The 265,107-nt window shown below is 50.5% G+C and overlaps 5 protein-coding genes across 11 annotated transcripts; 3 read left to right on the plus strand and 2 right to left on the minus strand.

The window, feature by feature from the left end:
* The first annotated feature begins 2,287 nt into the window (after window positions 1–2,287).
* Wnk1 (WNK lysine deficient protein kinase 1) lies at window positions 2,288–86,907 on the plus strand. Its single transcript, XM_042670133.1, is given in 29 exon segments — window positions 2,288–3,130; window positions 28,121–28,293; window positions 32,076–32,296; window positions 34,686–34,843; window positions 43,919–44,007; window positions 46,556–46,775; window positions 48,856–49,189; window positions 50,578–50,765; window positions 58,756–58,839; window positions 59,820–59,954; window positions 61,629–62,087; window positions 62,832–63,116; window positions 63,798–63,895; window positions 63,978–64,140; window positions 64,904–65,020; window positions 65,812–65,985; window positions 66,190–66,247; window positions 66,350–66,472; window positions 66,979–68,402; window positions 70,973–71,056; window positions 73,294–73,371; window positions 74,091–74,151; window positions 75,750–75,814; window positions 77,392–78,050; window positions 78,771–78,867; window positions 78,869–78,974; window positions 79,842–80,036; window positions 84,725–84,912; window positions 85,181–86,907. Coding segments are annotated over 29 exon segments (7,197 nt in total). The 3' UTR covers window positions 85,499–86,907.
* An 864-nt stretch (window positions 86,908–87,771) lies between these two features.
* Window positions 87,772–97,736, minus strand: Rad52 (RAD52 homolog, DNA repair protein). 2 transcript variants are annotated; one of them, XM_042670141.1, is made up of 11 exons: window positions 97,655–97,736; window positions 95,588–95,782; window positions 95,088–95,189; window positions 94,101–94,194; window positions 93,912–93,979; window positions 92,710–92,828; window positions 92,516–92,591; window positions 90,491–90,675; window positions 90,280–90,386; window positions 88,633–88,851; window positions 87,772–87,985 (listed from the first exon to the last, which is right to left on the minus strand). In XM_042670141.1, exons 2-11 carry the CDS (start codon window positions 95,666–95,668, stop codon window positions 87,927–87,929), a joined length of 1,110 nt encoding a protein of 369 aa, XP_042526075.1. In that variant the 5' UTR covers window positions 95,669–95,782; window positions 97,655–97,736; the 3' UTR covers window positions 87,772–87,926. The 2 variants fall into 2 exon arrangements, with proteins under 2 accessions (XP_042526075.1, XP_042526074.1); XM_042670140.1 differs by having other exon boundaries at window positions 94,101–94,215.
* A 6,856-nt stretch (window positions 97,737–104,592) lies between these two features.
* Erc1 (ELKS/RAB6-interacting/CAST family member 1) lies at window positions 104,593–239,906 on the plus strand. Of its 6 annotated transcripts, none has more exons than XM_042670134.1 (19): window positions 104,593–104,649; window positions 124,797–125,617; window positions 143,727–144,143; window positions 147,863–147,937; window positions 151,899–152,054; window positions 153,214–153,306; window positions 156,796–156,963; window positions 159,582–159,749; window positions 165,603–165,740; window positions 167,407–167,547; window positions 168,559–168,699; window positions 170,146–170,339; window positions 181,243–181,378; window positions 186,042–186,173; window positions 197,064–197,224; window positions 220,556–220,700; window positions 227,989–228,087; window positions 236,701–236,889; window positions 239,684–239,906. In XM_042670134.1, exons 2-19 carry the CDS (start codon window positions 124,946–124,948, stop codon window positions 239,819–239,821), a joined length of 3,363 nt encoding a protein of 1,120 aa, XP_042526068.1. In that variant the 5' UTR covers window positions 104,593–104,649; window positions 124,797–124,945; the 3' UTR covers window positions 239,822–239,906. The 6 variants fall into 6 exon arrangements, with proteins under 6 accessions (XP_042526068.1, XP_042526070.1, XP_042526072.1 ...); XM_042670136.1 differs by having other exon boundaries at window positions 153,214–153,297; XM_042670138.1 differs by lacking the exon at window positions 239,684–239,906 and adding an exon at window positions 229,528–229,594 and having other exon boundaries at window positions 236,701–236,786.
* Window positions 141,898–143,294, plus strand: LOC122099583 (phosphatidylinositol transfer protein alpha isoform). The gene has a single exon (XM_042670143.1). It carries the CDS (start codon window positions 142,133–142,135, stop codon window positions 142,943–142,945), a length of 813 nt encoding a protein of 270 aa, XP_042526077.1. The 5' UTR covers window positions 141,898–142,132; the 3' UTR covers window positions 142,946–143,294.
* A 19,384-nt stretch (window positions 239,907–259,290) lies between the features above and the next one.
* On the minus strand, window positions 259,291–261,089 carry Fbxl14 (F-box and leucine rich repeat protein 14). The gene has a single exon (XM_042670144.1). It carries the CDS (start codon window positions 260,994–260,996, stop codon window positions 259,791–259,793), a length of 1,206 nt encoding a protein of 401 aa, XP_042526078.1. The 5' UTR covers window positions 260,997–261,089; the 3' UTR covers window positions 259,291–259,790.
* Between the last annotated feature and the right edge of the window lie 4,018 nt (window positions 261,090–265,107).

Raw genomic sequence — 265,107 nt, forward strand, 5'->3', positions numbered from 1 at the left:
TGCTGTGCTCCCCGTGCTGTGTGCTGTGCTCCCCGGGCCGCAGGAGGTGAGAGGCTTCGCCATAGCTCGGGGTTTCTGGGGCGCGGGGCCCAATGCGGCGGGCGGAGGTTTGGGGCGCAGTGGAGCGTTAAGGGGGACGGGCGCCCCTGTTCTTTTCTATCCTGCAGGCCCCCAGGGCCTGCGGTTCCCCACCCCGCCCCCCTCAGCCCCGGTCCCCCCCCTCGCCCCCGCCCCCGGCCCCCCTCGGCCCCGATCCCTGGCTCCCCCCCCGCCCTCCTGCCCCCCCCCGCCCTCCTGCCCCCCGCCCCCCCTCCCCGGCACCCTCGCCCCCCCCGCCCCCATCCCCCCGCCCTCCCGCCCCCCCCACCCCCATCCCCCCCCGTCCCCGCCCCCGCTGACGCCGTCTCTTCCTCCTGAAGCCCGCGGTCTCCCGGCGGCCTCGGGACAGCGCAGCGCAGGGGCGGGGAGGTCCGGGAAGCGGGGTGCGGGGGGCGAGGGGGGAGCTCGGCCCGCACCCGGCACCCGGCGGGGTCTGGGAGCTGCGGGACCCACGGGGCGGGGCGGGGCTCGTGGCCGGGAGGGGCGGGGCTCGGGCCGGGGCTCGTGGCCGGGGGGCGGGGCGGGCGCAGTCCGGGCGGGGCTCGGGGCCGGGGGGCGGGGCTCGGGGCCGGGGGGCGGGGCTCGGGGCCGGGGGGCGGGGCTCGGGGCCGGGGGGCGGGGCTCGGGGCCGTCGCGGGGGGGGGGGGGGGGGGGGGTTGAGGTCCGGCGCGTTCCGGGCGGGGGAAACCGACGGTTGGAAAATAAAAAATTAAGAAAGTTCCAGCGCACCCCGTAGAGTCCCAAGCCGGGTCCGCGCGGCGGGGCGCGGGACGCCGCCCCCTCCCCCTCCTCCCCCTCCCCTTCCTCTCCCCCTCCCCCTCCCCCTCCTCCCACATCTTTTTTTCCCTTCGCAGCTGGACGATGCTCTGCGGCGGACTGGAGCCGCGCATGTGGTCTTAATTGTGCAGGGGGGAGGAGGGAGGAAGTTATGATCCCATCTCCTTCCCTAACCCTCCCTCAGTGACCTCCGTCGCCCCCTTCACGGAGTTTGCCGGGGCTCGGGAGTCCGGCCAGGGCCGGCCCTCCCCCTTCCCCTACCCCCCCCTACCCCCCCCCCCCCCCCCCCCCCCCCCCGTCGCTCCACACCGGGCCGCTCGCCCTGAAAGATGAACAGATGACTTTTCCCGGGCGGAGCGGTCGGGAGCGGAGCCCCATCTCCCGTTCCCTCGCCCTCTCTCGCTCTCTTTTTCTTCTCTTCCGTCCCGCAACGAATCTCGAAAGAACGACTCCGCTGAGGAGAGCGAGGACCTGGCCCTGGGGTTTGGAGCGACCCCCCGTTGATGACGCTTCCACCCCCCCTCCCCCTCCTCCCCCTCACCCCCCCTCAGGCTTCCAGAAGGGACGGTTTCCAAGGAGAACTACAACTCCCAGGAGGCAACAGGCTGAAGCCCCGCCCTCTCCCCGGGGCATCACGGACGTCGTAGGCGCCTGGCCTCCATGCCCCTTTCACAGCCCCCCGCCCGTAAACTACAATTCCCAGAGAGCCTCGGGCCCGACGCGCCTGCGCAGCAGGGCCCCCCCGAGCGCGGCGGGAGGGGGTGGGGCCGCCCCGGGGCGGCGGGGGGCGGGGTCCGAGCGGGCTGTGTGGAGGTTTCAGACTCCGGCGCCATTTAAAGCGGAGAGTTTTCCCGGGCGGACGCGGCTGTGCTCTTCCTCGGCCGCCGCCGCCGCCGCCGCGCCTCCCCGTCTTCGCTGACAGGAGGTGCCTAGCGGGGTGACTGCTCTCTTCCCTGCCCTCCCCTCCTCCCCGGCCCTCCTCCGGGTCTCCGCGGCCCTCCCCTCCCCGCGGCTCCCTCCCCCGGCCCCCCGGCGCCGGCCCGGGCGGGCCGCGGCTCCCCGCTCCCCCCGCCCCGCCGGGGCCGGCCGGGCCCCCGCCCCCCGCCCCCCCCCCCGGCGTCCCGCGTCCCGCCCCGGGGCCGGCTCCATGCGCGCGGGCCCGCCGCCGCCGCCGCCGCCCCGGCCCGGCCGGCCGCCGCTCGCCGCGGGATGGACGCGGAGCGGGCGGCGCTGACGCCCGCGGGCCCGGCGCCCCGCGCCCCCGCCGCCGCCGCCGCCCTCGGGGCGCCCGGCCGGCGCTGAGCGGGCCCCGCCCGGCCCCTCCGCCCCGCGCCCCCCCCGCCCCGCCGCCCCTCCGCGAGTCCCAGCCCGCCCGCTCCGCTCTCTCCACTCCAGCGGACCGGACCCGGCCATGTCCGGCGGCGCCGCCGCGGACGGGCCCCGCGGCTCCCCGGCCTTCCTGTCGCCGCCGCCGCCGCCGCCCGCGCCCAAGAACGGCTCCAGCTCCGACTCGTCGGTGGGCGACAAGCTGGGGGCCGCGGCCAGCGAGGCGGGCCCGGGCCGCGCCGACGAGTACCGGCGCCGCCGCCACACGATGGACAAGGACAGCCGGGGGGCGGCCGCCGCCGCCGCCACCCCCACCGAGCACCGCTTCTTCCGCCGCAGCGTCATCTGCGACTCGAACGCCACGGCGCTGGAGCTGCCGGGGCTCCCGATCCCCGCGCCGCAGCCCGGCGGGGCCGTGCCCGCCGCGGGGCCGCCCGCCGCCGCCGCGGAGCCCGCCCGGGAGGAGCCGGCCCGCGCCGCGGCCGCCGCCGCCCCGGTGACCCGGCCGCCCCCGGCCGCCGCCGCCGCCGCCGCGCCCGCCGCGCCGGGCCCCGCCGCCGCCCCCGGCCCCGCCGCCGCGCCGCCGGCCCCCGGCCCCGAGCGTCCCGCCTCCCGGCCCGGCGCGGCGGGGAGCAGGGAGGAGCCGCCGCCGCCCGTCCGCAGCGGCAGCGGCAGCGGCGGCGGCAGCGGCGGCGCCCGGGAGGCGGCGGCGGCGGCGGCCGCGGCGGCGGCGGCGGCGGCGGCGGCCGAGGAGCAGCGGAGCCAGCAGCAGGACGACATCGAGGAGCTGGAGACGAAGGCCGTGGGCATGTCCAACGACGGCCGCTTCCTCAAGTTCGACATCGAGATCGGCCGCGGCTCCTTCAAGACCGTCTACAAGGGCCTGGACACGGAGACCACGGTGGAGGTGGCCTGGTGCGAGCTGCAGGTAACGCCCCTGCGCCCCAGCGTCCGGCCGTCCCGCGCCCGGCCCCGGCTCCAGCCGCCGCCCACACTTGCACACCAGGGCGGACGGACGGACGGACGGACGGACGGACGGACGGACGGACGGCCTTGCGGGCGGGGCAGTGTCCACTGAGGACCGGACCCCGGCCCGGCCGGGCAGGGGAGACGGAAAGCCAGGGGGAGAGGGGAGGAAGGCAGACAGACAGACAGACACGAGGTCAGCAGCGCGGCTCAAGGGGTGGAGCGCCGGAGCAGCACGTCTGAGTTCAAGCCCAGAATCTCCGAGGAGGGAGGGAGGGAGGGAGCAGGGAGCGCTCTCGCGCGCGAGTGTCTTGGGACGGGTCGTGTGTCGGCTGTCAGTGTGTCCGGCCGGGCCTGAGCCGGCTGGGTGCCGCAGTGTGCCCTGGCCGCGTCCCCGCCGCGGGGCCGTCCTCCGAGGGGGGCTCCCGCCGCCCGGGCCGGGGCCGGGCCTTCGCCTCCGGCCGCGGGCACGTGGCGGTGGGTCGGCCCTGCCCGCCTGCCCGGGACGCCCGCGCCCGAGCACGGAGACGGCAAATGCCTGGCCAGTTCCTGCCGGGAGAAGGGATGAGCCCAGACCGGATAGGGAAGTCAGGCGCTGGCCGCCGTGACCTAGGAACCAGTAAGTTCACGCTTAACCCTCGGGTGGGCAGCCTGGAGCGGAGGCAGAGGCCGGAGGCCCCGCGTCCCCCCCCCGCCGCCCGCGCCTCCCGCGCCGCCCGCGCCTCCCGCACCGTCCCTGACGCCGGCGAACTCTGTGTTTTTTTCTTTAAAAAAGTACAAAAGGAAGTTAGCCTGCGGAGCTAGGCCGAAAGCCAAGTACTCAGTAGGTGTTTTACATGAGACTGCCCAGATGCAGAGGTGAAATCTCACGCGTTCTCCCTGCCGCCGCTGAGGTTGGCCCTGGCTGGGCAGGAGCGGTACCCCTGGGGCCACACCCTTAGCCTGACCGGCTTTTCTTTAACCTGTCAAACCATGTTGACGCCTATTGGTCAGTCAAGGTAAAAAACTTGGATGTACAGGTGACAGTGTAGGGCTGACACATTACTTTTTTTGAACCAAGGAAGTATTGAGTACTTTATGAATTAATTTTGTCCGCTGCAGTTGTTTTACTTTCGAGCTTTTTCAGGATGTTATGTGTGTTCTCTTGATCTTCTGGAACTTTCTAATAATTTATTGTCTTGGGACTAATAATACAATGGAAAAAGCTCAAGTTATCTAATGTCACAATTAGAACTTAGTCTGTTTCCAATTTTTTTTTAAAGCTGGTGTCATTAACGTGTATTAATTGTACAAAGTGGGGGTGCATTGTGCTGCTCATGTACACAGAATGTAGTTTTTTTACTCTTTTTATTTTTTTGATTTGACCTCCTACTCTTATCCTCCTCGCTGAAACTTCCCATTGTTTTTGACTTAGGTTTTTTGTTTTTTTGTTGTTGTTGTTTTTGGCTAGTCCTGGGGTGAACTTAGGGCCTGGGCACTGTCCTGAGCTTCATTGGCTCAAGGCTGGTGCTCTATCACTTGAGCCACAGCACCACTTCCTGCTTTTTCTGTTTATGTGGTGCTGAGGAACCCAGTGCTTCATGCATGCTAGGCAAGCGCTCTACCACTAGGCCACATTCCCTGTCCTTAGGCTTAGGTTTTGGTTTTTTTTGTGTGTGTGTGTGTCATTTATGGGGCCTGGGTGCTGACCCTGAGCTCCTCAGTTCAAGGTAAGCGCTCTACCACTTGAGCCACAGCGCCACTTCTGGTTTTCTGGTGGTTTATTGGAGATAAGAGTCTCACGGAGTTTCCTGTCTGGGCTGGCTTTGAACTGCTATCCTCAGATCTTAGCCTCCTGAGTAGCCAGGGTTACAGGCATAAGCCACCAGTGCTCGGTTTGTTTCTGACCTTTTAAAAAAGATTTAGATTCTGCATACAAGGAAACATGGCAATATTTTTTAGTCTGTTCTGCATACAAGGAAACATGGCAATATTTTTTAGTCTGGTTTTGCTTAGACATTTCCAGTTCTGTTGTGTTTTTTGATAAATGATAAATAATTCCTTTTTCTTTTTTTGCCGATGTTGGGGCTTGAACTCAGAGCCTGGGCACTGTCTGAGCCTCTCTGTGCTCAAGGCTAGCACTCTACCACTTGAGCCATAGCCACCACTTCTGGCTTTTTCTGTGTATATGGTACTGAGGTCAAACTCGGGGCTAGGCAAGCACTCTACTATTAAGCCACATTCCCAGCCCTATAATATCATTCTTGTTTATGGCTGACTAATATTTTCATCTGTTGATGGCAAGTTATGGCTGATTCAATAACTTAGCTATTGTGAATAGTGCTGCAATAAACGTGGGTGTGCATGTATCTGCCTTGTTCACTGATTGATACGCCCAAGAGTGGATAACAGGATTGTAGCATACTTCCATTTTTAGTTTTTGCGGAGCTCTTGGTGGCTGGACTAGTTTACATTCCCAGCCACAATGTGTAAGAGTCCCCTCCTCCGGTGGCTGGGTCTGGCGATCATTGTGTTCTTGAAAACAGTCGTTGTGACTGGTCAGATAGAATCTTACTGTTCTGATTTGCTTTTCCTTATGGTTAAAGATGTTGAACATTTTTTGTTTTTCTTTTCTCTTTTTTGAACACTTGACATTTTTTATTGGTATTTGTACTTTTGAAAATTGTTCAGTTCACTTGCTGTTTATTAACTGGGTTACTTGTTCCTTTGGTGTTTCGTTCTTTGAACTCTTCATGAATTTAGGATATGAACCCTTTGTCGTAGGAACAGTAAGGATCTTCTCCATTCCGTAGACTCTCTTTTCTCTGGTAATTATTTCCTTTGATATGCAGAATGACCTCAGTTTTAGAAATTACAACAGTTTGGATTCCCTGGACTCTTCCTGTTGGCTGTGTAGGTCTGGGCATGGTCAAACGGAGGAGACTCTTACATTGAAGAGTATTTTAAAGCCAGCTTACCATGTGGCTGCAGAGCCACACTCACTGTGTGGTGCCCTGGTTTAGAAACTTCAGTGGCTTTTGTCCATGCTTATACAAAATTTTCATTGTAGTTTGAAAAATGTGATTGTAAAAATTTTTTTTTAGGCCAGGCCTACTCAGGAGGCTGAGGATCACGGCTCAAAGCCATCCCGGGCAGAAAAGTCCATGAGACTCTTATCTCCAATTAATCACTAGAAAACCGGAAGTGGTCTTCAAGCGGTAGATTGCTGGCCTTGAGCTGAAAAGTGCAGGGATAATGCCCAAGCCCAGAGTTCAAGCCCCACAACCAACCAAAAAAAAAATGTGATTATTGTAGCTCAAGGATTCTTTGTAGCAATAGTTGGGGCATTATATTTATTTATTTTTGACCAGGACATTTTCAGTACACTGAAATTTTGTCTTTGGATCTAAATTAAAGGCCAAGACTAAAAATTACTAAAGCTTTATGACAGGGGAGGGGGGAATCCTCTTCACTGAATGTATTCCTTCATTTTTTGGTGGTACCTGGGTTTGAGCCCAGGGCTTTGTGATTGCTAGATAGGTACTCTGCCACTTGAGACAGGCCTAACCCCCTTTTGTTCAGTAATTTTCAAGTAGGTTTGTCATGTTACTGCCAGGGAAATATCATGCCTTGGACCAGATCCTCCTTCTTAGACTCCTAAATTGCTGGAGTTACAGGCAATGGATCATCACCCTTGCCCAGCGTGTTGAGATGAGATCTCTCTAACTTTTTGCCTGGGCTGGCTGTTGATCCTCAAAAGCTGAGATTACAAATAGGCACCACTATGACTAGCCCTCGTGAGAATGTGTGTGTGTGTGTAAATATATACACACTTGCACATACATTATTTCTTTTTTCCTTTTTATGCCAGTCTTAGTGCTTGATCTCAGGACCTGGATGCTGTCCCTGGGCTTTCTTGCCCAAGACTAGTGCTCTGCCACTTGAGCCACAGCTCCACTTCTGGCTTTTTGTTGGTTAATTGGAGGTGAGTCTCACAGACTTTACCGCCTTGGCTGGCTTCAATCTCCATTCTCATATCTCACCCTCCTGAGTAGTTAGAATTACAGGCATAAGCCACCAGTCACTGGTTTTTGAATGTATATTTTAATATACATATTTCTCTATAGCAAGACAGGAGAAGTGAGTTCACTTGTTGAATTACAAATTTTGGGGTTTTTTTTTGTTGAGGGAAGGGTGTTACATACCAGGTTGGCCTTGAACTTCTGCCTCCACTTTCCTGGTGCTAGAATTTCAGGTATGTGCCATCATACCCTGCTTAAAAGATCTTCACATTGCCCGCAGCCCAAGGCTTGCTTGTAATTTTAGCTATTTAAGAGGCTGAAATCTGAAGCCTCTTTTGAAGCCAGCCCAGGCAGAAAAGTCTGTGAGAACTCTTACTTCCAATTAAGTACCAAAAAAGCCATAACTGGAGCTGTGGCTCAAATGGTAGAACCCTAGCCTTGAATAAACTCAGGGACAGTGCCCAAGCCCTAAGTTCAAGCCCCAGGGACCAGCACACACGAACAAATCTTAATATTAAAATTAGGAGAGGGCTGGGAAGGTGGCTCAGTGGTAGAGCGCTTGCCTTGCATGCAAGAGGCCCTGGGTTCGATTCCTCAGCACCACATAAGCAAAAAGAAAAAAGCTGGAAGTGGCGCTGTGGCTCAAGTGGTAGAGAGCTAGTCTTGAGCTGAAGAGCTGAGGGACAGCGCCCAGGCCCAGAGTTCAGGCCCCATGACCGACCCAAAAAAAAATAAAAATAAATAAATAAAATTAGGAGAAACCTTACGTTATCTTTCCCAATTGCTTGTTTGATGCATAAAGAACTGTAACTCATAGAGCATAAACATAACTTGCTTAGGTTGGTAAAAAACAAAATGTGAAGTGAGTAGATCTAAGTTTTCAGAGCAGTTGTATTCCAGTAGATGGCTAGTTAGTAATATTTCAAGTGAAGCAGTAGTATTCTGGTGTAGTGGGTGTCTCAATTGTAGAGAAATTCGGTCCTCTACCAAGGGCGTTGTCCCTTTGCTCAGGGTTAGTACTGTACCACTTTGGAGCCCCCAGCTCCATTTCTGGCTCTTTAGTAGTTAATTAGAGATAAAGGTCTTGTGGACTTTCCTGCCCTAGCTGGCTTTGAACCTTGATCCTCAGTTCTCAGCCTCCTGGGTAGCTAAGTTACTGGAGTGAGCCACCAGAACCTGGCTGATTTATTATTATTTTTTTTAACACTTTTCCTCTAGGTTGCCCATATGTAATGAGTTGACTTCCTACGTTCCACACTGATGAGTTCGTTTCTAGTTCTACCTGAAAGGCCAGGTCAGATCATGATTTTTGTTTTGGCTCCCATTTAGAGCCTGTCTTTGTCTCTGGCTCAGCCAGGCTTGATCTTCAGGTGTATGACTCTGAGGGCCTGTGAAAGGTGAGCAGTGCTCAGGAATGGGATGTGGTTGTGCAGCTCAGAAGCAGTAAATTAGTCCTTTGATAGTATCTTAAAATAATTCATGGAACTGAATCTCCCCATTTTTATATTGAAGATGTTCCTCCGTTTCTAAGTTTGCACTATATATCTTTTTTTTTTTTCAGGATGTGAATTTTGTAGAAACTTTCCCAGTAACTAAACTTCACAGATTACTTTCTGGAGTAATTATGAAATTCTCGGTCATTGATTAAAAGCATGGGTAAAATTCAGATCATCCCTTCATCTTGAGAGAAGGGCAGCTGCTGTGCAAACTGTGGGAGATGGTTTGTGTGAAGTAATCCGCTGTCCCTTTTAAACTGGAAAGAACAATTAACAGGACCATTTTGGTGAGGTAAAATTGGATTTAAAATATGTAGATTTATGGCTAGATGAAGTGTGTTATTGAGAGCTGAGAATTGACTTTTTATTGTTTGTTTGTTTTTTTGGGTCCGGTCATGGGGCCTGAACTCTGGGCCTGGGCACTGTCCCTCAGCTCTTCAGCTCAAGGCTAGCACTCTACCACTTGAGCCACAGCGCCACTTCTGGTTTTTTTCTTTTTGCTTATGTGGTGCTGAGGAATCGAACCCAGGGCCTCTGGCATGCAAGGCATGCGCTCTACCACTGAGCCACCTTCCCAGCCCTGAGAATTGACTTTTTAAAATGATGTAGATTCATCTCATATGGTCTTAGAGATTAAAATGTTTTTTGTTTTTTTTTTCCTCTCTTATCCTTTATGTCTGTCCCAAGTAATACAGTTGTTCTTAGTGTAAGAGTTTGGAAAAGAGGTGTTGTTACTTGGTGACTTAAGTTCATTTCTCCAGATTAAAATTCAAGTACAAGACCTTGATCATTCGAAATGCATCGTAGTTCAGTCCTGTGGAAATGACTTATTTAAAATTGGGCTTCCATTGACAAAAATCATCCTATAACTGTTATTTGGCTTTTCTGATAGCTTTAATTGTGTGTGAGTGTATTCCTGTCCCTGTCTTTGTCCTTGTCCTGGGGCTTGAACTTGGGGCCTGGACACTATCCCTAAATTTTTTTTTTTTTTTTGCTTAAGGCTAGTGTTCTACCACTTGAGCCACAGCTCCACTTCTGCTTTTTTAGTAGTTTACTGCAGATAAGAGTCTTACAGACTTTTCTGCCAGGACTTTGAACTGCAATCCTTAGATCTCAGCCTCCTGAGTAGCTAGAATTACAGACATGAGCCAGCACCCAGACCTCCCTCCCTCCATCTCTTCCTTTCCTAAATAAAACTGGAAATCAGCAAGTAAGTTAATGCACTGTTTCTCTGAAAATGTTAGATACGTGATTAGTAGGTTTTTGCTGGTTCTTTAAAATTAAATTTGTGTTTTATATAATTACATTTTTGTCTGTCTTAACACACACGAATGTAGTCTTGCAGAAGCAGCGAGTTTCATTGTGATTTCAGTGCAGGTTTGAAGAGGTCACTTGTCTGCAATCCAGTATAGTTAAGAACTAGCATGTCTGGATTCCAGTCCCGGCCCTGCTACTTGATGGATTGTGGCACCTTGGGGCAAGTTATGTGCCACAATTTCCTATCTGTAAAATGGGTGTAAAAGAGGACCTGCTTTAAAGCTGGGTGCTGATGGGTCATGGTTGTAATCCAAACCACTCAGAAGGCCGAGATCTGAGGGTTGTGGTTTGAAGCCATTTACAGCAGCAAAGTTCATGAGACTTTTTTCTTTTCTTTTCTTTTTTTTTTGGGGGTTGGTCGTGGGGCTTGAACTTGGCCTGGGCACTGTCCCTCCCTTCTTCAGCTCAAGGAAGGGCTCTACCACTAGAGCCACAGCACCACTTCCAGTTTTCTGAGTAGTTTATTGGAGATAAGAGTCCAATGGACTTTTCTATCCAGGCTGGCTTTGAACCGTAATCCTTAGATCTCAGACTCTTGAGTAGCTAGGATGACAGGTGTGAGCCACCAGTGCCCGGTTTCATGAGACTTTTATATTTAATTAACCAGCAAAAAGCCAGAAGTAGAGCTCTGACTCAAGTGGTAGAGCACTAGCCTGAGGAAAAGATGTTTAGGGTTAGAATCCAGGCCATGAGTTCCATCCCTAGGACTGGCCAAAAAAAAGTTAAGATTAAATGAATTACTGTGTGCCAAATGTATGGAACAAAGCCTGGCACACCCTGGTCTTGCACATACGCCTGTGGTCTGCTTTACTCACGCTTTACCCCTCACACTTATACTCCCTGTTCCCATTTCCTCCTGCTTTTCAATAGCTTTTAGTAGCTTTCCTTATCTGTCTTCACGACATGCAGTTATGAACTATGATGGGACAGCATCTTATTTAGGTCCTTTGAGAAGGATTTGTTTATACTTTCTGTTGTTATTGTTGTTGTCTTATCAGTTATGGGGGCTGAGCACTGTCCCTGAGCGACTCAAGGCTAATGCCCTACCACTTTGAGCCATGCTCCACTTTCAGTTTTCAGGTGGTTAATTGAAGTCTCACGGCCTTTCCTGCTGCTGCTGGCTTCAAACTGCAATCCTCAGATCTCAGCCTCCTGAGTAGCTAGAATTACAGGCCTGGGCCTGTAAGCACCTGGCTTACGTTTATTCTTGATAAATCACAAGGCAAAACTCAAACTTGGTTTTTCTGTTCTTAGCAGAAGACAGTGGGGTCAAATGTGATGTGATTAGGGCTTTCAAATTCCTTATCATCTGTTCTTTGCTCTTAGCGTTCTCATTTCATAGTGAGCGTTTAGTATGTTTTTCTACATTTATAGAAAACATGTATTACATATATATATATATATATATATATATATATATAGGAAATAATACAGAAAACTATGTTTTTTAGTTGTGACCATACTGTATGGTGGTACAGTTTGCCTGTTTTAGCACACAGCAGGAACATTTTAGCATTTAAGTAGAAATTTGAATTTTTTAGGGAAAAACTTGGATACTGTAAGAATAATTAGTGCATATGTATATACAGTCTGCGACTGTGCTGTATCATGTCATAATTGGGTAGAAAAACCATTTGCCATGCTAAAAATTTCAGATTTTTGGTAAAATGGTACATGTTACCATAACTTTTTTTTTTTTTTTTAAGCAAATTAACTTCGTCTGATTCTGGGGCTACAGCTCGGTCCCTTCTACCTTCCCTTGGCTTGCTGATCCATGTGGGGGCACTGCCACTTGAACCACACTTCCAGCCCTACTTTGTGCTGAAAAGTTGGAAATGAATTCTCACAAACTTTTCTTCCCTGAACTGGCCTTAAACTTAGATCTTCCTGTTTCAGTCTCCTGAGTAGCTAGGACTGCAAGTGTGAGCTATTTGTGACTAGCTACAATTAATTATTTTTGATGCTTTGTGGCTTAGGCACATGCAATTATGAATTCACGTTTTATTGCTTACATTTTGATCGTGAAGGTAAAATGTACAATGAATTCTGACTGATTGTCAGAGAAAGTTAAGACATTGGCACACAAGTGCAAGTATTTAGTTAAAACCAAGTCTGAGAAATGATTATTGACGTACTTTATCATTCTAAACAGATTTAAAAGTCATAGTTAATACCACGGTAGTGTTTGTTTTTCCACTTTAAGCTTTTGTTTGGAGATTTGCAAGAATGTTAATTTCTTCTCAGATAATTTCAGGCATTGATCAGAGAACTTTAAATCAAATACTATTTTTGGTCAGGTGCTGGTTGGCTCATGCCTCTAATCCTAGCTATTCAGGAGGCTGAGATCTGAGGATCGAGGTTTGAAGCCAGCCTGGGCAGGACAGTCCGTGAGCCTCTTCTCTCCAATTCCTCACAGAAAAAGCCGGAAGTGATGCTGTGGTTCAAGTGGTAGAGCGCTGGCCTTGAGCAAAAATTGCTCAGGGACAGCACCCAGGCCCATAGTTTAAGCTCTGGTACTGGCTGGAGCCACATTACTGAGTGATTCAGAGATTTGTAAAAGCCAAGTGTTAGGGGCTTTAATAACATTGAAAGTACGTAGAAAATTCTTTGAGGAAGTTTAGTTTTTTATATTGACTCAGCTATGGTGGGGGAGGTTCAGCTTAGTGTGTTCTTTTTCCACTTCCTACCCACTTGAGATAACTTAAGTCTACTTCCTTTATTTAACTTTTTTAGTTAAGTCTACTCTAGAGCATACTAAAGATGTTTTAAAAATACAGGAAATTCTTAATGCATTTAAATTGTGTTGCTTCCTAATCAGTTCTTTCCGTAGAAGTAATAGATACAGAGAGGCATGTTAGAAACTAAAGCCGCCTGAAGAAAACCCCACTAAAGTCCCATCCCTAAATGACATTGCTGATACCACACTTTGCAGTGTTTCTTTTTTGTCATCTCTTCTCCTGCTGCTGGGGCCTCCCTCCCACCCCCCTGCTGAGTTTTCTTTTTATTCAGTGAATATTTTACCAAACTGCTGTGTGCCTAATTCTGTGCATTCTTAGGTAGCAAACAGAGAAATCAGGGCCCTCATGGAACCCATGTCCTGTTGGGATCATAGATTTGCATGCATTTTATTTTTGTATTTTTACCTTTATTGAACTCAGGGCCATCCCTATACTTGGTAGGCTGGTATTCTGCCACCTGAGCCACATTTTTTTGTTTGTTTGTTTCTGCAGATACCGGGGCTTAAGCTCAGGATGGCAATCTACCTCTTGAGCCACACTTCCACTTCAACCTTTTGGTGGCTAATTGAGGATAATAGTCTCATGGCCTCCTGAGTAGCTAGAATTTCAGGCATGAGGCACCAGTATCCAGGTCAGCCTAGCTTTTTGCTTAAACCATGATCTTCGGATCTCAGCCTTATGAGTAGCTAACATTATAGGTGTGAGCCACTGGTGCCCAGCTTCCTTTCATTTTTAAAGACAGGCTGGTTAACAGCTAAGGCTGTCCTGAAACTCACAACTCTCCTGCCTTAGTGTCCCAAGTGCTAGGATTAACAGGCTTTATGTCATCAGGCTGGATTACTTTTTAGAAAAACGAATGTGTCACCTTTAGCAGTCCTTATATTTGATTGTGAGTGGAATTTGCTTTCAGATTTAGAATTACCTGTTGGGAAGGCAATTTAGGTTTATTTTGCAATCAGTTTAATATAAACACACACCAATATACACACTTTACAAATTTCCTTTTCCTTAATCTTCTAAGGTCTTTATGACTACATATTACAGGTTTGAGAAATACAATAAAAATAAAAGTCATTTGTTATTTTTATTACACATATTTTGTATTTATTATATCTGAATTGGCTGCCCTTTTTTCCTGCCTTGCATTTATTTGAAATTAATGTGTACTTAACTAATTTACCTAATCATCACCAGGCCTTGTATCTGCTCAATGTTAAGCAATTCTCTTAAATTAGATTTTATTAATAATCATGAATGGAATTGTTTAAGGGTAAACAGTTAATGTTCTTTATAGAACTGATTGGAGCCAGTTTGGGGCTCTTTGCATCTGTTTATTAATATTAGGAAAGAAGGGGAGTATGTTAATAAGTCTTTGCTTATAAGCTGTGATAATCTGCCCTCTACTTGAAATGCTTTTTCTATGTGGAGAGATCATCTTTATCTAATTTAACTAATTATTTTATTAACTAATTAGCTTTTAGGCTAGTACTAGAGTTTGAACTCAGGGATCCACACTCACTTGCCTGATACTTTCTCTACTACTTGCACCATACCTCAATCCTGATTTTTGCCTGTGATTATTATTTTAAGAAAAAAACCTTGTTTCCATTTCCATTATGTTGTATTTTGCTTATTTATTTTGGAGACAGAACCTTGTGAACTTTTCTGGATTTAAACTGAAATCCTGTAAATGCCAGCCTCCTGAGTAGCTAGGATGACAGCTGTAAGCCACTGGTACCTGCCTTATCTAATTCAATTTTAACTTCAATCTTTACTGTTTCTTTGCTTACTTGATTCACTTATTGGTAAAGATTTATTAGTAGGGGGACATCAGGTATCTTGCATGTTGGAAAATTTTGCTGTTTTAAATGAAACCTTAAAATGTTTTAATTTGTATGTATGTTAAGATGAAAAACCTCTTACTACTCAATTTAATATATACCAATAAACAACCTACACGGTTTATAATGTTTTAATAGTAAGAGACACAAATCACAAAATATCATCTTTTGAATTAGATTTGTAGCAATTAGCTTCTAAATATGGATGGAATACAGAGATTTAGGAAGTTTTAGCTATCTATTCCCAAAGCAAGTGTAATGCATTCCTAACTGCAGTGAGTTGCTGCACGCACTACTGAGCACAATGGGAAAAGAAAAGTACCATAAAAAGCTAAGTGCTGAGTAACTAGCCAGGAAAAGCTCTTAACTGAGGCCTGCCCAGGCCATTAATCTGATAGAGTAGTGCTGGAGGAAATGGTCACATGTATTAAGATGCAGTTATTAGAAACCAAAATAAGAGACCCAGAGTTAACATTTAAATGCTAAAGGGGCTTTCTGCCGCCTAATTTAGCTTAAAGAGAATTAGCCCAGGAGGCTTGGTTCTAGAGTAAACTGTAGAAGAAAGACTGGGTAAGTCTGTTGTCTTACACTAATGAGACAAGACTGGCTTTACTACAAGCCCAGTGGTGAGAGTTGAAAGATCCAATCCACGGTAGGATTTGGCATTACAAATACTCCCTTTATTCTTTCACAATTAGAAAATAGGATCTTGAGTTGGTTCCTGTAACTGCTTTCTGAATAGATGACTGCAGATTTCAAACTTTTCATAAATGAGAACTTTCTAAGAAGTACATTTTACATTCTGAACCAAGACCCCCTTCCCCAAACATCCCCACCTCCCCCAAGTTTCACAAAGTGCATCTCATAGTATGTTCAGCTGGCCTGGACTGCAGCTGTTCTGTTTGTGCTGTGATAGCCAGTGTGCATCAGTGTGTTGAGCCGTTGGATGAATGGAGTCTCATGAAGACACCGCAGTCCCCTGATCTCTACTTTCTTGGTAGCTAGTGGTACATACAGGCTTGAGCCACAGTGTTTGCCTTGTTGTTGCAGTGCTGGAGGTGGACCCCAAGGTCTCCTGGGTGCTGTGCAAACAGGCTACCACTGAGCCGCACCCACACCATTTACAATACGCTGCCTGCTGCTATATAGATGGTGGGAAGCCAGAGGAACTGTTGGTGGAGTAATGCTCCTAACGTCCGGTCTTCAATCTCTATCACTCTGGGGGTCCCAGGTCTATGAAATTAATGAGGATCCCGAAATCAAATTGCAATCTAAGGAGAAAGCACTAGGAATAAAACTTAATGAGAGGTTTTGTCTTTTTGACATGAGATCTCACTTTGCAGCCCAGGCTAGCCTTGAACTCAGTCCTTCTCTCTCTCCCTGAGCACCAGGCATGTGCCACCATATACTGGTAGTTTCTTTTTTTTTTTTTTTGGTCAGCTATAGGGCTGGAACTCAGGGCCTGGGTGCTGTCTCTGAGCTTTTTGATACAAGGCTAGTAGTGCTCTGCCACTTTTAAGTCATAGCACCACTTCCAGTTTTCTGTTGGTTCAGTGGAGATCAGAGTCTCATGGACTTGCCTAAGAGTCTCATGGATTTTCCTGCCCAGGCTGGCTTTGAACCACAATCCTCAGATCTCAGCCTCCTGAGGTAGAATTACAGGTAGTTAACTTTTCTTAAGAAAGTGGATGGGGGGCTGGGAAGCTGGATCAGTGGTAGAGCGTTTGCCTTACATGCATGAGGCCCTGGGTTCAATTCCTCAGCACCACATAAGCAAAAAGAAAGCCGTAAGTGGCGCTGTGGCTCAAGTGGTAGAGCACTAGTCTTAAGCTGAAGAGCTGAGGGACAGGGCCCAGACCCAGAGTTCAGGCCCCACGACTGGACTGGACCCCCACCCCCCCCCCCAAAAAAAAAAAAAAAAAAAAGAAAGTGGATGGACTGGGAACTGGTGGCTTATATCTGTTATCCTAGCTACTCAGGAGGCTGAGATTTGAGGATTGCAGTTCGAAGCTAGCCTAGGCAAGAAAGTCTATAAGACGCTTATCTCTGATAAACCACCAGAAAACCAGAGGTGGCACTATGGCTCAAAATGGCTGAGTTAAGCCTTCAGCAAAAAGAGCTCAAGAGACAGTGTCCAGGCCCTGAGTTCAAGCCTCAGTATCTGCACCAAAATGGATGGGGATGAATCTTCATTGCATATCTTATTAACGTAGTATATCAAACTGTCATTTCAACAAAATCAATACAGAAATTATAAAGGCAGTGTACTTTTTTTTTTTTTTTTGGTTGGTTGTGGGGCTTGAACTCTGGGCCTGGGTGCTGTCCCTCAGCTCTTCAAGGCAAGCGCGCTACCACTTGAACCACAATGCCATTTCTAGTTTTCTGGTGCTTAACTGGAGATAAGAGTCTCATGGACTTTCCTGCCTGGGCTGGCTTTGTATACCGTGATCTTCAGATCTTAGCCTCCTAAGTAGCTAGAATTATAGGCGTGAGCCACTGGTGCCTGGCTAGTGCACAGTTTTTTTTTTCTTCTAAATCATCAAAATCTAGTCTGTTTTATATATCTCAGTTCATACCAGCAATATTTCAACAAAGTACTCAATAATGACATTTGCTAATGCTGTTGTTACTGGATAATTCAACGTGGAGTCTTTTTACATTAAAAAAATTCTAAATGCTGAAACCTTGTTAAACTGGACTTGAGTAATCTTTTCACACCAACCCAAGAAGTTGGTGATAAGTCACTGGCAAAAGCCAGTGTCAATATTGAAGACTATAACTAGTCTTGTAACTACAGGCATAGATGATGTCTAGGTCTCCTGAGTTCTTGCCCTCATTGCTCCTTTCAGTTGCAGAAGACATTGTTTGAAGGTTTCATTAGGAGAGTTTAGATACCTTCTCACACACAGTTTGGATAATTCAGAAATTGAAAGAAAAATGATCAGTATTGCTGTCATCCAAAAATAGCACTGGCAAAATTTCAGTAAGTTTTCACTGGACGTATTATTTTAAGCCTAGGTTGTGTGTGTATGTGTGTTTTAAGCTAAAAATATTTAATTTTAGGTTAGGCACTGGTGGCTCATGCCTGTAATTCCAGCTGCTCAGGAGACTGAGATCTGAAGATCGAAGTTTCAAGCCAGCTGGGGCAGCAAAGCCCATGTCACTCTTGCCTCCAATTAACCACAAAAAGCTGGAAGTGGAGCTGTAGCTCAAGGAGTAGAGGCCTAGACTTGAGCAAAAGAGCTCAGGGACAACCCCTAGGCCCTGAGTTCAAGGCCCTGGACTGGCAAAATAATACATAAATAAAAAATATTTTTACTTTTCGTATGATTGTGAGCATCTTGTGGTTTTTGTTTTGTTGTACCAGGAATTGACTGTGGGACTTCATATATACCAAGTCAGCCTCTACCACTGTGTACCAATTCGCAATGGCTCTTAGTGTGTGGAAACTCACTGTCCACCAGTTCTGAGGACTTTTCTTAACTCCTATTACATGGATGGTAGTTCTTCTAGGCTACTTGTCTGCTTTTTAAATCTGAAGTTCTAATCTTTTCTCCTGTTTTTTGATTTTGTTTTCTATATTTCTATGAGATTTCCTCTTGGAAATTTTGGCTTTCTCATGTGATTGAACTTTATTTTTGTCATCGTAAATTTTTTTTTAACTTCCAAGAGAACTCCTCCCCGACCCAACCCCAGTCCTGGGGCTTGAACCTCAGGGCCTGGGCACTGCTCCTGAGCTTTTCTTGCTCAAGGCTAGTGCTCTATCATTTGAGCCACAACACTTCCTGCCTTTTCTGTTCATGTAGAACTGAGGAATTGAACCCAGGGCTTCATGCACATTCTACCACTGAGCCACCTTCCCAGCTCCAAGAGAACTTTTTAAGTAGTATGTTTTCCATATAAAAGACATTTTGTTTTTCCCCTCTGCCCTTTTTGAGTTTTTCCGTTCCTTTTTGTACACTTCTACTTTCTCCAGGTTTCTTTTTTGTTTTATTAGTCTTTAATAGTAAAGGCTTCGTTTAAGCAATCTACATTTTTGGTTGTCTGCTCTGATTTAGTGTTGCACACCAAAAAACTAATGTTCAGGAGAGACAGTGGATGGGACTTGATTGGTTATGGGGCCTCACTGTGATCTGAGCCATTGGGCAATATTACAGAACCCAGATACCGGTATCTTTAAATATTTAAATGTTTAAAAATGGAAGCCAGCACCACCAGTACTGTATATCTGTTGTGGTACCACTGAAAATAGTAGTTGTTCAGACTTTATAAGATTTTTCTGGGAATTTTTGTTAGATGAATACTGAAGATTTGAGGACCATGTGCTTCCCTTAATTGAGCTATAATAAGAAACAGTTGCTGTTTGTGGGTGAAATGAGTAAAGAAAAGAGTAGGGAGACAATCCCAGAGATAGAGGCCGGTGTTGGTAGTTCAGACCTGTAATCCATCCTAGCTATTCAGGAGGCTGAGATCTGAGGACTGTGCTGAGAAGCCAGCCTGGAGCAGGAAAGTCGGTGAGACTCTAATTCACCAGCAAAAAGCTGGAAGTGGAGCTGTGGCCCAAATGGTAGAGCACCAGCCTTGAGTACAAAGTCTCAAAGTACCTAGGCCTGGAATTTAAGCCCCACACATACACGTATAAACAAAAGAACACAAGTAAATTGGGAGTTGGCAGCATAATGTTTGTGTGTGGGCCTTAGCTTTGAGAAGGGCTAGATTTTTATTGATGGGACCCAAACTGTTTCAGATTTATGATGAATCAAATCTGGAGGGGGAAAAAAAAACCCTGTAATCTTAAGCACAAAAGTGGTGGCTTTCCAATCTAGCTCTTCATTGAGAAATGAAACAGTGCACTATATATAGATAACATTAAAGAACAAAAGCAAAAGTGTTTTTGTAGTTAAAGTGCAAATAGAACTTTTAACCAGTACAGCAGTATAGTATGGTACAAAAAGTACTCTCCTCTAATTAGTCATGAAATACTATCCCCAATCATACTTCATGCGTTGTCTCTTCCTTTCCCACTCATTGTCCTGTAGAGGCCATGAGGTTAGGTTTCATAGAGGAATGTCTCTTGTGTGCTCTGTTGGTGCCCTAGCGGGACCATCGGCTCCTTTGGATGTTGTCATGAGTCTGTTAGCTGCTCGGCATCCAGGCTTGCCTCAGTGGTCATGGTAGAGTGCCCCACCTGATCAAACATGCACCTTTCATCTCTACACGAGCAGCAGGCCTTTTTTTTTTTTTTTTTTTTTTTGTGGGACCGAACATATTTCCTGTCACTTTCTGTTGCAAAAGACTTGCATTTCCCTGACGAAGGGGAGTTCAGAGTACACATTGACTATGACAGGTTCTACGAAGCCCTACTTTGAAAAAACCTGTTTGACTTAGTTTTTTGAGAGAGAGAGAGAGAGAGAGAGAGAGAGAGAGTGTGTGTGTGTGTGTGTGTGTGTGTGTATTTGTTACTGGCCTGAAACTTGAATTCAGGGTCTGGGTGCTGTTCCTGAACTTTTGTTTTTGTGCTCAAGGCTAGTGCTCTGTCACTTGAGCCACAACTCCACTTCTGGCTTTTTTGGTAGTTTATTAGAGATAAAATTCTCATGGACTTTCCTGCTGGCTGACTTTAAATCGCGATCTTCAGATCTTAGCCTCCGGAGTAGCTAGGATTACAGGTGTGAGTCATCAGCGCCTGACATGTTTGACTTAGTTTTACCAACATTTTCTAAATGCATTTGGTTCTATTTTTAGCAAGTCTTTTACCATGCCAGAACATGTTCTATGGGGACACCAGCTTGGTAAATCCTCAGCTGTTACAAAGTAGCCTAATTCTCTAGTCTCAGTGTTTTGGTGTTAAGCACTATCTCCCCTTCCCACTTTATATACATACACTAGGAACAGGTTCTTAATTGAGGACTTAAAAACACATACATGAAGCTTAGATAGCACAAGGACCAAGAAGCCATTTTCTACTTCTTAATGATAAATGTTCTTTGTTAAAATTGAATGGAAAGTTCTGTAGTACAAGTATTTTTGTGGGCTGGGAAGGTGGCTCAGTGGTAGAGCGCTTGCCTTGCATGCAGGAGGCATTCCTCGATTCCTCAGCACCACATAAGCAAAAAGAAAAAAGCTGGAAGTGGTGCTGTGGCTCAAGTGGTAGAGCGCTAGCCTTGAGCTGAAGAGCTGAGGGACAGCGCCCAGGCCCAGAGTTCAGGCCCCACGACCAGAGGCCCCTCCCCCCCCCAAAAAAAAGTATTTTTGTACTATCTCTGCTTTGATGAAGTGCCTTTTGAAAGAACAGAGGGTGTTGAGGATTTCAGCTTCGTAATCTTTCATTAGGAGCTAGGCAGTTCCAGGTAGATTCTTCAGTTAGGCCATGAAGACCTTTCTGCCATTCTCTGCATACTTCTCAGACAAATGCCTCTTCTAGCTCTTTGTCTAGGCATTGCATGCATCCCAGACCACTCTCAGCAATAGAAGACATTTCTTTCAGAATGACTACTTCCTGGTCATGTTGTGATAGATACAGGACCATGTCTACATTAAATATTGGAAACTGGAACTATCATGACTGGCTTAGAGAATGTTCTCTTGAGTAGAGATAGGGCAGCCTTTTTCCTCTAGTACAGGATAAATACTTCAGCCAAATAATGGATTATTAATGACTTATCTAATATTGAGATTAATAGGAAGAAATATTTAAAAGAACATACAGCAACTTGTTCATTCATGTTCTGTGAGATATGGGCCTTATGAGAAACTTCTAGTTGCTGTTTAAAAAGGACAGAAATCGACTATCTCCTCCTACCTTACTTACTGTTATGTTTTATTTATAAACCTAAGTGTTGTTCAGCATCCCCCCCCCCCCCCCCCCCCCCCAGTCATGGGGCTTGAACTCTGGGCCTGGGCACTGTCCCTGAGCTCTTCAGCTCAAGGCTAGGGCTCTACTGCTTGAGTCATAGCACCGCTTTCAGTTTTCTGGTGGTTTATTGTAGATAAGATTCTCATGAGCTTTCCTGCCCAGACTGGCTTTGAACTGTGATCCTCAGATCTCAGCCTCCTGAGTAGCTAGGATGACAGGCGTGAGCCACCGGCACCCCATCAGCGTTTATTCTTTTACTTTTCTTTCCTGTCTTCCTGCTTTCCCTTTCTCTTATTTTTAGGATAGAAATGAAGTGTAAAAGTCTGAAGAAATGAAAAGATTTGGCTGACATCTTTAGTTGGTTGGTAGAGCTAGGTTTAGCCAGGTCTTCTAGGGAAGTGAACTGCAGCTGTAGTGAAAAGATAAGGGAAATATACTATGTTTAAATTCTACTGGCAATTCTCATGTTTTATATTTTCTTTTAAATCCAAGATGACCTGGTTTATTTTATTTTATTTTTTTGTAGTACTGGGTTTGAACTGAGCGCTTGCTCAATTGGCCCTTTATTACTTTGAGCCATTCTCCAGCACGACTTCTTGCTCATTCTTGGAGTCTTCTTGTGGACTTTCCTGCCAAGGTTGGCTTCAGCTCGAAGCCAGCCCAGGCAGGAAAGTCCTTGAGACTCTGTCTCCAATTAACCAGACAAAAGAAAAAAAGCTGGCCTTGAGCTGAAGAGCTGAGGGACAGCGCTCAGGCCTAGAGTTCAAGCCCCATGACCAACAGAAAAATGAAAGAAAGAAAAAAAGCTGGGAGTGGAGCTGTGGCTCAAATGGCAGAGTGCATTAGTCTTGAGCAGAAAACCTCAGGGACAGCGTCCGGCTCTTGAGTTAGGGTCCTAGAACCAGCAGGCACACACCAAGAAAAGAAACAAAAAAACTTTTGCTAGGACTTGTAGGTTGTTTTAAATCTTGTAGGTACCACAGTATATAGTTTTTGTTGTTGTTTGTTGTTGTTTGTGCCAGTATGGGGCCTGAACTCAGGGCCTGCACGCTGTGTCTTTCTTCACTCAAGGCTAGCACTCTACTACTTGAACCATAGGCTTTTTGGTGGTTAATTAGAGATATGAGTCTCATAGACTTTCCTGCCTGGGCTGGCTTTGAAGCTCTATCAGATCTCAGCTTCCTTAGTAGTATAAGCTACTGTCGTTCGGCTCAGCATATGGTATTTTTAAAGTATTATTCTTACTTTGTGTATCTGCTTAAAATCAGAGCATGTAATAAGATACTTTTTGTAACTCAGAGAAAAAGATATGAATGGTGAGGCCCATCTGGAAATTTTTGCACAGTATTTCAGCACTTTGAGAATGCTGATATAAGCCTGGTGCCTGTGGCTCAACCTGCAGTCCTAGCTACTCAGGAGGCTGAGATCTGAGGATCATGGTTCAAAGCCAGCTCTGGCAGGAAAGTTAGTGAGACTCTTACCTTCAAAAAGCCAGAAATGGATGGCTTAAGAGCTTTCTAAAAGTATGAGGTCCCAAGTTCCAACCCAAGTACTATTAAAAAAAAAATGAACTGGATGTTCATGGCTCATATCTAGAATTCCAGCAGTTTAGGAATGCAGGTCGGAAGGATTGTAGTCACAGTCCACAAGATCCCGAATCCACTGGTGGGTGGGTGTGGTCCCGGTGTGTCTGTCATCCCAGCCACACAGGAGGCTCAGATCTGGCAGGTGGAGGAAGGTCTATAAACCCATTGCAGCGGGAAAGGTTCTCCTGAGCCTGTCATCCCAGTTATGGTGGCAACTGAAAATAGAAGAATAAAAGTTTAGGTTCCCGAGGACAAAAAGCAAGACTTTATCTCCAAAATAACGGGGGCTAAAAATTAGGTGTGGAGGCGTGGCTCAAGTGGTGGAAGACCTGCCTACCAGAGAAAAGGGCTCTGAGATTCTGATTTGTAATTGAAAAGACACTCTTACAGGGCTGCGTTATTTGTTATACAGGAGGACGGCCACAACATAGGCTACCAGAGATACTAATTTGATTTTAGTAAGTTTTAATCTTTAATTTTCTGGTGCTGCTACTGGGGTTTGAACTAGGGCTTGGGTACTGTCCCTTAACTCTTCTTGATTAAGACTGGTGCTCTGCCACTTCAACCACAGCTAAACTCCTGGCTTTCGTGGTAGATCAGAGCTAAGAGTCTCACAGACTTTCTTGCCTGGACTGGCTTCAAACCTCCATCCTCAGATCTTAGCCTCCTGGGTTGCTAGTGAGCTTGAGCCCCTGGCACCTAGTTCAGTTTTTATTTCAGTTGAAAATTGGTTTGTATTTCATAATCATAAGAAAAGTGGGAAGTGGCGCTGTAGCTCAAGTGGTAGAGCGATCGCCTTGAGTTGAAGAGCTGAGGGACAACGCCCAGGCCCAGAGTTCAAGCCCCACGACCGACAAAAAAACAAAACAAAACAAAAAAAAAACTATATAAAGAAAAGTGTTGGTAAAGATGTGTTTTGTCAATTTTAAATACTAATTTAGCAACCTTTCTGCACTGTTGGCATAGTAAAACAGTGCAGCTGACATATGGAAGATTGGGAATGTTGGTTCCTCAAAAAGCTGAACCTGGAATTGTCAGAGCACAGCAATTTCACTTCTACATATGCCCCAAGAACTGAAGGCAGCGATCATTCACAGTGACCACAAAGGTGGAAATAAACTGAGGCCATCACGAACAGAAAACAAAAATATTTGTGCACAGTGGAGTATTATTTAAGCATAAAAAGAAATGCAGTTTCATCACATGCTGTGACACACATGAACCTAGAAGATATTATACTAAAGAGACTAAGCTAGACACCAAAGGAGGATAGTGTGTGATTTCACTTGATGAATTTAGTTAGACACATTATATACCCTGGGCTGTATAGTGAGGTTGTTCACCACTTCCTCCCCACCCCCAGAAAACTTCTATGGCAGGCTGTACATACTGTCAGAATTGGGCATTTTCTTTTTGTAATTCCCAAGTGAGTACGGAAGGGAACATTAAGATTGAACTGAGCGGGACACCGGTGGCTCACACCTGTCATTCTAGCTGCTCAGGAGGCTGAGGTCTGAGGATCGCAGTTAAAAGCCAGCCTGGTTGGGAACGTCCTTGGGACTCTTTATGGCCAGTTTAATCACTTGAAAACCGAAAGTAGAGCTGTGGCTCAAAATGGTAGAGCTCTGGCCTTGAGCAGAAAAGCTCAGGGACAGTGCCCAGGCCTTGAGTTCAAGCCCCACAATTGGGTAAAAAAGATTAAACTGATAAGGTTAAGGAGAGGACCCTAAAAAAAAATACCAGTTCAGTATTTAATATTAACATGAGCTGGTAGTATTATATCTACAGTCTTCCCTCCTTTGCTCTCTTGTTTCTTAAATGAATAATTTTTCAGGCCCATGAAACCTAACCGTGTGAGTGCGTGTGTGCGTGTATGCGCGTGTGCGCGTGTGCGTGCGCCTGCCTGCCTGCCTGCCTGTGCTGGCGGTTTCCTGTGCATCACTGCAGTGGGTAGAGCCCTTGTCTGGCTAGTGTGGGACCCAGCACAGAAAAGAAGAAAGCATTACCTGTAGCTAATATTCCTGTCTTGTAGTTGGTGTTATACATACCATGTAGGCCATAAGAGAATAAAAGGAAAGTTTTGTAAATAATAACTAAAATCCTTAGAATATTGGAAAGCTGCTGTATTTTCTGCCTGGAGACCAGGCAAGGAAGGTCAACTAACAAAATACGAAGGTGGGTTGAGTGTCCAGGTCTTTGCTGTGTCAGTGCACTGCAGAAAGTGATAAGGAGGGAGGGCTCCAATAGTGACCTTAAAATACTTTAATCAGAGAATTGCAGACATTTCACCCTTATTTTGATATGTAGACCTAACATATGAAAGTCTTAATTTAGCCAAAAAACTTTGAATATTGCTAAAAATAAAATACTACAGAAATTGACCTGAGGAATGATCTTTTTGGGATACAGTTTCTAGCTTGCAAAATTTCAAGTTTAATGAAAACCAGTTTCACTGTCTCAGTTGCAAAATTGATCTGGATAATGTTCCTCTGGGGCCAATCAGTCATAGCAAAGAATGGGATTGATTCTTTAAAAACACTGGAAGATGAAGGTGCAGAGAGAGGTTGTCTGTTTGAGAGTGTTTTTAATGGAATAATTTGTTGAAAACAAGGGCTTGAAAATGTACCAATTGCATCAAACGTTGGCATTGTTTTCTCAAGAAAAAAAATGACATCAGTAATGTGCCGAGTGCTGTTACTTGGATGGTACTGAGGGGCGCGATTGTCTCACTCCCACCCCAGTCTGACTGGGCGTGTTATCAGAGGCCACGTGACGGTCAGTGCGTGGCTAGCCTGTCAGAGCCGCTCAGTGTGGGAGGAAGGGAATGGATGGATTGCTGCATCAGCTCTAGTTTATACTTGAGTTTGAGGTCAGGCAGGATAACATAGTGAAGCCCCATTTCCTGCTGTTGAACCCTACCTGCTCAAGAGGATCTTTTAAGAGTTTAGATCTGAGAACACAGATGCTATTCTTAAATGCTGAGTACAGGCAGGCATCACCATGTCTGGTTTAGCTTTGTTGTTATTGTTTTTGCCAGTCCTGGGGCTTGAACTCAAGGCCTGGGCACTGTCCCTGAGCTTTCGCTCAAGGATCGCACTCTGCCACTTGAGCCACAGTGCCACATCTGTGTTTTTCTTTGTATGTGGTACTGAGGAATCAAACCCAGGGCTTCATGCATGCTAGGCAGTCACTTTACCACCAAGCCACAGTCCCAGCCCTGGTTTTTGTTTTTATTGGTCGTGGGGCTTGAACTCAGGGCCTGGGCACTGTCCCTGAGCACTTTGAGCCACAGCTCCACTTCTGGTTTTTGAGTGCGAGTTTTATGGTGACTTTTCTGCTAGGGCTGGCTTTGAACTGTGATCCTCAGATTTCAGCCTCCTGAGTAGCTAGGATTATAGGTGTGAGCCACCAAGTCTTACTATGTGTCCTAGGCTGGTCTCAAAGTATTCGTCCTCCTGCCTCTGCTGCCTCAGCTACCTGAGTGCTGGGGTATACAGATACACACCACCACACCTGTCTTTTTGACTCTGTGTTTTATTTTCTTCATGTATGTCTAAATGTATGCATGGGAGGACTTACATGGTTAGCTGGAAGTGTCTTGCTTTATGTTCATCCCCCTCATTTCTGGAGCAGTTGATAACAGGTCAATGAGCAGATTAGAAATAACAAACGAATCAGTGAACAGGATGTTAGATCTGAGAACATTGTGCAGAAAATTGCAAAGAGAAAAAAAACAGAAAATTAGAAGACAAACAGCAGTAAGTATCTAGTGAGGCCCTGTACACACAGATTCCCACACATAAATCCTACAAAGGAGATAATGAAACATAAGAGGAGGCAGTATGCAGAGAGAGAATAGTTTGAGTTTTCTTGAGTTGAGGAAAAATACTTAGAAATTTTGGTTTAAAATACACAGGTTAGGCGTTGATGAAATATTATAGTCGCAGTGTTTGGGAGGCTGAAATGGGAAGCTCAAGAGGTAAAGGAAATCTTGGAGAGCAGAGCAGCGAAAAGGGGCTCAAACACACTGATTCTAAACATGAAGCAGTAGAATATGATTTTATATGAGCACCATATAAAAGAAAAATACTGACTAAAAAATTAATGTCTGATGTGACGTTGCTTCTGGATGTGTAAGGCAATGGTAACCTCATGTCCCGCTAGCCAACACTATGTCCATTTAGGCTGCTACAATAAAATAACTTAAATGATATTACTCTATAAAACATAAGGTATCTGGCAAGTTCAGTCTCATGTTTGCTAGCAGTTTTGATGGCTGCTAATAATTTTTTCTCTGCCTTTAGATTAGAAGTTACTTAATTCCTGCGAACTACCAAACATCTGCAACGTGTGACGGAAGCATACCAGTTGGATAACTTGATTTTCACAGCAGTCTTTTTTGGTGATACTATATATTTACAAAGGGAACTCTGGGCCAGATGTAGTGGCTCATATCTGTAATCTCAGCTACTTGTGAGACAGAGATCAGGAAGCTTACAGTCAAGGACCAGCATGGGCAAAAAGCAAGAGCTTATCAATGAGCGTGGTGTGGTGGTACAGGGAGGCCATAAATAGGCGGGTCATTGTTTGAGGCCAGCAGAGTCAAAAGTTAGACATCTTACCAGAACAACTGAAGCACGGGGGAGGAACATCTCCATGGGGTATGGCTCTAGAGGTGTGCCCAGCAAACACAAGGCCCTGAATTCAAACCTCAGTACTACCAAAAGAAAAGAAAAAAGAAAAGTGGTACATGGTATATTAGCTGCACCTTACCAAATGAGAATAATGTCTAGATTCATATTAAAGATACTAATAAAATCTCAAGCACGATTTTATTCACCCAAAGTATTAGCAGTAAATTCTGGTGTTCTGTTTTGTTTTAATAGTATTAATCACAATGTAGTACATTTGATTTATTTCACTTGGTTTTTTTTTTTTTTTGCCATTTTTTGTTATTATAAAGATGTGTACTGAAGTTCACTTTATTTCTTGAGATAGGATCTCAAACTCTTGGAATACTGGGATTAAAGGTCTGTCACCACATCTGGCTAATATTCAGCATTGTAATCCTATGGCTTGTGTTTTTATTACATTCTATCTTTGATTTTTCATTTTAGGATCGAAAGTTAACTAAGTCTGAAAGGCAGAGATTTAAAGAAGAGGCTGAAATGTTAAAGGGTCTTCAGCATCCCAATATTGTCCGGTTCTATGATTCCTGGGAATCCACAGTGAAAGGGAAGAAGTGCATTGTTTTGGTAACGGAGCTCATGACATCTGGTACCCTTAAAACGTGAGTCCATCCTTGATACGGAAGCTACGAGACATGGGCACATTCCTTACTCCTGCCCCTCCAGTTACACCTTTCTTGCCCAGCACGTAGAGGAGGGACTCCTCTTTCTAGCCATTGTGATGTGTGTTTCCCTACGCAAGTCCTCGGTGCTTAGTGATATAATGATTTATTGATAACTCTCTAAATGAGAAGGTATTGTAGAATAAACCTAGTTAGTGGAAGTAATACTGATTGGATGGCCAAGAGACCAGAAATCAGATAGCAAGATAGCCCTCTAGTGGTTAAAGTGAGTAAAGTGACATTGCAGTTTATTGATAACCCTTACTCTTTCTGTCACCTGCTACACCTGCAACTGTTATATTGGCTGCAAATTGTACTTTGATGATTATTACTAGAGAATACTTTTAAGCCCTGTTCCGAATAGCATCAGATCAAAGCTGATATAGTTAGACCTTTCGCCCTTTCAGGGAACTGGATAACATGCAGAAATTCCCTGTTATCTGTTGTCAACAGCTTTAGGTAAGAGTTGGAGTTGCAAGTTTTTTAGAGTATCTGTTTTTACAGGGAGGAGCTGTAAGTTACATGGTGTATACATTGGTTATTACGGAAGGACTGAACTTTTTTTTTTGGTCAGTCGTGGGCCTGGGCACTGTTCCTCAGCTCTTCAGCTCAAGGGTAGCGCTCTACCACTTGAGCCACAGCACCACTTCTGGCTTTTTCTGCTTATGTGGTGCTGAGGAATGGAACCCAGGACCTCATGCATGCAAAGCAAGTGCTCTACTACTGAGCCACCTTCCCAGGCCCAAGAACTGAACTTTTAAAGAGTGTTACAATACCATCCTCCATTTCTCCAGGTTATTACTGATTGAGCTGATTGACCCTAGGTATTTAGGCAAGGTATTTTGTCTCCTGGATATAGCAACGTGTGTGTGTGTGTGTGTGTGTGTCTGTGTGTTTGTGTGCGTGCACGCGCTGCGCCATTTCACACTCCTGACTAGCATGTTGAAAACCTGAAGATTATTTCTCACCTTCAAACCCTGATTTTTCTATCTAACTTCTCCAGTCCCGCTTATGGCAACACCTTTCTTCCTCCTGGCCACTCACACTTCTGTAATTCTCACACCTGTGTTCTGCCCAGCACTATAACTAAAACTTGAGGTAATACTTGAATGAATCAAGGAAAGCTGTAGATGTACACTTAATAGATATAGTATACCCAGGCTTCTGTATCTGCATCTTAAGTTTCTTTTCTCTGGTTTGGATATATCATTGGTTGTAAGCATCTTTCAGCAATGGTGTGCTGTTTAAAAGTCTGTAAAACCAGCTCTCTAGCAGGTAGAGATAGGAAGTTCACAGGTCCATTCCAGTCTGACAAAAAGTTAGTGAGAGCTGTGTCAAAGAACAAATTGCGTGTGTGGGAGCACATATGTGATCCCAGCTGTACCGAGCCTGAGCCCAGACAGAGCAGCACCCTCGCGGCAAAAGCAGACAGGCCTGGAGCATGACTTCTATGCACCTTGAGTTCCCTTTTACACGAAAGGTAGTTTACAAAAAGTGTGTTTAGAGGGTATTTTAGGTAACATAGGGTGTGGAGCCCCTGTGGAATAACTGACCTCCACCAGCTCACTAGCACGTGGAGTGTCCTGACACTGTTTCAATACCTATCCAAGTGACAGCGATAAAGGATCATCTCGGATAAAGATAAAAGAGGAGGTAACTCACAGAGCTAAAGCTGAAACAGGAGCCCATCCTTTCCTAGTCCCGGGATTGCAGACCAGGCAGTGTGAAGGAAGTGGGGACGTGTTACTGTCCAGGTAAGGATGAAGGCCCGAGAAGCCACAGAGAGAAGAATTGGAACTTGGCCGGTGTCCAATCCTGAATTATCCCCCGAGAGGGAAAACTGTGGCCCAAGCAGTGACAAGTACAGGGAGTTTGGCCTCTCTCCCTAAGACCAAAGATGAGAGCAAAGATGTCAAGAAAAACAAATTCCTGTCCTTTCTACCCCACTTGCCTCTCTAAATGAATGCTACTGGTGTTCCTAGTTCTTTTTCCTTCTTTGCTGGCACATGCAGATGGCTGTATAATAGAAATTTATACTGGTAAATTACACCAGTAAAGATACTATCTGTGAAAGCAGCTAAAGATACAAGTCAGAATGTGAGCCCATATAGTGCTAATATAAGGATGGCAGGGAGCATACATGGAAGTGTGTATAAGGAGAAAGAAAAGTCACTGAAGCCAAAAGGATGGAAGAGGACTGCATCACAAACAGGCCAAGAGCTCAAGGACTTTTAGGAATATCAACAAATCATTAGCTGAGTGCTTTTGGCTCACGCCTGGAACCCTAGCTACTGAGGAGGCTGAGATCTGGGGATCTCAATTCCGAAGCCAGCCCGGGCAGGAAAGTCTGTGAGACTTGAAGCTGCAAATGGAGCTGTGGTTTAAGTGGTAGAGAGCTAGCAGTGAGCAAACAGCAGCTCAGGGACTCAACCAGGCTCTGAGTTCAAGCCCCAGGAACAGTACCCAAAAAAGTTTTAAACACACACACAATGCTGTTTTTAATCAATTTTTTTCTTTGCTCTGTTCCTTTTTTTTAATCTCCATTTTTTGTATTTTATTAGTACATATTATAGTCATACAGTATATAGGGTTTTATTGTGATTTCCTTGTGTGTGTGCGTGCGCGCGCATGTGCGTGTGTATGTGCGCATGTGCGTGTGTGTGGTACTAGGGTTTGAACTCAGGGCCTTCCAATTGCTAGGCAAGTACTCCACCTCTTGACCCCATCCTCCAGTCCTATTTTGGTGTGTGTGTGTGTCTGTCTGTCTCTGTCTGTCTGTCTGTCTGGGGCTCGAACTCAGGACTTGGGAGCTGTCCCTGAGCTTTTGTGCTCAAGCTACCACTTTGAGCCATGTCACCATTTTCAGCTTTTTGGTAATTCATTGGAGATAAAAATCTCACAGTACTTTCCTGCCTGGGATTCCTTTGAACAAGGAACCTCATATCTTAGCCTTCTGAGTAGTTAGAATTATAGATGTTGGACACCTACGCCCAGCCAATTTTAGTGGTTTTTGTTTTTTGTTTTAGATAGAGTCTTTCATTTTTGCCTCTGGTTGTTCTCAGACCATGGTTTTTCCATTCCTCCCATCAGCAGAGCTGGGATTGCAGGTCTATTACATACACCATGCCCAGCTTATTTTGTTGAGATGGGGATTATTTATTTATTTTTTTTTGCTCATGCAGCCTTGCACTGTAATCCTCTGAGTCTTGGCCTCTTGAGTAGCTGGGATTTCACTGTGAGTTTTCTTTTGGATTTAGTGGACTTACTTCCCATTTCCCTTTTGAAAGAAAGGGTCTCACTATGTAGCCCAAGCTAGCCCTGAATGCAATGTGTAAACCCCATGCTGGCCTTAAACACCTGATCTCCCGTAGTAATGGAATACAATCACTTCAGAACTAATTTTAAGGAATTCCTTTTGTGCTTTGTTCTCAGACTTTCTTACCAATTGCAAATTAAATATTTTTCTGTAATGTTTGGATCCTGCTAATGATATTGCCAACTTGACCACCTAGTTTTTAAAGGAAAAGCTGGTTACCTAATACCGTAACTGTTCAGAGGAAAAAGTATGGAGATGACTTTGTCTTTGAATAAGCCCTTTTAACCTTACCAAAAAGTATCCCTCAACTTCATATTCTCTTTTCTGGTACTCTAGAATTCAGTGGAATTCTTCAAAGCAGCAGTGCTATCAGTGATAGCCTTTTGGTGTTCTTTGCCTCTCGCAGGTACCTGAAGAGGTTTAAAGTGATGAAGATCAAAGTCTTAAGAAGCTGGTGTCGGCAGATCCTAAAAGGACTTCAGTTTCTACACACTCGCACGCCACCTATTATTCACCGAGACCTTAAGTGTGACAACATCTTTATCACAGGTCCTACCGGCTCCGTGAAGATCGGAGACCTGGGCCTGGCGACCCTGAAGCGGGCTTCTTTTGCCAAGAGCGTGATAGGTAGGTTTCCAGTACGTCCCGGAGCCTGGCTGGCCTTCTGATGTTACTTGTATTCAGAAACCTGATCCTGACAGAATTTTGGACGTAAAACTAATGTTCAGAAATTTATAGCTTGAGGTCTGGGAGGTGGCTGAGTGGTAATACAGCGCTTGCCTTGCAAGCATGAGGCCCTGGGTTCAATTCCTCAGCACCACACAAGCAGGAAAAGTTGGAAGAATAGAATAGAAAGGAAGAACTTTATAGCTTGACCCCCTGGTGCTGAATTCTGCTTATATGATGTGAGCTTCTTCTTTTTTTTTTTTTTTTTTGGTTGGTCGTGGGGCCTGAACTCTGGGCCTGGGCGCTGTCCCTGAACTCTTCAGCTCAAGGCTAGCACTCTACCACTTGAGCTACGGTGCCACTTCCGGCTTTTTCTGCTTGTATGGTGCTGAGGAATGGAACCCAGGGTCTCATTCATGCAAGGCAAGCGCTCTACCACTGAGCCACCTTCCCAGCCCATGATATAAGGTTCTTTACGTATCACTTCCTTCACTTGAAAATGGAATTTATATATAGCTTTTTTAAATGCCCACTAGATATATCTTCAAAAATGCCTGTTTAAAACTGTTTGAATATACAGATGACAGTTCATTCTGAAAAGCTAATTCTAACAACTTTTTTTTTCCTTATTCACACCCTTCAAAGTGATGTATCTAAAGCATACTTCTCAGTTTTATTCCCCTGGACATTTTGGAGTGGACACCTGGGAAGGGCTGGCTTGTACATCCTGGGGTTACTTAGCAGCATTCAGCACCTGAAGCATACCCTTTGTCCTCAGCCCCTGATGGCTACAACCAGATTGTCTCCGGACATCGTTCCCTCTTGATGTAGAACCTAGTAGTTAGTGAGCATCTGTGATGGGAAGAAGGAGGCAGGAACCACTCAGACTTCATTATGCTAGTCAGAGCCAGAGAAAGGAATGTCTGCTGTGATAAGTTTTCCTCGCCTCTAGTGGCTATTGCAATTTAAAAACCTGAAATCTTCACTCTCCTGTCTCTCTGAAGCGATAGAACAGCACCTAACAAACCCTGTTTTATTGTTGTTGTTATTATTATTGTCAGTTGTGGGGCCTGAACTCAGGACCTGAATGCTAACACTCTACCAGTTTGAGTCACAGCACCACTTTGGTTTTTTAATAGTTGGAGATAAGTCTCACAGGGACTTTTTCGCCAGGGCTGGCTTAATTAATCTCCTTAATAGCTAGGATTACAAGTGTGAGCCACTGGGCCCAGATCCATTATTTGTTAAATGGGCTAGAATCCTAAGTATATTAATAGAAAAGCCATAGAACACCAGTAAATATAAAAATCTGTGAAACAGTATTATCCTTGGAAATTTCATTATGTGTGTAATTTATTATACAACGAGTATTAAAATACTAATAAAACACTAACAAGAACAGTGAAAAAAAGTATTTGAAGTTGAATTTTATTTTCCCATCTTTACAGAAAACACTTCTTTGATTATCTGTGGCATCTTAGAGTTTTGATTTTCTTTGTCAAATTGACTAAACTTGTTTTTAGAGTAATTTGAGGTTTAGAGTCTTAACCATTTGGAAGCATTGTAAATGCTAGGCTTGTGGGATGATATACCCTTTGAGTTGTGTGTGTGTGTATATGTGTATGTGTATGTGTTTTCCCGTGTTTGTGTTTATGTTCGTGTTCTACAAAATCTTCCTCACTAAAGTTCTTGTATCTTCAGTGAGGGATGGTGAGTTTATAAAGAGGCTCCAATGAGTGGCCTTATAGGCGGTTATATTATTATCTTTAAAACACACAGGAGCTGGGCCCCAGTGGCTCATAACCTGTAATCCTAGGTATTCAAGAAGCTGAGAGCTGAGAATCAGATGGACTATTATGAGCAAGTTAACTATATTTGTCTTACAACTACCATACACTAGAGGGCAGACAAGTGTTTAATTTTCTTAAACCAGCTGCTTGTTTTATTTCTTGAGACTGGGTCTCAAGCTGGTCTTGAACTCAGGATTTTTCTACCTTAGCCTTCCAAGAGCTGGGATGTTCCACTGCACCCCGTTAATCTGTCACTTTATACAGAGATGGGATTTTCATTTATCTCAGCCAGATCTCTGCTTTGACATATAACTAATGGGAGGGAGTTTCTTTTAAAGAGTGTGTAAATAATCTGACCCTTTTTCAATTTCTTACAAAGGTCTTAGCATGAAAGATAGATCTATTAGATACATAATGGGACAGGCTGAAGTAAGGTCATTTTTTGTTTTCCTTCTTGCTTTTACCCTTTCTGATTTCGTCACCCTGAAGTCAGCTCTTTGCTTGTCCCCTGTAGTAACATCTGCAACTTGTGTGCTCACACTTAATTTTCTTAATTTAAGGTACTCCAGAGTTCATGGCTCCTGAAATGTATGAGGAGAAATATGACGAGTCCGTTGATGTTTATGCTTTTGGGATGTGCATGCTTGAGATGGCCACCTCTGAATACCCGTACTCGGAGTGCCAGAACGCAGCGCAGATCTACCGCCGCGTGACCAGTGTAAGTCTCCCTGGAACTGCAAAGGAAGACAGTCATGGAGAGCATGCTGGGTCAGGTGTGGGGAGGGGAGGGCAGCTGTCATGGGAGTGTGAAGAGGAGCCCACCTGTCCGCAGGACTTCACACTGGCATGGCAGGCACATTACCTCTAGAGCCCATCTCAGCCCTTGTTTGGCTGTTTGTTCTACTTCTGGTTTTTCCTGGTTAATTGGATATAAGAGTCATGTGGATCTTCTGGTCTCAGCCTCTAGGTCATTGTTCTGTGTGCATACACAAAAGCTACCTACTTGGACTCTGCGTCTTCATTCACTCTCCCTGTGAGCCCAACCCCTTCCCACTCGTGCTCACCCCTGCCACAAAGCCTGTTCTCCTTGCTTCCCCTACCTCAATTCCTTTCGATCACTGGGATTCTTTATGCTGTGTTTCACATACAGTTAGAGTGTATTTCTTTTTCTTTTTTTTTTTTTTTTGGGGGGGGGGGTCTAGTCGTGGGGCCTGAACTCTGAGCCTGGGCGCTGCCCCTCAGCTCTTCAGCTCAAGGCTAGTGTTCTACCACTTGAGCCACAGCACCACTCCCAGCTTTTTTTCTTTTTGCTTATGTGGTGCTGAGGAATCGAACCCAGGGCCTCAGGCATGCAAGGCAAGCGCTCTACCACTGAGCCACCTTCCCAGCCCAGTTACAGTGTATTTCTATATTTTCCCCTTTCTGTTTGCTTCCCCTTCCTACATTTCCCCTTAAGACCATGCTTTGTTTGTACACTTATATAATTATATATACAAGGGTCTATGTATATTCGTGTCCTTGAAGTATGACTTTTAGATCTAGCAAAAATATACTATATCTACCCTTTTGAGCTTATCTCAATATAACATTAAGTATTAATTTAAATATTAGCATAGTGGGTTGTAAGTGAGTTACTATTTTCTTCATCCCCTTCCCACCCCCCCTTGTTCTAGTACTGGAGCTTGACCGTAGGGCCTGGGTGCTGTCCATGACCTTTTTGCTCAAAGTCTGCCACTTGAGCCACAGCTCCACTTTCAGCTTTTTCAGTGGTTCATTAGAGATCAGAGTCTCACAGACTTTCCTACTGGGGCTGGCTTTCAACAGATATCCTCAGGTCCCAGACTCCTGAATATCTGGGGTTACAGGCCTGAGCCACTTGTGCCCGGCTTATTGGCTAATTCTTGTTGGTAGAAATTACCATTGTTAGGAGGATATATTTAGTAGTGAAATTATGTTGTCTTTTGTTCTGTTCTTTTGAGTGACATTTGCCTAAGGACATGCAAGAGAGAGAATAGAGTTAAAAAACAGATTTTTTTTTAACGTAACACTAACATAAACTTTAACTTTTCTTGTTTTTGTTTTTTCTTTGGTCGGCCATGGGGCTTGAACTCTGGGCTTGCGCGCTGTCCCTGTGCTCTTCAACTCAAGGCGAGTGTTCTACCACTTGAGATACAATACCACTTCCAGTTTTCTAGTAGTTTATTGGAGATAAGAGTCTCAGGGACTTTCCTGCCCGGGCTGGCTTTGAACCAAGATCCTCAGATCTCAGCCTCCTGAGTAGCTAGGATTACAGGCGTGAGCCACCAGCGCCCGCTGGACTTTAAAGTTTTTTATTTTTTGTTCTTCCTTTTTTTTAACTCTGGGCCTGAGTGCAGTCCCTGAGCTCTTCAGTCCAGGGCTAGTGCTCTACCAATAGATCCTCAGCACCACTTCCCATTTTCTGGTGGTTAATTAGAGATAAGAGTCTCAAGGACTTTCCTGCCCGGACTAGCTATGAACTGCCATCCTTGGATCTCAGGCTCCTGAGTAGCTAGGGTGACAGGCCACTGGTGCCTGGCTTGTTCTTTTTTTACAAGGAAAACTTTGAAGGAAAACAGTTAGGGAATGTGTGTAACATAAGTAGAAGATACCCCAGAAAGAAAGATTTCAAAACATACATTCTGTATGGTCTTCATTTCACACAGAGAAACTGTATGGCTGCATCCTATACTTGTCTCCTTGGCCTAGTGACCTTGAAACCTGTGTGACTGGTGGAGGGAAGGTCCACGTGGTATAGTGGTGTACCTAGCACAAGCTTTTTCTGCTATTAAGTGCAATGCAAATGGCATCCACTTTTTATGTGAGCGAGGCTGGGGCAGGCATCAGCTCTCATGTATCCCGAGAGCAATGAGCCGTGGGTGATCCCGGACATACTTGTTTCCTTTGATAGAGGTAGCTCAATTAGGCAGGGTATTTTCCAGTGGGGTCATATGGTATGTTCAGATTCCTGTAAACTAATGGTTCGTGTCAGTAAGAATCTGGCCAAATCCAGCCCCGTAACAACCAAGTTAGAAATAATGGGGATTTTAATTACTTTGTTTGTGTAATTTGACTTTGTTACTGATTTGATTCACCTTTGGAGTACAAAAATTGAACCCTCTATCTGGGGAAAACTGGATTCAAGTCCTTAGGGTAAAATTCCTTTTTGTTCTTATATAACAAATTATAATTACTGTTTGTTTAACAGAAAGAAGTGAGACAATCCTGGCAGATAGTGTTTGAAGATTAAGGGACCTTACACGCCATCTTGCCCGTGGCTTCTGGGGTCTGAGTCAGTCGCAGAGGCACGGGCCGCCCTACTGTGACTTAAGGTTGAAGGTGACGGTTTGGGCATCCTCTCTAATAATAGAAATGCTATAGAACAATTGTGACGTTCTTTAGAATTCTTCAGGACAGCTCATTTTATCAGTCCCAAATTTTGGTCAGTGATTCATCAGGCAATAGATAATAGAATAAAAACTTAGAGAGTAACATAGAAAGGTATTTTTTTATATTGCATTTTATATTCCAACTTGACTGAATATTCTGGTGTCTTGGAAGTAATTCCTGTGCTAAGTATTAAAAGATTCACAGAATCTTTGTAATTGCTGCCCTCCATGGTAGACTGTTGCATAACTTGAGGTAAACCCAAAAGAAGCCTACCACTTAACTGGCTAAAAAAAGAGAGAGAGTAGAGTCTTTTGCCAGTTGAAATGCACATCTGCTTGACTGGAGGGCAGTAAAGGCATACTGCCAGTAGGAACAAGGCTCCAGGACTCACTCAACAGGTGACCAGTTTTCCGGACACACTAAAGGTTCTGGTGTCTTGGAAATAAGGGTATTAAAAGTATTTATTCATTGAAGAGGTACCTAGTTTGGACTCTGGGGAGATGGGTAGAGATGGAGGGAGTCATGGAGTGAGGTTTTCCATTCCATGTTAAGGACATGAAGAAGCACAGAAGCATGAGCTAGAAACAACATTGACTCAGTCACCAGGAAATCTGGATTCTCACTTTGGCTGTACCAGTAATTAGACCCGTACCCCTGTTGGTGGCATTGTGGGTTGTAAGGGTGATGCAGTGTGGAGTAGTAGATGCCCAACACCCATTTAGTAATCACCAGCTGAAGACACAGATGGATTCTGACTTTGACATGGGCCACAGTTGTCTCCTTTCAAGTCTTATTTAAGTCTTTCTAAACATGTATTCCTGCATCTGTCTTGGAGATGTGGAAATAATCACTTACAATAATGTGATGTCAGATGACTGGCACTCACAGTTAAGTGTCAGCTGGGTGGGCCACCCGTGGTGTGGCGTCCTGTTCTAGAGAGGGTTGAACCAAGGAGGCACATCTCAAATGAGAGGGGGCTGAGAATACAAGGTTATGTTTTTGTGTATTGTTATTACAAAGGGATGTACAGAGTGTTACAGTTTACGTAAGTCAGGTAAAGAGTCCATTTCCTTTTGGTCATGGTCGCCTCTTTCCTCATTCTCTCCCAGTTTTTCTCTCTCATCCCCACCCACAATTTGTACAGTTCATTTTCAACATAGTGGGTGTCCAGTGAGCACCCTTATTCACTCTCCACTTGTAATGTGATTTTGAGAGCTAGCAAGCCAGTAAAAATCTTATTTTCCTGGACAGAGATGTTTGGCTATAGGAGAAATAAGAATACCAATAGCAGAACTGTTTGCCAGCTGTTTTTGTAGCATTTATCTTCAAGAACTCATCGACAATCATAGTAGTTCTTTTTTTTGTTGTTGTTTGTTTTTTTGTCGGTCGTGGGCCCTTCTGGGCGCTGTCCCTCAGCTCTTCAGCTCAAGGCGAGCACTCTAACTTGAGCCACAGTGCCACATCTGGCTTTTTCTGCTTATGTGGTGCCAAGGAATGGAACCCAGGGCCTCATGCATGCAAGGCAAGCACCCTACCACTGAGCCACCTTCCCAGCCCTCATAGAAGTTCTTAAATGATCTGGGAGAAGAGACATCTTAGATGTCTCTCAGTACAGGTTCTGTTCTGGATCACACCAAGGGAGAAGTGTAGGAGAAGCCTTATGGCCTAAGCCTGTAATCCCAGAAACTCAGGCAGATGGAGGAGGGTCAAGGTGCCAGGGAGATCCTACCGGGGAAGAAAAATAAAACAGAAAGATGTGTGTCTCGAGGTAGAATGCTTGCCTAACAAGCATTTGGGTCCATGGGATCTACCTGGAAAACTGAAATGTGCTTTTGCATGTGAAGGTTTTTCTTAGAAGGTAAAGGAAAATGACGTTTTCTTTGCACTTTAATATAAACACACACTCCGAGAGAGTAGAAGGCAGTTGAATTTCACCCTTGTAAAATGAGTTTGAGTTGAGTTCAGCTCACACTAACTAGTATATCATAGAGTGAAGTGAGAACTCAACCAGAGCATTATAAGGGCTGCCGGGTGTTCTTTTGGCTACGTGTTCTGAAATCACACGTTATTGGATTCGATCCCCACTTCAGAACCAAAAACCACAGTTGAATCTGATTTGGGCTCGGGGTGTTTTAGTAAAGGGGTTTCAGGTAATGCGCCAGGCAGGACTGAGGCGGGACGTGCTGTCATGAGTGAAGCAGGAGGTGGAGCTTTGAGGAAAGGGAAGTCTGCCTTTGCCTTTGCCTGGCAGGGGAAGCAGAAGGAGCCAGACGGGGTAGTGTCTCTGCCTTTCCGAGTGGAGTGTTGTCCACAGAGCCGACACAAAGCCACAGTTGTTGCCTGACAGGAGCGAGCTGGCGGAAGAGCTGGGTCAGCATGGGGCCCGTGCCTCCTAATGCAGGGCCATGCCTGCTCATGCTGTAGGCTGAGCTGCTCTACGGAGTTTTTATTTTCCCTTATTTTTTATTGAATTGGGAGTCTATTTATGGTCTTTCCTGATGGATTTCACAAGGAAAGATTTTTGCTCAGTATTTGTCATTGTAAATTCTCATTGCTGCTGTTGCCTGCAAAGAGATGTACATGAGGTAGGTAAGAATTTCTGGTCTATGTAAAAGGTGTGTTAGAACTTGCTTTTTTGATAATATGTATAGAGAGTTTTGGTAAAAGTACTGAAGTAGTTAACTTTAGAATGCCTTTTTTTGGCCGGGATGGAGGGGCGGTCGCTGTTTGTCAATTCTAAGTGGTTAGGAAAGGTTTGATGATTAGGGGGCGTGATGTTGTTATAAGCCCACTGTTCCAGCACTTGGGTAGATAGTGAGTGTGTGGCCAGCCAGGGTTTCACAGAGACCCTGGAGAGAGAGAAGAGAGGGAGGAAGTAAGGAGGGAGAAACAGAGAGATACTTTGAAATTGATCTAAATCTTATCCTAACGCATTTGAAACTGAAGCCTTTAAGAAGCAGAAACTTGGAGATTAAACCAGAGAATTCTGTATTATGATTCACTTCAATTAGTTGGCAAAGAAATCAAAGTCTATGAAATGTGTGCACATGGATTTTGTAGGTCAACGAAAGCAACCTGTTTGATAAACACACCAAGTCTTGATATGCTGTAGGCACCCCAGAAACCCTGGAATTGGAAAAGCCAGGTACGGGGGCTGGGAAGGTGGCTCAGTGGTAGAGCGCTTGCCTTGCATGCATGAGGCCCTGGGTTCGATTCCTCAGCACCACATAAGCAAAAAGAAAAAAGCTGGAAGTGGCACTGTGGCTCAAGTGGTAGAGTACTAGCCTTGAGCTGAAGAGCTCAGGGACACCCAGGCACAGAGTTCAAGCCCCATGACTGGCAAAAGAAAAAAAAAAAAAAAAAAGGAAAGAAAAGCCAGGTACACCAGGAGCTGCTGGCTCTGAGGGAGTTAATGACAGAGCTGTGTGCCCTGCCTTTCTAAGTGAAGATTAGTTTTCCTCAGCACGAGTTAGAGCCGGCCAGCTGATCTGTCTGGTTTTGCATTTTTCACTTTATTCAGAAGAGTGGGTAATGATTTGCTTTAAGTGGCTAGGTTAGAAGTAGGGTAAGGGATGGAACTTGGAGGATTGTGGGGCTCTTGAAATTGACCTTCATCTTTGTTCAGGTATATATCAAAGTAAAGAGGAGTAAGGTTAGAGGAAAAACAAAGGGGAGGAGGTAGCAATGCTTGATAGGAAATGTATTCATTACTTTGCTCATGTAACTGTAACTCCTCTGTACAGTATTTTTACAATAAAAAACATATAAGAAAAGAGGAGTGGGACTGGGAAGGTGGCTCAGTGGTACAACGCTTGCCCTGCATGCCTGAGGCCCTGGGTTCGATTCCTCAGCACCACATAAGCAAAAAAGAAAAAAAGCCGGAAGTGGTGCTGTGGCTCAAGTGGTAGAGCGCTAGCTTTGAGCTGAAGAGCTGAGGGACAGCGCCCAGGCTCAGAGTTCAGGCCCCACGACCGGACCTCCCAAAAAAAAAAAAAGAGGAGTAAGGTGATATTTTTACCATTAAATCATTTTGTTGTCATTATTTGGAAGCCTGTGATTATGATGATGATGTAAAAAAATGACCTTTTTCTTTCTGGTTTATGTCCCAGGTGACTTTTCGGTGGGTCACTCCAGATTGTATGTATGTTCATGCACATCGATATGTTCTTCTTTAAGGAATTTTCTTTGATAATCAGGATCTGGGTGAATTTTTTTTTTTTTTTGGGGGGGGTCCGGTCGTGGGGCCTGAACTCTGGGCCTGGGCGCTGTCCCTCAGCTCTTCAGCTCAAGGCTAGCGCTCTACCACTTGAGCCACAGTGTCACTTCCGGCTTTTTTCTTTTTTCTTATGTGGTGCTGAGGAATCGAACCCAGGGCCTCAGGCATGCAAGGCAAGTGCTCTACCACTGAGCCACCTTCCCAGCCCCTTGAACTCTTGTATTCAGTGTCACTAGGTGGGAATTAGGAATGTGACTTTTCTGTTTTAATCCATGTTTTACTAGATGGGAATTAAGAATCAGACTTTTTTTATTTTAATCCATGAGTCATTAGATAGGAATTATCTTCCATCTACTTACCTCTCAGATGATAGCATTTGGTTCCCACATCCTTTTTATGTTTTCTACCCATTGCTGGAAGCTCTTGTTTTGGTTTGTCCTGGGGCTTGAACTCAAGGCTAGTGCTCTACCACTTTGAGCCACAGCTCTACTTCTGGCTTTTTTTGTGATGGGGGTTGAACTCTGGATCTGGGCACTGTCCCTCTGCTCTTCAGCTCAAGGCGAGAGCTCTAGCACTTGAGCCACTGTTCCACTTCCGGTTTTCTGAGTGGTTTATTGGAGATAAGATTCTCATGGACTTTCCTGCCATGGCTGACTTTGAACTGTGATCCTCAGCTCTTAGCCTTCTAGCTGGGAAGGTGGCTCAGTGGTAGAATGCTTGCCTCTATGTATGGGGCCCTGGGTTCAATTCCTTAGCACCACATAAACAGAAAAAGCCGGAAGTGGCATTGTGGCTCGAGTGGTAGAGCGCTAGCCTTGAGCTGAAGAGCTGAGGGACAGTGCCCAGACCCAGAGTTCAAGCCCCAGGACAAACCAAAACAAGAGCTTCCAGCAATGGGTAAAAAACCAAAAAACGCATGACCGACAACAAAACAACAACAACAAAAGAATGGGGCTGGGAAGGTGGCTTAGTGGTAGAGTGCTTGCCTTGCATACATGAGGCCCTGGGTTGGTTCGATTCCTCAGCACCACATAAGCAGAAAAAGCCAGAAGTGGCGCTGTGGCTCAAGTGGTAGAATGCTACCTGAAGAGCTGAGGGTACAGTGCCCAGGCTCAGAGTTCAAGCCCCACGACTGGCCCCTCCAAAAAAATAAATAAATAAATGTCAGTCTCCTGAGTAGCTAGTATTATAGGTGTGAGCCACTGGTGCCTGGCTTGCTGCAAGTTTTATGTTCCAAGAATTTGCACTTCATGAAGACTCTAAATGATTACTGTGATGTTCTAGTTAGTATTATATCAGATGGTGCTAATCTTTTCCTTAAGTTTATCTTTTGTGCGAGTCAAGTACAATGTATCACTCCACATTGGATGTGTTTCCTGTGCACAGGACAATTTGGTTTAGTCATCCTGGTGAGCCAGGTCCAGCCCCTAAGTCTTATTCTAGTTGAAGTATTGTAAGATACTATAACCACTTGTTGCCTGTGAAGCCCTGCTCATTCATACCCATAGGTGGATTTGGTTCAAGTAGCTGTTGATGTAAGTCAAGTACTAGCGTGCTGGGTTAAACAAAACATTTTCTAGCAGATTAGAACGTGTGGCTTTCTGGTTAACCAATAACTTCCTTTGTCTGGAAGAAGCCAGTTTTCTTCTTGCCATATATAGGAGTGAGTGACCATGTCAAAGTGTTTCTTACTCTTTTTTTTTTTTTGCTAGTCCTGGGGCTTGAACTTAGGGCCTGAGCACTGTCCCTGAGCTTTTTGCTCCAAGCTAGCATCTACCACTTGAGCCACAGCACCTCTTCTCTAGCCTTTTTTTTTTGGGGGGGGGGGTCAGGTCATGGGGTCTGAACTCTGGGCCTGGGAGCTGTCCCTCAGCTCTTGAGCTCAAGGCTAGCGCTCTACCACTTGAGCCACAGAGCCACTTCTGGTTGTTTTTTTTGTTTGTTTGTTTGTTTATGTGGTGCTGAGGAATTGAACCCAGGGCGTCATGCATGCAAGGCAAGCGCTCTACCACTGAGCCACCTTCCCAGCCCCTCTTCTCTAGCCTTTTCTATTTATGTAGTAAAAAGGAATTGAATCCAGAGCTTCATGCTTGCTATGCAAGCACTCTATCACTAAGCCACATTTCCAGCCTTATTAATCTGTTCTGTGCCTAAATTTCTGGTTTTCAGGGGGTGAAGCCGGCAAGTTTTGACAAAGTAGCAATTCCTGAAGTGAAAGAAATCATTGAAGGTTGCATAAGACAAAACAAAGATGAAAGGTGAGTTGTCCGGTGTTTTGGCTTAAACACAAATTCCCTGCTAAGTGCAGTTTTCATTCTGCACATATTGATGCCTGCCAAGTGCAGTGTTCATTCTGCACAGACTGGTGCCTGCCAAGTGCAGTGCTCATTCTGCACAGACTGATGCCTGCCAAGTGCAGTGCTCATTCTGCACAGACTGGTGCCTGCCAAGTGCAGTGCTCATTCTGCACAGACTGGTGCCTGCCAAGTGCAGTGCTCATTCTGCCCAGACTGGTGCCTGCCAAGTGCAGTGCTCATTCTGCACAGACTAGTGCCTGCCAAGTGCAGTGCTCATTCTGCCCAGACTGATGCCTGCCAAGTGCAGTGCTCATTCTGCACAGACTGGTGCCTGCCAAGTGCAGTGCTCATTCTGCCCAGACTGATGCCTGCCAAGTGCAGTGCTCATTCTGCACAGACTGGTGCCTGCCAAGTGCAGTGCTCATTCTGCCCAGACTGATGCCTGCCAAGTGCAGTGCTCATTCTGCACAGACTGATGCCTATGTTTCTGCTCGCACCGTGGAGCCCCTACCATTGTAGAAGTGAGGCTTAGCGGGTTGAGGTAAGCCAGAACCACCTTAAATGAAGCTTCCGTGAGAGCCGCTTTATAGGCCTTGGTTTCCTGTTCTTACTCCAAAACTGAAGAAGAGCAAAACAGCAAAAGTCCTTTGAGTAAAAAGAGAAGACTTCACCCGAGGCTTGGGAGGAGATCTGGCTCAGACACTGGCACTAACAGGAGTGGCCAGAATCTGATCTGCCATAGAGCTGACTCATCTCCCGTAAGGCAGGGCAAGGGTCCAAAATCTGGTTTTGAAAAATAATCTGCCTTCACCATCCCTGCTTCTGGCCAAAAAAGAAAAAGTATCCAGCCTAATACAAATAGAAATTGTAAATTGACTATAATCTACCCCTGAAAAACGAGAGCAGCCAGGTATATCAACCAAATTAAAGAATTGCTATCTTCATAGCCCTAGTCTCATATTCTTTTCATGACTTTGTTATTTGGAAGAGCTTAATATCATGATCGTAACAACACTTCACTAGGTAGTTTGAGTTTCTGTTTTTATATACACTGCGTCCTTAAAAAAGTAAAAATTCCTTTTACTGCAAACAAAGGAATATTTGTTTTGGGGGATTTATATTATTCTTTGTTTTCTGGATGGAACAGTTTAGTAGATTACTGGTATTTTGAAACTATTTTGTCTAAAGAAAGGTGTTATACAATAGCCTTTCTTGCCTTGTCCACAAATTGAAAAGATTTATAGAGGTAAATAGAGATCTCTCTAGGAGAAGGTGGGAAGCTAGGGAAAAGTTTATTTTGTAGATTTTTCCCGCATTATATCTTGTGCTTGCCTAGTACCTTCTTTTCATATCTCCTTTTTCTTTTTTTTGGCGGTTGTGGGGTTTGAACTCTGGGCCTGAGTGCTGTCCCTGTGCTCTTGAGCTCAAGGCAAGTGCTCTACTGCCTGAGACACAGCAGCCACTTCTGGTTTTCTAGTGGTTTATTGGAGATAAGAGTCTCATGGCCTTTCCTGCCCGGGCTGGCTTTGAGTCTCATGGCCTTTCCTGCCCGGGCTGGCTTTGAATTTGAACCTCGATCCTCAGATCTCAGCCTCCTAAGTAGATAGGATTATAGGCGTGAGCCAGCAGCATCGGCTCACGTCTATTTTTGATTACATCAATGACAGCTTTAAACCTATGAGTGAGACTCTTAACCTCTTTGAGCCTTTATTTCATAATGACAAGGGGATAGCTCCTTGGGTATTTGTTGTTGTTGCTAGTTAAAAAATGCTGTATAAAGGGTTCAGTGGTACTTTGATACTTTGAAATTTTATGCATCCCTTGTCATAGCCCTAATGAGATTGTATTATTTGATTTTAAAATTATTACTATTACCTCTTACTCATAAAATGGATTATGTCATTGAATAACTTAGGAGTATGACTGTTCAAATCATGTTCAAATAGACTAATGTCTAGACAAATGAGTTACAGGCTTTTCCTTATCTTATACAGTCTTATATAATTAACAACCAGATACATTTGAAAGTTCTTTGTTCAAGGTGCCATGATGAATGCCTATAGTTCTAGCACTTGCGAGGCTGAGGCAGGAGGATTGCCTGAGCTCAGGAGTTTGAGGCCACACTGGCAGCATAGTGAGGCCCTTTCTCAAATAAAATTATCATTTCTTCTCTCTCTCTCTCTCTCTTGCTCTCTCTTGCTCTCTCTCGCTCTCTCTCGCTCTCTCTCTCTCTCTCTGGACAGTCATGGGGATTGAACTCTGGGCCTGGGCGCTGTCCCTCAGCTCGAGGCTAGCCCTCTACCACTTGCCACAGTGCCACTTCTGGTTTTCTGGTAGTTTATTGGAGATAAGAGTTTCACGGCTTTTCCTGCCCAGGCTGGCTTTGAACCATGAACCTCAGATCTCAGCCTCCTGAGTAGCTAGGATTACAGGCATGAGCCACCGGCACCTGGCGAAAATTTTCTTTTCATAGTACTGATACTGTGTTTCTCTTCTCTCTCTTTGGAAGATATTCCATCAAAGATCTTTTGAACCATGCCTTCTTCCAGGAGGAAACAGGGGTACGGGTAGAATTAGCTGAAGAAGACGATGGAGAAAAGATAGCTATTAAGTTATGGCTGCGTATTGAAGATATTAAGAAATTAAAGGGGAAGTACAAAGACAATGAAGCTATTGAATTCTCCTTTGACTTGGAGAGAGATGTGCCAGAAGATGTTGCTCAAGAAATGGTAAATTGACACTAATCAACCATTTAGCAGTTGCTGTACATTTATATATTTCAAAGTCTTTGAGGTTGAATGACTAATAATTTGCATAAGTCTTCAGTTCTAAGGAAAGTTATAATTTTAGTTTGCTTCTTTTGGAGTAGTTTATTTGAGACAGGATCTTCATATATAGCCAGGATGGCTTTGAACTAAAATTTCTCCTTCTTCAGCCTCTCTAGTGCTAGAATTATAGGCATGTGCCACCATTTGCCACTTACAAGTTGTTTCTATCAGTTAACCTTAGACTCATAATTACAGAAGCCTTATAAAACAATGTGAAGCTATCAACTATTTTTTACTTTGAAAGTTTTCCAGATTAATTGTTAGTAGTTTTTGGTATACTCTCACCTCCGGTATATGTAAAAGATCACTTTTGCTAACAGGATAACCTTTTACCCCTTTACCAAGTTAGGTTTGCTAAAGTGCCTAAAATAGCCAGTTATGCCAGGATGTTCATAGAATATGCCTAGTGTGAACCATACAGCAGTAGTTGCCTGTTAGCGTCAGGTGTAAAAGCAATGCTTGGTGTGTGCGTGCTCCCACATGTGCGCACGTGCCTGTGTTCCTGTCTGCCTGTCATGGGGTTTTGGGTTTTTTTTTTTTTTGGTTGGTCGTGGGGCCTGAACTCTGGGCCTGGGCGCTGTCCCTCAGCTCTTCAGCTCAAAGCTAGCGCTCTACCACCTCAGCCACAGCGCCACTTCCAACTTTTTCTGCTTATGTGGTACTGAGGAATCAAACCCAGGGCCTCATGCATGCAAGGCAAGCCCTCTACCACTGAGCCACCTTCCCAGGCCTGGACTCCATCCCTGTGATTTTGTTCTCTACCACTTGACCCACAGCTATACTTCAGGCTTTGTGTTGGTTAATTGGAGATAAAAATTTCACCGATTTCCTTACCCAGACTGGCTTTGCACCGCATTCCTCAGATCTCAGCCTCCTGACTAGCTAGGATTGCAGGCATGTGCTGTTGGTGCCTGGCACCGTTGGTTATTTTTGTAGTAGGGCCTGGTTTTATGCCCAGGCTAGCCTGTCCTGCAGCCCTCCTATTTGTGCCTCTTGGTATCCCTGGGGATGACAAGCACACACCACTGCCGGCCACTGTGCTTCCCCAGAGCTGGGATTATAGCCATACATGACCCATCCCACTCCGGCTAAGATGGAGTCACCAGCTTTTTATTGGGGCTGACCTTGAACCATAATCCCTTGAGCTCTGCCTCACCGGTGGTTAGGAATACAGGCTTGAGCCACCACTATTCCTGGCACGTACGCACGTGCGCGTGCGCACTCTCTCTCACACACACACACACACACACGTTATTGGTAGTTTGCTTTTTTTATTGCTTGAGTTTTTTGAGTGTGTGCCAGTCTTGGGGCTTGAACCCAGGGTTTGGGTGCTGTTCCTTGAGCCTTTTTGCTAAAAGCTAGTGCTCTGTAACTTGAGCCACAACCCTACTTCAAGATTGTTAGTGGTTAATTGGAGCTAAGTCTCATGGACTTTCCTGCTCAGGCAGACTTTGAACTGAGATCCTCAGATCTCAGCCTCCTGAGTAGCTAGGATTATAGGTGGGGGCCACTGGCACCTGACTTACTGGTTTTTTTTTCTTTTTTTAATTTTTAAAGTAGTTGTACAAAGGAGTTTCAGTTTCACAAGTCGGATTATGAGTACAGTGTATTTTGATTGATGTTACCCTTCAATTCTCCCCATTCTTCCCAGTCCCATCCATACCCTCAAGTTGTATAGATGAACTTTTACATAATGTACATTTAATATAATGACTGTATTTCATCACCCTTAAACACATACACTTGTCACCATTGTTTCAGCTGGATAAGAGGTTGCCTATTGAAAGGACGAAGAGCAGTTAGAATTGTGAACATCCACTGGAGTAGACTCGTAGAATGGCGGCACCCGCAGGGGGGCACCCACCATGGCGGTGGGAAGTGTGTGCCACAGGGCAGCCATAGCAGTGGCCATCACCTCCCCGCTGTCTGTGGTGCCTTTGTTGGTTTCATTGTTCTTTTGATACCCCATTTCTTTCTGTAGGTAGAGTCTGGGTATGTCTGTGAAGGTGATCATAAGACCATGGCTAAAGCTATCAAAGACAGAGTGTCGTTGATTAAGAGGAAACGAGAGCAGCGGCAGCAGGTGCGGGAGGAGCAGGAGAAACGAAGACAGGAAGAGAATGGTCTCCGGCAGCAGGTGGAGCAGCAGTCGAGTGCTTCCCAGACCAGCGCCCAGCAGACCCCTCCTGCTGGCACCGGTGCACCTACGGCCCCCACCACCTCTGCGTCCGTGTCGACGCAAGTAGAGCCTGAAGAACCCGAGGCAGACCAGCATCAACAACTACAGTATCCACAGCCCGGTGTATCTGTGCTGTGTGAGTGTTTGGGGTACAGATGAACATGCTAGTGAATTGTGCTGGGTAGTGTCCTGTTTTGAATGATTAATTCTGTGTATAACTTAAAAATGTATGAAGTGGTTGCTGTCTTCTGTTTTTATTCTCATGCCCATGACCAGTAGAACAGAAGGATGAGACATTGAGGAAACGTCAGTAAGATATGAAATAATCTCAACTGTTATAACATTTTGGGTGTTCATATTTAAGGATTATAATTCTAAAAAGTTTAAAATAAGTGGCAATTAATGAAGAACGAACAAGTTAGCTACTTCAGGTTATTCCTACTAACCTAGTTTGGTTCTTGTAGCAAAGGTAAATGGTAAATCGACTAAACATTAATGAGATCAAGAGTTATTAAATTAACTGCTTAATACCAGGTCACAAGTCTTCCTAAGCAAACTTTTGAAAGCTAGATTAAAGTTAAGATTTCCTTACAGGGGCTGGGAAGGTGGCTCAGTGGTAGGGCACTTGCCTTGCATGCCTGAGGCCCTGGGTTCGATTCCTCAGCACCACATAAGCAAAAAGAAAAAAGCAGGAAGTGGTGCTGTGGCTCAAGTGGTAGAGCGCTAGTCTTGAGCTGAAGAGCTGAGGGACAGCACCCAGGCCAGAGTTCAGGCCCCTCGACCAGATCCCCCCCCCAAAAAAAAGATTTCCTTACAATATTCCCCCCCCTTTTTTTCAGATGATACTAAATTTTAATTATTTAGTTGTTTTTGGCCAGTCCTAGGACTTGAACTCAGGGCCTGGATGCTGTCCCTGAACTTCTTTTGCTCATGGCTAGCACTCTACCACTTGAACCACAAAGCCACTTCTGCCTTTTCTGTGTATGTGGTACTGAGGAATCAAACCCAGGTTTCATGCATGCTAGGCAAGCACTCTTACCACTAAGCCACCTTCCCAGCTCTGTGAATTTTTTTAAGTTTAAAACTTCTCCCCTATGCCAGGCGCCAGTGGCTCACGCCTGTCATCCTAGCTACTCAGGAGGCTGAGATCTGAGGATCACAGTTCAAAGTTAGCCCAGGCAAGGAAGTCTGAGACTCTTATCTCCAGTTAACCACTCAGAAAACCAGAAGTGGTGCTGTAGCTCAAGTGGAAGAGCCTCAGCCTTAAGCTGAAGAGCTCGGGGACAGTGCCCACGCCCAGAGTGCAAGCTCCACAACCAACCAAAAAACCCCAAAACTTCTCCCCTATATGATTTCCTTATTTAAATATAGACAGTTAATAAGATAGATCTCCATTCTTTTTTTAAAAAAATTTAGTTTATTTTGTGCAAAGAAGTCAGTTAACCCTGATGTAAAGTGGTTAGGAAAATGTCAGCTTCCTTTATGATCATTCTCATCCCCTCCCATGGTTGGGTTCTTCTCCAGCGGATGGGACCATTGACAGTGGTCAGGGATCGTCCATCTTCACGGAATCTCGAGTGAGCAGCCAGCAGACAGTGTCATTTGGCTCCCAGCATGAGCAGGCACACTCAGCAGGTGCAGTTCCAGGGCACACAGCTTCTCCTGTGCAAGCACAGTCACAGACCCACGGGGTCTATCCACCCACAAGCATGGTGAGTAGATGCACAGCACACTCTGGTAATGAGACTCCCAAGTAGAAAATAGAGACAAATGGTATGCAGTCAGCCCTCTGGATTTGTGGGCTCAACAGTGGTAAATTCAAACACTAAAATGCTAAAGAAAAAAAAGTCTGTTTTGACACAGCATTTACACTGAATATCATCAGCAATGTGAAGAGGCTTCGGGGTTCACAGGAAGATGTTTGTAGGTTCGGTGGGAACATTGCCCCACTTTTTTTGAGACCTGGGCACCTTGCAGGTTCTGGTATGGTAGGGGCACTTGGAACCACTCAGCCCCCGTAGACACTGAGGGGCGGCTGTGTCCGCAGGGCAGCAGACGCTGTGCAGCCGGAGTGTCGACACGGCAGTGTGTGAGAAGCAGCTGAGTGCTGAGCTGCCCACGTGAGGCGGCTATGCCCAGGTGTAGACAGAGTTTTCCACACTGCACAGGGAAACTGTTCAAAGGACCATCAACTAGACATGCAGATAATTTGGGGGTGGGGCAAGGAGAGTTTTCTTTAAAAGCTTATTTAAATAATAAGTGTTTTCTGTAAGATTTCATATCTTATAAAGAGACAGGTAAGCCTTTGAACCATTCCAGAATGTTGCATGTCAATATAGTGAAGGACCCTGTATTTGTATGACCATTTCCTTCAGCGCTTGTATTGAGTTTGATCATCAGTTGCTATGCGTGTTTTTGCCTTTAAAGTCTGTGTTGAACAGAGGTTCCTTCCCCAGTATACGTTCATTTGCTGTTCCCTTTATTTGGTATCTGTTTTATTACTGATTATTTTTGGAGCTAGTTTGCAGAAGTCATTTCAAAACTATTTGCTGGTCTGTGTATAGATGTATACATATGCATTATTACTCCCTTTGCTTGTCATGAGAATGTTAGAGAGGTTGGTCATCAAATAATAGACTTCGTTTTCACTAGCTGATTCCAAAATACACCAGAGGCCTCAGAAAGGACATGGTGATAGTAGCTAGTCATTTTATAGCACTTGTCTTGGGTACTGAGCTCTTTACGTAGACTGATTCTTTTTCACTTCACGAGGCTTTTACTCTGAATGTTATGGATTCTTGTTTCTCATTAAAGGAAAATCTTTTCTCTGAGAATACTTTTGCTTGCTCTGGTCTTCTGTGCTTGAAATAGAAGATATTTGTTTCAAGTCCATTGCTCAGTCCTGCTTTGGCTAGGTCTTCGGATGAATGGCTGTAGTAACACAAAGAAACCCACTAACACACTACTTTTTTTTTTTTTTTAACTGTCTAACCTTCAAGGGCACTCAGAGAGCCAAATTGCTTTATAATGACTACACAGAAGGTCTGTTCCTGTGTTTTGGCAAATATTACTTGTCAGCATTTCTTAACCAGTTTCTATCTTTGTTCTAATAGATTTTTTTCTTTTCCCCTGAAACATGAAATTAGATTTTCAGACTATGATTTCTTACTCTTGACTTCCCTCATTACAGGGTTACAAATATTGATCTCTTCTATATTGATCACTTATGAGGGCATTACATGCTTGAACCACTAACATAGCTACCTTTAGCAGGTATTCTCAAAGCAGGTGGAACTCTTATCTTTTAATGACAGTATTCTGTGGAGGTATTTTGAAGAATTAAGGAAGTTTATAATTGTTCTTATGCTAGAAAGGATTCACCAAGGCTTACAATGATACATAAAACTTGTAACTGACATTTTAAAAATTAGAGAAAGAAACTAGGGCTAAAAAAATGGAAACAGTAAAGTATCATGATGATACATAGTGGTACTTGGGCATAGGGCCTTCTTTGCAGCCAGTTTGGGAAAAGGAAACAAACATAACTCAGGCAGCCTTTCTCAGACCCGCTGTTCACAGGCAGCAGCAAACACTTTCTTTTGAGCTTAAGACTAGTAAATCTAAGTTTAATTTCAGCTATCCTAGGAAAACACTGAAGGTGTTTAGCAAGAGTAAAAAATATTTCCTATATCCTGTTGTAAATTTCTTCAGGAATGCTGTACTTTTTCCTTAGTAGATAATGATTTTTACTTTTGCAGCAAAAGATTGGCAAGAGTACTAAAATACTGTAAGCTAACCACTTTTTACTCTGATGCATTCTAAAATAGAAATAAGAATCCTTTCCTCAAGTTTCCACAGTTCTTGCAAAATGATCTCTTAAAATCTCCCCAATCTTGTAATATACTATACTTCAACCTAATAGAATTCATTCCTCTTTAATCTTGCTAAGTTTACAGAAACTGTAAACCGATACTCATCATTTTCTCTATCTGCTACTTTCAGTCTTACTATTCACACACTTGTAATGGTGGGTGTTTCAGAATATTCAGGAATTGTGGGAAACACTGGAGTAGGGAGGATAGTTGAGATCTGTCCAGGTGCTTTGGGGGTCAGGGTGTGGGGTGGGGAGGATGGGACATTTCTTCATGCTCACTGCCCTGTTACCACTGTGTATTGTGTTGTTCTGTTTTCACGTGTTTGTTTTCTGTTTAGCCTCGTCGTGGCCATAGCATGTCGCTTTGTGTTCCCCATCTCTGTGCTGTTCCTTCTCTGTCCTGCGTCCCTCCCAGCGTTCCTTCCCCCCCACCATCAGTGCTAGCTGCGCCTCCTTCTCCTCCCCTCCTTCGGACTGCCCCTGAGGAAAGTTTTGCCGAAAAGCTCTCTAGAGCCCTGGAGAGTGTCCTGCCCATGCACTCTGCCTCTCAGCGCAAGCACCGACGCTCCAGCCTGCCCTCCCTCTTTGTCACTACTGTATGTAACTCAGTTATTACCCGCAAATACATCCAGGCACCAAGACTCGATAGAGAAATTGAACGTAGAGCAAGATGAAACTATTAACTTGAATATGTGCTTTAGAATAATCATTATTCCTATAGGAAATATTTTGTAATCAGGGTCTTAAGGAGAATAAAAATCAAGGAGGTAATAAGAAGGAATACTTACAGTCTTATAGTGTGCACGTATCAACATATACCCAATAAAATTTAGCTTTTATCAAAAAAATTTTTAGCTTTTATTATATTATCCTCCACACACAAAGTTTTTGTATTTTCATGTCATAGCAAAAGGCATTTATATTGTTTAACTTTACAACTGATTATTGGCATAACCAACAAAACAACTATCAAACATTACCCAAATGTTTTGGTTTCCTCCTTAGTTTATTTTTAAGGGATAGTATTGAAGCTTAATGAGTGTTCCCTCCCCCCTTTTTTTTTGGCCAGTCTTGGGGCTTGAACTCTGGGCCTGGGCGCTGTCCCTGAGCTCTTTTTCACTCAAGGCTAGCACTCTACCACTTGAGCCATGGTGCCACTTCAGGCTTTTTCTATGATTAAGAGTCTCACAGACTTTCCTGCCTCAGTCTGTTTTTTTTACCCTAGTAAAGAACAATTGAAGAGTGAAAGTTGACTTGAATGTAACCATTCATGTAAAATAATCCTTCAAACTACAAGTTGCAAAATGTTTCCTCATAGGATGTATTTTTTTCTTGAGTTGAGTAGGATGGGGCCTGGATGCTAATTTTATTTAGTATATATGACTTTCTTTGGCTCCATTAATGTCTGTGATTTTCTTCTAATTGCGTTAAGTTCTGTGGGACCTTGCTACTGCTTTTCCAGACAGAATAACTTAATAACCCCAACTAGCAGTCCTATAACCTTCAGTTTTTTTTTTTTTAAATTAAGATGATTATATAATGTTACATAGATTTAGGACATATCTTGAATAAACAGTCAGTAAAATGAATGTTCTGATTTGAAATAGAAATTCTTTTTTAGCCATTTTGAATATTTGAATCACTTTGCTTATGAGATGGGCATCTTCTCTAATCCGAATGGAGCTGATCTCCTTAAAAGGAGTCATGCATTGCTGTAGTGTGTATTGTGTTTGATGAGCTAGGATTCTACATTTAATCTTACATCAGAAATTGCTTCTAGAAACAAAATGTACTCCTAAATTAAATGGGCTGATCCTTTTATTATCCATTTCACCTGATTTAGAGACTTGATACCAGGTCAGTAAATTCATGGCCTTTAGTCCTAATCATTTCTCAAAAAAGTCAATTTTTGGTGATTGGCATCTTTAACCTGTTTTATGTACCAGTAAAGCTGTTTTATTTTTCCCACAGTAATGAAATATCTTTGAGATATGAGGAAGATAAATTATCTTTCTGTTGTTTTTGGTTAATTTGGAGGCAGAGTATAGCTATGTGGCCCAGGCTAGCCTGGCCCTCAGAATCCTCCTGCCTAGCCTGCAGAATGCTGGGATTACAGGTGTGTACCTACCTACTAGGTTCATGTGTCTTTATAAACCACCAAAGAGCTCCTCCGATTTCTAGTATTGGGGTTTGAACTCCAGGCCAGTGTTAGCAAGGCAAATGCTCTACCACGTGAGCCCCACTTCCAGCCCCCTGATTTCCGTTTAGAAGACATATTATTAGTGAATGAAAAATAACCCATTTAACAGCACAGGATAGTAAGAATGTAAGAAACTTAGCACTGAAAAGTATTTTTACCCTTTAAAAAATACATTATTACCCGTTAACATTTGTTTTTCTTTCACATGTCTTAAGAGCAGACATTAATTTTAGGTAAAATGGAATAAGCACTTAGGAAGTTTAGTCTTCTTTCCCTTTGAGTCAGGAAAGTTGCAGAAAAGCAGCTCTTATCTGATGCAAAGAGTCCCACAGACTGATTTATTGGCCCTGGATGTATTTAATGGGTTTTTGATTTTGCACATAATTTCCAGAAGCCTCGTTACTTCCTTATTAGAGTTGGTGTAACCGTTTCACAGGGTTACACAGAACTGTCCAGTTGTGCATGTCTGTTGTAATTTCACATATGAATGTATGAATTACTTGTCTTATTCATGTTGATACAGCCTCAGTCCGTGGCGCATCCGTGTGGGGGGACCCCAACATACCCAGAGTCACAGATATTTTTCCCAACTATTCATGAACGTCCAGTTTCTTTTTCACCACCTCCCACCTCTTCACCGAAAGTAGCCATTTCCCAGCGGCGTAAGAGCACCTCCTTCCTGGAAGCCCAAACTCGCCACTTCCAGCCCCTGCTGAGGACAGCTGGCCAGACTCTCCTTCCACCTGGTGGCAGCCCGCCTAACTGGACACCAGAGGCTGTGGTTATGTTGGGTGCCGCAGCCGGCAGAGTCCCTGGAGAGCTGTGTGAGTTACAGGTCGTCCCCGCCTTTGAGCCAGCTCCAGCATACAGTGACTACAGACCAGGCCTGGTGCTACCAGAAGATGCTCACTATTTCATTCCTCAGGAAACAGTGTATCTAGCCGGGGTCCATTATCAGGCCCAGATGGCAGAACAGTATGAGGGCTTCTCCTACAGCTCACCAGTGCTTTCAACTCCTGTGAAACAGATTCCCGAGCAGAAGCCAGTGCAAGGGGGGCCCACCCTAAATTCCGTCTTTGACTTTCCATCGGGGCAGGCTTTCCTGGTAGGACACGTTCAGAATTTGAGGTTAGAGTCTGCGTTGAACTCAGCATCTCCCCTCTCTAGTTCTTCTGCACCTAACAGCACAGACGCTGCACGTCTAAAATTCCACCCTGTCTTTATTCCTCATTCTGCACCAGCTGTGCTCACTCAGAGCTCTGAGGGCAGAAGCAACTGTGTATTCGAATTTCACGCCCAAACACCAAGCTCCTCTTCGGGAGAAGGAGGTGGGATTTTACCTCAACGTGTCTACCAAAATTTCCAGGCTGCAGTGGACTTGGGACAGGAAGACACACCTTCTCAGTCGGTGGGGTCACACAGCCACCTGCAGCCCGGGACCGAGCAGCGGGGCCACCCTGTCCCCGAGCTGACCATTTCTATGGAAGAGCCTACTGGACAGAACTGGCCGATAGGGAGCCCAGAATACTCCAGTGACTCTTCACAAATCACTTCTTCAGACCCCAGTGATTTTCAGTCACCTCCCCCTACAGGAGGGGCTGCTGCACCTTTGGGCTCGGACGTCTCATTATCCTTTATCCGTCTGCCTCAGACAATGTTTCAGGAGCCCCCGCTTCTCTTCTGTTTCCCCCAAGGAACCACATCGCAGCAGGTCTTTCCTGCCTCGTTTCCCTCAGGAGGATCTGCACCCCACCCACAGGTTATAGGAAAACTTCTGCAGTTCTCTTAAACTACCCTACTGTGCACCGTTGCATTCCCTGAATTGGGGTTTTCTGAAGGATAGTTTCTCTATCTTTTGGAGGTCATAACTTCTTTGTACCTAAGAACAAACTATGAAGGCAGCAGCTACCTGATTGGCTTGCTAAACAGTCAGTCATCCTCAGTGACTGCTCTCCCTTGTAAATGGAATTTTCAATTAGTAGTGAAAATGTAGTTGCCTTTAACGTAAGGTTGATTTAGCATTGGTTATTTATAAGGTTATACTAAAGTAAAATACTCTAAACAATGTTATTATTTTTTAAAAATACACAAAAAAGTAACTATAAATGAAAATGGAGAAGTGAAAACTCTTTGGAATGCTAGTTAAAAGCACAGATTTTTTCATTAGTATTGAGGATGTAAGCGACAGGTGGACTTATTAACAAATGAATGCCATTTTGAAATGGTATCAAAACAAATTACTATGTTTTAAACGCCTAGATAATTTAGAAAATTAAGGGCTGATTCTGATTTTAGTGTTAAGTTAGAATCTAGATGGTGGGTCTTTTTACTTTTTTGCTTGAAGAATTTAAAATACTCAAGTCAGGAAGAGTAGATGTCTCAGGCTGTGCTGTCTCAGATTTTAGTTGTGTGTATGCGTATGTACTCAGGATGTAGATAACGCCAAAGGGAAGGGACTCAGGATTAAAGAAATGAGGCCTATTTCATACATTCTTTTGACATGTGTCAAGTGTATGTGTAGTCTACACAAGAGACTACACAATTGGATATCATTTGAATTTTCCATACATTTTATTTTTTATAAAGTACTATATACTATACCTGCTTTCTTCCCCTATTCTCCCCCAGCAAAGGCATAAGCAACTCCAAAAATGTACCTAGACTATCAGATTAGTATTTGGAAGCAAAAAAGAGAAAAGATCCTGAAACTTGACTGCCTCGGCATTCTGCAAACCCCCATGAGCTGTCAAATTGTCAACCCCTACTGTGCTTGCTCAGGCATTCTTGAAGCTTTCCAAAGTAAAATTTCAAGTGCAGACTCTTAAGCTGCCGTGGAAGGTGATACATTCACATAAGCTTTCAAGAACCTTTTCCAAATTGAAATGGAACAACAAAGATGTGGCCTTTCATGTCCTCTTTCTAAATGTCTATCTGGTCCTACGTGCGTGTCACCCTTGCTCATTTATTTCAATTCCCATGTCTTTATAGTTGGAGCCCTGTGGATGTTCTGGGTTGGATCAGGGTCTCCTGCGCATCGCAGAGCGTTTAGCAGCCCCCTGGCCTCTGCCCACCAGTGGTTAGCAGCGGCAGCCCTCTCCAGTAGTGACGGGCAGAAATGGCTCTAGCTGCTGCCACCTGTCCCCTGCCAACAGCCATTGCTGTGCGTTATTAGGAAATGGATTATACCTGATTGGCTGTTTCTGATTTTAAAAACATTCCCTGTGGCACTAACAAGGTATAGAACCAAGATGGCATCCTCAAATACTCTTTCTCCTTAAACGTTCAGATTAAATTTTGTTTTCTGCATTGATAACTTTATTACTGTTGTAATGGTTTTATTGTGGATCTGACAGGCTAAAATGAGAGTCTGAGCTGTGGTAGGTTACGTTTAACTACCAGCTGATTTCCAAAATGGGTTGAGATAAGATATGTGCTATGTTCTTGATGTGAACTTCTTCTCACAAAGCTACCCCAAGGCCCCAAGGATGTCCCCCATAACATCCTCAGTCAAGTTAATGTGTCACTTTGGTTAAGCAAACATCTCAGGAGCTTGAGTGTTGCAAGAAACCTGACCTGCACGCCCTCCCCTTACGTTTTGCTCCAGTGTGTGTCTGTTTTTTGCCTTTAGGCACAGGGACAGAGCCAGAGCCAGCCGTCCTCAAGTGGCTTGACAGGGGCTCCATCTTCCCAAACCACCCAGCATCCTCCTCAGGTAAGAGGTGCCTTGCTGCTTCTTACACATGTCTGTCTTTTGTTAGATTTATTTATTTATTTTTTAAACGTCGGTCATGGGGCTTGAACTCTGGGCTTGGGTGCTGTCCCTCAGCTCTTCAGCTCCAGGTGAGCTGAGTGCTCTACCACTTGAGCCACAGCTTTACTTTCTATATCTGTCTTTTGTAAGTAACATTGCTGGTGCAGTTCACTAGGTTTTTTGAAAAGGAAGTAAATACTTCTTTTAATTATTAACAAGCATTGAATAAAACCTAAGGATCAACTCCAGCAGGGTGATGGTTTAGGAACACCATATCCTGGGAATGCTGTAAACGTAGGTGCTAGTGTTGTTTCCATTTTACTGATGTGAAAGCAGAGACCTGGAGATGGTTGAGTAACTTAAAGTTTGCAAGAGGTGCACATAGTTTGAATCTGCACGTGCTGTGACTCCACAACTCACCATTTAAACTACTTAACACAATACAATTAGGTCCCCTGTTCCCTGAGCCATGGGGGGATATTGGGAAGGCTTTATGGCAGGTGGGGTTGGGAAGAGTTATTTGGCTAGGGTATCTCAATGTCTTTGCAAACACCTGCTGTTGTGGTGAGAGCAACATTGGGTCAGTAAATCTAATGGTGGCTCAAGGTTTGAACAAGGGCTTACGTCTGAGGAAAATTCTGTGAGGGGATTTGGGAGTGGAGGGTTTGACTTAAGGGAATTGGTGAATTTGTGTTTTTGCATGACTTACTGAAATTATAATTTACAGATATTGGAGGCTTTACTTAAGTAAATTAATGCTGATTTGAAGTGAAACAGAATTACTGGCTGAGCCTGGGTGGTACATATCTGTAATCCCAGCTACTCGAGAAGCAGAGGGCAGAAGGGTCACTTTTTAAGACCCAGGAGTGCAAGACGAGCCCAAGCAACATAGCAAATTCTTGTATCAAAGCATCCAAATCAGTGTTTCCCTCTTGCAACAGGGAGTTCAACAGACAGCCCCTCCTCAGCAGGCTGTGCAGTATACACTTGCGCATGTGGTCCCCTCCAGCGATGCTGCTCCCGCCCAGCCCACGGGTCAGCCTCCAGCTCCAGCTCCAGCGTCCGCTGGAAAACAGGTACACGCTACATTGCTGAAGCACATCCTCTGTAAGACTCCGCCTCCTCTCCTGATAGTGAAGCGTCTGCTGAAGTTGCTCAGTCTACTGTGATAGGAAAGCAAAAAGCACTCCATTTGCACACATGCAGTATTTAATGCTAACAGATACGTACCGGTAGTTTGGCGGTTTGATACAAAATAGAAGCACTGAAACTAGTGAATAAACTACAAATGCTTCAGGACCTGGTCTTGTCACGGCCTCTAGAAACGTTCAGCTCTCCGTGGTAGTCTCAGTCTGCGCCTGTGCTGGTTTCACATAGACATCCCCATCACTCCTCCCTCAGTGCGGGGTGACCGTCGCTCTGTGAGCTTCCTCGCTGCCACACAGACCTGAGAAAAAGAGGAGGAAGGGTTGTTTTGGCTTGAGGCCCCAGAGGTTTTTCCGTCCACTGTGCCCTTCTGGCTTCATCGCTTTTAGGTCCATGGCCATGCAGAGATGTCATGGAGGAAAGCTCCTTTTTTTATGTCCCTGGTCAGGCAGTGACGTCATGAGGAAAGCTGTCTCCTCCTGGTACCAGTAGGTGAAGATGAGACTCATGCCAGGCCCAGGATGGGCCCTTGTAGAATAGTGTTTTTGTTTATCTGTGTGCTTATGTGTGCACACGGGTAGGACTTGTGTCCTCAGATACCCTTAGGAGAGCTAAGCTGTGACAGTAGCAATCTACTACCAACTGTAAACTGTACCATCAGTTTTTGTACCAGTGGGCACATACTGCCAAGACAGTTGTAAAGTGTTTCCTAAATGTTAAAATGACCAGGTCCTTTGAGGGCAGCTACACCTACTTTATAGAGATATGTTAGACGTAAGAATTAAGAAGAATCGGGGCACTGGTGACTCACACCTGTGATCCTAGCTACTCAGGAGGCTGAGGTCTGAGGATTGAGGTTCAAAGCCAGCCGGGGCAGGAAAGGCAGTGAGACTCTTTATCTCCAATAAACCACCAGGAAACTGGAAGTGGCTCTGTGGCTCAAGTAGTAGAGTGCTCGCCTTGAGCTGAAGAGCCGAGGGACAGCGCCCAGGCCCAGAGTTCAAGCCCCATGACCAATAAAAAAAAAAAAATAAGATTGCTAGGCACTGGTGGCTCATGCCTGTAATCCTAGTTACTTAGGCTGTGATCAGGAGGCTATGATCCAAGGATCACAGTTCAAAGCCAGCCCAGGCAGGAAAGTCCATGAGACTCCTATCTCCAGTGAACCACCAGAAAACTGGAAGTGGTAGAACACTAGCCTTGAGCAAATGAGCTCAGGGACAGTGTCCAGGCCCTGAGTTCACATCTCACAACTCTCACACACACACAATTGAGAAAATAAATATATATGAGGTCTTCATTACAGTGGAGGGAGGACTGTTTGAGTGCCATAAAAGTAATGCTAGATTTCATGATGAAACATTTTGGTGAATTGGGAGTGGAGATGAACGAGCAAAGCCTTGTCTGTGGAAAGACCCTCCTCTGGTCCAGGCTGAACTGGTCTCCCGCTACCCTTTCTCTGTGCTTCCTCGGCATATTAACTCACACTAACGTGCGCAGGGTCTGGTTGGGGCTGCTCCCCCCCCCTCTGGCTAATGACACATAAGTCTCGCTTTGGCGCCCTTGCTTTAAAAAGTCTGTTTTGTTTTTCTTTACTTTCCCAGCTTCCAGTTCCCCAGCCAGTGCCAACTATCCAAGGCGAACCTCAGATCCCAGTCGCAACTCAGCCCTCAGTTGTTCCAGTCCACTCTGGTGCTCATTTCCTCCCTGTGGGACAGCCACTCCCCACCTCCTTACTCTCCCCGTACCCCGTCTCCCAGATCCCCCTACCAACTCCTCATGTGTCTGCGGCGCAGACGGGCTTCTCATCCCTTCCCATCACAATGGCAGCCAGCATTAATCAGCCTCTGCTCACCTTGGCTTCATCTGCTACGGCAGCTTCTATCCCGGGGGGATCCACTGTGGTTCCTAGTCCGCTGCCAACCCTTCTGCAGCCTGTCACTCAGCTGCCAAGTCAGGTTCACCCACAGCTCCTCCAGCCGGCAGTGCAGTCCATGGGAGTACCGGCTAACCTTGGACAGGCTGCTGAGCTTCCTCTTCCCTCTGGAGATGTTCTCTTCCAGGTATTTGGCTAGCATGCACAACAGGAGGGCACTAGAGGGTTTAACTCTGAATAGCAGACCATAAAGCACTTGAAGATCTAGTAGCTGAGAGTCAGAAAAACAGTAGCTAGGCTTGCTGGTCTCAACTAGAGAAGCTAAAATGGTAAAAATCCTGTGAAAGGATGGGTGGGTGGGTGTTGGCTCCTTACCCATTTTCCTCAGGATGCAGCTTGAAGAGTTATTCTTTGAATATTAGATGTTGGTGCAGTACGTCAGGCTGCACGCGCGCACGTACACACACACACATCTACACACACATGTTAATTCAGTGATAAAGGATCAGCTTTCCATAATATGGCTGGGAATGACTGATACCTGGAAGGTGTTTTGCATTTTTCCACAAAAGAGCTGTAGAAGGTAGGTAGTTTTTTAGAAGGATTTAAGTCTCTAGGTCCCATTTAATCTCCAGAAAAGGCGATGCAGCACCTTTAAATGTAGTTATGGAATGTTGCCCTCAGGATGGTAGGCAGTCCATCATCTCATTCAGGAATGATCTTCAAATGTTCTTGAGGTCGTTAGTGAGAGCGGGCTGCTGCTCTGCTGTGTGCCTCTGTGTGTGTGTGTGTGTCTGTGTGCGTGTATGTTGCTGAGTTGCTGGTGTGGTCTACTGTGTGCCTGTGCGTGTGTGTGTGTGTGTTTATGTGTTGCTGAGTTGCTGGTGTGGTGCCCCAGCCTGCACTAACACCTTCCTCATTTCTGTCACAGGGCTTCCCACCTCGACTGCCACCACAGTACCCAGGAGATTCAAATATTGCTCCCTCTTCCACCGTGGCTTCTGTTTGCGTCCATTCTACAGTCCTAGCCCCTTCCATGCCAACAGAAGCAATGGCTACACCAGGTTACTTTCCTCCAGTGGTGCAGCCTTTTGTGGAACCAAATCTTGTGGTTCCTATGGGCGGTGTAGGCGGCCAGGTTCAAGTGTCCCAGCCAGCCATGAGTGTAGTTCAACAACCCCCTACTACTACATCCTCCCAGCAAGCAGTTTTGGAGGTAAATAGAATTACTGCATGTTTGTATATAACACACACACACACACACACACACACAACGGGGTAAACAAGACAAAAGGAAAAGCACAGGTTCCTGGTGTCACACTCCTTTGGAGACTATGCCAGACTAACTTCTGAATGAATTTTTCTTACAGCAGAATGAAATGCCAATGTGGGGGCCTTGTTGCCACTGGCTGTTCTGTTGGGAAGTGAGTTTGCCTTGGAGAAGGTTCACCCTGTTAGCACTTGCCTTCTCTAGCTAGTACTTCAGCCCTGAGTCTTGTCCTTCCACACTCTCCGCACTAGGCGGTGGTGAGAGTCTCATCCTGCTGTGCTGCCAGCAGTTGTTTTTGCCCTGCTAGAGAGAGATCTGAGTTCATCCTTTGCACTTTGCTCTGCCTGCCCTTTGCACACTTGTGGTAAGATGCTGGCTGCATGGCAAGTTGTAGTTTCACAGTGCCTAGCATAGGTGGGCTGACCTCACACCATGCAGTCTGTACTAGAGACTGGCTTTCGAAACTTTCTTTGGGGTTTCAAGGACACTGTCTCTAGATGTTGAATTTTAAAAATTACTAGTAAACTTATTGCTTCTAGGACGTAGGGGAGGATACGAAGAAAGAGGCAAAGGGCTCTTACGTGGGGTTTTGGGTGCTGCGATTTGAATGACTCTTTCTCTTCACAGAGTGCTCAGGGGGCCGCCCAGGCGGCTCCTCTGGAGCCAGTTTCAGGTGCGCAGCCGCAGCCTGCCCAGCCTGTGACTGTGGTTTCCTCCATAGACAGGTATGTACAACTAAAACCCACCCCGGCGTGTTTCAGGCCTGTGAAACTCAGACAGTACACCGAACTTTTTTTCTCTCCACAGCGCACACTCAGATGTCGCTTCTGGTATGAGTGACGGCAACGAGAACGCCCCCTCATCTGGCGGGAGGCACGAGGGGAGAGCGACAAAACGACACTGCCGGAAGTCTGTGAGGAGTCGCTCGCGGCATGAAAAGACTTCCCGACCGAAACTGAGAATTCTGAATGTAAGCGCGCTGATGGGTGGCCTGCGTGGTGGTAAAGCAGTTGGGCATTCTGAAAGATCACTTTGTGAAATAAAGATACCTTGTCTTTGAGTTACATGTACATTACATAACACTTGTTGTCTAATGCACATCATCTTTTGTAATTTAGTATCACATTTCTCAATTAGAAAAGAATGAAAATGAGCCAGGCATGATGGCCCAGCTTTGATGGTAAGGCAGGAAGATTGTGGGTTTGAGGCCAGTCTGGATTATATATAGCAAGATGTTGCCGCCAAAAAAAGAAAAAAGCAGAGTGCCAGGCATTGGTAGCTCAGGCCTGTAATCCTAGCTACTCAGGATGCTGAGATCTGAGAATCATGGTTCAAAGCCAGCCCAGTTGGAAACGTTTGTGAGACTCTCTGATCTCCAATGGACCACCAGAAAATAGGAAATGGCACTGTGATTCAGGTGGTAGAGCACTAGCCATTTGCTGAAGAGCTGAGGGACAGCCCAGGCCCAGAGTTCAAGCCCCAACAACCACCCCCCCCAAAAAAAAAAAACAAAAAAAACAAATGAAAAGGTGCCTTGCAAAGCAGTTGATAACATTTAAGTAATTTGCCTGTTTATTTTTTGTTAGTCACATAAATAGGGTGAATTGATCAAAGTTTAGGCCCTCTCTGCCTCCCAAGTGTTCCTAGATGCTGTATGATTGTTTGCTTATTAGAAAAATTACAGTTTTAGATTAATCTTCTGAAATGACGTCCCTTTTCCTTTCTTTCTCTAGGTTTCAAATAAAGGAGACCGGGTAGTGGAGTGTCAGTTAGAGACCCATAATCGAAAGATGGTTACCTTTAAATTTGACCTGGATGGCGATAACCCAGAGGAGATAGCCACGATTATGGTATGTGTGACTGCAGTCCCAGATTCATCCCATCTGCTGTGGAGTACCTCCTCCCAGCTTGGGAGATGTTTTAGGATGTGTCTTATGTAAATATTGAGCTTCATTTTTTTTTTTTGGGGGGTCCGGTCGTGGGGCCTGAACTCTGGGCCTGGGCACTGTCCCTCAGCTCTTCAGCTCAAGGCTAGTGCTCTACCACTTGAGCCACAGCGCCACTTCCGGCTTTTTTTTCTTTTTGCTTATGTGGTGCTGGGGAATCGAACCCAGGGCCTCATGCATGCAAGGCAAGCGCTCTACCACTGAGCCACCTTCCGAGCCCAATATTGAGCTTCTTAAAAGGGGGAAGAACTAGCGGGTTGTAGTAGCTCATGCCTGTAATCCTAACTGCTAGGGCAACAGAAATTGGGAAGGTCACGGCTCAAGGCCAAGCCAGACAAAGTTCATGAGACCTCCACTTCAACTAGTCGAATCCAGGCTTGGTGGCACACATCTGTCAGCCCAGATGCACAGGAAACTTAAACAGGAGCACTGTGGTTCAGGCTGCCTTAGGCAAACAAGGGTGGCGCTGTAGCTCACGTGGTAGAGCACCTGCCTCGCATAGCTCAAGACCCTGAGTTCAAACCCCAGTGCCAAAAATAAATGAGGAAGGATGAACTTGATATTTATTTATTATTTATTATTTATTTATTATTTATCAACTATGTAATAACCTAGCTTACGTTCAGATAGTTTCCAAGTCATAAGCATTGTTGAGAACGTGGCACTAATCAGATGGACGTGACATCTCATTTCAGGTGAACAATGACTTTATCCTAGCAATCGAAAGAGAGTCATTTGTGGCTCAAGTGCGGGAGATTATTGAAAAGGCTGACGAGATGCTCAGTGAGGACGTGAGTGTGGAGCCGGAGGGGGACCGGGGGCTGGAGAGCCTGCAGGGAAAGGATGACTACGGCTTCTCGGCTTCTCAGGTAGGCGCGCTGTGCCGAGGTGGAGATGGAGGAGCTTGTGTACTCCGAACCAGTCGCCCTGTGCACAGGGTCCCCTGCTGGCTCCTTGCACCTGTCATCGGGACCAAGCACTCATGTTCTGTTCGCACTGTCATGTCATTGCCTAATCACGGAGGTTGCCTTTGGGAATGAATTTATTACTTTTATTACTTTTATCTATTGTAGAAATTGGAAGGAGAGTTCAAACAACCCACTCCTGTGTCTTCCATGCCCCAGCAAATAGGTGAATTTTCCTTTGACATAAGAAGTTGTTTATCTTGACGCTTCATCGTGGGGACAGCATATGCAATAATGCGACTGAGCGGTTTTGTTTCATTTTGTCCAGGGGTTCCTACCAGTTCCTTAACTCAAGTTGTTCATTCTGCTGGAAGACGGTTTATCGTGAGCCCTGTTCCTGAAAGTCGATTACGAGAATCAAAAATTTTCACCAGTGAAGTAGCAGATACAGGTAAGGATTGATGCTGCCATACTTCAGTAAGTTCTACAGCCTCTCTGCTACGATGGAGCTGATCATCAAGAGGTAGTTCATGATGATGAATGATTTTTTTAAAAAGTGGAAAGATTACATTATAAAAATTGAGGTATACATGTGGAGGAAGGAAATAGATAGCCAATAGAGATGACTAAAGAAGAGAGCAGGAAATCGGCCGTCCCAGAAACGACATACGCAGTCGACTTGCGTGTGAGCTTCTGCATTTGGAATTCTTAACGCTTCCACATTACTTGGTGCTTGATGGTTTTCCAGAAACACTTTGCAGTGTTAGAGCATGTCATTTCCTCGGGACAAGTGTGTGCATTTAATGCTAGGCGATTCTGTTGGTGACTGATTAGAAAAATAAGTTCATAGGACGTCCTTTGAATCTGTCCTTTCAAAATGGGTTGTGTGTATGTGTATAGCGCACGTTTCACACGCGCATGCGTTACATGTTGTGTGTGTTTGGTTTTCCTCTGCAGTTGCTGCCTCTGCGTCTCAGGGTCCTGGGATGAACTTGTCTCACTCGGCCTCCTCCCTTAGTCTCCAGCAGGCCTTTTCTGAGCTTAGACATGCCCAGACGTCGGAAGGGCCCAGCACAGCGCCTCCCAACTTCAGTCTCACGGGACCAGCCTTTCCTCCATTCCTGGGTAGCGTTCCTGGAGGCCCAGCCGCAGCAGCAGCTACTCCTTCAGCGTCAGTCCCAGTAACCAGCAGCCCTCTTATTGACAGTTCCACCGCAGTGATTCAGTCTGAAGTCACGGTGCCCACTGACAAAGGACTTGCCCGAGTCCCCACCAGCACAGGTGTGCTCACTTCCGGCGGTCTCCCGGGCCCACCTGTGTCTGTGTCGGAGCCGCCACCGCCGCTTCCTGGCATGGTCTCCAGCAGCACAGTGCCCCCCGTGGTCACTGTGTCTACAGCCGCGCAGCCGTCTCAGGCCCCCGTGTCGGGGAGCACTGTTGCTAGTACAGGCGCTTTTCCTTCTGTCACAGTTTCAACCGCTGTAACCACCGCAGCAGGCGGTGCGAGCGCCCCTGGCCCAGGGCCTCCCGCCATGCTGCCGCCGCAGGCCACTGCCGGGGTGGGCGCTGCGCCTGTGGTTCCTGCCACCGTGCCATTCCCGAGCACGGCCTCGCAGCCGCCCCTTCAGCTTAGCAGCAGCACCTCCGCCCCGACTCTGGCTGAAACGGCGGTGGTTAGCGCCCACTCCCTGGACAAACCGTCACATAGCAGTACAGCTGGGTTGGCCGTGCCTTTGTCTGCGCCTTCCTCCTTGCCCTCCCCAGGGACCGCAGCATCTGGCTCTGCTGCTCTGCATCCCCTGGTCCTCCCATCCGCAGTGGCTTCTACGCCCGTGCTTCCCCAAGCAGCCGCACCGACGTGCACGCCTCTCTTACCGCAAGTGCCCGGCGTCCCGCCCCTGCTGCAGCCTGCCACCAGCGTGCCTGCCGTGCAGCAGACGCTCGTCCACGGCCAGCCCCAGCCAGCCCTGCTCCCCAGCCAGCCCCACGCGCACTGTCCTGACGTGGACGCCGACACGCAGCCAAAGGCTCCGGGCATCGATGACATAAAGACTCTGGAGGAGAAGCTGCGGTCACTCTTCAGCGAGCATGGCTCGTCCCACGCCCCCGTCTCGCTGGAGACGTCACTGGCGGCCGAGGCCACGGTCACGCCAGGGGTCCCCACCACCGCTGTTGCACCGAGCAAACCCATGACGTCTACGACGAGTACCTGCCTGCCACCAGCCAGCTTACCGCTGGGAACGGCGGGTCTGCCGCTCACGACAGTGGGCACCCCCGGGCAGGTTTCTACCCCCAGCAGCTACGTGCCAGCCCCAGTCAGCACCACGTCGGGAATGAAACCAGGGATGACTCCCTCAAAGCCACCTTCAGCTAAGCCTCCGGTGAGCTTTTCTGGTTAGGATTCTCTGACGCCCACCCGAGGGCCCCTTCCCTCACTTCCTCGCCCTAGCCCACGCCTTGGGCCAGTTGCTTTGCAGGGTAGAGTTGCAGGTCTGAAGGTGCCTAACAGATGTTGAGTGCCCTCAACTGGCAATAGTGGTAAGAGCATGCGTACTGGGGCTGGGAAGGTGGCTCAGTGTAGAGTGCTTGCCTTGCATGCATGAGGCCCTGGGTTCGATTCCTCAGCACGACATAAGCAGAAAAAGCCGGAAGTGGCGCTATGGCTCAAGTGGTAGAGCACTAGCCTTGAGCTGAAGAGCTGAGGGACAGCGCCCAGACCCAGAGTTCATGCCCACAATCGACCAAAAAAAAAAAAAAAAAGAGCACGCGTACTTTGAACCCAGAACTTCCTTTGTGAAGTATGGCAGGAATTTTAGATTAATTATGTCACATGATTGCTTTCCTTAGTTTATACCAGCTGTGAGTCTGTCAGCCAAGGGGATCATGGTGAGAGTAGTTGAACTGCTCTGTTTTTGTTTTTGTCTGTCATGGGGCTTGAACTCTAAGCCTGGGCGCTGTCCCTGCGCTCTTCAACTCAAAGCTAGTGCTCTACCACTCGAGCCACAGCACCACTTCCGGTTTTCTAGTGGTGTTTTGGAGATAAGAGTCTCACTTTCCTGCCAGGGCTGGCCCTGAACCGTGATCCTCAGGTCTCAGCCTCCTGAGTAGCTAGGATGACAGGTGTGAGCCACCGGCGCCCGGCTAGCTGAGCTGCTGTGTTTGTGATGAGACGGAAGTCATTTTGTGCTGTTCGGTTCCATAGTAGTTCTGTTTGAGATGGATGGGCACTCAAAGGTGAAAGTGGTAGAGAGGAGGAAGAGGTACGTAACTAGCATGGAGTTTCTCATTCTGCCCTGGTGGATTTCCTCTTCTCTGCTCTCTCAGCCTTCCTAAGCCTCAGAAACAAGGATGCATTTCATGCAGCCATCTTTCTGCATTACGAAGATGTGAAAACCTTTTTATATTAGAGTAATGCAGATGTGTCCTGACTTTACAAGACCATAGTAATGGAGGATATTGTAAGCCAGGACAGCACTGATACACTTAATAGGCCCTGACCCGGCAGCTTCGAACCGCGGGGCAGTGTGGAGCGGGAGCTGTGCTGTCCTGTGAAGGCACTGCCGACAGCCCGGCCTGCTGTGCCAGCCCCGCTCCAGGGGTCCCGGCGTGCTGCCAGCGGAGACTGGCACCCAAACTCAGAAGCTCATTGCTGGACCTCCAACTCAGACACAAAAAGTTAATCTATGGTTTCTACTGAATGTAATTTTGCACCATCCTGAGTTGAGAACATTTTCAAGTCGAGCTACTCTAAGTCAGGGCAATCTATGTGAAGTCTTACTGCAGACAGAAGAGAAAACACTTGATAGTTTTGAATTTATATCTGTCCATTGATTATTTTTTTAAGTCAGCCTTTGTTTTCTCTTGAAAGTCATGTTTTCTTATGTGAATTTGATTTTTTTAATTTTATTATGTGTGTGCGTGTGTGTGCTGGTCTTGGGGTTTCAACTCTGGGCGCTCTCCATGCACTTCTTTGGCTCAAGGTTAGCGCTCTATCACTTTGAGCCACAGTGCCCCTTCTGGCTTTTTCTGAGTAATTTGTTGGAGATAAAGAGCCTTATGGACTTGCCTGCCCAGGTTAGCTTTGAACTGCATTGCTCAGTAGCTAGGATTATAGATGTGAGCTACTGACACCCAATTTCTTTTTTTTTTTTTTTTTTAGATCAAATAAGTGGCCTCAAAAATATCTCGTTGGGTCCTGGTGTCTTAATGCCTGTCATCCTAGCTACTTAGGAGACTGAGATCTGAGGATCACTGTTCAAAGCAGTCCTGGGCAGGAAAGTCCATGAGACTCTCATCTCCCAATAAATCACCAGAAAACCAGAAGTGGCGCTGTGGCTCGAGTGGCAGAACAGAAACCTTGAGCAAAAACTGCTTAGGGTAGCCGGGCGCCAGTGGCTCACACCTGTAATCGTAGCTACTCTGGAGGCTGAGATCTGAGGATCATGGTTCAAAGCCAGCCCGGGCAGAAAAGTCTGTGAGACTCATCTCCAATTAAACACTAGAAAATCGGAAGTGGTGCTGTGGCTCAAGCGGTAGAGCTCTCGCCTTGCACTGAAGAGTGCAGGGACAGTGCCCAAGCCCAGAGTTCAAGCCCCACAGCCGACCAAAAAAAAAAACCAAAAACTCAGGGTCACTGCCCTGATGAGTTCAAGCCCCACAACTGTCCAACAAAAAGAAATCTGGAGTCTGTTTCTTATCTGTGTAACGCAGTGTTCTCTTTGTTTTCCTTCAGGAACTACCTTTTATTAGATTTCACCATTTCATAGTTATTTCAGATTAACTCTTACAACGTACCATTGGTTAAGTCCTTTATTTAAAATACATCAGTGTAGCCTGGGTGATAAGCAAGCTTTAACTACACATAGTTCATGTTTCTGCATTCAGATTGGCTGGTTTGTAATGTGAATCTTGACCATTAGTATCTCAGGGACTTGAATTCTCTCCGTTGTAGGTGCTGCCAGGGGGCACTGAACTTCCAGCTGGGGCTCTGACCTGCGAGCAGCTGCCGCCTTTTCCTGGACCCTCACAAACTCAGGTGCCCTGAGACACATACCTCTCTTTCTTGGTCCCTGCTCTCCTTCCCAGAGCTTGCTTACATTCTCTCTGGCATGGTCGTGGCTGGCTCCTTGTGGCTTTAGCTTAGAGACACCTTCCTTTGACAACTTGGCAGGTGATGCCCCAGGCCCACTGTTTTTCTGTTGTTATTGTCCAGAATATTGCTTCAGGTCATCTAGAAAACATTTGACTAATGTTTAAATAGTTAATACTAATATCAATAGATTATATATATATATATATATATATATATATATATATATATATATATATATATTTTTTTTTTTTTTTTTTGTCATGGGGCTCAAACTCTGAGCCTGGGTGCTGTCCCTGAGCTCTTCAGCTCAAGGTGAGTGCTCTACCACTTGAGCCACAGCACCACTTTTGGTTTTTGAGTGGTTAATTGGAGATAAGAATCTCACAGGGACTTTTCAGCCCAGGCTGGCTATGAACTGTGATCCTCAGATCTCAGCCTCCTGAGTAGCTAGAATTACAGGCATGAGCCTCTGGTGCTCAGCTTCTTACTTGATAGAATAGTGAAACTGTATTTTAAATGTAAGGTTTGCTTCTAAGCTATCCCAGAAATAAGAAGTTTTATGTAATAAAACTTAGTAAGAAAAGACAACCACAAGTCAGGTGTGGTGGTGTACCGCTGTAATCCCAGTTCTTGGGTCATGGTGCAAGGTCAGTTTGAAAAGGAGGAAACTGCATTGATAGGACTCTTTTCTAAGTTTAACATAAACTTTAACGAATGTTCATTGTTTCTTTTATTAAGCAACTAGCGAAGTTAGGGACTGATGAAAATTACATAGAAATAACACACTCCAGTGAATGCTAGCATTATAATATTACTCATAAAGGATCTGAGATGAGCAGTATATGAACTTATAGATCCCCTGCTCACGCTTATGGAGTTGCCGAGGTGATCAGAATTCATGTAGTCCTGAAATCATGACTTCATTTGCTCACCTGTTCCCCTCACTGACAGCTTCCATAGGGGAAGTGCTTGTTGGAAATCCATTGTAACTGTGAGAGAGTTAACATGGGACCCACTAATAAACTTTAAAACTGAATTAGGAATTTATTTTGGAGTTACATGTAAGAAAAGCATGCCGGGCTACTTACTTGAGAAGACTAGTTTGAATTTATCCCTTCTTCTTCCATCCCAGTATCGAATAGATCGTAAGGTGAAGAACTCGCTACTGTCAGGGATAATTCCCAGTGAGAACTCACTCTCCAGCCCTCAGATTGAGGGAGATGGGAGTGGGATGGGAGTTCAATGTAAAAACTAACAAAAAATGAGCGTTTGGTTTTAAGCTTGTTCCTAACGAAAATCAGGCTTGCAGCATAGCATAGTGGCTCATGCTTATAATCCCAGCTTCTGGGGAGGTAGATCAGAAGGTTCAAGGCCTGCACCCGTCCCTCCAGCTATCGGGAGGCTTGAATTAGGACTATTGCAGTCTAGCCTAGGGAAAGACAGGAGACCCTACTCAAAAAATAATGAAAGTAAAAGGGCCGCCAGGGTCTCTCTACTGGTAAAGTACCTGCCTAGCAAGCATGAGGCTTCGGAGTTCAAACCTGAGTGCCACCAAAAAAGAAAAAACAGCACGCGTTCCGAAGCCAAGCACTTGGCTGCACGGTGATCCTGGCGCTTGGGAGGCCAGGCTGGGAACAGCCCCCGTGTGAGAAGTGTAGACCAGCCTGGGCGACACAGTGGGGTCCCATGACCACCACCACTCCCCTCTTCCCCCTAAAAGAGCTCTCGGTGAGTGCAGACGGTCACAGGAAGCATGGAGGGTGAGGGAGTCGTGCCAGCGTGTTTAGACAAAAGCGTGAGGACCAGTATAGAAATAGATGGACAGAAGACGGCAGATGGGCACAGGGGTCATCAGATACAAGACAGGAAGGGCTGGGGGCATGGCCCCATGGTAGAGCACTTGAGGCCCTAACACCAGCATTGCCTCTCAAAGATAAGGGTAACTTCAAAGCTGTGAAAACGTAAGTGTCACTGAGTTACTCTTAAGGCCTGACAGAGTGGCATGCAGACTTGAGGACCATCAAAAGGTTATGCCAAATTTTAGTATACTATCTTGTATTTAATGGGAACACATGTTCTGTTGTAATCTAAAGAATGAAACAGTGTGTCCTATATGTCTAGGCTGCATGTAGCAGCTCTGGAGGTGTACTTACATGAACTGTAACTCTTTGCCCTTCCAGCAACCTCTAGAAGACCTTGATGCCCAGCTGAGAAGAACACTTAGTCCAGAGAGCATCACAGTGGCGTCTGCAGGAGGGGTAAGCGTTTAGTCCCCAGTCTCTTCTGAACCCCAAACGCATTGTATCGCTCACACCTATGTGGTGGAACAAGAGAGCTTGTTCCACCCAACAGAAAAGAGGCAGACCTGTAAAATGCTAACACTGTGGAAAAGACTAGAAAGATGCTTCTTTTTTTTAATCTTTCCCCTCGGTAGATTACATTGTAGATCAGTCCTGTGGATTTTGTATTATTCTCTGGAGGAGGTTATGCTTTGTGCAATAATAATGTTTGATACAAACCACTTTTCTGTGACTTTTTAATGTATTCTTTAAATATCCTGTGAGGAAATTTTTAAAGGCAATACTCGACATGTCTCATAAAAGCTGATTGTTGGGGCTGGGAATGTAGCTTAGCGCTTACCTAGCATGAAGCCCTGGGTTTGATTCCTCAGCACCACATAGAAAAAGCCAGAAGTGGCACAGTGGCTCTAGTGGTAGAGTGCTAGCCTTGAACAAAAGAAGCTCAGGGACAGCACGTAGGCCCTGAGTTCAAGCCCCAGGACTGGCCTCTCCCCCTGCCCCCCAAAAAAAGGTGCTTCTCAAAAGCAAACTTGTAAGAGAAAATAAAATTCCCTTCGACATAGTATTCTTTTCTGTATACAACTGCCATTACACAAAGACCTGAGGGACGGTGTCAGCGGAACGGCGTAAGAATGACTGAAACTGAAGCTGCTGTGGTGTGTGTCTGTGTCTTGCAGCCAGTGTCTGTAGAGGCTCCGCCCGCGGTTACGGAAGCTGGCCCGCAGCCTCAGGAGCACGGTGAGCTGCAGCCTTGGCGCTGACCAGGAGAGCAGTCACGATAAAGAGCTCGCCTGGGCGTTCAGACTCTGTGGGTGCTTGTGGGAAGTACAGAATGTGCCATTTCAGAGATGCGTTCTTGAGAACGTGGGTGCAGTTAAGATGTACAAGGAACATTCCTCCATATTCCATGTCTAGGGAACTTTGATAATAGCTAAAGCATGCAAGGTTAGCTGATTGAATTTTTTGTTTATTAAGCGCTAAGGCATCTGAAACGTCAGGTAATGATTCAGTTTCTTAGCATAAGAAACTGTTATTCTCTAGGTAACATTTTTGTTAGAAGGAGGTGGGAAATGCTAGCATGTTTATGAAAGCTGACTTGGAAGTTGGAGTTGGTGGTACATGCCTGAAACCTGTCATTGGAGAGTTTACACTCAGCGTCCTCATTTCTGAACACTTGCTATGTACTTGATAGATAGATGCACTTGAAAGGCCTGGACATGGACTTGTATAAAGATACACATGTAAGATTTTACTTAATCCATTGATTTTTTTTTTTTTTTTGTCAGTCGTGGGGCTTGAACTCTGGGCCTGGGCCCTGTCCCTCAGCTCTTCAGCTCAAGGCTTGAGCCACAGTTCCATTTCTGGTTTTCTGAGTAGTTTATTGGAGATAAGAGTCTCATGGACTTTTCCTTCCCGGGCTGGCTTTGCACTGTGATCCCCAGATCTCAGCCTCCTGAGTAGCTAGGATTACATAGGCATGAGCCACCAGTGCCTGGCTGAAATATTTTAATTCAAGTCAGTTACATTCTGAATTGGATCGCTTGTTTAAAAACAAGTAATTTACAGCTTGGTGCTTGTGGCTCATGCCTATAATCCTAGCACTCAAGAGGCTGAGATCTGAGGACTATGGTTTGAAGCCAACCAGTGCAAGAAAGTCCTTGAGAGTCTTTTTTTTTTTTGGGGGGGGGGGGGGTCGTCTGGTCGTGGAGCCTGAACTCTGGGCCTGGGCGCTGTCCCTCAGCTCTTCAGCTCAAGGCTAGCACTCTACCACTTGAGCCACAGAGCCACTTCTGGCTTTTTTCTTTTTGCTTATGTGGTGCTAAGGAATCGAACCCAGGGCCTCAGGCATTCAAGGCAAGCACTCTACCACTGAGCCACCTTCCCAGCCCCAGAGAGTCTTATCTCCAATTAAGCACTAAAAAAGCCAGAAATGGAACTTTGGTTCAAGTAGCAAAGCTCTAGCTTGAAGCAAAAAAGCCTAGAGGCTTACAGTTTGAGACCCACCTAGGTAAAAATATGGTGAGGTTGGGGCTGGGAAGGTGGCTCAGTGGTAGAATGCTTGCCTTGGATGCATGAGGCCCTCGGTTCAATTCCTCACCACCACATAAGCAGAAAAGCCAGAAGTGGTGCTGTGGCTCAAGTAGTAGAGTGCTAGCCTTGAGCTGAAGAACTGAGGAACAGCGCCCAGGCCCAGAGTTCAAGCCCCACAACTGACCAAAAAATAAATAAATAAATGGATTAAGTAAAATCTTACTCTCGTTTCTCTAGCGGGAGGAAAGCAGCTAACTAAAGAAAAAAAAAAGCGCTAATCTGTCTTCTTCTGTGTCTGTTTCAAGGCACAGAGGGTTCTGTCCTAGCCAGTGGTTCAGGAGCTGCTGTTCTTAAGATGGGGCGATTTCAGGTAAGACTATAATTTCTGTGTATATGTAAGATTATTGCCTCTCTATTTGGGACACAACTGATAACTGTCATTTGCTTTCATAAAAGTAGTGTAGCCAAGCACCAATGGCTCAAGCCTGTAAGCCTAGCTACTCAGGAGGCTGAGATCTGAGGATCATGGTTCAAAGCCAGCCCAAAGAGGAAAGTCCACGAGACTCTTACCTCTAGTAAACCACTAGATAACCAGAAGTGGTTCTGTGGCTCCAGTGGTAGAGCTCAGGGATAGCGCCCAGGTTCAGAGTTCAAGCGCCACAACTGACAAAAACAAAACATAGGCATTGGTAGCTCACACCTGCAATCCTAGCTACTATGGAGGCTGAGATCTGAGGATCCTGGTTCAAAGCCAGCCTGGGCAGGAAAGTCCATGACTCTTGCCTACAATCAACCACCAGAAAGCCAGAAGTGGAGTTGTGGCTTAAGTAATAGACCACTAGTCTCAAGCAAAAAAGCTCAAGAACAGCAGCTAGGCCCTGAGATCAAGCCCTAGGACAAAACAGCACCGCTTCCACAACTGTTTGCAAGGGTGTGTGTGTGTGTGTGTGTGTATGCGTGTGCGTGCGTGTGTTTGGTTGTGGGACCTGAATTCTGGGCTTAGGCTCTGTCCCTGAGCTCTTCAGTTCAAGGAGAGCGCTCTTCCACTGAGTCACTTTCCCAGCCCCTGCAAATTATTATTTTTTTGTTTGTTTGTTTTTTTGTTTTTTGTCAGTCGTGGGGCTTGAACTCTGGGCCTGGGCGCTGTCCCTCAGCTCTTCAGCTCAAGGTGAGCGCTCTACCACTTGAGCCACAGTGCCACTTTCAGTTTTCTAGTGGTTTATTGGAGAAAAAAGTCTCATTTTCCTGCCCGGGCTGGCTTGGAACCGTGATCCTCAGATCTCAGCCTCCTGAGTAGCTGGGATGACAGGCGTGAACCACCAGTGCCCGCTCTACAAGTTATTTTTGAGCTAGCTTGTAGAGTTGGGAATCATAGTTGATAATTTTTCCTTTGTTGACTTTGAAGGTCTGAGAGTTTGTAGTTGGGCCAAGTTTGAATTTAGAGTTATGGAAAACCAGGACAAGAATCTGTATCTTCCCTTCTGGTACCTCTTGGTTGAATTGTTTCTTTTGAGGCTTAGCTGGCATTTAGTGAGGGCTGCTTCTTCACACGTAGCCTTCAGCATTTTCCTGGCCGTTGCGTATGTTTTCACTGAGGTGCAGCCTGGTCCCTGTGTGTGGTGCGTTGTGTGTGGTGGGCATCTTGGTGCTGCTGCTGGGTTCCCAGTGAACAGTCTCCTTTCCCACCCAGCGCGGTGCCTGCTTCTCCTGTGGCGTCCTCCATCTGCTTTCTCCCGTGGTACGCAGCCTGTTTGCTCAGCACGCACTCTCTCTGTGGTGGAGTTCAGTCTGGCTTTCTCAGTTGAAAATTTTCTCAGACTATGGAGAGAGATTCAGCCTGTTCATTTACCGGAGAATAAACTGGTTTTCTTTTGTTTAACAACCTATGCTAGAAATTAACTTGGGGACAGTAGTTTTTAATCTGTCTGTCTGTCTCTCTCAACTCAGGTTTCAGTTGCCACAGATGATGTCCAGAAAGTTGGCAAAACTAAGCCAGAAGATGTGAAGTCTGTCCACTTTGAGTCGAGCACGTCGGAGTCATCCGTACTGTCGAGTAGCAGCCCAGAGAGCACGTTGGTGCAGCCAGGGCCTGGCGGGGTGCCAGCCCCCGGGGTCCCCTCGGATGCTCCAGACAGCGCCCACCAACCCCCCGCCTCAGAAACAACGCTGGAAGCGGGGCAGCCCACCAAGGTCGGGCGTTTTCAGGTGACAGCTACAGCCAGCAAAGTGGGTCGTTTCTCAGTGTCGAGAACTGAGGACAAGATGGCAGAGGTGAAGCAGGAGTCAGCCGCATCTCCTCCCTTCAGAGACTCTGCACACGCTGCTCTTCCCACCGCCATACCAAAGAAAGACAAGCCGGAGCCGGCCCAGCCTTTACATCTGAACGGGCCATCCTCCGACCTGGAGGCTGCCTTTCTCAGCAGGGGCCTGGACGACGGCTCAGGCAGCCCGCAGTCCCCGCCTCACCTCTGCTCCAAGAGCCTTCCCATCCAGAGTCTAAGCCAGAGCCTTAGCAACTCCTTCAACTCCTCTTACATGAGCAGTGACAACGAATCGGACATTGAAGATGAAGATTTAAAGTCAGAGCTCCGGCGACTTCGGGAAAAGTATGTTTGCTCCTAAGAAAAATAATGGCCGATGGTCTACTGGGGCAGAGCGCCTGGTGCTGACGTGGTGTTCCTCCGAGCTGGAGGCGGCGTGCCCGCCGACCGTGCTGGGACGCCACTCGCCCAGCCCCTCGCCACGGCCGCGCTCGCGCACCGTACCCTCTGTGGCCGTCAAGTCTACCACATGAGTCTAACACTGGCACTGCGTGTGTAACTATGTTGGCAGGTTTTTATTTTTATTTTTTAATCAAATTGAGTCAGAATATCCTATTCACCTATGGCCTGGGAATCCTTTTCTCCTCACCCATTCTCAACTGTTCGCAGTTGGAATTGGCAAGATGGGTTGACAGAAGTACAGATGACTGAAGGCAGATTGAAGAGTATGCTTATTTTTAGCCAGGCATCAGTGGCTCACCCCTATAATCCTAACTGCTCAGGAGATCTGAGAGCTGAGGATTGTGGTTCAAAGCCAGCCTGGGCAGGAAAGTCCTCATCAGTCTCTTATGTCCAATTAACCGTTCAAAAAGTGGAATCGGTGCTGTGGCTCAAGTGGTAGAGTGCTGGCCTTGAGCTCAGAGACTCAAAACACACCCAGGCCCTGAGGTCAAGCCCCACAACTGATCCCCCCCCCCCCCCAAAAAAAAATCAGGCTTACTTTTTGTTTGAGCAAAGCAAAACATTTTGCTTAAAACATTTTCTATGTTTGCTTATTTTTCATAGACATCTTAAAGAGATTCAGGACCTGCAAAGTCGCCAGAAGCAGGAGATTGAATGTTTGTACACCAAACTGGGCAAGGTGCCCCCTGCCGTCATCATTCCCCCCCGCCGCCCCGCTCTCGGGCAGGAGAAGGCGGCCCACTAAAAGCAAAGGCAGCAAGTCGAGTCGCAGCAGCTCACTGGGGAATAAGAGCCCGCAGCTCTCAGGTAAGCCCGACCAAGGCAGCCACTTGCTGCTTCTGTCTCCAGCTGCGCAAGGTAACCCTCCTCCTACTCCCAAGTTTGTTAGCTGTATGGGCGTTGAGATAGGGCCTCACTAGCCCTTCCAGGGCTGCCCTTTGACCCTACAGAGAGTTGAGTAGGGTAGCTGTGCGGCGTCCATGCTGTTGTGTCCCAGTAATCCTCATTTGTAGTCGTTCTAGATAACTAACCCATGTAACTCAGCCTAACAGAGCTCTTGGACCTTACTGGCTGTTCACTAAGCTTCAGGTCATCCTGGCAGCTAGAATTAAGTATACACAAAGACCACACAGACACTCCGGATGTCTGTTTCATTTGCCGGTCTGATCTCAGAAAGTTGGAGAGTATTTGCAAAGCTCATAGCAAATGCTGAGTCTTCTCTTCATTCTTGGAAGAATCAGTGCCCAGACCTGACTTTGCTTGAGCACACGACCGGTTCGTATAGCATTGATGAAGTGATTTGTTGCAGGGTCAGCTAGTTTAGGTTCTGACACGCATGCGACGCTCTTCAAGCCCACTTGTGTGCAGTGGGAGTCCAGGGAATGCGCAAGTGCAGTCAGGTTTCAGGCCAAAACACGTGATCATGCACGTGCGAATGGGGTTCTTCATCCACACACAGCGTCCTGTCCAGCCTCCCTCAGCTCACGCCTGTGCTCCCTCTTAAGTAGCTAAAGTGTAAAATCTCAGCTCTCCCTCGCGTCGCGTCACGCTCAGGACATTCCCCCTCCTCAGCACCCAGGCCGTTGACCCGTCCTTCACTATTCCGCGTTGTGAATGGACGGCGTGGGAGTGGGCTTGCCGGGCGCGCCTCTCACGGCCCTTTACCCGTGGCAGGGAACCTGTCTGGGCAGAGCGGGGCCTCCGTCCTGCACCCGCAGCAGACCCTCCACCCCACCAGCAACACCTCCGAGACGGGCCACAGCCAGCTGCTCCAGCCTCTGAAGCCCTCTCCCTCCAGTGACAACCTCTACTCAGCTTTCACCAGCGATGGCGCCATCTCTGTACCAAGCCTTGCTGCGCCAGGTCAAGGTAAAAGAACCACAGCAACCACCACCTTCCAGAAACATGGAAATGCCCAGGATGACAGCTGGATAAGTAGTAACTTCGTGTCACCAGCTCATCAGAACACACCTGCCTGCCTGTGGGGGGAGCCGGCTCTGGACTCCACCGGAGACCGGGCTGAGGCTAGAACCTTCGGGCTTATGGTTCTGAGCACTCATGATAGGGCTTCTTTCTGGGGATTAGATGAAGAACTTACTTGGGGTTGGAACTTAGCCTTTAATAGTAGTCAGACACTTCCAGGACCACCTTCTAAGGAGTTTCTAGCAATTTCTGGAAACTAAGGTGTTTTCTTTAAAATTTGTAAATAAGGGAGTGCTGTGCAGAGAACTAGTTGTACCTGCCAAGCATCTATCTGTCTCTCACAGTAGAGGTTGGCTTTGTCAACTGTCGCTGAAAACAGTCACATTAGAGTTAGACCTGAAGAGTTGGGCATCTAGGTGGAAAAGAATGAAATAAAACAACTTTTCTTTGCCACAGTTTGATAGAACCTAGAAGTAGGTTGTCCTGTTTACCAGGTGAATCTAGTTGGTTGACAAGGACCAGCGCAGAAGCAAAGCGAAGCGTCAGCCTGGGCAGGCGGCGGCTGGGCTTGTGTTTGCCGCTCCATGTCACCCGCCGGGCTCGCTGTGTGTGCCATCTGAGTGCCTTCCACCGCGCCCGCCTCCAGTTTCTAACATCTTGTAGTTGTGTTCTGTCTCTCTCTCTCTCTCTCTCTGTTTTTCCCTGTTCCCCTTCTCACAGGCTGTGCGAAGTTTAACTGTGCGTCTGAGCAGGTGGCGTTCAAGGCCGGTGGCAGGAGGACCCGATTTCTGAGTACGCCCTGCTTGGCTCTTTGTGTGTAACACCTTTATCCTTCCTTGTCCGTGTTTTTCTGCTGCTTTTGGATCTGACTTGTCGTGCAGTCATTTTCATTTGTCTCGTTATGTCATCCACTCAGTGGCTTGGCTATTAGTACCCTCAGAAGTTTGGGTCCTGGGTTCACTCGTAAAAGCTGCAGACATGGCACCCTGCAGGACTGCTGCCTCCTGGGCTCCAGACAGCCAGAGGTGGCAGGGTGCTTGCTGTGCGGGCCTGCTCGGTGCTCCCCCCCCCCCCCCCCCCCTCTTGTTTGGAACCGACTCCTGGTGTGCTTAAGAGTCTGGTAACAGGCAGAACTTACCCTTATTTTCTGAGTGAGTTGAAATCTTTGTTTGTTTGGGTATTTTTTTCCTCGATTAAGCTTTCACCTGTACCAGTTGAATTGATGCTGGAGCCTGGTGCCCGCGGCTCACACCTGCCATTCTAGCTACTCAGGAGGCTGAGGATCGCAGTTTGAAGCCAGCCCGGCAGGAAAGTCTGTGGGACTCCTATCTCCATTTCACCTCCAAAGAGTTGGAAGGAAGTGGAGGTGTGGCTCTTCCACCACTACTTCCCTCTGCCCCTGTGAGATTAGTAATTCAAACAGGGTTTTTGGCGTGCTTTTCTTGACAAGCAGTTACCTGTTAAAGGTCTAAGCCCATGTGAAAACTGCTGAGATTTTCTCCTAGGAGCAAGCTGGCCTGCCCTCCTGGGTGTGCGCCCCCCCCCCCCCCCCCCCCCCCAGCTGCAGACAGGCCAGAGCAGACGCTGAGTACAGAACCCGCTGGCACTTAGGAGGCGCTCCAGGCTGCCCAGTAGGTGGTTGGTACACACAGGCTGAAAGAAGATGACAGTACAGCGCTGGGCGCCGGTGGCTCTCGCCTGTCCTCCTAGAGGATCACAGTTCAAAGCCAGGCCAGCAGGGCAAGAAAATCTGTGAGACTCTCATCGCCGATGAGCCACCAAAACACAGAAATGAGTTGTGGCTCAAGTGGTAGAGCACACTAGCCTTAAGCCAATAAGCTCAGAGACAGCACCCAGACTCTTGAGTTCAAGCCCCAGGATTGGCACCCCAAAAAACCTAAAAATGAAAAAGTTAAGTAAAGAATGAACCTTCATGGGAGTGTGGATCACGGTCTCATAAGGCCTCAAACTTCTGGCGTGGTTACTGCGCGCTTCCTGTGCATGTGCCAGGCCATCGTGCCGGGTCCTTGGGGAGAAATGGCAGCGTGGTGTTCCGTGGTGACTGGTGTCCAGTGGTACATGGCCATCTCCACAGAGGGGCCGGGAGGCCCCTGGGGGCAGCGCCTGGGCAGCATGGTCTGCGCCCCTCCCGCGACTCCTGCCTCATTGAGGCCCGGCCGGCGGCCTTGCTCCCACCGGCTGACCCGGCACTGGCGGGCGGGCGGCCCACGGAAGGACCGCAGTAGCTGAGGGGCAGAAAGAAAGCAAAGCGTCCCAAGTACCACTTGCGTGGGTTCTGTCCGTCCATCAGGGGAGGGCTGGAGCCTGAGCAGCGCTCAGCGGTGGTGTTGCGGCTGGGTGGGTCTCCGCAGCGCAGCGGGTATGGCGGGGAGATGGTGTCTCTGCAGAGGCAGGGCGGGGCGGCCGGCCGACGCGCGCGCGGGGCGGGGTGTGACTCCCCTACACGCTCGCTGGCCCGCACTGGCCCCGAAGCACGGCTTGGCTTCACGCTCTCTCTACGTTCAAAGATGGCTTGCTTTCCACATACTTTTAAAGTGCTTTCGGGGCGGGGGGGGGGGGGGGGGGGAGGTTGTTAGGATGTTTGTCCGCAGCGTGGAACTAAAGCGTTGAGTGTGACTTGAAGCTGTCACGGCGGTACTAACGCGAGTGCTTTGTGACGCCCAGCAGGAGCGGGTGGAGGGATGGTCAGTGGACATGCGCGTGGCGAGCCTTCACCCAGGGCCGGCCGGGCCGCGTGGCCGCGTGTCGTCTCCCCCCCCCCCCCCCCCCCACGCTCCTGCTGGGCGTGCGCGCCGTGCGCAGCGTGGAGATGTCCCGTGTGCCTTCATCTGTAACGCTGCTCTCTCTTTGTGCTTCAGGGAAGATGGTGAAAAAAGTGTGTCCTTGCAACCAGCTCTGTAGTAATTATCTTTTCTTTCTCTTACTTTTGGGCCTTGGTCGTAAAGCCTTGTCATCTCTGACGCCCCAACTCCCTGACTCCCCACTTCCCTCCCCCCACCCCCGCACCTGTTCTCATATCCATCCTTGTGCTGGGGGCTACTGCTGGCTGTGATGGCGGATGGGCCCGTGGGCACGCGGATGCAGAGAGGAGCGGAGGGCAGCGGAGGGGAGCGGAGGGCAGCGGAGGGGAGCAGAGGGCAGTGGAGGGGAGCAGAGAGGAGCAGAGGGCAGTGGAGGGGAGCAGAGGGCAGCGGAGGGGAGCAGAGAGGAGCGGAGGGGAGCGGAGAGGAGCGGAGGGGAGGGGCCTGGCTGAGGGGAGCGCCCTCAGCTAGCAAGGGGGTGCTGGGCTGGCTGGAGAGAGGGGCTCCCCACCTCCTGGCTTGGCCTCCTGCAGCAGCTTAGAAGGTTCTGGAGAGAGTTAACAAGAGCACTCCGTACCTTGAGACAGGGCCTAGCCGGCCACTCAGGCCATGGGGAGGGTCAGGAGGCTGGACTCCAGTCCGTTCTGCTACTTGGACATTTTCCGGGGAACTAGCAGGGCTTGGGGTGCGGTCTGCGGCCCTGGGGAGCCTCTGGGCCCTCTCCCGCCCTGTCCGTGTCCTAGTCAGTTCCGGTAGGAGGGGTTGGTTGGCTGGGGGGGGGCAGCGCACTCACTGCATGGGGAGCAAGCAGCTCAGGAGAGGCGAGGCCAAGGGGGTCCTCCCCGCACCCGCTCCCCGCACGGCACGGGGCTGGCCTGAGCCCTGTGCTGCTCCTGTGTGTGCATCGCCCGCGCACCCAGCATGCTGCGTGGTGGCGCCCGCGCCCTGCATGCCCCACACCCCGCGCCTGCCCACCCTCGCCGTCGCGCAGACTGCCACGCAGACTGCACACGCTGGCCACGGCATGGTTCGCAGCCCTCCGCCCGCCCGCGTCGCACACGCTTGTGCCCTGCTCCCCCTGCCGCGCGTGCAAGGGGCGCTGCTGCTTTGACCTTGGGAATGGGAGCATGCATGCACTCACCTGGCCCCGGCCTCCCGGCACGGCGGGCCTCCCTGGCTCACCCGCGTAAGCACAGCTTTTATACGCTTGGGCGCGGGTGTGAGATCTGGAACTGTAGGGACTTGAGGGACAAGGGGGGGAATGAGACCGTGACTCTTCTCTCCCTCTTTCCGGAAACTCGCCTCTCCGATAACCTTCAGTGTGTCCTCCGGCTGAGCCGAAATCAGGCAGGACCCTCTCCCCGCGCCCTCCCTCCCTACCCTCCCTCCCTCCTGCGCCCGCCTCCCTTGCCCAGCCGCCTCCCCTCCTCTGGGGGGAGGGGTCTCCCCTGCGCCAGCTGACTCGGCTCCCATGGGAAAAGGGAGCCGGCTCCCGGGGACGGGCAGCCGTCCCGTCCAGCCTTGTCTAGGCTTGTGGCTCACGGAGACATGGGGCAACACCTGTGCCCCGCCCTGCCTGAGGCCTGGCACCCCAAGGGTGCTTCCAGAAGGTTCCCCAGTCTTGGCTCCTGCTGTGTGCCCCCAATTCTCCCTGGAGCCTCACCCCCTCTCCTCCTAGGCCAGAGCAGCGCCTCGTCCTTGCTGCATGGCTTCCACTTCCCTCCCCATTCTGTGGCTTGCTGCTCACCCCCCTTGACCCCCCTTTCTGGAGGTGCACCCCAGCGCCTCCTAACACCGCCTTGCTCGCTCTAGGGACCAGCAGTACGAACACGGTCGGGGGCGCCACGAGCAGCCAGGCCGCGCAGGCGCAGCCCCCCGCCATGACGTCCAGCAGGAAGGGCACGTTCACGGACGACCTGCACAAGCTGGTGGACAACTGGGCCCGCGACGCCATGAACCTCTCGGGCCGGAGGGGCAGCAAAGGCCACATGAACTACGAGGTGAATGCCCCTCCCCACCCCTGGCCGCACCCCAGCTTGTGAACCCTTTAGGCAGAAGCGAGGTGGAAGCGGCGCTGCCTGGGCGGCCTGCCTGGCTCCCGGGCTGCGTGCGGCCCGCGCAGCGCCCTTCCTCCCACCCCGAGCCCTGCGGCCAGGCACCGCCCCCTCCCCACGCGTGGCCCATCCCCCCTGGTGGGATCACCAGAGGCTCTCCCCAGGTCGGGCCCTCCACCGCCCCGCGCCCACCCGCGCTGTGCTCTCGTTCCAGGGACCCGGCATGGCGCGCAAGTTCTCGGCCCCCGGGCAGCTGTGCATCTCCATGGCCTCCAGCCTGGGCAGCTCGGCACCCATCTCCGCCACCTCTGCCACGTCTCTGGGCCACTTCACCAAGTCCATGTGCCCTCCGCAGCAGTACGGCTTCCCGGCCGCGCCGTTTGGCACGCAGTGGAGCGGGACGGCCGGCCCCGCGCCGCAGCCGCTCGGCCAGTTCCAGCCGGTGGGCACCACGTCCCTGCAGAACTTCAACATGAGCAGTCTGCAGAAGTCCATCAGCAACCCCCCCGGCTCCAACCTGCGGACCACCTAGCACGCCCCGAGACGCGGGCCGAGGGCGTGCACTAACCGCCGGCTCCCCGCCCGCGCGGGGATGTGCTCACTTCATCCTGAGCCCCGCCAGAACCTTCCTCCTCCCTCCACCTGTGGGAGGCAGGAAGGAGCAGCTTTCTTGTGGTGGGTGCCCCGCTGAGCTTTCCTGTCTGCGCTCCGGGTGGGGTGGGGGTGGACCAGCCTTGGGGTCACCCACCCGCACACCTCGGCCCCACCCCTCCTCCCCACACCCAGTAAAAACTAGCAGGGCGCGGCCGCCTCTCCCGTAGGTCACTAGTGCTGTCGCGCGACGAGGAAACACTGTGATACAATGTTGTTGGACAACAGTAGTTTGAGAGAGTGAAGTGTGAAAGGTTTCAAAGGTTCACAGAAAGCGAGCTCTCCTCACCAGACGCTTTAACTTTTCCTTTGTATCTCCATTGTATTAGAAGAATAAATGTGAATGTAAAATTGTATAAATCACCGCACTTGAATACTTGTGTTCTCCCAGTACTGCTTGCTGGGGATCTCAGTGCCTTGGACTTGGGGTGCCCCCGTCCCGAGCAGCAGCCACATCCCAGACCCCAGGGGCACGGAGGTGGTGACCCGGCGGCGGCCTGAGCAGGTGGGAGCGGGGCGGGGTGGGCAGAGGGCGGGCAGTGCGTGTATCAGGTGAGAGCCTGGGCCAGGGTGGCTCCAAGGGGCCAGGGTAGCTCGGAGGGGCCAGGGCCGGCGGGCGCGTGTCCCAGCCGCACCGTGCCCCAGGCCTTCCCATGCCTGCCCTGTCCGCGACGTCCAGATGGCCGCCCCTCCATCCCCGCAGTAACCGCAACCCGCCAGTGTTCACCGTGCTGCGCCTCAACCTCCTCGAGGGCTGGGGGGAGCAGCTGGCACCCAGTTTCCACTCCTCCGACTTAGCTAGAAAGTTGTTGCCGTTTTCCACCTTTCCCTTCGTGGAAAAAGCAGCGAGTGGCCCACGTGGTGGGATTGTCATTCTCGGGGACTGGCCAGCGCGAGGCCCGCAACAAGAATGTGGCGAGCGGCAGAGGCCGAGGGGAGTGTGACGGCTCCCGCACCGCGGCCTCTCCCCGCGTGGGGCTCCTCGGGACGAGCCAGTGCTACTGAACTGATTAAATTATTTTTGTGTTACTAGGACAGTTTGAGTATCTTTTCCACATTAAAAAGGACTTTCTCGATTCCGGGTGTTTCCTTACATTATTTAACAATGTACACTGTTTTTTTTAAACAAACTGAATCCGCGCCTCGGGAACCTCAGCCGCCGTTATCGTACATTTTGCACTAACTCCGGGTGTGGCGCTTCTTGTAAGCTGCGCTTCGTGCTATGGTTTGTTACCTTTGTAGACTTTATTTAATGAAACCATTCAAATAAAGCCGACTTGCCTTTGTGGAGCTGCGGGCTTTCCTGTTCGTTTCCAGCCGCCATCTGCCTCTTCCCCCCAGGAGCGGGCCGGGCCGCAGGGCTGTGACCCGGGGCCAGCCCATGCCATGGCACCATGAACAGAAGGGTGGAACACGGGGAGCACAATGCTAAGGCTGGTCCCCACTCTGAATCGAAGCAGCTGCCGCCGCCAGCGTCTGCTCCAGGATGTCGCTGCTCGTGAGATGTGGGTGCTGGTCCACCCATGCTCCCCTCCCAGAGTTGCAGCCAGAAATCTCCAGCTCAGACTCGCAAGTCCAGGGGCTTGAATTCAGGGCCTCAGTGCTGTCTTGAGTTTTGCCCAAGGCTAGTGCTTTATCACTTGAGCCACATCTACATTCCAGCTTTTCCTGCCTGATGGCGTCAAACTCTGCGCTCTGCGCGTCAGATCTCAGCTTTCTGAGCAGCAGGGACTGCAGGTGTGAGGCGTGTGACTGCAGCTTGCATTTTTCTTGGGCTGGGGCCTGGTGTTTGGGGCCGGGGGTGAAGCCACACACTCCTGCCCACAGTGGCGCCTGGCCTGGCCATGCGGAGGTCCCGTCGGTCACTTGGGTGGCAGCCGCCCAGGCGTGCTGTCCCGTGGGTCAGGCTGTGTGTTGGCCCCAAAGCACAAACCAGACCTGCCTCCACCGATGGAGCACGTGGACCCGGGAGGAGGCCTGGCACCGCAGGGGTGCAGGCAGGCCGGGGTGGGGGAGGAGCAGGCGCAGTACAGGGAGACGCGATGGGCCGGCCTGCGCGCGCATGGACAGCCGCTGCTCCCAAGACGTCTTTATTCACACAACAGCTTAGGGACAGAGGCAGGCTTGCTCGCTGCGGGGGGGGGGGGGGGATCGGGGAGGGGGGGCGGAGGGGGGGCTGGCTCTCTGCGCCCTGACCCGGGCCTGGGCGAGGCTCGGTGAGGAGCGGTCAGTCTCGGGCTATGGCCAGTGGCTTCCTGGGCAAAGGTGTCTTCCAGTCCCCTCGAGGTGGCGCCTGTCCAGCCTGGGCCTCAGGGTGGATCCAGTTTCCGTTTCTTCCAGTCCCGGTGCTCCCGGGGAGCCTCACCTCCTGCAGAGGAAGCGGGGGAGGGGGGCAGCCGTCAGTGCAGCTGTCCCAACTTCAGGAGCCAGCTGTGACTTCCAGATGAGCAATCCCAACTCAGACTGAGCCGAGGAACAGACCCCAGGAGGCCTGGGCACGGGGCCTGCGTTCCCTCGCCCTTGGGAGGGCCGCGGCACGGCCCGGGTGGCTCTGAACTCACTCGGCCGTCTACGTGGATGTCTCTGCTGCGAGATCTCACCCGACTTCAATGTCCTCGGCGTTCACAGGACTGTTACTATTGCCTTTTTTTCTTTTTGTCATGGGGCTTGAACTCAGGGCCTGGCTGCTGTCCCTCAGCTCTTTAGCTCAAGGTGGGCGCTCTACCACTTGAGCCACAGCGCCACTTCTGGTTTTCTGGTGGTTCTCAGACTTTCCTGCCTGGGCTGGCTTTGAACCATGACCCTCGGATCTCAGCCTCTGTGTAGCTCTGCCTGCCACGCTCCTCCTGAGTTATACCTCCCGCTCAGACTGGGGGCCGCACAGACACGTGGCCACACCCGGCTTCTGCTAGTTGAGAAAGGGCCTTACAGCTGTCTGCCAGGGCTGGCCTCCAACCGCCAGCCTCACAACCCCTGTCTCCTGAGCAGCTGCACTGGCCTCGGGTGTTGGGCTACCTGTTGGGAGCCAGTGCGCGTTGCAGGTTTGGGGGTGCCAGGGCTCGGGTTTCTCCGGCTTCTGGCGGCAGGTGTGTGGGCGCCGGTCTTGCAGCGCCACCTGGTGGTCCGGGGCTGCGTGGGCAGAGGTCCAGGGGGGTTCTGGTTTCACCGAGGGCTTCGAGAAGTCTTCCAGGTCTGGAGTGAGGTCCCAGAGGTCCAGGTTGTCTTCCGGGTTTGCTGCAGGGGGCAGGGGGCACAGGTCACAGGTCACAGGGCCTGGCAGTGCAGCTGCGCAGGCTGGGCCGGGGCTTCCTCACCTGATGGGTGGTCCTCCCTGAGGGGGGCGGGGGCCGAGGGGGGGCCGGGCGGAGGGGGGGCCGGGGGGGGCACTGTGGGTGACACAAGCAGAAAAGACAGGGATGGATGGCGCAGCCGGTGGGCTTGTTAGCGCTTCTCTTCCCCGCGCCCGCCCCGCCGTCTGCCTTCCTCCCAAAGTAGGAACAAGGAAACGCTGTTGTTGGTTTGGGGGATGCTGGGGTTTGAACTCTTAAGCCTCACGCTTGCCTACGCCCGCGCTCAGCCCCTTGTGCTCCGCCCCGGCCCCTTGGCAGCTCTGGGGATGGGGTCCCCTGTGCAGCTGGGGTGACGCTTGCCAACAGCAGCTGACAGGGCTGGCTGCGAGCCGCGAGCCAGCGGCTCCAAACATGGTTCTGGGGTTCTGTGAGGGCCACCATTACCCCCCCCCCCATGATTCTACCATCACCACCACACCACTACCACCGCCACCACCACCGCCACCACACCACTACCACCGCCACCACCACTACTACCACCGCCACCACCACATACTCTACCATCACCACCACACCACCACCACACCCTCTACCATCACCACTACCACACCCTCTACCATCACCACCACCACACCACCACTACCACCACACCCTCTACCATCACCACACCACCACCACGACCACCACGCCCTCTACCACCACCATCACCACCCCCACCACCACGCCCTCTACCACCACCATCACCACCCCCACCGCGACGCCCTCTACCACCACCATCACCACCCCCACCGCGACGCCCTCTACCACCACCATCACCACCCCCACCGCGACGCCCCCTCTGCAGCCCTGCGGTGGTGAGCCGTCACAGCGCCCTGAGGCCTTGGCTGTGTGTCACACTCATTTCCCCGTGCGTGCAGAGAAGGACAGGGAACCAACGCGGGCTGCGGGTGGGGGGTGGGGGGCCTGCGCAGCCCACCTCCCCCGACCCCTGCCGCGCTCCCCCCGCGCGCACAGTCCCTGCTCAGGCGCCCTCACGCCCCTGCGGGCCCCCCACTGACGCCTTTCTGTGCACACCAAGCAGCTGCTGCCCATCACCCCAGCTGCTCAGGAGGCAAGAGACCTGGGGCGCAGACGGCTGAGGGGAGAGCTCTGTGAGACTGCGATCTTGGGTTGACCAGCAAAAAGCCGAAAGTGGGGGTGTGGCTCAAGGGGAAGAGCGGGCTTCAGCCTTGAATGAAAGCCAAGGGAAGGCACAAGGCCTCGAGTTCAAGCCTTGTACTGCACGCACACACAAAAATCCTTTTGCCCTGAAATGTCAAGTTCCCTCCCGCCCCGCCAGCCAGGAGAGCCGGGGAGACCCGCCCCCACGCACCGTCACTCTGTCCCACAGCTGCAGCGGGCCGCCGCTCCATCTGCTCCCGGAACTGCTGCTGCAGCTGCTTCTGCCGCAGCTTCCGCTGCAGCGTGGACTCCTCCACGCTGTGGAGCCAGAGACGTGAGTGCCAGGCAAGGGTGGGGCCCGGCCCGGCCCGCAGGAGGGGGCACAAACGAAGCACACACGGGCCCTACCTGGAGGGCCCTACCTGGAGCAGCTGCGCGTCTCCCCCTCCTCTTCCTCGGGGCGGCCTGGTCTGCTCTGGGCCGGCGCTGCCGCGGCCCCCGGGACTCCCAGAGCCGCCTGCAGCCGGCAGCTGTTGTACCTCGCCTGCTCCACCGACGGCTCCAGGTCTTGTCTCTTGGCTTTGGTCAGATCCACTTCAAGAGGCAGCTGTAAAAAATACGGGAGGAAAACTGCCTGACGGGAGATCCTGGAAAGGATCACTGTCCATCACTGTCCATCACCCCTCCGTCACCCCTCCATCAATCTCCATCACTCCTGTCAGCCCTCCGTCACCCCCCATCATCCCTCCACTCTCCATCACCCCTCCATCATCCCTCCATCACCCCTCCGTCACCCCTCCATCACCCCCCATCACCCCTCCATCATCCCTCCATCATCCCTCCGTCACCCCTCCATCAATCTCCATCACTCCTGTCACCCCTCCGACATCCCTCCACTCTCCATCACCCCTCCATCACCCCCCATCATCCCTCCATCACTGTCCATCACCCCTCCGTCACCCCTCCATCACCCCCCATCACCCCTCCATCACCCCTCCATCATCTCTCCATCAATCTCCATCACTCCTGTCACCCCTCCGACACCCCTCCACTCTCCATCACCCCTCCATCACCCCCCATCATCCCTCCACTCTCCATCACCCCTCCATCAATCCCCATCACCCCTCCATCATCCCTCCATCACTCGTCCATCACTCCATCACTCCTCCATCATCCCCCATCATCCCTCCACTCTCCATCACCCCTCCGTCACCCCTCCATCAATCCCCATCACCCCTCCATCATCCCTCCATCACTGTCCATCACCTCTCCGTCACCCCTCCATCATCATCCCTCCACTCTCTCTCCACCACCCCTCCATCACTCCCCGTCACCCCTCCATCACACTGGAACGGTGAGTATGCACAGACCTCAACAGACACCTTCAAGATGTGGTGAGCAGGCCTCACCGAGGATGAGCGCCACAAAGCAGCCCTACTAAAGACACTCTGTGGTCTCGGTGCACGTCTAGAGGGGTGCAGGACCCCACGGCTGCCTGGGAGTGGGGCTGGGCACACCCGCCAAGCCACAGGCCCGGGGCGCCGGCGGTGGTCACGCTGGGATGCCCGTAGAAAGCCCAGCTCGGCAGCGGGAGCGCAGCACGCTCCCTCCAGCCAGCCCCAGCTTCCGCAGGCGGGGACCCCGACTGGGCCTGCTTCCCCATCCAGTGCTCTGGTGCTGTGTCCGCTCACCTCCGCACCCCAGCCTGCCCCGCATTCTCCCACCCCCATCCCCCTGCCCCGGGAACCCTGACTTCACCTCTGCCCTTCTGGCCACTCCCGCCTGGCCCATGCACCTGGCGCTTTCCTGAGCTCCACCAAATGGTGGCTTGGGTTCTGCATACGTGGCTCCTACCCCGAGGCAGGGGGGCCCGGAGACCATTGTCCTTTGCGACCAGAGGCAGAGGCAGTGAGCGGAAAGGGAGGAGCGTGTTCAAACAGTCCTCTCCCAAAGTGATCTCACGCCTGTCATCCCAGCTGCTGAGCAGGCTGAGATCTGAGGATCGCAGTCCAAAGCCAGCCTGGGCAGCAAAGTCCGTGAGACTCTCATCTCCAATAAACCACCAGAAAACAAAGTGCACTGGAGAGTACTTACCTTGATCTGAAAAGTGCAGGGACAGCGCCCAGGCCCCAAGTTCAAGTCCCAGGATCAGCAAAAACAAAAACAAAAAGCAGCTGCCTGGGGTGGGGGTGGGGGGTTGTCCTGGCAGAAGGGGGGCAGAGCCTTCCCGTGGAGGAGGCCGAGGGAGGGGACGCGGGACGCAGACCGTGCCGGCCACAACTCCTGACCAGGATGGGCAGGGAAACCACCAAGGCCTCCATTTCCTACCGGACACACGGCCTCTGCACAAAACCCCCAGAGCCCGTGGCAGCTACTGTCCCCGTCCCCCGTCCCCTGCCCTCTGCCCCCTGCCTTCTGCCCCCGCCCCCTGGCCATGTGCAGCGTACCTGGCGGGGGAGCTTGTTCAGGGAGCGCAGATAATCTTTGTCCAGGATGCAGTTCCCCAGCGCGTTCCCGAAGCTCCTGGCATGAGGGGAAGGGGCAGGGCTGAGCACCGGCTGGGGCTCGGGCTGCCCAGGCAATGGCCGAGTGGGTGCTGCTCAGGCCCGGGACGCAGAGCCGAGCGCAGCCTGATGCTGACCTGAGCGCACGCTTTAGCCCGTCGGTCACCGCCTCCTTCCTGGCCTTCTCCAAGGACAAGGCCTTAGACTTGAGACCCTCGCTGACTCCGTAGCCCACATCCTCGTGGTAGGCGCCATCCTGGCCAAGGGGAGAAAGTGCGGGAGCTCGGCCGCTGCTCCCTGCCCAGCCCCGCCCGCACCGGGCCCGGCACCTCCTCAGCCAGCAAAGGGCTGACCCCCATCATACCTAATAGGCAGCAGACCCTCCCCCAGAGGGCGTACTGGGGACTGAACTCGGGGCCCTGTGACCAATGCACGCCTTCTACCACAGGAGCCCCGCTCCCAGTCACACCCAGGCCGTCCTCCGCCCAGCATCGCCCAGCATCAGTTGAGATGGGGTGGTGGAAACTTTTGCCCAGGCTGGCCTCAAACTGCCATCCTCCTGACTCCCAAGTAGCTAGGACTGCAGGCGTCGACCACCACACCTGCTCCTCTGTCTTTCCTACTGTCCGATGGCATCCACTTCTCGGACTGACTGCCAATGATAGAGTTAAACAATGCCACACCAATACTTTGAAAACAATTCACACAGCACTGCAGGAAATGAACATATATACATATGTATCAAAACCTACCCATCCCCATCTACCTTAGAATGCTTATTTTAGAAGTCGGAATAGAATTAATGAGGTTGAAAGGCAAATCATTTTCTAGAGTTTGAGACAGTATTTCAGTGACAGAGCAAGTGCCTAGTGCTGATGAGATCCTGGGTTCCGTGTCCAGCACCAGGGGCGGGGGGGGGGGGGGGCGGGTAATACACACACACACACACACACACACACACACACACACACACACAGTGGCTATATAAAGAACCCAGAACAGCATTTGAGGCGGCTGCGGTGTGGCTCTGTGGTAGTGCCTGAGGCCTGAGTTCAACCCCAGCATTTGCCAGAAGAAAAAACAGAAACAAATCCGTTAAGACTTCACCCTCATAAAGCCTAGATCTTTGGGAGGCTAACATCTGCAGGTGCACAGTTCCAGCCCGGGGTGGAAAACCCCGTGAGATGCCATCTAGGCGGAAGGGCCTGGCACTGGCGTGTGCCCGCACCCGGCATCCCGGCAGCCGGCATCCCACAGCCGGGCTATGCTCATTATCTGGCCTTTGTCCTGGGCCTGGGCCATCCCTGTCCCCGCCCCCAGGGGGCGCCATGCCACTCACCTTTAACTGCACTCTCACGAAGGCACAGACACCCACGTAGAACTTGCCATTGTTAAGGTCCACAAAATCTAAGAACAGGGGGCGGGGGGGGGGGGGACCTCAGAGGGAAGCAGCAGCCCACCCCAGAAAGCGCCCGGCCGGGCCCGCCCCATGCTCAAAGCGAGGGAGGCGGGGAGGGGAGACGCGCACCCACGTTCTGCTGCGTGACCGAGTGCGCCCAGCCGTTGTAGCCAAACATCTCATTGGCCAGGTTAATCACCCTGTGGCCCTCGATGTAACACACCTGGAAAACGAGGGGGCGGCCCTGAGCCGGGCAAAGGCCGCGTCGGCCTAGTCACACGGGAAGGGCATTTTCACCTACGTGAGCCTCCATGCGCCTAGTGCGGATTTCAGAGATACAGAAAGAGCCGGGGCAGGGCTGGCACCGGCTCACGCCTGGACACCCAGCTGCCCGGGAGGCAGAGCTGGGGCCCGCCAGGCAGCCATGAGCTCACAGGAATCCCTGGCCACGGGCACCGTGGCGCCCGCCTCACCACCCCAGCTACCAGGGAGCAAAACCAGGACTGCAATCCAGGCCACTGTAACACGCCTGTCACCCCAGCTCCGCTGAGGTCTGAGGCTCCTGGTTCAAAGCCAGCCCAGGCAGGAAAGTTCATGAGACTCTGCTCCAATAAACTACTCAGATAATATACTACAGTGAGCTGTAGAGCCTGCTGGGCAAATGCGAGACCCCGGAGGTAACCCCAGTAGCTACTTGGAAAAATATATGTATAATTTTATTTTTATTTATATATTTGAGATTATGGGGTTTGAACTCAGGGCCTGGGCGCTGTCCTTCAGCTCTTTTTGCTCAAGGTAACTTTAAGCCACAGCGCCATGTCTGGTTTTCTGGTGGTTCATTGGAAATAGGAGTCTCCAGACTTTCCTGCCCTGGCTGGCTTTGAACTATGATCCTCAGATCTCAGCCTCCTGAGTAGCTGGGCTGACAGGCGGGAGCCGCCAGCGCCAGGCTGTTACACAAAGGCAATGAATGCTTGGACTACTTCAGATGACTCTGAAGGCTAGACACCCCCTGCCTGCTTCCCGGAGGGTCTAGGAAGTAGCCCCTCACTTGAGTCTGGCCCCACATGGGGGGCTGGGGGCCCCATCTCCAGGTCATGGAGCTGCTCCTCCTACCTTCTGGCCTCCTCCAGCCATGCGGCTGCTTATGTATTCCGGGCCCAGCCTCTGGCGCAGGGCGCTCTGGATGGCCTGGTATTCCTCCGCCGAGTACTGAGTCTGCAATCCAAATGAGAGATGGGCCAGGCTGAGGGCACCCCCCCCCCCCCCCCCCCCCCGCTTCCTTCCCCTCCCCACCCCGCTCCCGTTTTGGGGAGAATCAGGAGGCTCTTCACATGCAGCCGGGTTCACTTTGAATTGTACCTTATATGAATACATAATACCCATCTAAACAAGATTCCTGCTACGCTCAGTCTTTTTTAAAACTAATTTTATTTATTTTCTGTGTATGTGGCACCGAGGAATGGAACCCAGGGCCTCGTACATGCTAGACGGGCGCCCTACCACACTCCCAGCCCTCTGAGCAGTGCTGAGAAGCTGGGAACGTGTGCAGCGCATCACAGACCCTCCTGGACACAGCTGTGCGGGTGACCGGCCCGGGACAGAGCAGCTGATACCTGTCCAAAACACAGCACAGCCCTGCCACCCGCGGCGGGCCGGTCACAGCCCCCAGGGGGCGCGTCCTCAGCCCCAGACATGCTGATGCTGGCTCTGCAGAGATGAAAGCCCTGGAGGAGACCTCCAGGACGGCTGGGCGCAGGGCGCTGCAGGAGCTCCTGGGACGGTCAACTGAAGCCAGCCACGCTCCTCAGCTATGGGAGAGACAGAAGAAAGCTGCAGGCACACCAGTCACAGGACGCCGGGGGCCGGGCTCTGTCCCCATCCCAGCCAAAAGCAGACGGAGATCCGAGGACTGTGGCTCAAAGCTAGCCTGGGTAGGAAAGTCTGTGAGGTGTGTGTGTGTGTGTGTCAGTCCTGGTGTGTGAGGCTGTGTGTGTGTGTCCTGGTGTGTGAAGCTGTGTGTGTGTCCTGGTGTGTGAGGCTGTGTGTATGTCCTGGCATGTGAGGCTGTGTATGTCCTGGCATGTGAGGCTGTGTGTGTGTGAGGTGTGTGTGTGTGTCCTGGTATGTGAGGCTGTGTATGTCCTGGTGTGTGAGGCTGTGTGTGTGAGGCTATGTGTGTCCTGGTGTGTGAGGCTCTGTGTGTGTGTGAGGCTCTGTGTGTGTGTGAGGCTTTGTGTGTATGTGAGGCTCTGTGTGTGTGTCCTGGTGTGTGAGGCTGTGTGTGTGTCCTGGTGTGTGAGGCTGTGTGTGTGTCCTGGTGTGTGAGGCTGTGTGTGTGTCCTGGTGTGTGAGGCTGTGTGTGTGTCCTGGTGTGTGAGGCTGTGTGTGTCCTGGTGTGTGAGGCTGTGTGTGTGTGAGGCTGTGTGTGTGTCCTGGTGTGTGAGGCTGTGTGTGTGTGTGTGAGGCTGTGTGTGTGTCCTGGTGTGTAAGGCTGTGTGTGTGTGTGTGTGTGAGGCTGTGTGTGTGTGAGGCTGTGTGTGTGAGGCTGTGTGTGTGTGAGGCTGTGTGTCAGTCCTGGTGTGTAAGTACTGGTGTATGTGTGTCCTGGTGTGTAAGGCTCTGTGTGAGGCTGGGTGTGTGTGAAGCTGTGTGTGTGTGGCTGTGAGGCTGTGTGTGTGTGTGTCAGTCCCGGGCCTAGGCGCTGTCCCTGGGCCCCCTTTGTCGACCCCGGCCTCCTGCGCCCGGCCTCGCAGGCGTTGGGGATCCCGGCCTCCTGCGCCCGGCCCGGCCTCGCGGGCGTTGGGGATCCCGGCCTCCTGCGCCCGGCCCGGCCTCGCGGGCGTTGGGGACCCCGGCCTCCCGCGCCCGGCCTCGCGGGCGTTGGGGACCCGGCCTCCCGCGCCCGGCCCGGCCTCGCAGGCGTTGGGGACCCCGGCCTCCCGCGCCCGGCCCGGCCTCGCAGGCGTTGGGGACCCCGGCCTCCTGCGCCCGGCCCGGCCTCGCGGGCGTTGGGGACCCGGCCTCCTGCGCCCGGCCCGGCCTCGCGGGCGTTGGGGACCCCGGCCTCCCGCGCCCGGCCTCGCGGGCGTTGGGGACCCGGCCTCCCGCGCCCGGCCCGGCCTCGCAGGCGTTGGGGACCCCGGCCTCCCGCGCCCGGCCCGGCCTCGCAGGCGTTGGGGACCCCGGCCTCCCGCGCCCGGCCCGGCCTCGCGGGCGTTGGGGACCCGGCCTCCTGCGCCCGGCCCGGCTTCGCGGGCGTTGGGGACCCCGGCCTCCTGCGCCCGGCCCGGCCTCGCGGGCGTTGGGGATCCCGGCCTCCTGCGCCCGGCCCGGCCTCGCGGGCGTTGGGGACCCCGGCCTCCTGCGCCCGGCCCGGCCTCGCGGGCGGCGGCCCCGCGCTCGGCCCGGCCCGGCCTCGCGGGCGTTGGGGACCCCGGCCTCCCGCGCCCGGCCTCGCGGGCGTTGGGGACCCCGGCCTCCCGCGCCCGGCCCGGCCTCGCGGGCGGCGGCCCCGCGCTCGGCCCGGGACTGGGGACACACTGAAAGGCGGAAAGGAGTCAGTGGTGTTGGACGGGTGTGCGCGCGGACGGACGGGTGTGTGTGCGGACGGACGGACGGACGCGGCGGGCCCACCCGCGCCCCGGCCCGCGCCGCGGACCCCCGCCCCGAGCCCCACTTACGCGCCGCCCCGGAGCGCGCGGTGCACGCCGGGAGCCCCGCCCGGAGACGAGGCGGCGGCGCGGGGGCTTCTGGGAAAGAGGGGGCGCAAGGCACGCCGGGAAGAAGGTCCGCGCCCGGAAAGCACAACCGGAAGTGCGGCGAAGGCCCGAAAAGACGCAGAGTAACGGGGTGCCGTACAGCAAGAGGGACGGACGTGCTCTTCGCGACTCTTCATCGACCCGAGCGCCCCCCGCCCCGCCTCGCGTTCGTCTCCCTTCCCGGGGCCCCGCGCCGTCGCTCCCCGGCCGCCGGGTCATCCAACGTCTCCCGGAGCCCGGCGGCCTCCGCTTTGCCCCGCCCCACGTCAGGCCGAGGCGCGGGCGGGGTAGGGCGTGGCCTCCGGGTGGGGCGGTGGGGGCGGGGTCTCCGGATGGGCGGGGCTGCGAAGCCCTCCAGGGGAGTGGTCTCCGGGATGGGCGTGGCCTCCGGATGGGCGTGGCTGCGAAGCCCTCCAGGGGTGTGATCTCCGGGCTGGGCGTGGTCTCTGGATAGGCGGGGCTGCGAAGCCCTCCAGGGGTGTGGTCTCCGGGATGGACACCGCCTCTGGGGCGTGGTCTCTGAATGGGCGTGGCCGGAGGAGGGGCGGGGACTCCCAGTGCCCGTCCGGCGCCGGTGGCCCGCGGGCGGAGGACGTCTCCCAGCCGCCGCCGTGGCCCCTGCGCTGCAGCCCCGGGGCCGGGGCCGAGGGCCGGGCAGGTCCGGCCTGGTCGCCCGGTCTGTGCCGTGGGGTGAACTTGGGTGACCGACAGCGCGCGGCCTTTCCGCGGTGCCGCCCGCGAACCAATGGGAAGGGCGCGCATGCGGCTGAGCTGAGGACCGCGGTTCGAAGCCGGCCCGGCACGGAAGGCCGCGGCGCTCCGACCGCCGATGAGCGGCCAGAGAGCCCGCGCTGGAGCTGAGGTCAGGCGGCGGAGCGCCGGCCTTGGGGGGAGAAGCCCAGGGTCCGAGCGCGAGCCTCGGGCGTCCCCCGCAGGAGCCTGACCCGAGCTGACCCGCGGCCCGTCCCCCCCCAGCTGACCCGAGCTGACCCGCGGCCCGTCCCCCCCCAGCTGACCCGAGCTGACCCGCGGCCCGTCCCCCCCCAGCTGACCTGAGCTGACCCGCGGGCCGTCCTCCCCAGCTGACCCGAGCTGACCCGTGGGCCATCCCCCCCAGCTGACCCGCGGGCCGTCCCCCCCAGGAGCCTGACCCGAGCTGACCCGCGGGCCATCTCCCCCAGGAGCCTGACCCGAGCTGACCTGCGGGCCTTCCCCCCCCAGCTGACCCGCGGGCCGTCCCCCCCCCAGCTGACCCGCGGGCCGTCCCCTCCAGGAGCCTGACCCAAGCTGACCCGTGGGCCGTCCTCCTCCCCCCGAGCTGACCCGCGGGCCGTCCCCCCCCAGCTGACCCGCGGGCTGTCCCCCTCCCCCCGAGCTGACCCGCGGACCATCCCCCCGAGGTGGCCACCGTCCCCAGCCTAGGGCGGCCCACAGAGTCAAGGTCCCCGGCCAACCCCACGGAGCGAGCAGTTGGTTGTCCGGTGGAGGCAGCGGGGATGGAGGTTTGGACTTGGAGGCCGGAGGGGCTCCGGTCAGCAGTCAGCGTCCACGCACAGTTCCTCAGGTGTGAGCGCACACTGGCCTTCAGGCCCCGCGGGGACTCGAGTTTTAGGGGAAGGGAAGGCAGTCCGGGGAGGCCTAGGAAAGGAGACCCAGGCAAGTCGGCGACCTCTGAGAGGCTCCAGCTCGGCTGACCTCAGCTGTGCAATGTGAGAGTTATGCGGAATGGGCCACCGGGGACGTTACACGTAGATCTCCCTGCTTCGCCCTCCTCCCGAGGAGCTGGAGTTCTGAGCATGCCCAAACCGATTTTGAGATAAAGCAGCACTTTTTCCCTGCTGACCTCCAACCTCCATCCTCCTATATCTGCCTCCCTAGTCACCGGGATTGCAGGTGTAAACAACAATGTCCAATCCTGGAGTCGTTTGTTTGTTTTTTGGTCAGTTGTGAGGCTTGAACTCTGGGCCTGGACGCTGCCCCTGAGCTCTCGTGCTCAATGCTAGCGCTCTACCACTTAGACCACAGTGCCACTTCTGGCTTTTTACTGGTTCATTGGAGCTAGGAGTCTCACAGACTTTCCTGCCTAGTTTCAACCTTGGTTAAGTGATGGAAAATTGGAGTGTAACGTTACACAGGTTTTCTTGAAACTCTTGTGAATCAAAGAGTTGTAGCAGCTGGGAGCAGTGGCTCACACCTGTAGTCCTGCTCAGGAGGCTGAGATCTGAGGATCCTGGTTCAAAGCCAGCCTGGGCAGGAAAGTCTGGGAGACTTTTTACCTCCAATAAATCACTCAGGAAAAGGCAGAAATGGTGCTGTGGCTCAAGCAGCAGAGCAGTAGCCTTGAGCACAGAGGCTCAGGGACAGCGCCCAGGACTGGGGACACACATACACACACACACCCGAGTGTGTGAAGCAGTTCTTACTCCTCAAAAAAGCTTTATAAAGTATGGGGCTCTAACAAGCACGAGACAATTATTTTTTATTGCAATTTTGTCACCTCTGTGGAAAGTCGGCTGCATTCCGCATCCATTAGCTCCGTCGTTGCTCCTCTGAGAGAGGCTCTGTACAGCAGACGCAGCTCCTGCCTTCAGAGCTGTGGGGACCTCGTGTCTTCTAGAAAACGTCCATCTTCAGGATTGTCTCCTGCTCCGTATTTACTGCCGGAGACTAAATGGAACTTCATGATAACTCAGAAGAACCACAGGGGCTGGGACTGTGGCTCGGTGGCAGAGCGCCTGCCCAGCATGCACAAAAAAGCCCCGGGTTCGATTCTTCCGTACCACATACACAGAAAAGGCTGGGAGTGGTGCTGTGTTTCGAGTGGTAGAGTGCTAGTCTTGAGTAAAAGAAGCTAAGAGACAGCGCCCAGGCCCTGAGTTTAAGCCCCAGGACTGACAGAAAAAAAAAAAAAAAGAACCACCGGCAACAGGGCCCAGTGATGGGAGGAGCTGGGGGGGCCACGGGTGGGAGCCCCCTCGGTGTCAGGTAGTCTTTGAGATTCCATTACTCACCCCTCCTCTTCCTGGGCTAGCGGCCCACGATCGTGGTCTGCAGCCTGTCCATTGTGCAGAACCCTGGAAATGTCACTCTGCGCGTGGGAAGCCAGCGCTTCCCCCCCTTCCTCCCCCCCCCCCGCCCCCCTGCTGTGCCCGGCCATGTGGGCCGCATGCTGGCACAGCACGGGCCTGGGAGGACCAGGCACGGAGTGGAAGGATGTGGGGGTGGGGTGGGGCACCCCCAGGAGCGGGGCTGCCTTTTCCTGCAGCATTGCATCCCGGGGAGGGGCAGCCGAGGAGTCACCGCGTGCTTCTCTGAGCTGGCCCTTGGTCCCCAGGGACAGGATTGTTGTCCCTTCCGGTCCTTGTGTGCTGAAGGTCGCGGCTGCAGGGAGCCACCGCCCCTCCATGGGGTGCAGAGGGAGAGAGGAAGGCCTGTGAGTGCGGGGGGGGGGGGGGGGGGGGAAGGTCGGGGTCTGACGGGCGTGGGGCCTCACCGAGGGTGACCATGTGGGGGTGGGGGGAGGGGAGGGGCATCATCCCATGGACTTCCCTAAGCCATTCTCATAACCATTCTCGTTTGTAGGGGGAAGGTCTAGCTGCGTGGCCCAGGTTAGTCTTGAACTCCTGGGCTCCAGGGATCCTGTGTGTGCACACACCCTGCCCAGCAGGGCAGTGTCTGTGTGGCTGTTCTGGGGAGCGCTGTCGGGACATCCAAACACATCCATCACCTCGCACCTACCAGCCCATCTCCTGAGCTACCACTGGTTAAGAGGCCTGCGGCCAGAGCGCGTCCAGTGGGGATAGACTGACTAAAGAAACTATCGGGTGAAAAGTTGCGAGGGGCTGTCATCCTAGCTCCTCAGGAGGCTGAGATTGGAGGATCTCACTTCAAAGCCAGCCCAGATCCACTTAACCACCAAACAGCCAGAAGTGGCACCGTGGCTCAAGTGGTAGAGTGCTAGTCTTGAGCATAAAAGCTCAGGGACACCGTTTAGGCTCTGGGTTCAAGCCCCTGGACTGGCATGTGCACATGCATGCGCGCACGCGCGCACACACACACACACACACAAAATGCGGGTGGTGGGCCTCCCTAACAGTTGTGAAGCCTTGAGTGCAAACCCCAGGACACAAGAGAAAGTTGTGCCAGGCACGGGGGGCTTGTGCCTATAATCCTAGTTCCTCACAGGACTGACACCAGAGGATGACAATCTGAAGCCAGCCAGTGCAGGCAGGGAAGAACAGTAGACTCTATCTCTAAAATCACCAGCACAAAAGAAAAAAGCAGGGCTTGAGGCAAGGCTCAAGGTGTTGAGAGAGCAAATGAAGTCGAGCAAGTTGAGCAAGAGGAGCTAGCCAGGTAAGCTCTGGGGACCCTGGGGTCCAATCCCAATGACCACACAGAAAACACTTAAGGGCTGGGAAGGTGGCTCAGTGGTAGAGCGCTTGCCTTGCATGCCTGAGGCCCTGGGTTCGATTCCCCAGCACCACATAAGAAAAAAAAAAAAAGCCGGAAGTGGCGCTGTGGCTCAAGTGGTAGAGCGCTGGCCTTGGAACTGAAGACCTGAGGGACAGTGCCCAGGCCCAGAGTTCAGGCCACACGACCGGACCCCAAAAAAAAAACACTTAAAATTATGGGGCGTGGGGGGAACAAGGGTCCAGTGGCTCACACCTGTCATCCCAGCTACTCAGGAGGCTGAGATCTGAGGATCACGGTTCAAAGCCAGCCCAGGCAGGAAAGTCTGAGACTCTTACCTCCAATAAACCACCAGGAAACCGGAAGTGGCGCTGCAGCTCAACTGGTAGAACGCTGGACTTCAGCTGAAGAGCTGAGGGACAGCGCCCAAGCCCAGAGTTCAAGCCTCATGACCTACCCAAAAAAAAAAAAAAAAATCAGGTGCTGCCGAGGAGCATATGAGATCAAATGAATTTTGTGTTCAGACTGACTGGATATGTCATGATTCCAGAAATTCTCTGTCAAAATTATCTCACCATATTTCCAAATCCCGCCAGATTCCAGAAGTTCAACCACTGTCGTTGCAGCATTTTGGATACGGGCTCCGTCTCTAGAGTTATCCGTGTGTGCGTTTGAAACATGCAAACCGGGGCGCTGTCTCTTAGGCTTTTGGGGCTCAAGGCCGGCACTCTACCACCTGAGCCACAGTTCCACTTCTGGCTTGTTGGTGGGTTCCTGGAGATAATAGAGTCTTGTGTATTTCTTGCCCTGGGGTGGCTTTGACCCTTGACCCTCAGATCTCAGCCTTCTGAGTCGCTGGGATTACAGGTGTGCATACCAGACTGTTGCTCAACCAGTGTTATCTAATGAGAGTGTGGGGTGAGAGGGGAGACTAGTCACCTTGAAGCAATGTTCCTCTTGAGCACTGGACCCCTCCACAGGACCATACTCCCTTTGCGAAAGAGAGAAACTGGGAAGAAAGGGGAGCAGCTCCAGGGAAGTTCAAAACCTAGCAAGGTAAGTACTAGCGTGTGCACCTAACGAACTCAGGGCCTCAGTGATACTCCTGTGTTGTTTTGTTTTGTTTTTTGCTCAAGACTGGTGCTTGACCACTTGAGCCACAGTTCCACTTCAGACTTTCTGGTAGTTTATTGATGAGGCTCACGGACTTCTCCTGCCTGGGCTGGCAACCCTCAGATCTCAGCCTTCTGAGTAGCGAGGGTTCGTGAGCCACCGGCGCCTGGCTTAGTCACGTTCTAGCGATTGGGAGTTCTACCTTGGTTTGGTGTGTGTGGTGGGGGGAGAGGTGTAGCACTGGGCTGGCTCTCAACTGTGATCCTCAGATTTTGGCTCAGCTGGTAGTAAGCAGGGGCAGGGTGAACCAGAGTTTGATGTGTGAAGGAGTGTGAATATTGCCGAGACACTGCAAAATGATCCTGTGTGATCCGGCTAATCACGATCGTGGGAGATTCAGCCGAGTATGACTTACCTGGTACCTCTCTCATCTCAGAGATGTTCTAGGTTATCTTGATGCGCACCGCAGGCCTGGCGTCGGTGTAACTCACAGGGTCTGGAGACGGCTTATCTACACCTAGATTAATGGCTGCTCAAGCTCTGACCTCCAGAGAGAGAAAACCAACTTGTGACTCAGCCTGAGGAAACCGGGGGTCCCCAGAAGACGGCATCGGCTGCCGGGGTGACACCTGCTGCGATAATGAGCAGTACTTGGCTCATGCCTTGGGTCCCTTGGTCCATGGGTACTGGGCATAGTCCTTGGGGGTTGCCTTCTCTGTGCAGTACATGGCACAGTCCTTTAGGGTCACTCTGTCCAGGCAGTACTTGGCTCGGTCCTTGAGTATCTGGGCCGCCTCTCCCGCGCGGTGCTGGGCGCAGTCCTCCCGCCGCCTCTCCCGCCCGCGCGGTGCTGGGCGCAGTCCTCCCGCCGCCTCTCCCGCGCGGTGCTGGGCGCAGTCCTCCGCGTGGCGACTCCCGTGCCATGCCCGGGAAAGGCCGCTTCCGGCCCGGGGCGGCCGCGTCGGACGGCGAGCGCGGCGGGACTCACGCCGCCGCCGTGGGCGCCCCGGGGAGGCCGGTCCCCCGCCCCCCCCCCCCCATCCCGCCGGCGCCGGCTCCGGCTCCGGGGCGGCGGCGCGCACGCGCGGGGCGGGGCCTCGGCGGCGCGCGCGCAGCGCGGGGCGGGGCCGGCGGGGGCGGGGCGCGGTGACGTCACGCGCGCCCGGCCGCGCTCGGCGGTGGCGGCGGCGGCGGCGGCGGCGGCGGCGGCGGCGGGCGCCCGGGCGGCGGCGACAGCCCGCGGAGCGTGAGGCGGCGGCGGCGCGCGGAGGGCGGCGGGACCCGAGCTCCCGCCGGGCGCGGCGCCGAGGCGTTCGCGGTGCTCTCCCGGCCGCCCGCTCCCGGCCCGAGCTGGGCAGGGCAGGGCGCCCCGGGGAGGGCCGGCGCCGGAGGTGAGGCCGGGGCGCAGGCCGCGCGGGCGGGGACGGGGAGGGGGGACCCGGCCTCCACAGCCCTCCCCGCCTCAGCCCTCCTCACCCCCGCCTCAGCCCTCCTCAGCCCTCCCCGCCTCAGCCCTCCCCACCTCACCCCACCTCAGCCCTCCCCACCTCACCCCCACCTCAGCCCTCCCCACCTCAGCCCTCCCCGCCTCAGCCCTCCCCACCTCAGCCCCACCTCAGCCCTCCCCACCTCACCCCCACCTCACCCCCACCTCAGCCCTCCCCACCTCAGCCCTCCCCGCCTCAGCCCACCTCAGCCCTCCCCACCTCAGCCCTCCACACCTCAGCCCCACCTCAGCCCTCCCCACCTCACCCCCACCTCAGCCCTCCCCACCTCACCCCCACCTCAGCCCTCCCCGCCTCAGCCCTCCCCACCTCAGTCCTCCCCACCTCACCCCCACCTCAGCCCTCCCCACCTCAGCCCTCCTCACCCCCACCTCACCCCCACCTCAGCCCTCCCCGCCTCAGCCCTCCCCGCCTCAGCCCACCTCAGCCCTCCCCACCTCAGCCCTCCCCGCCTCAGCCCTCCCCGCCTCAGCCCACCTCAGCCCTCCCCACCTCACCCCCACCTCAGCCCTCCCCACCTCAGCCCCACCTCAGCCCTCCCCGCCTCAGTCCACCTCAGTCCTCCCCACCTCAGCCCTCCCCGCCTCAGCCCTCCCCGCCTCAGTCCACCTCAGCCCTCCCCACCTCAGCCCTCCCCACCTCAGCCCTCCCCACCTCAGTCCACCTCAGCCCTCCCCACCTCAGCCCTCCACAGCCCTCCCCACCTCAGTCCACCTCAGCCCTCCCCACCTCAGCCCTCCCCACCACAACCCACCTCAGCCCTCCCCACCTCAGCCCTCCCCTCAGCCCTCCCCACCTCAGCCCTCCCCAGCCCTCTCCACCTCAGCCCTCCCCACCTCAGCCCTCCACAGCCCTCCCCACCTCAGCCCTCCCCTACCTCAGTCCCTACCTCAGCCCTCCCTCACTTCAGCCCCCACTACCTCAGCCCTCCACAGCCCATCCTCCCTCACCACCCCCCTTCCTCACTTCACCCCCCACCCCAGCCCTCAACCTACCACCTCAGCCCCTTTAAATTCCCATTTCAGCCTTCCTCAGCCCCCAACCCAGCCCATCCCGGTATTGGGCCGGGCAGTGGAGGGGAGACCTCGGGCTGGGGGGGGGGTGGCTCAGGACTCCCTGAGACACGGGGGTGGGGGTGAGGGTGAGGCGTGTGTGATGCGGCCAGGTGCAGAGCAGTGGGGACATGGGGAGCGGAGGCTGGAGGCGGGGATGGAGCTGTAGGACTTCGGGGCCTGGTGTGCTAGGTGGACGGTGAACCCTGTTTGTGGCTGAGAGGTGAAGGGTGGTATTTCAGAGGTGGATGGGGCCTGGGCTGCACACATTGCCGCTTTAGGGTTCGGGGGCTGCTTTATGCTTGTTTTTTCTTTCTTTCCTGGCTGGGCGAGTGGACCAGGGGGAAGAGGGAAGGAGGGGAAGGCTCTCTTATTGGGCCTGGCTGGGTCAGGGTGGGCAAATGCAGAGCGTGGATGGATGCGAAGTTTACACCCAGCGAGAGGGAGTGGAGTTAGACAACTCCATTCCGCTGCAGTCGTTATAGACCTTATTACACCTGAAGGAGTGTTCTTCCAGTTTCCTCTTCTTTCTTTCCTCTTGTAGTTAAAGACTAGACACCAGCCACCTAGCCACCTTTATTTCTTGGCAGGAGGTGCTACCGTTTGATTTTTGTGGTTGTTGTTTGTTTTGTTTTCATTCGAGGCGAGCGTTCTACCATTTGAGCCACAGCTCCACTTCTGGGTGTGTGGTGGTTCAGCATAGACTTTGCTGCACAGGCTGGCTTCAAACTGCCATCTTCACATACCAGCCTCCTGAGTAACTAGGAGTTGGGCCACCAGCTTCAGGCTTTACTTTTTGTCTTTTTTGTTTTTTCCCCCTAAACACACACACACACACCAGGTTTTGTCCTGGCTCCTTCAGGCCTAAGACTCAGGTGGTTGCTTTGGAAAGCACATTTCTGAGTAGCTGCAGGTAGTTCAAGCAGTGCTCTGGGAGCTAATGGTATGGGGACAGAAAGCTTAAATGTTTTAAAGCACAACTGTCTTGTACAGCCTGTTTTGTTGTTTTTTTTTTCAGTAAACCTTGACATTTAGATGTTTTGTGTTGAACACTGGATTCTTGGAGATTATTTTTAATTTCTCCAATGCAGACTCATTTATTCTACTCTCTGTTATTTAGACAGGCCCCTCATTTCCCAAGGAGCATTCTTAAAGTCAAGTGCTTTTAAAACGCTTTTAAAATAATGTTCTAGAAGCACATGTCTCCCTGTGTTGGGAGATGTGTCTCCAACCAAGCACGGTTTTCCTCAGCAGCGTTTCACAATTTAGCATGGTAAATCTTGAATCTTTTTTTTCTTGATTACTGCTTCCAGTTACATTATAGCACTCACTGATGTTACCTGTCACTGCCTTGGTTTTTTTGTATTTTGTATTTTTTTTTTTTTCATTCTTCAGTGCTGGGAATTAAACCTGTGGCCTCGAGTATGCTAGGCAAGGACTCTACCACTGAGGCACATCCCCAAGTCCCAGTTGTGTCTTATTTTAAACTGTTTCTTCTTCAGAGAATAGCTCCTGTGATGGACATGTATTATATAATGGATGGAAATAGGCATGACTGCCAGTAATTCATTGTGGAGGATGAGAAACCATTGTGAAACTGAATTTAAACAGTAACTTTCCCAAGCAAGGCCTACTCAATTTATTTGGGAAAGCAGCCAGAGAAGTGCTTTCCTGTCGCCCAATAGAACAGTATAGATGAGCTTCAGCAGTTAAGATCACTGCCAGTTTGACATGCCTACTCAATGAGCAGGCAAGTTACCTTCTCAGAAATACTTCTGCTTGCAGAGATTTAGAGGACACAAGATGGAATAGTCACTAAATGAGTAAGTGTGGTCCCATTTATACTTTTTTAAAAAAAGATCAAGTTAGCTGTATTCAGACATCAAATTGTGGGTTGTTAGAATGAGAAGCTTTGCTTTGGGGTTCGTTGAAAGGAAAACTAAAAAACATCCCATTTCATTTTGACTTATGCTATGACTGAATTAATTGAGACAAATGTGAACCATAGCACTGGATGAAGGTGTGCCTGTGTATTTCCAAAGTGACATCTGATGTGGTTGACAGGAAACATGGCTCTTCTTGTAGGGCTGGAATCTTGTAATTTGGGGAAAAGTGTAAGGTATCTCCTGTTTGGAGATCTGTTTAGAATTTCTTCTGCTTGAAAAACCCTGTGGTTTTCAAATGACTTGATATTCAAGACTTGCTTGATATTCATTCCTTGTGGTACTCTTGTCTAGTCTACTGAGGAGTCCTTTTTTGCTTCATTGGTTAAAGTCAGCCAAGTATGTCAGGATTTTAATTCAATGTTAATATTGGAAACTTAAACGTGGATATTCTCATAGTGCTGTGTTTATGCTTGAAGAAATAGTATGAGAGATGTTATGTGTGTCTTACTCACATTGTGTCGGAAACACTGATGGAAAAATATCAGGAAGCAAAGTATTGTGAATCACACAGTAAGTTCACTGACTGCCAAGTTTCAGAGCAATACACAGTGATTATGTGGGATGTATACTGTGGCTCTTCAGATCTTTCATCGTCTTAGAGTCAGAGTGCCAAGGTGCCAAGTTCAAATCCTGGCTTGCAGGATTTGCCCTAGGACAACACCATAATCCTGTGTGCGAACGTGTGTGTGTGTGTGTGTGTGTGTGTGTGTGTGCGTGCGTGCGTGCGTGCGTGCGCGCGCGCGTGCGCAAGTGTGCATGCAGATGCAGGACTAGGGCTCTAATTCTCGCTTATACTTGATGCTCTGTCAAAAAGCCACATTTCCACTTTGGGCTTTTTTGCAGTTTCATTGGAGATGAGATTATTGGATTTGTCTGCCTGGGCTGACTTCAAACCTTGATTCTTAGATCTCAGCCTCTTGAGCAGCTAAGGTTACAGACACAAGCTACTGATGCCCAGCTTAACCTCAGATTCTTTTTTTTTTTTTGGGGGGGTCTGGTCCTGGGGCCTGAACTCTGCGCCTGGGCGCTGTCCCTCAGCTCTTCAGTTCAAGGCTAGCGCTCTACCACTTGAGTCACAGCACCACTACGGGCTTTTTTCTTTTTGCTTATGTGGTGCTGAGGAATCGAACCAAGAGCCTCATGCGTGCAAGGCAAGCGCTCTACCACTGAGCCACCTCCCAGCCCTAACCTCAGATTCTTAACCTTCACCTGTGCCTTTAGTTTGCCATCTGCAAAGAAGGACTAATAACTGTAATACTAAACGTCTTAACTTCTTAGGATGGTTAAATGAGTTAATCCACAGATGAACAGTTCTAATACACGATTAACTGGTTTGCTGACATCTATTGAGCTTTTTTGAGGGGAGAGTAGTGGAGACTGCACTCAGGACCTTGTGTTTGCTTCACAGGTGTTGTATCACGTGAGTCATTCCATCAGCCCTTTCTGCTTTGTTTGTTTGTTTGTGCTGGCACTGGGGCTTGAACTCAGGGTCTTGGTGCTCTACCACGTGGGCCATGACTCCAGTTCCTGCACTGGCCATTTCTGAGGTAGGGTCTCACTTTATGCCTGGGTCTACCTAGACGGAGATCCTCCTGTTTGTGCTTCCCCATGTAGCTGGTATGACAGATGCACACCACCACGCACCCCATTGGCTGAAATCACAGTCTTTAGGACTTTTTGCCTTTGTTGGTTTTGAACTGAGATCTTCCTGGTCTCTGCCTCCCAAGTGACTCGGGTGACAGGCTGAGCCACTGCACCTGGCATCTGTTTAATTTTTTTTGCAATGAACACTTGTGTTTTTCTCTTCCCTTAATGCATATTGAACATAGATTGTGTGCTAGATTTCCTCCCTCCCTCCCTCCCTCCTTCCTTCCTTCCTTCCTTCCTTCCTTCCTTCCTTTCTTTCTTCCTTCCTTCCTCTCTTTCTTCCTTTCTTTCTTTTATATTATTTTCTTGCCAATCCTGGGGCTTGAACCTCAGGGTCTGGGCACTGTCCTTGAGCTGCTTTTGCTCAAGGCTAGCACTCTACCACTTGAGTCACAGCGCCACTTCTGGCTTTTTCTGTTTATTGGTACTTAAGAATTGAACCCAGGGCTTGTTAGGCAAGCACTCTACCAGCAAAGCCACATTCCCAGCCCCAGTCTTTTTTATAATTTTTTTTTGGGGGGGGCCTTGAATGCATGGCCTGGGTGCTATTCCTAAACACTTTTTGCTCAAGGCTTCTGCTCTACCACTTTGAGCCACAGCTCCACTTCCTCTGCTAGATAATCTCAGTGCTGGCATTATAGGCAGCAAAGCAAAGCAAGTTTCACTCAGAATTCTCATGGAGCTTTTGCCCTGGCTGAGGAGACACATGATAAAATAAGCGAATAAATTGTGCCTATATTAGATGTTGATTTGTGTCAGGAAGAGAAATGAAAGGGAAGAGGGTTGGGAATGCAGAGATGAGGATGTGGGCAGCTTGTGGACCGTTGGCTGGCCTCTGAGATACCACAGGGATTTCAGCAGGGAATGGCATAATCTGACTGTTGCGTGGGGTCTCAGGGCAGGTGCAATATGAAAATAAGGACCCTTGGCAGGAGTGACTGACCAAAGTGACAGCAACACAGAGTAATGAGTAGCTGGGCCTTGGAAGTGTGTTTAGGGTGAGGACTGTTGTGTTTGCTGGTGTCTGAATATGGGATGGGAGCAAAACAAAAGGCGTGAAGTCTGGCTTGAACAACTACAGCTTCTGAGCAATACACAGCCATGATCTGGGATGTCATTTCGTTCGGAGGCTCTTCAGGGCTTTCTTTGTCTTGGAGTGTGTTCTCTGGAGTCACAGGAGTTAAGTTTCCACAACTGAGAGATACAGTTGAATGTGTTTGGGGGAACCCCAGAAGTAAGTTTAGGAAGAGCGAGTGATTGATTTGGCTGTATAAAAGATGCTGTATAGAATTAGGAGATGGTGAGCTCACCAGGGAATGAATGAGAGCAGACATCTGAGCCTTGGGGTGCTGATTCATTCAGTAGTTATTTAATAAGTATGGTTTGGGTGCTTTTTTTTTTAGAATTGAGGATACAGCAGTTAGCAAGGCTGACAAACTCTACCCTCGTGGTACTCACCTTGCAAACAGATTGGAAGGAACACACGTTGGAAGGAATTGGAGAAAGAAGGGGAAACCAGCTGATGGTAAGAGTCACTGAGCAAAGGAGCCTGGCGTTCTAGAAGCAGAGGAAAGGAAATTTTCCAGCAGGAAGGAAAGACTGGCTATTTCATTGATTAAAGATGTGTCCAAGTGCTGAGTAAGAGACTTTTGCTTGACTGTACTATCTAGTAACAGATGACAGTTGAGACAAATGTGAGTCTTTCGTTTTTCCTTCTCTGCATTGATTTTTTTTTAAGATTTCAGAATGAAATAGTAGCTTGAGAGTTTGTACTTGTACAGAGGACATGTGTGTGGTAGTTTTTGTCATTGTTAATCTTACGTACACTTGAGAATTTTTGAATTATTTTTTATGTACACTTCTAAAAATAGATAATATATGTACCAAATCAGAAGTCATGAAACAGTATTGGGGAAGAAAAGTCTTCTGTTGTTCTTTTTTTTTTTTTGGTCCAGTCGTGGGGCCTGAACTCTGGGCATGGGTGCTGTCCCTCAGCTCTTCAGCTCAAGGCTAGCGCTCTACCACTTGAGCCACAGCGCCACTTCCGGCTTTTTTCTTGTTGCTTATGTGGTGCTGAGGAATTGAACCCAGGGCCTCAGGCATGCAAGGCAAGTGCTCTACCACTGAGCCACCTTCCCAGCCCGAAAAGTCTTCTGTTGTATGTAGTTCCTTTCCTCTTGAAGGCAATAGCTGTTTCCAGCTTATTCTTCTTACCAGTAAAATTCTCTGTAATAAGATTTCCGTTATTCACAAATTGTATTAATATTGACCTCTAGTACTACTTTAGAATGGGTTATGATTCTTCTTTTTTTGTTTTTGGAGGTTCTGCGTTTTGAACTCAGGGCCTCACACTTGGAAAGCTGGCCCTCTTCTGCTGAGCTATGTCTCCAGCCCTTTTAGTGCTGTTTATTTTGTTTGTTTTTTTGCCATGGGGCTTGAACTCTGGGCCTGGGTATTGTCCTTGAGCTCAAGGCAAGCGCTCTACTGCTTGAGCCACAGTGCCACTTCCGATTTTCTGGTGGTTAATTGGAGATAAGAGTCTCATGGGCTGGGAAGGTAGCTCAGTGGTAGAGCTCTTGCCTTGCATGCTTGAGGCCCTGGGTTCGATTCCTCAGCACCACATAAGCAGGAAAAAAAAAAGCCGGAAGTGGTGCTGTGACTCAAGTGGTAGAGTGCTAGCCTTGAGCTGAAGAGCTGAGGGACAGCGCTCAGGTCCAGAGTTCAGGCCCCACTACTGGACCCCAAAAAAAAAAAAGTCTCATGAATTTTCCTGTCCAGGCTGGCTTTGAATCATGATCCTCAGATCTCAGCCTTCTGAGTAGCTGGGATTATAGGCGTGAGCCACTGGTGCCAGGCTTACCGCTTTCCCCCGCCCCCACCTTTAATTTTTATCTCAATCTATATCTGTCTTTGTTCCCACTATTTCACAGAAACTAGAAATAGCTAGTGCAAATGACCAGTGGCTGTTTGCCTGTCCTCCTCTTGTCTAGCTCTCCTAGTTGTCTTATTGTTTCATGGATTCTGTGGGCCAGGAATCTGGGTGTGGTTGGTGCCTCTGATTCAGGTCTCCTGTAAGGCAGCAGCAGAGGTGCTGACTAAGGCTGCGTTCATTTCCATGCCTGAGCCCCCTGGAGGAGGCCCAGCTCCTGGGCTTCCTCACACGCCTAGCAGTGGGCCTCTGCCTCCTGTCTTTGTGGGCTGTTTGCTGCCAGAATCATTTGAGTGCCTTCACCGTTTACTTACAGCATGCCACTGTGCTTCTCCTGTACCTTTTGTATCCATGGCCGGGGGAGGGAGAGGGGCATACTAGCCTGAGTCTTCTTGTAACCTAATCTTGGAAGCCATGGCTATGGAGTTGGCTGATTGTGTCACTAGATCCAGCACACTCCGCGGATTTCATGGAGGCATGAGTGCTAGGTGGCAGAGAGCATTCTGAGACATGCTAACCATCGCTATGACAGACAGCAGGCGCTGACGCTTGATTTCTCCTCTGTAAAGTGCTCTTCTCTGGGGTTCTCAGAGCGCGCTTGTGTTTTTCTTGTTTGGTCTTCTGTCATGTCACCTTTCTTTTTTTCTTTTTTTTTTGGGGGGGGGGAGGGTCCAGTCGTGGGGCCTGAGCCTGGGTCTGGGCGCTGTCCCTCAGCTCTTCAGCTCAAGGCTAGCGCTCTACCACTTAAGCCACAGCGCCACTTCCGGCTTTTTTCTTTTTTGCTTATGTGGTGCTGAGGAATCGAACCCAGGGCCTCAAGCATGCAAGGCAAGCGCTCTACCACTGAGCTACCTTCCCAGCCCCTTTGACTCTTCCTTTACCCACTCATTGACTGAATTTTCAAGGCCTCCTCTTGAATTTTTTTTTTTTAAAGATTTTTTTTTTTTTTGGTCCAGTTGTGGGGCCTGAACTCTGGGCCTGGGCACTGTCCCTCAGCTCTTCAGCTCAAGGCTAGCACTCTACCACTTGAGCCTCAGCAACACTTCCGGCTTTTTTCTTTTTGCTTATGTGGTGCTGAGGAATCGAACCCAGGGCCTCAGGCATGCAAGGCAAGCGCTCTACCGCTGAGCCATCTTCCCAGCCCCTCCTCTTGCATTTTTGACTCTTCCTTTACCCACTCATTGACTGAATTTTCAAGGTCTCCTCTTGCATTTTTCACCGTCTGCTGAGTATTTCGTTTTCCTACGTCTGGTGTGTTAAGGACTGTATATCCACCCACTCCAAATTTGCAGGTGGGTGTTCCTTAAACTTGGCACATCCAGTCTGAATGTGTGTTGGAGTTTGCTTGATTCATTAAATGCTATCTCCAGTTCCTCAAGCCAGAAATGAGAGCGCTGTTCTAGATCTCTCCTTCTCCCCACCTTTTATTTCGCTGTTCCCTATTGATTTCATAAAAATCATTACTGTTTAGTGACAGTGTGAATGATTTTATAAGGTACTGCGTCCCCTGCTGGGTTCTGAGCACTGAATGAGCGTTGGATAAGATGCTTTCCAATCTGTGCTCACGGCCATTGAAGATTTCTGCTGAAGAGACACGTGGTGGGAGCTGTACTCCCAACGGGCTGCCCCTCTCCAGCTGTCTCTTGTAGTGGTTTTGAAGTGGAGCCTGTATTCTTTCCAACTTCTGTGTTCGTTCTTTCTTTCTTTCTTTCTTTCTTTCTTTCTTTCTCTCTTCCTTCCTTCCTTCCTTCCTTCCTTCCTTCCTTCCTTCCTTCCTTTCTTTCTTTCTTTCTTTCTTTCTTTCTTTCTTTCTTTCTTTCTTTCTTTCTTTCTTTCTTTCTTTCTTTCTTTCTTTTTCTGTATTCTGTATTCTTTCCAACTGCTGTGTGAGGAGCCGCTTGCATCTGACTGCCCCCCTGAATAAATACTCATTTAATTTTCCCCAGGTGCTATTTATGTTTATTTTTTTTTGCCGGTTGTAGGGCTTGGACCTGAGCGCTGTCCCTGATAGGTGAGCACTCTACTGCTTTCAGCCACAGCTCCACTTTTGGTTTTCTGGCGCTTAATTAGAAATGAAAGTCTCACAGATTTTCCTGCCTGGGCTGGCTTTGAACCATGATCCTCAATTCTCAGTCTCCTTTGAAGCTAGGATTTGAAAGCCTTTTTACTTGAAAATAAGATAACGAGGAAAAATTGTGTGAACTTCAGTTAAACATCTATGAAATTGGGGCTGGGAAGGTGGCTCAGTGGTAGAGTGCTTGCTTTGCATGTATGAAGCTCTGGGTTCGATTCCTCAGCACCACAGAAGCAGAAAAAGCCGGAAGTGGTGCTGTGGCTCAAGTGGTAGAGCACTAGCCTTGAGCTGAAGAGCTGAGGGACAGTGCCCAGGCCCAGAGTTCAAGCCTTACAACTGACCCCCCCCAAAAAAAAAATCTGTGAAATTTTACAATACAAAATGTCTTTACAGACATTTTAAGAAATGAAAGTTTGAATCTTAGGCTAGGTGCTAGTGGCTCATGCCTGTAATCCTGGCTAATTACGAGGCTGAGATCTGAGGATCATGGTTCAAAAGCCAGCCAGCCTGGGCAAGAAAGTGTGTAAGACCCTTTAGTTGTTGTTGTTGTGGGTCATGGGGCTTGAACTCTGGGCCTGGGCGCTGTCCCTCAGCTCTTCAACTCTAGGCTAGCGCTCTACTACTTGAGCCACAGCGCCACTTCCAGTTTTCTGAATGGTTTATTGGAGATAAGAGTCTCACAGACTTTCCTGCCCCGGCTGGCTTTGAACAGCAATCCTCAGGTCTCAGCCTCCTGAGTAGCTAGGATTACAGGCTTGAGCCACTGGTGCCCGACTGTGAGACTCTTATCTCTAATAAACTGCTCAGAAAAGGCAGAAATGGTTCAAATGGTAGAGCACTAGCCTTGAGCCAAAAGCAGCTCAGGGACAGTGCCCAGGTGCTGAGTTCAAGCAAGCCCCAGGGCGGGCACACACACACACCACGAAGTTTGAACCTTAAGAGTTTGTTACAAGAACATGAGCTATTAAAGTAGGAAAATATTAAAATAACAAACCATGTTATGAAACCAAGTATAGAACATATACTAGTTTAGCCATGATCTAGGTCAAACGTCAGGACCTTGCTAGCCATTCAGAAACATTCCTTAAGAAACTTTTCAGGGCCAGGCGCTGGTGGCTCACGCCTGTAATCCTAGCTACTCAGGAGGCTGAGATCTGAGGATTGCGGTTCAAAGCCAGCCGGGGCAGGAGAGACCGTGAGACTCCTATCTCCAATAAACCACCAGAAAACCGGAAGTGGCGCTGTAGCTCAAATGGTAGAGCGCTCCCCTTGAGCTGAAGAACTGAGGGACAGCGCCCAGGCCCAGAGTTCAAGCCCCACGACCGACCAAAAAAAGAAAAAAGAAACTTCTCAGGGCATCTGAGAGGACTGGGGTCCTTAGGGAAGGCTGTCCATCCTGGAACTTGGTGCTCTTGAAGGATCTTGGCATGGATAGCTGATAGAAGCAGAGAACAACTGGGATGAGCAACCTCATATTTATTTTTAAGTATCTACTTGACAAGTAGATATTTGTCATGGTGAGAACTTTGCTACAACTTACAATTAGGTCGATTAACTGATTGATAACGCTGATTAAAGCCTGCTATTAACCTTATTGTGGCTGAGTTACTCCCCCTTCCATAGAAGAGGATGAACTGGTAATGCAGCTGTGTTCTGGACGCTTCTCTGTGTTGGTCTGCCTGCTGTTCCCAGTGGAGGTGCTGTTTCAGTTTCGGCGCACCGGAACATCAGGGCAGTGTTTTCCTGTGGTCAGTACTGGGGAATCAGAGGAAGGACATACAACCAGATGTATGCTGTTAGAAAGCTTGTACTTCCTCAGTTACAGGTTGAGGGCAGAAGCAGACATCTGTGCTTACATTGCATGTGTTGTTTTCTTTTTCCTGAGCCTTCCACTCCTCACAGAGATATTAGCAGTCACCATCCCTGCTTCAGCAGTTAATTTTGTGTAAATTAGTGCTTAGCAAACGGGAGACTTCATTTAAACTCTTGGTTTATAGTGAAACTTGACTATCAACTCTTGAAAATAAAACATGTCCACTCCTTTTTCTTTTTGGATAATGTCATCCCTTCCTTTCCTTTCCTCCATTCCTCCCAATCATCAATTCTTTTTTTTTTTTTTCTTTTTTTATTGTGAAAATACTGTACAGAGGGGTTACAATTACATGGGCAAGATAATGAGTACATTTCTTTTTTTTTTTTGGGTCCGGTCGTGGGTCCTGAACTCTGGGCCTGGGCGCTGTCCCTCAGCTCTTCAGCTCAAGGCTAGCGCTCTACCACTTGAGCCACAGCGCCACTTCTGGCTTTTTTCTTTTTGCTTATGTGGTGCTGAGGAATTGAACCCAGGGCCTCATGCAAGCAAGGCAAGCACTCTACCACTGAGCCACCTTCCCAGCCCCAACATGTCCACCCTTTAGCCCAGTCTGGCTGGCCTGTGTTCATCAGGCTGTGTTTGAACTTGTAATTCTCCCTAAGCCTCTGGAGGGCCGTGTGTTTTTTTTTTCTTTCCCTTATCGGAAGGAAGAATTTTCAGTAGTAGTTTGTTACACATCATTCCTGTGTGCATACACACAGCATGTGTATTATTTTGTATGTAAGTGACTGCACTGAGTGCACTCTTCTATAATTTGCTTTCTTCTTTTACTTCACAATATACTATAGACGACTTTGTGTGTCAGATGTAGATTAGCATTTTATTTTATTGGTTTTTTTTTGTTTTGTTTTTGTTTGTTTGTTTTTTGGATCTGGTTATGGGGCCTAAACTCTGGGCCTGGGTGCTGTCCCTCAGCTCTTCAGCTCAAGGCTAGCGCTCTACCACTTGAACCACAGCGCCACTTCCGGCTTTTTTTTCTTTTTGCTTATGTGGTGCTGAAGAATCAAACCCAGGGCCTCATGCATGCCAGGGCCTCATGCATGTAAGGCAAGCGGTCTACCACTGAGCCACCTTCCCAGCCCCTATTTTATTGTTTTGTTTTTGCCAGTCGTGGGGCCTGAACTCTGGGCCTGGGCGCTGTCCCTCAGCTCTTCAGCTCAAGGCTAGCACTCTACCACTTGAGCCACAGCATCACTTCTGGCTTTTTCTGCTTATGTGGTGCTCGGGAATCGAACCCAGGGCCTCATGGATGCAAGGCAAACACTCTACCACCAAGCCACCTTCCCAGCCCTTAGCATTTTATTTTATTTTATTTTTTTGTCGGTTGTGGGCCTGAACTCTGGTCCTGGGCGCTGTCCCTCAACTCTTCAGCTCAAGGCCAGTGCTCTACTACTCGAGCCACAGCACCATTCTAGCTTTTTCTGCTTATATGGTACTGAGGAATTGAACCCAGGGACTCATGCATGTGAAGCAAGCACTCTACCACTGAACCATCTTCCCAGCCCTAGCCTTGCATTTTATACTTTGGAGTTAACTCCCCTTTTTGGAAATTTAAGTTCACCTCTTGGTAGTACAAACAGTGATCAAATATTATTGTACATGTACCTTCCTAGCTGGTGAAAAGATGTTTTGTTTTTGTCGGTTGTGGGGCTTAAACTCAGAGCCTGGGTACTGTTCTGGAGCTTTTTAGCTCAAGGCTAGCGCTCTACCACTTGAGCCACAGCATCACTTACACTTCTGATGGTTTACTGGAGATAAGAGTCTCACAGATTTTCCTTCCTGGGCTGGCAAAGAACCATGATCCTCACATCTCAGCCTTCTAAATAGCTAGCATTACAGGTGTGAGCCATCAGTGCCCGGCTAGGGGAATATTCTGCTTTTTTGGTGGTTCTGGGGCTTGAGCAAGGATGTGATTGCCAAGGGCTTACACCCTAAGAACGGAGGCTGCCATGCTGTCTGATAAGCCACCACGGCCTGCTGAGGTGAAATGTCCGAATGGACATAGAAGGCAGAGAGTAGAAGTACTATGGAGGCGAGAGCAGCAGCAGCTGTAGTTTGTTCCAGAACCTTTGTCTTGTGCATTTCCTCTTGAGAAGAAAAGACTGTGGGAACCCGCATGCCATGCAAGGGGCAGAGCGGGGTCGCCAAGAGAACGGGCCACTCTGATGTGTGTGGGGGCATGGTTGATTGAGTTGCCTGTGTGCAGCTGTGTGAAGGCTCATGACCGTATTGGTGGTTACTAGAATCCTGTCGTTTCAAGGAGTTCTGTAGTTCGTTCTTATTTACTTGTTTTTCCTCACTTGGGGGAAAATATGTATTAAGATAAATTCCTAGAAATGTGCTGACTAGTGCTTATTAAAAACCTGACAAGAACCTAGTGGCTCACCCCTGTCATCCTAGCTACTCAGGAGGCTGAGATCTGAGGATCATGGTTCAAAGCCAGCCCAGGCAGGAAAGTCTGTGAGACTCTTATCTCCAGTGAACCACCAGAAAACCGGAAGTGGAGCTGTGGCTCAAAGTGATAGAATGCTAGCTTTGAGTGGAAAAAGCTCAGGGACAGCACCCAGGCCCTGCATTCAAGCCTCAGGACCAACAAAAACAAAAAAAACGAAAACTTACCAAGAGCTAGATATTTTATACTCATTTACAGATTTTAGGGATCCTTGGAAGAGCATGTTCTGTCCATTTCGTAGGTGAGGATATGTGAGTTAAAGGGGTACAATGGCAGTTCAGGTATCGTTTTAGTATTTTTTAAAAAAATCAGCATCTGGGTGCTATTAGCTCATTCCTGTAATCCTAGCTACTCAGGAGGTTTAGATCTGAGGATTGTAGTTAAAAATTAGCTAGCTTGGTTAGGAAAGTCCATGAGACTCTTATCTCCAATAAACTACTCAGAAAACCCAGAAATAGTGCTGTGGCTCAAGTGGTAGAGTGCTAGCTTTGAGCAAAAGAAGCTCAGGGACAGCATCCAGGTCCTGAGTTCAAGCCCCCGGACTGGCACAAAAAACAAAACAAAACCAATAAACCAAAACAGAAAAAGGAAGAAAAAAATCAGCTGGGTGCCAGTGGCTCATGCCTGTTATCTTCGCTACTCAGGAGGCTGAGATCTGAGGATTGTGATTTGAAGCCAGCCCAGGCTAGAAATTCCCTGTGAGATTCTTATTTCCAATTAACCACTCAAAACCCAGTTGTGGCACTATGGCTCAAAGTGGTAGAATGTAACCTTGAGAAAAACCTCAGGGACAGCACCCAGGCCCTGAGTTCAAGCCCCATGACTGACAACGCCCGCGCCTCACCCCTCCCCCCCCAAAAAAAAATAACTCATTCTAAATACTTGATAGAACTCTGGCTATGATATTGACAAATAATTTAATAGAGATTAATGGGGATGTAGTTCAGTGGTAGCTTACTTGCCTATCTTGCTTGTCATGCATGATCCTGGGTTCTATCAAGAAAACAAGCACTACAAGAAAGTAAAACCCCAAGCACCCCAAGCTCTAGAAATACTTCAATATTGAGACCTGGTTTGTACCTACAAGCATATGTTCTGTATATAATTGTTGTGTGTGTTAACATTTTATTCCTTAGAAAATGGAGTTGCCTTACTCTGTTTTGGCTCAGCTTATGCCATCTTCTTAGAACTAATATTTAAACTAAAGACTTTCCTGTTTTTATTCATGTAGGAAGAACAGTTTGTTTTTTAAAAACTGAGATCTTGCCTGTTGAGTAACAGGAGAGAAGAGAACAGAAATAAATAGCCCGACATGTAAGAGACAGTTGATAATTTATGGAATTTGGACATAACTTAAAGATAGAAGAAATAGTTTCTTAACATGAGAGAAAATGTTAAAAAAAAAAAAAGACTTTCAGTGGTTGTTTTCAGTCATATTTAACTCATATTTAGATATAGATTTAAATGTTTATTACTGCCAGGTGCCAGTGGTTCACGCCTACATTCTTAGCTACTCAGCAGGTTGAGATATGAGGATCCTGGTTCAAAGCCAACTCAGGCAAGAAAGACGTTGAGACTCCTAACTATAGTTAACTACCAGAAAAGTGAAAGTGGCACTGTGGTTCAAAGTGTTAGAGCACTAGCCTTGAGTGAAAGAGCTCTGGGACAGTGTCCAGGCCCTGAGTTCAAGGCCCATGACCAAGTGGGAAAAAAGGCTACTACTTTTTTTGTTGTTTGTTTTTTTGCCAATTCTGATGCTTGAACTGAGGACCCGGGTGCTGTCCCTGAGCTCCTTTTGCTCAAGGCTTGCTTCTACCACTTGAGCCATGGTACCACCTCTGGCTTTTTCTGTGATTTAATTGGAGATAAGAGTCTCATAGACTTTCCTGCCCAGGCTGGCTTTGAATCTTTGAATCTCAGTCCTCAGATCTCAGCCTCCTGAGTAGCTAGAATTGCAGGTGTGAGCCACCGGCGCTCCACTTGAGTCTTATTATTTTATTTTGACAGTACTGAGGTTTGAACTTAAGGCCTCATACTTTCTAGGCATGCGTTTTACCATTTGAGCAATGTCCCAGGCCTAAAGTAAGTCTTTGATGATCTTGTTTTCTGCATGCCTTTCTGAATATGCCCCAAATGCAAGACCCTGCATTAACTGCCTGTTGGTCAGGACTGCTTGCAGACACCCTGGGGGTGAGGTCATGTCTCATTGCACAAGAGCAGCTTACTGCTTTATATAAAAGTGATGCATTTACAAAGCTAGGTATTCCTCAGCTGTGCGGTAAACCCCAGAGAATGCAGAGCGCCCATGTGAGCCCCTCTATTCTCTGTGCAAGGCTTGTAACGGGGAGCCAGTGCAGACATGCTCATGCTGGCTGAGCTCTGAGTAGTAAACTTGTGTCTGCTGCAGGAGACTCATGCTGCCAGTACCCACGGAACACCCACAGGTTAATGTGTTAAGTTGTCAGTAGGGCAGAATAAAACCCAGATTTTACAGTGCTCATCTTGGCTTTGGCCTAATGCGACTAGAAGAGGAGCTGTCCTTCCTGTTTTCTGCCATCTTTTTTATATACAGTAGGCGTCCCTTTTTGGTGTATTTTTTGTTTTTTGTTTTTGTTGTTCGTGGGGCCTGGACTCTGGGTCTGGCCGCTGTCCCTCAGCTCTTCAGCTCAAGGCCAGTGCTCTACCACTCGAGCCACAGCGTCACTTCTGGCTTTTTCCACTTAAGTGGTGTTGAGCAAGCGAACCCAGGGCCTCATGCATGCGAGACAAGCGCTCTACCACTGAGCCACCTTCCCAGCCCCGGCATCTCTATTTTATGATCCACATCTGAGAAGTCAACTAGCTGTGATTGAAAATTCTCAGAATAGCTGGGTATGGCGGTTCCTTCCCATAATCCCACACTCAAGAGGCTGAAGCAGGAGGATCACAAATCAGAGGCCAGTCTGTGCTGTAGAGAGAGACACAGACAAGTGAACAAGCGAGCCAGGCATCTGTGGCTCCTATCTTCAATAACAGTTACTCAGGAGGCTGGGATCTGATCTGAGAATCTCTGTTTGAAACAGCCCAGGCAGGCAAATTTAAGGATTGTGGTTCGAAACCAGTCCAGGCAGAAAAGTCCGTGAGACTCTTATCTCCAGGTAACCAGCAAAAAGTCAGAAGTGGAGGCTTAGCCCAAGTGGCAGAGCAACCTGCCAGTCATGATTGGGTGAAAAGTCATGAGAGTGGAAGTCCCTGAGTTCAAGACCCAGTACCAGCAAACCCTGAAATAGCACCAAATGATGAGCGAAAATGAAATCATGTCTGAACGGAGCAGGTAACAGCAGTTAGGTACACAGTATTTTCACTGATTTTGCTGTCATAACTAGTGGTGACAACGAGTCAGGGAGGAGGGCCTGTGAAGTTTGGATACAGACACAATGCTACTTTACATAAGGAACTTGAACAGCTACAGATTTCAGCATCCATGGGGATTTCTGCCACTAATCTCATGGATACTGACAGATAGCTGTATTTAATCTTAGGAAAAATAGGCTTGTTGTAATCTGCTAAACTGATTTCGCAGCCTACTATCGGTCATAATCCAAAGTTTGAAAACATCGATTAGCGGATTCTGGGCAAGAGGCATGGAGTCGTCTTAGAAAGTTGTTGTAATTAAGCAGGGAGTGATGGCAGGAATTGTGGACCGGAGGAGCAAGATGGATGTCGGGTAGTGGGAAGTGAGGTGGGTAGGAATTGTGTTCTTCGATGGTATTGGGAATGAGGGAGATGTAGTCTTCTGGCCTGAGCAGCCAGTGTCATTGACTTGACTAGAGGGAGAAGCCAGGGCGAGCCTTTTATCTCCCACAGGTACAGACTTGCTTATAGATTGGGGAGACCAAGGCGCAGAGTTCCCTTTGGGGGCATAATGGCTTGGGGTACATTTAAGAAGGAGAACCGGAAATTTCTACGTGGTGGGATAGAGGGTTCTGATTGTCAGAAGGGAAGGTTTGGATTGGGTATGTAAATTTGGCGTTTGCGTTGCGCAGGTGATTTATTGCCATGGGGGCAGCTGTACCAAGGATGGGTTAACAGGGATGCAGGTGTAATTGTGGAGGTGACAAACGTTGAATGGAGGGAAGAACACAGAGGGGACGGGCACCGAGTGTGGTACGGAGCGTCAGCATCAGCAGGTTGAGTGCTGACGACGTAAGAAAGGCAGTAGAGGAGCAAGGGCTGGAGGGAGTGGAGGGGAACAGGGTCAGGTGAGTGTTGATGGAAATGAAAGCCTGGCGTGAGGCAGGGTCGTAGGGCCTGTGTGATGGCTGTCTTCCTGTGATACTGTCCGACAGGGCTGCCTTTCCACAAACTGGGAGGCTTACAAGTCAGCAGACTCCGGAGTCTCTCATTCCGGGATCTAGGTTTCTCCCTGAGGCCTTTCTCCTTAGTGTGTTAGATGGCCATCTTCCTCTGGTATCTTCACATGGTTCACTCTTTTTTTTTTAACCTGGCTCACTCTTTTGCTAACCTAATCTCCCTCTTCCTCTTAAATAGAACGTACATCCTCTTTCTCCCTCTCTCCCTCCTTCTCTCTTGTCTGAGACCAGGACTTGAACTTGGTACCTGATGCTTTTGTTCATTGGCTAGTGCTCTACCAACGAAGCCATACCTCCATTTCTAGATGTGACACATTCCCTGTTGCCTTCTGTAGAGCTCAGATTACTCATGAAAGGAATCTTACTTCATGACTAGGTTTGTTCTTGGAAAGAAGTTGCATAGCACTGTTTGTAGAGCACTGTTGCTGCTTATGAGGTAGAGGGAAAATTTGAGTCTCTTCTTAAAGGTCTGTGTTCTGGGTACTTCCTGTCCCATTTGTTGTTACCCTAGAACTTTTACTGATTCCTTAATATAGCCTGTTAGATTGTCAGGGTGTTCATGTATTTGAAGATTTTTAACCTTCTTGGGTTTGACCAGTATGTCTATAAAACTGTATTTTTAGACCGTTGGGCCCCAAGTTCAGGACTCACACTTTAGATCCAGCCATTTGCCTCCATAATGCCTACTATGGAGACCTGGTGAAGGGCAGAGAAAGATTTATGACGTGGCAGCCATGGGAAGACAGCCCCTCTTCAGTCGTCTTTAGGAGTAGACTTTGGCTCCAGGTTAACCGGGAGAACCAGGAGTAGGAAGTAAGAGAGGTACACATAGCAGAGCAGTCTCAGTCCACAGGACAGCCTGCTTGACCATTGCTCATTCTTTGGTCTGGTCTGGTCTTCGTTGCTCTACCGTTTAAATAAACTCTCTGGGGCATGGTCTCCTAGTTTTTGGCTGCTTCCTTTAAGATAAGAAGATGGCCTTGTTTATTTGAGAAACAGTTTGTCTGTCACAAGATGCTTTTCAGTGAGCCCTACCTTTCCTGGACTCCAAGGAGATGGTAAAGGGACTGCCGGAGAGAATGGCTTGGGTCAGAGGACCCAGATGCAGAATGTGGGGCCAGGGAGGGCAGAGCGCTCAGCTTCTGATTTACAGACCCAGAAAAAGCATCCTGCACGTTCCTCTTACATGTAGTCACTTGGATACCAGTTTAAAGGAAGGAACGCTAATACATATAAAACCCACTAAAAAAAAAAAGCAATGAATTTTTGTAAATAAGACTTATGTGAAGCCTGCTGTTACCTGACCTAAGCCAGCTCTTTGGAAGAAAGTTAGGAAATCAGAGACCTAGTTAGACTCACAGGTGCTCCTCGGCTTACCATGAGTCATGTCCTGATAAACCCCCATCATAAATGGAAAATGCGTGGGATACACACGTGACCTTCTCACGTCGTGCTGGCCATGGTGCAGCGTGGACTTGTCCTTGTTTACCGGCACAGTGTAGAGTCTGACTGAGCTGCGGCTTGTGCCCCTGCTCAGCATCTGGAGGGCATGTTTTTAACCATGTTTAGCTGGTTTGGAAAAGATCAAAATTCAAAGTATGGCTTCTGCATGCATTCAGCACTTATACCTCCTGAGGGCGAAGGGAAAGCTCCTGAGAAAGGAAGTATTTGTCACTGGAGGACTACTAACTCTGCGATCTTTTCATTACAGATATGGTGTAAGATACTTCTTCAAGACTGGACAGGTGGAGACCCTTATTTCCGATAGCCTTAAGCTGACGCGTAGCCATAGGAAAAGCTCACGGAGTTCCATTGTTTCCGCTTTACTTTTTTCCTGGCACCTAAGTTCACCTTGCAACCATGTATGGAAGTGCCCGTTCTGTTGGGAAGGTGGAGCCAAGCAACCAGAGCCCCGGGCGCTCCCCTCGACTTCCCCGGTCCCCCCGCTTAGGTCACCGCCGGACCAGCAGCACTGGAGGGAGTTCCGGAAGCAGTGTTGGCGGCGGCAGTGGGAAAACCCTTTCGATGGAGAATATCCAGTCCCTAAATGCTGCCTATGCCACATCTGGTCCCATGTACCTCAGCGATCATGAAAACGTGGGTTCCGAGACACCTAAAAGCACCATGACCCTCGGCCGCTCTGGGGGACGCCTGCCTTACGGCGTTCGGATGACCGCCATGGGCAGCAGCCCCAACATCGCCAGCAGCGGGGTGGCTGGTGGCGACTCCATAGCGTTTGGAGAGCATCACCTCCCTCCCGTCAGTATGGCGTCCACGGTCCCTCACTCCCTTCGCCAGGCACGTGATAACACCATCATGGACCTGCAGACGCAGCTGAAGGAGGTGCTGAGGGAGAATGACCTGCTGCGGAAAGATGTGGAGGTGAAGGAGAGCAAGCTGAGCTCCTCCATGAACAGCATCAAGACCTTCTGGAGCCCCGAGCTCAAGAAAGAGCGGGCCCTGAGGAAGGACGAAGCCTCCAAAATCACCGTTTGGAAGGAGCAGTATAGAGTCGTGCAGGAGGAGAACCAGGTGGGTTTCATACACATGTATCTACTTCGATGGTCAGAATTCGTGCATAGAAATGAAATAGGCCATTCCTCTCCTGTTTTAGAGTAAATACTTCTCCAGTAGAGATGTGGTCTTGCTCTGTAGCCTAAACTAGTCTCCAACTCTTGATTCTTTTGCCTCCACCTCCAGAATGCTGGGGTTACAAGTGTGCACCACCAAATCTGTTTAAAGCTGTAGCCTTCAGGGGTAGAGTATGTATAAATACATAATACTTGAAGTGGACTTGAGGTACCTGGATCTCTTGTTGCATTAGCTAAGCACCGGGGTACCTTGGTGAGGATGCTGTAGACACATGTCTGTTTTACTGAGCAAAGTTATTGACCTAATTTTTTTTTATTGTTGAAGTAATTGAGGCATTTGTTTATACTGATAGCTTCGAAGCTATACAGAACAAAAGCCTCTTGCAGTATTTTTTCCAATTAGGAAGCTACATTCAAACTTAAAATATTGAGTCTCCAAAAAAAACCCCATTGTGGGCACTTAGCACTTCCGTGCAAGAGAAACATCCACAGGGTTTTCATGCCAAAAAAGCCATATGTGCCGAAGAAGGGTGAGCACTACCTCGTCTAGATTCCACCCCTTGCCCTAATTAAACACCAGCGCCGGCAGGAATAGATTCTTCCCGCAACCACTATAATTACCACACAATCCTAAAATTGTATAACTTTGGTCCAAAAAACAAAGGGTGCAATTTTAAAGTAAAGCAAGACACTGCAATGAGATACAAGAGACTGAGAATGCTAATTAATAGATTATAGCCAGCCAGCAGTGAGCCCTAATTAACTCTGCAGTCATCATACCCTCCGTAGCTTTCAGAGGTCAGACATCTTCCACTTTACCAAGATTGGCTTAATAGGATTTACAGTAATTAAATAAGGTTCCCCATTTCTGTCTGAGACTGGGGATTTGGGTCCATTCTAAGTATTTGATCTGATGGGACCACAGAGATCTGTTTCTAGTCCTATGTAAGAACACATTTGCCTAGAATTGCCTGATGTGTGTGGTTTATTATTATGGAATCCTTACAGAAGATTGTTTCTACAACAAAAATACACAGCTCTTTTTATATCTATCTTTTTGTTACTAAACTTTCAAATAACTGGTGGTTGGTGAGCTAAAAGTCTTTACCCTTTTAATAGTGAGGACTTTCTTTTTTATTAAATTGAGAATAAGAATAGCTTTTAGAGTATGTCTGCTAGAGAAAAAAATGAAAAATGAAAATTCAGCTGTGAGTTTGGTGGAATTGCAGAGCTAATAAAGCTTTGGATAAGTTAGGTTTGTTTTTTTTTTTGGCCAGTCCTGGGGCTTGAACTCGGGGTCTGGGCGCTGTCCCTGAGCTTCTTTTGCTCAAGGCTAGTGCTCTACCACTTGAGCTACAGCGCCACTTCGGGCTTTTTCTTTTTTTCTTTTTCTTAGTTGTGAAAATACCGTACAGAGGGCTGGGAAGATGGCTCAGTGGTAGAGCGCTTGCCTTGCATGCCTGAGGCCCTGGGTTCGATTCCTCAGCACCACATAAGCAAAAAGAAAAAAGCCGGAAGTGGCGCTGTGGCTCAAGTGGTAGAGCGCGCTAGCCTTGAGCTGAAGAGCTGAGGGACAGCGCCCAGGCCCAGAGTTCAGGCCCCACGACCGGACCCAAAAAAAAAAAGAAAATACTGTACAGAGGGGTTACAATTACATGAGCACGGTAATGAGTACATTTCTTATCAAGCATTGTTACCTCCTCCTTTGTTTCCCCTTCCCATCCCTTCCCACCCTTCCCATCTCCCCCCCCCCCACCCCTACCTCTCTTTGGGCTTTTTCTATGTATGTGATTCTGAGGAATCGAACCCAGGGCTTCATGCATGCTAGGTGATCACTACCACTGAGCCACATTTCCAGCCCTCAGTTAGATGCTTATTTTAAAAATAATTCTTTTTTTTTTTTTTTTGTCGGTTGTGAGGCTTGAACTCTGGGCCTGAGCGCTGTCCCTCAGCTCTTCAGCTCAAGGCTAGTGCTCTACCACTTGAGTTACAGCGCCACTTCCGGTTTCCTGGTGGTTTATTGGAGATAAGAGTTTCACGGAGGGGCTGGGAAGGTGGCTCAGCATGCTTGCCTTGCATGCATGAGGCCCTGGGTTCGATTCCTCAGCACCACATAAGCAAAAAGAAAAAAGCCAGAAGTGGCGCTGTGGCTCAAGTGGTAGAGTGCTAGCCTTGAGCTGAAGAGCTGAGGGACAGTGCCCAGGCCCAGAGTTCAGGCCCCACGACTGGACCCCCCCCCCCCCAAAAAAAAAAAAAAAAAGAGTTTCACGGACTTTCCTGTCCAGACTGGCTTTGAACCTCGATCCTCAGATCTCAGCCTCCTGAATAGCTAGGATTACAGGTGTGAACCACCGGCACCCGGCAAAAATAATTCTTTTAAAGTACTTTCACTGAAGTTTCATGTGGCCGTAGTATATACTTCTGTTTAAGATTACAGGGTGGCAAGTGACTTGAGAGCCTTTTGCCTTTTGTTACGCCTTTTTCATTTTGGGGTTGGGTACCCCGACCCTTGCTGAAGATCAAACCTATGAGCTTTGCATATGCCATGAAGTGGTCCACCACTGAGCTACACCCCCCCAGTCCTGGAGTCTGACTTCTGTGATTTTCAGTTTAGTTAGAGATCAAGAGAATTTTAAGTTCATAAGTGTAAAACAGGACGAATTCATCCTGTATAAATATTTTGTCATTTGTTCTTATTTAGAGACCACTGGCAGGTAACATTATATAATTTTAGACTACATTTTAATCTGCTTCTTAGTAAAAACCATAATTATTTGCATTATGTGAACTCATGTCTTTTAAAGTCTGATCTTAAAGTTTATGATCAGTGTTTGGGCTGTTTTTTTTTTCAGAAGTATTTTTTTGTCAGGGTGATGTACAGAGGGTTTACAGTTACATAGGTAAGATAATAAGTACATTTCTTGTCTTGTTACCTCCTCCCTCATTTTTCTCCCACTTTCCCTGCCCCCCTCCCCGGGGGTTATTTATTTTTGGCAATTTGATTTGAACATGAAGATTATGAATGATTTATTGAAAGTATTGTGGAGAGGCTGGGAAGGTAGCTCAGTGGTAGAGCGCTTGCCTTGCATGCCTGAGGCCCTGGGTTCGATTCCTCAGCACCACATAAGCAAAAAGAAAAAAGCCAGAAGTGGCACTGTGGCTCAAGTGGTAGAGCACTAAGCCTAGAGCTAAAGAGCTGAGGGACAGCGCTCAGGCCCAGAACTCAGGCCCGACGACCAGACCCCCCCCCCAAAAAAAAAAAAAAAGTATTGTGGATAAATCTGTATTCTAATTTATTTTCCAGACACCCAGTCTCTTGTTTCAGAACTTGAATGTGTTCAAGGCACCATGTAGAGTACCCAGAGAAAGTGAAATCATATGCAACATAGAGTTGTTCCTGTTGAGGAATTAATCATTTTGAGGAGCCAAATGTGTATGTGTATGGCTTATTAAAATGTAGTTTTCCTGTCTATTACATCCATTCGCACGTGAGGTACGGAGGTGGGCATGGGGCTTGCCCAGATATGGTTGGGAAATGTGCTTCCTGCAGTGTTGTAGGATACCATGACCAGCAGTTCAGTGAATAAAATACAAGGACTGCATGAATATCTGACATGGTTCGTTTGTGAGGAAATAAGGACGGAGAATGGCAGTCTTTCTTTTTACTTTATCTTCCCTCCTTTTGGGTCCTACAGTGCAGTTTAGTGGGTGATTTCCTTATTTCCTTTTCTTTTCTTTTTTTGTGCCAGTCCTGGGGCTTGAACACAGGCCTGGGCACTGCCCTGAGCTCCTTCCGCTCAAGGCTGGCGCTCTACCACTAGACCCCTACCTCCACTTGTGACTTTTTGTTAGTTAATTGGAGATTAGAGTCTCATGAGCTTTTCAATTGTGTCTGGTTTTGGCCTACGATCCTCAGATCTCAGCCTTCTGAGGCTAGGATGACAGGTGTGAGCTATGGCTGCCTGGCTTGGCCTTTTTTTTCTTGTTTGAGTCCTGGCTCTGCAGGTCAGGGTTGGGTGTGTGGCCTTGGTGGTTTAGTCTCTCTGCACTTCCAGTTACCTGGTCTTGTCTCTGTCAGCTGTCCCTGCAGGATTCTGCCTTGGTTGCAGTGCTCAAATTTAGGATTGATGCAGATATCTGGGAACAAGACATGGATGATTATTGGGGTTCTTTTCAAGGTAATTGACATAAAATCAACTGCTTAAGTGAAAGGGCATTGTGTTCCTCTAACTTTCATGAACTTTCAAATGGGGGATAGTAATAGCTTTGTTATTACAGTATTTAAGATTACAGGAGACAATATGTGTAAGATTTTGGACAAGACTACATGAATTAGTGTACATTTTAAAAGCTGTACAAAAAATATTGAATGAAAATTGGATTCCATGTTTCATAGATACGAATCTATTTTGTAGCATTTTTCGGAAGTGGAAATGTACCTTAATCCTTGCTGAAGGCAGATGTAGCTTAGGACCAATAAGGTTTTTAGATAGTGCTCCCACTTTAGTGGATGACTAGTTACTACCAGTGCCGCCATCGCATTCCTGAAGGAGTTACCAGCTCATTGCAGGGTAATTAGCTTGCAGGATTTTCAGTTACAGTGCTGTTTGTGTATTTAACATTTTTATGTCCATAATGACTCATCTGTGAATTATAGAGTGCTTTCCCAAAAGGAATATAACATTACTGGAGAAAAAAAACACACCTTTTTTGCTCTATTTGCTTTCTGTAGTAAGGGGTTTCTGGATGGTAAGTTGGGCCAAAATTCTCTGCAAGTAATTTTAGATGTGTGCTTTGGTATGAAGAAGATTTCACCTTCAGGAGGCAGTAGAGACTTCCTAAGGCTGCTTGCATATGTTTGAACTCTATGAAATGTTATGTGTGTACCCACTGAGGGTGCCATTTTCTCACGTAATTCCTCCCATTCACTCTAGTGACATGAAAACGTAGCCTCTCACCAATGTTCCCTTTGATTTTTAGGTATCATCTACCATTGTGCCCTTTAAAAAATACTGTAATAGCTGAGCACGGTGGCACATGCCTCTAATTTTGGCTACTAAGGAGGCTGAGGCAGGAGGATCTCACATGTACAGTTTGCCTGGGCTACAGTTAAGCAGCTAAAATACAAAAAAAATGAAAAGGTTGGGAGCCTGGCTCAAGGCGGGTAGAGCACTTCTCAGCTCTCTTCTCAGCTCTTCTCTAGAAATGTGAGGCCCTGCATTCAAGTCCCCAGTACCACAAGAAGAAAACAAAATAAAAACCGTAACAGTTTTGTTAGTGAGAAAAGTGTCCTTAGAATGATGTCGGTTCTGAGCATTAGTAATAACTGTCATAGAGCGTTCACATAGCCTGTGCTTGATGCCTTCATAGACACTGTGTACGATCTTTACAGCGGTCTCACAGGGCCATGGGCTCCTTGTTTTCGTTAGGAGAGGCACTTGTGCAGTTCTCTCGTCTGACTTTAACATACTTGTTTGGTTATGATGTCAACTAATATGTAGATAGGTTTCCAAAAAAGTTATTGAGAAACCAGTGTTACTTATTAGAGGTAAAAAGATTAAATTAAAACTCCTCCATGTTTTAGTTGGAGAAGGAAATCCAAGAATATGCTTATGACACGATCCCATGGTTACAATTGAGAGAAGGGCAGAAGAGAGAGATTGGGGACCTGTTGAGAATATAGTGAAAATGTAGTCTGATGAGTTTAATAACTCGTCTCTATCAGCGGAGGTCAACATCACACGTCAGCACTTTCCTTGTTTTGATTAGACAGAGAACATTTAGATTAATGATTCCCAGACTTGATTTCTACATCACAGTAAAAAGTTTTTTAAAAAACCCACACCGAATGAAAAAGGAAGTAGAGGATGTAGGTAAAACATGAAATATTTATACTTTCTTAAGAGCAACCAGAGTATATAGAGGGTGTAGGGAAAGAATTGTCCTGGAACTGTGAAATAAAAATGAAAAATAGTGTTGCCATTCCTTTGTAAGAGAAAAGACATTCTAACACCAAAAAAATTAAAATTGCATAATTTTAAAATAGAGGACACTTCTTTCCGAGAAAATAGCCTTGAGTTTTACAATGCCAATTTTGTTATGCACTGGTGGGGAAATAGTTTATGATGTCTTTTTTTTTGTGTGTTTGTCAGTCCTGGTGCTTGTCAGGTCCCAGGCACTGCCCCTGAGCTTCTTTTGCTCAAGGCTAGCACTCTACCACTTGAGCCACAGCGCCACTTCCAGCTTTTTCTGTGTTTGTGGCATTGAGGAATCGAACCCAAGGCTTGCTAGGCAAACTGGGCAAGCACTCTACCAGAAAGCCACATTCCCAGCCTTAGTCTCTGAGCTTCTTTTGCTCAAGGCTATTGCTTTACCATTTGACTCACAGTACCACCTTTGGCTTTTTCTGAATAGTTGATTGGCGGTGAGAGTCTCTGGGCTTTCCTGCCCAGGCTGGCTTCAGGCTGCAGTCCTCAGATCGCAGCCTCAGTATCTAGGATGACAGGCATGAGCCACCAGCGCCCGGCTTAGTTATGATGTCTTCTGAGAGCCACTGGCTCAATAGCAGTTCATCGTATTACATCCTGGGACCAGATCATTCCCAGAGTTGGCACATCCAGCAAACCAAGGATGATTTTTCCTGTTTACTTGATTTAAAAAGTAATATTTTTTGTGGCATGCACACTATGAAAATGTCAGTGCCCACGAAGTTCTCCTCAGCATAGCCATGCTTATTCATGTGTTGTCTGTTGCTGGTTCACCCCACCGGGGTGGGGTTCCACTGTGAGACCGTGCCAACGGCCCTGCACTGGGAAACTTGCATGCTTAAACAGCACGCTGGGCACACTCGTGCAGGCGGCGTTTGCTTATGTCTCTCATGTGTCCTAACAGCACTACTGACTGGGTAGTTCTGGTAGTCTTGCTTTTTCTTCATCATATGGTCATCATCAGTCTGTCCTGCGGCTTGAACCGAGGACCTGGGTGCTGTCCCTGAGCATTTTTGCTCAAGGTTAGCGCTCAACCACTGGAACCGCAACTCCTTTTTTGGCTTTATTGATCTTTAATTGGAAATGAGAGTGTTACAGGTTTTGGCTTGGGGCCTCGATCTTCAGATCTCAGGCTCCTGAGTGGCCGAGATTACTGGTGTAAGCCACCGGCACCCGGCTGTGGTCTTAACTGGCTGCGGTGTAAGATGAGGCTTGGAGTGACGAGCCTGAGGCCTCACAGCTGTTAGGCAAAGTGAGGCCTCCACGGCGGGCGCCACACAGGCACGGGGCAGGGACCGCGAATGTGCCGCTTCCCCTCCACCTCTACTGCCCTCCAGGACCAGGAGCGGCCATCACGCTGTCCTTGCCCACAGAGCAGTGCCTGCGTCGCTGAACCTCGGCGGATTGATCTGTGAACACTGGGTTCATCTTTGTTTGACTCAGTGGGATTTTCCCAAAGGTTTGTTGGTGAGATGGCCTACTTACTGATGTCCTACTTACTGAACTTTTTTTTTTTTTTTTTTTTTTGCAAACCTGTCATTTTTGAACCATATATGATCTCATTTCACTATTGCTCGAATAACAAGTTACACTAGTAACTTGGTGGAGGCCAACTTTATTCTTCTAGCCCCATAATTTATTATGTCCTTTTTAAGGAGCATAGTGTGCCTCTTAGCCATTGATTTAATCTAAAAACAAAGCCTGCCAAAATTTTAATTTTTAATTTAAAAATAGTGATTTTAAATTAAATTTGTTACTACTATTATTATTATTATTGTTATTATTTGCTAGTCCTGGGGCTTGAACTCAGGATCTGGGTGCTATCTCTGCACTTTCTTGCTCAAGGTTAGAGCTCTACCACTTTTGCCACACAGCGCCACTTCTGGATTTTTTGTTTTTATTTTTTTTATTTATTTTTTTTTGTCGGTCATGGGGCTTGAACTCAGGGCCTGGGCGCTGTCCCTCAGCTCTTCAGCTCAAGGCGAGCGCTCTACCACTTGAACTACAGCGCCACTTCCGGTTTTCTGGTGGTTTATTGGAGATAGGAGTCTCACGGTCTCTCCTGCCTGGGCTGGCTTTGAACCGTGATCCTCAGATCTCAGCCTCCTGAGTAGCTAGGATTACAGGCGTGAGCCACCAGCGCCCGGCTTTTGTTTTTATTTTTTATGGTTAGGTGGAGGGCGATAAGAGTCTCACAGGCTTTACTGCCTGGGCTGGCTTTGAACCATGATCCTCGGATCTCAGCCTCCTGAGTAGCTAGGGTGACGGGCATGCACCACCAGCGCCCAGCTAAATTAATTTTTTTAGTCTGAGGATGTATTGGATTAGCAGTGGTCTGGAATTTAGAGAAGAAGGCTGTGAGGGAAGAGGGTCTCATAACTTGGTTGAATGAAAGAATATTTACAAGTGAACAAAGAAACTTGAATTAGTGTGACAAATTAAGGTTGCATAAATAATGTGTTTAAAAGCAGCTTACCTATATTCTTATGATTTTGAGTTGCTGATTTAAAATCGCCAGGGGTCTGATGCCTTCGTCTTTTTTCATAATAAACCTCATTGTATTTTGAGATTTGAAAAAGAAATTAATGTTCAGTTAATTGCTGAGTAATTTTACCTTTAGGGAGAAATTCCAAAGAAGGGGTTGGAAAGATGGATTAGGGTGTGTGAGGCAGGGAGGAATAAGATGGCGATGAGGGGTGATTTTTGGTTTGTGGTTCAGTTTTACCTTCCTATTTGGAAGTTGCTTTCTTGTCCCATTTTGAAGTCTTGGGCTAGACCCCCTGCCAGTGGCTTCACTGTGGGAGGGAGTTGGAAGGCATCAGAGTGTCAGTGGGTTGGTGGGCTTCCATTTGCTGTCACGGTGCCGCTCGTCCCGCGGGGGAGAGAGGATGACGGCGTTGTTTTGGTCCAACGCTGTTTTCCCCATTCCACTCACGGTTCTCCAGCAGCAACTTTGAGCACGCTTGTCCACTGCAGCCATCAGCTAGCCAGGCTCACCATCTCAAACGTGACTCTGGGGGTGGCACGTTGCAGTTCTTGCCAGCCTCTGCCACCTCTTTGTCTCCCGACAGATGGCCTTCCCTCCTGGTCGTAATCCACCGCAGGTTTTCGCAGGGAACGAACACCATGTGTTCTCCATGTTGGCTCTGCTTGTGCACTGCCCACTCCTTGGCCGCCTCTCTCCGGGACTTGGACGTGCTCGCTGCTGGCATTCATGTCAGGAAGTGGGTGCAGCTGGAGTTCTGAGTCAGGCACGCACTCGTTAGAAAAATGGTAGCCTCCTAAACCTTCGCTGTTCATTCCCTGCACACCTAGAGTAAAGCTGAATTTTATTCCTTTTTTTAAAAAAGTCTACTTTTCAGTTAATATCGTGTAGTAAATATTTCTTGGCACTATAATTATCTTAAATTAGCTTTTAAATCTGAATTTCCTGTAATCAGAGGCATATCAGACCACAGTGAATTTGCACACAGGGCATTGCATGAGTAGGCCTCATGGCACTGACTAATTAATATGATTGTAACAGGGAATTTTTTTTTTCTGGTCCTGAGGCTTGAACTCCAGGCTTGGGTGCTATCCTTAATCTTCTTTGGTTCAAGGCTTGGCACTCTACCACTTGAACCGCAGCACCGCTTCTGACTTTTTCTGAGTAGTTTATTGGAGATAAGTATCTCATGGACTTTCCTGCTCAGGCTGGCTATAAACCGTCATCCTCGGGTCTCAGCCTCCTGAGTAGCTAGGATGACAGGCGGGAGCCACCAGCGCCCGGCTTGTCTTGTCCCTTTTAACTTTCTTGCTCATGTTCCCCTTGTCCACTGGTTGATAGAAATAACATCTTAGGCCTTGAAGAATATGGCATGTCTACGTCTGCATGCATTTCGTTCTGGGAGTCTACTGTGTATGGAGAGATATGAAAGACACCTGTCAGGCCAAACAGATATTCCGTGTGTTTTGGCTAAGAAATACTGTAATTAAGATAAATATAAATAGCTACTTGTACCTTAGCCTCTGACATGGGAATTAGATTGTGTTCCTGTATCGCTCCTTCCAGAGTGTGTTTGGCCGAGGAATAGCACGAGTGCCACCCACCGTCATGTTTGGTCTAAATGAATCTGCCTTAGTCTAGCCGAGCCAGGACCAGAGGCTCTCAGCCTTGGCTCCTGTTGACACCTCGGAAAGCTTGGTTTTGTTTTTTTTTCTTCAACTGTCTTAGCATCACCCCTACCCCTGAGACTACAATTTAATTGGGTCTGGGTTGTGGGTATCATGTTTAGATTTAGAAAAGCTCCCCAGGTAACCCTAGTGTTCAATCAGGGTTAAGAACCAAGAGGTTCTAGAACTTTCCTGCTTCACGATCCCTGTATAGCCCGGCATTTTAACGTTATTGTTGAATGGGGTCTTCCTAACTTTTTGCCCAGGTTAATCTTCAGTCATCCTCCTTTCTATACCTGTCAGTAGCTGGGATTACAGGCACAAGCCCCCTGGCCGAGCCCATGGTGGTTCTGTGTTTGTGTGTGTGGTGCATATACACTAGTCTTGGAGTTTGAACCCAGAGTCTGGGCACTGTCCCTGAGCTTTTCTGTTCAAGGCTAATGCTCTGCCACTTAAGCCACAGCTCCACATCCAACTTTTTGGTGGTTAACTGAAGAGTCTCACAGACTTTGTTGCATGGGCTGGCTTCGAACCATGGTCCTCATGTCCTAGCCTCATGAGTAGGTAGGATTACAGGCATGAGCCACCGGCACTGGCTTGCTTTTTAAATTTCCTTTGTACTTTGCCTGTTTGGCTGGTAGATGTATTTACCTGACCTTAGAAAGTACTCTGTTGAGCATTTAGACAAAAATGGATGTCAGTTCATGAATGGACATGTTGAATTGAAACCCTTTTGTGTAACTACTTAGAGGTCATAAACACACACATGCATACGCACACGCATATATAATGGGTGCCAGTGTTGGCGTGCTCGTGGTGTGGCACCGTGTTATCTGGGGGTACTCTGAGGGTGCTCTGTGGTTTCCTGAGGGGGGGTTCTGGGTGGCGTTCACAGGATGACCTTTGTTCCTGTGTATTCTCTGCTGCATCATCGCGTGGTCCCATCAGCCTGCCAGTAAGTATGCATTGAGTGCCAGCTGTGAATGCCCAGTAGTGTGCAGGGTGTCAGGGAGTCTAAAAAACAAGGGCAGGAAGAAAGAGAAACAGAGATGCATTTACAAGTTGAAAATTATGTTAACACGTACTGTATGATTCCTTTATTATTAGCTTATATTACTGTTACTACGTTATTATCATAGGGGAGAGTTCATTGTTACATTTTCACATGTTTGTAATATATTCTTATCAATCTCACCCCCCTGTGTCTACTACTGTGTGGTTTTATAAGTCTGAAATTTTGGAGAGGTGGAATTCTAGAGTATTTTGGCCTAGACTGGCTTCAAGAATCGAATCATGGGCTGGGAAGGTGGCTCAGTGGTAGAGCGCTTGCCTTGCATGCCTGAGGCCCTGGGTTCGATTCCTCAGCACCACATAAGCAAAAAGCCGGAAGTGGCACTGTGGCTCAAGTGGTAGAGCGCTAGCCTTGAGCTGAAGAGCTGAGGGACAGCGCCCAGGCCCAGAGTTCAGGCCCCACAACCGGACCCCCCCCCAAAAAAAAAAAAAAAAAAAAAAAGAATCGAATCATTTTGTGAAAACAAGAGGTTCAACTGACTCAAGTTCAGCTTGTAAAATCTGAGTAAAATACTGTATATGGAAATTTCCCTTCATCTAGGTGTTTTACATAAAAAAAAGACAATCTCAGCATTTAAACACTAGTAGACTAGGAAGGTGTTCTTATGTATTAGGGAAATAGATGGTGTGCGTTCATTGATCCCTTCCTGGAAGCTGTGTAGACCTATTCCAGCACCAAGTGAAAGCACAAATTACAGAATCAGACTTCTGGCAGCTCTGCTACTTCTCTCTCTCTCTCTTGTCAGTCGTGGGACTTGAACTCAGGGCCTGGGCACTGTCCCTCAGCTCTTCAGCTCAAGGCGAGCGTTCTACCACTTGAGCCACAGCTCCACTTTCAGTTTTCTGGTGGTTCATTGGAGGTAAGAGTCTCATGGACTTTCCTACCTGGGCTGGCTTAGAGCCTTGATCCTCAGATCTCAGCCTCCTGAGTAGCTAGGATGACAGGCATGAGCTACCAGCCCGATCAGTTCTTTTAATGATTTTTTTCTCTGTGTGTAGGATTCCTGATTTAAAAAAAAATCCTTTTCCCCCTGCATTTCTGATATGACAAAGTAAAAAACAATGAAGTAACAATTCAGATTTGGTGTAAATGTATGGATAATCATTACATGGCCAGATCTAGAATTAGTTGCTAGGAGATAAGTCAGCATTTGAATGATATCGAATAGGCTGTGATGTTCACAATTTAGTATAGTTAACATGGCAGAGGGGGAAAAATAGCGTAGACTGTTTGGTTCAAATTTTGGTCCACCCATTTCAAGCGAGGTCTGGTGATAAACACCTATAACCCCAGCTACTTGGGATGCATAGGTTGGAGCTTCTTCTGGAGACTGGGTTTTTGCCACAGGCAAAAATTTGCCATACTATGTCGAATCAAAAAAAAGGGCTGAGGATGCGGCTCAAGCGGTAGACCCTATGCATAGCAAGCAGAAGGCCAAGAGTTCAAACCCAGGTCCTGCCTTCACACACGTCCACTGGTCACTTGTAGCCAGGTGTGGGATGCCGTGGAAGGAGGTTGGGAGTTCAGGGCCGCTAGTGAAACCCTTCACAAAAGGGAGTAGGGATGGTTTTATGGGAGGTGACTTCACACAGATTTTCTGAGTGTTCACTGTGAGGGTGGTTTGGGCCCCTCATGTGTACTCAACCGAGGGCTCAGCATGTCAGAGGCATGGGTTCTAATCCCGAGCCCCGCTGCCATAGGTGTGGGCTGACCAAAGTCAGCCACCACGATAACAGGTTAAAAAAACCTTCAGAGCTGTGTAACACTGCTTTCAATCCCATCTTTACCAACCAGACTGAGGTTTTGGAACTTGGTGCCCGCAGGGGTCACTGTGGTTATGTACTGTGCCCTGATGACGCATACAGCATCTTATTTTGCTTTTTGTTTTTTTTTTGTTGTTCTGTTTTGCCAGTCCTGGGGCTTGAACTCAGGGCCTGGGCGCTGTCCCTGAGCTGCTTTTGCTCCAAAAAGCAAGCACTCTACCACTTGACCCACAGTGCCATGTCCGGCTTTTTCTGTGTATGTGGTACTGAGGAATCGAACCCAGGGCTTCACGCATGCTAGCCGAGCACTCTACCACTGATCCACCTCCCAGTCCTTGTTTTTTTAAGCCGATACTGGGGCTTGAACTTCAGGCCTGGGTGCTGTCCCTTAGCTTCTTCACCCAAGGCTGGCACTCTACGACTTGAACCATACTTCTACTTCCAGATTTTTGGGGGTTAATTGGAGATAAGAGTCTCACGATACTTTCCTGTCCAGGCTGGCTTTGAACCATGATTCTTAGATCTCAGCCTCCTGAGTAGCTAGGATGACAGGTCCGGCTGTTTTTGGGTAGTTCCTCTGCCATATCGTTTATCTATACCACATTGCTATAATGAGACTATTAAGTATGAAGTACTAATGGTATTTAAAAAACAAAACTAAACTAAATTAACTGCAGAGGGGAGTGGTCCACATGCCCCCTCTGGGGTTTGCCGCTGTTGAGTGATTGTAGGTGGCCACCGTTTCACAGCAGTGGCAGTCATTGGTGTGTCCGTTTGACATTTTGATTTCAAAGATCCCATTATAGTCTTGCTCCAGATGCCGTGAGTTCCTCAGTGACAGGCATAAGGCTTTGTTGGCTGTAAGGTGCTTTTATAGATGTCTGGTTAGTATGTCTGTCTGTAGTGCCTCAGTGTGAGCATGCTCTGTCCCTGTAGGGCTGGTGTGTGGGCTGCAGGTTCCTTACAGCCCAGTTCCTGACGCTATGTGAACCCCAGCCGTGACCACAGCTGATGGTGCTGAGTGCAGGAGGGGCTTTCAGAACAAGACATGTGTTCCATGTAGGTCAGTCTCAAGGAGAAGTGTCCTTTGTCATTGTATATTGGAATGGCCACCAGATTTCTGTGTTCCTCACGGGAGTATGCATTTAGTTTCCTGAATATTCCTACAATTGTAATTGACATTTTCTGACTGGAGTCTCTTTGTGAGGAGCCAACTTGGGAGTGTATAGAAGAGTGTTCTGATCTGGGGATGTAAGAAGATACTCATCTCCTTTGTTTTGTAAGGACAATTATGCCATCTTCATATGCTGTATTGTCCCAGCGTTGCCAGTCCAGTCCATCATATGGTCATTTGTAGAGTCTTTGTTTTTTCTTCTTCTTCTTTTTCTTTTCCTCCTCCTCCTCCTCCTCCTCTTCCTCTTCCTCCTCTTCTTCCTCCTCATTCTCCTTCTCCTCCTTCTCCTTCTTCTCTTCTTGTTCTTTTGGCCAGCCCTAGGGCTTGAAATCAGAGTCTGAACACTGTCCATAAGCTTTTTTTTTTTTTGCCAGTCCAGGGGGTCTGAACTCTGGGCCTGGGCGCTGTCCCCCAGCTCTTCAGCTCAAGGCTAGTGCTCTACCACTTGAGCCACAGCGCCACTTTGTTTTTTTCTGTTTATGTGGTACTGAGGAATCAAACCCAGGGCTTCATAGGGCTTCATGCATGCTAGGCAAGCACTCTACCACTAAGCCACATTCCCAGCCCCATAGTTACTCTTAAGGAGACAGATTTGAAGGAAACACACATGTGCACATACTAATGTCTTGGAAAGAACTCTACTAACAATAACAGGAATTTACTAAGCTGTCATTAAAGACAGTTCCTTTCTTGTTTTATGGTGTGTATTGTAAGTCTCTAGAATGCACTGCTTACAAATAGCTGGGTAGTTACTTGTTCGAAACTATAGTGTAGAAGAAGGGCTGCCATTTGCTGAGCTCTTACACCCACCTGGGATCGTTGAAGTTAATGCTGTCTTTACCTTAGGGCAAGGAAATCCAGGCTCTTAAGACATTAATTATTCCCCATGTCACCCAGAAGTGTTGAAGACCAGTGTTGTTCCACAGCCTGTGCAATTAGAAGCATGTGTGCAATAGTAAGACCTGTTGTTCTCGGCCTCAGCCAGTCACCCTAGCCTTAGTGACGTGTCTGGAATGAAGGTGGGTGCTGAGACAGGTGAATGCGAAGCGGTCGGACTCTTCGGCCTTGGAACTCTTCTCTGGGTTGAGAGAGAATTGTTTTCTGGTGTTGGTGACAACCTTTCACGTATCATTGACATACAATATTTTTTCACATATTTAAAGTATATAAGTTTTTGCATATGTGTGCATCTGTGAGAACTTCATCCTTGTGTCAGAAAAACCCATAATAAAACAAAGATTGGCTGGGGTGACTTAAGTAAGAATTACTATAAGTCTTTTTGCATCTTATATTGATAAAATTTTCTTAAATATACTTCTGTGCTTCAGAAAGACTTGTTTTTTGTTTTTTCCTCCAGTCCTGGGTCTTGAACTCTCTCCCTGAGCCTAGCTGTTCAAGGCTAGTGCTCTATCACTTGAACCACAACACCACCTCTATCACTTGAACCACAACACCACCTCTATCACTTGAACCACAACACCACTTCCAGCTTTTTCTGTGTATGTGGTACTGAGGACCTGAACCCAGGGCTTCATGCAGGCTAGGCAAGCGCTCTACCACTGAGCCACATTCCCAACTCCAGAAAGACTAATTAATTGAAGACTTCTGGTAGGTGCGGTATTGGTACATTCTCTGATTTGAATCACCTTAAATGGCACATTAAGTTCTCTGTGATATATTGTTTGTAATAACTGTTTTCACCCCTCCATTTGTCCTTTTCTCGGACTGAGAATATCTGACTAGAATACAAAGAATGACGCAAACACTGGACTGCATGGTTCAGTTATTTCTGGAATGAGAATAAATGGAATCGAGTGTTGTTCCAAGAAAGTACATAATTCATTTGTTAGAAGTTTGGCCTCAGTAGAGCTTTTAATATTATCAAAAGTAAGTGACTGTTACTCAGAAGGCTGAGATCTGAGGATTGTGGTTCGCAGCCAGCCAGGGCAGCAAAGTCCATAGGACTCTTGTCTCCAGTGAACCACTAGAAAACTGGAGATGGTGCTGTGGCTTAGAGTGGTAGAGTGCTAGCCTTGATCAAAAGAGCTCAAGGGGCCGCAGAGACGCCCCGCCCCCGCGCGGCGCTGCGGAACCGGAGCTCCGGGCGGCGTCGGCAGCGGCGCGGGAGGCGACGAGGCCAGGGTGGCAGGAGTCCGCGCGGCGACCGCAGCGAGAGCGGCGGGGACGGAGCAGACCACGACGAAGGCGTACAGGCGGCCGGGCCGGGCCGGGCCACAGGGAGAGCGGCCTCCGGGAAGCGGGCTGGAGGCCGGGCGGACAGCCGGCAGTGGCCGAGCCGCGAAGCGACATGGTGTTGCTCAAGGAGTATCGAGTCATCCTGCCTGTGTCTGTAGATGAGTATCAGGTGGGGCAGCTGTACTCCGTGGCTGAGGCCAGTAAAAATGAGACAGGTGGTGGTGAAGGTGTGGAGGTCCTGGTGAACGAACCGTATGAGAAGGATGGTGAGAAAGGCCAGTACACACACAAGATCTACCACCTACAGAGCAAAGTACCTACTTTTGTTCGCATGCTGGCCCCAGAGGGAGCCCTGAATATACACGAGAAAGCATGGAATGCCTACCCATACTGCAGAACTGTTATTACAAATGAGTACATGAAAGAAGACTTTCTGATTAAAATTGAAACCTGGCACAAACCAGATCTTGGCACCCAAGAGAATGTGCATAAACTGGAGCCTGAGGCATGGAAACATGTGGAAGCCATATACATAGACATTGCAGATCGAAGCCAAGTACTTAGCAAGGATTACAAGGCAGAAGAAGACCCAGCAAAATTTAAATCTATGAAAACAGGGCGAGGACCATTGGGCCCAAATTGGAAGCAAGAACTTGTAAATCAGAAAGACTGCCCATATATGTGCGCATACAAACTGGTTACTGTCAAGTTCAAGTGGTGGGGCCTGCAGAACAAAGTGGAAAACTTTATACATAAGCAAGAGAAACGTCTGTTTACAAACTTTCACAGGCAGCTGTTCTGTTGGCTTGATAAGTGGGTTGACCTGACGATGGATGACATTCGAAGGATGGAAGAAGAGACGAAGAGGCAGCTGGACGAAATGAGACAAAAGGACCCAGTGAAAGGAATGACAGCAGATGACTAAACTCACTCCTCCCCCTTCTGCACTTTTTGCAAGACAGTGGTCAACAGGAAGGCCCAGCAGCTCCACCCTCCTGAGTGACAGGCCATCTTCGGACGCAGCCTTTCTGTGCCCATTCTTCAGGCAACTTCCGATCCATCCCTTACTGTAGCTAATTCTAGATGCCCTTTAATATTGTGAACAAATAGACCGTCTGGTATTACAAAGCCTGTGTGCTCGGGAGCCTGCTCCTCTGAGAAACGTGGCGGGTAGGTTGCTGTATTAACAGCTCCTCCCTCTCTCTCCATTGTATTCTGACCCATTTCTGTGTGTGCCCCCAACCTTTATTTCCAAGTGACATTTTTAGTCTTTCAAAATAAAAAAAAAAAAAAAAAAAAAAAAAAAAAAAAAAAAAAAAAAAAAAAAAACAAAAGAGCTCAAGGTCAGCGCCCAGGCCCTGAGTTAAAGACCCATGACTGATGCACACACAAAAAAAGGTATACGATGGATTATGGCAGTGTTCTTCAGATGAATTATTTTTTTCTGATGAAAACCACAATCTCCATCAGGCATCTGGTGTTGAAGGGTCTTGGTTTGTATCATGGCTACACAGTGTGGGATGGTCATATTTACTGTGGAACAAGCATGTGTGAAATTACCGGTTGATCCTGTGTGGAACAGGTTGGGCTGAATCCTAATTTGCAGGCTGCAGATTGGAGGGCCCACAGGCTCCTCTCCCATCTTGAGCTGTTTGGTCTTGACGCCGTGGTCGGAGGCTAATGTGGGTCTTTTGTGTCGGTCCCAGCACATGCAGATGACGATCCAGGCTCTGCAGGATGAGCTGAGGATCCAGAGGGACCTGAACCAGCTGTTCCAGCAGGACAGCAGCAGCAGGGCCGGTGAGCCGAGCGTGGCAGAGCTGACGGAGGAGAACTTCCAGCGGCTGCAGGCTGAGCACGAGCGGCAGGCCAAGGAGCTGTTCCTTCTGCGGAAGACCCTGGAGGAGATGGAGCTGCGGATTGAGACCCAGAAGCAAACCCTCAGTGCTCGGGACGAGTCCATTAAGAAGCTTTTGGAGATGTTGCAGAGCAAAGGACTGTCCGCCAAGGCCACCGAGGAGGACCACGAGAGGACGAGGCGGCTGGCCGAGGCCGAGATGCACGTCCACCACCTGGAGAGCCTCCTGGAGCAGAAGGAGAAGGAGAACAACATGCTGAGGGAGGTGAGGCTGCGTGCTCCCACGGCGCTGCCCGCCAGCTCCAGGGTGCCGTGAATCCATGGGCTTTCCTGTGCTGCGAAGCGGGAAGTTCGTCTCTTATGTTTCCATTTACACTGCTTTTCTTTGATATACTCTCTCCTGGGGTGACATCATCTGCTTTCTGTGTTGCTTGGCAACCTCTTCCACCTTGCACATGCACACATGCACGCATGCACCTGATTTCTAGAGGCTCATTTGTTGCTAGAAGGGCACAGAATTTCCTTGATTTGTTACCTGCCTCCAGATGTGTTCATAGGGACAACACAGCAAACCTAGCTTCAGAGCAGCTGAGTGCTGCTCTTTTAAAACACTAACAGGAGAAAGCAAGCCTGAAATATCAGTAAGAGAACCATCACCCCTGTTTCTGTGTGTGGATCAAGTCCTTGGATGCAGTAGCGGATGTTTGCCCTGCGGTTCCCATGGAAACCACTGCCTTGCTATAAAAGACATGTGATTAAAGTCGCTTGCTGCCAGGGAGGTGCCCAGAGGCCTCACCCCTCCTAGCCAGTGCAGCAGTTGTATTCAGAATGCCAGAGCGCGCCATGCCGCTGTTTACTCAGGGGAAGGTAGACGAGGTGTGTTGAGGAGATGGGGGAGGGAGAGCCAGGGCTGGACCAGGAAGTGGGTAAGGACCGGATGGCTTGAAATGCCCCGGGTGTGATAATAAAAGATCGGGGATCATCCATACCCTCACCTTTGTCCTCACTGGCGGAGGGGCAGGCATTATTGGGATTTCTAAGATGGTCCTGGGAGTTCTGCGACGTTCCATCTTCAGAACTGCTCTGCGAACCAACGTTGAAACACAGTTACTGGGTGTAGAGAAAGTTAGGAAAACAGTTCATAAAAGCACGTTTAAAAAGGAACGCTTTCAGCCAGTGTTAATGAAAAGTTCTAAAGCTTTGCACTAGGATGTATTTGGAGGCACTCCCCCTCCTGTTTTTCCACCAGGAAGTATAGCACTGGTGAATGATTCTGTATATAGAAAGAAAAGCTTCTCCCAGTAAACCAAAAAGAATAGCTAAGCTTTATGCTGAGCACCACCTTTGTGCTATGTGTTCCCTGGCTTGCTGCTTAGTCCTCTCCTTTGATTGATAGAGTGAGGACATCTATTGGACAAATGCTGAATTACAAGCCAGACAGGGTTTGTGCTTAGGATGGAGACCTAAACTTCCTACCAGTCTGTTGGCAGTGGACACTGAGATGGCCGTGCACTTTCCATCTTCATTCTGTCTGTGCACACAAACTCAGTAGCAGAGCCAAGCCGGTGGCATGTGCTCCTGTTCTTTAACATGCAGCCAGATGCCCTGTGCTCTATAAAACACAAGTTCACTAAAACACTCTGTTTGTAGTTGGCTGGTTTTTGTTCCCGTAGTATTTTAACAAACAAACCTAGCCTTGCAGGCTTGCAGAAATGCTTGAGGAGAAAGTGCTAATGTTGGAGTCGATTCCAGGTGAGGGCTTCAGAAACGGTCCTAGATGGGGAATGTCTGTCGTCCAGTGGCAGTTGGACGATATAAGCAGATTAGAGGGACAAAAGATACAGAGAAGAGAAACACAAAATGCACACTGAATCTACAGGCTAGAGACCAGGGCTGGGAAGGTGACTCAGTAGTAGAGCGCTTGCCTTGCATATATGAGGCCCTGGGTTCGATTCCTCAGCACCACATGAGCAAAAAGAAAAAAGCCAGAAGTGGTGCTGTGGCTCAAGTGGTAGAGCGCCAGCCTTGAGCTGAAGAGCTGAGGGACAGCGCCCAGGCCCAGAGTTCAGGCCCCACAACCAGACCAAAAAAAAGAAAAAGAAAAGAAACACAATTTTGTTTTTAACTTATTTTCTAACTCTAGCTTATTTCTTCTCATAGAGTATGTTGACAATGTGACAGAATCCATGTAATTCTGCATCTATTGCAATTTTCCCCCCTTAATCTTCTTTTTCTTTGCTCTTGGGGGTAGGAGAAGGGCCTCTCTGTAGCCTGGGCCGGCCTGGCATGTGAGGTCAGCCTGCCTCAACCTCCCTCAAGTGCCATATAGGCAGAGACCACTGTGCCTGGCTAATTCACTTTTAATGGAAGTTTTTCAGGCCACTGGGAGTGTCACAAAGCTGTTGTATGGAATGTTCTTACACTTGTGTGAATAGCACATTCGCTTGAGTACAGTCTCTTCCCTGTGCATGAGTCAGAGTCCTGGTGTACATGGTGGGAACTGCAGATGGGCTCCTCATGATGGTGATTTGCCTCAAAGTGAGAGAGGTTGCTGTCTCGTAGAAAGACTCCATCCTGCGAACGGTGCAGCTTCTTTCCTATCCTAAGCTTATTGAAGTGTGGGTTAAAAAAAGAGACCCATGAAGCCAGACACTGGTGGCTCACTCCTGTAATCCTAGCTACTCAGGAGGCTGAGATCTGAGGATCGCAGTTCAAAGCCAGCTCAGGCAGGAGAGACTATGAGACTCATCTCCAATAAACCACTCAGAAAGGGCCAGAAGTAGTGCTGTGGCTCAAGTGGTAGAGCACCAGCCTTGAGTAAAAGCAGCTCAGGGCCAGCACCCAAACCCCAGGACCTGCAAAGAGAAAGAGAGAGAGAGAAAGAGAGAGAGAATGTGCGTCAGGTGCTGGTGGCTCATATCTGTAATCTTAGCAACTCAGGAGGCTGAGATCTGAGGATCATGGTTGAAAGCCAGCCCTGGGCAGGAAAGTATGTGAGACTTTTTTTTTTTTCCAGTTGTAGTAGGGCTTGAACTCTGGGCCTGGGCACTGCCCCTCATCTCTTCAGCTCAAGGCTGGCATTCTACCACTTGAGCCACAATGCCACTTCTGGTTTTCTGGTAGTTCATTGGAGATAAGAGTCTCACAGACTTTGCTGCCTAGGCTGGCTTTGAATCAAGATCCTCAGATCTGAGCCTCCTGAGTAGCTAGGATTACAGGTATGAACCATTGGTGCCAGCTACGGCTACCGGCTACCTACCGGCTACCGTGAGATTCTTATCTCCAGTTATCCTCCAGAAAACCAGAAGTGGTGCTGTGGCTCAAGTGGTAAAGCACTAGCTTTGAGCTGATGAGCTCAGGGACAGTGCCCAAGGCCAGAGTTCAAGCCCCACAACCAACAGAGAGAGAGGGTGGGGGGAGGGAAAGAAAGGAGAGAGGGGGAGGGGGGCATGTATCTTTGTCTGGCGTTTTCTCACGTGAACGACTTGACACTTGCCCAGCAGCCTTCCCTTTCTCCCTGGGCCCGCTCTGCGGAGGTGACCAAGTGGTTGGCACTCTGGGGTGGATGCCGTGGTGAGATCAGTGGCACGGATGCTTCCAGCGTTGAGGGGTTTAGTTTCTCTTACGAAGGGGACCTTGTCTGGTCCCCCTTTCTGGGTGAGTTCATGCCTCCAAGTCGCCACCCTAGAGAGGCGACGCTGTTCAGACAGCCTCAGGGTAACTAGCTTGAGTGACGCGGTGCTGGCAGGCAGGCAGGCAGGCAGGCAGGCAGGCAGGCAGGCAGGCAGGCAGGCAGGCAGGCAGGCAGGCAGGGATGCTCCTACACCCGCCCTGCCATTCAGTCAGCCTGCAGTCCCCATCCACACAGCCATGCTCCTCACAAAGGTGGGGGTCACGAGCAGCTGAGCTCCCGTTCCCTCTCCCTCTCTCTCTCCCTTTAAAATGAGAAGGAAGCCCTGACTCTCTTCTGCTTCTCTCATGTAGGAGATGCACCGGAGGTTTGAGAATGCCCCCGATTCTGCTAAAACAAAAGCTCTGCAAACCGTTATTGAAATGAAGGTAAGTGAGACTGGAGTGATGGACCTGGCTTTGCGCTCAGGTCTCATGCTTAGTAGGCAGGCCCTCTACTACTTGAACAATGCCTCTGGCCCCTTTCTACTTTTTTGTCCTTTTGGAGGTTAAGGTATAAGAATCTTACAAGTCACTCTTTCAAATGTAGCGCATTTTCTATATGAGTTTTAGAAAATGATTGGAGATGGAGTGGAAGTCATAGACTTAGCTGGGATTACAGGTATGAGCCACAGGGCCTGGCCCTAGCTTTTTGTTCTTATAATGGCTCTTAACAGACGGAGGCATGCCTCCCATCTGTTTAACTTTACCTCCCCTAAGAAGGGTGGCGCCTTGTTTAATATAATGGGCCATGATTTTGTATTTTTGACATCACCAAATACTTGGTTACAGATAAGTACTTGTACGTAAGGACTGTTATGAGAGCAAGCCTCTTAATTCAAGTGAGTTCCTTTTACAGCTTCATCCTGTGCACATCTTTCTCCCTCCTGGATTCTGGGTTCTGTGTGGGTAGATAATCAGCGGTCTTGAATCTCACCTTGGAGTGGTTTAATTGCAACGTTGTTCACATTCACCACAGGTTCCTTTCTGCCTGTTACTTCCTTATCCCTCTTGACTCTGAAAAATAAAACATGAATTTACCTGTGTTCACAGAACTGTTTCTGTAATATCTAACCTTTTGACAAGACAGGGGTGTATAGTCTTTTGAATTGGTATCATATCTGGTTTTTGTTGGTGGTGGTGGTGGTGGTTTTTGTTTTGTTTTGTTTTTTTGGTCAGTCATGGGGCTTGAACTCTGGGCCTGGGCGCTGTCCCTCAGCTCTTCAGCTCAAGGCTAGTGCTCTACCACTTGAGCCACACCACTTTCAGTTTTCTGAGTGATTTATTGGAGATAACAGTCTCTCAGATTTTCCTGCCCGGGCTGGCTTTGAACTGTGGTCCTCAGGTCTCAGCCTCCTGAGTAGCTAGGATGACAGGTGTGAGCCACCCATGCCTGGCGTTGTTGGTTTTTTATTTTTGTCAGTGGGTTGTGCGGCTTGAACTCGGGGCCTGGGGCCTGTCCCTGAGCCTCTTTGTGCTCAAGGCTAGCACTCTACCACTTCAGCCCCAGTACCACTTTGGGTTTCTGAATGGTTTATTGGAGATAAAAGTTTCACGGGGACTTTTCTGCCCAGGCTGGCTTTGAACTATGATCCTCAGATCTCAGGCTTCTGAGTAGCTAGGATTCAAGCGTGAGCCTCAGGCACCCGGCTATCTGTTTTAATTTTGTTAATTTTCTGCTGAGAAATGAAGGTTTGTGGCCCAGAGGGTTTAGTGGACGTTGAGTAACGGACATTTAGCAGGTGCTTGAGCGAGGGGGCCAAGGGGAGGATGATGGGTGATTGACAGTGACGAGTCCGGGACGTCCTTATCTCTTCTCCTACCACCTTCTTGCCTTCTGTCCTTTCCTCCTCTGCCCCCTCTCCCTTCTCCTTTGCTCCTCCTTCCTTCAGTGGTGGGGGATCAGGGCAGGACTTGGAGTCTTGCTAGGGAGGGAGAGCAGAGGATTGAGGGGTGCGGAAAGGATAGCCAGTAGTTTGGCTGATGAGGTGGAAGGGTGATGACTGAGACATGTTGACAGGTTGGGAGGAAGTGTGAAATCATGGGGTTCTCAGTGAGGTTGAGGAACAGTGAGGTTGAAGGAGGCCGGGGCAGGGGGTGGGGGGTGGGGAGGTCGGGGGAGGGGGAGGGCTCAGTGCGATCCTGTAAACCCATGGCAGAAATGGATTGAATCAAACCACGAGGCCCCTGGGACTGAGGGTCCCGGGAGTCCTGACCCCGCGGGGGACTGAAGGACGGTTGAGCACTGCAGGAAGGCACCCAATCAGCAAGTTCTTACAGGTGGGGCTGTGCAGGCCCAAAATAGATGTCCCTTTTTAGCTGGTGCCCTTTCATTATCCCCGACTTAGCATGGGGGAGAACCTAGTCCCTTCCTTTCCTTCATGTGCATCTGCCCAGTGTTTAGTCAATTTTAGGGGTCTGTATCCTGTTACTGGCAGAAAAATTGGCACTCATCTTCAGAGAACTTTAGACAGTGTAAGTGAAGTGGTTCTTTGATGAGCCAGGAGACTAGGTGAGGTGCACTGATTGTAAACAAGTTGGTTAAAATCCTGACTTAAATGTAAATGTTTCTGTGTTAATGCAACACATTTAAGTGCACAGAACACAAGTTTAGATAGAGTGGGAGGTGAAGACTTCTGCTGTGATACGTTAACGGCCTGGAGATGAGCAAGGCTGGGGTGGGTGCCCCTCCCTCTGCAGGTCCCCCCCTTCCTGGCCCCAGAACCTGAAAGGAGTTGAAGCTGTCAGGGCAGAGCCTTAAATTCTTTTTGTCTTCTTGCACTTGAATTATGATAACACAGAAAATCAGCCAAGAAAGCCTTGCAATAAAGTGGAAAAGGAAGTCGGTCTCAAGCTTGCTTCCCAGAGGAATGTTTTCTCTGAGACTCCAAGAGACATGAGCTAAACTTGGTTCACACTCTCGCAGATCTGTGCTTCAGCGAGTCATGTGAAACCGCAGATAAAGTGCTGTGCGTTCCGTGGAGGAGTGTTCTGGAACTGGCCCCCTCCCAACTGTCTGAGGATAAATTAGATGCTGTCACAGACAAAATTAGGAAATTGAATATAGGAGGGTATAGTGTTGGAGGTGATATTTGTGTTATGGTGGTGACTTGTAAGAACACTATAATTCTTTTAATTAAGTGAAACTTTCCTGGAGGCAGTGGTCTCATTATGTTGCCCAGGCACGCCCCAGACACCTGCGCCCAGACACCTGCCACAGCTTCTGAGAAGCTGGGACTACAGACATGCCATGGAACATGGCAATTTAAAAAAATGATGACATTTCAAGCATGTGGAGGGTGCAGAGGATGATTTTTAACATCTCCAAAAGTAACATTATTATTCATTCCTTTTTTTCGGCAATCAATGATATGAAACTTTTTATATATTTTGAGTTATACACATCATTATATAAATCTTTGAAGCTCTCTTTTGTCCTTCATTTGGAGAAGAGATGTGTCCTGGAGGGTCACTATTACACTGAGAAAAAGATTTTTGTTAAAATTAAAGGGATATTTTGTTGTTGTTGTTGTGGGGCTTGAACTTGGGGACTGGGCTCAAGGATAGTGCTCTACCACTTTAAGCCACAGCTCCACTTCTGGTTTTCTGGTGGTTCATTGGAGATAAGAGACTCATGGACTTCTGACTGGGCTGGCTTTGAACCTGGATTGTCAGATCTCAGCCTCCTGAGTAACTAGGATTACAGGTGTGAGCCACCAGCGCCCAGCTTAAAATTGCAGTTTCTTGGCCAGTTACAATAGTTGATTCATATTAGCAGTGTGACTTAACCAAATTCCTCTTCAGTAATTTAATTTAATTTTTTTTTGTTGGTTCTGGGCCTTGAACTCTGGGCCTGGGCGCTGTCCCTCAGCTCTTCAGCTCAAGGCAGGCGCTTTACCACTTGAGCCACAGTGCCACTTCTGGTTTTCTGAGTGGTTTATTGGAGATGAGGGTCTCTCAGACTTTCCTGCCCAGGCTGGCTTTGAACCATGATCCTCAGATCTCAGACTCCTAAGTAGCTAGGATTACAGGCATGAGCCACCAGCACCCGGCTGAATGTATTCACTATTAAGCACAAAGAAACTGTTTCTTCACTCTTCTACTTCCTTGTCTATCTAACTTGTCATGGAAAGGTCTAGAATGTGAGGCAGACATTGAGGACGTGAGCCCTCCTCATATCTGGTAAAGGGTGCGGTAAAAGGTGAGTTTTAGAAGCAAGGCGTCACAAACTAGGTAGAAATTTTGCTGCCCCCTATTTCCCCCCTCCTCCCTTAGCATTCTGAAAGATCTGTTCATTCAGCTCCTGTATTTTTGTGAATGTTTTAATGTGTAATTCTTCCGTTATCCACAGGATTCAAAAATTTCCTCTATGGAGCGTGGGCTCCGAGACTTGGAAGAGGAAATCCAGATGCTGAAGTCGAATGGGGCTTTGAGCACCGAGGAGCGGGAGGAGGAGGTGAAGCAGATGGAGGTGTACCGGAGCCACTCGAAGTTCATGAAGAATAAGGTAGGGGCGTGTGACAGCGCGGACAGCCCAGCTATGGGGAAGGTGGCTTACTGCATGTTACATACACTGCGGGGAAAATGGGTTTTCCTAGGATTAAAGTCGGAATGGCTGGCAGCGTGATTACAGTTTTCATTACTGTAACTTTTTATTAAAAAGAAGATTCCTTACGTGAAACTAAAAAATGTTGTCACCATTTAACTTTTCGTCTCTGCCAGCAGTTGGAGATGCTGTAGTGGAATTACATTCAGGGGGGTTCTTTTCATTATGTGAAGTTCTCTGCCCCCTGGGAAGTATTTTAAGTCAAAACCCCAAGAGGGTGAACCCACGTTTTTCAGAATGGGTTAAATGAGATGGTGTTTCCCTCTCCCATGGGGCCAGGTCCTGGTGCTGCCTTGGGAGAGGACACTTACTGCCTGGCCATTACTACTCACGAGCCCTGCAGGCCTGTGTTCAGCAGGTAGACACCACGGAGACCCGGTGTGCTTTAAAAGCAGTCACCACTCACAGCTTAGTTTATTTTGATTCTGTATACTGTTTGGGTGGACTGTAGGATTTCGTTTACTATGGTTTTCAACTTGTCCGTTTTGTTGTGGTTTTCTAAAGATCACAGCTGCACCAATACAGTTTTACCCAGCAGATACTGCTCCTCAGTGTATACTGCCTTTTCCTGTCTGTCCCACCCCGAGTGAGCGTCCCACCTGCCCATTTGAGTTTCTCTGACCCCACCACAAGCATTTCTGTAGTGTAAATGAGTGACAGTTACCACTTCACCCTATTTCTGACATCCTTTTGTGGTGCCTGTGCCTGGCATATATATGTCTAGAGAATATTCCTCCACTGTTTAAAGAACTTATTATCAATGATTTCTGCTAGCTAAATGTTTATTTGAGAACTTGGATTCATATACCCAACTTTCTGTTAGTTTGGAGTTTTCACCCAGATTTGGAAACCAAATATAATTTCCATTTCAGTCCACTTAGAAGAAAAAAACAAAACAAAGCAAGAAGCCCTGGAAAAAACAGAAAAATGTTGATTTAGAACAGACTTGATTGTGTTATGCAAGCTATTGTAATTTCTAGTGGCCACCTTGGCTCATGAGCAGATAATCTGAAGACCGGAGTTGACTCTCGAGTGAAATAGAGTAATGATGTCGTGACAGGTAGAGCAACTGAAGGAGGAACTAAGTTCGAAAGAGGCTCAAGGGGAGGAGCTGAAAAAGAGAGCGGCTGGTCTTCAGGCCGAGGTCTTTGCCGTAAGATTTCTCTGTGTGTGTGCAGCGCTCCCACGGTGGGACCGGCAGCTTTGGCTTCTGGGTGGCTGACATTTCCATTCTCTGTGGTTGGCAGCTTTGCCTCTGGCGAGTACTAACCGCCTGCTCTGCTCTTTAACGACTCCTCTTCACCACTTCAACCCCCTTGTCCCTCTCCGCTCAGCCCTGTTCCTGGTTCTTTATCATTGCTTTTGCCACTCCGTGGACGGCACTTCAAAGCTTATTTCTCTCAGCACTTTTTTGCTGGATACTTGTTGGGTTTACGTGGATGGCGGTATTTCTTTTTCCCTCTGAGGTACCTAGAGGTACCTAGAACTCGAGAGCGCAGCACTCGACTTTCTCAGCTGCCCGTTATCTTCCAGTTCTCAAGGATTTTGCAAGGAATGTTGTTTTCTTTCACACAGCTGTGTAGGAGGTGATGGCCTCGTTAGAGTTACCTGGCAAGCTAGAGTTTGCATGAGACTCATTTTCAAGCATCTGAAGCTTAGCTTGGCCTTCTGTATAATGAAAAAATCTCCCCTTTGAAACATAGAAACAAATAATAAACAGCCATACTTAATGGAAGCATTTTACAACTGGCTGAGATTGTCACCTGTAACTTATAGATGAAGAAATCAAAGCGAGAGAATGGGCTCTGTAGCCCTCCGTTGCTGAAAGCAGTCTGGACTGTCCTGGAAACCACGCACAGCTCTTCACTGTCTCCCTATATTTGGCCATGTGCACGTTTGTCAGCGTGCCAGGAAAAACTGCTTCTGGAAATCAGCGTTGGCTGAGACTGGAATGCAGCCTTCAAAACATGTGCCAATTTGGCACTCTTCCCTGTTTATGGACTATTTGTAGTACAGATCAGAAAGTAGAAGTACCGTGTTTGGAAAGGCCAGTTTGGTTTGTGCTGTATCCACGTATTGCCTCAAGAAGTTACCTCCACTTTCTTTTTATCTTAGTGCTATTCAAGATTTCCATGTTATGTCACACCGGCAAGGTCACTGCACCATGCATCATTGAGTCCCCTCCACACCGTGGAACTTGGTATAATTTCTTCATGTTACCAGTTAGGAAGCCAAGGCTTAAAGGGGGACTTGGCTCAAAGACACGCAGCTTATTCACCCTAACGTGTGGCTGACTACCAAGTCAGATTTGCTTCCCATTTATAATGAGTCTCTTCCCTTTGCATTCTTTTTTTTGGTCGATCATGGGGCTGATTGGTCGTGGGGCTTGAACTCTGGGCCTGGGCGCTGTCTCTGAGCTCTTCAGAGTCTCACAGACATTCCTGCCTGGGCTGGTTTTGAAGTGCAATCCTCAGATCTCAGCCTCCTGAGTAGCTGGGATGACAGGTGTGAGCCCCCGGCACCCAGCTCCCTTTGTATTCTTTAAGGAAAGTTTGTTCTCCTAAATTCTGTTTTTTGTTGAAAATATTTTCTTCTCTTCCTCAGTCTTCAAGGTTAGCAGAATGTGAAGCTTGTTTAATGACACAAATTAGCAAACAGATTATTTATGTAGTTTTCTCGAGTCAGAGCTTCACTATGTAACTTAAGCGGGCCCTAAACTCAGTCTGTAGCCCATAGCTGGCCTCAAGCTCGCCGGCCTCCACCTTCAGCCACTCCAGTACTGGAGTTATAAGGTGTACCACTTTACCTGGCTTATATGTGTTTGAAATAGAAACTTGAGCAGTCTCTAAGTCTTAGTTCTTAACTGAGTAAGTGGTAGTACTTGGAACATTTCTCCTGAGTAATCATTTACGCAACAAATGCATTGCCGGTTCAGTCTAGGTTCTAGGAGGGAGCAGTACTAGCTCCTACTGTGTCATGTGCTGGCAGAGGATACTGTGCAATTCCTCAGATACCTTACACACCGTGAGTGTGGGTGAATGAAAACTGTCCAGCTAGGGCCTTCATGTATAGGAGAGAAATGCTTGACTTTTTTAAATAGGTGACCAGATTAGGCCTTTACTGATAATATTCTTTCAAGGTCTAATTTTAAAGTATAATATGTTTTCTCTAGGGAAATAATTTTCACAGAGCTTTTTACCTTTACCTTTTTTTTAATGAAGGACTTTTTGTTTCATGAATGCTGCCAAAATGAACTGACTTATTGTTAAATTTATACGTGTGTGTGTGTGTGTGTGTGTGTATGTGTGTGTGTGCTGGTCCTGGGGTTTGAACTCAGGTCCTGGGAGATTTATTGTTCAAGGCTAGTGCTCTGCTACTTGAGCCACAGCTCCATTTCCAGCTTTTTGGTAGTTAATTGGAGATAAGTCTCTCCCCTGGCTCTCAGCTCCTGAGTAACTAGGATTACAGGCATGAGTCATGGGTCCCTGGTTTAAATTTATACTTTTAATAATGAACCTGTCTTTTTGTGCCTTGCTGAATGTAAACCTAATAGAAAAGCAGGTCTGACTTCCATTTATTTGGTTTATATTTGGAATAAATGACTATTTTTTAAATTCACAGAAACAATAGGACTATAAAGGAGGTAGTTAAAAGGAAATGTTTTCTATGTTAAGAGCGATATTATGGTAGGGCAAATGGATCTGATTATTATTAATTGCCCTTTTCAAGTAATGGACTTTGAAGTTTCACATGTAGGTTCCTACAGAATGAGTAGTTCTTGAAGAACACATTCTTGTGCTTAGGTCACCTGCTTTTCTCCATTTGTTGGGTAGGAGACGTGCTAGGTGATAGAACTTGAGAGGTGTGGAGTCTTTTAAATTCTCTCCGTAGAATCCATCAGAACTCGAGGCTTTGTCAAGCATGTCTGTATACTGTGTAGCAGTGAAAGTAACTTTCTAACAAGGACTTTGTGGAGCTTCTGATTGAGAAAGGGAAAGAAAACATAATGACAGAATAACGAAGCATAGCACTAGTTTAAACAGCAGCATGAGGAGGTGTCTCTGTCTGCTTTTTGTACTTCCACTGATGCCTGTCGGATCTGTCCTGGTCTGGAGAGGCGGGGGAGCTGCACTCCAGTGCTTACGGCTGCTTCCCAGCCTCCTGGGGAACTGGGGTTTTGTCTCTCTACTTAGAGGATGTAAATGAAAGCTGCACATTTCCCTGTTCATTGAGTAACCCTAGATTTTGTTGTTGTTGTTGGGGGAGAGTGATCCAAGATTAGATAATGCACAAAGATGACCTTAGATAATGCACAAAGATGACTTTATCCATCCATCTGTTCATTTGCTGTGCTGGAAATGAACGCAGGGCCTTCTGCGTGCAAGGCAAGTATTCCACTACTGAAGTACACTGCAGTCCGACCCCCTCTGTCTGTCTATCATGAAGTTAATTGCAGTTAGTTAAGTATCTTGTGGTGTAGGTCTGTCAAAGATTCGGGTTGTCATTTCTTTCCTCTTTTTGGTGGTTTTGGGGTTTGAACTTAGAGCCTCGCGCTTGCTAGAGAAACGCGCCATAACTTGACCCACACTCAGCCTTGCTCGTTTCATTTCTCCTTTCCTTACAGTGTTGCTTTCTTTTCCAGATTGGCCAGGTGAAACAGGAGTTGTCTAGAAAGGACACAGAACTTCTCGCCCTGCAGACAAAACTGGAAACACTCACGAACCAGTTCTCGGACAGTAAACAGCATATCGAGGTGCTGAAGGAGTCTTTGACCGCCAAGGAGCAGAGGGCTGCCATCCTGCAGACCGAGGTAGGCGCCACGGGCCTCGCTGCAAGTGCTTCTTTTGCACCCTTTCCCGTGCCTTGCCTGGCTGCTCTGTGCCGTGTGTGTGTGTGTGTGTGTGTGTGTGTGTGTGTGTGTGTGTGTGTGTGTGTGTGTGTGTGTGTGTGTGTGTGTGTGTGTGTGTGTGTGTGTGTGTGTGTGATGCACTATCTGGCAGCACGATCAATTTGGTACCAAACACAACCATCTTCTTTTTTCTGTCAGTGGTTGGGCTTGAACTCAGGGCCTGGGTGCTGTCCCTCAGCTCTTCAGCTCAAGGCTGGCACTCTACCTCTTGAGCCACAGCACCACTTCCAGTTGTCTGAGTGGTTTATTGAAGATAAGAGTCTCACAGGGGCTGGGGGTTTAGCCCAGCGGAAGGGCTCCTGCCTGGCATGCGCAAGGCCCTGGGTTCGGTCCTCAGCCCTGGAAAAAAAAAAAAAAAACGAGTCTCACAGACTCTGGGCTGGCTTTTTTTTTTTGGGTCCGGTTGTGGGGCCTGAACTCTGGGCCTTAGCACTGTCCCTCAGCTCTTCAGCTCAAGGCTAGCGCTCTACCACTTGAGCCACAGCGCCACTTCCGGCTTTTTTCTTTTTGCTTATGTGGTGCTGAGGAATCGAACCCAGGCCTCAGGCATGCAAGGCAAGCGCTCTACCACTGAGCCAACTTCCCACCCCTGGGCTGGCTTTTGAACCAAGATCCTCAGATCTCGGATGACAGGGGTGAGCCACTGGCATCTGGCTGACATGATTTTCATACTTTTATTTTTGCTACATTTGGGTTTATTCACGGAATTATAAGCATAATTTCTTCTGGAAAGTATTTGCAGTTGTTCACTTGTGGGTTTCTAAAGAGTTTTTGATTTTGGTAACTTGAATATGCAATACCACACAAAGGTCAGAAGAGGGTGCCGGTGTCTTAGCCATGTGACTACTCCAGATTTGTGACTGGTGGCTTTGAGTGGAGGTGGCAGGTGTGCCAGCCATAGAACCTCGGCCAGTTGGTTAGTAATAATGCAAACATTTAAAAGCTTGTCACAGTCTAATGAATGACTTTCTCCCGCAGCAATCCAGCCTCCTCTTGGTACCCAGCTCAAGCACTGTCTTGGAACCAGGTCTCGCACAGATGAGGCTGTCCTCCAGTTCTTTCATGATTCTGTCTTTGGTTTTAGACGCCATGTGTAGCTGAGTCCTAAGTTGTTAGGACAACCGCTCAGCTGTAACTCTTGTGCTAAATTATAAGAGCAGGAAGCTAATTTCTTTGAACTTGAACAGATCATAAGATTGCATTTTGTTCATTTATTAGCACTTTCCTAAAGATAATTTTCTCTGGTGGCATTCAATAAGAGTCACTTTTTCCAAGGACCATGTCACTTTTAACATTTGAAAGGTTGTTTTTATTTATATTTTTTAAAAGATTTTTATATCAGTCTTTAGGGCTTGACCTCAGAGCTAGTGCCCTGTTCCTAAGTATTTTTGCTCAAGGCTAGTACTCTACTACTTGAGCCACAGCTTTGCTTCTGGCAAAGTCAGAGACTTCCTGCCCTGGCAGGCTTCAAACCGCGATCCTCAGATCTCAGCCTCCTGAGAGTCAAGGAGTTCCTTTGACATCTCTAGTAGCCCGGTGGTTGAATTTCATATTGAGGATTCTAGGTCATCCAGTAGTGATTCAGCAGTGATTACCAGGTGGGTTTTGTTTGTTTGTTTTTTAGCGGTAGTATGCAAGTGTCTCTACAGGAAGCAGACTTTGACTCTTTGGGGTATGTACCCAGAAGTGGTGTGTCTGGATCATATGGACTTCTATTTTTAGTTTATTGAGGATTTCCATACTGATTTCCATAGTGGCAATTTACATCCCGAGAGATAAGCATTCCTCCCCATCCTCATCCTAGCATTTTGTTGTTTTCATAACAGCCATTACTGTGAAACTTCATTGTGGTTTAATAGGCGTTTCCCTGGTGGTCAAGGATGTTGAACATTTTTTCATGTATTTATTGGTCATTTCTACTTATTCACCAGATATGTTTCTGTTTAGTTCACTCATGTGTTTGATAGGGCTATTTGCTATTTTGGTGTTTACTTTTTTGAATTCTTTATAAATTACCTACCAGGTAATTTATCAGGTGGTTCATGCCTATAATCGTATCTACTAGGAGGCTGAGATCTGAGGGTCATGGTTCAATGCCAGCCAAGGCAAGAAAGTCTGGGAGACTTTATCTCTAAGGAGCCACCAGAAAAGTGAAAGGGGTGCTGTGGCTCAAAGTGGTTGAGCACTAGTCTTGAGCAAAAGAGCTCAGGGACAGCATCCAGGCCCTGAGTTCAAGCCCTATGACCGACAAAAAATTAAAAATAAATCAAATAAATTCCCTATCAGGTGGATATCGGGCCAAGATTTTTTCCCCATTCTATAGTCTGTGTCTTCTCTCTGTCAGTAGTTTGTGCTAGTATAGAAGCTTGGTGATTTGCTACAATCTTAATTATCAACATTTCATTACTTAAGGTAAATGAAGTAATCAGCCTTTTAGTAAACTCTGTAGCTTATCTATAGGAAAGGGATGATCCTTTTTTCTTTTCCATTAATCACCTGTGGTAATCTTGCCTTCTCAGGTAGATGCTCTCCGATTGCGTTTGGAAGAGAAGGAAACCATGCTGAATAAAAAAACGAAGCAACTTCAGGATATGGCCGAGGAGAAGGGGACACAGGCTGGGGAGATTCACGACCTCAAGGACATGCTGGACGTGAAGGAAAGGAAGGTCAATGTCCTGCAGAAGAAGGTGAGGCGCGGGTGTCGGGAGCTCACATCCGCTCTGACACACACACTTCGTCCTCACACGCACCTGAGTGATTTTCTTTCCTCTCTGTTGTTTTGAGGTGAGCAGATCTTTACAACAGCTATGCGCAATTGGATTTTACATTCTTAAAAAAAAAACAGTTAACCTCAGTAGTATTTCTCACGCTGTTTCTGAAGTGTCCTGTAAATTGCAGTAGTGTTCGACTTCATGATCTTCCTCTTCTATCTCTTATTGGAACTACAGTGAATTTGTGTTTCATACACACCATCCATGTGATTTAGCAACATGACAGTTTTGAATAGATAAACAGGCTGCTGTAATGAATATACAGGTGTCTGTGTCAAGGAAAGAGGAAACTTTTCCCTCTTTGACCATAATCATTATTGGAAAGAAGACAACTAGAAAAAGTTAAGCTACTGATAATTGCTAGCCTAGATGGCGAGGCTTGGAAGGTGCATGCGCCTTGTCTGGCAGGTGGAAGGCACAGGGTATTGTGAGCAGGAAGAAGTGAAAGGAAATGAGGGGCTGGGAATGTGGCTCAGTGGTAGAGCACTTGCCCAGCATGCATGAAGCCCTGGGTTCGATTCTTCAGTACCACATACACAGAAAAAGCTGGAAGTGGCACCGTGGCTCAAGTGGTCAAGTGCTAGCCTAGAGCAAAAGAAGCTCAGGGACAGTGCCCAGGCCCTGACCTGAGTTCAAGCCCCAGCACTGAGTGGGGGTGGGGGGTGGGGAATGAGGACTCCCTTCCTTCCTTTCCTTCCCATGTCAGCCCAGATTGCCTCTCCTCTCCTTCAGACACTCTGTAATGCACTCATAGACCCTCTCAGAACTCTGTCGGCAAAGGCCTTTGCCTTCTATTCTGAACCCACAAATTTCCTGGTCTGTGAGAAGATGGCGTCCGATCCTCACACAGCAAAAAAAGGTTTCGGTGAATATACTCACCTGTGTTGTCCTGTTTGTTTATTAAGGAAGCAAACAGAATTTAGTTTTTCTTCCTTCTGTCCCTGAAAGCTCCCGAGTCAACAATGTTAGAGACTTATCCACAGGAAGAGACTATGATGTGACTGCTCAACAGAAGCGTGAGGCCCTGTACATGTGTCCGCTGTGCCGCTTTGCGGACCCTGGCTCTGGAAGGGGTCAGATAGGGCCAGTGTTACCAGCCCTTTCTTGTGGTTTGCTACTTGCATTCTCTAGTAATAATTGTATATGGGACTATTTAGGGAAGAGCACTGACAAGGAGTAATACTTTCTCAAGTTACGTGTGTGTGAAATGTAAGGGGGGCGGAGGGGAGAGCAGGAGCGTGAGTGAGCTGTGGCAAGGGCCAGGCCTTGGGTCCCATCCCTGGACTCTGTGTGGCTCTGCCCGGGCCGCAGCCCCTCCCCCATGGTCTTCTGGCCTTCTAGGTGGTTTACATATTTATGCCCTTTGCTTCCACTGCAGCGGGACAATGCCAGATGGCAGGCACGCACAATGGGATTGGTGCTGCTCCCCCCCCCCCCCCCAGCCTCCCCTATGGTTTGAAGTAGTTTTGTGTTACAGTAAATTTCTTACCTTTATAATGAATCATTGACCTGGAAAATGTAATTGAGCATTTGAGTCTGAGCTGCATCCAGAATCTGTGTTAAAATCGTGCAGCTTCTTGCTTGATTGATTATAAATGATGCTGTTGCCCACAATTTTAATTTGCTCACGCAGATGCTGGCCAGGGCCCCTTCCCTCCTTCTGCAGCTTTTCTGCTTCCCTGCCTTTTGATATTCTGAGTTTTCGATTTAAAAGCAGCAGCCGCTGACTGACACCTACCAGGCAAAGGATGCTTGTCCCAGGTGCTTCTGGGGCTGCCCTTGGGGCTTCTCTCCTCCTGGAGTTGGGGAGGGGGGGAGAGGGGGGAAGGGGGCTGTTGGTTTCCTCGCTCTTCAAACGGAGACTGTATTTTCCCACCAAAGCCAAATTTTACTCTTTATTCAGAGAAAATAATTTGCTTTTTCATTTAAAAAAAAAATTCAATATTTTCTAAATATTATTATCTAAAAGGCTCAAGCCAGCTAGTAACCAAACTAAGACATAAGAAAAGATCCAATTAAGCCCTAATTGAATTTAATTTGGAAACTCGATTTGTTCACTTAGTCATTTTCCCATTTCCTTTTCTTTTTACTTCTCACGCATAGCTGCTAAGAGACACAGTCAACCTCTTTAGATACTGACGAGAGGAGTAGCAGGTGATGGATGTGGGGCAGTGGGTGCCCCATCGAGGACCTTCCTCGCCCCCACCCGCCTTTGGGGAGAATTAGAGGTGGACAATGGGAGTGTGGTGTAATTCCACCCCTGGCGCACCAGCGCAGTGCTGATCTATACAGGAGGCTTGTTATTATGGCTGAAGTTTGTTCCTTAGGGGCAGGGAGATTCTCATATCACCTTGCTGTAAAACCTTCCAATTGTGATAGATCCCTCCCTTTTCTAGAGCCCCAAGACACCATACAGCCCCCCTCCCTCCTCAATTCTCACCTCGAATTAAGTTCAGACTAGACATTCATAGAGAAGCATTGTTTTATGATCAGTGGAGAAAAACCTATTACTCCCTAATAATCACCTGGCACTTAGTGGCAGAAGTGTTTTGTGTTTTCCTCCGCTTGCTCACTTGTCTATCTGGAATTCAGCAAGGATGCCTGAGGGCGGCTTGCCTCGGAAGTAGAAGTAGGCAGTGTCACCTGGGTGTGACAGGTGGATGGTCCCTTATCTAATGGCTGTTGCCCCTGCCTACACCATCTACTTTGTGTCTCAGCAATTGTCACAGGCCTCACAGGGCACCCAGAGTGGCCACGCCACCCTGTGCAGAGCGGCCCCCACAGCCCTGGATGCTAGCAGAGAGACCGCCGGAGTCAGAGCAGTGGCCTGATATTCCGTGGGTTCCCTGACCTGACTCATGAGGAGGGGAGGCAGGGGGGTGAGCGGGGGGGTGGGGGGGACAGGGAGAAAGAAGGTGCTTTGCTCTTTGAGAGGCGGGCAGACCCGGCATTCCACAGAGAAGCCAGCCGCCTGGAGATCGCATGTCCATGTTCAGAGATACCTGCCTCAGTGAGGTCAAGGCGTTGAGTGAATAGTGATGGAAGTTCTCACTCCCTCTCCGTGGACTTGTGGCAGAATAGCCTTGTTAATCAGAATGGAAGAGGAATGTTTGTTCTGCTCGGAGTTTTCCTATTCTTTGAAGTGCTTAGCTGTCCTCCACTGCTCCCAGAGGAAGCTATTTCAACTCAGAAAGAATTCTGAGCAGTCTGAAATTGCTTTGCACAAGTTTAGAAATCACCAGGCGAGAATAATTCATAGGAAAAGAGCGCAGAGCGGAGTGTGGGGCGCAGGAGGATGGGCCCACGGCCAGGGAGATGGATGCTGAGAATGACCGAGAAGATTCATTTTCCCTGAGAAGCCCAGGAAACCTCACACAGGAGCGCTGTCTTCTCAAGTCTGCCGACTGGAGAGCTGCGGGACTTGGGTGCCTTTCAGTTCATGGACAGCAGCCTTTGATTTCTCTTTTACAGATTATTATTTTGTAGTTTTAAGTTTACAAGTCTTGCACTTTTTGGATAAAGTTATTCCTAAATATTTTATCCTTTTAGATGTTATTGTAAATGGCTCTACCACTTGAGCTACAGATCGCCTTCTGGCTTTTTGGTGGTTCATTGGAGGTAAGAGTCTCACGGACTTTCTTACCCAGGCTGGCTTTAACACTCAAACCACAGCTCTCACCCTCCTCAGTAGTTAGAATTATAGGCATGAGCCCCCAGCTCCTGGCCTCAGGTATTGCATTTAAAAACAACAAAAACACTTCTTTCTGCATCTATTGAGATGATCGTGTGGTTTTTGACCTTTATCCTAATAATATGGTGCATTGTACTGTTTTTTGCAGGCTTGGGATGGATTGGTGTTCTTCAGCTAGGGGAATGTAGAAACTATTTGCCATCATTTTCTTGGAAACTGTACGACTGGACCTGGGAGAATATAGCCTTTGGAGATATGCTGCGTTTTCAAGGGCGGAGGCTTAGTCCCAACAAGGATTTCCTAATACTTTCACAACCAGAAAGCAACGTTAACCTTACTACAACATAAAGCTCTTTGGTCTTTTAACTCAGTGACTTCGCTCACCCAGGCACTTTCTCTGTGTGTTGGCAGTACCCCGTGTAGCATGTGCGCCACATGTGTGTGAGTTCCAGCAGGCAGTACCCCGTGTAGCCACGTGCGCCACACGCGTGTGACTTCCAGCAGGCAGTACCCCGTGTAGCCACATGCGCCACACGCGTGTGACTTCCAGCAGGCAGTACCCCATGTAGCACGTGCGCCACACGCGTGTGAGTTCCAGCAGGCAGTGCTCTCACACGGTGCACTCAATTTAAACTGACCAGGCAGTACAGATAAAGCTTGTACTCAGTTGTTTCTCAGGGGACCCAGCAGCAGGAACGGGACACAGTAATAAAGGCACAGATGGGTATCCAGAAAGGGACAAAGGATTTAGAAAGCGGGGCTTGATCCAGTGTGGAAGTGCTGGCCGTATTGCCTTCCTTCTGCTTGTGAACCGCGCCCAGCCGACAGTCCCTCTGTGGGAAGGCTGTCAAGTTGAGTAGAGGAGCTCTTACACCAAGCCCTGATGAAAGGATTTCCTGTGTTCTTCCTCCTTGCTGCCACACCGGAATGTGTGTCCTACTCAGAAAACAGCTGCTAGCATCATACATGGGTCTTGTTCTTTACCTTCTCTTTCTGCCACAGCCAGCTTCCTCAGCTTTTCCTTCTAGCAGTTTTTTTTTCCCCTTCCTGTGAAGCAATTTTTCAGGTTATACAAATCATTAATTTTTGTCATTCCTGGGGCTTGAACTCATGGCCTAAGCACTGTCCCTGAGCTTCTTTTGCTCAAGGCTAGTGCTCTAGCCACAATGCCACGTCTGGCATTTTCTGTGCATGTAGTCCTGAGGAATGGAACCCAGGGCTTCATGTATGCTAGGCAAGTGCTCTACCCCTGAGCCACCTTCCCAGCCCCAGGATGGTTTTTAATAGACATACCCCACATAAAGGATGATGTAAAAATCTAACCCAACACCAGCATTTAATTACAAAATTTTTCCGGGCTGTCCACCAGGGGCTCAGCACCTGCCATCCAGCAGTGTGTGGGAGGCTAAAGTCAGGAGGGTTGTGGTTCCAGGCTAAACTAGTCAGAAAGGTTTGTGGGATACCATCTCGACAGAAAAGGCTGGGCATAATGATGCATTCCTGCCACTCCAGCAATGGCAAGACGTGTACATTGGAGGATCAAGGTCCAGTGTGGCCCGGGGAAAAGTGAGACTGTATTTCACAAATGCAGAGCAGAGAGTTGGGGGTGTGGCTCAGGTGGCTGAGTCCCTGTCTAGGAAGAATGCAGACCTGAGGTCACCCCTTAGAGCCACCTTTATCCTGCTGGGTTTTCTCACTGTCTACCGGCTCGAACCTGTGTTTTCCTTCAGTTCGCTGTCAATAACTTTCTTAGCATCTACAGGAGCACTTAGAGGCAGTCCCGTGCCCCTGTCCTTCCCCCACTGCCACCTGTGTGCTGGGTCTTTTCCCCCAGCTGCCTTCCCTGCTGTTAGGAAGCTGTGTTTTTGGGTGTACATTCATAGTGTGTGTGTGTACGTGCGTGTGCACCTGCATGTGCTCACACGCGCATGCCTCTTTTTTCTGTTCCAACACCAAATTCTGGCCTTAAGGTTTTGCATGTGATCCTGCAACTCTTAGTTTCCATTATCTCCTCAGAAACCCCTGACCTGCCCTGACTTTATCCTTTTGTGCCTACTTCCATTTTCTCATGCATGCAGATTGAAAATCTTCAGGAGCAGCTTAGAGACAAGGAGAAGCAAATGAGCAGCTTGAAGGAGCGCGTGAAGTCCTTGCAGGCCGACACCACCAACACGGACACTGCCCTGACCACGCTGGAGGAGGCCCTCGCGGAGAAGGTGGGCGCCCCGGGGCCTTTCCCACGCTCTCCTGAGACTCCTCCTTGGGCAGGAGCTCTTGGCTGTTGCAATAGACAGCGTAAAGGGAGCGAAAGCTTCGTGGTTGCTGCCTGTAAAAGCCCCTACCGCCAAGCAGGCAGTTCCTCTCCCAGGTGTAGAATCCCGCCCGGGCCTGGATTCCTTCTTTCCATTGTCAGAGAGCCTGTGGGGCTGTGGGCACACCAGACACTGGTCCACAGGAGGCCGCACGTGGTGTGTCCTACTCTGTGCTCTTCCTCTTCCGCGCCTAACACATTCATTATACATCATACATTAATGATTATAATGCACTGGCTGATTTTCTTTTTTTTTTTTGTCAGTCGTGGGGCTTGAACTCTGGGCCTGGGCACTGTCCCTCAGCTCTTCAGCTCAAGGCGAGCGCTCTACCACTTGAGCTACAGCGCCACTTCCGGTTTTCTGGTGGTTTATTGGAGATAGGAGTCTCACGGTCTTTCCTGCCCGGGCTGGCTTTGAACTGCGATCCTCAGATCTCAGCCTCCTGAGTAGCTAGGATTACAGGCGTGAGCCACCAGCGCCCGGCATGGCTGATTTTCTTACCCCTGGCCTCATTAATTTATTTTGCCTTCGTGAGCAAACCTTCTTTTCAGCCTTGGTTGGTTGACTTAAGCAGTGGCCTAATTTAACCAGTGTTAATGCCTTAAAGTTAACTCTATGCATTTCTGTGGGACATTTTAATAGGATTTTTAAAAAAAGAGGAATGAGAGTTACTTCCTTTAGGCTTTAGGCGAACGGCTGGACTCAAAGCTTGCTTCCTAGGTATATTTAGAAATATTACCCAGAAGTACGCCAAAGTTGCTTTGACTTTCAAACTTCCTGGCAGTAGTTTCATTTTTTTTCCTTCTCTATTCTCCTTTATACTCTAAAGTCAATATCCTTCTCAGGTTTTTTTGGGGGGGGAGGGGTGGGGAGGCAAATACGTGAATTTTAAGTTGTTTTCCATTGCTTTGAAGACAATGTATAAAGAAGAAGTATTTGTTACTTACTGTCTTAAGGGTGTATGTGTAAGTTTTTAGTCATTTGGAAGTTGAATTTAAATTAAGAGTATTCCAAGAAAACATTGTGGTGCTTTTAATGATATTTGTGATTTGTAAAAGTAACCTAGAAAAACCAGGTCAGATCTTTGATGTAGAAAGATGGGAAGGATGAGTTCTTGAAAAAGTACATTTTTGAGCCAGGTGTTGGTTGCTCATGTCTGCAACCCCAGCTACTTAGGAGGCTGAGATTGGGAGGATTTTGATTTGATGCCAACCTGGGCAAAAAACTTTGTGTGACCCTTCCCACTTACTGTCTGGCCCAGTGCTTTGCACTTACCTTCCCCCGCTGTGGGGGAAGTGAAAGACAGTGGCCCAAGCACGTTCCTGCAAAGGAATTGAGACTCTTATCTCAAACATACCCAAAGCAGGAGAAAAAAAAAAGGCTGGGGGTGTGGCTCAGTGTACCTGCCTAGCAAGCTCAAGGCCCTGAGTTTAAACCCCATTACTGCAGAAAAGGTAAAATCTGGAAAACCTTACTGTCTTTGGAGAAGAGGATGTGGGTATCACATTTGGTCATCTGAATCAGTCTTTGAAGTGCAAACAAACCTTTCCTGTGCTCTCTCTCTTCTCAGGAGCGGACAATTGAGCGCTTAAAGGAGCAGCGGGACCGAGATGAGCGAGAGAAGCAAGAGGAAATTGATAACTACAAAAAAGACCTTAAAGAGTTGAAAGAGAAAGTCAGCGTACTGCAAGGCGACCTCTCCGAGAAAGAGGTTATGATCCCCAGCCAGAGGCCTTGCTGGGTTTGCCTGGTCCTGGCCTGGCTGTGCGCACAGCACACCCACACACGTGTCCTGGGAGCCGGTCCCCTGAGCACTCCCCTGGCAGGCTTTTGTGACGGTCTCCTAGCGAAGTCACAAAAATAAGACACAAAGCGCAGATTGGTTCGCTCGTATCCTAAGTCTTTCACTGTTTCCAGTGAAGTTTCTTACTTGTTAGTGACAGTTCTGTAAATCTTTAAGTAAGGGCTAGTTGGGGAAATAATGGTGTCACTGGTAAGAAAAGTGACACACAAAAGGAGCCTGGCAGCCAGGTGCTGGTGGCTCATGCCTGTAATCCTAGCTACTCAGGAGGCTGAGATCTGAGGATCACGGTTCAAAGCCAGCCTGGACAGGAAACTCCGTGAGAGTCTGATCTCCAATAAAAAAAAAAAAAAAAACACTCAGAAAACTGGAAGTGGCGCTGTGGCTCAAGTGGTAGCGCGCTTGCCTTGAGCCGAAGAGCTGAGGGACAACGCGCAGGCCCAGAGTTCAAGCTCTACAATCGACAAAAAAAAAAGAGAAACTACTTAAAGAGCTATTAAGTTAGATAAAAGTATATTTTAATCTTGCATTTGAAGAATGCTGTTAATGTGACCTAAATAGTAAGAAGGCCGAGGCCCTGCAACGAGCAGGCAAAGCAAGTGCTTCACGGTCTTCCGCGGGATTCCCGGATGCATAAGGGGACGTATGGACCTGAGTTACCAGTAGACTTTCCTGTAAAAAGAGAGTTGTCTGTTGAGGTTCATGTCACTTCTGAGCTCGGCTGCAAACATGCACAGAGCTTCATCTGTTCCTGTTCTGTGAGAATGGGTGCTGCACTTGGTGTCCTCCTCACTAATGAGTACTGAAGGGAAAGCTGGTTTACCAGTTCTCCTGTGTTTCTGAAATGATGAGCAGCAAGAACTCTGACCACTGCATTTCCCTCCCTGTGGTGCTTATTCTCGCCATGTCTTGCTCTTCCAGGCTTCGCTCTTGGATCTGAAAGAGCACGCATCCTCCCTGGCTTCCTCCGGGCTGAAAAAGGACTCGCGGCTGAAGACACTGGAGATCGCCCTGCAGCAGAAGAAGGAGGAGTGCCTGAAAGTGGAGGCCCAGCTGCGGAAGGTGGGCGCAGCACCTGTCTGGGCTCACATCACACTCACGTGGCAGAACTTGACCAGGGAGTAGCATTCACCCCGCTGTTTTATTCATGACAGTTTAGAAGAAGATAAAGTCTCCAGTTTGCTTATGGGTGAAGTGTGAGAGAGACAGCAGTGTGAAGTTCTCCATTTTTCCAGCAGGTTATACTTCCTGGAAGGGGATACCAGAATACCCCTTGTTCCACAGCCTGGGGGACGATGGACAGGGTGCCATGGCTCCAGCCTAGTTCTTCGCTCCGTGCTTCCCTCATTTTCACAAGGCATCTTGTAGTTTCCAGAGTTTCCAGAGGGGGACTTTGCGTGTCCAGCTCACACCGTCTCTGATAACAAGGGATCATCCCCAAAAAGCATTAAGCTCCGTTTATATAAATGCTTCTCATGTATTCAGGGTCCTTTGAACCAGAGCTTTCTAAACATTGCTGAAGAATACATCTTTGCCCCTTTAATGTTTTTTTCAGGACATTTTGGGGGATTTGGTCTGCTTCACTGCTATTCGGCATCTTAGGCTGGTTTCCCCACTGAATACGTAGCACATGTAGGGCTTTCGAGATATTAGAAGAAAATGAAGGACTTGAAAATTAGTTTTAAACGATTGGAAATGTATTGATGTTATTAGATGCCTTTTTACAACAGAGTCCTGAATATAACAGAATTGTTTTTTTTTGTCTGTCATGGAGCTTGAACTCAGGGCCTGAGCTTCTTTGTGCTCAAGGCTAGCCCTAGCCCTATACTAGAGTCACAGCACCACTTCTGGTTTTTGAGTGGTTCATTGGAGATGAGAGTCTCATGCTGGGGCTGTCTTCAAACCATGATCCTCAGACCTCAGCCTCCTGAGTAGCTGGGATTATGGGCATGAGCCACCCGCATGTAGCCTTTTCTTACTTTTAAGTGAGATGGTCTTGTAAAGTTTGGATTCCTTGCTTTAAGGCATTACCGCAGGAGGGGAAGGTAGCCATGTTATTAACCTAACCTGTCTCCGTTTTCTAGGGTATCACCTTTGCACTATGTTCACAGATGCGGCAGATAGGAGAGGGAATTAGAGGTGAGGGCCCAGTGGGAATTCAGTGGGAATCAGGTGCAGCAAGAGCAGCTGTGGTAATGTCAACAGTACACCTTTTTGGTACTATGTGGTACTCTAGCAGGTGCTAGACTGTTAGTATATCACACCAAACTGTAAAACTCTAGCTGGCTTATAATGATTCTTTGGGCATATAGTAAATATTTAACCATGTGATTTTTTTTAAACACAGTACACTCTTATAACTTGATTTGGTAGTATTCTATTGAAATGGGAGTGTTAATAGTTCCTTGGGCCACAGTTTGCACAGTGCTATTATGTGTGTATGCGACAGGGTTTGAACACATCTTTCTTTTTTCTATCTCTTTCTTTTTTTCCTTTTATTTTTGGTAGGCACATGAAGCAACACTGGAAGCCAGAGCCAGTCCTGAGATGAACGACAGAATTCAGCAGCTGGAAGGAGAGATCACCAGGTACAAAGATGAATCTAGCAAGGCCCAGGCAGAAGTAGACCGCCTCTTGGAAATCTTGAAGGAGGTGGAGAACGAAAAGAACGACAAAGATAAGAAGATAGCCGAGTTGGAAAGGTAAGGAAAGGGAGTGAGTGGGCTTGAGAAACCAAAGTGTGGCTCAGCGCAGTGCGTTGTTGGTGCATCCAGGAGTGTTTCAGCCTCACCTGCCTCTGAGCTCAGGTTTCACTTTTTATCAACTAAGTCAATGTAAACTCTTTACGGTAGTCTCTAAAAGATGATAGAAAATGACATTAAGACACGCTGTATTCATAAATTCCTTTGCTGAATGGAACGCCTTTGTACAACTACTTCAAAGAAGAAAAATACTTCCAAGAAAACAGAATAAAGCAATAAACTGAATTTCAACATCTTTGACAAGAGAAAGTATACATCACATAGGAAATTAAAGTTTTCTCCTGACTGATGGAGAGGGTACAAATAGTTGCATTTTATTATTGAATTTCCCTATAGAATGGACAAAAGAGCCTCAGCAAGTTATTTTTATTGATTTAGACTTTTTTTGGTCAGCAGATACTTTTTAGGCTGTCTCTTTTTAGACAAACAACATCAGTTGTTTGATCAAAATGAAAAGGAAGGGCTGGGAAGGTGGCTCAGTGGTAGAGTGCTTGCCTTGCATGCATGAGGCCCTGGGTTCAATTCCTCAGCACCACATAAGCAGAAAAAGCCAGAAATGGCGCTATGACTGGAGTGCTAGAGCACTAGCCTTGAGCTAAAGAGCTGAGGAACAGTGCCCAGGCCCAGAGTTCAGGCCCCATGACCGGCCAAAACAAACAAACAAAATGAAAAGGAAGAGGGACATTTTAGTGACAGAAGACTCAGAAGTGATCTCTAGAAGTGGGCTCTAATTATGAGTTATATAATTGCCAAATTGTAGTAGTAGTAGTAGCAAGTTTGGCCAGCTTCAGATCCCAAGGTTCCACTAGGGAGGTATGTGCAGATAGTAAGGTATAAGCATCAACATGTGACAATATTGTATATACAAGTGGTAGGTGACTTTTCCATCTTGGAACTGGAACTAAACAGTAAACAGCTTACAATTTGCATCAACCTTAGTCTACCCGCCAGGATCCCACCAAGTTTAGGGTAGAATTAGCCCACACCCAGGATAGATCTGAACTCCTGTGAAGCCAGGGCTGATTGGCCTTTCCAGGAAACTCTCCACGTTCCGAGGGCGTGTTGGGAGAAGGCCTTCCACGCTCCCAGTCCTTTTGGGTCTCACAGCTCAGCTTTTTGGGCTCTGACACCCCCAAAACGACACCAGCAACAAAAATCCCATTTCCCTAACTGAAGCTTTTGCTGTAAGCTTTGTAATGGGTTACTGGGTCACCTAGGTGCACCTCTGGTGAGGAGACCGTGGCTTCCAGGGAAGAGGAGGCCGGGGTGGGGCCAGCGCCTCCTGAAGCAGCCCGGCGCTCGTGAGCATGGGCCCTGTAGGTCTCCTTCTCTCACAGGATCACTCCGTGCTGCTCTCTGCGGGCTTAGCTGCTGTTGTGGAAGGCCCCCTCGTGGATGGGATTTACCCTTTTGCCTCTCTTGACCCAGTGTTACAAGCAAAAGAGGCAGTGCACAGTGTTACGGCAGGCTTGGAAACGAAGTTGGATTCTCGGGCCTTGGTCTGGGAGGCAGTTAGCGAACCCTGACCCTGTGGCGGGCAGCCAACTCCCATGCTCCTTCCTCCCCGTTGTAGACCAAGGTGCGGGTTGCCCTGTCACTGTTGACTGTGTGTGGGTGTCTTGTCTCCCTGTGACCCACCATGATGAGTTCCTTACTTGCTTTGGATTTGTCTTACTGTGGTCCTTTTCCATTGTTTTCATTTTATGTGTGTTGTGTGTGTGTGTCGTGTGTGTGTGTGTGTGTGTGTGTGTGTATGTGTGTGTGTGTGTCCCTTCTGCCCCTTGCCATGGTGTTTCTCAGAAAGCCAGTCTCCTGCCAGTTGTACCATCCACGCCAGGTTTCTGTCCCCGCACTGTCAGGGGGGTTTGTGTGGGGCTTCCTGGGAAAGTGAGCAATACGTAAGGCTACAGTTCTACGCTGGAGTACATTGCTGCCGCTGCTCTTGCTATGCTCCGGCTTGCTTGGGATTGTGCTTGATCAATGTTAAAGAACAGCCAGTTGACGCAGCACATAGGAAATCTAGGTGGTACCTTTTTTCTTTTTTTTGTCAGTTTGGGGCTTGAACTCAGGACCTGGGCACTGTCCCTGAGCTCTCTTGCTCAAGGCTAGCGCTCTACCACTTTGAGCCACAGCACCACTTCCAGTTTTTGAGTGGTTCATTGGAGATAAAGAGTCTCTTAGGAACTCTTCTGCCCAGGCTAGCTTGGAACCATGATCCTCACATCTCAGCCTCCTGAGTAGTATTACAGGCGTGAGGCACTGGCGCCCAGTTTGGTGGTCCTTTTATTGTCTATCAAGTCACCCGTGTTCTGTGAGGTACAGAACCTTTAGAACTTAAAAGATGGGAGCTACTGTAGTCCCTAATTCCTCGGTAGTTACATTGAAAATACCAACTTTATATTTGTCTTTTAGATGCTCACAATGAAGATACACACACATGTGTTAATATTGAGAATATATTCATATATGTTCACAAGGTGTTAACATGTGAATGCACACATGTGTATAGTGTGTTGGCATGAATATACATACACACGCTTACAACATGTTAACACCTGGTTGTGTTTTTCTCTGAAAGTGTGTCAGTTCACATGCATTAAATATTCTTACATAATTTAATTCAGTGGGGTTGCTTCTAGTCCATAGATTAAATAAAGTAAAGATAATTTTCTCTTTCCTCATTTAGTCACAGTTAAATACCCATTCTGACTTTGTGTTTACATTTTAACATCTCTGAAACGGGAGCATGTTTATTTATTTATTTTTGGTCAGTCATGGGGCTTGAACTCTGGGCCTGAACGCTGTCCCTCAGCTCTTCAGCTCAAGGCCAGTGCTCTACTGCTTGAGCCACAGCGCCATTTGGGAGCATGTTTATATGAAAAAGCATGGCATGATTTTTTTTTCCCTAGTGATACAGAAAGCAATGGTGCATCTTCTGTCTTTGGTGAACTGATGCCTCTAAAGGGTGTGAGTATTGTTTTGTTGGGCCAGGTGTGGTTCATGCCTGTAATACCAGGCTGACGCAGGAGGATTATGAGTTTAAGGCCAGCTTCAGCTGTAGGAGGAGACTCTGTCTGTAACTAAACAAAGTTTTGCTGAATTGTAGAAGTGGAAGAAAGCATTATTTCTAAATCAACATTATCTAATCATATATTCTATCTTAAGTATGTGTGAAACTAAATGAAGGGACTTACGTTATTTGATTGGTTATGTGTCCACACATGTTCACGTTTGTCCCTTCCGTTGTTCTTCGCCATCCCCCCTTTTAAAACAACTTTCTGTAATGTTTTCCTTAGCAAATTGCTGAGAAGCTTCAGGTTCTAGAGATTTGTCTTCCATATGGAAATGGATTACCCGCAGCATTGGCATAAATTGCTGTATCATTTGTGTGGAAATGGTTCCTTAGAGAAGGATTTTTGTACTTTTAAGCTCTGGTTAACCATTTTGACCTGTGAAGTGGAGTCAGTCTTTTTTTTTTTTTTTTTTTCGTCGGTCATGGGGCTTGAACTCTGGGCCTGGGCGCTGTCCCTCAGCTCTTCAGCTCAAGGCTAGTGCTCTACCACTTGAGCCACAGCACCACTTCCGGCTTCTGCTTCTGAGGTGCTGAGGAATAGAACCCACGGCCTCATGCATGCAAGGCGAGCACTGTACCACTGAGCCACCTTCCCAGCCCCAGAGAATACGCTGTTGATGTAGTTGGCTGGCAGAGCGGTGACCGGGCGCTGCTGGTGAAGAGGAGCACCTGTGTGTGTTCTGCTTCAGGGAGACAGCAGGCTGTCCTAAGCAAGGAACAAATCAAGGGAAAGGAAACTGCACTAAGTATTACAGGGGTGGGTGACTGATTCTTTACTTGATCTGCCTGCCTCTGCCTGCCGCTCGCTTGCTGGGGACCCCGCTTGCTCTCTGCCACTTCCTCCCCATCAGTTTCGCTGATTTCATTTCACAGCACACAGCCGGTCCCCCAAGTTCCTGTGCTGAAATCCTTGTCCGTGGTTTCCCTGATCCTCTTGCTTAGCGGTGTGGACGTTAGACTGAAGTCAAGTGAATCTGTGTGCAGAGTTTTTTTCTCCTAAATGTGCTCCCTAAGAACTACACCGCACAAGCTGTGAGACTGGGACATGTATGTTTAAAGGTGCTCCCTCACTGGTGGCAGGAGTCAGGAAGATTTTTCCTGTGGATTTACCCCGCCCTGTGCTGTTAATGTCAGTTCATGTGTTACCATTGTCTCTGTGTCGTAGCTAACAAGAGGAGCGCAGTTATGAGGAGCAGCCTTGTCTAGAGTGGCCTCTCTGCCTCTGAGCACTCGAAGGCTGACAGGGGACATGGTGGCAGGTCTGGAGACTGACATCCGTGCTCTGGATTTGCTTCTAACCTGCCACGTGGCCTCCCCAGGTCTCCTGGGCTGACTTCAAACTCAGTGTCTCACATGCTGAGACTACAGGTGTGTACCACCACACCTAGCTTTGTTCTTCATGTCCTGCTGCCAGAACAGGAAGAGAAGAAGGGATAGCCTTTTATTCTCACAAATGCTTTTTTGAAGCTTTGGTTTTTAACGATACGCTGAATTTGACTTGTTCATTTCTTAATCATTACATTTCTTTTGAGGTACTAGAATTTGAATTCGTGGTCCTCTGAGTCACGCCTCTAGCCATTTTTCACACTGATTGTTAACAAGTCAGTGCTTGCTTCCTGCCGCATTGTGCACTTGGACCCCAGCCTGGCAACATGAGGCTTCTTGTTTCTTTCTTTTTTTTTTTTTTTGGTTGGTTGTGGGGCCTGAACTCTGGGCCTGGGCGCTGTCCCCAGCTCTTCAGCTCAAAGCGAGTGCTCTACATTTAAGCCACAGCACCACTTCCCGTTTTTTTGGTGGTTCATTGGAGATAAGAGACTTATGGACTTTCCTGCCCAGGCTGGCTTTGAACCGTGATCCTCAGATCTCAGTCTCCTGAGTAGCTGGGATGACAGGCGCCAGCCACCAGCGCCCAGCGGTTTTGATTCTTTTGTGCACGTGTGTGTGGTGTAGAGTTTGGACTCAGTAATTTCCACTTGCTAGGCAGGCACTCTGCCACTTGAGTCATGCTCCAAGCATGGCATGTGACTTACCTTTCAGAGAGAGTATCACACTTTTTGCTGGGGCAGGACTTGCACCACAATCCATCTGCCGGGTTTAGAGGTGGGAGCTACCATGCTCAGCTTGTTCTTCGAGATAGAGTCTTGTGTTTTTTTTGCCTAAGCTGGCCTCCACCCACAATCCTTCTCTCTCCCCCTCCCAAATTGCTGTGGTGACGGGGGTGAGCCACCAGGCCCAGCTTATTCTCCATTCTTAACGTAGAAATTGAGATTGTAAAGGCCCTCCAGAGTCATTGGCTATTAAAACCCCTAACCAATTGGAAGATAATGCTAACTTCCGTGAAACTGATTAACTCTTACGAAGGAGAACTGTCTGTGAAGGGCAGTCGTGAGCCCTAGGGGCTTCAGGCTGCATGGGGTACTGAGCGTGGCTGCTTCACAGCTCCGGCTCCTGAGGAGGGGAGGAGATGAGCTGATGTTTCCAGAGCCGCTCTTGTTCATTGCTGCCTGTAGATTGCACCATTCGAGAGTGGGTAGGTCTGCGGTAAGAAATACCCCATGTGACCAGGCATCTTTCTTTTAAGATTTGAGAAAAGGACTTCAAATTCTTCCACATAAATTTGAGTTTGGCATTCTAAAGGATGGCGGGAGCTGCCTGTATCTGTTTTGTTTTTCCTATAGATGGCCTGGATCTGCTGGATGGAGCAGGTGGGGACGGGCTGGTTATTTACTGGAAATATAGCTGACTGAAATTGTCGCACCACTTTCACACAATAGTGTGAAAAAAATCCTTTTTTTTTTTTTTTGGCAAGGGGAATGGTCCTGGGGGCTTGAATTCAGGGCCTGGGCACTGTCCCTCAGCTTCTTTGCTCAAGGTTAGTGTCCTACCACTTTAGCCACAGCTCCACTTCTGGCTTTTTAAAATTTTTATTTATTTATTTATTTATTGGTGCTTGATTGGAATTAAAAGTCTCACATACTTTTCTGCTCAGGCTGGCTTTGAACCACAACCCTCAGATGCTAGTCTCCTGAGTAACTGAGATTGCAGGGGTGAGCTACCAGCCCCATCCAGTTATAACTTCTCAAATAAGAAGGTAGACCACCTTCTTTTCCTTCTTCTTGAAGATTTTTTTTTCTTCCTGCCCTAGGAAATGCTAACCTTCTGATAATTTTTTGTTCCTTTAGAAACTTCCACTAACATACAATGGTCTAATCTAGCAGGTGTAATGAGATCACTAGACAAATCGTGCGGTTACTTTGTTTTGGTGCCTGTGCAGAATCTGTGCTGCTGCATTCTCTTCTTTAGCCCTGTGCTCTGTGTTTTGTCAATATTCCCAAATATTGTCCTCACTAACTCTTTTTAACTTTCTCTTTCACATTCTCTCCCTGGACTTGCTGTTTTCTTCAGTCTCACCTCAAGGTCAGTATGCTTATACTAAACAAAGACAGTGTAATCGAATGCTATTTACTAATGTTTTCTTCCATTATGACAGAAGATTAAAACAGTAGAATTTATTCCAACAAAGAGATGCATAGAAATCACTGATGCATCAAACTTGGCAGAGGCTTGACTGTGGAGATCTGGACTTTAAAAGTTACTGAGAACAGTCAGGGGGAAACCAAATGAACAAACACTTGGTATTAGAGATGAGAGGTGTCTGCTACCAGGCAGTAAGAAGAGAGGAAATGTTGGAAGGTTGTATATTTCTAGGAATCTACCCATTTCTTCTTTTTTCCGATTTGTTAACATTTGGTTTTTCCAGAGTAATCTTTGTGACTTTTATTGTTTGTCTCATATTGGTCATAGTGTCTTCTCTTGCATTTTTTTAAATAATTTTAATTTTTTTATTGTGAAAATACTGTACAGAGGGGTTACAATTACATGGGCAAGATAATGAGTACATTTCTTCAAGCATTGTAGCTTCCTCCTTTGTTTCCCCTTCCCATCCCTTCCCATCCTCCCCCCTTCTCTTGCATTTCTGATTTTATTTGAACTCTTTTGTTTTTCTTGATTAGTCTACTTAAAGATTTGCCTGTTTTATCTTTTTAATTTTTTGTTTTGTTTTGGTCCAGTTGTGGGGCCTGAACTCTGGGCCTGGGTGCTATCCCTCAGCTCTTCAGCTCAAGGCGAGCGCTCTACCACTTGAGCCACAGTGCCACTTCTGGCTTTTTTTTTTTTTTTTTTTGCTTATGTGGTGCTGAGGAATCAAACCCAGGGCCTCGGGCATGCAAGACAAGCGCTCTACCACTGGGCCACCTTCCCAGCCCTGTTTTATCCTTTTAAAAACCATGTTTTATTAATCTTTTGAGTTATCTTTCTAGGCTGCAGTTTTTATTTCTGTTCTTTTATTTCCTACTAACTTGGTGTTTCACGTGGTCCTTTCTTCCTCCAACTCCTTATGTTTAAAGTTAGGTTGTTCGAAAACTTCCTTTTTTACCTTGGTGTAGGTAATTGTTCTGTAAATACTGTGTTGAGAACTACTTTAGTTGCATCCTGTGTGTTTTGGTATATTGTGTTTCCATTTTAATTGGTCTTAGGTATGTGTATGTGTGAGTGTGTCTGTCTGTCTGTGTGTCTGTCTGTCTCTGTCTGTCCTACTCAAGTTAAATTCAGGTACTTAAGACTTGCTATGCAGGCATTCTACTGCTTGAGGTATTTGTTTTACTTTTCAATTTTTTTCAATTAATTTTTCAAGGGTGTATTGTTTTGATTTCTGTGTATCTGCAAATTTCTAAGCCTTTTTTTTTTGGGGTCCGGTCATGGGGCCTGAACTCTGGGCCTGGGCGCTGTCCCTCAGCTCTTCAGCTCAAGGCGAGCGCTCTACCACTTGAGCCACACACAGCACCACTTCTGGCTTTTTTTTCTTTTTGCTTATGTGGTGTTGGGGAATCGAACCCAGGGCCTCATGCATGCAAGGCAAGCGTTCTACCACTGAGCCACCTTCCCAGCCCAATTTCTAAGCATTCTTAATATTTCTAGTTTCATAGTATTGTGACTAGAAGAGAACAGATATTTGAATCCGGGCACTGGTACCTCGTGCTTGTCATCCCAGCTACTCAGGAGGCTGAGATCTGAGGATAGTGGTCCAAAGCCAGCCTGGGCTGAAAAGTTTCCATACGACTCTTATCTCAGTTAACCACTCAAAAACCAGAAGGAGGAGCTTGGCCCAAAGTGGTAGAGCAGTAACCTTGAGCACCAGAAGCTCAGGGCCTGGACACTGTCCCTGAGCTTCTTTAAGGCTAGCTCTCTACCATTTGAGCCACAGTGCCACTTCCAGCTTTTTCTGTGTATGTGGTACTGAGGAATTGAACCCAGGCTTCATGCATGCCAGACAAGCACTCTGCTACCAAGCCACATTCCCAGTCCACAAATAGTACTACCCTTTTACTTTTCTCTCCATGTAGTTTGTGGTGTTGATGGCACACTTACATCTTTTTGCGTTGTGCATTCATAGCAAAGTATTGTAGCATAGGTATTTTAACACTTTGACTTGTAACACATGAGAATTAAAAGTGATTGTCATACCATCTTTACAGTATTCATGAATGTAGCTGGACATTTAGCAGTGAGCTTTATGCTTTATTGTTTTCATACCATTACTTATGTCTTCCAGTAATTTGAAGAACCCCTTTTAGTCTTCCTTGTACAATAGTCCAACGGTGTAAAGCAGCCATAGCACCTTTCTGGGAACACTTTTCTCTCGTGGCTGCTTCTGATGCACAGCTTTGCCCGTGAAGCATTTTGGCTGGCATTTCCCTGCGCTCCCTCGAGCCGTGGCGGTTCTGCTGAGTAATGTCTGGCTGTCCTCACTGGTGGCTCTGATGGCACTGGATGCTAGAGTTTCACTCATAATGTTTTCTTTCTGCTTTCAAAATAGCAGCTCTGTCTTCTCTCAATTCAGTTAGGATTGTTTTGCTGTAATTTTCTTTGAGATAGCACGAATCTGGATAGTATGTTATTCCCAAGATTTGGCGAGTTTTCATTCACCGTTTACTTAAGTAACCTTTCTGCTATTTTTCTCCTCTTTTTGTGGCCCCCACAAATGCATGCATTCCTTTCCTGGCAGTGCACTGTAAATCTTGGGTGCTTTTGTCTTTTTTGTTGTTGTTTCTCCAACTGCTTACAAATGAAATGTTGTGTGGTTGAATTTGTCATTGGAGCTCTTTTTTTCCCCCACTCCTGGGACTTGAACTCAGGGCCTGGGTACTGTTCCTGAGCTTCTTTTGCTCAAGGCCAGCACTCTACCACTGAGCCACATTCCCAGCCCATCAGCTTCTTTCTTTTGTGCTTTCTGTTTCTTTGTTGAATTCTGTGTGTGGGTGTGTGGGTATGCACACGCGTATGCACGCCAGTCTTGAGGCTTGTCCTCAGGGACTGTCCCTGTACTGTCCCTGAGCTTGTTTTCATGCAAAGCTAGTGCTCTACCACATGAGCTCCAGCTCCACTTCTGGCTTTTGGTAACTGGCAATAAGAATCTCATAGACTTTCCTTCTCAGGCTGGCTTTGAACTGTGGGTCTTCAGATCTCAGCCTCTTGAGTAGGTAGGATTATAGGTATGAGCCACTGGTGCCTGGTGAATTACTCATTTTGTTCTTGTTTTGCTTTCTTAATTTTGGTTAGTTCTCTCTTTGTCTCTCCCTTTGTCTTTGTCTTTGTTTCTCGTTATCTCTCTCTGTCTTTGTCTCTGTCTCTTCCTCTCCTTTTGTCTTTGTCTCTGTCTCTGTCCCTCTTTTTCTCTCTTTCTGTCTCTGCCTCTCTTTGTCTCTGTCTCTCTTCCTCTCCCTTTGTCTCTGTCTCTGCCCTCCCCCGCCTTGCTATAGCTCAGTGGTAGAGAGTTTACCCACTGTGCAAAGTCCTGGGATTGATGCCAGACCTAAAAAAGAAACCCAAACTGAGATACTATTTTATATCCACCCTATTGACTAAATGTAGAACATGAAATGGCTGTACCAACTGCTAGTGGACATGTCACTACCACAGTAGAAATGGATGAAACCCCATGAAAAGGAAGCCATGCCTACTATGTGCCATCCAGGTCTGGAGCATGCACTAGGACAGTCGTGGGCCTCTGGATCAGTTTGTACTGGTGGCATCGTTTGTAATGGCAAAAAAGAGGCAGGGGGAGAACAGCGCACACTTCTGTCACCTGGGGAGTGACACCGTTGCCACCTCTTGTTCAGCACTGCAGTAAAAATCAAAGCCGTAACAAAATTACCCTCCTTGGTACATCAGTCTCAAAACTGTCAAGTGGGAAGGAAAAAGGTAGATTACTGGTAGATTTTACCAAGTTTGAAAAGAGGCAAAACACAAAGGAAGTGCCAGAGAGGTGTGGAGTGGGCTGTGGAGTCAGTGATGGGCTGGGGGGGTGGTCTTTGTGACCACACCCCCGTGGGGCCTGGATCTTCTGTGTGTTAGCAGTGGTTGGTAATGGTAAGATCGGGGTCGAGTTTAAAGTCCTTGGCTAATCAGCTGCGTGTCTGTGTCAGCACACGGATGCAGTGGCGGCGTTGGCCTCAGCAGCGGTGGTGCTGCCTGGTTCCTTCCTCTGTCCTCTCCGAGCCTGCCGCGCCTTCGTTTAGCTCTGTGATATGGTGTGCTGCGTAGACGCTCCTTAGGGGAACACCGGGATGCCATCTGTTGTGTGCTGCCTCCGGCACGGCCCAGTCTGAACTTGGCAGCCGTTCCCTGAGGACACAGCGTAGTAGAGACGAATACAAGCGTACTCTCCGTGCACACCCGCGCAAAGCCTGATTCTTGCCCTTCTACCACTAGGCAGGTGAAGGACCAGAATAAGAAGGTGGCGAACCTAAAGCACAAGGAGCAGGTGGAGAAGAAGAAGAGTGCGCAGATGCTGGAGGAGGCCCGGCGCAGGGAGGACAGCCTCAGCGACAGCTCCCAGCAGCTGCAGGTCAGCGGCCCGCTTGGCCCGCTCTGCCCGCTCCCCGCAGCCACACTCCCCGCTCGCCGCAGCCATGCCGCCATCCCAGCCCGTGCTCGGTCAGCGGCGTGCTCTGCCCGCTCCCCACTCTGCCCGCTCCCCTTAGCCACGCCGCCTTCCCAGCCCGTGCTCGGTCAGCGGCCTGCTCTACCCGCTCCCCGCTCCCCTTAGCCACGCCGCCTTCCCAGCCCGTGCTCGGTCAGCGGCCTGCTCTGCCCGCTCCCCATAGCCACGCCGCCTTCCCAGCCTGTGCTCCCCGCTTCTAACCCTCCTTCTAACCCTGATTACTGCTTTCCTCTCAGCCTAGCGTGCAGCAAGGGACAGGCTTTAGCTAGAAGGGCCAGTGTCCTTGTGCCGCTGGGAGGACATGTGGGTGTAGGAGGAGGCTGGTCGCACGTGATTGGTAAGCTCACTCGGTTCTGTGAGGGGGTCCCCAGGTTAGCACCTCGGGGTCCCTGTAACCACGTGCTGGTTCCACTCACTACAGTGCATTGCAAAAACATGGTTCGTGTCTTCCTTCCTCTTCTCCCTTTTCGCTCTTCCTTCCCCTAATGCAGTGCAGAAAATTTCCCACGATCATGCACACTATATTTATTTCACATCACCAAAGTGCATGAACCAGCCCAGCATTCGTAGCAGCCGCCATCCAGGGTCCCCCACCCCCAAGCCCTTACCCAGCCCTGTCATCACCTTTCCCAGCCTGTGTCATGTCCAGTGTGTGTTTTGTACGTGGGGAAATCAGCTGAGAGATGTTGGATGGATGACTTAACTGAACACATATGCTTTCTCTAAGAGGCTCAGCCGCGGTTTGAATGGGGACCTCAGGACCGGCGGCCTCTTGGTAAAGAAAGTTTAGTTTTGAGGGAACTCTGTCAGCTAGCAGCTGGTCTGTCCTTGCAGCTGGGGACCAGGTGTGGTACAGTATGCAAGGCCCAGCTGTGTGGCGACACCACCCTCCTGGGGGGCGTGGAGTTATCGTGTGGGAGCTGTGTGTAGGCATGAGGCATTGGGAGAGAGTGGCGGTGTCAGTGCAAGGCTGGGTCCCTGTGACCCATCTCGTAGAAATCCGAGTTGGTTCCTCCTCTTCTGTTAATCTGTTGTCATCAGTCTTTCATTCAGAGACAGATTTGAAGAGAACAGCTGGTCTCAGTGAGTTTCTCCTGCGTTCCTCTCGGCCTTTGCCTTGTTGAACTTTGGGGTGGGGTGGGGAGAGCGGCTGCGGCGGGAGTGGCAGCCTCGGGGAGGAGCTGTGGTTTGCCGCCGACAGGGCAGGCGTCAGGAAGCAGGTTCAGAAGGCCTACTGGTGGGCTGTGTCACGGCGGTGCTGAAGGATCCAGCGTCCTTTCTGACTTCGCGAGTGGAGGCGTAGTGGACGCTCTCTTGGCTTATTCCCTCGTCGGGGGCCCTGTTAAGGAGAGGAGGATCTGATGGTAGCTTCCCACTTCCTCCCCTCCACCAGGTCTTCCAGACCCCAGGAGGCAGTCTCTGGGCTCAGCGATCCTTGAGCTGTGTGCTCTGACCCCATTTAGTAAGCATGGTTGGCAAAAATCAGCCTAGGAAAAGCAGGATGTGTTAGGATAATTAACGCAAAGTAGAACTCCACAGATGGTGTGAACCAGTCACTCGGGGAGAGCTCACGCTCTCGGCAGGTGTGTGTGGCCCGCGGCACACGCACACAAGCCGCCTTGGGTAGACACAATGAAACCTCCTTAGGGCAGGGGAGGGGACTGAGCATTTCCCACTTGGTCTTATTAGGCTGCTACTGACTTTCTTGGAAATAATGAATACCATTAACTCCATATGGTCACCGTAATTCCTGTCTTTATAAGTTGATTTTTTAACTGAAAAATCATTACGTATTTATGGATGATGCTCATATTAAGTGTGATGCTTAATATTTGTATATGTTGTATAATAAGCCAGGCTGATTAGCATATCCATCACCTTACATCTTAAGTTTTCGTGGTAAGAACATTTAAAATCCATCTCTAGCAATTTTAGGGCTGTGCATGTTAGTACATGCTTGTAATCCCAACAGTTGAGAAGCTGAGGCAGGAGGCTCATAAACTCAAAGCTGCAAAAAAAATATTTTTGAAAATATACAATATGTAATTTTAAGGTAAGACTGTTTGAAGCTAAGTTTTTCTGACTTTTCCTTCTATATATAGTAAGTATCTTTACTTTGGGGGCCAACAAGACTTTCAGTCTCTTAATTTCTTTTTTTTTTGTTGGTCATGGGGCTTGAACTCTGGGCCTGAGTACTGAGTGGGCCTCAGCTCTTTGGCTCAAGGCAAGCGCTCTACTGCTTGAGCCACAGCATCACTTCCAGTTATCTAGTGGTTTATTGGAGATAAGAGTCTCAAGACTTTTCTTGCCCAGGCTGGCTTAGAACCTTAATCCTCAGATCTCAGCCTCCTGAGTAGCTAGGATGACAGGCCTGAGCCACGGGCCCCTGGCCAGTCTCTTAGATTGTTTCCCCAAACACTGAGATGTGAGAATCCACTCAGATATCAGCAGCTAAACTTAACGAGCCTCTGTGTGTGACTCATTCATTAAGTTATAGCTGGCATATCATGGTGTATTCTCCTAGCACCCAACTACTCATGAACTGAAAATTACTGCGATTTTTCATCATTATCTCCAGAAAGCGCCTGTTGTTAGATCTCAGCCGTGGGCAGGTTTTGTTCTGAGTAATTCCTGACAGCGGATGGCTCATCCGTTTCCAGCCTGGCCTCCTTGTTCCCTGCCTTTTAGCCTTGTCTGTATGTTTGCCTTCCACTTTGATCCAGTCTCACATGGGCTGCGTGCGTGTGTGTGTGCGTGTGTGTGTGTGGTGAGGGTCCAGTTCACCTCCCAAGCCCCGTTCTTTCAGAAGGTGGGGCTCAGCTGCGGGTGAATCCCCTCGCATGCCGTCCTCTTGCACGAGGCTTGGGTTGGGCCGGGTGAATGTAGAGGAAGGCAGCCGGGTGACCTCGGCTTCCAAAGCCAGTCACCAGAGACATGGCCGCTCCTGCCGTGCTCCTGGGAGGCTGGCCAGGACGAGTGGGACTGGAGCTCCAGCGGCACTGCCCTGCTGATTCCCGGGGTTGGACGTTTGTAAGTCCAGTCGGCCACTTGGGCCTTTGTCCTGAGACATATCTGCGCCGACCTTCGGCACCCTTTAAAATTGTTGGTTTTATTTTTTTTCTGTACAGTTGAGTTCCTTATGTATTTTTTGGTCACATAAGTTGACAGATATCTTCTTACATTCTTCACGTCCTCTTTCTCCCTCTTGATTGTTCATTTTGCAGAACAGAAGCTTTTGGGTTTGGTGTAATCATTTGTCTATTTTGCTTCTGTTGCCTGTGCTCATGAAGTTTTATCCTCAGAAGTCTTCATTCAGCCCATGTCATGAAGCTTTTCCTCTTTATTTCCTTCTAGTGGTTTCTTAGCTTTAAGTCTTTAATCCCGTTTGGGTTGTTGCTGAGTGCAGTGACAGGTAAAGGTCTGATTTCATTGATCTGCAGTGACAAATGCCACTCCTTGTTCTCCAGTTTTGTATTTTAACCAGAGGCAGCACTTGATTCTTCCTCGTCTTGTGCTGTAAGGATTTTAAACGGAAGTGTTTACATCAGTGTGCTGAGTCCAGTCTCCATTGGATTGCTACTCTTCTTCATTTAGTCTTCTCTACTGTCTTATAAGATCTTAAGGACTGATAGGATTTTGTTTCTGACAGATTTGTACTTGTCTCCATTTTGAACTTGACCTAACCCAGGTGAGCCTCAGAGAATCCTGCCCAGGTATAGCCAGAACAGTCATACTCATCCTGTGGTTTCCTGTTGTATGCGTGGGATGAAGAGAAATACTTCACATTCTTGAAAAATATTAGAAACATCTTTTCGCTTCTTTTCAATCCTGGGGCTTGAACTCTGGGCCTGGGCGCTGTCCCTGAGCTTCTTTTGCCCAAGGCTAGTGCTCTACCACTTGAACCACAGCACTATTTCCAGCTTTTTTGAGTTTATTGGAGATAAGAGTCTCATAGACTTTCCTGTCTGGGCTGGCTTTGAACCACGGTCCTTGGATCTCAGCCTCCTAAGTAGCTAGGATTATAGGCATGAGCTACTGGCATTCAGTAGTCTTTTCACTTTTTAATAGTAGTTTGCAAATATTGGTCTTTATGAAGAATTCAGTCTGAAAAATGCTGTTCACTTGACTTTTTTTTTTATCTAGGCATAATAGTTTTCCAGGGAAAGAGGCTGTTTTGATATTCAGTCTGTGTAGTTTTCCAGGGAAAGAGGATGTTTTGATATGCAGTCTGTGTAGAGATCTTCAAAGCTGACTTGAATCTCAGTTGACAGAGGAGTTCAGAATCGGCTTTCTGCTTGCAGACAATTGAGCCCTTATTAGCGGTGCTTTCTAATACCGCTGCAGAGAGCAAACCCATCATGCCTGTCTTGCTTAACTAACTTGACCCTTGGCTTCATCATAAACTTCACCTCCTTCCTTCTTTTCTTCCTTCACCTCTGCTTTCCTCTCTGATCATACTTTTCTGACGTGGAGTTGCTTCCAAAGGAAGTAATACCCTTCCTTGATACATAGGCTCTCCGTGGCCAACTGACTCATCTGCCTCACCCAGTCTTCCGTCGTTTTCCAGGACAGTCTTCGTAAGAAGGATGACAGGATTGAAGAGCTGGAAGAAGCACTGAGAGAAAGTGTGCAGATCACTGCAGAGCGGGAAATGGTGCTGGCGCAGGAAGAGTCAGCCAGGACCAATGCTGAGAAACAGGTCTGCGATTTCTGTACCGTTACTATAGCAGCACTTCCCGGTAAACACAAGGTGACACCTAAGCAGCGTCGTTTAGGTCAAGTTGACATGCTGTTGTATGTTTACAGGGTGTCAGAGACCCCCAAGCGTAAGTATTTAGACTCCAGCAGTGATGGAAATGGAGCTGTTCAAGAATTGGCTTGTGTTCATGTAGCAATCTGATTGCCCATGTGTTCATACAGTACAAGCCACGCAATGAGCGCTGAGATGAAACTCAGCCATTGGAGACCCTGGCTTTTTCACCAGATGACAAAACACAAGTGTCTCTGATTTAAAGATGGGAATTTCAAATAGCAGGCAGATGATATGTTGTATAGGTTGTTCTGTTCAAAAAGCAATGCAGTTAGAAAGGAGAATGATAGAGTCAGAAGGGAGAGCGATGCCGTTGGGAAGGTGGGTGTTACAATGACGGATAGAGAAGGCGGAGACACTGCGGCACTGGGTCCCAGACGAGCGCGGGGCTGTTGGCTTCAGGGTGACTTGCCTCTGGTGGGGCTGTCGGCTTCAGGGTGACTCGCTTCTGTGGGGCTGTCGGCTTCAGGGTGACTTGCTTCTGGCTTTCGCCGTTGCTCTTGGGCTCACTTCAGACCTTGCCACTTCTCTTTATGTCCCTGTACCCTTTGGTGAAGAATATCTAAGCTTGGGAGGCAGAGGTGAAGAAAGTGCTAGTAAGTGAAGGAGGTGGCGTCAGTCTGTTCCGAGAAGGTGACAAGGTAGACCGCCTCCCGCAGAGGTTCATGGCATTTCACCTCTGCCGCGACCGTGTCCCTTCCTTGGCTTTGTGGGAGATCAATCAGTCCAGCCAGGTAGCGCAGACAGAGGCTGCTGGGAAGTGTCTCTGTGAGACCGCCGGTGTCTCTGTGAGCTGGAGTGAGGCCCCCACCCGGGCTGCCCTCCATCCCCGTGTGCTACAAGGACACGCTTGCTTAGTGCCCTGTGGACCGGGAATCTGATCTCGGGTGTCTTCAGTGCCTGTCATGGGCACGTGTCTCGCACTCGCCCCCCAGCGGTGGAGGGAGGAGGGCAGGGGCTCATCCTCCCTGACCGCAGCCCTTCAGGGTCGGGGTTGTCTTCCATCTTGACTGAGCCCCTTGCACATTCTCTCCTTTATTTTTCAAATTCCCCCCTCCTTTCTTTTCTCCTTTCTGTAAAGATTTCCTTCTGCTTTTGTCTAGTAACAAGTCTGAAATATCAGACATATACATTTTGGAATTTATATGCATTGCTAGAATTCATATTTTGGCTACTGGTGCACATTTCTTTACCTAGCCTATAGATTTGCCACCATATGTCAGTTCTTCCTGTTGAAGGACATTCTTGCTCCAGCTTGTGTGTGTGTGTGTGTGTGTATGCATATGCATGCATGCTCATGTATTACTGGGTACTGGGGTTTGAACTCAGAGCCTCTGGCTTTCCCTTGGCTTTTTCACAAAGGCTGGTGCTCTGCCACTTGAGCTACCGCTCCACTTCTAGTTTTTTGCCTGTTACTTAGAGATTAGAGCCTCTTGGATTTTTATCTGTCCAGGCTGGCTTCAAACCTTAATCTTAGCTACTCAGAATGGTAGTCAGAATGGAAAAATAAAATTGAGAAGTTATTACTATCCCTAATCTGGCCTTTAGTCTTCTAGCTAGTGAGAGCTAACTGAAAGTCTTGTCTAGCAAACGGTCTTCAACTCTGAAATAGCAACTCATATTCATGAACCATAAATGACATTAGAATGCATAGTGGACATATAAACTGATCCAGTTATGAAAATTTCTTTAATCCTACTTTATTTATTCCTAGTAGGATTGGTACTTCTTACTATTATTGGTAAATTCAATATTAGATTTTCAAGATTTGTGTCATCTTTTCCTGCCTTAAAATAGGATTTTTAATACTGATTGCTTTCATTTGGCTTCATTTGGCTACGTTTTCTAGCTTACAGAAGTTAATTTGAGTCACTTTCTTTACTTATCCTTGTAAGTCATAAGCTCTCTTGTAAGTCGTTTCTGTCTCTGGTGAAGATTCTAGAGATGATCAGCTGGGCAGTCTAAAACTGTTACATATGCAAACAAGTTTCTAGAACCAGGGAGAATTGTTTTCTTTATTTTTGTATGTTAGCAAGATAGCCAGGTTACTTACTGGTTTCTGACAGGTTTTTAAAACTGTTATTAATTCTTAGATCCAAGCTACTGTTGTTCAAAGATGTTTTATGTTAAAGTGGAAGACAGCGTTTTGAAGCATTGCCAGTAAGCATGTGGAATGTGCCTGTTTTTTGGTTAAGACCTGAAGAGACGAAACGGTTAAGCTCTCCTTGCCATCGCATAATCAGGCTCCTGTTGAAATTGAGAGCCCGGTGGGTCTAGATCCTGGCCCTCATGTCTGGGAGCTCCTCTTCTCTGTCATGGTGACTGGTGGTGACATCAGTCACTTGACAGGTCCTAGAGCAAGCCTGCAGGAAGGACGTCACATTGGCCTCCCTGGTGACAGCTGGCTGCAGACCATGCCGCAGTGGACAGGGGCTTCAGGTGCCACAGGCTGCCGCTTCCAGGCCTGCCGTGGCCGGCGTACTGGGGGAGGGTGTGGAATGGCGGTGCCCCCATACCAGAGGTGACCATGCTTGGCTTCCCCGGCTGATCTGAGAATGTATATGAGATGATCAAAAGGTAGAAGAAATGGTCTGTAGTAAGGCAACCACGTATCGTCCTGCATTTCCGTTTGTTACTGAAATTAACAATGTTCAAGTACTGAGATGCGTTTGATTTGAAGTCTATAATAAGCACAGTCTCCAAGGACAGATAGGGAAGAAGAATTAAGGCTCTGTACTATGGATGTAGCCACTTTCAGACACATAGAGTAAGTAAGATGGGGTGGGGGCCAGGGGTGGAGGCTTTTCTAACCTGCCTTCCATTTCCCCTTGGAATTGTTACATATTTACACACTGGATCCCGGTGTGAACTGAAGAGCACTCGGCTCAGATGGGTAAGCTCCAGTGCAAGTGGACGTGGTTCTGTGCTCAGTAACTGTTCCAAAACGGAAGCTCCCTGCCCCTGTGTTTAAATCATGTTCATCTAAGCATGCCAGAGACGATTTGAAATAACAACAAAAATGGATCTCAGTTTTAATAAAGCACTTAGCAAAATCTTAGAATGCTAACAAGTATCCTCAGATAATAGGAAAAAAGGCAAGAACACATATCCTCTTGCTAGAGTCATGGCTAGTAATTTCACAAAAAGCAAATAAGAAGCCTATATATAATGAATATGGCAGTGAAAATCATGGCGCTTTCTGATGCAACAGAGCTAGCTGAGAACCTTTGGATTCCTTTGCTCTAATCTGTTTTCCTAATGCCCTTAAAATTCACCGTCATCAAATCTGGATTATCAGAACTTTAGCTGCCATGACTTCCTCTGTAACTGCCAGCTGGGGTCAGACAGCCACTAGAGAATTCCTGACGTGAACCCGAAGCCCAGGCTTCCCTTTACTCCACGACCACGTGATGTGCCACGTGAAGTCCATCTCTGAGCGTGAGTGGTTTGGAACAGAAATTCCTAAAGTAACGCATTTGGATTTGTCTTTAGTACCAGTTTTTTCCTTTTGAAAGTGTTTGGCAAAATGGGAAACGTTTCTTTTTTTTTGTGGGGGGGGGGCGGTGGGGGTCCAGTCATGGGCCTGAACTCTGGGCCTGGGCGCTGTCCCTCAGCTCTTCAGCTCAAGGCTAGCGCGCTACCACTTGAGCCACAGCGCCACTTCCGGCTTTTTGTTTTCTGCTTATGTGGTGCTGAGGAATCGAACCCAGGGCCTCGAGCATGCAAGGCAAGTGCTCTACCACTGAGCCACCTTCCCAGCCCAGAACCATTTCTTAATGTAGGTTTGTTTTCATTTTTATCCAACAAGAGCGCTACATCTCTGTTTTCAAAAGTTGTAACTAAATGGAAAGATTAACAGAACTGGAAACAAAACAGAACAAAACCAGCGGGCACCCTGAATGCTGCACGGGCAGATGGGTCCGAGGCCTGCGGACGCCGTGTTCCCAGCAGACGTGATGTAACAGTTGGGTGTGATCGTGTGACACCCTGCGTGCATCCCCTGCACCAGAAACAGCTTCCGGAATCTGTAGCACTTTGGGACAGATGGTGAATAATACTTTGCCTGCGGTGGCGTCTTGGGTGGCGCTTTCTGAGTTCCCTCCTGCTGGAAGTGTGACAAACCTTGTTACTGAAGATTGGGGCCGCCGTGAGCCACATGCTTCCCACGGGGTTTTATGCGCAGCGTGCATTCTCCTTGGCTGTACCTGGGCTCTGTTCTCAGCGAAAGGTACTTTCCCAGAGGGATGTGCGTGGTGGGGTCAGTTCTGTTCTACCGGACAGAGCCCATGCAGGTGTGCCCTGTGCTGCCCGCCGCTTACTCCCCGCTTCATCGCACGATTGACAGTGAGCTCACAGTGCGTCGCACCACAGCCGAGTGCTGTGGGTTCTGCTCTCCTCGTTTCTCAGCTGTGACTTAGGGTAAGTTCTGTAGTCTCCGTGAGCTTATACAGAACGACAGCTGCGTCTGTGTGGGAGACGGCACCGTGCCACACCCCGAGAGTCCACTGATGACCTCCACCAGGATAACTTGTGAGGATTGTAGTAACCTACAAGATGGCCTGCAGATATCATGACCAAAAGAGTCCTCCGTGTGCATCACACACACACACACACACACACACACACACACACACACACACACACACACACACACACACACACACACACACACACACACACACACACACACACACACACACACACACACCCTTCCTTGATGGCCTGCAGATATCATGACCAAAAGAGTCCTCCGTGTGCAACACACACACACACACCCTTGCTTGTGCCCTCTGGGATGCCAGAAACTAAATTGTAGCTTTTGACTTTCCTCCTCTGGCAAAGTGAGTTTTTCCAGATAGGGTTTTGTGCTAACTTTGCAGCCTTGCACATAGGTGGAACCACAGACACATGCCACCCCGTCTGGCTTGACTCTGAAACAGAATCTCACTTTACCTAGCCGGCTTGAACTGTGCTCCTCCTGACCTCTGCCTGCCTACGTAGCTGAGGTTACCGTGTGGGTCTCCCTGCCTGGCCACGAAGAACTCTTATAACGCTGGTTGGTCCCATCATCACAGGTGCTCCTCAGCAGAGGCTCCCAGCCCTGAGCACGCCTTCACGATAGTGAAGCGGTGGCTCTTTTCCATAATGAAATGAAGTTAGGGTTTTGCCCATTTGAAATGTCCAGATCCTTTCAGCTGAGGGAGTATTCAGAATTTCAGGTTTTATACGGCTGCTCAGTATTTACTTTATCCTAGAAGAAGATGGTTTTACAAGAGAACTTCTCAGAGCATCATGTTCGGGGGAAAATGTCGCCACCCTTCCTTTATTTGTGCTTCTCTTTCTAAATTATTCACGTAGCCCAAACTTGATGGATGCTCCAGAATTCTCAGACCCAGGTGCAGCGCAGTAAAATGATGGTCTGCACCTGCTTTGTTACGCTTATGCACACACAGACATACACACACACACACACAGGCTTGAACACAGGGCCTAGACTGTCCCTTAGCTTTTTTTGCTCAAGGCTGGAGGGCTACTACTTGAGCCACAGCACCACTTGTAGCATTTCTGCTGGTTAATTGGAGATAAGAGGATGTTCCTGCCCAGGCTGGCTTCGAACTGATTCTAAGATCCCAGACTCCTGAGTAGCCAAGATTATAGGTGTGAGCCACTGCTGCCTGGCTAAGTTCTTCACGTTATTTCTACCCTTCTTTCTTCCAGGAGACCCCTGGAGCTTCTGTGGACAAGGAAATTACTAAATTTTTGTTTCACTTAGTCAAAATGCAGCCACATGTTGCCAAAACAAGCATATTAGAGGAGATACTTAATTTAAAAAACTCAGTCTGCCAAAACAGTGGTTTGTTCTCAGTGCATTAAGGCAGACTTTTATTTTTCCATCTTTGATGCAGTGTTGCCAGCAATGTTGTGAGTTACTGGTCTGTGCGATTACACGCTGGTCCCAGGCTCGTCCTCACCTCTATATTTGTCAGAGCACCAGGGTGACAGTGGCTTTGAACATGCAGGCCTGTGCTTTCTGATGTCTGATTTCTCAGGCTCCACCAGGAGTGACAAGTTTCCATTGTAGGATTTATCTCCCTAAGCCATGTGACCAGACGAGAAGAAGGAAAAGGAAACTGGACACTGCTTGAAAAAGAAGTGTTCCTTCCACACGGACAGGTTTCCCACCTCCTTTTACATTTTTCTTCATTTGTGAAAGGTCGGGTACCACCACATAATAGCAGCCAGACACGTGGCCACAGTGCCAGGAGAGAGGGCGGCCAGCAGTGTGGGTCTCCCTCTTCTACCAGCGAAGCTCCTCTGGGCGCTCCAGTTTATAGACATAGCCCGAGTTTCCAGTCCCATGGGAGTGTGCACCACATCTGAGACGTGGCAAAGTCCCCACCCGAGGAACACACCCACCCAGAGCGTCACTTGCTGATTTTTATCTGTTCTAACCCTTTGGCTGTGTTCATTTAATGGGAAAATGCAACATTGTCAGGATGTTTTCTACCTCCCAAAGCTGCATGGCAGGAATGTGGTTCCTCTTCCTTGCTGTGTTTGTGACCTTTTCTTCTCAGGCCCTTCATCTGATCAGGGAGAAAAGAGAGAAAGGGACTCATCACCAAACCCCCAGAGTGGGTCTGTTACCGTTCGCTTATGTCAAGAGCGGCTGCAAAGCCAGGCACCAGTGGCTCACACTTGTAATCCTGGCTACTCACCCCGGAGGCTGGATTGGAGGATTGTGATTCAAAGCCGGCCTAGTGGCTACAATTGGCCAGTTAAAAAGCCAGGCTAGAGGCATGGCTCAAGGAGTAGAGCACCAGCCATGCAAGCAAACCCTTTGAGTTCTTGAGTTCAAGCCCCCAGTACACAGCAGATGAATGCTCAGGTGCACTCACGTGTGTGTGCACATACACACAAGTATCACTAAGAATTGCTTGAATAAAAATTTTAATGAACAGATTGGAAAATAAATTCAGTGTCTCCACATACGCTGACATGAGCATAAGAAGTTAAACGTTTAAGTGCTTTGGTAGCCTCTGAGACTGCTTTGAGACTTTGAGACTGTGGTCTATTAGAAGCAGTATCCCCTTTAGAGAAATGAGTTGCTAACATCACTGAGTCTCTCCTCCTGGTTTCCACCAAACACTGTCCAAGAAGTAAGCCCATCATCTGTGCTCCGCTGTGATGGAGCCCTCCCTCCTCCTCCTCCTCCTCCTCCTCCTCCTCCTCCTCCTCCTCCTCCTCCTCCTCCTCCTCCTCTTCCTCCTCCTCCTCCTCCTCCTCCTCCTCCTCCTCCTCCTCCTCCTCCTCCTCCTCCTCCTCCCCCCCCCCCTCCATCTTAGCCTGTATCTGTCCACTGTATCTCATTCACTAGTGTCTGTTCTGCATCAGGTCATCATGGTCTTAACTTCCTTCTTCAATCACCTTTGACCACCCTCACCTGAAGGGCAAGCTTGTCTCTCCTCTGTTTCTGTTGCTGTTTACGCTTCACTTCAGCTTAACCTCATCCTGTATGTTTGCATGAATGGTCAAGCCATTATCCTGTCATCTTCTTAGAACGACTCTTTGCTTCTTCCAGGCTGTGGCACTCAGCGACAGCCCTGAAGGCGTTCATGGAAAACAGCTGGGCCCTCACTAACCTCTGAGCCAGAAACTAGCCATGTCTGGAACCACCTGCTACCTGGTCTTCCCCACTTCTTTCCCAGGGGCCTTTGCTTCCAGTATCTCTTTGTTCCTGGCTCTCAACCGTGGGGCCCACTTTTCTCCATTTTCACTCAGCAGGGCCTCTTCCCTCTACGCGAAGTTTCCTGTCCTTTGAGGGATACTGTCTTTCCCATCAGTTGAACCTGCAGCTCATTTGTCTCCCCCAACCCGCTTCGGATCCACTATCCTGGACTTTGCTTCTGTCTCTAGTCTGCTTAGACCTTCCTTGTATTAATTCTGAGTTTTGTCATTCTAAATCTCCTTGCTCTTCTGATCTGATCTCTTTGGTGTCCTCTGTGGGTTTGGGAACAAAGGCCAAAATCCCTAACGTGGCCTGAGTTCCTTCTTTGTCCTGTTCCTCCCTCTCCTGCCCCATGAGGGGCTACTGTACATGTGGCAAGGTTCAAAGCCAACCTGACCCAGGAGATGATCTCATCTCTAATTGACCAGCAAAAGTCCAGAGTGGAACTGTGGCTCAAATGGTAGAGTGCCAGCCTTGAGTAGAAGAAGCCAAATGAGAGTGCGAAGCCCTGAGTTTAGACCCCAGTACACACACACACACACACACACACACTTAAAAACATAAAGGAGAGAACTAGTGAATTTCTTGAGTTAACAGTCTGGCCTGTGTGGTGACTACTTAACTACTAGATAACTTCGGGGTTTTTTTTTTTTTTTTTTTTTGGTGCCACTTCTTTTTTCTTCTGATCGTTTTCTTCATCTGGAGATGGACTTCCAGCCCTTCCAGGAAACGACAGCGAGACTCTAAGCATCCTGGAAACCACAGACGCCCTCTGCTCTCCAAGCCGGGGCGGTGGATCTTGAAGGTATAGGTGCCAGCATCCGAGGCCCTGTAGTCGCTCCGATTTCTTAAGGAAAATACGTTGTGGTGAAGTCATTTATTCCCTTCTTATTCCCACTCAGAGTCGATCAGCTTGTGATGTAAGCGCACCGTCTGGTCCTGCTGGCACTCACTGCCCAGCCCAGGGCCCTCTCCTTAGCGTGTTACTGCTGGCCAGTAAGTTATATGCTTGAATCTTGGCTCTGGTCAGGGCTGTGTGTGTGTGTGTGTGTGTGTGTGTGTGTGTGTGTGTGTGTGTGTGTGTGTGTGTGTGTGTTAAAAGTACTATGACCTGCAGCATATTTTCAGATAATAGAGTAATTTAGCAGAAGATGTATCTCCTCCTTATACTTAGCTCTTACTACATTTGTTTCTCAGTAATGAGACTTGGCCTTCTCCAGCAGCTGCTGGGTGGTAGGCACAGAGTGGAATAGGTACTTGAATCTGCTAGCTGCATGCATTACCCTGGTTGGCAGAAAATGAGGGTGACCCAAATGGGACTGTGAAAGTCTTGCCCTGTCTTGGGACCAGAGCAAATCTGGTGGGTGGCTGGAGATCCTGGTTTATGGTACCGATCTTTCCTTGTATTCTAAAAAAACTGTAAAACCTACTTGGAAACATGTGTCGTCTGAGACTATAAACCATGTCAGTCTGGCACGCAAATGGATGGGAAAATTAAGCCTTCTCTAAGAAAACTGCTCTACTAACTAAAACTCTGAAAGTAAAAGTATTGATTGACAGGCAAAACACATCTTTTACACATGCCAGACTAGATGCCAGGAAAACACTTCCAGAGAAGCAGTTGATTACATATGCATGCATTTCGTAAGTTGGCTCCTAAAAAGATCCTTAGAGAAGCTGGCAGCTGGTGGCTCACACCTGATCCTAGCTCCTCAGGAAGCTGAGATCTGAGGATTGCATCTTGAAGCCAGTATCCCTGGGGACTCTTTCTCTTCCATTAACCATCAAAAAGCAAGAAGCGGTGTCATGGCTCAGGTGGTAGAGCACCAGCCTTGCCCGTCTACCTTGGTGATCTCTTAAAGTAATGCAGGTGCTGCCAGGAGCCAGCTGAGCACAGTCGCCACAGCAGTGGTCAGGCAGGAGGTGCGCCCTTGATGGGCGTGAACCCCGCTAGGGCGGGGGCTTGCTCTGTCACTGTGTCTGCAGACCGGCTCTCGGTGGTACCGGGCCACTGCTGCGTCTGCATAGGACCCAGTGAACAGCAGGCTCTACCTCCATGGAAGCTTTACTGGTGCCATGATTATTCCTTGACCCTTGGCAGCTGGAGAGCAGGGACGTGTCAGCACTAAAAGCCGCTAACCTGGTCAGGGTATGAACATAGTCTGGTGGGCACTCCCCTCAGCATGGTTTTTGCCTCTGGATTAAAAGAAGATGCTCTCCTTTCTCCCTTGGCAAACAGCCCAGGTAAGTGGACCTGGCTGAGGCAGTCCATGCCTTGCTCTGTGAGTCTGCGCCCTGCGTCTTAGCCCCGCTTCACCGTGGGGGCTGGTGGACATTGCCGAGGAAGTCCATGCCTTGCTCTGTGAGTCTGCACCCTGCGTCTTAGCCCCGCTTCACTGTGGAGGCTGGTTTTGTTTGAGGTCTTATTTCTATAAATGCTAGTTTGTTTTTTTTTTCCTTGTTGAAGCATTCTACCTCTTTTTATGTCTGGGGATTTTGACTTTTTTTTCTCCTACTTTGTTTAAAATGAGCAAACAATAAACTCCTACCCACTGGCTTATAAGCAAGAAAGCATCTGAGAAGAAATTCTTAATGGCGTAAACCATTAAAATGTTCATTGAGGTAAAATACCACTAGTCTCTGTGCAAGCTGAGTCAGTCAGACTTATGTCCTTTATTTTCTAAGTTTCTACAAAGATTATTAGGATTTTATTCTTCATATTTTTGTATTTCATATTACATCCTGGAAATTTCTAGGCCGTTTCTGTATGACATGCACAAAAGGCAGCCTGTGACTGTTTGCCCTTGCCAAAAAAGGAAATTATACATTATATCCAAGCATAACCAAGAGGAAATTAAGTGCTTCCTGACCTACACTGAGAGAGTTCCAGCGTCAGGAGATCTGCCCCGTGGATCCTCCTGAGGGAGGAGTGGGTGTCTGTGTGCTCTGTATGCAGGTCCTCACGGCGATGGGCTCAGGATTGCACGTGGCCTGGCTCCTGTCACCAGACGTGACCAGTGTATGCTTTCTTCCCTTTCTGGCACTCCCCGCAGGTGGAGGAGCTGTTGATGGCCATGGAGAAGGTCAAGCAGGAACTGGAGTCCATGAAGGCAAAGCTGTCCTCCACCCAGCAGTCCCTGGCAGAGAAGGAGACGCATTTGACCAACCTTCGAGCCGAGAGGAGGAAACACTTGGAGGAAGTTCTGGAGATGAAGTAAGTACAGCTTTGTTCTGAAGGCCGGTGCTTAGTAGAACGACTTCTTCTTCCGGCACTGGCTTCATTATCCCTGACATACTTAGTCTAGGTGTACTGCTGCCTGCACCTCACTTCCTAGAATGGATCAGTCCTTGGTTTGACAGAATTGTTTTTTGCCTCCTCTTACCAGGTTTTAAGGTACTTGCTATAGTGTGTGTGCGTGCATGCGTGTGCGTGTGTGCGTGTACATGTGTGTGTGTGTTGCATTAGCTCTCTGGAATTCTTAAACAGTCTGGTACTTTGGCTAGTTCATTGGAGAAGAAGCTTATTTGTTTTCAGATCTTATGAAGACCAAGCAATTTTTGCAAATACTTGCCATTTATGAATGTATAGAAAGGTACAGAAAGCAGAGAATGGTATAATGAGCTTCCTAGAAATTAAATAATTAAGCCAGGCACTGGTAGCTCACACCTAGCTACTCAGGAGGCTGCGGATCACAGTTTGAAGCAGGAAGCTGAGATCTGAGGATTGCAGTGAGGAGCAGAAAGTCTGTGAGACTTTTTTTTAATAATTTTTTTTCTCTTTTAATTTTATTTTTTGTGTATGTGGTCCTGGGGAATCAAACCCAGGGCGTCATGGATGCTAGGCAAGCACTCTACCACTGAGCCACCTTCCCAGCCCCCATGACACTCTTACCTCCAATAAACTAGTCAGAAAAAGCCAGAAATGGTGCAGTGGATACGCTAGCCTAGAGCAAAAGAAGCTTAGAATCAATGCCCAGGCCCACAGTTCAAGCCCCAGGACCAGCAAGAGAAAACAAAAAACAACAAAAAGAGTAAGAGTAAGAATGAACATTTTGCCCCTTTGTAAGTCAGTCCCGCGTGGTGTCCGTGTGGCATCCGTCCCTGAGACGGTGAGCTTCGCACGATGCCAGTTACCGTCACTGTCATGTCTCCACTATCTGGTGAAAGTAAGCGTCAGCCTTACAGGGGCGTCGGGTGCTGTGGCCTTTCGGTCACTGGGCACGGCCAGGACGTGTTCAGCACCCGACTGGCGTCAAAGCCGAGGGTCTCGCCGCAATCCTTCACTTGGGTTTTCCGTGAGCCACGGAGGCTGTGACATTGTGAGGGTGGTTGTCAGACTGGGGGAGACGATGTCAGGGCGTTAGCCTTTGACTGGGGGCTGTCAGGCCATGGAGCAAGGGTGACGAGACGGCGGCCTTTTAGAGAGGGTGCCTGACAGAGAATGTGCTTTTGGAAGAATGGCGTGAGTAGAACTGAGGGAGATGGGTGTGGGGAGAGCGGGCGGGGGCGGAGTGGGGGGGCGGGAAGCTGCAGAAGCTCTGAGGACCACCACGAGGAAAACAGAGTTAGCCACAAGGCATGTTTCTTGTCACTGGAGGCAGAGTTCAGAGTCTGGAACTGTTGCTAGAAGAGAATAGAAGAGGGCGCTGAGGCGTAATCACATCAGGTCCGAAGCCGGTGAGCAGCACACTTGTTACAGGAAGTCCTTCAGAGCACTGGAAAGCTCTCGTTCTCTGACTTAATCCTGGCCCCGTTGAACAAAGAAAATGACTTTGGAGCTCTTCCCCATCCCCGGCACTGTAATTTGGACCCCGAGTATCTGTCACAGCTACGGGGTGCCCGACCGCGAGCTGGCGGCTGGCCAGGGCTTCATTACAAACACAGGAGTGGGTGAGCCAGCCCCAGAAGTAACGTGTTTATCGGCAGATCCCACGGTGGTTCTTCTCTTCCTTATGCTGTGGTTTTGTTAGCTGTCTTATTTTTTAAATTCCACTTTTATGGTAGCCTCTTTCCCATAAGAAAGAATGAAAACTGGTGGGGAAAACACACTACAGCGAGCGCGGTAAGTGTCAGCCAGTGGGGTGGTGGGTTTGTGGTGGGAATGATGAGCGGGTGGTGAGCTGGCTCCCACAGCCCTGCCCCTCCTTTGTGTGCAGAGCAGAGCTTAGCTAGCACTCTCTCTCTCTTTTATTTCTTTTTTTGCCGGTTGTGGGGCCTGAACTCTGGGCCTGGGCGCTGGGCGCTGTCCCTCAGCTCTTCAGCTCAAGGCTAGCGCTCTACTACTTGAGCCACAGTGCCACTTCCGGCTTTTTTCTTATGTGGTGCTGAGGAATCGAACCCAGGGCCTCGAGCATGCAAGGCAAGTGCTCTACCACTGAGCCAGCTTCCCAGCCCCAAGCTAGCACTCTCTTTCCCGTCTCCATGAGCATTTGTCCAGCCTGGGAACCTGACTGCCCCAGCAGTGGCGGAAGAGCAACCGCTGTCGTGGAGAAACCACACTGCCCACTGAGTTCCGGGGCACCCTCTCCCCTTCCCAGGCTGGGGGCTCCTTCGTGGCCCTCCTTTTTATGCTGGAGATGGGAATAAGTTATCCAGAGTATAATGAAATAGCAGGAATTAAATAAGCATATTTACTCAGAGCCTAATTAATGTCAACACACGGTGAAAAATGGAAACCACTAGGATCTCCAGGTATATGTGTTTAGATGACTGTCCTATGTGTGTGTGTGTATGCGTGCACACACGCACATGCATGTTAGCTCAGATTTTTGTTTCTGTAGATAGAACTTAAGATACATTGCACATTCAGGGTTACATTTTTTACAATACCAATCATCTTTCCACCCATGTCTGTACCACGTCCCTCACAAACTACACGCATGATTATAGATACCATTGACATTTAATGGACAAGTAATTGTCTTTAGCAGGGAGCAGAGTACAACTAGGTGTTTGTAGAGTAAATGTGCAATGAAAAGCTGACATTGTACATTGTACACAGAAATTCATTGAAAGTGGATCACTGACAATAAAAAAGACAAAACTATAACCTTCCAGAAGACAACAGAAAATTTTGAGGCAAGCAGAAGTTCCCTACTAAACAATACATAGTAACTCTGCGAGGGGGAAAAAAAAAGCCATAAATTGAACTCAACTAGAATAAAAAGCTCTTCAAGAGCCGTCACATATGCTCCCAGTGCTACAATCCCAGTGCTTGGAAGGCTGAGGCTGGCCTGACTGGAATGAAAACAAGCCACGAAGAGATGTCCTTTAGAAAATAAAAACAACAGACAGATGACGATGAAAGGTACTTAGGTGGCACGTATTTTGACAAATGATTTTGCCGTTTTATCTGGTTCACCACGTTGTGTTATGCTATAATGATTTATCCGCAGGCTTTTCTTATCCCACCCTGGGTGAGAAACCATTGCAGTAAAGTTTTGTTCCTATATGTTCAAGTTTGTGTAGGTTATAGTTGTAACTGCCTGGCTTACCTCGGTGTTAGCGTTTGTGTATCTGAAATGTTTCGTGTGGTTCCGGTTGTATGTCTCCGCCTTTCCCCAGAGCAAGGCCCAGCGCTGCCCACCACTACAGCGGGGCCCACTGCATACCCAAGTCGGTTTTGAGGCTCAGGGCAGTCCCCCACCCACATGTTTGCTGTGTGCCCAGATCCTGAGAGCAAGCTCAAGTGCTTTTGGTGGCACATTATAGTCAGAATTTTCTTTTTTTAAGAGCTGGGTTTGATTTTGTTGACTTTTTGTATTTTATTGTCCTTCATGTGTTTCTCTGCTGATTTTACCTATTTTCTGTACATTAGCCATGTTTACTTGACATACTACAAAACTAGATTCTTTAAGAATTCCATTAGCATACTCACAGTGGACATACAAAAATAACTCCCTTGCATATTATGAAGATGTTTTGACAACCAGTGTGTTGTGGAGGGTTTGCTGCTTTTGTTTCCTGTGGTTGGTGTGGGGTGAGGGTGGGAAGAGGGGTCCACGGTGATCTGGCAGGACTCTTGCAGAAAAAGCCGTGGCCTGCAGACAGAAGCACACGTGGTAGGGGATGTAAGGGAGCACTGGCCAGACGTGCAGACGTTGCACCGGCTCTCATCTGTCCATCAGCTCATAGCCTCCAAATCCTCTCCAGCTCCTCCAACATGGTCGGCTGAGCATGTTGGCCTACACAGTGGCCACTGCTCGTGGGTGGGGTAATTCCAACTCTAGGACCACAGTCTTAGGCCACTGTGGAAGACTTGCTTACTGCTCTGCACCTTCATTTCTGAAGCGTCATTTTGTTTTCCACCTACTTGTGCTGGTAATTCTGATTCATGCGCTCGGTGTATGTTAGGAATAGTTTATTTTCCCAGTATACTGTAAAGAAACGCTAAGGCCTGTGTCCCCAGCCTGCTCAGCGTTCCGTTCGGCCTCATGGTAAACACCTCCGGATCTCATTAGGCCCTGCGCAATCCACAAGCTTAGGCCCAGACTGAGAGGCGCACACTGCGCTGTTGAAATGGGTCGTGGCGGGCCTGGGAGCCGAGCTCCCTGCTGGGAAGTAGACCAGCAGCCTTGTTCCACGCAGCAACACACGCTGGGCCAAAACTGGAGCAGTTACCGCATTCCTGGTGAACTGGGACAGTCCCGTGTGCATTTCCCTCTCTCCATGTAACGTCTGTGGCTTTGTTGTGAGTTGGTTTTATTGGCAGGTGTAGTATGATTCATTACCTCAGTGATACAGGCTGCCGTACCGTTGAGTAGCTCCCGAGGCCTTGCTAGATGAATCTGTCCTGAATTCTGACCTCCAGCTGTGAAAGAGGACCTAGTCAGAAGGAGGCTCGACCAGCACAGCTGTACGTGTGGCAGTCAGCTTTCCGCTCGTTCGAATATGCTAATGACCAATGGTGTGATGATTTCATCTCTAGAAGGAATAGGTCATTACACAAGACACACAAACTATGGTGTACAAATCCCCTGCAGAGTATTTTGGCATGGTTCACTTCTGTTCCTTGCGCCACTAGTGCAAGATTAAATTTATTAATGCTGTTTTCATGGAATTGCAGTTGAGGAAGACCCATGAGACCAGCCTCCATCAGCAGTGCCAGAGGTTAAGGGAGAGAGCTGTGTCTTTGGCCTCGCTGTTAGTAAGGGAACCTTTCCTTTTCCTATGAACATCTGAAATCACAGGGGTTTTTCTATGTGAGTGCAATTGTAAAGATTTTTCCTGGTCCTTTAAGTAACTAATGCTAAGCTAGAATGACTTGTTTAAGACCAAGCACTTGCGGGAGTGGTGGCCGCCCATAGCATAGGATTGGGAAGCGTGGTTGCTTTCACTCACAAAAGAGCAGTTTTCTTACATGATAGCAACTGTCCCTTTGGCAGCTTCACTTGACTAGCCGAGTTTGCCTTTCCTCCCGTGGAGATACTGTATGCCAAAAGAAGTGTTTCACTAGCTGACGGGGGTGGAATTGGATTATGTTTGAGGGATGTAAATTTTTTCCCTTGGCCGTCTATGATTAAACTTCTACTGTGTAAAATCAAACCATTATTATTTATGCTACCCAAGATATATAGTTTGATGATTTGAAAACCACTCGGGCAGGGGGTGGACATGCAGCATCTTCTTGGAACCCACTCAGCTCCGATTGGCCTTCCGCTCTGGACATGCACCTGTAGACAGAGGGTGTGAGCCTATGTTCGGAGTATTGCTTCTGTAGGTAGTGTAGAACATTTTGTTACCTTGAACTCGACTTTTAATCCTAAAGCTGTAAGGTTTAAAACAAACTAAAATTAATTGCTATGGATTTGATTTGGATTCCAGAGGAATATTTAGCAGTGTTCTAATTTGGGTGGGAGTTAAAAACAAATTATTTTTCCCCCTACCCTGTTACACAAACAATTCTGGAGCACGGAAACCTGGGCAGCCGCATCGTGGTAAGATTTGCCTGGCTTTGGCACAGTACCAGGATGCCTGCTGACGGGAGCTAGAAGCTGCAGGCATAGCCAGGAGAGACTTAATTATTGGTTTACCATATTTACTTCAAAATGAAAAGCTCATACAGGATTTGTACCTCTACCCTGAAAAGCTCAGGAGCTGTTTTTGGACTAAAATGTCATAGCTTTTGTGGCTAATGGGGCATGAAATAAATTGGCAGGCACAAACCACCCAGAGTACAGTGAAGCAGTGTCCATATTCTAATTCCTAGCCCTTGGGATTCCCGCAAAGGTCACCAATTAAAGTCAGGATTAATCAAAACTACAATCAAATAAAACCCAATCATTAATCCTCTTTGGAGTTACAATGGCGTGATTGTGTCATTGTGTGAGAAGCACTGGAGAGGGTTCATTTGTAATGCACAGGAAAATCAACACCGAGGTGTCAAACAGAAAAATGAAACCCTGCAGGTGACGCTGCCTTTGGAGCCAAGAGCAACTGGCGATTCCCGCCACCCAGGGCTGGGAGGGGCTGGCACAGAGCACGGAGCGTGGGGGGTCTGTCGATGGGCAGCCGCAGACCCCACGGGTGGAGAGGCCCCGCGCCGCGGTGTCAGCTCCAAGCAGCAGTGTCTCCACGTAATCGCCCAAAGTTCACCGCACAGCTCTCAGGCTGTGAGGTGACTTCAGCCTCTGGGGACAGACTTTGCCAGGAGCCAGACACTCAGCCGTTCCCTCCCCCCGTTGCTGACTCCTGAACTGATTGATACTCATTCTTGTCTTAGGGTTTCTGCTGCTTCGTGTTCCACAGTATCGTTCTCCTCATCTCTCATTCCCTAGTCTTAAGTCACTACTACTAGTCGTGTTTCCTGTTTTCAAAAGCCAATAGGGACACTATTCAGTAGGCTATGATTCTAACTTGGGTATGTGTGTGCTAATCCTATGGCTTGAATTCAGGGCCTGGGTGCTGTCTCTGAGCTTTTTTGCATAAGGCTCACTCTCTACCACTTAGAGCCACAGCTCTACTTCTGTGTTTGTTTGGGAGGTTTTAGTGGTTAATTGGTGATAAAAAGTCTCATAAACTTTCCTGCATAGGTTGGCTTTGAACCATGATTCTCAGACCTCAGCTTCCTGAGTTGCTAGGATGACAGGCGTGAGCCACTAGTGCCTGGCTGATTCTAAGAACCAATTTTGATGTCTAATTCATCCCATATTATTTGTGTTATGTATATTTTTATGTGGCTTTAAAGATAGTATTTACCTCTATTAGTTAGCTTTTCACTTTGTATCATATACAAGATAGAAAGGTTGTAAATTAACCATCCCATCTATAATTTGGTCACAGATTTTAAAACTCGGAAACAGGCTGTGTTATGAGTTGCGTGATTGTAGAACTTGTTGTTGACATCACCTGTGCTCCTGGTGTAAGCCCTGTGTGTGTATGTGCACATCACTGTCGGATCCTCCGTGACACACAAGTTCTTCTCCTGGGAGTGATAGAGCCACTAGTGTGCAGGTGTAGCTCAGCCCCATAAACCATCACTAAAAATAGCCCTGTCATTTGTAACAGGACTTCACTGTATTGGCGTGTTACTACAGATTTCGTCTTTCCATTTAGAGTCTTATAAACTATATCGTACACTACAGGACTCATTTAACAAGAACAAGTGATATATATTTACTTAAGAATAAGTAAATTATATTTTAGCATTGTCTCTGAAATAAATTCATGAGATGAGCTCACCATGGAAAATAAACACCTGAGTTTGGGCCATTATTTTCATACCTTGAGCCATCACAAAAATGTACCAGGCATGTTTAACAAATACGTTATTTCTGCAGGGTGAGATAGGAAGACATGTTCATAGGGGTGGAATTTAGCATGAAATTTACCTGTCTGTCTCTTTTTAATTGTGTGGGAGCAGAAATAAAGTATTTGTTCTTCTAGGAAAGGGGCCAGGTACCCTGACATGATTTTGTGATTGAAGTCACAGAAGTGACAGCAGACAAGCGAACGGTAAACATGACCATGAAAGCGATACTCGTAGAAATGGATATTGAGTATAGCAGGTTAGTGTTTCCGTGAGGGCGGCATCTGTTTGGGAGCTGTGACTGATGCAGGTAATCCCCCAGCCAGGTTCCCACGCTGCTGGGCATGTGTGCACTCAAGGCCCAGTGTGCATCTGTGGGTGTGTGAAGGGAAACCAGTCTGCTTTGAGACAGTCCAGCCCAGCCACTGGTCTCTTCTGCACTGAATTTTGAAGTAGTGATGTATACGTGCCCAGTACAAGAATAGCAGCTTTTCAAAGCAAGTAGGTATGCTCTAGGCAGCGCTTCCTAAAAGAACAGGGTTAAGCTACATCTCTAATCTTAGTTATTTGGGAAGCTAAGAATGGGAGGATCACTCTTGGGATAAAAGGTTTGGAAATCAGGGATACTTACATGATTATTGAGAGTAAGAGGAGGAAAGAAACATTACTGGGCAGTTTTTAAGTGCTTTCTGTGTTCTAGGCTCTGTTCTAAGACCAGATGTGTTATTTCATTACATCTTTTTTTGTTGGTGGTGGGGATTAAACTCGGGGCCTGAGCTCTTTTGCTCAAGGCTAGTGCTCTACCACTTTGAGCCACAGCTCTGCTTCTCGGTTTCTGGTGGTTGTTTGGAGATAAGAGTTTCACAGACTTTCCTGCCCAGGCTGGCTTTGAACCACAAGCCTCAGGTCTCAGCCTCCTGAGGAGCTAGGATTACAGGTGTGAGCCAGCAGCTCCCAGCAATTCATTGCATCTTAAAATACAGGAAGACGTTTCTATTGTCTTCATATAAAAAAAATAATATGGAACAAAAGACTTTCTATCTGACCACATTTGCATGATCAGAGTGCGGTGGCGCTGAGGGCGGCACCCAGGCCCCTGTTAACATAGCCGTGTTAGCTTGGGGAGGAACAACTGTCCAGTGTGAGCCTGTGAATGCCAGAGGAGGTGCCCCCCCTCCCCCTCCCCCACTCTGCCCCCCCACCCCCCCCAGCACACCCAGCAACTCCATCTGAAGGACGATTTGTGTGGTCTGGTGGTGGGGGATAGGGAGACGAGGAAGAATTCAGCAAGGAGGGAAACAGCAGGGCTCACCAGAACCTAAAAGGATACTTCAGTAGGAGAGGGCCATCGTCAAGGGATTAAAAGGGTATGAGAACGGAGCATCAGGCAGTTCCAGGACCAGGGCGGCCAGTGCTGTGGAGAGGGGGTAACAGGCTGCCCCTTGCTTTAAGTTCCAGAAATTCACGTTGGAAATAACGGCCTTGCTGGTGGGTGTTTCCCGCAGGTGTAGCGTGGACGCTCCTGGGATGCTAACACTGCTTATGACTAGTTCAGGCATCAGACTCCAGAAGGCGTGGGGTCTGGATTCCACTGGCTCCCCTCCCCTTGGGCCAGCCACCCCACCCCCACCCGTCAGTAACGGTCAGGGCTCAGCCTCCTCTGGTGACTTAGAAGTTTCCAGAGGACCACCACTGCCGAGCGTGGTGAGGAAGGAGGGAGTCCTTGGTTCCAAGAGAACGCGTTGACCCGGAAGTTAATGTCTAGTCTTCCACATTATTAGCACAAAAGAAGAGCCGTGCTTCACCCTGCGATGGATGCGTACATGTGTGTGTATTCTTCTGTCCCTTCCAGAGTCTTCCACCCCATCCTTCCTCTTAAGGCCCCCTTTTCGTCCCAGTAAGCAGTATGCTCCGATTTCACACCTTGCAAACGTTCTCTGTGAAACAGGCTTTGCATGTTAATGAAAATGATTGGGGGGCGGTTTTGATCTGTTTCGATCTCTTTGGGGTATTGCTCTAACAGCAATATAGGCAGTAAATGAGGAGCTAGAGAAACCATCGGAGAGCTGGTATGGAAAGCCAGAAGAAGGCTCTAGAACAGGGCAGTGGCAGAAGGATAATAGACCTCTAACAAACAGAACCACAGAGAACTCAGATTCTGGACACTTTGAGAGACCATGGATATCTTGTTAAAATGATGGCGTTCAGAGCCAAAGAGAACTGGACACGAAGGTGGCCCCCTACCTCCGGTGAGGTGTGATCTGGAAGGAGCAGGGAGTCACTGCTTACAAGAACGAACACAGCAATGACTAATTCCTACGGAGGATGTAAGCCCAGACTGGACATCCTTACCGTGTGAAAATGCTCGCGCACCTGTGGGACATAGTAGATTCGCAGTGCACACTGGGTCCACTCTTTCAGTTCGCACGTGAGGAAACTAGTTTTCAGAATCCAAAGGCAAATTTGGTGAGAGAATCTGGACTTTGACCACAATTAGATTCTTTCCACAGCACCAAGCAACGTGCACATGCATTTATTTCCAGCTGTACAATTTTCAATGTGGAAAAACTGAGCTAGAACTATTGTTGTTTTTTCCATCAATATGATGTAGTACTTGCAAGACTTGTTGAAAATTAGTATTCATTATACAGGTCCACTCCAGAGAGCTGGGCATTGAGTTCCAGTATAAACAGCCTCAGTGACGACAATTCCAGAATTCTCGGCTGTTCTTCTCAGGCCTACCTCTTTTAGACAAGGGAAATGTGTAAATTCTGAGCTTTTCTTCTCATCAGCGCCAGCCATAACTTGCCTTGGTAGTCATTTTTCCATGCTTATTTTTTCTAAACTTATACTTTAGGCTGGGTTTCCTAGCTTGCCGGTCTTCTTCTGCTCATTTTACAGCCACTGTCCTACCCTTGGTTTTGCTCTATTAATTTGTTTATCTCTGGCTTCGTTTCCACATCTGCTTTTCCTTAGTCTCGTTCATTAAAGATTAAGAGTCTGTTTGCTCTAAGAGTGGATTTTTTTTTTTTTTTTTTTAAAAGAAGCCGCTGGCATAGAGGTTAGGCAGCTGCCTTCCCTAACCTGCCTTCTCACCAGCAGGGAAGATTACGTCTCTATCAAGTCATTGTCTGACTGACAGAGAGTCCACTCTGTGCCCAGCAAAACAACCACCTGTTCGTAGCAAAAGCTCACTGTGGTTTTGTGGCTGAGTGTGCTTCTGCACACTGGTGGCCACGCCCATACACCGAAGCACGTCCTCGGGGACCTCCACCCTCAGACGCAGCCTATTCATGGTGTGGTGCATAACTGTTTCATGGGAAACTTTCAGGTCCGGAGCACATGGCTCAAGTGGTAGGGCACCTGCCCATAAAGTACAAGGCTCTGAGTTCAATCCCCAGTGCTGCCAAAAAAAAGGGGTGGGGGACAGGTGAGGGTGGGGACCGGAACTTGCAGGGTAATACACATGAGTTGGTAGAAAGTAGAACCAATCAGTGGCAGCGACAGAGCTGTGACCACCTCTCATCCAGGGAGGAATTCGGGAGTTAAACTCACATTCCAAAGTCGGAAAGGGATTGGGAAAACATTTTGCTTAGAAGGGCTGCGTTTTTGTCTTTGTCTCTTCTATACCTGGTGGTAGGCATGTAGCATGAAACACTCCTGACCTGGGAAGGGGTGTGTGACGGGATGGCTCCTCCCACAGACTTTACCCCTTCTACCAGAACTTTCTTCTCTTTTCCTGTCCCCCAAGCTTTGAATGTCTGTGAGACTTGACCCAGTGGTTGGCAGTATCATCAAGGGTGGGTGGCAGGCCTTATCTCCCCTCCCCACGGCACCCCCCCCACACACACACATCTTGGCTTTCCCGTCAGCAGTCCTGTCAGGGGTAGACTCCCTTTTGTCATCTCTGGTGTCAGTCATTCCCGGTGTGGAGCGAACTGGCAGGGTGATTACGCTGGGCCACTGGATAGATGTTTAGAGAGTTCTCATCTCTGGATTTCCTTCTGCTTTGCAGAAGCCAAAGCAGCCAGGAATTAGTGACTGGTTCCGAGTGCTCTCATCCCTGGCAGCCTCGGGCGTGCTGATGAGGTGCTAATGAAGTCAGGAGTCTGCTGTGCTGGGTGGGTGGAGATAAGAGTCTCATGGACTTTCCTGCCCTGGGCTGGCTTTGAACCATGAGCCACCAGCGCCTGCTTCATTTCATTCTTCACAGTATTAAAACTCACCCATCCCATAATTCTTGTCACCGCAAGGCCTTCCCTTAACACTTCCAAGCTATGCCCTCATACGCTGGGAGAAACTGTATTCAGAAGCTGCTCATGTAAATCAGGTTTCTTACACGAAAGTATTTTCCCTATTTGTTGATTAAAAACACCCAGTTTTAAAAAGAAATCTGGAAGAAAAAAAAATATCTCTGGCTGGAAATAGTGGCTCAGTGGTAGAGTGCTTGCCTAGCATGCATGAAGCCCTGGGTTCAGTTCCTCAGTACCACATACACAGAAAAAGCCGGAAGTGGTACTGTGGCTCTAGTGGTAGAGTGCTAGCCTTGAGGAAAAGAAGCTCAGGGACAGCGCCCAGGCCCTGAGTTCAAGCCCCAGGACTGGAAAAAAATAAAAATAAATTAATAAAAAGAAGTCTGCTCCAATTCTACAATTTTTTTTTTTACACACATCCTTTGATTATGGAGTAGATTTAGGCAAAATGCTTAGGATAGTCAGTAACCAATTTTCTTTGTGAAGGAATGTTCCAGATCTGAGTCAGGAAAGAAGCTGGCTTCCATCCTTTGCCCTAATAGCAATTTCTCTGAAGAAGAACTCTAGAACTATATAAAAGTTTGTAATGAATACTGCAAGGCCCCCCCCCCACACACACAACTGGGGTTTATATGGCACTCTACCACCTACCACCTGAATCACACCCCTGTCAGTTTTGCTTTTGTTTTAGTTTCTAGTTTGTCTGTCTTGATTTTTTTCTTTGACTGGGGTCTTGTAGTTTTGCCAGGGCTTCCTGGACCACATATCCTTGGTGCTCTTCCGACTGATACCTCTCTTATCGCTGAGATAGCAGGCTTATGCCGCCATGGCCGGCTCTGGTTGAGATGGGGTCCAGCTGGCTTTGTACCATCGTGAGAAGGAGAGCTTATTTCCCTTTCCGTCCTGACTGAAGGTAAAAAGTGTCCCACTTCTCTCATGCTTGGTATGATACTCAATTTCTGTTTTCTGTTGTCGGAGTTGGACATAACTTTTGGAGTACTGTACCAGGCTTGCACAAGAAGGGTTTCGGGTGTAGGCCACAAGCAGACTTCCTCTTTTTACCTCAGTTTGCACACCTGTCTAATGTGTACGTGTTGCGTGATTTGGTTTTGTGTGTGAGTGCTGAAGCTTGCACTCAGAGCCTTGTACTTACTTTCTAGACAGGCACCACCACTTGGGCCATCTCCTCCTCCTCTGTGCTCCGTGGTTGGAAAAGGGTTTGGAAACAACGGGCTACACTTGAGAGCCTAAAATCCACAGAGGTTGTGTGCTTTGACAAAATTCACCTGCAGTGTGAATGGCCCAGAATAGATTCTCTTTACGTTTTTATAATCTCTTCCTTTTAGTCTGGGTCTGGACTTACAATAGCAAAAAATAGGAGCCGAGGATAAAACAATCCTGGTTATTTGCTTGTCTTACACAATTCTCATGTCTCACAAGTGTATTTCAAGCGTTTGTGTAACATGGCTGTAGGGAAGGGCCAGTTCGGGTCTCCAGCAAGTGTTTATGGATGCCTATTTTAAGTGCTAAGGGGGAATATAATAAGCCAGTATGTTACAGCATGGTCAAGTTAAAATACAGGAGCATTTACATACAGCTGTTCTGTACCGCCATGTACCACACCATTCACACACGGGCTCAACTCAAGCTGTGATGTGCACCGATCCTGAGAATTCTGAGTGTAAATGTACCACCAAGTTCTGGTCAGATTACCAGACATAACATGAGACACACGTTCATGCTAAAGGAAGACTCCTGGGGAAAGGAGATAGGAAAAAGCCCTTGAGCTGGGCACTGTGGTGCCCGGCTACTCGGGAGGCTGAGATCTGAGGATCACCACTCAAAGCCAGCCTGGGCAAGGAAAGCCCATGAGACTCTGATCTTCAGTTAAGCACCTCAAACTGATTGAGCAATAGCCTGAACAGAAAAAGCTCAGGGACAGTCCCAAGCCCCAGGGCCGACCACAAAGAAAAGAAAAGAAGCTTTTGAACAGCGGCAGGGGGGACAGGATGGGATGTACACCCAGCCCATATCTCAAGTAATTTTTAAACCCTGGCGTGCTTACTATTAATCCAACGATGAGTTATCCCATTCTGTATCTGTGCCAGGATCGTGTAAGGGAAGAATTCTACCTTGCTCTTCAAACCTCCCTTCCTTCCTACTCGTAATTCAGGTTGGAATGTTCTGTTTTTAGACTCCATCTCCAGTTAACCAGCAAAATATTGGACTGGAGGTGTGGCTTAAGGAATAGAGCACCAGCTATAAACAAGAAAACCAAGTAACAGCAATGAGGCTCTGAACCCAAGTGCTCGTACCCGCACTGCCCCCCCCAAGTGATATAAAGTGATGCCATGCACGCTGTGGCCAGCATCGCACAGACTGATCTCGTGAGGTTGACTTGTGAACACTCTTGAGTTCTAATCTCTTAGATATCCACTCACATTATTGGCACCGTAAGTGAGCCATCATTCTATTGCTGATATCCTGTGGTTCAGTGTCTCATAGTTAAAGCTCCCCCCGCCCCCTTTTAATGAAATTGTTGATTTCCCTACTGTTGGATTTTAAGAGTTCTTTTTATGCTTTGAATTCAGTAGTTCTTTATCAGACATTTTGTCATAGTGTATGGCTTATGTTCTCATTCTCTTGTCATCGGAGTTTTTTTTGTTTACTTGTTTGTTTTTTGTCGGTCGTGGGGCCTGAACTCTGGGCCTGGGCTGTCCCTCAGCTCTTCAGCTCAAGGCGAGCGCTTTACCACTTGAGCCACAGCGCCACTTCCAGCTTTTTTTCTTTTTGCTTATGTGGTGCTGAGGAATCGAACCCAGGGCCTCATGCATGCAAGGCAAGCGCTCTACCACTGAGCCACCTTCCCAGCCCCTTAACTGAGGTTTTTAGCACACTATTTTTGAGATAAAAGTATCCAGAATACAGAGATTTTATATGTTTTTAAATCTTCACCGAGTGATATTACTAATATTAGCAAATAGGGCTCACACCTTTACATGTTTATTAACCAGTTGAGGAAAAGAGGGTTTTTTTTCTAATTTTCATTATGAGTCCCATTCACAAACTTGTTTAGAAGGAAACCAAGAGCCCATTCCACCCTGCAGTTCAACCATTGTTGAATACATCACAATATGTACATGCACATACTGCTCCAAAGGGCCGGGCTGCTCCTTTCCTGCAAAGGGCCTCAGACCTTACCCCACGCCATGCCGCACAGACCCCGTGCTGCTTACCTTAAAGAGCGTCTCCAGATAGCATTTCAAGAATGAGTGCCTCTCCTGGCTTCTAGAAACATTTAAGAAATGTGTGCTGAGCTCTGCAGAGCCAGCAGGGCAGAAGGGGTCAGAAGTCGGTTATCTGAAGAGGCACTGGGGCAGGGAGAGACAGGGTGTATATTTGGGTACGTGAGAAATGCCCAAATATTGGAGCATCCGTCAGTCTGGAAAACAGAATGGAACCAAACACGACTGGTCTGAATCTCCCATGGCGCTCACGTTTTTTTGTTCTTACTGTTTTTGTGGGACTGAGGGCCGCAGTCGCTAGAGTGAACGTAGAATCCATCTTTCTGTGAAAATCCTCAAATTGAAATCTGTGAGTGATCCTAAAACATGGTGGTTTCCTGTTCTCACGCTTGGTTTTAACTTTGGAAGCAAGCGTCCTGTAGCTTGGTGGTGATGGTGGTGATTATCCCGTCTGCTCAGGACTGCAAGGCAGCAGTTCAAGACCAGCCTGAGCAACATAGTGAGACCTTGTCTTAAAAAAAAGATGGGGGGGGGGGCTGGGAAGGTGGCTCAGTGGTAGAGTGCTGGCCTTGCATGCATGAGGCCCTGGGTTCGATTCCTCAGAGCCACATAAGTGGAAAAGGCCAGGAGTGGTGCTGTGGCACAAATGGTAGAACGCTCATCTTGAGCTGAAGAGCTTAGGGACAGCGCCCAGGCCTGGAGTTCAGGCCCACAACTGACAAAAAAAAAAAAAAAAAAAAGCTGGGTGCTGGTGGCTCACATAATCTTAGTTATTCAGCAGGCTGAGATCTGAGGATCACAGTTCAAAGCCATCCTGGGCAGGAAAGACTGTGAGACTCTTAACTAAACCACCAAAACAAGCTGGAAGTGGCGCCGTGGCTCAAATGGTAGAGTGCTAATCTTGAGCAAAAATGCTCAGGGACCCTGCCCAGGCCCTGAGTCCAATCCCCAGGACTGGCACCAAAAAAAAAAAAAAGGAAATATGGATAAGTATATGCTCATACATACACATAATGATATCAGAATTGGGGGGAAATTAATATTCTTTTTCTTTTTTTGTTGTTTTGTTTTTTGTTTTTGTTTTCACCAGTCCTGGGGCTTGAACTCAGGGCCTGGCCACTGAGCTTCTTTTGCTCAAGGCTAGCGTTCTGCCACTTGAGCCACAGCACCACTTCCAGCCTTTTCTGTGTGTGTGGTGCTGAGGAATTGAACCCAGGGTTTCATGCATGCTAGGCAAGCACTACCACTAAGCCACCTTCCCAGCCCTAAAATAACAGTCTTAATTAGAAGTTATTTATGCTTTTTTCCCCCATTTACTCTATTTTCTTTCTTTTGGCTTCTTTGAAGTACATACAAATGTATATTATCCCGTGTGTATTTAGGATTATTTTGAATTTTTCCCTTCTAAAACAGGGTCTTAGTGTGCTCAGATTGCATATTCAATCATATCTCATAGTTTTCATCCCAGGGTAAGAGAAACAACTCGTCTTCTCCAAGAGCATTTTTGAGCAACAAAAATAATGAGTTCTATAAGTTAAAGAGGCAAAAACGTTTTCCACATTTGTGAGCCCATTTTTCCACAACTAAAAACAGTCTTCTAAAAAAGAAAAAATCCTGCCTTGCCCATGCTTCCGGGCTTAACCACGAGCCCCCGCCCTGCACTTATTTATGACAAGGTAAAGATCCACGTGCATGTGTTCTTCCTCAACTGTCTGGCCAGGGACAAGCAGTGGGACCCGGGGAGGGCGCATCAGCCTATGCAGCCCTCCCTCCTCCCCCTCCCCCCCCTCCCCCCCCCCCCCCCCCCGCAGCCGTCTCATACCTGGCCCAGGAACCCACACACACAGCGGGCTCTTGCAAGGCTGGCTGGGGGGCAGCGCTCGCTCCTGTCATCCCAGCAGCAAAGTGAGAGCAGATGAATGCTACAGTCGATGAGTTATTGATGCAGGAAGGTGAATTACAGGTGTGGGGTGGGGTGACCCCTTCAGGTCTCAGCCCCAGTACAGTCGGTCTGCGCACCCTGCTGCCTCTCACACGGGCTGGACTCGGACGCTGAGTCAACCCCCACCTTCTCTTTATATAAGGCAGGGTACTGCAGATCCAGAGCACGGATGTTTTCTCTAACGCCGGCAGCCTTGGGAGACCAAGACTGTCCGGGCAGCTCCTGGTGGTGCATGCCGGGGAAAACTGTGTGCCGTGGGCCTGTGTCGCTGCGCTCTTCCAGCCCGCGTCCTGCAAACAGGCTCAGAAGGCCGTGAAGCCGGCGAAGAGGCCAGCAAGCCTTTGGTAGCACCACATGGACAGGTGGCACAAATGTGTTGCCCATCCAAGGCTAGAGAAGGTCAAGTGAACTCCGGGACAGTGGCAGAGGACAGGGATTGGTTGCTGGAAGCATTCGAGAGATCTCCAAGCAGACGCTGAGCTACATGGAGCCATTCTGGACTTTGGGCTCTGAGAAGCAATTTGAGAAAACTTTGTGTCCCTCAGGACTTTCCCTAGGCCAGAGGAGTAGATAAATGCCCTGGTGCACGAGAACGGGCAGCGGGGTGTGCCTTGTTTGGAAGGGACCGCATCTTCAGATGGCAAGATTGTGCCGTGAGGTCTTTGTTCGTGTCTACTCTCAAATATACTGCTGGATGCTGGGAGCTACGCCTGCTGTTCTGACGCAGTCAAGGACAGATGCAGGAGAAGGTCAGGTTCATCTCTTCCCACGCCCTCCCCCACTCCTGCCAGTCCGCTTCGCTTTGTCTGTCAAGGCCCACGCTGGGCCTCATGGCCCCAGATCCCCAGCCAGGACATGTGGGTCGAAGCCACGGTTCCCGAGGGACTCAGACTGGATTACAGATAAAACTGTTCGGGTCACTCGCTATTTTTAAAAGCAGCGATGGGGAAAACAGAAGATCTAAGTTTGTCTCTCTTCTAGTGATAGCCACGTCACACAGATCAGAGGAGGTTCGCCCGTGTTGTGCTAGAAAAGCTTGTTTTCAGAGAACCTGATGGCTCAAAACTAAACTGTACAGTTGAATCTGCATACTGTTTTTTAAATCTTACTAGCTTTAAAGTCAAAATTGTGACTGTATCTTCCTGTAAAGCAGTGAGTCTTGGCGGCGTGACCTGAGTACTTCCTCTGGGTAGAAGTCTGTCCCAGAAATTCAGCAGGGAGGAGCCCAGGCTTCCGTTTGGAGTAATGTGTTTGCTTTGCAGGAACCACCGTCGTCCAGCAAACCAGACACGATGTAAGAATCCATCCCACCACCCGCGGCCGTTGGCTTAGTCCCTGACATTTCCTCCGCGTGGACCTCTGCCTCTGTGGGGCACTGTCAGTAAATGCTGCCGAGCTATTTACAGTTTCCTTAGCCATTTTATCTTTCTGTGCATCACATGGCGTCATAGTCACCGTGCATGTCCACAGAAATAGAATTAGTGTCTGGTTTTTGTTGTTCCATACTTGGGAGTGATCTTCCAAAGGAGAAAACACCCCGTGGGCCTGTGCTCTGCCACCTTGAAATCAGGAACTCATAATCGTCATGAGTTGTGGATTGCAGTCCTGAAAGCATTGAAGAGTTGGGGTAGGGAGAGGCCATGGTGGCTTCATGGAATTTCTGGACGTGTCTTCCCTGGTAAGGTGAGGGTCGGTTGTTGTAGCATGGTGGAGGCTTGAACAGTCAACCTTTGAGATCAAATAAAGCACCTTTATTTTCATGTGGCCTCCCAAGAGATGAGTGTGGACGTGACGTAGAGTCCAGGAATCACTTCTGTACCCCACAGAGACAGCCCACGGGAGCCATGGCCGTGTAGAGAATGAAGCCTGTTCTGAGTCTCCACAGGGGCCCTAGGAGAAAACCTCCGTGACGGATTTCTTCAGGAAGTGAGATGGCAGGTGGAAGGCGGGTGACCCATGCACACCGTGGGTAGCAATGGGTTACATAGCAAATGGTGGCACAAAGAGAAGCAACAGAACCAAAAGTTTATTGATGCATCAGTAAGAGACTGTGACTCTCAAGAGACTGTGACTCTCGGCCTTCACCTCCATTGGAGTCGACGAGGCCTGCGTATCCGGCACGTGAAACTCTCAAAGTCCGGGTTGTGGACATGATGAGACATGGCTGTGTAGCCCTTCGCCCTGAAATGGCTGCTTGGAGGGGACCGTAAACCCTGGTGATTGCTGTAAAACTCCAGCCTCACATGCAGCCTCTTATTTACTGGTGGCAGGAAGCTAGCGTGTTCTCAGGGAGTCAGGAATTATCAAGGGGATTTTGAGCTCTGTTTGCCTTGACTTTTGTCTCCAGTTTCTGAAATGTGACCGTAAGGGGGGAAGGGGCAGACAGGGAGGTCTTACTGGTTCCTGAAGCTCGGCAGTCACCACAGAGCCCTTTCAGAGACAGCTTGATTCTATTAGAACTTGAAGGTCAAAGGGCAGGATCGACTGGAATGGAGGTTTAACCTGCAGGGAATGGCTTCCAGTTGCCTCCTTTGCTGACGATAAGCCTTGATGGTCACTTAATCACTTTCCCCTTTTTTTTGGTCAGCCATGGGACTTGAACTCAGGGCCTGGGCGCTGTCCCTGGGCTTTCTCACTCAAGACGGGTGCTCTTCCACTTTGAGCCACAGCACCACTTCTGGTTTTCTGGTGGTTCACTGGAGATAAGAGTCTCACGGATTTTTCCTGCCCAGGCTGGCTTTGAACCATGATCCTCAGATCTCAGCCTCCTGAGTAGCTTATGGTTGTGAGCCACCAGCACCTGGCTAACATTATATATTACCTTTATCAGAAAATATCCTTTTACAAAGAACTATATTGTATTGAGAAGGTAACTCCTCAAATAAGATTATTTTTCCAAATTACTTTTCTTCTTTTTTCATTCTGGATTTCATTCCTTCTGAAAAGTGGAGGGCTGACAACAAAAGTTTTGCATTTTAAGCCAGATGTGGCAGACTTCCTGAGTGCTGGAGCAATGGTCGGCCTGGGCTACATAGCAAGACTCCGGCCCTGCTTCCCCCCAAACCGACGCTACTGCACCATTGACACGAGTCTCTGCTTGAATTCCCTGAGAGGCTCTTTATCCGGCTAAGAAGTCGCTCTGCAGTGCTCACACCCCAGTGGCACATCCTTTGAATTTCTGAAATTTGAAATCGAAACTGTCGCCTGTTAATATCGTATTACCATCTGGAAATATGACCTTTACACCCAGAGATTAACCGTACCTCCTTGCTGGCCAAACGTACCATTTATGAGAGCGTTTATGATTCCATCGCGATGCTTCTGCGGGGTCGAGTGAGTTCTCCTATTTCCCCGCTACGCTTCCCTTAAGCACAGACTGGAGCTTCCATCCCAGCACTGCGGCTCACAACCAGTCAGGCGCTGGTGGCTCGGTCTGAGTCCACAGGCCAGCTGGTTTCTGTTGCATTGGATTTCACTGGTCACCTGCCGTGGGCACGTCCCTAGGCTGCCCCTCGGGGAGAGTGCTGGCCTCATCCCAGCCTCTTCCGCCCCAAAAGGGAACAGATGACAGCCGTCCACAGGAAGCTGCATAGTTAAGCCGTCTTGCACTCCTTCACCTTGAAGCTCATTTGACCACTTCACATGCTGTTTTTCAAGTGGTCGGAGGGTATATTTAGACTGCCCTTATCTTCCCGTGCTGACTAGATCCTGATGGTGGAAAACCATCTGCCATCCTTTAGAGCTGCATGGCTGGGGGGAGGGGGGGTAAGGCACCCACTCGTTAAACCAATCTTTGTTTCCAGTCGGTTAGCACTGCCTGGGAGTTCAGAGGGCCCTGTGAGAGTACAGAGAGCCCTTGGACTCTTCCGGGGTGGTCTCCCCGTTTTCGGCCTAACTAAAACCCTTCCACGTGCCCACTGCTGGAGCTTGATTATCTTAACAAAAGACAGAAACCAAGTTAAGCTCCAGCCACGGGTTCTCACGCATTTTCTCAGGTCAAAGCTCAGTCCACTTAGGTAACTGCTGTAAATGAAATCTTCCTTCTTCTGTGGAAGATGAGAGACGGAAGGCTGCGTTTTATACTTGGAGCCTAATTTTCACCAAGTCAATGCAGATTGTCTTGGAAATTTCTTCTGTCCATCTCCCTACCAGATCCAACTCCTTGTCCTTCTGGGCTTAACCCACAGAGTTGTTGCCCAAACCACAAAGAATCTGCAAAGTTGTTTCAAAGAGTTCTGGTCACTTGCAGCAGAGCACAGAACACTCTAAACTTGTTTGCTTTGATGAGATTAAAACCGGGAACAGGCTCTGTTTCTACGTCTGCTTTGCTCAAGTTTACACACTGCTCAGTGAAGACCTGCTGGGGAGTAGCACACTTGGCCCAAAGTCACGGGCTGCGTTTCAAGGAAGGAGTGAAGTGGATAGAGCAGAAAGGGACGGGAGTGTTCTCACCGAACAGCAAAACCCTGTTTACTTTGCAAGTTCAACTGCAACTCTATCTAGGAACTGTCTTAAAAAAGCAAAACAAAACAATCCAATGCCAAGTTGTTATTACAGGACTGGGAGTGTTTCTTTGTGTGTGTTGCCTGGGGTGAGCGGGTGATGGACTGATTTTGCGGAAGAAGCCCCGTTTAAGGTGACATGGCGGGCAGAGAAACACTGAGGTCCCGTTGGAATGTGGAAGAGTCAAGGCCAGACAGGTCCCAGAGATGAAAATCAAACAGCTCACACTGCTGCGTCCAGAGCAAACCTTCGCACTGCAGTGTGAGCCACAGCCCATCCGCGGGTTCCACAAAGCATAAGATAGCCAACCAGAAGGAGCCTCGCGAAGCCGCTCCGGCCAGCCGCGCTTGACCCGTCCTGCCGTCGTCTTCCTGCTGTGTGCCGCCTGGCTGCCCGGCACCCACACCCACTGCGTCTCTGTTTCACTGGCATCCTAATCTTGTCTGGGCAAATGAATTTCTTTTTTTCTTTTTTCTTTTTTTTTTTTCTGGTTGTAGGCCTTGAACTCTGGGCCTGGGCGCTGTCCCTCAGCTCTTCATTTTTAATTTTTTTTTTTTTTTTGGGGTCCGGTCGTGGGGCCTGAACTCTGGGCCTGAGCTCTGTCCCTCAGCTCTTCAGCTCAAGGCTAGCGCTCTACCACTTGAGCCACAGCCCCACTTCCGGCTTTTCTTTTCTGCTTATGTGGTGCTGAGGAATCGAACCCAGGGCCTCAGGCATGCAAGGCAAGCGCTCTACCACTGAGCCACCTTCCCAGCCCCTCCCTCAGCTCTTCAGCTCAAGGCTGGTGCTCTACCACTTGAGCCACAGTGCCACTTCTGGTTTTCTAGAGGGGATTAATTTCTTTTTCTTTTTCTTTTTTTTTTTTTGGGGGGGGGAAGAGGGGTCTGGTCTTGGGGCCTGAACCCTGGGCCTAGGCGCTGTCCCTCAGCTCTTCAGCTCAAGGCTAGCGCTCTACCGCTTGAGCCACAGCGCCACTTCCGGCTTTTTTCTTTTTGTGTATGTGGTGCTGAGGAATTGAACCCAGGGCCTCATGCATGCAAGGCAAGCGCTCTACCACTGAGCCACCTCCCTAGCCCAAGAAGGAATTAATTTCTTTACCAACCCATAAGAGCTCCAAATATCCACATTTGTCGTTTTTAATGATTCAGTGGTGTGTGTGTGTGTGTGTGCACGCGTGCACGTGTGTACGTGCGTGTTAGGGCTTGAACTCAGGGTGTGGGTGCTTTGCCTTAGCTTTTTTTTTTTTTTTGCTCAAAGCAGGTACTCTACCACTTGAGCCACAACTCCACTTTCAGCTTTTTGGTAGTTAATTGAAGATCAGAGTCTCACGAACTTTGTTGCAGCTGGTTTTAAACCACGATCCTCAGATCTCAGCCTAAGGAGTAGCTAGGATGACAGGGAGCCAGGTTAAATGGTCACATTCATGTGATAAGAATACTTAGCGTGAGATCTCCGTAAGCTTTTGGGACGGGATGGTGAGTAGAGGACGCAGTGCTTGGCATCTTGACCTCTGAGCCTTTGCGAGGGCTGCGTTGTGCCGCTACCCCTCGGTCCCTGACCACCGCTATTCCGTGCAGCTCACCTGTGTGAGAGACCTCAGCAGGTGGAAATGTGCAGTGCCTGCCCCCCTCCCCGCTCTGCCTCAACTCCCTTACCATCAGTACCAGCCAGATAGCATGGTAAAGACTTTCAGAGTCAGAAAAGGCCCAGGGCTCTGCTGCTCGGTGGCCCCCGGTGCAAAGCTGGGCAGGCTGTGTAAACTCTCTCAGCCCTGGCTTCACCACCCATAAAACCTGGGTCACAGCACCTCCCAAGAATGGCTGGGAGAGTTAAGGTGTTGACGTTTCTTTTGCAGGCAAGAAGCTCTTCTGGCTGCCATTAGTGAAAAAGATGCCAATATTGCTCTTTTGGAGCTCTCATCCTCTAAGAAGAAGACCCAGGAGGAGGTGTCGGCCCTGAAGCGGGAGAAGGACCGCCTGGTACAGCAGCTCAAGCAGCAGGTACATGTCTCCAGCACCCAGCCTTCAACCTTGTGCTCGGCACGCTCTGCCGGCTTCTGTTTCAGGGCCTGTTGTCTGTTCGACAACTGGTGGAGGTATCTGGTAATTTTCATCATTAGAAGACTTAATCCCATGGCCATGTCTTGCGGCTGTGTCTAGGAAATGCAGGCTTTGTGACATGGCTAGTTTAGGAGGTGTCGTAAAATTGGGCGCTGGTGGCTCACACTTGTCATCCTAGCTACTCAGGAGGCTGAGATCTGAGGATGGCAGTTCAAAGCCAGCCCAGGCAGGAGAGTCCGTGAGACTGATCTCCAATGAACCACCAGAAAAGTGGAAGTGGCGCTGTGGCTCAAGTGGTAGAGCGCTCGCCTTGAGCTGAAGAGCTGAGGGACAGCGCCCAGGCCCAGAGTTCAAGCCCCACGACCAACAAAAAAGGAAAAAGGTGTCACAGGAGCTGGGTGTGGGGCTCAAGCCTGTAATATTAGCTACTAGGGAGACTGAGATCATGAGAATGTTATGCTGTGCCAGCCCAGGCATAAAGTTTCCAAATCCAGCTCAACCAGTGGCTGGGAGCCACGGTGAATTCCTGGGGAAGCCCAGTGGCTGGGCGCAGGAGTGCCCGCCCGCCACCCCCGGCAGTGCCGGGAGCACAAGGAAGAAGGTCACGGCCCCAGACACCTCCACTTCAAGAAGAATGTGTCTGGGTACGTGTGGCTCACACCTATCATCCAGTTACTTAGGAGGCTGAGGTCCAAGGACTGGGTCTGAGGGGAGGAAAGTCTGAGACTCTCACCTCCAATAACCTCAAAACAAAGCCCAAAGCGGAGCTGCCGCTCAGCTGGTAGAGCACTAGCCTTGAGCAAAATAGCCTAGGGACAGTGCCAGACCCCGATTCCAAGCCCCGGGACCAACCAAAATAATAATAACCAGGATAAAGCTGAATGTGTACATCTGCTTTTTCTTGGATGTTCTGCCCTGACCATTGCTGCCCCGTGTGCAGTGCCGTAAGTCCTGTGTTCCTGGGTCACCCCGCACCTCTGTCCCGTGTGTATACTTTGGACTGCTTACGCAGGCCCTTGGGCCTCGGGGTGGAGAGGCAGCACGGGCCCAGCCGCAGGCTGACCCTGGGCTGCGTGCGCTTGTGTCCGTCCTCGCCGCTGGCTCCTTCTCAGATGGGCATGGGCACATCCACGGCTCTCCTGCCTCACAGGGCCACACACAGGCAGGAGGCAGCACTCCGCGGTTGCTGGGGCAGCTGCCAGGGCAGGCAGTCTCCCGCCAGCCTCACGTCCCCGTCCCCTGAGCAGGTCCTTCCATTGACAGACATTCCCCTCACAAAGATCCTCCTGGTCTTGGGTCCCACCTGCAGGGGACTGAGACACGTGCCGAGGTGCTAGGCCAGACATGGCGTTGTTCTGCTTCTCGCCACCCGCACCTCCTCACTCACTGCCCTGCAGTTATTCACTTCATTTATTCTGAACCGAAGCCGAGGCCTTTCCACTGGCGGGATGATTTCTGCAGCTAGAAGAAATCTCTCCCATTTTCCTCCTTGTGGGCAGGGGAGTGGTGCGTGAAAACGAACCCCAGCGAGGCCCCACTCCAACTCCCCCTCCAATGCCACCCCTCTGCTCCACACGGCGTGGCTCACACGCCCACCCCGCCCCCAGGCGGACTCCTGAGTACACGGAGCTGGGGCGGTAGGGGTGAGGCTGCAGTGAAGGAGAGCCAGGTTCTTCCCTCCCTTCTCACCCAGCATCAGACCCCGGTTCCCCTCCTGTTGTCAGCCTGCTGCCTTTTCTGATGCCACAAGGAACTAATTCGTAAATCTCCCCAGCTTCCTGCTCCCTCTTGAGTTTGTCTGAATGCCAGTAAATCTTCCCAGGTTTCCTGCCCCGCTGCTGGTACCCTCCCCTTCCTGTGGGAAGGGCGTCTGTCAGGTGACATGATTTATAGCTGCTGCCCCTGGACTTGGAGTGGGCTGAAGATCTCATCGAGCAGAAGGAACTGCCCAGTGGCGCCCCTCACACCACCAAACCACGTTGGTGGGAAATGAACCAGCATCCCTCCTCCTGCCTCTTGGGTCTCTTTTGACCCAGCAGAGTAGATGTGGAGTTAAGTGATACTTGCACTCAACGCATTCAAAGACAAGAGTGAAGTTTCATCAGCCAGAATGGGAGCCCTAATGCAGACAGCATGCTGAGCCAGCGAAGGCAGGAACGTGAAGCTCCCACCTGATGGCAGGGATGGCTGTTGGCTCTGCCCGGACTTCTCACCAGTCTGTGTTGCAGTTTTCTACCGTGACTTGGCCAGGGCGGCTCTCCAGAGTTGGGAATGGAGCAGAACTTCTTGTAATTTTTTTTTTTTTATGGTTTAAAATTCTGAATGTCTCACTATCCTCATGTTAACGCATATTTGAAGACACAGAACATAGGCTGCTGCACCGCTCAGTTAAAATGAGGCAGAATAATTGGGATTTGCCATTGAGAGGAGTACCTTCTCTCTGGCAGCAGAGAGAGGATCCCATCCGCTCGGTGAACACAGCTGAAGGACAGGGAGACTTCCACCGTCCACGCCCAGAACCAAGCGGCAGCCATAGCCAGATGGCAGAGACGGGGCTCGCGGCAGCCATAGTCAGATGGCAGAGACAGGGCTCGCGGCAGCCATAGCCATAATCAGATGGCAGAGACGGGGCTCGTGGCAGCCATAGTCATAGTCAGATGGCAGAGACGGAGCTCGCGGCAGCCATAGCCATAGTCAGATGGCAGAGACGGGGCTCGCAGCAGCCATAGCCATAGTCAGATGGCAGAGACAGAGCTCACAGGCTCACGCACAGCCACTTTGCTAGGCATTTGCTTTTTTTATTTTTTTTTTTTAATTTGCTTTCTACTAAGGAAAATAAAAAAGATTCTTGGTGGGAAATACAGACTATATTGAAAGAACAGACATCCTGTGAGGTTGATGCCGTTAAATAGTGATGTATCCCAGAATACTCTGAAATAAAAGGGAAAATTACAGGAAGCCTAAAAAATGAAATCCACCAAGTCCTAAAATAAGTAAGTGAATATTCTTTTCATGCGTAAACCTGTTTGGGTGTGAGGGAATCAGAGGGAAGAATTTAGGACTACTTATAAACTGGTGTCCTTGGTCTAGGGTTCGTCTCTTTTTTTGCTGTTACCTGGATATAAAACATCCTAGTTAAAATGTCTCTTCATTTAGCTTGCTTCTGGTTGATGTTGCTTATTATGTAACATTGGGTTTTAAATTCTGTTAGGTAATATACTTATTTTTAATTAATACAAATCAGAAATTGTTTAGTCAAGAGAGTTCAAGTTTTCAAAATACAGAGTCTCCTAGATTGGCCTTCCATGGTTGGCTTCAAGGTTCTCAGATCTCAGCTTCTTGAGTAATAGGCATGAGCCACAGGTGAGCCTGGTTTGTAGTTGTCTTTTTTTTAGACCTTTTTCTTTTGTCATGTGGTACCAAGGAATCGAACCCAGGGCCTCATGCATGCTTAGCAAGCACTCTACCACTGAGCCACCTGCCCAGCTCCTACACCTTTTCTTTTCTCACCTCCTGAGTAGCTACGGTTACAGACGTCAGCCACCAGCACCCGACATTTGCACATTTTAGAATGGGAATCTGTCTTTTTAGTGTTAAACTCTTCAAGTTCCAGGTGTCAATTCATCAAATAATTGTGTTATTTTGGTTTGGTTTTTGTTTTTTGCTCCAGTCCGGGGGCTTGAACTCAGGGTCTGGGCACTGTCCCTGAGCTTCTTTTGCTCAGGGCTAGTGCTCTACCACTTGAGCCACAGCGCCACTTCTGGCTTTTTCTGCTTATGTGGTACCGAGGAATGGAACCCAGGGCAAGCATTCTACCACTGAGCCACATTCCCAACCCAATTAATTGTGTTTTTGAGAAGAGATCTTACTACGTAGCCCAGGCTGGCCTCAACCTCATGCCCTCCTTCCTTGGCCTTTTTGCTGCCTGTGAAGCTTCTTCCAGCTAGCTCCTGTCCTTCGTGGTATATTTCCATGGGGCGGACAGACAGACAGAGATGGAGGGCAGTGCCAGCTGGAATTATTGACCCAGGGGAGCAAGTTCTAATTTCGTTTAAATTCTCGCCCTGTAAGAGTCTGACTCTCTCCCTCTTCCTTGAGGTGCTCCCAAAGAAAACTAACCAAACATAGCTGGAAATTCCTTCGGTTAATTTATTTGATTAAGAAATGTCTGTTCAGGGCTGGGAAGGTGGATCAGTGGTAGAGTGCTCGCCTGGCAAGCACTGGGTTCCATTCCATGGTACCACAGACACAGAAAAAGCCGGAAGTAGGGCTGAGGCTCAAGTGGTAGAGCGCTCGCCTTGAGCTGAAGAGCTGAGGGACAGCACCCAGGCCCTGCGTTCAAGCTCCAGGACTGGCAAAAAAAAAAAGAAGAAGGAAAGAAATGTCTGTTGAGCGGTTGATGTGTTTCAGTCGCATTCACAGGTTACTAAGGACTCAGAGGACAGTAGGGCAAGTTGTCTGGAACGTACTGGGGCAGAGCTGTAGCATCCACAGCCCAGAACAGAAGAACACAAGTTATAAGCCAACATGAATAGGCTTGTCATACTGTACACATAATCCAGGCCAAAGGAATGGAATGTAAGGAGAAGCCGAGGTCTTACTGTTCATTATTTCACTACTCATCAACGTCTTTCTCATAAAACTGGACACCCCTCCCCCCCAGACATGGAGCCACTCCTGATTCCTATGCATCAGCCTTGTCTGCACACACGCAGCCAACAGCCCTGGTCACCGCATCCTTGCTGCCACTGGAAGAGGGTGGAGATGTCGGGGGTCAATGAAGAACTTCAGGGACCCAGGTGAAGTCTCAGAACAATGTGTGAGCATGGAGAAGGACCCCTGGGGATTGGTCGGACCCCCAGTCCTCGTGGAGTATCCCATGTGGAGAACAGGCCGTGGCTGCCGCAGCTGCACTGAACACGCAGACGGAGCGTGTATACTGCCCAGAAAGAAGAGGAAGGGAAGGAATATTTGTTCTGCGAATTCTGTATTGAACAGATGAGTAGATGAAGAGTGTGTGCGTGGAGCTGGGAGCTGCAAGAGGCCATCCTGCCCGGAACGAGGGGAGCGGGGCGGGGAGGGCACGCCACACGGCCCACATGGTGCTCTGCCTCTGTGTCTCCCCCGTGAGTGACCTGGTGGCTCCAGGAGAAGGAGCAGGGCGGTTGAGGAACAGCTTCCGATCCACGAGGGGACTGGCCAGCCACCTCTGCCATTTCCCTGCCTGTCATGTCCCTGTGATCGATCGTTCCAGCAGTAACTCAGTCCCTTTGCCATCAGGTCTCCACTAAAGGATTAATCACATCTCTCTTAGGCTGGTAAACAGAGCCTATAACCACCACACCCATAACTCTGCCAATAATGAGAACGTAAGTCAGCTTGGCCTTCAAACCTTCTCTCTTAAGCCCTGGATTTGAATGACTACCCTGGCTCTTGGCTAATGTATATATTTTTTCATGCACTATCCAATCTGTAGCGTTGACATTTTTGTCTTGGAAGAAGAGACAGAAGGGCTGGGAAGGTGGCTCAGTGGTAGAGCGCTTGCCTTGCATGCCTGAGGCCCTGGGTTCGATTCCTCAGCACCACATAAGCAAAAAGAAAAAAGCCGGAAGTAGCGCTGTGGCTCAAGTGGTAGAGCGCTAGCCTTGAGCTGAAGAGCTGAGGGACAGCGCCCAGGCCCAGAGTTCAGGCCCCACAACCGGACCCCCCCCCCCAAAAAAAAAAAAAAAGAAACAGAAAAAACTATGAACTCTTTTTCCTTGAAGAAGTCACGGAAACCTCAACACAGATGCACGGTTAGAGCTAAAGAAGTTTATTTCGGGTCGTGGAGGTGTGGCTAGGGTGGTAAAGCACCAGCCTGAAGTGAAAGAGCTAAGGGACACCGTCCTGTTGGCACCAAAACAAAAGTCTCTTTCGCTAGTTTCTCTTCCTCCCTCCCTCTTCCCTGCCGTCTTGTGTCCTTGGTACTTGCTGTGCTCAGGAGGGAGCATGCCTGTAAAACATGAAGGACTTACTCCGTTTGCTTTTTCTTTTTTTTTTTTTTTTTTGTCGGCCGTGGGGCTTGAACTCTGGGCCTGGGCGCTGTCCCTCAGCTCTTCAGCTCAAGGCGAGCGCTCTACCACTTGAGCCACAGCGCCACTTCCGGTTTTCTGGTGGTTTATTGGAGATAGGAGTCTCACGGTCTCTCCTACCCGGGCTGGCTTTGAACTGCGATCCTCAGATCTCAGCCTCCTGAGTAGCTAGGATTATAGGCGTGAGCCACCAGCGCCCGGCTCCGTTTGCTTTTTCATCTTACCTTGAGGACCTCATATGAGATCCCTTTCCGAGCTGGGTCATTTGCATATCTGTCTTCATGTCTCCATGCTCCGTGAGCCGTCACAGACTTCCTGACCGCACCGGGAACCCCGTTCATGCCAAATTTCTGAATATGGCCTTAAGAGCGCTGGACTCTGATGGCTCCTCCGTCTTTAAGAATGGAGAACTGGGTTCTGGCAGCTTCTGTTCTTGCTGACTCAGATCAAAGAAGTCATCTTTGGTCTTCTCTTCCCATCGTGAACGGTGATGTCCATTCCTTAGAAGCACATGGAATACTTGCTGCCTTGCAGGTGGATTCGTACATGCCTTATTAAGATTTCTTAAGTTTTTTTAGAAAGAACTTAGGCTTGATAACAGATACGGAAGGTTATCTCATGTTCTGCATACAGACTCAGCTGTCTATACTTTTGTCCACTTTCCTACTAGCGTCATAACCAAGTGACCAGCATGACGATGTTTTTGTTCATTCTCTAGAAGCTTCTGTTCTTTCCCCTGCCCTTCCCCTTCCTGACAGCTGTCCACACAGGACTGGCACTCAGGCAGGGTCACATGACTTAAACCAAGTACTGTCAGCGTTACCTTAGTCACTCAGGCTGCAACGGCAAAGTGGGTAGGTAACAGGCAGCCGCTGTGCCAGGTGTAGCGACGCCCTCTAAGACGCCCGTGAGCTCGCCCTTGGCTGCCCTGAGCTTGCCCTTGGCTGCCCTGAGCGCGGTGGCCTTGAGGGACGGCTGGGGACCGTCCGTGGCGCCGACTGAACACGGCAGCCTCCTCAGGAGCGCGCCATGCTGGAGCTTCCTGTGGACAGGATTCACTTCCACGCTCACGGGATTCTCACAGAACTTGGCCCCTGGCCGCTGCGTGTCATGGAGACTTTACCGAGATGTTAACCATATCAATCTCTTCCTCCCAGACACAAAATCGAATGAAGCTAATGGCCGACAACTACGAGGATGGCCACTTCAAATCCTCCCATTCCAACCAAACCAACCACAAGCCCTCCCCAGACCAGGTAAGCCGCCGCTCCCCGGCGTTCACGCTGGTTTTCATGAGTGTCGCAGACCAGGGTCCAGGAAAACAGCAAGAGCCACTTCAGCTCTGACCACCCCGCCCTTCTTTCTAAACACCCATTCACTTCCGTCCTAGTAGTTAGATACTTGAAAATTCTGAGAATGGTAAAGAATTACTGAATTGAGCTGGAAAGAAGTCCTGCCTTTCATATGAAACGGGCCTGCTGGGTACTGTGGTAGATTCCTGTAATCCCAGCACCCTGGAGATGGAGGAAAGCAGGAAGGACTGGCCCGGCCCGCACAGTGGTGAAATCCTGCCTCAGGACAACACCACAAAACAAGAGGAAAAGAAAAACCTGTAGTACTTTATTTGGGTGGGGGAGAAGCGCAGGGAACAGGTTCTTTCCTCTCAGACTCAGTGAGGCACAGCTCAGTGTAGAATTTACCTCTGGAGTTTAAGTCAGATCACATGTCAAAAGCCGTGGCCGCGGCTCGGCTTCTTCCCCCCTCCTGATGTCTCCGGCACAGGTTCTGGGGGAGGATGGCTGCCTCCAGCGTCTTCTCAGGACCGGAGACGTTGATGAGTCTGACGGGAGCCGTGTTCCATTCCAGTGTTTTGAACCAAGGGAACTCCCTCCCCCAAGATCTCCCTCCCACTGCCAGAAGTCAGATGGCAACATCCCCATCACACCCACTCTAACAATACGGGGCCACGGAGGGGGGTGGGGTCCCAGCCCGTGGTCACCTCCACGTGAGAAGGCGCAGGATAGCAGTGTGTCTTGCACACGCTGGCAGTGTGGCCCAGTGTGAGTGTGTCTACTAGTGAAGACGCGCCTTGCACTTCAGCACCTGCGCCTGCTGTGGGCCCAGAAAGAGACGTCTCCCCGGCGTCCGCGGCCCTCCCCCGCCAGCCTCCCGCTTCCAGGCCCTTCCATGAAACTATTTTTTTATTTTTTTGCCAGTCCTGGGGTTTGAACTCAGGGCCTGGGCGCTGTCCCTGAGCTTCTTTTGCTCTAGGCTAGCACTCCGCCACTTGAGCCACAGCGCCACTTCTGGCTTTTTCTGTGTATGTGGTACTGAGGACTGGAACCCAGGGCTTCGTGCATGCTGGGCGAGCACTGTACCACGAAGCCACCTTCCCAGCTGAAACAGTTTTTACCAGAAACAGGAATGTGGGATGGGGAGGCGCCCAGGGAGAGAGGCTGGCCCAAGACCACACGCGGCCGGAGCACGCCCGTCTCACAGGACATGTTGGGAGGCAGAAAGAGGAGATGGGACTTAATAACCATTTACTAACTTTGGTAGTTGGCCGAGCTCGGGTCTCATCCAGCGAGCCAAGAATCTCTCTTCTGCTGCATTACGCCTGTGCCTGTGTCTAACTACTAACCCAACTCTCTTTCATTCCATGCTGCCCCGGGCACCGCTCTCGGTCATCTCCCTAGGATGAGGAGGAGGGGATCTGGGCCTAGCCCCTCAGATGCTCTTAGTTCAGCCATTTTGTTGAGAACGGTGAGCACAGCTTCCCCCGCAACGCAGCCACCCTGCTTGTTCCCACTGCTGTCCCACACCCTCACTCCACCCATGCCTGCGATGCCAGGCCCCGGTGTGCCCTGACCCCAGTGTGCCCTGTGTCCCTGCGATCCCAGGCCCCGGTGTGCCCTGTCCCTGCGATTCCTGACCCCCATGTGCCCTGTCCCTGCGATTCCTGACCCCCGTGTGCCCTGTCCCTGCGATTCCTGACCCCCGTGTGCCCTGTCCCTGCGATTCCTGACCCCCGTGTGCCCTGTCCCTGTGATTCCTGACCCCCGGTGTGTCCTGTCCCTGCGATTCCTGACCCCCGTGTGCCCTGTCCCTGTGATTCCTGACCCCCGGTGTGCCCTGGCCCTGTGATTCCTGACCCCGGTGTGCCCTGGCCCTGCGATTCCTGACCCCGGTGTGCCCTGTCCCTGTGATTCCTGACCCCCGGTGTGTCCTGTCCCTGCGATTCCTGACCCCGGTGTGCCCTGTCCCTGCGATTCCTGACCCCCGTGTGCCCTGTCCCTGCGATTCCTGACCCCCGTGTGCCCTGTCCCTGCGATTCCTGACCCCGGTGTGTCCTGTCTCTGTGATCTGTGACCCCTGTGTGCCCTGTCCCTGGGATTCCTGACCCCTGTGTGCCCTGTCTCTGTGATCTGTGACCCCCGTGTGCCCTGTCCCTGTGATTCCTGACCCCGGTGTGTCCTGTCCCTGTGATCTGTGACCCCAGTGTGCCCTGTCCCTGTGATTCCTGACCTCACTGTGCCCTGTCTCTGTGATTCCTGACCCCGGTGTGCCCAGTCTGTGATTCGTGATCCCGGTGTGCCCTCTGGTTGTCTTCCTCACGTGCTTCTTGTGTGTGGCTGTGCTTTTGTCTTTTCTCGTGTGATGTGTTAATGGTCACTTTTCTATTCCCTCCCTTACATGTTGGGGAGAACTCTCAGGGCAGACAACTCAGTTTTCTCAGGTGCGGTCTGCTTGTAGACTACCCTTATGTTGGATGACTTCTACATGACCTGGAAAGGTCTTCGTGACATAGATCCAATGGGCACTAGAAATTTAACTAAATATACCGCCTTTAGCTTAGGTTTGACGTGATTTTGACGATAATTAGTGATAACTGCATCATCGTTTGTGTTTTAAACTGCTCTGCCCTGTACTGTACCACCTTCTCTTCTGTCTACCGCAAAAACTCTGAATTCCCAGAGTCAGAACCCAGGGCCAGTCCCTAAGGTTCTCATGGCTTTCAGAGTATTTCCTGGGGACGGTGTTCGGGAAGCAGTGGAAGGATTCTTTGGTCTCGGCACTTGCCCGGACACCGTCCACATTCTCCCTTCCAGACCGGAGGCTCGGGCCTATCTCCCTGTGGTCGGAGGCCCTGGGGGTTTGAGCTCTCTCCCTAGGGGATATAGTCAGGCCGCTGATAGGTGCATACCTCCAGCCCGCACACGCTGCATACATGCACACCGGTCCGGCACACGCTGCATACATGCACGCCAGCCTGGCACATGCTGCCGTTGCTGCCTGGGTTTCTCGGTGAGCACACCTGTGGGGTCAGTTCTCCCTTAAATGTCTGTGTCTTGGTGTTGCACTGCTTAAAATGATGTGGGCGTGCGCTGACCTCTTCCAGCGGAACCCAGGCAGAGGACACTGCGGTGAGTGGTAGCCAGGCCAAACACCAAGTGGACAGCTTCCCAATGGCTGTGGGCGGAGTGTGGACTGGGCATGGTTGCACAAGGCCGAGGCAGGAGGTTCACAAATTCCAGGCCGTCCTGCTCCATAGCGAAACCCGGACACACAAACACTGTCTGGGTTAGAGGCGGTGTACAAGAAGACACCAGAGAAAGTCAGCGTGCCAGTTCGCCCACCATACTCCGCAGGCGTGCGTGTGTTGTGCAGCCTGCAGGGGGTGGGGCTTCCAGCCACGCGGAAGGAACATGGCAGTGCCCTGGGCAGCACGGCCCCAGCTGCTTTGCGAGGAGACAGGAAAGCGGACAGGCCGGAGCGCCGACCTCCCTTCTCCTCTGCCATAGAGTGACTTGTAACAGCCCTGTGCTGCCAACTTCACTCTTTGCAGTTACTGCACGATTCCCTGATTGTGCTGCGCTCTGATGTTCTAGGCCAGTGTCAGACTCCTGGTCCTCCTGCTCAGCCTCTTGCCCGGGGCTGTGTTTTGGTGGTGGTGGCGGTTCTGGGGTTCAAACTCAGGGCCTCGCCCTGCCCCGGCAGGTGCTCCTGGGGCCACACCTGTGACCCCTGGCTCTGAGCCCTCAGCTGCCGTTGGTTGCTTAGCACGGTGCAGCTGCAGGTTCTAAGAAAGGGGGTCTCGCCCTTTCTGAAGTGTGCCACAACCATCACGACACCATACAGATTTTTACTCATGGGGCTGGGCAGGTGGCTCAGTGGTAGAGCGCTTGCCTTGCATGCTTGAGGCCTTAGGTTCGAGTTCTCAGCACCACATAAGCAGAAAAAGCCGGAAGTGGTGCTGTGGCTCAAAGGGTAGAGCGCTCGCCTTGAGCTGAAGAGCTGAGGGACAGCACCCAGGCCCAGAGTTCAGGCCCCACGACCGGACACCCCCCCCAAAAAAAAAATTCTTAGTGCCTGAAAATACGAGTGAGGGCTCGCAGTGCATGTAGACCCGTAGTAGAGCACTCTAGCATGCGCCTAGCGTACGCCAAGTCCTTGGTTCAGTCCCCGGCGTCACACAGAAAAGCTATTTCCGGAAGGATCGTTGTCTGTTTCCTACTCACTCTGCCGTCCTTGTATGCCGGGAGCTGTTCCCAGCCTTCCTCCCCTGCGCCCCAGCATGTCATCCTCTGAGCTGCCACTTGTCTGGGTCCCAGTGACCCAGACAGGCCTACTGTACTTTCTAGAACCCCCCACCTCCCAGTTACCCGTGGTGGGTAAGATCTAGATCTGCAGTCAGTATTTCTGGGATGTACTTAATGATGCACTTGATTGAGGTGTAGCTGGGCTGCGTCGCCGGCTACTGGTGATGTCAGGAAACCACAGTTGTGTACAGATGGGACTTAGTGTTTAGATACGCAAAACAGATGCCTTGTTCTTCTTGGTAAAAATTCAGGATTTAAGACAAAACACTTGTTAGCAAGACCTCATTGAAACCCTGCAGCACTGGACCTATAGCCCTGCTGCTCCCTGTCAGGACCGGAGGCACAAATTCCAGAACCAGGAGGACTCGGGCAAGCCCAGGAAGGGCCTCTGCTGCCGGAGCTCCTTCCGCGTGACTAGGAAATGAGGTGACCCAGATCTGCTTTTGACACCCTGGTGTCAAGCAAACATGTTCAGTTTGGTCACATGGTGGCTATCTTTTGATGTAGCATTCGTGGCATTAGGCCCTCCAGGCACTGACCCAGCATTTATCACTGACTTCGCTTTTTGACACACTCCTTCACCATGTGCCTGCCAGTCCTCAGATCCGCATGGAATACTTCCATTAGACACGGGCGCTGGTGGCTCATGCCTGTCATCCTAGCTACTCAGGAGGCTTAGACCTGGATGGAGGATTGTGATTCAGAGCCAGCCCAAACAACCAGGTGATTCCATCTCCACTTAACTCAAAGCCAGGCTGAGCCAGGTGCCCGTGGCTCACACTGGTAATCCTAGCTACTCAGGAGGCTGAGATCTGAGGATCATGGTAAGAAGCCAAACTGGGCAGAAGTCTGTGAGGCTAACGCCAATAAACAACTCAGAAAAGGCCAGAAGTAGCACTGTGACTGCACTGGTAGAGCACTAACCTTGAACACAAAAGAGGCTCAGGGACAGCACCCAGGCCCTGTTCAAGCCCCAGGACTGGCAAAAAAAAAAAAAAAAGCCGGGCTGGAGGTGTGGCCCAAGTGATAGAGCTCCATCCGTGAGCAAGAAAGACAAAAGAGACTCTTAGATCTCTTGAGTTCAAGCCCTGGTGCTAGCACACAAACACTTCTGGTTTTAAAAAGCTGGGCTGTAATGTCAGGTGCCTGTAATCCTGATTGCTCAGGAGACAAGATCCAGAGATGTGGATCAAGTCCAGCCTAGGCAGAAAAAAATTGTGAGACTCCCAACTCCAGAATAACCGTGCTGAAAATGTGTATCTGCAGCCCTCCCAAGACTAGCTTTATTCCAAGATAGGTGGGAAAAACAAACAAAAAAAGCAAGTTGATGATGACCGGAGAGCCGCAGCAGTGACAGCACGTGGGTTATTACCACCCCATAAAGCGCAGGCCCCGCAGCTTGCTGGTAAGTCGTGGCAGGCCCAGGAACCGAGCCAGGCGGTGACGGCACGTGGGTTATTACCACCCCATAAAGCGCAGGCCCTGCGGCTTGCTGGTAGTCGTGGCAGGCCCAGGGGCCGAGCCAGGCGGTGTTCCCAGCGCCCGCCCTCCTGACTTCGGCCCTGTGCCGCGAGGCAGTTCTGCACCACTGGCAGGGTGTGAGATTGCACGCCAACGCAGATCTGCCTCTGGGTTGAGACGGCCTCGGACCAGTCCTTGAACCCACGCCGCAACCCGCCAGGGCCCGCTTGCTGCCGACCACGGCCACGCAGCCCCCCGCCCCGCCCCGGAGAAGAGAAGCTGCGCTGCCGGGTGCGGTGACGCACACGTGTAGCCCCAGACTCTGAGAGGCGGGGGACCACTCGTTGGAGGTCAGCCTGGGGTGCCTAGGGGAGACCCTACCTCAAAACTTGGGGCCTTTCCCCAAAATGCACAGTCAAAGGAAGGGTGGACAAAGTCAATGTAGTTCAGAGAACGACAACCTGCTGTCTCCTCTCTCTTTGTGTAAGCTTTGTATCAAATTCCTCTTGAGAAATTTAGAGCTGCAACTAATGCATAGAGAGACCCAGCTAAAGGAAAACAGACTTCTGACAAACCAATGATAATCTAGGGTTGATGCATACACTAAGAGATGTGGAAAGAGAAGATGTTGAGCAGAAACTATGGTGCAATGGTTTCAGTGACTTCAGTGAATGAAGGCTATAGTTGAAGCCTATGGTTACTAGGAAATTAACAGCAAGAAGAAAGCAGAAAAAGGAACAGACTTTGAGAGACGCTTCACTGTGAACCACGTTCTGGTTCTCTGTGAGAAATCTGGCTATAGCCCAGATTTACTTTGTTTCCTCCGTACTCTCAAGGATGCTTGCCCTACAGCAATGACAAAGTCTCCATATTTTGCAACATGAAAAAAAAAATGCTTTGTAAAGAGTGGAGATCATTGTGAACCTCCCTTCCATTGCAGCTTGAGAGAGACACTGTAAAAAGGCCTGGGGAGAATTTGCTTGGTGGTAGGTCACCACAAGTCAGTCTGGTTTTCTGTGCTCCAATTCTCAACATTGGATTTGCTATTTGGACTTCCAGCCCCTAAAACAATGAGCTAAATAAACCCTTTTTGTCTTTATAGGCTTACATGCCTCAGGTAACTTTTATAGCAACAACAACAACAAAAGACAAATACAAGGCCCTTTATAGGTTCTTTGTATGTTTCTCTGAACATGACTTCGTTTCCTTTTGGCACCATAAGTGTGTACAGTCTTTGTTGTTTACCTTTTATGTCTTTATCTTTTTTCCTTTCATGGAAATGCTCTCATTGCAGTAGTTCTGCCTATTTAGACTACTATCAGAACAACAGCTCAGACTACCTCCATACTTATCTATATTTTTAAATTTAGTTTTTTAAAAATTATTTACTGTTATTGTAAAGGTGATGAACAGAGGGGTTACAGTTACATAAACCAAATAAAGAGTACATTTTTTTAACAAAAAAAAAGAGAGAGACAGGCCGGGGGTGGGGGGGGAGGGCGGGGGGTCAGGGAGGAGGGCAGATAAGGGCATTTCTCTTGACTGATACGGCTCACATATTCCAGAGGCCAAAGTGACTTTTAATGGGCAGATGCGGGACTGTGCTGGTGGGACGGGGTCACAGACCTCCAGATGCTTACGTGACTATGTTTTGTTTTTCTCAATCGTGGGGCTGAACTCTGGGCCTGGGCGCTGTCCCTCAGCTCTTCAGCTCAAGGCTAGCGCTCCACCACTTGAGCCACAGCGCCACTTCCAGTTTTTTGAGTGGTTTATTGGGAGAAGGCCTTTCCTGCCTGGGCTGGCATGAACTGGGATCCTCAGATCTCACCCTCCTGAGTAGCTAGGATGACAGGCGTGAGCCACCAATCCTGGCTTTGTTTTGTTGGTAACCATTTCCCTTTGATGGGATAAGAAAGACTAAGCATTCTGGCGGTGGGTTGCATGCAATGGGGTTTTGATCCAGGATGAAAATTAAAGTACACTTGAGTCTACTGGGTCCAGACAGGCCCCAGACTCGATACCACGTTATACTCCATAGGCCTAAACCCTGAACTCAGGATCGTTCTCTCTGGGATCCACAAAGTACTCGGTGTCACCGTTGAAGGCACTAAGTACCAGGGCCCATTCGGGCGGACCCTTGCATCCGTGAGCTCTCAGCCAGGATGTATCGGGGAGTATCCTCACGAAAATGCCCGCCCTCCCGCCGGAAGCCCTGGGAACGCTCAGGGTGGCTGGTTCCAGGGCCAGCCGCTGTGCTCAGGGCTCCTGCTGCCTGACTCTCCCTCCAGCCTGACTCTTCCTCAGCACCCCGTGCCCGGCCGTCAGTGGGCTCTGGGGTGGGGCGGGGAGGGCTTGGGATTCATCAGGGTGAAGGACAGAAAAGAAAGACGTTCAGAGCAGAACGGGTGCTAGACGTGAGGGAGTTTCCGGGCCTGTGGCTGAGAGTCCGGCTGGGTGTCCTGGAAGGATTTCTTGGGCCCTTTGGGAGAGGCGTTGACAGCCACTGTGAACGAGAGGGGGCTGAGCCTGGGCGGCGAGCTCTCCTCCCGTCTTCCAGACCAGCAGTCACTTTGTAACTTGCTCACCATGACAGGAAAAGAGGATGGGGGGGGGGGGGTGCCTCGGGGCCTCTGGGGCTGCATCTTGTCCCAGCGACCCGCCAGTATTCAGAGTTCTCCACCTGGGATGGGCGCCCAGGGCCGTGATCTCGGAGCTGGGTGCTCAGTCCCTGGCTGGTCTCTGGCGTAGCAGAGCACTTGAACATCTCATCTCTGACTGACCCTGACTCTCCTCCCCCCGCTACTTCAGATCATCCAGCCCCTGTTAGAACTTGACCAAAATAGAAGCAAGCTAGAGTTGTACATCGGACACCTGACAGCCCTCTGCCATGACCGAGACCCCCTGATCCTCCGCGGGCTCACTCCACCAGCCTCCTACCACGCGGACGGCGACCGGGCAGCTTGGGAGACTGAGCTGCAGAAGATGACCCAGGAACAGGTGAGTCTCAGCCGACCTTTGACCCGAGCCTGGCAAAGGTCGGCACTGCCGTGGGCCGACACTCCAGGAGTGGCCTTTGGCAGCTCCATGGGAAGGACACGGTTCCAGAAACCATTTCTTAACTGACGTATCAGTTCCCATTTGTTTCTTCAATCCACCAAAAAAGTGCACTATACGGGTCATTTGTGGAATTACACACAGCCCGGGGGGACTCTCTGGGGCTGGCGTGGAAAGGCATGCATTGCGTTTGTTTTCTGGTGAGAATGACAGCTTACAGCTGTTTTCAAGAGCTCGGTACACCGTTCTCCAGGATGGTGGATGTGCTCCGTATACCCACCCACTTGCGCTTAACTCTGCCTGCCGGAGCTGAAACAGTGAATTTCCACCAGCACCTTCCCATCCCTCACCCCCAAAAATTACCACCCCTCCCCGATGGGAGGTCATGGATAGTCTTCCAAGTTGCTCCCCCAGACTCCTCCCCCAGAGCCACTGCCTTATGTGTCTCAAAGGACAGACATAGAGAGGGGTCAGGGACACAGTCAACTTGCTATACGTTATCACGTGCTTGGACAGCCTCCGGACGAAGGTCTGGGAGGGAAACAGGTTTTTACCAGGTTAGTAGTGTGGATCTCTCCTTGTCTTTGGGGAGCTGTTGAGCTTTGGGGGTAAACGAGTCACTGGATGAGTCGGCTGAGGCTGGCCTGGGGTGGCCAGTGGACACCCTGGTGGTGGGGCTCCCGCCGCTGGCCCATGCCCCGACCCTAGAAACCTGAGTAGTGAGCTGTCTACTTCCTGTTCACCTCCCCACCTGCCTACTGCTTCTTCCAAAGACATGCTCATCTCCGGGACTTTACCAATTACCAATGATCTGGCTCTTGCTAGGGTGGGAATAATCTGGCGTGTTCTACATTTGAAACAGCAGATTGTGAAACTCCTAGATTATTGTCCTTGTATAAGGTAAAAGAAGAAATGGCACAAATTTTTTTTTAAGTTTCTATCATCTTCTGGTGGTTACCCAGAGCTCTTTTTATCCAAGCCTTCCAATGCTGCCTACATAGCTAGGTGTAAGAGGCCAGGCCAGAACAAGCAGGTACACACTCACCCTTCGGCTTCGGAGGCCTGTGGGTAACTGTGAGCTTGATTCGTCTGTGCCTTGTTTGAGGATGGGACCTATTTGAAAAGCCAGGGAGAATAAGAAGCCTTCTGCGTCCTTAAAGAACAGCATGAGAGCCACATGCTCAGATCTGACCTAGGAGAACCAGAAGGGAAGCAAGATGTCTGCCTGTGTCTATGTTGAAAGCTGATAACACAGTCCTCAGAGTGCACGGTCAGAAAAATAAAGAGGTTGGCTTGGGTCTGTGGCGTGGTCCAGGGGCAAGGTTTCTGTACGGTTGTAGGAGCTGTAATTCACACAGCAAACAGTTCACCGGTTGCCAGTAGATTTCTCTAGCAGTCAGTAGTTTGGGCATGTTTCCAGTTGTGCAAACATCACCATAATCCATTCCAAGCCGTCCTCATCATTAATCCACCCCAGAGGAGCCAGTGCTCCCTAGCAGTGACTCCCAGTTCCCAAACACCCCTCATGCCTAGACACCAGGGGTCCCCCTTCTGTCTCTGGTTTGTGTAGTCTGGATGTCATATACAAAAGGAATTATCTCGCAGGCTTTATTGTCAGGGCTGTCTTTGAACCACGATTCTCAGATCTCAGCCTCCTGAGTGGCTGGGATGACAGGCATGAGCACTGGCACCTGGCTAAGCAGGATTTTTTAATTTTTTGGTTTGGTCGGTTGTGGGTCTTGAGCTCGGGGTCTAGGCACTGTCCCTCAGCTCTTCAGCTCAAGGCGCATGCTCTACCACTTGAGCCACTACGCCACTTCCAGTTTTCTGGTAGTTCATTGGAGATGAGTCTCACGGACTTTTCTGGGCTGGCTTTGAATCACGATCCTCATATCTCAACCTCCTGAGTAGCTAGCCAGCATTACAGGCATGAGCACTGGTGCCCGGCTCAGCAGCTATGTGTAATGTAGCATGAGTCAGAGCCTCATTCCTTTCTGGGGCGTGGTTACTGGGGTTTGAACTGGGCACCTTGTGCCCACGAGGCAGGCGCTGTACTGCTGAGCCACACTTCCAGCCTTGGGTTTTACTGGTGATTTTTTTTTTTTTTTTTTTTTTTGTCGGCCGTGGGTCTTGAACTCTGGGCCTGGGCGCTGTCCCTCAGCTCTTCAGCTCAAGGCAAGCGCTCTACCACTTGAGCTACAGCGCCACTTCCGGTTTTCTGGTGGTTTATTGGAGATAGGAGTCTCACGGTCTCTCCTGCCCGGGCTGGCTTTGAACCTCGATCCTCAGATCTCAGCCTCCTGAGTAGCTAGGATTACAGGCGTGAGCCACCAGCGCCCGGCTTACTGATGATTCTTAAGACAGGGTCTCCACTCTTGCCCAGGTTCCTGCCTCCCACCTCCCCCTCACGCGCCACACCTCTGCCCCGGCCTCACGGTGCCCCCGGCCACCATTCGCTTTCACGGCATACAGTAGGCACTCAGGAAATTGGGCCCAAATGCTTAAAGGAAAGTCAGGGTTTTTGGGGGGAAAACCACTAGGCCCAAGGTGGTGGAGCAGGCCAGAAGGGCTTCAGTCCCCCCAGGGCAGGGAGCAGGGTGCGTGGAGAGGCCGCCCCTGCCCAGCTTCCCCAACACTTCAGACACGGCGGGCGTAGGGGGGGGGGGTTACATGGGCCGGTGAGGAACCCCAATCCTCCATGGCCCGGGCCTGAAGCCGCCCCGCCTTTGCCTTCCAGCTCCAGAGCGCCTTGGAGAAGGGTGAGCGCGACAACGCGGAGCTGCAGGAGTTCGCCAACGCCATCCTCCAGCAGATCGCCGACCACTGCCCCGACATCCTGGAGCAGGTGGTCAATGCCCTGGAGGAGTCCTGCTGACCCCTCTGCCCGCCCGCCCGCCCGCCCGGCGGGGGCAGCCTGCAGCAGGCGTCGGACCCTCCCCTCCGAAGCACGCCCTGCCTGCTGCTCCGCGAAGAAGCGTGAGTGCGGCGTCTCCCACCCGTTGCCCGGGCCTTCTGCCTCCGGTGTAGTCTCTGATGGGTCTCTGATGGGCCGGTGTCGCTGGTCTCCCTGAGGAGCCCCCAGCGGGGGCGGGGCCACAGCCCACCCCTCTCCCTCCCTCCGTCTAGCGTGGCCGCAGGTGCTTTCTCCCAAAACGGGAGGAGGGTGCCAAGGACAGGGCAGGAGCCCCCCCACCCGCACCCTGCTGTTCCCGCGGGGTGCCGCCAGGCCGAGGGAGCTGAGTGTGTGCCGTGCCAGCCCAGCCCTGGGTGTCACAAAGATGCCGGACCCCAGAATGCTCTCCACTGCCCGCCCCAGGAAGATGCCGGATCCCCAGAATGCTCTCCACTGCCCGCCCCAAGAAGATGCCAGGCCCCCCCAGAATGCTCTCCACTGCCCGCCCCAGGAAGATGTCAGACCCCAGAATGCTCTCCACTGCCCGCCCCAGGAAGATACCGGATCCCCAGAATGCTCTCCACTGCCCGCCCCAAGAAGATGCCAGGCCCCCCCAGAATGCTCTCCACTGCCCGCCCCAGGAAGATGTCAGACCCCAGAATGCTCTCCACTGCCCGCCCCAGGAAGATGCCGGACCCCAAGAATGCTCTCCACTGCCCGCCCCAGGAAGATGCCAGACCCCCCAGAATGCTCTCCACTTCCCGCCCCAGGAAGATGCCGGACCCCCAGAATGCTCTCCACTGCCCGCCCCAGGAAGATGGTGGACCCCCAGAATGCTCTCCGCTGCCCGCCCCAGGAAGATGCCGGACCCCCAGAATGCTCTCCGCGGCCTGCCCCAGGCTCTTGCCCCGTGCCCACCGTCCTCGCTGCCTCTTCACCCGCACGTCAGAACGGCAGCCTTGTGCCACGCCTGGAACCTTCTTTGGGCACAGTGAATGTGTCCCTCCCCTCCCCCCCATCCTCCAGTTGACTGTGTGCCCGGTGCTGGGCACCACTTTGAGAGCTGGGCCGGGGCGTGGGTGCTTCGAGACGCCCTTGAGTCAGAGCACGGGGCACTTTTCCAGAAGAGTCTTTCGCCAGTCACGCGGCTCGGGATGTGTGCCACCCCGGCGTTGTGCTGGGGGCTGGGGCGGCGCCCGTGGGGGTCAGCGGTGGAAGGCTGGGCGGCCAGGAGTACCCCAGCCTCCAAGCCCCACCAGGCTCCAGGGAGACCACGCACCCCACAGCCTGGTCCAGGTTCGCAGCCCTCATCCCGAGAGGCGGGCTGGCGGGACGGACAGCGGTCGGACGGTCGGATGCTCGGCACAGCTGGGCAGCGGCTCCGGGACCCCGCAGGGAGCCCCCTTGGTCCTGCTCCAGCGGGCAGCCGGCATGAAGGGATCTGGGCAGTGCTTGGCTCCATGGTACCGCGCATGGCCGCCTGTGCGTGGGGAGGGCCACGAGAGGCCCCTCCTGGGCTGAGGCCATTATCGGGCCCGCACTTACGCGCACCCGCCAGCCCGAGACCCCCTCCTGCTGCCACGCACCCTCCCCCACCGCCGGCGCCCCTGAAGACCTGCACCCCGGCCGCTGTCCACGAGGAGCTGGTGTCTTGCCCACCCCTCAGCACAGGTCTGCCCTGGCCCTGCGGGGCCCCTACCCCCCCCCCCCCCACGGCCAGGAGTGGCCTCTGGACCCAGAGCCCTGCTGCTCCCGGCCTTGCCTGTGCCCTCCCCACCCCCACGCCCCCTGTCCAGGACATCAGTGACCCCGAGCCCGCCTCACCTCCCGCCGCGGTCCCCACGCGGGGGGACGGAGGCCAGCGCAAGGGTCTCCATCACTGCCAGCGCGGGCTGCTCAGGACGGGGCCTCGCGGGAGCCCGAAATCCTTCTGAACAAAATGGCTGTCCTACCGACTCTTTTTAAGCAAAAACTCTCTCCAACGTTTTAGTGTCAAACCGTGAACCACGTGTGTCCTCTTCCCGACGTGTGTGGCGAGTGCCGTGGCCTTGTCTTAGGTATTCCTCCTCCTGCCCCTTTTGGGGAGCAGCGGTTTTTAGGGGTGAACTCGGGGAGTGGATCTCTGTCCCACCCTCCTCCTCCGTCCCCGCTTGTCCGTGTTGTCCGTGTGGCTCAGAGAATCGGGGCGGTTCCATTGTGTCCGTTGTTGAGCATATTAAACTATTAAAAAGTAGACGTAGAGCTGCAGACGTTGAAGCCGCGCGGCGTGTCGGCCATGCAGGGTGCAGGGCGATCGCGTGAATGAAGGACTCCGGCTGCAGGGAAGCCAGCCCCCCCCCCCCCACGCCGGCCGTGCCAGCCCCTGGCACACCATGACCACGCTCCCGGTGGGCGCCCACTGCCCAGGGACCGGCCGAGCCGTGGGCCTGCGCCCCACCCCTGCCAGGAACCCGCTGTACCTCCTCGGGACCTCTGGGCAGAAAGACTTCCAAGTTGGTGACCCCCCCGCCCCGGACCACCCTCACCCCCATGTCGGTCCCAGCCCAGTGTGCCTAATACTGTGTGGCAGCCCGGGCTCCTCGGCCCCTCCTGCTGGCCACAGCCCCTCCTGCTGCCCACTTGGTGCTATGCCATTCACCACGGCCCCGGCCGGCGCCCGGGCTCCCAGAGCCACCCTGGGCAGGAAAGGAGGTGACCAGCGCCAGGCGCGAGGCCCCACCCCTGGCCAGAGTGAGCTGGTGCCCCGCCCCGCCCTTCCTCCGCACCCCACCAGTCCTGCGCCCGTCCAGACGCAGCAGGCCCGGCGGCTGCTCCGTGAGAGGCACGTTGCACTTTAGTGGGGAGCTGCCCCCCGCCCCCTGTGCTTGGCTCCCTGTAGCTTGGGTCCCGGGGGCAGGGGGAACGTGGGGGCCTTGGGGCGCGCGTGTCTCTGACCGGCTCACGTCACAGAAACATTGTGTTCTGTTCCACTCTGCCTTGACCATTATTGTAAACACGTTGTTCAGGGTGTTTTGTTTTTCTTCTTTTTCCTCTTCTTTTTTTTATTCACAAACTAAATCCGTCGGGAAATTATAAAGTTATTTAAAAGCCATGTTCCGCTCCTTTCTTTCGAGGCCGCCCCGTCTGACCGTCCCAAGGGGCCGGCAGAGAGCCACGAGACAGCATTCCCCGCTGCCTTCCCCCGTCCACGGCATCCGCCACAGGCCACAGCCGAGCGCGGGGCAGCAGGATTGAGAGTTCAAAGCCAGCCTGGACTCCGAAGACATTTTCAAAAGTAAACGGCCCTGGTCACGCTGAACAGAGTGTATGGCTGTGTCTTCTTCGTGGGAACAGCCCTGGCCACATCTCCAGTGGGTTCTGTCCACTTGGTGTTGGTGGCTGCAGATTTTGGAAATGCTACTGTTTCCCTATTATTTTTTTTTTTTTGGTGCTGGTCCTGGGACTTGAACTCAGTCCCTGGGCTTTGTTCAGAGGCTCAAGGCTCGTGCTCTACCACTTGAGCCACAGCTCCGCTTCCAGCTCCTTTTTGGCGGCTAATTGAGAATAAAAGAGTCTCACAGACTCTCCTGCCCAGGCTGGCTTTGAACCGCGATCCTCAGATCTCAGCCTCCTGAGTAGCTAGGATGACAGGCGTGAGTACAGCACTGGCCCTGTTGTCCTTTTATTGTACGGTGTTAAAAAAAAGGGGGGGGAGAGCATCTGCGCAGCTCGGGCGTGGCCACCAGATCGCGGATCTCCGGGCAACGTGGAGCGTCTGCGCAGCCTTGGACACCAGCCTGCGGCTTGGGGAGCCCCCGGGGCGGGGAATCCCTCTGATGTCCTTGGAATTCTCCCCGGCCCAGGGCTGGGTGTCCATCCCCAGCTCTAGCTTCTGTTAAATACAACCATTTCCTCCTTCAGGGGGGAAGAATTTTCTCCTAACAGCGGAGCGGAACGAGACCGTGGCCTCTCACACCTGACCATGACCAGAAATTTCGGCTGCCAAGGAAAGCAGTCCTGCTTATTCTTCGAAACTTCACCGCATTTGAATACAATATTCACCCTAGATTTCACTCCAGGCGCAGACGATGTGCAGGAAATTTCAACCTAAGTTGAAACATTCAGACGAAAGAAGGCCGAAAAAAAAAGCCGGGTGCTGCTCACACCTGTAATCCCGGCGACTGGTGGCTGAGATCTGTGCGGGGGGGAAGCCTGGCCTCGCGGTGTCAGCTGTGTCCCCATTCCCTTCCTTTTTACGACTCCGTGTGACGCTACCTCTGGTTTGTCTCTTCCTCCATCTGCGGGCCTTGGGTGGCCTCCACCTCTGGGCGGTGGTGGCCATGGGGTGCACATATCTTCTAGAGACCCTCCCGGCCTTGTTTCCCGGGGTCTTCACCCACAAGTGACTCCTTCATCTACACGTCCCACTGGACTTCAAGCACCTCGCCCTCTTCCCAGGTGTCCAGACCCCAGGGGCCCTGGCAGGCCGGTCCACCGGGAGGTGCTCCTGGGGGCCAGGGGTCCTGTTTTCCCCCTCCCCAGCCCTCGGGGGCTGGTCCGCCCTCCCCGGGTCTCCGTCCTGTGGCTTGGCGGCAACTGCGGGCATTTTGTTAACTTCGAGGCTTCCTCCATCCTGGGGGGGATGCGCCCAGCCTCCTGGGATCGTGAGGAGATCTGGTGGACAGCGTCTCATGTCTGTCCAGGGCAGGACACCCCTCCGGGCGGAGGCTGCACAGACCCCCTTCCCCCCACCCGCAGCACCGGGGTCCATGGGGCCGGCAGATGGGGCGGGAGGGTGGCTTGAGCCCAGGAGTTAAGAGACCCATCTCAACGCCTGGCATTTCTGCCATCCCATGGAGCACCTGTACTTTAGTAGCCATAAAAGCCCCTGCCTGTGTGGCCAGCCAGCCGTGAGTCACCCACAACCCCCTCCCCTCTGCCCTCCCAGGACCCCCAATACTCTGTCCACACACCCCCGACCCCCCCCCCCCCCCGCCTCTGCCTTAGCTGCTGTCCAGAGAAGAGGCTGCCCTCCCTCCACCCAAGGCACCTGGGGGTGCCGGGGCCTTACCCGGGGCTCTCCAGTGTGAAGCCGGAGGGCTGTGGGGGGTGTGTCCAGGAGGTCCTGATCCCTTCCTTGTTACCACGGAGGCCTTTCCAGACCCCTCATTAAAACCCCACCAGGGAGGGAACTCCTGGGACTGTAGGAAAACCTGACCTACGTTAGGTTACCTGAAGGATCCAGGCTCAGGTTACCTGCGGGATCCAGGCTAAGGTTACCTGCAGGATCCAGGCTCTGGTTAGATCCAAGCTCAGGTTACCTGTAGGATCCAAGCTCAGGTTACCTGCAGGATCCAGGCTCAGGTTACCCACAAGATCCAGGTCCAGGCTCAGGTTACCTGCAGGATCCAGGCTCCGGTTACCCGCGGGATCCAGGCCCTGGCCGTTTCTGGCAGTTTCTGAACCCCACATGCACGGCCGGGCTCTCCGAGCCGCCTGCCTGCTGACCACCGTTCAGACCTGGGAAGGAGACGCCGACAGGCCGCTGCTGCTGGGGCCGCGCCCCCGCGGAGGCTCTGCGATGACAACAACAACAATAATAACAATCAGAGTCCGCCGGGCGCAGGAGGCTGAGCTCCGAGGACGGCGGTTCGAGGCCAGCCCGGGCAGGGACGTCCCCGGAACCCCAGCCGTGGCGCCTGGCTCGGGCGGTGGAGCGCCTGCCTTGAGCCCGGGCCCTGCAGCCGGGCCACCACGAGGACCGCAGGGCCCAGGCCGCTCTGGCCGCTCTGCCTGGCGCTGCCGTGCGCCACAGGTCGTGGGGCGGGGCCTGAGCGGGGGCGGGGCCTGGGCTGAGGGGCGGGGCTTTGCCGGAGGGGCGGGCCTGGAAGGACGGGGTGGGGCCTGGGTGGAGGGACAGGATCCTGGGGGTGGAGCTGGGGCAGGGTCTGGAGGGGACCGGGCTGAGGGGCGGGGTTTGACAGCCGGGGGTGGGGCCTGAGTAGAGGGACAGATCCCGGGCCGGGCTGAGGGGCGGAGTCTGGAGGGTTGGGGCGGGGCCTAGGTGGAGGGACAGCATCCTGGGGTGGAGCTGGGGGAGGAGTCTGGAGGGGGCGGGGCAGGCCTGAGGGACAGGCTCCCAGGGCCCAGCTAAGGGGCGGGATCTGGCGGACAGGGGCGGGGCAGAGGGCGGGGCCGCGGTGGAGGGAGAGATCGCGGGGCCGGACTTGGGGGCGGGGTCTGGCCCTCGGGGGCGTGGCCGGGGTGTGGCCTAGACTGAGGGACGGATCCCGGGGCGGGGCTGAGGGGCGGGGTCAGGCTTTCGGGGCGGGGTCAGGCTTTCGGGGCGGGGCCGGGGCGGAGGCGGCGGCGCCCCCGCACTGAGGCCGCGGGCCCCGCACTGAGATCCGCGGGCGCCAACTTGGGCGGAAACTTGTGTCCCGCGCAGCCCGAGGCCGGCGCGCGGTTCTCCCGCTGGGCCCGGAGCTCCCGGGCCCCCGGCCCCCCGGAGAGGGGCGCGCGCCCCGGCCGGCGGCAGGGGAGGAGCCCGGGCCGGGCCGGCCGTCCCTCCGCGGCGACCCCGGCCCGCCGGCCGGACCCGAGCGGCGGCGGCCGACACCCAGGTAAGCGCCGCGGGGCGGCCGGGCCCGGCGGCGGAGGGGCGGGGACGAGCGCCCGACCGGACGTCCCGCCGGTCCACGCCGCAGCCAGGGACCCGCCCGGACGGCGGAGGCGCCGAGCCCCGGGCCGGCGGCGGGGTCACCGCGCGCTCAGGGCTCGGGGTCACCGTGCGCTCGGGGTCACCGCGCCCTCGGGGTCACCGCGCCCTCAGGTGTCCGCGCCCTCGGGGTCACCGCGCCCTCGGGGTCACCGCGCCCTCAGGTGTCCGCGCCCTCGGGGTCACCGCGCCCTCGGGGTCACCGCGCCCTCGGGGTCACCGCGCCCTCTGGTGTCCGCGCCCTCGGGGTCACCGCGCCCTCGGGGGTCACCGCGCCCTCAGGTGTCCGCGCCCTCGGGGGTCACCGCGCCCTCGGGGTCACCACGCCCTCAGGTGCCCGCGCCCTCGGGGTCTCCGGGTCACCGCGCTCAGGGTCTGGGGTGTCCGCGCCCTCGGGGTCTGAGTCTGAGGTGTCCGCACTCTCAGGGTCTGGGGTGTCCGCGCCCTCGGGGTCTGGGGTGTCCACGCCCTCGGGTGTCCATGTCGCCCCCCTCCGCAGATCCACCAGCGGGCGTGGGAGGGGGTCGGGGCCTCGCTCACCAGCCTGGCCCTGGCCGGGAGGATTTCAGCAACTGCTGCCCTGGGCGCCCCCCAGGTTCCCAGCCACCCCCAAAACGGCTGCGGTTGCCACCCAGCCAGGCCCCTGCGGTCAGGGCCAGGCCACCGCTGGCTGGGGGGTGGGGAGGGTGGATGCCCCTGGATGAAGACCACCCGGCCACCCTGGAGAGACGGGGCTCACAGAGGGTCAGCCGCAGGTGCCAGCCCCACACCCGCACCCACAACCCCCCCCCACGCCCCACACCCGTCCCGGCCACCCACAAGCCCTGAGCCCCCCGACCGATTCGTGGTAGAAGGCCGGGGACTGGTTTTCCTCCCCTTCAAATTCATGTCTGTTGGGTTTTGGACACAGACCGTGTGTCGCTGCATCAGCAAGGAAGGGGGGCAAGGGGGGACAAGCCGAGCGAGACCTCCCTGGGGCCCCGCGGCAGTCAGGGGGTCCTCGCGGGCACTGGCAGGAGGCGGAGCGGACCTCCTTACCAACAGGTGCTTTGGAGGCTCTGGGGGAAGAGGGGGCCGGGGAGGAAGGGGCCTGGAAGTCCCAAAGGACAGCTGTGTCGGCCTGGGCGCTGTCCCTCAGCTCTTCAGCTCAAGGGGAGCGCTCTACCCCTTGAGCCACAGCACCACTTCCAGCTCTTTCTACTTATGTAGTGCTGAGGAATCGAACCCAGGGCCTCGTGCATGTGAGGCAAGCGCTCTACCACTGAGCCACCTTCCCACCCACCTTTTCTCTCTTAAATGACAAAGAGCCAGGCATCTCCGTGACTGACCCCTGTCATCCCACCACTCAGGAGGCTGTGATCTGAGGACCGAGGCTCAAAGCCAGCCTGGCTGGGCAGGAAAGTCCGTGAGACTCTGATCTCCCATGAACCCCCTAAAAGCCAGAAGCGGAGCTGTGGCTCCAGTGGTAGAGCGCCAGCCTTGAGTGAAAAAAGCTCAGGGACAATTGGTGTGTGTGCACGCATGCGCACACACACACACACACACACACACACACACACACGGAGGGAGGGAGGACGCAACACACTCTGTCATCCTGGAAACAGCTCCGGTTCATTTCCTGCTTTCCCAGGTTCTGTGTGAGCGTGTGCTTGTGCTGAAGGTGTGTAAGGTTGTGTGTGTGTGTGTGTGTGTGTGTGTGTGTGTGGAGTCCAGTTTCAGTCCTGTGGTGACAAGGGAGGAATATTTCCCAACACTAGTGGGCTTTGGAAGGTTGTGTGGTTTGCTCTTCTTCACAGGGCACTGAGGGCCAGGCTGGGATGAGCTGACCTTGCTTCTAGAACAGTCCCGGCGCCTTGTGCTCGCCGCACCCGGCATCCGAGGTGGCGTGGTGGGGACGCGTCCCGTGCTGAGACAATCCTCCTTCTTCCTCTCAGAGGAAGACGCCAGTGGGAACACAAAGCTTTGCGTCCAGCCGGGCGCCGGTGGCCCACGCCTGCCATCCCAGCCCCTCAGGAGGCTGAGGGCTGAGGATGGAGGTTCAAAGCCTGCCCAGGCAGGAATGATGAGAGAGTTTATCTTCAGTGAACCACCAAAAAGCTGGAAGTGAAGCTGTGGCTCAAGTGGTAGAGCACCAACCTTGAGCAAACCAAAAAAGCTCAGGGACAGCGCTCAGGCCCTGAGCTCAAGTCCCAGGACTCTCTAGCTCTCTCTGTCTCTCTGTCTCTGTCTCTCTCCTTCTCACTCTCCCTCTCTCTCTCTCTCTCTCTCTCTCTCTCTCTCTCTCACACACACACACAGACTTGATTATTTTTAATCTAGCCCCCTGTGGAAGTAGAACAGACCTCTGTTGCATCCAGAGGTGCAGTCGGTGGGGCTCTGAGAGCGGGCCTGCCGCTTGCTTCTGGACTTTTCCTTCCGCAGAGCACACCACAGGGCAGGCCGGGCCACCCCTGGGTGGCTGTTTACCTGGCTAAATTTAAACACCCGCCCTGTGGGCCCAGACTGACTCTGGGCTGGCGGCTGCCTCGGCTCGGGTCCCGCCCCCCTGCCCACCCACCGCGCCCCTGTGGTTGGGCCTGGTCTCTCTTGGGGCGGCACCTGACCCTCTTCTGTGGTCTCCCCGCTCCCTGGGCCCGGCCCCTTCCTCCGTGGTCGCTTGGGTCCTGGCTCCGAGTCCAGTCCTCGGGGATTCTAGATGCCACGCACGAGACCGACCAGCATGGGTCCCTCTTGTCTGTACCTGGGGTCCACTGAGGCCGTGCTGCAGCCCAGGCTGGCGGGAAGGTGGGGGCAGGGCGGGCAGGGGCCGGTGCTGGGGGTGGGGGGGAGGCTCAGGTGGGACTCCGCGCCTCATGGCGGGTCCGGGGAGGGGGGTGCCCACGTCCCCGCCCCCTGGCCTGTGCCTCCTGGGTCCCCACGGGTGCAGCGTCCTGCAGGGAGACGCTTGGAGCTGTCATCTGTGAAGATGAGGTGGACCTGGAAATGATAGCCCACTGGAAGCTGGAAAAGGCAGGTGACCTTTTCTAGAAAGTTCTCTCCCGCCCCTCCCCCACCACCGCGCTTTTGAGTTATCTGCAGATGGCAGTTGTTGGATTTGCTGGGTCCTGAGCAGAGGGGAGGGAAGGGAGGGGAAGAGGCAAATGCGGAACACCGAGACATCTAGAAAGCTGCAGGCACAGCACCGCGCACCGGTGGGTGGGCAGACACCCTGGCCTCCACCCGCCAGCCTCCGGCCTCCACCCGCCAGCCTCCAGCCTCTCCAGTCAGCGCAGCTTACGGTGCTTCACCCCTTCCTGCCCCCTGTGGGCTCTCTCGCAGGTTTTTTTCTTGGTGGCGATGGAGATTTGCACTCAAGCTCATTAAACCCCTCCGGAGACTTGGTATAGCAGTTTGGAAGGAGGAGGGAATGGTCGGACGGGGCAGCCAAGGGGTGGGGGGGGAGGGTAAGGCCTCCAACCCGGGGGACAGGAGCCAGCCCCCACATCCTTGGGGAGTGAACCCCAGCACGGGTCAGCTGTGTCGCCTTTTCTTTTTCTCCAGTTGTGGGGCTTGAACTCAGGGCCTGGGCACTATCTGTCCCTGAGCTTCTTTTCTTTTTGGGGGGGGGGCCTCCGGTCGTGGGGCCTGAACTCTGGGCCTGGGCGCTGTCCCTCAGCTCTTCAGCTCAAGGCTAGCGCTCTACCACTTGAGCCACAGCACCACTTCCAGCTTTTTTCTTTTTGCTTATGTGGTGCTGAGGAATTGAACCCAGGGCCTCATGCATGCAAGGCAAGCGCTCTACCAGTGAGCCACCCTCCCAGCCCCTGAGCTTCTTTTCTTACTCAAGACTAGTGCTCTACCACTTGAGCCACGGATCCATCTTTTTTTTTTTTTTTGAGTAGTTCACTGGAGATCAGAGTCTCACAGACTTTCCTGCCCGGGCTGGCTTTGAACCGGGCTCCTCAGATCTCAGCCTCCCGAGTAGCTGGGATGACAGGCGGGAGCCATCCGAGCCAGGTGAGGACTTAGCTTTATAATGAAGTGCTCGTAGCTGCAGGTTTGAGGACCAGCGTCCTTCTGGAAAATTTTTCCAGTGTGTGCATTTAGGACGTGACTTTCTCAGCCATGCCGCTGTGGGCCAGGGAAGGGCTGGATCACGGGCCTCCTCTGTCCAGGCTGCTATGCACACGGCCTTCCTTTCTCCTTCGCTCTTCCCGGTGTACCTCGTTCCAAAACTACAGAGGTAGCGCCTCAAAATGCCAAGATGCACCAGGCGCCGGCACTCACGCCTGTCTAATTCCCGGCTTCCAAACTGCACTGCTGTGTGGGGAGCTGGTGAGGAAGGGGGGTGAGGCCCCCCCCACACACACACACCGGGTCCCCGCGGGTTCCATGACAGCCACGGCGTTGGGGAACGGCAGGCCCCGATCCCGGATCCCAGCTGTCAGGAGAGGAACGGACTGGGCCCCAGCCTGGCCCAGCCCGGCCCGGCCCCGCCCAGCCCCGCCCAGCCCGGCCCCGTCCTGCCTCGCCCAGCCTTGCCCGGCAGAGCCCAGCCCAGCCCGGCACAGCCCAGCCCTGTCCTGCCCCGCCCTGCCCCGCCCAGCCCCGCCCGGCCCAGCCCCGCCCGGCCCTGCCCGGCACAGCCCAGCCCTGCCCGGCACAGCCCAGCCCAGCCCAACACAGCCCAGCCCAGCCCAGCCCGACACAGCCCAGCCCTGCCCTGCTCAGCCGGGCCCAGCCCGGCCCCGTCCTGCCCCGCCCAGCCTGCCCGGCACAGCCCGATCTGGCCACATCTTTTTCCAGGCCCATGTTTGCCCTGGATCTCAGCCTTGAGCTTCACACTTCCTTGTTCCTGAGGCTCCTCATGGCTCCCTGCTGCCTCATCAGCCCTTCCTCCCGCAAGGGGGGGTGGGGGGGACCCCCAGACACTGGCCCTGCAGAGTCACGCCCCTCCAAGGCCTGAGAGACAAAACTGGGGGCCACAGAAGCGGTGCTGAGCCTTTCTCTCTCCCTCCACCCCCCCCACCTCTCTGGTGCCAGTCCTGAGTCTTGAACTCAGGCTCTGAGCTTTCTTTGCTCTATCACTTGAGCCACAGCTCCACTTCCAGCTTTTTTGCCAGTTAACTGGAAATAAGGATTTCATGGATTTTCCAGCCGGGGCTGGCTTCAAACCACGATCCTTAGATCTCAGCCTCCTGAGTAGTTAGGATGACAGGCGTGAGCCGCCAGAGCCCAGCTGGTGTTTTCCTCTTGTCTGTGTGTACAGATCTGACCCCCAGGGAGACACGGAAATGGGGTGTTTGGACAAACTGCAGGGGTTCTGGGCACTGGATTGTGTGGACATTTTACGATGGATAACTTGACACTGATATACCAAACCTTCTTATACTCAGGTTCCAACCTCCGCAGCACAGAACTGAACTGGTAGGCCTTGACGCTGGCTTAGAATTAAAACAACAAGAACCAAACCCCCAAACACCAGGCGCGCTGCTGTGATTGAAAATGGGGGGAAGGGCTCCGAATCAGGGAGCGGAGCCGGTCCAGCTGTGTGACGCAGCCAGCTGGCCCAACCTCTCTGTGGGCCCGTCCGTGGATCCGGCCGGCCGGGCGTGGCTTTCCTGGCTGTGTTGGTTAGGGTTTGGGAGGCGGGGTCTGTTGGTGTAGCTCGGGCTGGTCTCAAGTGTGTGATTTTCCTGTGGGTATCATCTTGTATAGTGTGGGGCAAAGGGATGTTGGTTGGTTGTGTGGTTGTGTGTGTGAGTGTGTGTGTGTGTGTGTGTGTGTGTGTGTGCTAGTACCGGGGATTGAACTCAAAGCTGGAGCATTGTCCTTTAGCTTTTCCACTCAGGATTGGCGCTCTACCCCTTGAACCACAGCTCTACTTTGGCTTTTTTGTGGTTCATTGGAGATGAGAGTCTCACTGAATTTCCTTGCCTGGGCTGGCTTTGAACCACGATCCTCAAATCTCAGCCTCCTGACTGTCTGGATGACAGGCATGAGCCACTGGCGCCCGCCTCAGAATGGTTTTAAGAAGGGTGAAGCAGTTGAGTAACGGTGGGAAATGGTACGGGGAGGGGGGTCCCCGGAGGGGCCCCCTCTGAGGCCTGGGGGTGGCCCAGTGGTGGAGCACAGGCCAGGGTCTGCCAGGACACGAGTTCTATACCCGGCATCACACAAACCACTCCGGAAAGCCTCTCGAACACCCGCCCGCGGGAAGCACGGACGGGAGATTTGCACTCAGGACCGAGCTGCCGACGTATGAAACGCCGTGTTCCTGCCTCTGCCACCAGCTCGCGTGGCTTCCGGGGGAGACGCAGAGCGTGCGGCATTGGGGTGGCGGCGTTGGGAGCCGGTGCAAGGCTGTGCAGAGAGCACTTGGATTTCTTTATGTTTTGGCGCAGCCTGGTGTTCAGTGTGAAATGCGCACTGACGTTGAACTTTCAGGGCTGATGGTTCCAGATGGATCTGGGGAATTTGTCATTGCTTCCTTTTTTCTGGGCTTGTACACATACCTCCCTGACCGAGCCGGGACCTCTCTCTCTCTGTCTCTGTCTCTGTCTCTGTCTCCATCTCTGTCTCTCTCTGCTGTCTCTGTCTGTCTCTCTCTCTCTCTCTGCCAGTCTTGGGGTTTGAACTCAGGGTCTGGGCACTGTCCCTGAGCTTCTTTTGTTCAGGGCTAGCGCTCTACCAGCTGAGCCACAGCACCATTTCTGGCTTTTTCTGTGATTAATGGGAGATAAGAGTCTCACAGACTTTCCTGCCCGGGCTGGCTTTGAACCGCAATCCTCAGCCTCCTGAGTAGCCGGGATGACCAGCAAGAGCCACAGGTGCCTAAGTTCGGTTCTCGCTCCTTTAATGCCGGCACCGGGCTTACATTTAAGTCCTTGTGTGCTTGCTTGTCTTCTTTTCTGCTCTAGGCTGACCCTCTACCTACTTACACTCTTTGCTGGTTAATTGGATCTGAGTGCCTTTGAACCGTGATCCTCAGATCTCAGCCTCCTGAGTTGCCAGGATGACGGGCATGAGCCGCCGGCGCCCGGCCTGGGGTTTCTGTTCCACTTGTGTTTATGAGCACCGCATGTGTGGGTCCACACCCCCTCCCGCTGTCCTCCGCTCTCTCCTGCCCGCCGCTCCCCCCGGCTGCCCGGCTCCATCTCCACGCCTGGATGTTGAACAGGATGACTGCACTCACCCCTCCCTCCCATTCGTGTACCCTCCCTTCTGCCTCCCCCCAAAAAACAAGTTTTAGCTGGGTGCCCGTGGCTCACACCTGTCATCCCAAGGGCTCAGGAGGCTGTGATATGAGGATCATGGTTCAAGGCCAGCCCGGGCAGCAAAGGCCGTGAGTCTCTTATCTCCAAGGAACCACCAGAAAACCAGAAGTGGCGCTGTGGCTCAAGTGGTAGAGCACCAACCTTGAGCTGAAGAGCTCAGGGACAGCTCCCAGGCCCCGAGTTCAAGACCCACGGCCGACAAAATAAAGGGGGTGGGGTCCAAATGGGACCGGATGTGGCTGCCACACTCTCTGGAGTCCCCTGGGGAGGGAAGGCCCCAGGGTGGGAAGCAGGGGGTGGGGAGTAGGGGGGGTGGGGGACATGGGGGGGGTCCCCGCCTGCCACCTCCTATTCTTCTCCAGTAATCCCCTAAAAATAATCGAAGACCCAAACCTGCGGCCCCGGCACGTTTTCCACTTGATTGGCGGCCTTTGTGCCCGGGAGAGGGATGCGCACACTGGTGTGTGTGCTGGGCCCCCGTGTCCAGCTGGGGGTTTTCCCATCAAAAGGGGATTTTAGTAAAACTATTATGGGGCTTAGGGGAGAAAAGCCGCTGAGGGCGGGGGTGGGGCCAGGTTGGGGCTGGAGCCCTGTGGACGGTGGGCAGCCCGCAGTGCCACCCCGAGCCTGCTCCCAGGAGCCTGAGTTCAAGGCTCAGTACCAGACTGGCCTTGTCTCAGCCCGGCCCTCCCCTCCCTAGCCCTTATTTAGTGTGTGTGCCCATTCTGGGACTTGAACTCACGGCCTGGGCACTGTCCCTGAGCTGTTTTTTTTTTTTTGGCTCAAGGCTGGTGCTCTACCCCTTGAGCCACACCTCCGCTTCTGGCTTTTTGATGGTTTATTGGAGATAAGAGTCTCACGGACTTTCCTGCCTGGGCTGGCTTTGAACCGTGATCCTCAGATCTCAGCCTCCTGAGTTGCTAGGATGACAGGCGTGCGCGACAGGCATTCAGCTCCTTTAGATTTTATGACTTCAGGGGGGCAATAAATGTGCTGTACTCCTTTCGTAGTCATATAAGTAGACTCTCCTCAACTTAAAAACCCGTGTGCATGGAATCTACCTAGTTGTATGTTCTGTGTGACTACGTGTAGTGTAACAGAATAATATATGCACAGACATCACTGGGTTTTCTCGGGTGGCGTCTGGAATTGCTCATCATGGACGGCCTTCCCTAGGTTCCGGAATCATCTACATGGATGATGTAGGCTTCAGGCTTTGCCCTGGGGGTTCCCCAGGCCTGGAGGTCCCCAGTGCCCCAACGCAGAGGCCAGAGAACTCCGGGAGCCCTGTCCCCACTCCTGACCCAAAGCCCAGGGGAGGGACTCAGAGACCGGAGCCTGCGGCCTCCACGTCCCGGGCAGCGCTGCCCCCTGCTGCCCATGCAGGGGACTGCAGGCCCCACCTCCTCCCGCAGCAAACACACACCAGGCTCTGCCTGAACCGCGCTTCAGCCACTGCCTCACACCCGACCTGAACGTCACGCCGTCATCCCAGCTACCCAGGAGGCTGAGATCTGAGGAGCGGGGTTGGAAGCCAGCCCGGGCAGGGCAAGTCTGTGAGACTCTGATCTCCCATGAACCACCGAGAAGCCAGAAGTGGAGCTGCGCGGCTCAGGTGGTAGAGCCCCACACTTGAGTGTAAAAAGCTCAGGGACAGCGCCTAGGCCCCGAGTTCAAGCCCCACCACTGACAAAACAAAAACCAAAACCAACCCAGCCGTGGGGCCTAGTGGGGGGCTCTCCTGGGGTTTTGTCAGCACAGATGTGCCAGTTACTGTGTCTCCCCCCACTTACCCACCCCCCGGCCTTTGGGGTGAGAAAACCGGTGTCTCCTGAGACGTCACTGACCGAACAGCTCCATTCGACCTCGGACAATGACTCTGGTCTTAAGGAAGGGTTTCTTACCCGGCCCGGCCGGGCGTCGGGGCCCCTGGTGTGGGCGCTGCCTGCCGGGCTACGGCTGGCAGCGGCGATCGCTGGTCCTGAGGTCCGGCGAGCCTTCCTCCTCCTCCTCGGAAGAGAAGAGGGCCGAGACCCACAGCCAGGTCACTCACCCTAGAATCAGCACCGGGGGCGCTCCCAGCCATGGCACCCCTGTGTAAGAGGGACGGGGCGCAGGGTGGGCAACTCCAGGGGCGGTGGCCCGGACCTGCCCTGCAGTCCAGGCCTGCCCTGGCCCCGGACAGAGTCCCTCCCAAAGCAGCTGCCTTCCTCCTTAGTTACTGACCCTGACTTCCGTGTGTGTGTGTGTGTGTGTGTGTGTGTGTGTGTGTGTGTGTGTCCTGGGGCTTGAACTCTCAAGTCCTGTACTTGAGCTTTTGTGTTCAAGGCTGGTGCTCTACCACTTAAGCTACACCTCTACTCCCAGCTTTATTTTTGTCAATCATGGGGCTTTAACTCAGGGCCTGGGGCGCTGTCCCTGAGCACCTTTTGCTCAAGGCTAGCGCTCTTGAGCCACAGCGCCACTTCCGGTTTCCTGGTGGTTCATGGGAGATCAGAGTCTCACGGACTTTTCTGCCTAGGCTGCCTCTGAACCACAATCCTCAGGTCTCAGCCTCCTGAGTAGCTGGGATGACAGGCGTGAGCCACCAGCGCCCGGCTGTTGTTGTTGGTTCACTGGAGATGAGGGTCTTTCAGATGCGCTGTGTCTGGGCTGGCTTTGAACTGAGAGCCTCAGGTCTCAGCCTCCGGAGGAGCTGGGATGACAGGCGTGCATGCTGGTGCCCAGGCCCCTTCTCTTTGTGATGGAGACTCCACCCTGTACTTCCCACTGCTGGAACTATGAGGGTCTTTGTAAGCTTTGTTTTTGGTCAGTGGTGGGCCCAGAGGCCAGGCCCTGGGTCACGCCCAGCCCCTGATGAGTACTTCACCTGAGACCGGTGCGTTTACTCCTTGTTGCTGTCACACACACTTCCCCTCAGCCGGCCCAGCCCGTCTCCCCTCAGCCCTGGACGGTGACTCTCTACAAGTGCTCCTTACACATTTCTATCTAGCTACTCAGCGAGGTGACCCCGAGGCCCAGCTGGCCTCGAATTCCCCCCCACACCCTAAGATTTAGGTCCTGCCCTCTACCAAAGGGGTGGAATTTAAAAAGAGAAGGCCTTTGATGTTGAGGAAAGAGAAAGGAGAGAAGCCCCCTCCCCAGCCCTCCCTCCCCCCTCCCCAGCCCTCCCTCCCCCCTCCCCAGCCCTCCCTCTCCCCCAGCAGAAGGCAGGTCCCCCGTTGGCTTTGTTGTACAAATCTGATCTCACAAACCAGAGCTTCTTAAGTCTTGCAAACAGGCCTGGTCCCAGGGGCCACAGCCCTCGCCCCCTTTCTGTGTGTGCGACGGTACTGGGGCTTGAACCTAGGACCTGGGTGCAGTCCCTTGGCTTTTTCTCTTGAGGCTGGTGCCCTACCCCTTGGGCCACAGCTCCACATCCGGCTTTTTGGTTAACCGAGATAAGAATCCCAAGGCCTTTCTTGCCAGGGCTGGCTGTGTGCGAGGCTCTGTCCTGGGGTCTCAGCTTCCCGGGTGGCTGGAATTACAGGCGTGCTGCCCCAAGCGCCCTCTAGCCCTGCTTCCCCTCCTCACCTCCTCTGTGGCCCCACCACACCCTAGCCCCCTGCTCCTAGGTGTAGGTAAGGCCGGAAGAAGGGCTTTGTGTACCCCAAGCCCCCCGCTTTGTCCACCCTCTCCCGTGAGGGTCCCCTTCCTGGAGACCAGGCCCCAAACCTGCCCAGGGAGATAGGGAATTGGACTTCCCCTGTGGCCTAGTTAAAATCCTGGCTCCCTCATTGGCTGGGTGACTTAAGGCAGGCTCAACTCCTGAATCCCTCATTGGCTGGGTGACTTAAGGCAGGCTCAACTCCTGGATCCCTCATTGGCTGGAAGACATAAGACAGGCTTAAATCTGGCTCCCTCATTGGCTGAATAACATAAGGCAGGATCAACACCTGGCTCCCTCGTTGGCTGGGTGACTTAAGGTTTATGCCTTATAAGTAAAAAAGACCTGTTTTGCCAAGTTGCTTTGCCGGTTAAAATTGACAAGTGCTGACCCGAGCTCAGTCCTGGACGTTAGCGCGGGGCCTGGGGGTTTCCCTAAGCTGTTATTGCTCAATGTTGGAGCTACAGCTTTACTTCTAGACTTCTTTTTCCTTTTCCTGGGGCTTGAACTCAGGGCCTGGACTCTATCGGAGCCCTTGTGCTCCTGGCAAGCGCTCTACCACTCGAGCCACAGGGCCACTTCCGGCTTCCAGGTGGTTGGCTGGAGATGTTTCAGGGGGGCTGGGTGGTAAGAGCTGCTCAGGAGGCTGAGATCTGGGAATGGCTGCTGGAAGCCAAGCTTGGCCAGGAACGACCGTGGATTCCTTTTTTTTAATCTTAAGCGAACCACCAAAAAGCCGAATGTGGAGGTGTGGCTCGGGTGGTAGAGCACAGGAGCTGGGGGACTGTGCCCAGGCCCCGAGTTCAAGCTCCAGGTCAGGCTCACATAATAAGTCAGGGCAAAAGAAAAAAAGGGGCTGGGAAGGTGGCTCAGTGGTAGAGCGCTTACCTTGCATGCATGAGGCTCTGGGTTCGATTCCTCAGCACCACATAAACAGGAAAAGCCGGAAGTGGCGCTGTGGCTCCCGTGGTAGAGTGCTAGCCTTGAGCTGAAGAGCTGAGGGGCAGCGCCCAGGCCCAGAGTTCAGGCCCCACGACCAGACCCAAAAAAAAAGAGGGGGGAGGGGGGTGCGCAGGCGCCCAATTCAAACCCAGCAATGCTGAGACTGTGTGTCGGAGCCGTGGTGCACGCTGCCAGTCAGATTTTGGGGTGTCGGGTTTTGATGGGTGGTCTCGGAGAACAGCGAGCCCAGGAACTGCACCACCAGCTGACTAAGACAGCGAGATAAACGAGCTGGCCCTGAATGGAAGCGCCGGCTCCTCCTGTGGCCAGCCAGCCGTCCCCGAGGACGGACGGCTCCCCAGGAGCCCCGGGCAGGGCAGATGCCCAGGCCAGCTGCGGGCTCCAGACCCACCGTGGCTTTTGTGAGTCCTGAGAGCTGGGGTCCACCAGGAAAGCCATGCCCCCTCCCCTCAATCCCGAAGAGACACACGGGCCGCTCCGTGGTGGGAGCGGTCACCACCCCGCTTTCTGGGGAGGCCACAGGCTGGGGACCCCAGGCTGGAGTGGCCGTACCCACCTAATCTGCCATGGCCTGGGTCTGAGAACCCACTGCGGGGTGGGGGGCGGGAGGGTCGGCCTCCGGGCAGGTCCTGTGCCCCTAGGAGAAGGCCAGAGAGGGGCAGGACCCCTCCCCCGGGGGACTCGGCCACCAGAGCTTCGGCTGGCCGCCCTTTCAACTCCGCAGAACAATGGCTGGGCTCCTGCAGCCCCGTCCCCTCCTCCCCAGCTCGGTCCCCCCAGAGGCCCCGGCCCGGTGTCCGGGGAGGCTCTGCCCCCTCGCGCTCCCCCGTCCCAAGGCCCCGAGCCCGGAAAGAACTCAGCCACACAGGCGTCTCTTTTGCGTGTGCTTTTCTCTCTTTTTTTCTCAAAAACATACTTCATCTTCCTCTCGTTATATAAATATCATCGGTTTAGCCTCTTGCGGTAAGAATATAAACGTCTCCGGGAGCCGGGAGATCCTCTGTACAAATTCACAATCGGTGCCGAGCGCGCGGGGCGCGGGGGTCCCGCGTGGGTCTCGGAGGGCGCGGGGGTCCCGCGTGGGCCTCGGGGGTCCCGCGTGGGCCTCGGGGCGCGTGGGTCCCGCGTGGGTCTCGGAGGGCGCGGGGGTCCCGCGTGGGTCTCGGAGGGCGCGGGGGTCCCGCGTGGGCCTCGGGGGGCCGGCGTCCAGTCCTCCGGCCCAGCCCCGGCCCGCCGCAGTCCGGTGCGCGTCCGGTCGTCATCGATGAAGCCCCGGGCCGCGTCCAGTCCAGGCCCGGGGCGGCTGCGCCCCGCAGACACGGGGAAGAGGCGCGCAGGCGGCCCCGGCGCGGGCGCGGGGCGCGGGGAGGCCCCGGGCCGGCCCCGGCCTCACCTGACCTTCTCGCCGCCGTCCGTCATCTGCCACAGGCCCAGGTTGAGCACCTTGAGGCGCGGCAGCTGCGTGACGCGCTGCAGGCCGCGCTCGGTGATGCGCGTGCAGCCGTAGAGGTCGATGCCCGTCAGCTGGCTCAGGTGCTCGGCGATGAGCTCCAGGCCGCGGTCGGTGATGCGCGCGCACTGCCCGATGTTGAGTGTGCGCAGCCCGTGCATCTGGCGCACCATGCGGCCCAGGCCGTCGTCGCTGATGCGGCAGGAGCAGAGCGAGAGCGAGCGCAGCCCGTCCAGGCCCTGCGCGATATAGGCCAGGCTCTGGTCGCCCACCTTGTCGCAGAAGGAGACGTCGAGGCCGGCCAGGCGCAGGCCGCCGGTGGCCAGGTGCGCGATGCCCGCGTCGCTGACGCCGTCGCAGGCGCGCAGGTTGAGCGAGCGCAGGCTGCCCATGGCCGACAGGTGCAGCAGCCCCGCGTCCGAGATGCCGCCGCAGAAGCTGAGGTTGAGCGAGCGCAGGCCGGTGAGGCCGCGCGCCAGGTGGCGCAGCGCCAGGTCGGACAGGCGCTGGCAGTCCTGCAGCGACAGCTGCTCCAGCCGCAGGCAGCCGGCGGCCGCGCCGCGCGTCAGCCCGGCCAGGTGCGCGATGCCCGCGTCCGACAGGTGCCGGCACGAGCGCAGGTTGAGGCTGCGCAGGCGCGGCAGCCCCCAGGCCAGCAGCAGCAGCCCCGTGTTGGTGACGTTGCTGCAGCCGCCCAGCTCCAGCACCTCCAGCCCCTGCAGGAACTGCGCGATGCGGCCCAGGCTGCTGTCGGTGATCTGCTTGCAGAGGCTCAGGTTGAGCGCGCGCAGCGAGCGCACCTCGGCCACCAGCGCGTGGCCCAGCCCGTGGTCCGTCAGGTTGTAGCAGCCGCTCAGGTTGAGGCTCTCCATGCCCGCCAGGCCCTGCACCACGGCGCTCAGGCTGCGGCGCAGGCTCAGGATCTGCACGCGGCGGATGCCCCGGGCCTGCAGGCTGGGGAAGAGCGACGGGTTGGCCCGGCGCAGGTGCAGCTTGGCCTCCACCCCCCGCCACACCGACTTGTGGTAGGCGGCGTCGCGCCAGGCCGCGCACACCTGCGCCGCGCGGCCCTTGTCTCGCACGTCCAGGTAGCCGAAGATCATGGCGAGCAGCTCGGGGAACAGGCACGAGATGTGCGTCTCCATCTTGCGGCGCGGGGCGGGGGGGGACCGGCGAGGCGCGGGACGCGGCCCCCCCTCCCACCCCTCCTTCCGGCCGGCGCCCGCGTCCGTCCGTCCGTCCGTCCGGCCCGATCCGGCCCGCCCCAGCCTCACCGCCCGGGCCCGGAAGCCGCCGCCGCCGCGCCCGGGCCCGCCCGCATCCCGCGGGCCCCGCTCCGGGCCCCGGGCCCCGGCCGCTTCCGGCGCCGCCTTTGTCTGCCGGCCCCGCCGCTCGGCCGCCCCCCCCGGCCCGGCCCGGCGCGGCGGTGGGTGGAGGGGGACGGGGGGGGGGAACCCGGAGGCCGAAGCGGAGGGAGGGGCGCCCCCTACCCCCGCCGCCCGCGGAGATAGGCCGCGGCCGGGCAGCCCCGGCGCCGAGGACCCCGCGCGGCCCGAGCGAGCGCAGCTGGGCGCGGACCCCGGAGCGGGCGAGGCGGGCGCGCCGCCGCCGCCTCCCCGCCCCCCCCCCCCCGGCCCCGCGAGCACGCGCGGCCTTGGTAGCGCCCGGCTCCCCCCCCACGCCACACACACCCCCGCGAGTGGTACGCGCCGCCGCCGCCGCCTCGGCGCCCCCCCCCCCCGCGCGCGCACGCGTACAAACGCCCGGCTCCCCCCCCCCCCCCCCCCCCCCGCCGGCGCCCGCGAGTGGTACGCGCCGCCGCCGCCCCTCCTCTGCGCGTGCGCGGCCTGCCGCCCGGCTCGCCCCGCCGCTGCCCGCCAATGGTACGCGCCGGCGAGGCCGGAATGGGCGGGGCCGTTGCCCGGGAAACCGAGTTCCTTTCCCCCGCCCCCCACCCCGCCGGGTTAACCCTGTCGGCGCCGGGCCGCCGCGCGCCCTCGGCACCCGGCCCCGCCCCCCCGGCGGTGCCCGGCGCCCATCACCCACTTCCGCGAGGCCCTCCCAGCCCCGGGCGGGGGAGGCCGCAGCCCGGCCCGCGCCAGGCTAGCTTCGGGAACCTTCTGGAGGGATGTTCTAGAATCATCCGCCCTGGCTTCCGGGTCCCGCCGGCGGACCTTCCGGGTCCCTCGCTCGGCTTCCGGCCGGCGCTGCGGGAAGGGCTCCGGTCCCGCGGCCTCGCCGCCCGGCGACCCGGAGTCTGCGGCCGGGGCGGCCGCCGCGGGGCGCGCGCACGGGGGGGCGCCGGGCACGAGGGGCGCAAGCAAGGGGGGGCGCCGGGCACGAGGGGCGCAAGCAAGGGGGGGCGCCGTGCACGAGGGGGCGCGCGCACGGGGGGGCGCCGGGCACGAGGGGGCGCGCGCACGGGGGGCGCCGGGCATGAGGGGCGCGCGCGAGGGGGGGCGCGCGCACGGGGGCGCCGGGCACGAGGGGGCGCGCGCACGGGGGAGCGCCGGGCACGAGGGGCGCGCGCACGGGGGGCGCCGGGCATGAGGGGCGCGCGCGAGGGGGGGCGCGCGCACGGGGGCGCCGGGCACGAGGGGGCGCGCGCACGGGGGAGCGCCGGGCACGAGGGGCGCGCGCACGGGGGGCGCCGGGCATGAGGGGCGCGCGCGAGGGGGGCGCGCGCACGGGGGCGCCGTGCACGAGGGGGCGCGCGCACGGGGGCGCCGGGCACGAGGGGGCGCGCGCACGGGGGGCGCCGGGCACGAGGGGCGCGCGCGAGGGGGGCACGCGCACGGGGGCGCCGGGCATGAGGGGCGCGCGCCCACGCACGCACAGAGGCGCGGGCACAGAGGCGCGCGCACACCCGCGCAGGCGCGCCCCGGGGCTGCAATGGTCCCTGGCGGCGCTGTGGCCCGAGGAAGAGGGTTCAGGGACAGCGCCCGGCCCCGGTTCAAGCCCCGGGCCCTCCTCGAGGAGGGAGCGGGGCCTGGAGCCTCCCTCCTCCTTCCCCTCCCTCCGGCCCTCCCCCAGGCCGGGTTCCTCCGCGGGGTCCCGCCACCCCGACGGATAAATGGGACTCCACATAGCCAAGCCGGGCCGCCGATGTATTCCACGACATGAAAGCACAGAAGGGGGGGAGACCCCCGGGCAGGGCGGCCGAGTGGGAGGGCCCCCCCCCGCAGGGCGGCCGGGTGGGAGAGGCCCCCCCCCCCCCCGCAGGGCGGCCGGGTGGGAGAGGCCCCCCCCCCCGCAGGGCGGCCGGGTGGGAAGCCCCCCCCCCCCCCGCAGGGCGGCCGGGTGGGAGAGGCCCCCCTCCCCCCCCCCCCCGCAGGGCGGCCCGCGGAGGCACGGCGGAGACCTCAGCCCTTCACGTCCAGCGGCCTCGAGCTAGACTTGAACCCGGGGCCGGCCGCGGTCCCCGGCGCTCTCCCACTGCGCCGCAGCCTTCGCTCTTCCTGCCCAGGCCGGCTTTGAACCCGGGTCCTCAGCCCCCCGGGTCCCCGGGCTGACGGCGCCCGCTGGCCACCGCGGCCGGAGCGCGCAGCCAGCCTTCGCTTTTCTCTTTCTGGATCCTTCTTTTTGTGGGTCCCCGTTGTCCCCCGGCTCTGCGTGGGTGGACGCTGGCTGCGGGTTTGTGTCTGTCATTGGTGTGGGCAGGGCTGGGTTTGAACCCGGTGCCTCTGCGTGGGTGCCCGGGGATCCCGGGAATGGGGCGGTGGAGGGAGGCGCAGAGCGGAGCCCACTCCGATGAGGGCTGGGCGGCCTGCCCCTTCCCCAGAGCCTGCCCTGACCACCGAGGCGGGAGCCCCCGGCTGGGGGGTGCGGCCTGGGGCCGACCCCCAGCACCCTGGTCCCGAGTGGGGACCCCGATTCCTGCAGACGCAGCCCCCAGCCGGGTCACAGGGCCGTCACACGCGGGGGAGGGGGGGGCAGAGCTGCGGGAGGGTCCCGGCCGCCCTCTCGGGGCTTCCCTCCCTCCCTCCCTGGCTCTGTGCCCCTCCACCCCCAGCTTCAGCTCTGAGAAAGTTCCATGAGACTCTTTATCTCCAATGAGCCAGCAAAAAGCCAGCAGTGGCGCTGTGGCTCAAGGAGCTGAGCACCAGCCTTGAGTGAAAAAGCTTAGGGGCAGTGCCCAGGCCCTGAGTTCAAGCCTCAGGACAGACACACAGACAGACACACACACACACACACACACACGGCCCTCCTGGCTGGGCACAGAGGGGCAGAACCCAGGCATGTGCCCGGTGGAGCTGCATCCCTGGAGGGAGGTGACCGGCCCTGGCCTGGCCTGGGGGACAGGGTGGGGTGTGGGGTGCAGGGGCCAGCCGGGGAGGGGTTGGAGACTCAGGGACGGGTCCAGGGCTGGGCTGTTGGGACGGGGCAGCTCTCTGAAGCTTCTCCAGGGCACCCCCCCCCCCCCCATAAACCCATTAGCTCTTAGCTTGGCTGCAGTTCTATCTCTGGGCCAACTCCGGTGGCTCTGGTCCGTCCCCGGCCCTGGGGGATGGGGGGGGGGGGTCCCCTCAGAGGACGACCGCTTCCGAGCAGGCTCTGCATGACGAAGCTGGGGGGCGGGGGGGGGGGGGGAGCCGGTCCCTCCTCTGATCTGACTGCTGTCTCCATGCACCTGCGGACCAGGCCCCGCCCTCTAGCGGAGACCTTCGGTGGGGAGAGGCTGCGTCCAGCCCTAGCCACCGCCTTGGCTTGGTGCTCCAGGACCCACGCACCTGCCACCCCATCCCACAGAGCCTGAGGGTGGAGGCCGGCCGGCCCGTGAGCCGGGGCTGGGGGCACGCAGCGCGTGGGCTGGGGTGCAGGACTGTTTGGAGGCACCATGGGGGACCCAGATTGGGCGGGGGGGGGGGGGTAGGAGAGGCTTGTCTCACCTCCTGGGGCATGAACTTGGCCTGGGCACCGTCTCTGAGCTTTTGTGATCAAGGCTGGCACTCTACCACTTGAGCCACAGCGCCACTCCTGACTTTTTTTGGTGGTTCACTGGAGAGAAGAGTCTCACGGACTTTGCCGCCCGGGCTGGCTTTGAACTGCAATCCTCAGATCTCATCTTAGCCTCCTGAGTGGCTGGGATGCCAGGCACCAGCCTCTGGCGCCCAGCTTCCCTGGCTTCAACTCCTCCTACAAAGAGGAGCCTGAAGGTCTGAGCGTGAGCCCAGGGGTGGCGTTTGGGGTCCCCCTCTCCGGCTCTTGGAAGGAGCAGCCCTCCCACCTGGGCCGGCCAGCGTGGTGCACCCTGAG

This window comes from Dipodomys spectabilis, unplaced genomic scaffold (genome assembly GCF_019054845.1).
Source record: "Dipodomys spectabilis isolate Male_0828 unplaced genomic scaffold, ASM1905484v1 ptg000521l, whole genome shotgun sequence".
NCBI classification, from domain to species: Eukaryota; Metazoa; Chordata; class Mammalia; order Rodentia; family Heteromyidae; genus Dipodomys; species Dipodomys spectabilis.

Excerpts from the sequence above, each read along its gene's own strand:
- Rad52 (XM_042670140.1), bottom strand. The coding sequence starts at position 95,668 with ATGTCTGGGGCTGAGGACGCGCCCCCTGGGGGCTGTGACCGGCCCGCC. Across the intron at positions 95,190-95,587 it reads CTGTGCTGTGTTTTGGACAG|ACTCAGTACTCGGCGGAGGA; the intron begins GTATCAGCTGCT and ends TTTGGATTGCAG. Across the intron at positions 88,852-90,279 it reads AGCTGTGGGACAGAGTGACG|CAAACCCGGAAGACAACCTG; the intron begins GTGCGTGGGGGC and ends TGCCCCCTGCAG.
- Erc1 (XM_042670134.1), top strand. The coding sequence starts at position 124,946 with ATGTATGGAAGTGCCCGTTCTGTTGGGAAGGTGGAGCCAAGCAACCAG. Across the intron at positions 153,307-156,795 it reads TTCAGGCCGAGGTCTTTGCC|ATTGGCCAGGTGAAACAGGA; the intron begins GTAAGATTTCTC and ends TTTCTTTTCCAG. Across the intron at positions 197,225-220,555 it reads GAGGAAGTTCTGGAGATGAA|GCAAGAAGCTCTTCTGGCTG; the intron begins GTAAGTACAGCT and ends TTTCTTTTGCAG.
- LOC122099583 (XM_042670143.1), top strand. The coding sequence starts at position 142,133 with ATGGTGTTGCTCAAGGAGTATCGAGTCATCCTGCCTGTGTCTGTAGAT.
- Fbxl14 (XM_042670144.1), bottom strand. The coding sequence starts at position 260,996 with ATGGAGACGCACATCTCGTGCCTGTTCCCCGAGCTGCTCGCCATGATC.